This window comes from Mesoplodon bidens (genome assembly GCF_964165515.1).
Source record: "Mesoplodon bidens genome assembly, chromosome: 3".
NCBI classification, from domain to species: Eukaryota; Metazoa; Chordata; class Mammalia; order Artiodactyla; family Ziphiidae; genus Mesoplodon; species Mesoplodon bidens.
Genome location: NC_138178.1, coordinates 33,923,411 through 34,211,768, shown reverse-complemented (window position 1 = coordinate 34,211,768; position 288,358 = coordinate 33,923,411). Strand labels below are relative to the sequence as shown.

General features: G+C 44.0%; 3 protein-coding genes across 3 annotated transcripts; 2 read left to right on the top strand and 1 right to left on the bottom strand.

Moving 5' to 3' along the window:
- Nucleotides 1–101,277: 101,277 nt before the first annotated feature.
- TMC3 (transmembrane channel like 3) lies at nt 101,278–148,009 on the top strand (the record flags this gene model as incomplete). Its single annotated transcript, XM_081228457.1, has 22 exons — nt 101,278–101,369; nt 102,606–102,752; nt 106,659–106,734; nt 113,390–113,471; nt 116,422–116,528; nt 117,577–117,675; nt 117,772–117,914; nt 120,425–120,572; nt 121,275–121,318; nt 125,107–125,254; nt 126,852–126,961; nt 129,916–129,994; nt 131,605–131,850; nt 132,696–132,824; nt 133,122–133,189; nt 134,992–135,120; nt 137,072–137,182; nt 138,391–138,516; nt 139,138–139,227; nt 141,363–141,400; nt 143,296–143,545; nt 147,190–148,009. Exons 1-22 carry the CDS (start codon nt 101,281–101,283, stop codon nt 148,007–148,009), a joined length of 3,279 nt encoding a protein of 1,092 aa, XP_081084583.1. The 5' UTR covers nt 101,278–101,280.
- An 8,763-nt stretch (nt 148,010–156,772) lies between these two features.
- Nucleotides 156,773–167,754, top strand: STARD5 (StAR related lipid transfer domain containing 5). The gene is made up of 6 exons (XM_081229487.1): nt 156,773–156,892; nt 157,573–157,622; nt 157,976–158,108; nt 161,199–161,316; nt 162,170–162,263; nt 166,807–167,754. Exons 1-6 carry the CDS (start codon nt 156,794–156,796, stop codon nt 166,952–166,954), a joined length of 642 nt encoding a protein of 213 aa, XP_081085613.1. The 5' UTR covers nt 156,773–156,793; the 3' UTR covers nt 166,955–167,754.
- Nucleotides 167,755–171,592: 3,838 nt separating this feature from the next.
- IL16 (interleukin 16) lies at nt 171,593–285,504 on the bottom strand. Its single transcript, XM_081230119.1, has 19 exons — nt 285,371–285,504; nt 250,432–250,844; nt 216,875–216,983; nt 211,195–211,337; nt 208,742–208,852; nt 205,159–205,273; nt 199,710–199,783; nt 198,229–198,445; nt 194,959–195,076; nt 192,675–192,807; nt 189,731–189,818; nt 188,546–189,006; nt 184,856–185,006; nt 181,186–182,284; nt 179,253–179,421; nt 177,080–177,181; nt 174,558–174,816; nt 174,197–174,328; nt 171,593–172,060 (listed from the first exon to the last, which is right to left on the bottom strand). The coding sequence occupies exons 1-19, from the start codon at nt 285,408–285,410 to the stop codon at nt 171,867–171,869; spliced, it is 4,128 nt and encodes a 1,375-aa protein (XP_081086245.1). The 5' UTR covers nt 285,411–285,504; the 3' UTR covers nt 171,593–171,866.
- Nucleotides 285,505–288,358: the final 2,854 nt, after the last annotated feature.

The following is a 288,358-nucleotide window of genomic DNA, read 5'->3' as shown; positions in this document are numbered from 1 at the left end:
TAGTCCAACACATGAAGGGAAGGAGGGACTCTTTTTAGAGGAAATGGTACATTTTTTGCTTTTCTTTAACTCTCTGTAGGCAGAGAGGAGGGTGAAAGTGCATCATACCTGGAATTAATTATTTTCCTTTCCAGGAATCACTTATAAACTTGGATGTTGAGATGAGACCTGAAACAGGGGATCCTTCCCATTTTGAGAGAGAAACATTGGATTTACAGCCTGTCTTGTTGTTTAATTTTTGCTGGGCTTCAGTTACCTCATTGAAATCCGAGATAATGATGTCCATTTAAAGGGAAATTGAAAGGATTGTGGCGGATTATAAAAGTCAGCACACTACACAAATGTAAACTATCTTTTGCCTTTGTGATTTCTTGGACCCCATAATTTAAAAATATTTTTACTTTGAGTTTTGCATCTTTTATTCAGGTCCCCTAGATTTGGTCCCTTGAGCACATTTCTATTTTTCCCCTACAAACATATATCCCAGTAAAGCTGGGCCTGATGACGAAAACAACATCTTCACTCAGTCCAATTACTTGGGATTAAGAGTGAGCATTGCACCCAGATTTGTGAAAAGGCCAATGGGGTCACACAGAGCTGGGTTTGAGTCCACCTCTCCTCTGATGGGCTGTATAATCAGGACCAGCTCTTTGTTCAAAAAGTATTAAAATTCTCCTGAGGGTGACAACAGAGCACGAAACCAAGCATAAGTTGGGGGGTAGGGTCCTTTCTGAGTGTGGGACCCTGGGCACCTACATGTAACCTTGTGTGTGACCTTGAGGGGTTCATTTAACTGCTCTGGGCCTTGGTTTTCTCATCTTTAAATGAAGGGAGAATGACTGTCCATCAAGGCTAATGGGCATAGCACAGGTCTTGGCTCAAGCAGAAGCTCAGAAATCAGAGCTGTTCTATCCTTTATAGTCCTTTCCAATATCATTTGGCTTATGGGTTATGAGCAACATTGATGCTGCTTTAGCTTATTTCTTGCATTAATCATTTTTTAGCCCAATGGGCAGTGACTTTAGTAGGCTAAAAGGAGCAGAAAATCTAGATGAAGTGGGGGTGGGAGTAACTGTCATTACCCAAAGTTGATTATTATGAACTATTACGGCTGAGTCCAAAATGAGCAGAAAAAAAAAATTCTTTTGAAAATGAGTTAGAATGGAAATAGACTATACAAACAAAGAAACAAGAAAGAACCTCTTGGAGCATTGCATTCCTAGTGGGCAATCAGGTCATCAATATTCAGGGGTTAGCCAACTATGGCCCACAGACCATATCCAGCCCACCAGCTGTTTTTACAAATAAAGTTTTACTAGAACACAGTCACATCCATTCATTAACCCATTGTCCGGGGCTGCTTTCATGCCACAATGGTAGAGCTGAGTAGCTGAAACAAGGACCATTTGATCACAGAGCCTTTACAGAAAAAAGATTGTTGACCCAGGGTTAATACAGGCTTTGCAGAGTTGCTGTGTGTGTGGAACAAGGTGACAGGTGAGAATAAATATACTTTGTAAAGGGAATAATACTGCAGAAATACAAGAGTTGATTAGTCCTTAACACTGACACACTGTGTTGTTGGGTCTACTACAAAGCTGCTTGAAAAAAATGAAAAAATACACAGGATGTAATTAAGTGATCAACCAGTCAACACGTTCCTCGGTGCCAATTTGGGGCAAAGCACCTTGGTAACTATCACCTCGGGGATGCAGCTGGGCTGGCTGAGCAGCTGGAGTGCCATGCCAGGTCTGTTGGGGATAAAACAAAGGAAAAAGAAAATAAAGGAAAACGTAGGCTCAGTACCTAAAAAATCAAACCTCAATTTCTTCCAGTAGACTCCAGCCCTGATATAGTTAAATTCTCAGCTGTGGTTTCTTAGGGGAAAAAGAAAAAAAGAAAAATCCCAGTGCTTTGGGAAAGCTGCCAGTCCCCGACACTGGAGCCCTTGGGTTTTGAGGGTGGTGATAAAGAGACCCACATTCTCCTCCATCATGAAAGGTTAAATATCCACATTGAACTTTTAGGAGTACACATTGAATGTCTCTGCTCAGCTGCAGAAGTGCTAGGAGCCTTCCTAAAGGTATATAACGTGGGCTTATTCAGCCCCCAACACATGCTTCCCTGTTGAGATCAGGGCCAATGTTCTTTAGCGCACACACAAAAAACCAGACTGTATGAGCAAGCCGGTCCGCTGCAGGCCTCTTGGCAGATTTCCATGATTGTTATGATGGGCAGAGTGCCATGCGGTGATTCGCTGCGGTGAGGCTGCAGCCAGGGCTTCTGCCCAAAGCGCATCAAATTCTCCCATCTCTAATCACCTGACCACCGGCCCTTTCAACTACAGACCGGGCCCCTGCACCGGACCCTCCACCATCCTGCCAAATTTGAATAACAAGCTCCAAAGCAGCTTCTGTTGCTGGATGAAGCACACCTTCCTCTAAGAGGGGATTCATAGTCCCTCTCTGGGCACAAAGCCATGGGCTGAAACTCCCTTTCATCCTGAGATGGGGCTGTGCCGACTGATGGTTAGAACTCTCTTCTGGGTCTCTGTCAACACCTGCAAGTAGGATGATTAAATTCAGGGAGAGCCATAAAAACAACTGCCTTTGTAAAACATCTTACTTTCTTGTCTCAACAATGACAGTCTTTTCTTTTAAAATAATGACCCCTCTCTTTAAGACTATGTGGACCTCTGAGGCTACTAACCCACCTTGTTATATTCCTGATTATTGTAACAGACGACTTCTTAGGAGAGAGGTTCTGACCTCTGTGGACCCCTGAAGACTCTCATCTCTCCTTCTAGTTCAGACGATGATAACCTCTTCCTGCTCATCTTATAAGGACGTTATATTGATAAAAACGTATGAGATCATGTCTGAATAAACCTCTAGAGGTGAAGCTCAGAGCCTGTTTTCACATCCCCTTTTTCTCTATTCTCTCCCGACCTCTTCTTCTCTATTTTTGCTCACAGAATTCCACTCCCAGTGAGAAGGAAATTCCCTGTGGCAATGTCAGAAGGCTCACACTCAGCATCTACCCTACATCTTTCCTAGGGGCATGTTCATTATGAACCGAAAATGCACCCAAAAATGGTGTGCAGTAACCATTACTCATATGTTTACATTGAAAATGTGGACTTTTTGTTCTTGGAGTGCAGCAAGCACATGCATTATTGAAATGTTATATAATCATAAGATCGAGGCCACACCAACATCCCGACAGATAATTTCCAGATTCTAACATCACTTGTGTGCTCACCAGACCCTCTCACGTGTGGCTTCTTTGAAAAAAACTTTTTTTAATGCTCTTTCCTCTCTAACATTCCCACAACACTTCTGTTTCTCTGCAAAATGTCCCCCTTGTGACATGACTTCCTTTGAAAATCTCTCCAGTGGAACCAGCTTCTTTTGATTTTGGTTGAGCATCACCTCATCTCCCAGCTCACTGGGAAGAGTGTCCTCTCACAGGCTGGCCCCTTTGACTCTCTCCTGTGCAAGCTCAATGCCTACTTTCCTCCTTCCTTGCCTACTTCTCTCCTGATACCAAAGCCATCTTATGTATTTCCTCCAAGGCTGATCCTTCTGGTTGTACCCCTGATTCTAACTGGGATATCATCAAGTAAATTTTGCCCTATGTTCTTGGAACCTTAGCCTATTTCATGGCCACTGAATCATCCCTTAAGCTTAACAAATATGCTACAAATATGTACATTATCTACACTTACACCTGTACTCACATCTACACCTATGTCAAGATCTTCTGAAAATTTACAAAGTTGACTTAGGAAAACAAAGTAAAGATGTACTTAAAACTGAAAGGGAGGTCCATTTGGGGTTGATAATATTACTAGATATAGAAATATGTTCTAAAGCAGTAACAATTAAAAATTTTATGCTAATAAAACAACCACATAGCCCACCAAAACTTTCAATAAATTATGTTGATTGAATAAATGAATGTCCATTAATATATGATAGAAAAAGACAGATAAAGGATAAATATCTAATGCATTGTTTTATAACTATTAAGGCCCAAACTTGAATAAAATTAGCTCTGCATCTCAGAGCATGCAAAATAAATTCCACATATATTAAAGAATTAAATGGGGCTTCCCTGGTGGCACAGTGGTTAAGAATCCACCTACCAATACAGGGGACACGGATTCGAGCCCTGGTCCAGGAAGATCCCACATGCCGCAGAGCAACTAAGCCCGTGGGTCACAACTACTGAGCCCTCGTGCCACAACTACTGAAGTTTGCACTCCTAGAGCCCAGGCTCCACAACAAGAGAAGCCACTGCAATGAGAAGCCCGCGCACCGCAACGAAGAGTAGCTTCCACTCGCCGCAACTTGAGAAAGCCCACGCACAGCAACAAAAACCCAACACAGCCAAAAATTTAAAAAAATAAAATAAATAAAATAACATGGCCATTTAAAAAAAGAGTTAAATGATAAAAATACAGAAACTATAGAAAACAAAATATTTTCAAAACTTAAATCAAATTGACCATCAGATTTCTAGAATTTAGAGAAAAGTCACAAAGTTAAAGCTCAATGAATTACATTTATATAAAACTAAAATATTTTATGTAAGAAACAATGAAAAACCAAAAGAAAATTAAAATAACTAAATATAAGGCATCTACAACAAATATGACAGAGAATATTGTACATATAAAGAAAAATTTTCATTTATTTATATATGAGAGAACTTATTTTTCATTTGCAAACTGATTGTTTATGTTACCAGTTTTTCTCTATTTTCCTTATTAATTTGTAGCAGCTTTTAATACAGAATGCAAATTGAGTCGTTGCTGTATATTTTACAAATATATTTTTTATTTTTTCATTTGTTTTAAGAATTACTTTATGGCTTTATAAATGTTTATGAAATACAAATCAATCAATCATGCTTAGAAAGGCCTTCCCTACCTCCTAATTACAGAAATCCACCTATGTTGTATTTTTTTGTCTAAATTTCACTTTAATATATTGTTTTTTGTTTTGTTTGTTGAAGGTTGAAGAGAGATCTTGCTTAATTCTTTCTATAATATCATTATCCTTGCATTAATTTTTGATTAATCTATTTTTGCCCCACCAATATGAAACTGGTGAAATTCTGTGTTTAACACACACTAGGTTTTAGCAGACAGGTGCACATAAACAACAGACATGCACTAGTCTGATTTTTAGAAACTGACCAATTGATTCTGGTGCCAGTGCCAGTTATTCAGATTGTTTGAAGCTTGGTAATAAATTTTAACATCCTGCAGGGTAAGTCCTACCTTATCCTGAACATTCTTGCACACTTACTTATCAGCTTTAGGTTCATTGAGTAAAACTCCTCTTAATATTATTGAAATAGGACTATGGTAAATTTATGGATTAAACTGCGGGAGAAGTGAAGAGAATCGGACATGGTTATATGCTGCCTGTGAATATGTAACTAGCTCCAGCCTTTCTGGAGGTTGACTTGGCAATGTAGATGAAGAACTTTAAAACTACAAACACCCTGAGACCCAGCCATTCTGTTCTTCATCATGATTCTAAGTAAATAAAGATGTCCCAAAACAGATGTCTATAAATGTCTTGTAGTTTGTCATGTGACAATATTGGAAACACACAAATGGCCAGTGGTAGGCTGGATAAACCACGGCGCCCTCATACAATGAAATTCAACAGAAATGTATTAAATACCACAAACAGTTGTTCACCTAGAAAGTAGTTGCAAAACAACATTATGATTCCATTTTGTTAGACATTGTGACATATGACTAAAACAGATCATAGCTAGATCCAGTGGTATGCTGATCCATGTTTAACACCCGGCCCTCTGGGAAGATAAAGCCCTGATTTGCAGCCCTTGCTGCTTTCTCTGGGGTAAATACACCCACCATGACCGATCTTAAGGTATCAAGCACTATGCCACTGAATGCAGAGTTGGGAAGAAATGTGTATAATCAGCTCTCCTGAGCCAGCGTAAGCTATTTCCACCAAGCCACTGGATGGATAGGGAGAAAGGGGAGAGAGAGATACAACTACATATAAGAGAAGGTGGAAAAATTAAAGTAGCACCACGGCAGGCACCAGGATTACTTGTGGGGTGGATTTGGAGCGCCAGAGATATGGCTGAACCGGTCCGCACTGGAAATGAACAAGAATTAACTTGGGAGTCAGGGGAGAGAGAGAAAGAGAGCAAGACTGAGCAGCGGTGGGAGGTTGGCCCTCAAAGTCCAAAAATGGCTAAGAAAAATTAAGAGCAGGAATATCTCACACAGAATTCAGATCATTTGGATTCTGTAGCATAGATTCACATTGTCTCCAAAGTCCCTTTAAAGTCTGCCTACGACCCAGCAGTCTCACTACTGGGCATATACCCTGAGAAAACCATAATTCAAAAAGAGTCCTGTACCACAATGTTCATTGCAGCACTATTTACAATAGCCAGGACACGGAAGCAACCTAAATGCCCACTGATAGATGAATGGATAAAGAGGATGTGGCATATATATATATACAATGGAATGTTACTCAGCCATAAAAAGAAACGAAATTGAGTTATTTGTAGTGAGGTGGATGTACCTAGGGTGTGTCATACAGAGTGAAGTAAGTCAGAGAGAGAAAAACAAATACCGTATGCTAACACATATATATGGAATCTAAAAAAAAAAAAAAAAAAGGTTCTGAAGAACCTAGGGGCAGGACAGGAACAAAAATGCAGACATAGAAAATGGACTTGAGGACATGGGGAGGGGGAAGGGTAAGCTGGGACGAAGTGAGAGAGTGGCAGGGACATATATACACTACCAAATGTAAAGTAGATAGCTAGTGGGAAGCAGCCGCATAGCACAGGGAGATCAGCTTGGTGCTTTGTGACCACCTAGGGTGGGATAGGGAGGGTGGGAGGGAGACGCAAGAGGGAGGGGATATGGGGATGTATGTATATGTAGAGCTGATTCACTTTGTTATACAGCAGAAACTAACACAACATTGTAAAGCAGTTATACTCCAATAAAGATGTTAAAAAAAAAAATCTGCCTACTTCCGTGTGTATGTGTGTGTGTGTGTGTGTGTGTGTAGATCCCTTCTTCTACAGAGGGGAAAGAGTGGCAGCTGGGAGCCGTAGTCAGAGACAAGCTGCTGGTGGCTATACTGGGGTGAGAACAGTGCAGGTGATGAGCAGTAATGCTATTAATGATACACTTGAGAGGTACAGCCTCCGGGATTTGCCGAAATTCTCCCGTAGCCAGACTGGCACCGTTTTGCAGACTAGCGTCCAAGTATCCTGACTTAGGATGCTTTGAGTGAACTGCCCTTGGTGGAAGGAATTACATTTTATTATCATACAGCACAAGCCTAGTATGCAGTGCACTTAACTGGCCAATCCTACCCCTTAAGAAACATAGTTCTGGGTTTCCCTGGTGGCGCGGTGGTTGAGAATCTGCCTGCCGATGCAGGAGACACAGGTTCGAGCCCTGGTCCGGGAAGATCCCACGTGCCGCCGAGCAACTGGGCCCATGAGCCACAACTACTGAGCCTGCACGTCTGGAGCCTGTGCTCCGCAACAAGAGAGGCCGTGACAGTGAGAGACCCGTGCACCACGATGAAGAGTGGACCCCGCTCGCCGCAACCAGAGAAAGCCCTCGCACAGAAACGAGGACCCAATGTGGCCAAAAATAAATAAGAAACATGGTTCTGACTGTGTCACTCCCCGGCTCAGCAGCCCTCCACTGCTCCCAGTTGCTTCCTGTGAAGTCCGTACTCCTTGAAGTTGGTCTCCATGAATTAGCCCAACCTGTGTCTTCAGTGTATCTTTCAGGACTTCTTTTCAAGCCATCAAAAGCCTCCATCAAACCTCTCACCTGTTCCCTTAGATTAACCCTGCTATGGCAGACCGTAGGACTGTCAAAAAATTTACTGTCCTTCCCTAGAAGGTCCATCCCTGAGGGACAAATGCTTCTTGCCCCACTGGCATCGGGCTTGACCTGGTGACATGGCTTTCCCCAGTGCAGCGGGAGGGAGCTTCTGCACAGAAGCTGAAGAGCCTTGGTTCTGTTCTCATTCTCTGTCCCCTTCCACGAGGCCAGCTTGCCTCCGTTGCACAGAAGACCCTGAAGGGCACTGTCAATTGAGTTGGAGGACTCAAGCAAGGGCCCTGGCACATTTCTGAGGAGAAAAGACTGAGGAGTGAACTTCTGGGAACCTCAAGTTCAATACTGACCACCCTCCACCCGCACACACAAATGACCTTGACCCTTCCTTCCACCCTGCTGTCTCCACTCCCTTGACAAGCAGACCCAGGAGTAGGGTGGCTTCTGCCCAGAGCCCCAGCTGGCCCTGGGACGGGGTTCCTTTGCCCTCGCAGATGAGCCCTGGGGTGGTCGTCCTGGGAAGCTGAGAAGTAGCCGCAGGGAGGCGTCCATACCCCTCGCCCCCTGTGGGGCGGGGCTACCCCATTCATGGACACATTCAACTCAAAGTGTGTCTTGTCTCTTCCAAAAGGCAGGGCCCTTCCTGCACATCCATCACTCCCATCCTCCCTGCAGACTGCTGGCTCCTCACCAGCCAGGCCGGGCCAGGCAGCAGTCAACAGTAGGAGGACCCTCCAGCCAGATTTCCCAGGTCTGATCCTGCCTCTGCCACTTACCAGCTATGTGCTCCCAAGCAATTTGCTAAACCACTCTGAGCCTCACTTCCCCATCTGTAAAATGGGCTGATAACACCAGTACTTACCTCATAAGGTTGTTAAGAGGATTCAATGGGCTACAATTTGCAACCCCCCTAGAACAGCACCTGAACACTCCCTGCACTTTACTATAGTGTTCATTCAATAAATGCTCCCTTCCTGTAAAGACTGATCATCTAGATTTTCCTAGGTTGATGGAAGTTTATGTTTGCTAGTACCTGATAAATAACAGAGAGCTAGAGAATTATTTCCAATGAGACAGGATTCGATTTATTGTGTAAAGTACAAAGGACAGACCTAGGACAAGGCAGTGAAATGTGTTCATTCATTCATTTTTCATCAGGTATTTCCTTTTTTTTTTTTACCTTTTTATTTTATATTGGAGTATAGTTGACTAACAATGTTGTGATATTTTCAGGTGTACAGGGAAGTGATTCAGTTATACATATACATGTATATATTCTTTTTCAAATTCTTTTCCCATTTAGGTTGTAACATAGTATTGAGCAGAGTGCCCTGTGCTACAGAGTAGGTCTTTGTTGGTTTTCCATTTTAAATACAGCAGTGTGTACATGTCAATCCCAAACTCCCTAACTCTCCCTCTCCCCCACCCTTCCGCCCAGTAACCATAAGTTCATTCTCTAAGTCTGTGAGTCTGTTTCTGTTTTGTAAATAAGTTCATTTGTATCATTTCTTTTTAGATTCTGCCTATAAGCGATATCATATGGTATTTCTCTTTCTCTGTGTGACTTACTTCACTCAGTATGAAAATCTCTAGGTACACCCATGTTTCAGCAGGTATTTCTTGAGAGCCCCTGTACCCATCCCTGGGGTTATGACAGTGAACAAAACAAACAAAATTTCTCACCCTTGTGAAGACATCTTATAGCAGGAATTGGAGGGAGACAATGAACACAGTGACTAAGATAAACATCCATACTGTGTTAGGTGGAGAAAACTGCAAAGAAGAAAAATAGGTCAGGAAAGGGAGAAAGGATTGCCCATTTAGATGAGTGTGGCCAGCAAGAGAAAGGCCAGCTTAGGGAGGCAGATCTTTAAGGCAGGTTGTCTTTAACAACCTTTCACACAACTTGGACCGACAATGATTCGAAAATCAAGTTCGTCTCTTTCCTAAACCTCCAATCTCAGGTGATGCAAAGCAAACAAATGAATGTCTTTTTGCATATTCCCAAGCTAAACATTGAACTTGGAAATTCTTCCATGAACATGGCGGCCGGGCCAGGGTAAGCAAACCGAATGGTCCACATCTATGTTTGCCGAATCCATTTTGAAAAGAGATCTTAGTTAGAAGCTGCAGTGACCGAAAATTCCCTGCCCAGAGGACAGTTGGCTAAACAATTCACGAGGAAATAAAAAGAGAGCCTTAAACAGGGGTTGCAGATTACTTCTCCTGCTGAACTCTCCGTATGGAAATCCCAGGGTGCTCAGGAAGGGAGAAGAATTACACAAGAAGACTCATGCCAAAAGGAACACAGTCCCCAACATTGTGCTTTCTGCTTCTCATACTAATAGGAATCAACGCTGCTGCTATGATTTGATATCTCCTGGGTTTATTTATCATTTCTTCTACAAATCTCACTCAGATCCCAGTTTTAGAACCTCTGTCATTTGTCCTTAAGACTAATTGCTCGTGGGAAAGGAGCCTGACTTCAGATAGAAAGACTTGAAGGGCGGGCTGGCTTACGCTGAGCTGGGTGTCTAGCTCTCTTTCCCAGACCTCTGCTCCCATCAGCACGTAAACCCAAGCCTGATGGAGGGGTGGAGAGGAGGAAAGGGTTCCCTCTGACATTGTTCCGGGAAGTCTTGACCCTATGGTTCCCAAAGCAAGAGGAGCCCCCAGACCCTGGGGAGCCACGATGACCTAGCTAGCCCCCCTGCATCAAAAACCTCCAGGCTGTGGCATCCTCAGGAGGCACGACAGGACCAGGAATGCTATGGAGCAGAATGCCTTGCCCCTCTTTAGAATGTGGCTGAGGAATATGCTAGGGACATCAGAGTAAAGGAGAGTGGGCTTTTCTCTAGGAAGGTGAGCAGAGCGTTCTACCAATTGGACCCTAATGACCTACCCTGAATAAATTTCACCTGAACCAGCTGTCATGTCCTGATTTTCCTGCCTCCAGACCCCAAATGGGAACAGGACATATTGAGAATATACACAATTTTTTTTTTAACAAAGGCTGCAATTTTTGCAAGTTGTACCTTTAAAACCAATAACTAGCCATTGCTTCTAGCCAGGTGTGCTGGTCTTAGGTAAGGAAACGTAGGAGGACCTTAAAGGGTGTGCAGACAAAGGCACCACATTGGAGGCGTTGAAACAGGTCACACCCATGTAAGAGATGCAAGCTTCTGTTTTCAATTGTTTGTGTGTGTGTGTGTGTGAGTGAGGTCTGCCATTATACAAGAAAATTCAAATTTTGCCCATTACAGGAAAAGAGCTCAAATTCCCCAGGGGCACCTCTTGTTTTGGGAGAAGCTCAAATTCCTTATTTTTCTTGATAGATTTTTGTTCAAGCCAGTAACTCTCTATGGGATCCCAATTTTCTCTAGCTGGCCAAGTAAAGCAAAACTCAGACAGCACATGCCCAGAGTCAGGACCCCTCCATGTCCCCTGTACCCCATCTCCTGAGAGGCTACTGGAATGACTCCTTTTGAAACTCTCAGGGACCCCGCAACCAGCACCAACATCAGTGTATCCTGGGCACTGCCTGGGATGGTTAACGTTATGTGTCAATTTGGCTGAGCCACAGTGCCCATGTATTTTCCCAAGTATTATTTGGCATGTTTCTGTAAGGGTGTTCTTTGAATGAGATTAACATTTAAATCTCTCTCTCTCTCTCTCTCTCTCTCTCTCTCTCTCTCTCTGTCTCTGTCTCCATATATGTATATTATATACATATATATATATATAAATAAATGTATACATACATACATCCTGTTGTTTCTGCTTCTCTGGGGAACACTGACTAATACACTGCCCAAGAGTGTTTGTAAAACTGCCATGCACATTGGGGTTAACTGCCATGCACATTGGGGTTAACATATACACTACTATATATAAAATAGATAACCAACAAGGGCCTACTGTATAGCACAGGGAACTCTACTCAGTATTTTGTAATAACCCAAAGGGGAAAAAATCTGAAAAAATAGATATATATGTATGTAGAATTCAATCACTTTGCTGTACACCTGAAACTAACACAGCATTGTCAATCAACTATGCTGCAATTTAAAAATAAGAATGAACCCTATACATGAAATAAAAAGAAAAGCAGCATGTACCTCTGTTAATGTTTTGGCGAACATTCTCTCAGACAACTCTCTAAAGGCACATATTCTCATTCACACCGACGTGTAGACATCTTTTAAAAGGTGTCACTGTGTTTTGCTGTTCTAGAACTTGTCTATTGCACTGGACAACACATCATGAACCCCTCCCCATGATACATATTACTTCTCATTAAATGGTTCCTGTATACCGTTATTTATTTGAGTTCCATTTGGAAGTCCACAGAAAATGTTTTTCTATTTTTTAACTATTAATAATTCTGTGAGGACCAGCTTTTCACATATGCCTCTCACATTCGTGTTCTTATCTGCTTAGGGGAATTTCCTTGACGTGGGATTGACGGTTAGATCATAGGTGTATACAGTTTGTATGTTGATGAGAGACGTCCAACTGCCCAGGCGTCAAACCTGTCTCATGATTCTGTATACTCTGCAGCAGCTCCTACCAGGACTAGGGGACCAACATGACTCGTCCTGATGGATGCCTCAGCCATGCACAGCTGGGCCAGCTCCTCAGCAGCCTTAGAGCTGTTTTTGGTGGGAAGAGATGGGAGGTTTGGTGTAGGGAGGGCACAGTTAAAGGCAATGTTGGGGAGTAGAACCCTGTTGTGACCTTCTCCCATTTGCCTCCACCACATAAATAACCCTCCAACTCTCCAGAGCCTCTGGATCCCGGGTCACCCTGGAGATTAGATGTGGACTTGGTTTGTGGTGTGCCCTGGGATTCCAGAACCTCGGGCTTGGACAGCTTCGCCTCTGGGATGACTCCCCATTAGCTGGGCTTGCCAAGCATCTCACAGAGCCAGCACCTAGTAGATTTCCAGACGTCTTTGTGACAAGTTCAGAGGTGAAGTTCGTGCTGATGTCTCTGTCCATAGTTAAGGACCAGGAAAAGAAAAAACTAATTAGTAAATGAAACGAAACATACTATATCCTCACTGAAGATACTAAATGCAGCCAGAAAGCTTTCAGTCATCAAGACAAACCCAACACTCAACAGGCTGAAAGCTGGTGTCAGAGCCTCCCTCCGTCTGGACACTTGGAGCTGGCACGACAGGCTGCCCTCCTAGAGGAGCCGTGGGCGGGCACAGAGGCCTGGCACTTCATGCAGGACTGCAGTCCCTACCCGCTTATACTGTTGTCCTCTGTAGAGATGGATTCTGGGTTCTAACAATTTTGCAAATTCAAGCTCAATTCTGCTTGCGGTAGAGTTTACATTTGACTGTGCAAATGCTGCTCCCTAGTGGGGATTTAAAATAAAACACTGAGAAATCTCTCCAACCTCCCACCAGTGTATTTGGAAGAGATCCGGGAATCCTGTCCAACCCTCTCAACTCATAACTGAGGAAACTGAGGCCTAGGTAAGAAAAAGTAGCGTCTCAAGGTCACACAGCAAGTGGAACATTTAGGACGAAACCAGAAACCTTCATTACACCCTGTAATATGTAACATCTCTGGTCACAATGAATGAAAATATTCTTCTGAGAAAACTTCACGTTTCTTGGGAGAAAAAACACTCTAGAAAAGGCCACTGTCCTTTGGTTTGCTGGGGGGGGAGGGGGGAGGTGTTTTGGTTTTATTTTTGTTTATTTCTTTGTTTTGCTGTATGAATACTTTAGGTACAAATTCTATCAGTAGATTTCATTGTGATTTTTGCTTTGTTCTTTACACACACAGTAAATTTTTTACAATGATTATCATTTTTACAAAAGCCATTTTCAAAAAATAAATCACAGCAAGAAAAAGATAACTCTATTACTTAAATCATTTGATTTGTGAAAATGACTATACTTTAGTGTCTAAAATGTGGGCAGGGACTTCCCTGGTGGCGCAGGGGTTAAGAATCCACCTGCCAATGCAGAGGACATGGGTTCGAGCCCTGGTCCGGGAAGATTCCGCATGCCGCGGAGCAACTAAGCCTGTGAACCACAACTACTGAAGCCTGCACGCTCTAGGGCCCACGTGCCACAACTACTGAGCCTGCGTGCCGCAACTACTGAAGCCCTTATGCCTACAGCCCATGCTCCGCAACAAGAGAAGCCACCATAATGAGAAGCCCTCGCACTGCAATGAAGAGTAGCCCCGGCTCGCCGCAACTAGAGAAAGCCTGTGCACAGCAACGAAGACCCAATACAGACAAAAATAATTTTTAAAATAAGATAAAATAAAATGTGGGGATCCTGTTACTGTCCTTGGAAGCAAAAATAAATAAATAAATAAACAAAAAAGAAACAGGTCTAAGTTTTCCTCGGAAGCAAAAATAAATAAATAAATAAATAAGAAACAGGTCTAAGTTTACTTGTATATTTTCTTTCACCTTTTTCCTTTAGTGCCTATCACATTTAAGAAAAATAAATAGAAGAAAAACATGGTTTTCATCTATCTTTTCTCCTGGTCTGCGACTACAGGCACAAGCAGCCAGTGGTCTGGAAGCAGAGAGAACTTACCTGTGCTCGGGCCAGTGTGTTAAGTGGAAGCAGCAAAGAAACAGAGAAGGAGAGAGCTGGTGGCCCCTAAATCGCCTTCAGTCTGTCCTGCTCCCCCGACTCTGTGCAGCCCATGCCCAGGCCAGCAGCCCTGCGGGAGTGACAGCATAATTCTGTTCTCCCTCCCACACATCCGGGGAACTTCAATCCCACACTTGAAACTGCACAGCAAAGGAAATAAATCCTCACCCTAAACCTTATGCCCTCATCTCGTGAGCACATGTGACCTCTTGTTCTCTCTCCCTTGCTCTTCTCTTTTCCCACCCAGCACCAAACCACAGCTTGCTTTCCCTTCAGTGTTAAGTAATTACTGAATAAATAAATGTGGGAAAGAGAGAAACCTAGACTCAATTAATTTTGCTTGAGCAGACCCATGAAGACTCTTCTACACCCTGAGGAAACTTGACTACATTAAGTCCCCTACATAGGAACGTTCCAAGAGCGTGTTCATAAGTCCAATTTGTTCATGAGTCCAACAAAGTTAGCCTAGGGACCCAACTACCTCAATCGGCTATATACCACTGCTTTTACGCTTGCTTCTGGACATCCTGGGCTTGAAATAAAGATACTGCACTACTGTCCTCTATACAGTACTGTACAGTAAAGTACACAGAAGCACAGCCACTTGTAGAGGGTGCACACATGTGATAATGTACGCCAGACACGTGAACTGACTTGCTTGATTGGACATGTGAATGCACGTTCGCATCTCTGAAAGTTCGCAACTTGAAGGTTCGTATGTAGAGGACTTACTGTAACAAGGTTAGTAGTAATAATCATAATTTTTAGAATTATTAACTAATTATAGTTTTCCCTGTGTTTGGTGAGCATTTTACAGTTTACGGCACTTTCACATATGACTGGCCACAGCTCCTTTACTGTTTACTGGGAGACAATCACTTCTACTTGGGTTTCTCTATACTCACCACAACCCATAAGGTAGTGGCATCAACCCCATTTTACAGAGCACAGAATCGGTGCTCTAGATGTTGGTAACTGGCCAAAGCCACATCATAAACATATGGGAGGCCAGAGACTCCAGCCAGGCCTATCTGCCTCTGCTTCCCCCTGCTTCCTCAGCTCTGTGTGTCCCATATGGCCAAGGGAGGGTGGTCATTGGGAGGATGTCAGTATTTCCCTTCCACAGATTAAGACATGGATTTTTAGGGAAGCTAAACCCTTCGCCTGAGGATTTGAACATGGGCCTTCTGACTCCTGTGTATATGCTTGTTCAATCCCACACGAGCTACCTACAGAGGGACCTCTGATCTCCAGGCCTCCTTAGGCCTAACCCAGAGCTTCCCGCCTCTAGGAAAGGGGGCTGGAAAGACAGCCCGCTACTCAGCCCCATCCACAACAGGAAAGGCGGGTCTAGGTCATATGTGCCATTTCAGCCTTATTTATACCCCTCCCTTTTTATGCAGGGGCCATACCTGGAATATAGGAAATTTGCTCTGATTCTATTTTGTTTGTATTCATATAGTTACATCAGCTTTCTCTTGTTTAGTTTTACCCTGTGTTATTTTTCCATCCTTGACTTCCTAACCTTCCATAACCTGCTATGGCTTAAGTATCTTTTTTATAGACTGCATAGAGTTGGATTTAGTTTCTTTTACCAAGATTAACAACAATCTTTGTTTAATTCACTGGTGCATTTTGTCCATTTACTGATATATTTGTATGCATTTCAACCATTTTATTTTGCCCCACTTCTCTACTGTTTTTCCTTTTTTTAATGCTCTTTTGGATTGAGGTTTTCTTTCCCCCCTCCTCACTGCAGTTCTGAAAATTCTAAGGTTACCAGATACAGTCAGGGCACAACCAGCTCCATATATGTTTATTCTGATGCAACCCCAATTTGCTGTGGCTTCTGGAGCAAACAAAACTCCTTTTCTCTCCTGTAAGCCATGCAGTGCTTTAGAAAAGAATGTTTTACTTAATTTTTTTTGTAGATGAGAACTGACTTATTAGAATAGGATGCTTGTGAGGTTTACAAGTGGGAGGGCAAGAGGGTGCCGCCCTAAGAACTTAGTGGGCTACAGTTTTCTAATCAAAAGGAAAGTAGGCAGGGGGAGAAGACCACCTTCTTCCTCATTCTTGAGTAGACGTCAAATTTCCATCATCAGCTCTTCCTCCATGTCGGGCGGGGGGAGTTTTTTTGTCCCTACCTGGTCAAGCCGGGACTGTCATGGCGCAATGGAAACGAGCAAAAAGCCAATAACATATACTAAAATATGTGTTTCACTTACTTTTTTGTTTGGTCTTAAATCAAGCATTTTAGGTCTGCTGCTATATTGTCAAAAAAAAAAAAACCCCTCTACGTTTCTTTCTCTATTTTCCCATTCGTTCATTTATTCACTCATTCATTGATTCAACAAACATTTACTGAACACTAAATAGGTGCCAATATTGTTTTAAACAAGTAATACAGTAGGTACTCTTTTGTGATTTGATTTTGTTTGCTTAATGTATTGTGGACACATTTCCTGGTCATTGAATATTCTATAAGATCATTTTTGTGTTTTTATTCATATTGTTAATACATATTGATCAGTATGAATAAAAATCACGAAAATGATTTTATATTGATAATACATCTAATTCCAAATTATTAGACAATAAGATTGCTTTATATAGTGGCTATAATAATAAACCTGTGATGAACATCCCTGTGGGAAGACCATTATGCACAGATCACAGGATAAAAGTTTACATTTGGAATCTGTGTCATAGAGGGTAAAATAAAAGACTAAAAGAGAATTTAATAAGAATTCAATATCTATATGAATAATTCAGAGAATAATTCTATTATTCGGTGTGAAGAGAGACCTTCTAGGAAAATTCTAAATAAAGCAAAAAATTTTTTACCAAGTTTGACACCAAAGACTACATAAAAATTTTAAATATCTAAAAAGTATAAAATTAAATGGCAAGCAACAAAATGGAAAAATATTTACAATGTGAAGCAGGGATTAACAGCTGCATTCTGAGAGTCAAATTCTGCCTGTCTCTTATTTTTAAAACAAGTTTCATTGGCACATAACTACACCCATTCATGTGTGTTTTGTCTACACTGCTTTCACAGGAGAATGGCAGAGCTGAGTAGTTGTGTTGCAAATTGTCAAGTATTTACTATCTGATCCATTAGAGAAAAAGTTTGCCAACCCCTGATACAGATGATAGACGTTTAGCACCCCTAACATTTAAAAACTCTTACAAATCAGTAAGAAAACGTACTTGGTTGAACCAATATTGACTCTGCATCTGTTTGTGCTGGACCCTATTGTTGGGAATACAGTAGGAACAGGATAGACAGTCCTTGCTCTATGGAGCTGACATTAAAAGTGATGGAAAATAGACAGCTAGTGGGAACCTGCTGTATAGCACAGGGAGCTCAGCTCTGTGCTCTGTGATGACCTAGATGGGTGGGATGGTTTGGAGAGAGGGAGGTCCAAGAGGGAGGGGATATATGTACACATATAACTGATTCACTTCATTGTACAGCAGAAACCGACACAACACTGTAAAACAATTATACTCCAATAAAAAAAATATATAACAAGTGAACAAAAGGGAATGGGGCAGGTAATATAAATATATTAAAAATAAATAAAGTAATATAATTCCAGACATCGGTAAGTGTTGTGAAGATACTAAAAAATGGCAATAATAAATGATGTTGAATTTGGGACCAAGGCTATCTCTGGATGGAAGAGTTTTGACTGTGGTCCTCAGTGGAGTTTCACCTATTATTTTCTTTCTTTCTTTTTTTTTTAACATCTTTATTGGAGTGTAATTGCTTTACAATGGTGTGTTAGTTTCTGCTTTATAACAAAGTGAATCAGCTATACATATACATATATCCCCATATCTCCTCCCTCTTGTGTCTCCCTCCCATTCTCCCTATTCCACCCCTCTAGGTGGTCACAAAGCACCGAGCGGATCTCCCTGTGCTATGAGGCTGCTTCCCACTAGCTATCTATTTTACATTTGGTAGTGTATATATGTCCATGCCACTCTCTCACTTTGTCCCAGCTTACCCTTCCCCCTCCCCTTATCCTCAAGTCCATTCTCTAAGTTTGTGTCTTTATTCCTGTCCTGCCACTAGGTTCTTCAGAACCAATTTCTTAGATTCCATATATATGTGTTAGCATATGATATTTGTCTTTCTCTTTCTGACTTACTTCACTCTGTATGACAGACTCTAGGACCATCCACCTCACTACAAATAACTCAATTTTGTTTCTTTTTATGGCTGAGTAATATTCCATTGTGTATATGTGCCACATCTTCTTTATCCATTCATTTGTCTATGGACACTTAGGTTGCATCCATGTCCTGGCTATTGTAAATAGAGCTGCAATGAACATTGGGGTACATGACTTTTTTTTTTTTTTTTGCGGTACGCGGGCCTCTCACTGTTGTGGCCTCTCCTGTTGCGGAGCACAGGCTCCGGACACGCAGGCTCAGCAGCCATGGCTCACGGGCCCAGCCGCTCCGCGCCATGTGGGATCTTCCTGGACCAGGGCACGAACCCGTGTCCCCCGCATCAGCAGGCGGACTCTCAACCACTGTGCCACCAGGGAAGCCCGGTACATGACTTTTTGAATTATGGTTTTCTCAGGATATATACCCAGTAGTGAGATTGCTGGGTCGTATGGTAGTTCTACTTTTAGATTTTTAAGGAACCTCCATACTGTTCTCCATAGTGGCTGTATCAATTTACATTCCCACCAACAGTGCAAGAGGGTTCCCTTTTCTCCACACCCTCTCCAGCATTTATTGTTTGTAGATTTTTTGATGATGGCCATTCTGACTGGTGTGAGGTGATACCTCATTGTAGTTTGATTTGCACTTCTCTAATGATTCGTGATGTTGAGCATCCTTTCATGTGTTTCTGGGCAATCTGTATATCTTCTTTGGAGAAATGCCAATTTAGGTCTTCTGCCCATTTTTGGATTGGGTTGTTTGTTTTTTGATATTGAGCTGCATGATCTGCTTATAAATTTTGGAGATTACTCCGTGTCAGTTGCTTCATTTGCAAATATTTTCTCCCATTCTGAGGGTTGCCTTTTTGTCTTGTTTATGGTTTCCTTTGCTGTGCAAAAGCTTTTAAGTTTCGTTGGGTCCCATTTGTTTATTTTTGTTTTTATTTCCATTTCTCTAGGAGGTGGGTCAAAAAGGATCTTGCTGTGATTTATGTCATAGAGTGTTCTGCCTATGTTTTCCTCTAAGAGTTTTATAGTGTCTTATCTTACATTTAGATCTTTAACTCATTTTGAGTTTATTTTTGTGTATGGTGTTAGGGAGTGTTCTAATTTCACTCTTTTACATGTAGCTGTCCAGTTTACCCAGCACCATTTATTGAACAGGCTGTCTTTTCTCCATTGTATATTCTTGCCTCCTTTACCAAAAATAAGGTGACCATAGGTGTGTGGGTTTATCTCTGGGCTTTCTCTCCTGTTCCACTGATCTATATTTCTGTTTTTGTGCCAGTACCATACTATCTTGATCACTGTAGCTGTGTAATATAGTCTGAAGTCAGGGAGCCTGATTCCTCCAGCTCCATTTTTCTTTCTCAAGATTGCTTTGGCTATACAGGGTTTTTTGTGTTTACATACAAACTGTGAAATTTTTGGTTCTAGTTGTGTGAAAAATGCCATTGGTAATTTGATAGGGATTGTACTGAATCTGCAGATTGCTTTGGGTACTATGGTCATTTTCACAATGTTGATTCTTCTAGTCCAAGAACATGGCATATCTCTCCATCTGTTTGTATCATCTTTAATTTCTTTCATTAGTGTCTTATAGTTTTCTGCATACAGGTCTTTTGTCTCCTTAGGTAGGTTTATTCCTAGATATTTTATTCTTTTCGTTGCAATGGTAAATGGGAGTGTTTCCTTAAATTCTATTTCAGATTTTTCATCATTAGTGTATAGGAATGCAAGGGATTTCTGTGCATTAGTTTTGTATCCTGCTACTTTACCAAATTCACTGATTAGCTCTAGTAGTTTTCTGGTAGCATCTTTAGGATTCTCTATGTATAGTATCATGTCATCTGCAAACAGTGACAGCTTTACTTCTTCTTTTCCGATTTGGATTCCTTTTATTGCTTGTCCTTCTCTGATTGCTGTGGCTAAACTTCCAAATCTATGTTGAATAATAGTTGTGAGAGTGGACAACCTTGTCTTGTTCCTGATCTTAGAGGAAATGGTTTCAGTTTTTCACCATTGAGGATGATGTTGGCTGTGGGTTTGTCATATATGGCCCTTATTATGTTGAGGTAAGTTCCCCCTATGCCTACTTTCTGGAGGGTTTTTATCAAAAATGGGTGCTGAATTTTGTTGAAAGCTTTTTCTGCATCTATTGAGATGAGCATAGTTTTTTCTCCTTCAATTTGTTAATAGAGTTTATCACACTGATTGATTTGCATATATTGAAGAATCCTTGCATTCCTGGGATAAACACCACTTGATCATGGTGTATGATCCTTTTAATGTGCTGTTGGATTCTGTTGCTAGTATTTTGTTGAGGATTTTTGTGTCTATGTTTATCAGTGATATTAGCCTGTAGTTATCTTTGTTTGTGATGTCCTTTTCTGGTTTCGGTATCAGGGTGATGGTGGCCTCGTAGAATGCGTTTGGGAGTGTTCCTCCCTCTGCTAAATTTTGGAAGCGTTTGATAAGAATAGGTTTTAGCTCTTCTCTAAATGTTTGATAGAATTCGCCTGTGAAGCCATCTGGTCCTGGGCTTTTGTTTGTTGGAAGATTTTTAATCACAGTTTCAATTTCAGTGCTTGTGATTGGTCTGTTTATATTTTCTATTTCTTCCTGGTTCAGTCTTGGAAGGTTGTGCTCTTCTAATAATTTGTCCATTTCTTCCAGGTTGTCCATTTTATTGGCATAGAGTTGCTTGTAGTAATCTCTCATTATCCTTTGTATTTCTGCAGTGTCAGTTGTTACTTCTCCTTTTTCATTTCTAATTCTATTGATTTGAGTCTTCTCCCTTTTTTTCTTGATGAGTCTGGCTAATGGTTTATCAATTTTGTTTATCTTCTCAAGGAACCAGCTTTTAGTTTTATTGATCTTTGCTATTGTTTCTTTCATTTCTTTTTCCTTTATTTCTGATCTGATCATTATGATTTCTTTCCTTCTGCTAACTTTGGGGTTTTTTGTTCTTCTTTCTCTAATTGCCTTAGGTGTAAGGTTAGGTTGTTTATTTGAGATGTTTCTTGTTTCTTGAAGTAGGATTGTATTTCTATAAACTTCCCTCTTAGAACTGCATTTGCTGCATCCCATAGGTTTTGGGTCATCGTGTTTTCATTGTCATTTGTTTCTAGGTATTTTTTTATTTCCTCTTTGATTTCTTTAGTGATCTCTTGGTTATTTAGTAGTGTATTGTTTAGTCTCCATGTGTTTGTATTTTTTACAGATCTTTTCCTGTAATTGATATCTAGTCTCATAGTGTTGTGGTCAGAAAAGATACTTGATACAATTTCAATTTTCTTAAATTTACCAAGGCTTGATTTGTGACCCAAGATATGATCTATCCTGAAGGATGTTCCATGAGCACTTGAGAAGAAAGTGTATTCTGTTGTTGTTGGATGGAATGTCCTTTAAAAATCAATTAAGTCCATCTTGTTTAATGTATCATTTAAACCTTGTGTTTCCTCATTTATTTTCATTTTGGATGATCTGTCCATTGGTGAAAGCGGGGTGTTAACGTCTCCTACTATGATTGTGTTACTTTCGATTTACCGTTTTATGGCTGTTAGCATTTGCCTTATGTACTGAGGTGCTCCTATGTTGGGTGCATAAATATTTACAAGTGTTATATCTTCTTCTTGGATTGAACCCTTGATCATTTTGTAGTGTCCTTCTTTGTCTCTTGTAATAGTCTTTATTTTAAAGTCTATTTTGTCTGATATGAGATTTGCTACTCCAGCTTTCTTTTGATTTCCATTTGCATGGAATATCTTTTTCCATCCCCACACTTTCAGTGTGTATGTGTCCCTAGGTCTGAAGTGGGTCTCCTGTAGACAACATATGTAAAGGTCTTGTTTTTGTATCCATTGAGCCAGTCTATGTCTTTCGGTTGGAGCATTTAATCCATTTACATTTAAGGTAGTTGTCAATATGCATGTCCTATTACCATTTTCTTAATTATTTTGGGTTTGTTATTGTAGGCCTTTTCTTTCTCTTGTGTTTCCTGCCTAGAGAAGTTCATTTAGCAATTGTTGTAAAGCTGGTTCGCTGGTGCTGAATTCTCTTAGCTTTTGATTGTCTGTAAAGGTTTTAATTTCTCCTTCGAATCTGAATTAGATCCTTGTTGGATAGAGTAATCTTGGTTGTAGGTCTTTCCCTTTCATCACTTTAAAAATGTCCTGCCATTCCCTTCTGGCTTGCAGAGTTCCTGCTGAAAGATCAGCTGTTAACCTTATGGGGATTCCCTTGTATGTTATTTGTTGTTTTTCCCTTGCTGCTTTTAATATGTTTTCTTTGTATTTAGTTTTTGATAGCTTGATTAATATGTGTTTTGACGTGTTTCCTCTTGGATTTTTCCTGTATGGGACTCTCTGCGCTTCCTGGACTTGATTGACTATTTCCTTTCCCATATTAGGGAAGTTTTCAACTATAATCTCTTCAAATATTTCCTCAGTCCCTTTCTTTTTCTCTTCTTTTTCTGGGACCCCTGTAATTCGAATATTGGTGCACTTAATGTTGTTCCAGATGTCTCTGAGACTGTCCTCAAATCTTTTTATTCTTTTTTCTTTATTCTGCTCTGTGGTAGTTATTTCCACTATTTTATCTTCCAGGTCACTTATCCGTTCTTCTGCCTCAGTTATTCTGCTATTGATTCCTTCTAGAGAATTTTTAATTTCATTTATTGTGTTGTTCATCATTGTTTGTTTGCTCTTTAGTTCTTCTAGGTCTTTGTTAAACATTTCTTGCATTTTCTCCATTCTATTTCCAAGATCTTGTGTCATCTTTACTATCATTACTCTGAATTCTTTTCAGGTAGACTGCCTATTTCCTCTTCATTTGTTTGGTCTGGTGGGTTTTTACCTTGCTCCTTCACCTGCTGTTTATTTCTCTGTCTTCTCATTTTGCTTACCTTACTGTGTTTGGTGTCTCCTTTTTGCACACTGCAGGTTCGTCATTCCCATTGTTTTTAGTGTCTGCCCCCAGTGGCTAAGGTTGGTTCAGTGGGTTGTGTAGGCCTCCTGGTGGAAGAGACTGGTGCTTGCGTTCTGGCGGATGAGGCTGGATTTTGTCTTTCTGGTGGGCAGGACCATGTCCAGTAGTGTGTTTTGGGGTGTCTGTGACCTTATTATGATTTTAAGCAACATCTCTGCTAATGGGTGGGGTTCTGTTCCTGTCTTGCTAGTTGTTTGGCATAGGGTGTCCTGGACTGTAGCTTGCTGGTTGTTCAGTGGAGCTGGGTCTTAGCTTTGAGATGGCGATCTCTGGGAAAGCTTTCACCATTTGATATTATGTGCAACTGGGAGGTCTCTGGTGGACCAATGTCCTGAACTCAGCTCTCCCACCTCAAAGGCTCAGGGCTGACACCCAGCCAGAGCACCAAGAATCTGTCAGCCACACAGCTCAGAAGAAAAGGGAGAAAAAAGAAGGAAAGAAAGAAAGAAAAAGAATAAAGTTATTAAAATAAAAAATTAAAAATAATTATTAAAAAGGAAAAGAAAGAAAGAAAGAAAGAAGAGAGCAACCAAACCAAAAAACAAATCCATCAATGATAACAAGCACTAAAAACTATACTAAAAAACAAAACAAAACAAAAAAGACAGACAGACCCCTAGGACAAATGGTAAAAGCAAAGTTATATGGACAAAATCACACATAGAAGCATACACATACACACAAAAAGAGCAACAGGAAAAAAATATATGTATCTTTTGGGAAGTCTGAGGTCTTCTGCCAGTGTTCAGTAGGTGTTCTGTAGGAGTTGTTCCACATGTAGATGTATTTGTGGGGAGGAAGGTGATGTCCACGTCTTACTCCTCCACCATCTTGAAGGTCTCTCCACCTATTATTTTCATTATAACTTTGTCTTCCATGTTAATATTAAGAAAAAGACCCTGTGATAATATATTTTATTTATTTTTTAGTGTTAAAGATCAACTTTATTGTTTTTACGCATGTTACAAACAATTAGAAGATACAATTTTAAGAGATAATTTGTTTTTTTAACTTTTTATTTTATATTGGAGTATAGGTGACTAACAATGTTGTGTTAGTTTCAGAGGTACAACAAAGTGATTTGGTTATACATACACATGTATCTATTCTTTTTCAAATTCTTTTCCCAATTAGGTTGTTACAGAATATTGAGCAGAGTTCCCTGTGCTATACAGTAGGTCCTTGTTGGTTACCCATTTTAAATATAGTAGTGTGGACATGTCAGTCCCATACTCCCTAACTATCCGTCCCCCCACCTTTCCCCTCTGGTAACCATAAGTTTGTTCTCTAAGTCTGAGAGTCTGTTTCTGTTTTGTATTTTGTTTAGAATTTTCCTTTATTACTTTGTTACTTACATTTACATTTATTTACTTTAGTGTAATATATGAAGTAGAAATAAACTTTGTTTTTTAACAAAAATGTTTAGCCAACTGAGCAAATACCACTTATCAAACAATCCAAACTTTTGAAATATCACATTTTCATGGAATAAAAATATTATATGATTGTCTTAGTCAGCTTGGGCTGCCATAACAGAATACCATAGGCTAGGTGGCTTAAACAAAAGAGATTTATTTTCGTGAAGTTCTGGAGACTGGAAGTCCAAGATGGAAGTGCCAACATGGTTGGGTTCTGGGGAGAGCCCTCTTCTTGGCTGGCAGATGGCTGCCTTCTCACTGTGTCCTCACATGGCAGAGAGAGAATAAGGGAGAAAGAGAGAGGGAGAGAAAGAGCTCTCTCTTGTTCTCTTCTTATTTGGCCCCAGTTCTATTGGGTTAAGGCCCTACCCTTACGACCTCATTTAACCTGAATTACTATCTCCAGAAACAGTTGCATTAGGGGTTGGAGCTTCAACATATGAAATTTAAGGGACCACAATTTAGTGCATGGCAATGATGTAATGTGATATTTGGATCCAAAGCACGAAGAATTGAGTTAACCAGACTCCTCAGTTCATGACAAGCTGTCATCACCAGTCTGTGCAAGGCAAATGTCTGATTTTCCTTTTTCCTTACTTTTTGTGTCAGTTCTTCACTCCTACAGACACAGAACCTAATGTGTTTGACTAATTTCTCTGATATATATATATTTTAAATTACAAATATCTCCTGTTACTATTATTATTTAACATTGGTTTGGAACTTCAGTTCCTTGTGATCAGACAAGAAAAATAAATGAGTTGAAAATATTTGAGATGAGAAAACTACCAGTTTTTCAGATGATACTCTCATCTACATGTTTGTCATGTTGTGTATCAAAGTTGTGTATCTATATCCATAGGTTATATATAGAGAGATATAGATCTCAAAGACACTATACATATCTAAGACAAATATATATCAAAGACATTCTTATAAAATGTTAGACTAATTACACATAAAGGTGCTTCTAATTAATTTACATAAATGATATGAGGTTGTAGATCTTATTACATTCCTTACTTTCAAAACCAACATTAGGGACTTCCCTGGTGGTCCAGTGGTTAAGACTCCACGCTTCCAATGCAAAGGGCATGGGTTTGATCCCTGGTCATGGAATTAGGTTCCCACATGCTGCACGGTGCAGCCAAAAAAAAAATTTTTTTTAATTAAAAATAAAAAAATAAAATAAAATAAATGTTAGATAATAAAGACCTTTCCATTTCAAAAAAAATCTAAAAAGTTATTATAAAAAATAAAGGAGAATGTTTGAACATATAGATTGTAATGTTTATTTTTGTCTACAAAAAAAAAGCAAGGGAAAAAGAAATAAAAGCACATTTGTATTAACTTAGATTGAAAATTCTAGATCTGAACTATCCAGTGTAGTAGCCATTAACCACATAAAGTTATTTAAATTTAGATAAACTAAAATTTTAAGTTCAATTCCTCAATCATACTATCCACATTCCAAGTGCTCAATAAATACATAAGGCTAGTAGCTACTCTGTTGGACAGTGCAGATCTAAGGCATTTCCATTGTTGCAGAGTATCCTATTAGAGAATTCTTTAACTAGACAATCTCAGTACAGTGGAGATGGGGAAGAGAAAGGTGGTGGAGAAAAGATGATTCCTTTTCAGAGATACAGTGTCTTCAGAATACCATTTTACATTTAAAAATAGAACTTTCTAAAGTTTCACTTTGTATCTTTTGAGTATATTTGCTGAGATTCCATTTATGCCTTCCTTTATTCATTCACTCATGAACAAGTATGTGGGTTCCTGCTAAATCCAGGTCTTTTTTCTAAATGCTAGAAACACACAGTGAACTAGTCAGAAACAACTCTTCTTTGCTTGATGCTTTTATTCTGTTCAGAGGAGACAGGCCATAGTCAAGTAAACAAATGACACATAGAATAATTTCAGATGGTAGTAAGTGCAATGAAAAGTTAACAAGAATCAGTTGATAGAGAGGAGATTTTTGGAGTGTCTCTCACAGTTTGGGGCCAGAGGGAACTTCTCTCTGCTGTGATATTTCAAATGAAACATGAATGATGAGAAGTCACCTGCAGGTGATGGATTGCAGAAGAGTGTTCTGGGCAAAGGGAGTAGAAAATGTGAAGGCTCCAAGCAGTAAGAAGTGTGGAATAATTGAGGAAATCAACAAATTCCAGTGAGGCTTGAGCCCAGTGAGAATGGAGGAGGACAGGAAGTGAAATGGAATGATGGACAATGACAGGTCACATAGGGTCTTGGAGGCCTTGAGGAGAATGCATTAATTTCTTAACTCATTGGATGAAATTTTTTAATTAATTTTTATTGGAGTATAGTTGCTTTACAATGTTGTGTTAGTTTCTTCTGTACAGCAAAGTGAATCAGCTATATGTATACATATATCCCCTCTTTTTTGGATTTACTTCCCATTTAGTTCACCACACAGCATTGAGTAGAGTTCCCTGTGCTATACAGTAGGTTCTCATTAGTTATCTATTTTATACATAGTAGTCTATGTATGTCAATCCCAATCTCCCAATTCATCCCACCCCCCCTCTTCCCCCACCCCCCAGTAACCATACATTTGTTCTCTACATCTGTCTCTATTTCTGCTTTGCAATTAAGTTCATCTGAATCATTTTCTAGTTTCCACATATAAGCGATGTTACACAATATTTATTTTTCTCTTTCTGACTTACTTCACTCTGTATGACAGTCTCAAGGTCCATCCACATCTCTGCAAATTGCACAGTTTCGTTCCTTTTTATGGCTGAGTAATATTCCATTGTATATATGTACTACATCTTCTTTGTCCATTCTTCCATTGATGGACATTTATTTTGCTTCCATGTCCTGGCTATTGTAAAAGGTGCTGCAGTGAACATGGGGTGCATGTATCTTTCTGAATTATGGTTTTCTCTGGGTATATGCCCAGGAGTGGAATTGCTGGATCATATGGTAATTCTATTTTTAGTTTTTTAGGAACCTCCATACTGTTCTCCTACTGAGTGAAATTGATATGTGAATATAATAAAGTTCCAAACAGAAACCCTTCAGTTTGTATTAATAAAATAAAGTTCATATTGAAAAAGAAATGATTTAAAGTATTTAAATAACAAGATTACAAAAACTATGAGAGATCTTTCTGACTCAGACAAGAAATCCAGAGTGAATAAAAGAAAACAATGGGCATATTTGATCACATAAGTTTTTTTAATTATGGAAATACTTATACACAGATTCAAACATCTTAAAGAGTTTATCATTATAACATTTTAGACTGTAAAATATATCTTGACCTTTGCTCTAATAAGAGGCTATAGAACCATGGAAATGGTTCCAGCTCCCATTACTAGGAAATACTTGGGAGTTGTCATTAATTCAATGGATATTTGTTCTGTTGTGCAGGGCACTCTTTTAGGCGAGTGATAAACACTCCAAGGTCTTGCTCTCATGGAGCATACATTCTAATGGTTGACAATGAAAGATGATAATAACGAAGAAATGTGACGCCTTATAGATGCATTGGGGGAAGGGATTCTATTTTAGATTAAATGGTCAAGGAAAGCCTTTCCGAGCACATGCCATTGCATCAAGATCTGAAAGATAAAGGAAGGAAACTAGCCATTCAAAGACAGGAGTGAGAAGGAAGAGCAAGGGAAAGTACCAAGCCATGAATGGGCTTCAAACACTTCATGAAGCATGGGAAGCACCTGAACTTATGGCAAAACAAGTGTAGGGGAGAGCCTTAAGAGAGAGACTGTCTTGGCAGCAATAAAGAATGCAGAAGGGACTTCCCTGGTGGCGCAGTGGTTAAGAACCCGCCTGCCAATGCAGGGGACATGGGTTCAATCCCTGGTCTGGGAAGGTTCCACATGCCGCGGAGCAACTAAGCCTGTGTGCCACAACTACTGAGCCTGTGCTCTAGAGCCCGTGAACCACAACTACTGAGCCTGCGTTCTAGAGCCCGTGAGCTGCAACTACTGAAGCCCATGATCCCAGAGCCAGTGTTCTGCAACAAGAGGAGCCACAGCAATGAGAAACCCGCACACCACAACGAAGAGTAGCCCCCACTCACCACAACTAGAGAAATCCCACGCACAGTAACAAAGAGCCAAAGCAGCCACACACACACACAAAAAAAAAGAATGCAGAATATTATTCTGGTAGACTAGAGTTTCTCAAACTTGGACTATTATCATTTTGAGTCAGATAATTCTTCGTTAGCGGTGGGGAATGTCCCTGTGCACTTTAGGATGTTTTGCAACATCCCTGGCCTCTACCCACTAGATTCTGGTAGCATCGTTCTAGTTGCAACAACCTAAAATTATCTCCAAATATTTCCAAATATCCCCTGTGGACCGAGTCTCCCCTGGCTGAGAAGCATTGTACTGGACTATCCTATTCTTTAACTTCAATGTCATAATATCAACCCACACCAATCTGTGACTCCAACTGCTAGCAATCATAGCAGCTAGTTGCATAGTTTCTCAATGTCCAATGGCTGACTTGATTTTCCCCACTTTACTTACCTGCCGTTGGGGGACGATTGTATCACATGCTTGTACTAACCAATAAATTTTGGCTGGTACCCTTACATTTTATCAGAAACTATAAAACTGGCCCACATTAAGAATCTACTGATGTGGCCTGAGTCAGAGACTCTAATCCACACCCTCAGAAGGTCAGCTTGATTTCTGTTTCTTGGTAGCACTGTGAGATACCTTGCATCAGATAATGCATGACTGTACAACCATAGCAAGAGAAGAGGGTCCCTCTCTGGCTGGTCTTCTCACTGTGGCAATGTTCTTTGGGTTGAAACAAATATTTTATTTAATTGGTACATGGTTAGTGTGATGGTAAAGTTTATGTGTCATCTTGACTGAGTCACCGAGTACCCAGACATTATTCTGGGTGTGGCTGTGAGGGAGTTTCTGTAGAGATTCACATCTGAGTCAGTATACGAAGTCAAGAAGTTGGCCCTCCCCAAGGTGGGTGGGCCCCATCCAATCAGTTGAAGACCTGAAAAGAACAGGAAGTCTCTCTGGCAAGTAGAGGAAAACTCTCTTCCTGACTGTCCTTAAGCTGGGACAGCAGTCTCTTCTGCCTTCAGACTCAGACTGAGATTGGAACTTATAGTGTCAGCTCTCTTGCTTTTCAGGCCTTTGGACTTGGACTAGAACTATACTATCCTCTCTTCTGGGCTGCTAGCTTGCTGACTGTGGATCTTGAGACTTAGCCTCTATGATCTCTTTATTATACTATATATGTACATATATACATATATACACACATATACATATAAAATAAATATCTATTATCTATAACATATGATACATATTTAAGTATTAATATAATACATATTTATATATAATAATATATAACATATTTATGTATATTATAATATTTAATATGTTATATATTTTTTATATACATACATACACACACACACATACAGAGTTGTCCCTCAGAATTCACGTGGGGATTAGTTCCAGGACACCTGCAGATACAAAAATTCAAGGATGTTGGGCTTCCCTGGTGGCGTAGTTGTTAAGAATCTGCCTGCCAATGCAGGGGAGACGGATTTGAGCCCTGGTCCAGGAAAATCCCACATGCCACGGAGCAACTAAGCCCATGCGCCACAACTACTGAGCCTGCACTCTAGAGCCCGCGTGCCACAATTACTGAAGCCCACCCACCTAAAACCCGTGCTCTGCAACAAGAGAAGCCACCGCAATGAGAAGCCTGCACACCACAACGAAGAGTAGTCCCTGCTCACTGCAACTAAAACCCGTGCACAGCAATGAGGACCCAACACAGCCAAAAATAAATAAATAAAATAAATAAATTTATAAAAAAAAATTCAAGGATGCTCAAGTCCCTTATATAAAACGGTGCAGTATTTGCATAAAACCTACACACTTCTACCTGCATACTTTACATCATCTCTAAATTATTTATAATACTTAACACAACATAAGCGCTATGTAAAGAGCTGTGAAAACAATGTAAATTCTATATACATAGCACATGGCAAATTCAGGTTTTGCTTTTTGGAACTCTCTGGAATTTTTTTTCAAATATTTTCTATTCATGGTTAGTTGAATCCATGGATGTGGAACCCATGGATACAGAGGGCCAACTGTATGTATATATATACACACACACACACACACACACACACACAGAGAGAGAGAGAGCGAGAGAGAGAGGGAGGGAGAGAGAGATCTGTAGTTGGCAAGCTGGAGGACCAGGAGAGCAGATAGTTATTATATATATATATTATATAATAAAGAGATTTATTATAAGGAATTGGTTATTGGTTCTGTTTCTCTGGTGATCCCAGACTAATATAGATAGGATTTTAACTTAGGCTTTCAAACCCATAAAAAAGAGTCATTGTAGGGGACAGAATAGGTATTTTTCAATCAAATATGTGGCAGAATGATATTTTTGAAATATTTATAGAAGTATCCCCACCCTGCCAATATTTATTTTATCTTTTTGTTTCACCCCCAACTCTTTCTATGCAAGAGCTGGATTATTCTCTGCTCATTATTTCTGAAGGAGAATGTGACAGCAGAAAGAGATAAAAGTAGCTCCTATCTGGCTTTGATATCAAAAACTCAGGTCTTGAGAGAAAAGGGAAAGAATGAAAGATTAGACAAAGACTTGAGAAAAAAATAGGAGAGGGAAGGCAACTCTTTCCCCTTTGACCCCACCCTCTACATACACACGCGCACACACACACACACACACACACACATTCACCTCGGGCCTGAAGGATTCAGGGAACACCAGGAGGGAAGTGATGGGATAGAGAAGCCAGCAGGGTCTGGGGCAGGGAGCGCACTAAGAGTAGGAACTAGGTCACTTTTACAGTCTGCCTGAGCTGCCCTTAAGCAGGGAGCCTGTCCACCGTATGAGCCCAGAGGCAATATCTGTTGCCTTTTTAGCAAGGTCCCTCTGACAGCAGGCAACACTTTGCCCATAGGTAATTGAGCAAGAAGGATACCCTTTTGCGCTTGATCCCTTAAAACCCGTGGCAACATCCCAGGACACCTACAAGTCCACCAATGCCCATGACACTGGTCACCAAGTTCAGTGAGGCTAGAGATGCTATGCAAAGGAGAGCCTCAGAGCTGGGTTACGCAAACTCAGTCCAGGGCAAGAAGTAGAAATGAACTCTTCTTCTTAAGGTCGCAGATGGCTACTCATAGACCGCTGTTCTGTGCCTTCTGTAAAATGGCTGCCAGCCCTCTTCTTCCTGTCAGCATCAGGCATTTCGCTGAGGTACTGGAAGAAACTCACCTTGTCTTTCCAATGGTCCATTGTCACCATCATTCCCCGTCTAAGCTGCTGTGAACTTGAGGCTCCCAGAAGTTGCAGGGTGGTTGGTGCACCCCTCAAACTGGTCCTATGCGTGTATATCATGTAGAAGTTCTCCCAAATGTCTGGCATACTGAGGACATTTTCTCTTTTTAAGTACTGAGACTGATTTTCCTCTCCTATTTCCATATTTCTTTGGTCATGTCAATGGAACTTCGAAAGGGAGAGGCTTTACGTAGGTGGACTAAATTCCTTCTCTTGAAATTCAACTGTGCATTAAGTTTCTCCCATGTCAGCTTAACTTCATCATGGTTCGTGAAATGTTTTTGAAGTTTCTGGAATTCAAGTGATGGTACAAACCCTTCATCATCCATGGTCATTTTAAGGGGGATATGTGAGAAGAATACATTTATGAATATGTGGCCCCCGACTGCCACGTTTTTACCAGATTCAAGAGATTTCTTTTACATTCTTTTACATTACATTTAGCTCTAAGTTGACAGAGTGGACGGAATCTCTGTTCTGGGATTATTTCAGCTGTTTTAGACATGGCTTATAGACGCTCTCTAGAGAATTTTGACAACGGCAAGAACTAATAAAACTATTAAAATAAAGAAAAGAAAAGACATTCTCTTGTATAATGCCAATGCATACAGCTGCCTTCTTCATTTTCTCCAGTGCTGTGTGGACAGCAAAGGAGAATTCATTTCCCCTTTGTACCTCCTTCAATTCTTTCATTTTCTTTATTGGCACTTTACATGAAAGAAAATGTGCAGAGTTAAGAACGCACTTTAGGATCTTTCACTCTGCCAAATTTGCTTGCAAAGTCTGCTTCTGCTGGAGGATAAAATGGAACACTTTTGACATTGCCAATATTCCTGACTGTAAGATCACTTCAGATATTACTTTCCCACTTAGCCATCCCTGAAAGTTGTTCTCCTCTGTGATTTGATACAGACCTTTGCCAATTTGCTCTCTCTTTTTTTTTTCACTTTTAACATATTTCCATGCAATATACAAATGCCAGTGTGCAAATCATCCAGAAGTATTCATATCCTAAAATAAAGCTCCTTTTCTCTCCCCGTGAGATTGTAAAGCTGAAAGTAAAGTTTAGGAAAAAGGAAAAGGAAAAAACAAGCCCAGACAGATTGTTTTCATGTGTCTCTGCTTGCTTAGTGTCACAAGTGGTGGCTTCTGCAGTGTGCCCTGACTACATGGTGAAACTCCTCACAGGCTGACACGGAGCAGAACATCCAGAGGAAGATTTTTAAGTGTTGTCGCAAATGACTAAAAAGCCGGGGTGGCTTGGTCATCATTGAGTTGGGATGTTAAGATTGGTACTCTTTTCTACAGCTGTCAAGAACATACCCCAAAGGAAACTGAAGAGATTCCTAGCAGGTTTGAGGGATTGGGGAATTAATTGTGGACCTAAACAGGCCTGACTTCCATTGGTGGGGGGTGGGGGGAGAGGGGCAGGGACACGAGCAGGACAAGACGGCTGCCTTCTGGGAGGGCCTCATTCCCACCTCTGAGTGCTCCAGAATATGGCGGCAGACACCAGAGGCCCAAACTTGGAAAAGGTCAAAGGCAAGAGCAAGAGGTCAGAGGTTATGACCCTCTCACTGGGGTCAGCTCTTAAGACCCCACCCCACCCCCTACCTGGTCCTAAGACAGCTCAGCCACAGGCCTGGCTGAGCAGGAAAAATGAGACTTGACTGCCTTCCTATGGATCCTGTCTTTCCTTTCCTTTCCTCAGTCCTATAGTTTCCAAAATTAGTCATTTGGGCTTATTTTAGGGAATGATTAATTGCTGTTGAGAGCTGACTTCAGCCAGGCACTGTGTTAATTGCTTTATACTCGTGACCTCATTTGATCCCCACAAACCCCCCAAGTAGGAACCATTATTATCCACTTTTTACAAACCAGGCAAGTAGGAGGCAGACTAGCCACGTGCTCATGGCCACACCACCAGCAAGTGATCACTCCCAACGTGTGCTATTACCACTAAGCTTTCTGGTTTCTTAATGTTGGACTAATACATTTCTCTTAAAGTACCTTAATTTGTTTCATCTCATTTTAACCTTCTAAGCTTTCAGGATTTCATAATCCCTTTTATCTCTCATTTTACAGTCCTTTAAAATTTGTCTCTATTTGTCCTTTAAATATTTTATATCTTTTATTATTTACCCTTTAATAATTTAACATCAACATAATTTTTACGTCTGTTGATGTCTGAGCTTTAATTTCCAGTGGTGAGCACTTTTCCTGGCACATAGAAAAATTCATACTTTTTGAATAATGAATGAGCTTCCTGCTTTCATAATTTTCATTTGTTAATCTGATTTATAGGTTTCTTTTTAATTATTTATCTTCTATTAATTTTCATTATCATCCTTTGGTAGTTTAACTATGACATAATTAGATCACTGTAAGTTCTGAGCCACTGGTTTTTTCTCTTGTGACTGTTTTAATTTCTCCATAGATTGTTAATATGTTTTAAACTTTTAATATTACCTGTCAAAATCCTGATATATCATTCTTTTGCCCCCCCCTTCATTTCCTTATATTTAACTTCTAAATTCTTAAATTCTACTTTCCTTAAGCTTTTAGTTTCTTTCTTTTTCCAAGTTACCATACTGTCTCATCTTTTCATTTACTCATTTTTTACCGGTCATTAAGTCTGGCTTTTAAATCTATGATTTAGGAGAGGATGGAAAACCAAAAATAAGTCCTCTTCACGTTCTCCTCCTGTTCCATTGAATTCTACTGGTACAAACAGTCACAAAAATATTTGTAACATGAAAAGAATAACTAGACAGCAAACATCCACATACCAAGATGAGTATTAAACCTATTTAACTATCAGAATAGACTCAGGCACAGGCATCAACCAATCAGAACCAATTCTGGCCACCCACGACCTCCAAGGCTGCCTGGTGAGGACCAGCTGCCAGTCAGGGGCCGGGAACCCGTCTGTCAGAAAGTGGAGGCCTCCATCTTTTTCCTTTTTCCTTCAGAGGAAGTCCCACCGGGAATTTGGGGTTCATTGTTCCTTTCATTTTCTTCATGGTCTGCCATATACCTATACATTCTTTTTTGTGTGTGTGTGGTACCCGGGCCTCTCACTGTTGTGGCCTCTCCCATTGCGGAGCACAGGCTCCAGACGTGCAGGCTCAGCGGCCATGGCTCACGGGCCCAGCCGCTCCGTGGCATGTGGGATCTTCCCGGACCGGGGCACAAACCCGTGACCCCTGCATCGGCAGACGGACTCTCAACCACTGCGTCACCAGGGAAGCCCCCCTATGCATTCTTAAACAGTACATTATTTGGTTTTTGCACTTTAAAAACACTTTTTGTAAATGGATTTATATTGTATACATTATTTTATGACTACCTTTAATTCACCGAGGCTATGAGGCATCCTTGTTGCTGTCTATAGCTGTGGTTTACGTTTTTATTGCTGTTCATATTCCATTGTGCAAATACACCCAATACATTTATCCAGTCTATTCATAATGTATATTTGGATTTTTGTTAGGTTTTTTTGTTTTGTTCTTTACTAAGCTATGAACATTTTGATTTTGTCTCCTGATGCACATTTTCAAGGACTTATTTCTAAATGTCTAACTAAATATCTAGAAATGGAAACAGGAAGTCTAGAGGGATGTTTATCTTCAACTGCATTAGAGAATGACAAATTGTATTCAAGTCGTGCTACACCAATTCACACTTCCTCCGGTACAGTTATAAGAGTTCCTGTTTCTCCACGTCCTTATCAACATTAGATTTTACACATTTGAATATTTTTGCCAGTGTGATGGGTGTGAAATGAAATATCATTGTAGTTTTGCTTTGCCTCTTCTGAGTTCAAATAATATTGGGAGTCTTTTCATAAGATTTTTTGGTCATTCATTTCTTCTTCTATATGATACCTGTTCAAGATTTTTCCTATTTTTGTATGAGCCATTTTCTTTTTCTAATTCATCAGTTTAAATTATTTATATATTCTGGATATTATATATTGCCACGTCACTTTATTTATGGGTCTTTTGTTAAACATAAATTCTTAATTTAATGTAGTGAAATTTATCGGTCTTGTTCTCTGGAGTATGCTTTATGTGTCTTGCTTAAGAATTCTTCCCATATGCCAAAGTCATAAGCATATTCTTTTGTATTTTCTTCTAAAAGTTTTATAGCTTTGTCTTCTACATTTAAGGCTTCATCTACTGAAGAACTAACTTTTGACCCTGTTCATCCTATTACATGCTTTATTTCTACTTCATTAATGTCTCCTTCTATCTGGTATAAACATTGATGATCCTAAGCATATTAATATAAAATTGAACCTATACATAAATAGAAAATTTTCAAGTTTCACAATAGTCATTTGTTTAGAGGATATAAAAGGGCTTTCTTAGTACACATATATTTATCGACCAGAACACCTCACTTAATTCTTCAGACCTTGGAGAATTACCAAAATCTACCAATGCTTTTAGTGGCCAGAACTACATTTAAAAAATATAACTCTGGGCTTCCCTGGTGACACAGTGGTTAAGAATCCGCCTGCCAATGCAGGGGACACAGGTTTAAGCCCTGGTCCGGGATGATCCCACATGTTGCAGAGCAAGTAAGCCCGTGAGCCACAACTACAGAAGCCCTTGCGCCTAGAGCCCATGCTCCGCGACAAGAGAAGCCACCGCAATGAGAAGCCCACACACCGCAATAAAGAGTAGCCCCCACTCACCAGAACTAGAGAAAGCCCGCGTGCAGCAAAGAAGACCCAATGCAGCCAAAAATAAATAAATTAATTAATTACTTTTTAAAAATAAATAATAAAAATATAACTCTGGCTGAAGTCGATGAGATCATGGAATTCTGAACGATGTCACTGAAAATAGGTAGTTGAGAGGAGGCTTTAACCAGGTCTTATCAGGTATGAGGGATGCCAGAGAATGGGTTAATATTCAGTTTCAATCTTAGTATATTATATGGTTAGTGACTATTAATTGGCACAGGAAGTGCAATAAACTGAAGTTTGTGTCCCACCCCCCCCTTAAAATTCATATTTTGAAACCTAATGCCCAATGTGATGGTATTTGGAGGTGGAGACTTTGAGACATGATTAGGCCATGAAGGCAATGTCCTCATGAAAGGGATTAGTGCCCTTATAAAAGAGACCCCAGAGAGCTCCCTTGCCTCTTCTGCCATGTGAGGACATGATGAAAAGTCAGCCATCTACCTCTCCCCAGACACCAAACCTGCCAACACTCTGCTCTTGGACTTGCCAGCCTCCAGAACTGTGAAAAATGAATTTTTGTTGTTGATAAGCTACTCAGTCTATGGTATTTTTGTTATAGCAGCCTGAAGGAACAAAGACACGGATGTACAGGAATAAAAACAGGCTCAGAGGATGAGTGTGGGGGTAGACCAGCCAGTATCCCAGTAGGAAAAGATGGCACACAAACTGGATAATTTGACGAATCCAGGGAGAGCTGTATGGTGAGGATTGCCTGACAAGAGCTGCATCTTTGGTCAAGGGATGTGGCCAAGCCATTGGGACCCAACAGATGCAGCTAGGGATATACATTTCCAACCTCACTCTTCTCCTACCTTCTAATCTCTTGGTAATGCTCCTCATTTGCCAAACCTGATGGGAAGCCAGAAGGAAAGGAATCCATGATATAGACGAAGCTAAGTTTCTTTGGACACAGAGCAAGGAGCTAAAAGGTAGGGAGTGCATTTGAAGGAACAAACAGATGACATGCTGCACCACAGGCAAAAATGAAAAGATCCTTTAGATGTTCTTTAAAATCAACAACAACAAAAAAAAAATGGAGAGCTAGCTGAAACAATATTGGCAAGGTGTTTAAAGCCATGGAGTGAGTTCTTCATGGGGGCTAGTTCTAGTTCTCTTTCTCTACACTCTTGTGTATTTTTGAAATTTTGAAAATTTAAAAGGAAGCAGAAGAAAGAAGAGGAGAAGGAAGAGGAGGAGGAAGCTGTAATTCTAGTGGTTCCATTAAAAGTTAAACCTTAGGCTTCCCTGGTAGTGCAGTGGTTGAGAGTCCGCCTGCCGATGCAGGGGACACGGGTTCGTGTCCCGGTCCGGGAGGATCCCACATGCCACGGAGCGGCTGGGCCCATGAGCCATGGCCGCTGAGCCTGCACGTCTGGAGCCTGTGCTCCGCAATGGGAGAGGCCACAAAAAAATAGTTAAACCTTGTACTTACATTACAGTCAATATGTGTTTTGCTTTCTCATTGTGGGAAGCTCCTGTTAGTGACTAATGAAAGCACTGTAATAGCTGTAAAGAGAATACAACCAGCCTCAGAAAAAAGATGTGGGGAAGCAAAGACACAATGGAAAGCCTGACCATTAGATTGTTGGTGACCAGACAGGAGAAGAGACGGTTGCACAGAAACAAGGACAAAGAGCAGCCTTCTTGAGCATTGCCCCACTCTCAGACCACGTCAGCTGTAGGGAGAGTAACTGATAAGTTACTGCAGAGAGTTGGAGAAGAAATAGCAGCTGCAGAAGATACTGTCCTGTTCTCCAAGGTAAGCAGTGGTCATCTTGGAAAGTAGGATGGAGAGGAAGCAGCCCGTGGAGCTGGAGTAACAGTCCCTCTGGTAAGAGTCACCAATATTTTCTACCTCAAAGCCCCTGAATACCCACCCTCACAGGTGAAGTCTGGGGGATCCTGGACTATCTCAGTCTTTGTGTTTGGCTTTGAACTTTCAAAAACTTTGCTCACTCCTTAAGAAATAGGATGCAGAAACCAGGGTTGGCTCAACATCAGTCAGAAGTCAGGTCTTATTAAGATTGAGAGTGGTTGAGAGTCCACCTGCCGATGCAGGGGACACGGGTTTGTGCCCCAGTCCGGGAGGATCCCACATGCCACGGAGCGGCTGAGCCATGGCCGCTGAGCCTGCGCGTCCGGAGCCTGTGCTCCGCAGCAGGAGAGGCCACAACAGTGAGAGGCCCGCGTACCGCAAAAAAAAAAAAAAAAAAGATTGGATTCTGAGCTATCTGGTGTAGCATAGGTATGTTCATTGAGATCCAGGTCAGAATCACAAAATTTACAGACTTCTTCTAAAAATATATACATAAATATATATAGCTTTCTCATCCTGTAGCTTAGTGTTTATGCACACAGAATTTGGTGTCAGACAAACTTGGGTTTAAGTTCTAAATACTTGCTAACTGTTGGCAAGTTATTTAATTGCATCAGAAAATAAAGAGCAACATAAATGTATCTACAGGGTTGTTGAGATGATTAAATGCACTCAAAGAGGTAGGAAATAGTTAAGATCTCAGTGAATATTATCTGTGATTATACTTACCGTTGTCTTTGAATACCAAATACCTACGAAGTATTGTGCTAGGCATTTAACCTACATTTTATTTGGTCTTTACAATAACCACCAAATTATGCCAAATCACGTTAACATTCAGTGAGCCAGGCTCAATTTGTTAAATAATTTTCTTGATTATACAGTTAGGAAGTTTGGGGATCATGGTTTATATCTGGGTCTATTTCAGAAACAACTGGGATTTTTCACTACATGAGGCTGAATTATGTTTCAGGTGATCCAGAGAATTTATTTCAAAATGAAGCAATGCCTAGATATGGGTTAACTTATTAGGTACTAAGTTCAATTTCTGTCTGAATATTGTTTTTTCCGCTTTAATAAAGATGTGAGTTTTTAAAGTAAATGTGGAAAATCGTGGATGAAAGGAACAAACCTCATGGATTAATAAACAAGCCAAGTGAATCGAAACTTCCCCTTTAAAATATATTCTTATTATAAAAGATTTAAAATATTCAAAAGATACAGAAAATAGTATTGTGAAATCTCACGCACCTATACCCAGATTTGACACCTGCCAACAATTTTCCATATTTTTTAAGAAGCAAAGCTTTACTGGTAGAGTTGAAGCCTTAATCTCATTGTCCATCCTACTTTTCTTCCCCAGTAGTAATAACCCCATCTTGAAGTTGGTATGCATCTTTGTCCAGCTCTCTCTTGTTAGAAATAATTGTTTCCTTGATTTTAAATTTCATATAAACTATCATACTGTACATATTCTACAACTTGCTTTCATTTGTTCAATATCTTTTACAGTTAATGTGTTTTATATATAATTGTAATGTATTCACTTTTTACTGTATTATAATATCCATAAAAAATGTAGTATATTTATACATTATGCTACAAGTTAATTTGTTTATTCTACTACTGTTGGGCCTTGAGGCTGTTTCCAATTTTTGCCATGAGAACAGTTACAGTGCACACTTTGGTGTATGTCTCTAAATGTGGGGTTCTAGGTCCTAGAGTGTTTCCTTCTTCAGGTTAACTGAACATTTCCTGGACATTGCAACTCCGTTCCAAATTTTATCCTTATAAACAGAATCAGTGATGTGTGTTTTTGTGCACTTTTTCCATGACTTTCTTAATTTGTTTACTTATGTTTTTCCCTTACGTCCCAACTCCTTCCCAACTACAGATCTGACTTATTCCTTTTATTAGCTAATAATTTCCCATGTCACAGTTGTACCACAATTTATTCAGCCACCTTCCTTTGGATGAAAAGTTAGGTTATTTCAATGTTTTATTTGGTGACTACAAACAACTTTTCAATAGACATTCTTATTCATATACCCTTGTCTATTAATATTGTTGATTCCTCAGGTTAAATTATTCAAAGAATAAATGTTTTACATTTTAATAAAATCACTTTCTAGAAAGGCTCTGGCAATTTTCTATTTCTACTCATTTGGTATTCTCTCTCTCTCTCTCTCTCTCTCTCTCTTTTAAATTTTTGCAGTTTGATTTTGTGGCAACCTACTGGCAAGGTTGACAGTCTCTTCTGCCTTAGGGACCATTAAAATTCTCTCTGGTTGGAATTGCCTAATTCATCTTCTTTACCCAAATTTCCATTGGGCTTTTTCACTTACCTATTTGAAGGAGCTCTTTTTCTTATTAAAACAATTTACTATTACAGGACAATGATACCCCCCTACCCTGCAGGTACCTCTCTGCCTTGATAACAAAACCCTGAATTTCTTAAGTATCAGGTGACAACGTGCTCAGGCCCAGGTAAAGAAGTAGTATCGATCCCTAACCCAGGATGAAAATATCACTCCCATTTTCCAGAAACTGGTATGAAAGTGGCCTCATGTCCTAATATGTCCAATAAAATATAAGAAAACATTTATGGGAGTGGAGGCCTTCCGAAAGAGATATGCCACTCCCCCCAAAAACTGATGAAAATAGCATTAGGCCATTTTGGGGGTGGGGATAGTGTATTATTTGCAGCTGAAATTATCCTAACGGATACTTCAATTACAGTCACTTCAAATATTTTCTCAGTTATCAATAAACTTTGATTTTGTTCGTATCTTTTGTGATGCAAAAAAATTTTTACTATTTTTAATAGGGCTATATTTTTCTTTAAAGATGTGCAGTTTCCTGTATTAGTTTAATGGTTTCCCAAATCCCCAGGTTACAGAATGGTTGCTGCCGTTGTTTTACACTCAAGGGTTTTTACAATGTTGGGAATTAATTTTTTATAGGTATGACATAGAGATACAATTCATTTTTTTTCAGATGAATAGCGAATTGCTCCAAATTTATTGAATATTAAATCACCTATACTTTCCTACAGTATGCAAAATGAAGCCATTCCACTACTTTTTTATCATGACATTTAATAAATATGTAAATTTTGTGGTATCCTATATCATGACATTTAATAAATATGTAAATTTTGTGGTATCCTATAATCTAACTCAATAAGGGAAGTGTACACAGCACTAACCAGGGGATCCAGTGTCCCTTTAAGAGATGCTCTCTGTGTTCTGCTCCATCTTCCCACTGAAATTATCCTGTGCTGTGTCTCTCCTGGGAAGAATACTCAATCCTGGAAACTTGAGAAACATTGCCATGTTTCATTTCACCAATATAGTGAGTCTTCAAGTGGTCATATCAAATTTAATCTTGGGGAGAATAAAATTCTCTCCAATGCATTTTCTATCTGGTGGGTAAGGAAATCAGAATGTGTCCTGGGCACACTTTTTCCTCAGCCTTCACCATCTGTACGTTGTCGAACATAATCTAAGAGGAGAAATTGGGGCAAAGTTACACGGCTTTTCCTCAAAGTTAATTTTTCTATCACAGGTGGTCTGACGGCTCTATTCCAGCGCTGTTAAATCTTCTAGTTTTTCCTGAAGCCAGCCAACATTTATCCTGTTAACAAGGATGACTTACCAAACAAGGCTTTTCAAAAGCAGCAAAATCAATGGCTTGCCTTCGCTCTGACTCCTGGAGGCTGACAAAAACAGACCCTGATTAATTACATTCCTACCACATGTATTTTTTGGAAACTTAGGCAGGGATGTGTCAGAAATGGCTTAAAATGGCTATTAAGAAGAGCTAGTACACATTTTCATCTGCATATACATAATTTATGCTAATGGCATACATTCTCCGTACAAAAATCTAACAGGTTGAATTGTTAGTGAAATGGATACAATCAGGACATGACGTATGAGGCATTTTCCTCTCCTGCAATTTCAAGTTTGTAATCGAAAACACAGAACTACTTAACAATGACTATAAATGTGTGCTACATGGCAAAGATAATTGCTTTTACATTTTGTCTCTTTTTTGCTAGCATAAACTTCTCTATGTGTGGATTTCTTCCCAAACGACTTCCAAATGAGTATTTAAGGTCACCGTTTACAACTATGAGCTCCCTCTTCACCGCAGTCAGGAGATATTAGAATGTTTTCTGCACCCACATTTCTCAAATTCTGCTTGGAAAGTAACAAGTTTCTGCCCCCCCCCCCGCCCCGGGGGCAGAAAAGGTAATGAAAATGAATGATCTTGGAAAAGGTAATGAAAATGAATTGTTATAAAGATGAAATTTAAAAGGTACCAAATATAATCCTCAGGGATTTGTTTTAATGTTTAGATTAAACAGACATAAAATTACTCACTCTGTGCAATTGCTATAAAAGTTCTAATGCTTACTCTCAGTTCCTATATTTATCTCATTGCAGACCAGTGACAGATAGTTCAGGAGGGGCTCCTGTTCACAAGCCCTATTTTGAGAAGCACTGCTCCAGATAATGATTGATAAAGGAATGTGTGCCACTTTCAAGGTCTCCTCTGTTAGGAGATACTTAGAAAGTTAATAAAAGTGTTCCCATCACTGTCTAAACCCCGCAGATTTATGGGAGCTGATAATGTGCCCTCAACTATATTTCTGATGAGCTAGCTGAGATCAGAGAGCCCCTGGGTTCAGGATTTTCTTCCAAATCATGTTTGGATAACCATCTGAAGATGTGAATAAATCTCTCTGAGACCCCGTTAAAGAATCAGAATTTAGGAAAAAGCTTCCTAACAATGGGTGCTCTTAGAGGGCAAGAAGAACATCTCTCCAATCTGCCCCACTCCGCTCCCTCCCCACTGCCATCAGTTGATCTGAACATCTGCAAAATCCATCTGCAGTTCCACTCTGGGTCCCTTCCAAGTCATTCCTTGCTTAAGTCCCTTCTGTGGCTTCCCATCCCCCTCAAGATGATATCAAGATGGCAGACCATGGCATACATGATTGTCTTTCTCTCCCCAGCATCTTCTCTGTCACTCTCTCAACACTCCCAGAAAACAAGGTCAGGTCAGAAAAACTCACAAACCAACTTCAAGTGGCTCTTACCAGACAGAGATGGGGAAATTTAAGCAACAATAGGAGTAATAACTGCAATAGATCAGACATGCTAAATTATTTAAATCCATGTGTTCATAATAACACTTTAAAAACTTGTTGATCATCTTTGGAAGATGCTGGGGATGAACTCACTGTTCCGTAAGCAGGTGTATAAAGAAAAGACACAAGCATTTATCCTGCCTTTGCTGTACAAACTATACCTCAGTACAATCAAATAATTGATGAGGGGAAGTTTTTCTATATAGAATTATTCCAGCTAAAGAAGAAAGAATATCAGCAGTTTGCAACCCCTAATGGAATAATGGATGTAGGTGATGATCGGCAATGGGGGTATTCTTGCTAAAAAATTTAACCTGCATCTAATCAAGCCTCTAGATCCAGCTACAAGTTTCAGGAAATACAGAAGGTAGTGAAATATACTATGCATACTATGGGGATCAACTGAGAAAATCCAGAGTATGGGAATTTTACAGGATGAACAACCCAGTTTCTCCAACAAATAAATGGCAGGGGAAAAATAGAGGCAGGGAGTTGGAATCTATAGATTAAAGTACACTTAGATGATGTATCAACCAAATGTCATTTTTAGACTTTGGATTTTGAGTTGAATAAACCAAACAATATATATTCTTATATACTCATTATATATTTTTACATTATACATATATTAATATTTTGTATATTAATATATTAGTGAATGAATTGAGAAAATTTGAACCCTTAATACTGATATTGAGGAGTTCTAACAATTATGTTAGTTTGATAGTGGTAGTGTGGATAGTTTTTTAAGACCCTTTATGTTTTAGATATGCACACTGAAATGTCACAAATGAAATTATGCAATGCCTAGATTTGCTTCAGAATAAACCAGTTGGGGTAGGTGGAAGGGTTAATATGGAAATATAAATGAAACTCGATTGACCATGAGTTAATAACTGAAACTAGGTGTTGAGTCCATGGGGGTTCATTATTCTATTCTTTGTAATATTGTGTTTGAATTCTCCTAATTAAATATTTTTTCATTAAATCACCTATAATTTCAGGCTCCAAAATAATCACTACTTGTAACTTTTTAACTGGTATTTTTCTATGTGCATGTTTAAGTATACACATATAATAATTACATATAATTCATATCTAATTTTATTTTTTAAAGAGGCAATTCTATACATAATGTTCTCATTCAGCCATTTGTACTTAACGGTACATCATAAGTATTTTGCATATCATTGAATATTCTTCTACAATATTATTTTAATGACTTCAAAGGGCCCTATTAGATATATATATGTAACTATTTCTTACTGTATTTACAATTCCTATCTTTCAGTCATTTGTATTATTTCTACTATGTTGCTGTTATAAATAATGCTGCATTGAACTTCTTTGTATGTTGATCTTTTTTCAAGCAATCATCCTCTTAGGAAATATTCCAGATATCCTGAAATAAAAGATACAGAAGTTGTAAGACTCTGCACATTTATTGTCATACTGCCTTTGTGACAAGTGTGCTCATCTTCCTACTCCTCTTTCAGTAGTAGATACTATAGACTTTAAAAACCGGATTAAAGCATTTTTACACTTAATTGTTGTTTAATCTGGTGCAGAACATTATCAGAGAACAACCTTCATTCTAGAGGGGAAGTCAGTGACCAACTATTTTCAAGGCCAATCTTGTCCTGCAGTAACCTTTGGGCCATACCAGCCCTGGAACACTAAGAAGTAAGAAAAGCTCCCCAAGAAACCATGACACGTCATGGACTATGAAATGCATCCTGCTTTCCAACATCAAAATGTAGAAATTTTTGTATCTTAGACTTAACGAAAAGAAGTATAGTGTTCACTTCTTCTCATTAATTTATTTAATTACCCATTTATTCAGTATATAATTCCCACATTCAGAAATATTTTCCAAGTTCCAAGCATAGTTGGGGTACTGTTTAGAACTGAAATGTAAAGATATGAGAATGGATTCTCTGCCTTCAGAAAAGCTGAGGTATCCATCTATATAACGAATTACAATACCATATTTTCCTGTTAGATCAGAGGAACAGGAAATATTATAGGAGCAGAGAGGTTAGCACAATTCCTATTTTTCTGGGGAGGTTGGAAACACTAGTGAAGACAGTGCATGCCACCTGTCCTCGAAGAGGGAACCTGTTTCTCCAGGCAGAGGGAGGCAGACACGGTATGGCCCTGGCCTGGCCCTCTGATCCCAGCCCCTGGCATCTCTTTCCTTCCTAAAGGTGTGCCTCAATTAGGTGGGGTAGTAAAGGCTATATTTTAGTCTTGGCTCCAAAAATCAGAGAAACAGGTTTTTAAAAGGCTTCTGAGGAATTTAAGACTACAATGGATTGCCTCTGATGCTGGAGTGAGAATCTAAAATCAGTGCAAAAGGTTAAAAGAAAAAGCGTGTAGCCAAATCTACCCTGGAAAAAAATCATTGTCTCCTTTAGATTACTAGGAATCAGGCCCTTGAAGTTCAAAAGATGTGATCTTTTTTTCCCTTCATTGTTCTGTACGTTTAAAGTGATGCCTTTCTTTTCCTTCTGGTATTTGGGGAAAAGTCCTTGGGAAGGCAAATGAGAAGATGAAAGGATTCTCTCAGCCTCTTTCTCTCCAGTCTCAGAGTTGAATTTGCCCAAATTGGATATTCAAATGATGTGACTCCATTCCCATCCATTAAATTACTTGCAGAATATAAAGCAAGTAATTTAAAACATTTAAAGAATTTAAAGTGAGTAATCACTGGAGAAGACAAAAATAAATACCATGAACTAAAAGACAAATGAAAGGAAACCATGAAACACGTAAGTCACATGAAGTCATATAAAAGGAAATACAACAGATATCAGCATATGAACACATTTAAATAATATTATATATGGTATATTTTCATATGTATAAGCAGAAAATCCACTGTAATCCAAATTGTTAACAGTGCCTATATTTGTGGAATAGAAACAGAAAGAAAAATGAGGAGCATTCATTTTTAACTGTATTTAATATCATATTATCTGAGTTTAAAAGCAGTGCTTACATCTTCAAGTGAAATAATTATTTAAAATATGAACATTTAATTATTTAAAATATGAACATTTAGTTTAAGGTTTTTAAATCATTCTATATTTATTTTGAATGCATCTTTGCTCTTTCCTTTGCTTTTGTTTTAGAAATATTGCTTTATTTGAGAAACTTACTTCCAAATTACTTTTATGCATTTTGAAAAGTATCAAAGACCATCTAAGAAGGATATTTCCTCCCCCACATTCATATAAGTGGGTAGGTAGGGAATCTGAAAGAGTAAACATTTAACCAAAAGAAATGGGAAAATGCATGAAATTTTATTAAATTCCTTACTTGCCCCCAGCTATTCAGTGAACGTGTGGGAACCAGAAAAACTAGATTAAAAACTAAAGAAGTTAAATTTTTTCACTGCAAATCTGAATATAATTGAGTAATTTAGAGACCTAATAACACATATATACCTACCTAGCCAACCTTTCAAAAAATATCAAAATAACAAACATAAATAGATTAAAACATTTATGTAAAAGACAAAACCTCATAGACTGGGTCAAAAATATAAACCTAAGTTTATGCTGTTTAAAAAAGAATATTTTAAATCAAGGAAAACAAATTTGTGTTAGACAGATGTGTATTACATTTGAAAATAAATGTGAAAAACATTCAATGATATAAACGAAGTCATGTATTGGAAAGAGATCAATTGAAATGAGGAACTATTGTCATAAACTTTTATGCAGTGAATGATATATCCTCAAAATAAATAAAGCAAATTTTTTTAATTTTATAAAAAACTGGCAGCAAAATTTGATGTCTTGATTTTACTTTTCTTCCTGAAAAAAAAAAATTCCCAAAGTATGTTTTTTTCCTGACACTTGCATGCAATTTATATATTTATACCCTGGAATGTTTTTGTTATTTCCACCTTCGGTCCTTAAATGTGTTTAGCCTTAGATCCTGCCCCTCTGTTTTCTCCAGAAACAAGTGAATGGATTCTTGCTGGATCACTTAAGCACAGTTGGGGATCTCCCTACAGATACCCAGACCCTATGCCATTTGACCAGCCCCAAGTGATGTTAAGGACCTGGAGCCCATGGAGACCCCTGTAACAGTCCTTCCTTTGGGCAGTTTTCCCTCACTTTGGGCATGTGCTTCATGCTATGCCTGATATAGCAGGGCATCCTTCCTGATACAGGAATAGTCCCACTTTATCTTGGACCTGTTTCGCAAGCTGTCAAATTTTACAACAAAAAAAGAGTTTCCTTGAAAACCCTTGTCTAGAATCATTGCTGTGGCTTAGGCTAGTTCTGTGATAGTCTTGCAGCCAGAGTCCTCAGAGCCAGCTCATAACAACAAATGTAAATGGATCAAAGTAAAAGGCAAAACTTCACAGAATTTAAAAATCATACAGGATTTAGAGTAGAAATTTCCAAGACTGGAGGACATGAAAGATCTGGGGGGAAAAAAGGAAAGATTTTGATATGGATATGGAAAGACATACCGTATTCCTATGTGGGGAAAGTCAATATCCTTAATCAATTCCTGTTCTTTCTTTAAAAATAATCTGTTAGTTTAGTGCAACTCCAGTCACATTCCCAGGTATTATTTTGGGGGGTGGGGGGAAGGGATAGGGATGGAGGAGAGAATTGTAGGGAGGCTGGATACAAAAGTTTTTTAAAAAGCAAAAGAATTATGACATTTTAACAATGCAACGAAAAGAGTACAGAAATTTTAAATTAAAGGAATTGAGAAAGCTTTCATAAGCAAATATAAATAAAAAATATAAAATAAAATAAAGGATAAGGCCAGAAATATAATACTAGATAAAAAAGATGTCAAGAGAAGAGGCACTGAGTGGGACAAAGAAGGTGATTTTAATTTTCTAAGATAAACTTGGAAATGAAGATGTGATATTTATGTATCTTTGAATTAAATCAAACCACTTTCACATTCATCCTCCTTAAGATGACTCTCCAGTCATCTTGTTTGGAGTTGTGGATGTCTCTCAAATTGCAATCACGGGATCACAGGTAATCTTTTAATTTGATCCCTTAGATGACTAATTATAACCAGTGTGTGTGTGTGTGGCTCTTACCAATTTATATACAAGTGTTGGAGAGGACCCTTATTTCCTCCTCCAGATACTAACAACAGGTGTCAAAGTATATGAGTTTTTTTTTTTTGGAATAAGTTTGCCCTAGGTGGAATCAATCAATCAATCTTTGAATACAGTAAACGTGGGCTTCATGTCTTCTATGTTATTTTTCTGAATAGGAAGAAAGGAGATGATAAGGAAGAATTGTTGTGTCTGCAATTCACTTCACCAGCAATGAGGCGACACTGTTAGGTCAGAACACCAACAGTTCTGAAATGAGTCAGAAGGAGTCAAAGGAAGAAAGAAACAAAGAATCATGTTGGATTCATTGGCGGGGGAGGGGGAGGTGTGTGGTGCAGGCAGGTGGATCCTCTGTGTAGAAGACACACATTGCCTTTAGGAATAGCCACAAACATAGTTCTCTTTTGAATTATTGAAACGTGTTCAGACGTTCGTTATTGCTGAAGTATTTTACAACAGTAGGAGAAACTGCTACAGAAAATAAAACCTTGAAAAGAGAATTTAAAAAGCCATATCTAGGTTAGGTGATCATTTCATTTTCAGCACAAAAAATCCAGAACAGTGAAAGAAGCCTGCTGGTCTTTTCATCTTTATTCTCCTGCCTTGGTTCAAGCATCCCTGAGAGTTATTTCAAGAACTGTTTTCACACATTCCCTCATTTTGTTTCTTTTTTTAAGCTTTCTGGAAGCAAAACCCAAGCTGTCAGTTGCAGCCATGGAGATAAACAGAGATCTGAAAGCCATCATTTTGAAGCCTTCTTCTCTTTTAACTATTCTTAGCAGGATGAAGCTACCCTGACTGCATGATAGGTCACCTGGGGAGCTTTTCAAAAACCCCAGATACTCAGGACACACTCAAGGCCAATTAAATCTGAACCTTGTGAGGTGTGCACAAGGCATGGCAGAAGTAGATGCCCCCTGGCAGCAACATTGTCTTGGGACCCAGATTCAGGGGTATTTTCTAGGTCATCCTGATAAGCCCTTATGTTAGAATAGCTTTCACTTCTCTCATAAATATTATCTCATTTAATCCTTACCACAAGCTGTGTGGTGGGTCATACTCTCCCAGTTTTACAAATGAGGAGATTAAAGTTCAGATGAACTTGTAAGCATCAGACCCAAGTGTGTAACCCAGTGACCTAAATCTAAGGAAAAACTAGATCTTCCTGAACTACCCCCCAGTGACTTAACTCTTATTGCAAAATTCCTACAGAAGAGAACAGCTGGGTCCATATTATCAAACCTTGAGGAGCACAGGTGAAAGCTCCTTTGGTTTCCATATCACTCCTCTTCTGATGAGAGTCTTGTGGCTTGGACTGAGTAATGAATTATTAGTATGATTAGAATTCTTCATGGACTCACACAATCCTGAGAGTTAATAGAAAATTTATGCTGGTCTCTGCCCCTGGTTCCTGACACAAGGCTCCTGAAACCCTTATAATTTCCTGGGTGATAGGAGTGTCTTTTGTTCTAATGAGGTGACTCTGGGTGGGCTCCTGGATGAGGGCTGGTCGCTGGAAAGACGAATCCATGATTAGACGCTTAGAATTTTCAGCCCTGCCCCCCATTCTCTTGAGAAGGGAGGAGGCCTGAAAATGGAGTTTATGATCCATCATGACTACGTGATGAGGCCTCCATAAAAATCCCAAAGTATGGGGGTTGGAGAGTTTCCATGTTGGTGAACACGTGGAGGTGCCCAGAGAGGGCCTGGACGCTCCACACCCCTTCCACCATACCTTGCCCTATGCATCTCTTCCATCTGGCTGTTCATCTGTATCCTTTATCACAGCCTTTTACAAACTGGCAAATGTAAGTATTTCCCTGAGTTCTGTGAGCCACTTGTGGATGAAAAATATCTCCTGCCGTATCAGTAAACAAAAGAAGTTGAGGCCAGCCAGCCAGCAGCCACTGTAGCCTCTCCCAACGGTGCGCCCTGAGGGAATTCAGGATGGAGAAAAGCAGGATACTGGCCCTAGACAGCTGAGCTGCCTATCAAAGGAATGCTTTCAATGAGCTCAGCTTCTTGCACCTTTCCATACCTAGAAAAGCACTAAATTCATTTACTTGAGATGTCTGGTTTTCTTTAACTAACAGCAATCTTCTGATGTTCCAACTACTTGGTTTTTATTACAAAACTCCTATGTATCCTGGCTCCTCCCTGACCTCTTCAGAGCATCCCTCAGAGCGATCTGAGAGGCCGTCTTCTGAGCCTAAGTCCTCAGCAAATCTGCCAAATGAAGCAAATTAATCAAACCCAAGGAGGGGTTTGTGGAAACCTCCAATTTATAGCCAGTTGGTCAGAAACACAGACGAAAACCAGGGCTTGCAACTGGCATCCGAAGTGTGTGTGGCTGGCCATGCTGGGCAGTCTTGTGGGACTGAGTCCTTAACCTGTGGGATCTGATGCCCTCTCCAGGCAAGTAGTGTCAAAACTGAGCTAAATTGTAGCACACCCAGATGGTGTTGCTGAATGGCTTGATGTGGGGGAAAACTTCCACACCTTTGGTGACCAGAAGCGTCAGAAATGAAGTATCTATGTAAAAGTAGAGGAGATACCCAGGAGAGAAACACAGGTAGAAAAACTGAGTAGGTTTTTCCTTAACAAATTCATAATTTGGAGAAAACTGAGATGTCCTCAAATCATCCTATGGTCAGATAGGGTCTTAGTAATGTGTACCATTACCTCTTATGATGAAGCAATAGGTATCTGATACTGTTTGGGCTATATATATATATATATATTATTTTTTTTTTTTGCAGTATGCGGGCCTCTCACTGCTGTGGCCTCTCCCGTTGCGGAGCACAGGCTCCGGACGCACAGGCTCAGCGGCCATGGCTCACGGGCCCAGCCTCTCCGCGGCATGTGGGATCTTCCCGGATCGGGGCACAAACCCGCGTCCCCTGCATCGGCAGGCGGACTCTCAACCCCTGCGCCACCAGGGAAGCCCAAACAAGTCTCTTTTTTTTTTCTCACTGTTGTGGCCTCTCCCGTTGCGGAGCACAGGCTCCGGACGCTCAGGCTCAGCAGCCATGGCTCACGGGCCCAGCTGCTCCGCGGCATGTGGGATCTTCCTGGACCGGGGCACGAACCCGTGTCCCCTGCATCGGCAGGCAGGCTCTCAACCACTGTGCCACCAGGGAAGCCCTGGGCTATTTTTAGTAGCTATAAAGAATATTAGTTTTGATTGTGGGTACAGAAATTATCTGGATAGGACACCCACCGGATTGGCCAGACAGGTGGAATTTTTCTGCATAATCAAGTGCTTAGTTGCAGGATAAAGGGGTGCTTCCCACTTAGGGAGGAATGGCTCACTGGACCAGAATGTTAAGATTGAAACCAATCAAAAACATGGATGAATCTTAAAATTATAATATTAAGATATGAGTGAGAATGATGCACTAAAGACCTCTGAAAATCCTCTCCATAAAAGCAATTAAAAAAAGCAATAAAAACATACCAAAAATTGACAAAATTAACTTTTTCAAAATTCTAGAAATTAACCAAAGACTTGCAACAAAGTGAATGTTTATTCAAAAAGGGGGGAAGGGGTGGAATCTTGATAAAAATAATGAGCCTTGGGATATTTTAACTTGCCCTATTACGGTGGCAGCCTGTCAGTCACTCAAGGGGCCAGAGAGGGTTGAAGCTCTTTCAAAGCCCCACTGTCAGAGAATTACCACTGTTTGACCTGTCTGGCAGTTCCCTGGAAAACAACACATGCAAGGATTGTCTTTATTTGACTTGACTCAGAGATCACACAATGCCAATAGATTTTTGCCCAGTAGCATTTGTTTAAAAAAATTAGCAGCAATTGTTCAACATCACGGCTACCTGAAATGACAATAACAATTGAAGCAAATAACAAGTAGATCAAAAACTTGAAAGGAAAAGCTAGAGAGTGAGATTTCCAGAGGGTGCTTTGAAAAGCTTGAACACTTTCCTAGGAATCTAGAAGAACACGCGTATGTATGGGGTTGTGCACAGGCTCAGGAAAAACCTAAGAAGGCTCTAAAGCTCTCACATCTGACCGACCTTGAGGTTCCGTGCCAGCAAAGAGAGAAGGCTAAGGCAGAATAATAAGTTAGGTGGCTGAATGTTGAAAGCACGCCCCCAACATATACAGAGCTCTCAGTAAAGACAGGGAGACTTAATGAGTCCATGAATTTAAGTACATCGGTGTCCAATCATTACCTGACCACTAAACTAACCATGCAAAGACGTCAGAGGTCACACAAGAAAAATATACAGAATTAGTTGAGGAAAGAGATTTTTTAAAAAGCAGCAGCAACAGTAACAACAAACAGCAATAATAATAAATCCTACAGATGGAGAGAATCTGATTTCAAGAGTTGCCACATTATATTATTTAAAATGTTCAGTTTTCAACAAAAATATTTATGAGATCTGTGGAGAAACCAGGAAGTATGACATATATACATAGGAAAAGAACCAGGGCTTCCCTGGTGGCGCAGTGGTTGAGAGTCCGCCTGCTGATGCAGGGGACACGGGTTCGTGCCCCGGTCCGGGAAGATCCCACATGCCACGGAGCGGCTGGGCCCATGAGCCATGGCCGCTGAGCCTGCGCGTCCGGAGCCTGTGCTCCGCGATGGGAGAGGCCACAACAGTGAGAGGCCCGCGTACCACAAAAAAAAAAAAAAAAAAAAAAAAAAAAAAGAACCAGTCACAGATATTGTCCCTGAGGAAGTGCATATGTTGGACTTGTTAAACAAAGACTTTAAATCCATTATCTAAATATGTTTGAAAAACTAGAGGACACCAAAACATCATCCATGAAAGAAAATAATGATAAGTTGAACTTCATTAAATTTAAAACATGCTCCTGCATGATATATACCATGGAGGGAATGAAAAGTCACAGGTGGGGGAAAATATTTTCAAAATACATATCTTTGAAAGGACTGGTATCTAAAATATAAAATTATTAAAGCTCAACAACAAGAAAACAACCCAATTAAAATGTGGGCAAAAGATCTGACCAGACATGTCACCAAAGAAAATACATAGATGGCAAATAAGCATATAAAAAGGTGCTCAAACATCATGTCATCAGGGAAATGCAAATTCAGACAAGGAGATACCATTACACATCTATCAGAACAGCAAAAATCCAAAACACTGAGAGTGTTTTCAATACCAAAAACTGGCAAGAACATAGAGCAACAGGAACTCTCACTCATTGCTGATGGGAATACAAAATGGTACATTTTGGAATACAGTTTGGCAGTTTCTTACAAAACTAAACATAGTCTTACCATATGATCCAGAAAAAATGCTCTTTGGTATTTACTCAAGCTGAAACTGTATGTCCACACAAAACATTGCACACTAATTTTTAGAGGTTTCTTTATAATAGTCAAAACTTGGAAGCAATTAACTTAAATAAACAGACTGTGGTATACCCATACAATGGCATACTATTCAATAATAGAAATGAGAGGGACTTCCCTGGTGGTCCAGTGGTAAAGAATATGCCTTACAATGCAGGGGATGCAGGTTTGATCCCTGGTCAGGGAGCTAAGATCCCACATGCTGCGGGGCAACTAAGCCCGAGCACCACAACTACTGAGCTCGCGTGCCTCAACTGGAGAGCCTGTGTGCCGCAAACTACAGAGTCCACACACTCTGGAGCCCACGCACAACAACTAGAGAGAAGCCTGCACACCACAACGAAGAGCCCCCATGCCTCAACGAGGATCCCGTGTGCCGCAACTAAGATCCGCGCAGCCAAAAATAAATTAAAGAAAGAAAGAAAGAATATTAAAAAAAAGAAATGAGCTCTACAGTCATGAAAAGACATGGAGGACTCTTAAATGCATACCACTAAGTGAAAGAAGCCAATATGAAAAGGCTACATACTGTAGGATTCTGACTTCATGGCAATCTGGAAAAGACAAAACTGTGGAGACAGTAAAATATCACTAGTTTCCAGGAGTTAGGGGTGAAAAAAAATGGACAAAAGATTTGAATAGACATTTCTCCAAGGAAGATATACAAATGGTCAATGAGTCCATGAAAAGATGCTCAAAGTTACAGAAAGGCAAATCCAACACCCCAATGAGATACCACTTCATAATCACCAGGATGGTTATAATCAAAAAGATGGATGATGACAGGGGTTGGCGGGGATGTGGAAAAACTGGAACCACCACACATTGCTGGTGGGAATGTGATATGGTGCAGTTGCTTTGAAAACCAGTTTAGGCAGTTCTTCAAATGGTTAAATACAGAGTTCCATGGGATCCGGCTGTTACACACTTTGGTATATACCTAAGAGAAATGTAAACATATATGTATACAAAAACTTGCACGCAAACATTTATAGCAGCATTATTTCTGATAACCCCAAAATGGAAGCAACCCAAATGTCCATCACCTCATGAATGGATAAGTACAATGTGATATATCCTTACATTGGCATGTTACTCAGTCATGAAAAGAAATGAAGTCCCAAAATACGCTGTAAAGTGGATGACGTTGAAAACAGTATATGAAGTGAAAGAAGCCAGACACAAAAGCCACATACTGTATAATTCCTTTTATATCCAGAAATATCCAGAAGAGGCAAATCCACAAGGACAGAAGGTAGATTAGTAATTGCCAGGAGCTGGAGGAAAGGAGAAATAGGTAATGACCACTAATGGGTAGAGGGTTTTGGCGGGGGGGGGGGGGGTTAATAAAAATGTTCTGGAATTAGTGATGATGGCTGCACAACTTTGTGATGATACTAAAAAACACTGAATTGTACACTTTAAATGGACGAATTGTATGGCATCTTTATTGTTTCTCAATTTTTTAAGAAAGGAAAAAAATCGCGTTAAGCAAAAGTATCCAAACAAAAAAAAATCCCACTTAAATAAATTTCAAAAGGCAAAGCTAAACTATAGTGTTGAGGAATACATACTTATGTGGTAAAACTGTAACAAAAAAAAATTTAAGTGATTATCATAAAATTCAGACTAATGATTATTTTCAGAGGTTTTTGGTTTGGAGGGAACACATGAGAACTAACGGGGTGCTGGTAGTGCTTCATTTTTTGGTGTGGGTGGTGGTTATCTGGCTGTTCCTTTTATGATAATTCAGTAAATTGCACATTTATGTAGTGTACACTTTTCTACTATGTACTATATTTCATAATACATGTTCTTTTTGATTTGTTAGGAAAAAACCCATGAATTAGATGCTCTACAATTTACTTAATCATTCCCATATTGTTGACATTTCAATTGCTTCCAATTTTTCATTATTCTTAACAACACTGCAATTAACATTTTTGTGCAAAAATCTCCTCCCATATTTTTTAATATTAACTTGGGATAGATTTACATATGTGGGACTACAGAGTCAAAGGATTCAAATATTTTGCAATTGATACTATGAGCCCTCAAATGTAGTTTTCCTTTTTTGAGTTACATGTGGTTTATTTCAACCCAATGTTCCAGTTTTCCAAGGCCTTTCTGAATTCTGATTCTGTCCTTGGATATGTGAGCTACCCCCTCTCCCTCCAAGGCATTTCCATCTTCCTCTCAAGCAGGCTCACGATCTCTCATTACAAGCCCAGGTTATGCAGTGAGCTTCGTTCTGCTCCCTCCTGGTTACATGCATCAATGTTCAGGACCATATCCAGAGCACTCTTGATAATGAAGGAGCTTCTGCACCTGAGATTTGTAGCCTGTGGCTTCCAGGCAACCTCCACTCTGCAAAGTACTCTTAAAACCACAATGCAGTGCCATCCCCACTGTCAAATTACAGCGTACATGACTCATACAAATATAGAATGAGTGTGTGCCAAATATTTTTTTCAACTCAGTTAATGAGAGACCAGTAAGGTGGTAAACTGTTAAGAGAACAATTCAAGAAATAAAGATTGATGGAGTCAGTCAGTCCAAGACAGGCTGAAATGAATTTGCTAATAGATATAAAACTTTGTAGAGTCATATAGGGTGATTAAACAAAAGTAATATTTGGAATTATTTTTTTACCAAACACAGAAATACACAGATGAGCATGTAACTTCACAGTGTGTGGGTTCTAATCAAGGGGTAACAAAGTCAAGTGTAGGTGTATTTGGCTAGATAATAAATAACCATTAGGGGAAGGATTGTGAAATAGTGCCCCAGTATGACATTTTAAAGGACATGGAGTCATCCTTTGGCTTTATTTCCAAGTGTTGGATATTTTTCTAACCACACTTTTTCTGTGGCCCTGAAAAAATTTACTGGGTCTGTCTTTTGCTATTTCGAAAATGTTGAAAGACTTAGGTAGATTGCATTGTAAAATCTAAGTCACTACATAGAAAAATGTTTTTTCTTCCTAAGGCTAACTCAGTTCTATTTTGCATTATCTGAAAACTCACAAAAGGTCATTTCTCTTTTGCTGAAGCCATTGATGCTTTGCAAGATGTAAGAAATCTCCCATCTTCAAGTGTCTACGGAGAGATCATATGCCCATCAGTCTCCTAAAATTGTGTTCAGATTATTGGTATAGGCACACATGTACATTTTCCTTAAAAAAGGAAACAAATTTCCATCACCACAAAGGGTTAAGAAACACTGCCAAGTGGGGCTTCTGCAACTAGTATTTCCATGAAATTAGCCACCATATTGCAGGGTGCCTTTTCTTTATGCATGTCCTACTGCCTTCTTTAGAATCACTGGTTATAAACCCTGGTTTTAGTCCCATCCTTCCTATCCCCCAGCCTGTGAGCAGCTCTCTCCTTCCTATGGGGAAAAAAGGTACCCACAATACTCCACAGCATCAACCCAGACATGCGCAGAGTAACACTGCAAAAAAGGTAGAGAAACACAAAGGTGCCATATTCTTGTCTGTTATATTTTGCAAACAAAGACCCAAAAAGCCCTGCTGTTAATGAAGCACTGCTCAGTTGTTATTGTAATTCCTTCTGTTCTAAATTTTATCTGCAGCCCAGCTTTGCTAAGAATTCGAACACACTCTAACATATCATTTGCATTATGTGAATATATATTTAACGTAAAGCTATTCCAAGATACCAAGTGTAATTGATGGTAAGGTTAGATTTCCTATGTAAGCTATGAAATAAAAGTCCAAAATCCTTCTCAAGGCAAGAACAATCCATCAGCCTGTGTTGTCTTTTGGTCAATCCTTAACAAATGCCTCAAGCAAAGCCATTAAAGGCTTCTTTCAACTCACAAATTTTATTTTAATTAGAGACTAGGGTTCCTGGTTACTGAATGAATTGTGCCTATAATAAGCTTTATATTTAAATACACTCTGAGACACTATTTTTACTATGTCTTTCTTATTTGAATAGGAGGATTAACATTACAGGGGCCAAAAAGTTGATAGGAAAGATAAAAGCGACACAAAGCAAGATTTCAATCTCTCTCCAATGATGGATAAATAACATTTCACGGTGTAACAATAATAATAGCAGGTGCCATTTACTTAACAATTAATATGTGGCAATCATTGTGCTCTATGCCTGACAGATATTTAGTCGTTCATTTATTTAACAACTATTTATTAAATGCTTGTTATGAGTCAAGCGCTGTCTATGTGCCCTAACCTATAAAATATAAAGTTTCTGCCCTCATCATGTTTGATAATGCTAAAAAGAGGAGAGACCATAAACACAGAAAGAAATACAAATACACATATACACACACACTTTATTGAGGTATGACTGACATACAAAATACTGTACCTATTCAGGGTTTCCCTGGTGGCTCAGTGGTTAAGAATCCACCTGCCAATGCTGGGGACCCGGGTCCGATCCCTGGTCGGGAAGGATCCCACATGCCGCAGAGCAACTAAGCCCATGCACCACAACTACTGAGCCTGCGTGCTGCAACTACTGAAGCCCGCTCACCGCAACAAAGAGTAACCCCTGCTCGCTGCAACTAGAGAATGCCCGCACGCAGCAACGAAGACCCAACGCAGCCTAAATAAATTTATTTTTAAAAAAATACCATATCTATTCAATGTATACAATTTGATGAAGTTGGAGATAAGCATACACCCATGAAACCATCACCACAGTCAATGCCATAAACATATCCATCACCTTCAAGTTTCCTCCTGCCATTATTATTATTATTATTTGTGATAAGAGCGCTTAACATAAGATCTATCTTCTTAACAAATTTTTAAGTATATAGTACAGTATTGTTAACCACAGGCACTATGCTGCACATCAAATCTCTAGGATTGGGACTTCCCTGGTGGCATAGTGGTAAAGAATCCACCTTCCAATGCAGGGGATGCGGGTTCGATCCCTGGTCGGGGAACTAAGATCCCATGTGTCGCGGGACAACTAAGCCCATGCTCCACAACTACTGAGCCTGCTCTCTAGAGCCCATGAGCCACAACTACTGAGCTCCCGCGCCTCAACGAGACAGCCTGCATGCCACAAACTACAGAGCCCATGCGCTGGAGCCCACATTCCACAGCTAGAGAAGAGAAAACCCATGCACCACAACTAGAGAGAAGCCCATGCACCACAATGAAAGATCCTGCATGTCTCAACAAAGATCCCACATGCTGCAATTAAGACCCAATGCAGCCAAATAAATAAATAAATAAATTTAAATCTCTAGGATTTATTTATCTTACATAACTGCAGGTTTGTACCTTTTGACTAACGCCTCTCAATTTCCCCCTCTCCCCCAGCCCAGCTTTCTACTCTCTGCTTCTGTGGGTTTGACTATTTTAGATTCCTCCTATAACTGAGGACTCATGCTGTATTTGTCCTTCTGTATCTAGCTTATTTCACTTAGCATAATACTCTCAAGGTCCATACATATTGATGCAAATGGCAAGATTTCCTCTTTTTAAAAGCTGAATAATATTCCATTGCCTGTATAGCATATTTTCTTTATCCATTTGTCCATTGATGAACATTTAGGTTGTTTCTATGTGTTAGCTATTGTGAACAATGCTGCAATGAACATGGGAGCACAGATTAACTCTTTGAGATCCTGATTTCAATTCCTTTAGATATATATAGCCAGAAGTGGAATTGTTGAGTCATGTAGTATGTCTATTTTTTTGAGGAACCTCCATACTATTTTCCATAGTGGTTGCACCAATTTACTTTTCCACCAACAGTGTACAAGCATTCCCTTTTCTCCACATTCTCACCAACACACTTATCTTTTGGTTTTTTGTTAATAGTCATCCTAAAAAATGTGAGTTAATACCTAATTGTGGTTTTGACTTTCATTTTTCTGGTGATTAGTGATTTTAATCATCTTACCATATACCTGTTGCCTATTTCCATGTCTTCTTTGGAGAAATGTCTACTCCATTTCTTTGCTCATTTTTAATCATGTTATTTGTTTTATGCTATTGAGTTGTAGTAGTTCCCTATATATTTGAATATTAACTCTTTGTCAGATATGGTTTACAAATATTTTCTCTTATTCCAAAATTTTTCTTTTCATTTCGTTAGTTGTTCCCTTTGCTGTGCATGAGCTTTTTAGTTTGTTATAGTCCCACTTGTCCATTTTTGCTTTTGTTGTATGTGTTTTTGGTGTCACATCCAAGAAATTGTCAAGACCAGTGTCAAAAAAATTTCCCCCTATATTTTTTTCCAGAAGTTTTATGGTTTCAGATCTTATGTTTAAGTCCCTAGTCCATTTTGACTTAACTTTTGTGCATGATGTAAGATAGGGGTCCAATTCCATTCTTCAGCAAGTGAAATATTTAGTTTCCCCAACACCATTTATTGAAGAGGCTCACCTTTCTCCATTGTGTATTCTTGGTATCCTTGATTATTGGTTCACCCTTGTCAACACACATATGTATGTATATAATTTTATAACCTGAAACATACCTTAAAGAAAATAGGCTAATCAAATACAGAGGTAACTGGAGTGGGTCAAAGGATTATTTTGGCCAGATGGTCAAAGGCCTCTCTGAGGAGGTCCCATGAGATGACTTGGGGAAGAGCTTTCTGGGCAAAGAAAACAGCAAGTGCAAAGGCTTTGAACTTACTGAATAGAATTGAATGGAATTTGGCATGTTTGAGAGACTCAGAAAAAGTCCAGTGGTCATATTGGATGAAGATGTAAATGAGGAGAGATGAAAAGCCCATTTGAGGGTTTAAGTAGGAGAATCATGTCTCTGATTCATTTTTCAAAGATCCCTCTGGGGAATGCATGGTAAAGGAGTAAGAGTGGAAGCAGGGAGATGGGGAAGTTGTTGAGTTGGTACAGATGCAAGATGATGGTGGTTGTGACTGGGTTTATTAGTGTGCAAGGCAGGAAATGGCAGATTCTGTTCAAATTTTTGTGGTGGAGTGATTAGGATTTGATAATGGATGAAATATAGGGTGTGAGGTCAGGGAGGAATCAGAAATGAAAACTGGGACAAAATAGAACCCCTGCTCTCCTTATCTCCTTTCCTATAATGGAAAAATTGATACACAATATCAAAAATTCATTATAGGGCTTCCCTGGTGGCGCCGTGGTTGAGAGTCCGCTTGCCGATGCAGGGGATACGGGTTCGTGCCCCGGTCCGGAAAGATCCCACATGCCACGGAGCGGCTGGGCCCGTGAGCCATGGCTGCTGAGCCTGTGCGTCCGGAGCCTGTGCTCCGCAACGGAAGAGGAGGCCACAGCAGTGAGAGGCCCACGTACGGCAAAAAAAAAAAAAAAAGATTCACTATAGCAGCCAAACAAGTGTCCCAACACAGTGCAAAATATGTTTAACTTCAAAAATAATAAAATAAGTGAAAAGTTACAAACCAAAACTGTCATTTTAATAATATATCAGGATTATCAAGGATGGTTAAAGAACCACCCTCACATCCCAATATTAAACTGCAAAAGAATCCAAACACTCAAAAGGGCGATTTGAAAATTTATTTTCAGTCACCTTCATACTGTACACTTTCTCCAGCAATTCTACCTCTTGGAAAATATTCTAGGAAAATAATCAACTATGAGCTAGATTTACATTCAAAAATCATTAATTGCAGTCATAATAAAGGAAAATTAGAAACAATATAAATATCCAATGATAGCAAAATGGTTAAAAATATTATGGTACAAACATTTATGGTGTCCTTAAAACCATATTTGGTAATAGTTTTTGTGATTATAAAATGATTATGATATAAATAATGAGTTCAAAAAGCATGATAAAACAACTTAACATGCATAAACATGCCTATGCGTGCAAATAACAGGAAGTAGAAAGCTAAAAGGTTAATAATGGTTTCCTCAGAGAGGTCTGATGATAGATGATTATTTTCAGAATATCCACAATGAATATGTATTACTTTTTTTCCCCAGCTTTATTGAGGTATGACTGACAAATAATAATTATATATATTTAAGGTGTACAATGTGATGTTTTGATATACGTACACATTGTGAAATGATGGAACTTTTATTGTTACAAATTGTACAATCCCCAAGAAATCCAGGGAAATTTCTGGGTTGCAGTATAGTGACAGTTGCTTTCAAACCAAGCCTGGCAATTTTCATGGATCCCTGAGTCTATCTCTCTAAGCTTGGGGATGTTTGCAGGGTTCTCCTGGGAGACTCTCACAACCACTTTTGTACTGGATTCTCTTTCTCATGTGACTTACGTATATTGATTGGCTTTTCCCTTCATCTGACCTTGGCTGCAGAAATTGGGCTGAAATGTCTTGAAGTTGGAAGCATGCTTCCCTGAGACTTGTGCTGGTAAAATACTTCCCTCTTAGGTTCTTTTCATGATTTAAGTGGGAATGCAGGAGAGGTGGAATCAATTTGCTGAGCCCAGATCACATTTGAACACTGTACCCTAGTAGCAGGGCCTCTCCACATCTCCTATCTGCCAAGTTCCCTCACATACCAGCAGGAAGAGAACAGGGAGAAACGGCAGATTATCATTTTAGGGGGATCACGTACATTTGTTTTTGCCACTCTCTCTACTGCTATCTCACCAAATCAGGGTCCCTTTTTTTCTAATATGTGTAAAGCTGAGAAACCAATGAAACCAAACATACACTAGCAAACATCTTTTGCCACAAAGGCCATATTTAGCCAGTGATAGAAGTATATATACAATTGATTAATTGTTGTCCAAACACACAAGAGAAACCAAATTTTCAACCTATTTTGGATGCATAGTCTGACTTAAAGTTTTGTGAATGTAAATCAGCAAATTTCCCCAAGATTATACCATCCAGTGGCTCCAATGTTAATTGTATCAATTATCAAATTTTATTTAATTTTATTTCCTTAAAGTCTTATATGAAAACCTTTTCTTCCATGATCATTACAGCTCTTGTGGGTTTTGGAGAAGCAATGCCATGAAAAGGTGGTTGCTGAAGGGTAATTTAATCAACATTCTCATAAATTACACATGTTTTCTGTCTGATTTGCAGAGAGGAAAAAGTCTCAGGACAGAAAGCATGTCCTCCATATTTTAATTTGATTTCCAGGTCTAATTACATTTGCTTAAACTCAACACACTTGTGATTCTACAAGGAGGACATGGTTGTATGATGTTATTTCAGCTTTTTAAAACTTCTAAAGTTGGCTTCCTTTCCTGGAAATTGAACTCCTACTGTCATCCAAAGATACAGGCATCAAAGGTAACTTACTTTCATCACATGTTAAAGAAGAGATTTCATGTAAAATTGATAAATTGACCATAGCCTCTTTGCAAAAAAAAAAAAAATGATAATGGAACATATAGCTAGAATTATCAAATAAGAGCAATAGGGTAAAAGGGCCAACTCTGTCAATTCTTCCAGATACACAAGCTTACTCCTTCTCCTGAAATGCACCAGTTATATCACAAAAGGTTTTCAAATCCTGCCAATTTCTTTTGAAATGCTTTGTACCATTTTTCAGTCCTTTTCATTACCAAATTCTAGATCAAACCTTAAGTAATTTTTACAAGCCTGAAACATTATAGTATCTTGTATTTCCTCTCTAGTCTCACACCTATCTATCTATTCAACACCTCAGTTTTCACTTTTATTATTTAAATTACCTAATTAAAATATCCATAATCATCTCCTCAATCAAAATTGTCCCAACATTGGTTACTTCCAATGTGTCAGATCCACTGTTGAGGAATTCATGTTATGGATGATGGGGCAGTTGCAAGAAAACAGACATGCCCTCAGTTTTCCGTTACCAGGGTGAACTGTCTGAACTCTGAGCTGCACGGCATCAGGAACCAATGTTTTCTCTTCTTGGTCTTGGTCATGTTCAGAAACATGACAGCAAACGTCAGGAACAGTCTTGCTGAGATCATTCTCAGACTCAGAAGAGTAAGGAGAGGTCAAGGGACTCAGCAATTTCAGAGTCTCAGGTTACAGCTTGAAGCCAAAAGCTGAGCAGAAAAGGGCAGATTAGCAGAGCAAAGTCTTTTTCTTACGTCTCTCAGACTCTGCCCAGCCAGGAGGGTACATCCAATGAAATAAGGATTAAATAGGATCCACTGAAGCACTTGTTGGTGCCCTTTCTTTCTTAGAACGTGGACATAAAAATATTTAATTTTTCAATGAGGTTACATATGGAAACCACCTGGAGAGCTAGGACTTGCACATACTTAGTAAATGTATGAGTCAGCTGGGGCTGCCACAACAAAATTCCACAGACTGGGTGGCTTAAAAAGCAGAGATTTATTTTCTCACAATTCTGGAGACTGGGAACCAGATCAAGGTGTTGGCAGGTTCAATTTCTTCCAAGGCCTCTCTCCTTGGTTTGCAGATGGCCGCCTTCTTGCTATGTCCTCACATGGTTTGTGAGTATGTGTTTTTTTTTTCATGAGAACATCAGTCAAGTTAGGTTAGGGTCCACACAATGGCCTCATTCTCATTTTTCTTTAATTGCCTCTTTAAATTAATTAACTTGGCTTATCTCCAAATCCAGCCACATTTTGAGGTATTGGGTGTTAGGACTTCAACATAAGAACTTGGAGGGGAAGTTAGAGATGGTGATACTAGAGCTGCTATACTGAAATAAAAATCATGCCAAGATGGACATCAGTTCACGATAAAATAGACTCATCTGGAAGCACTCAAGACTTTAAGAATGTGTCCATAAGAGTTGCCTAAATTACCCCAAACCTGTTTTTATTCTTCATAATCTCATAGGCTAAATAATCAAAACATCATATTGTAATATGATTGTAGTGCTTTTATTAGCATTCAATGCTAATGTGTTTATAGAGTTCCATTTTGGGGTATTTGATTCATGAGTTTTTAAATGCCTAAGCACATGGTTCATTTTTCATTATCATTGTGTTATTGCTTTCCAGTTTCATTGCACTATGGTGAGACAATGTGTCGTGTATGAAAATAATTATTTTAAATGTGTTGAGGCTTGCTTTATGGCTTAAGACTTATCCAAATTTTATAACTGTTCCATGTGTATTCGAGAAAAATTGTATTCCTTGTCAGATGCTATATATGTCCATTAAAATCTACCTTATTAACCGTGTTATCAAAGTTTCCAATTTGTGTGTCTGTGTGTGTGTTCGACCTACAATTACTACTGATATGGGCAGTGAAATTTCTTAATATACTGATGAATTTGTCACCGTTTCCTTGTAATTAGTTTTATATACTTTGATGCAATTTTAGGTAACTGTGTTTAGAATTCTCTCTCTCTCTGATGAACTAACACTTTCATTATTAGTTAGTGATATTCTACACTCATCGATGTTTTGTCTCAAAAACCATTTTGTTTGATATTAATAGACATCAGATTCCTTTTCGTTAACATTTTCCTGGTGTATCTCTTTTCACCTTTTGCTTTTGATATTTCTGTCATTTCAATATCCTTATATGGTATTTTAGTCTCTTATAGTCAGCAGATAGCTAAATTTGGTGTCTTTTTAATCTTATAACACAATTTGTGCCTCTTAACAGATGTGTTTAGATCCTTCATCTTTTTGTGTTCTCAATTATTTAGTTGTATTTATCTGAAATTATTTTATGTTATTTTAATATTTTTGTATTCTTTTCTCTCTCTTTTTGCTTACTTTTGATTAACTGCCCACATATGCACTCTTATTCTACCATCTTTTGTCTACTATTGGAAAATATACCCACTATTTTTTTTCTTTTAAGAGTTCTGCCAATCCTCAAATTCATAGCAGTTGGTTTGGAAATTTTTTGTTTATGAGTTTGTACTTGGCTAAATTTATTCTCTGGGAACCCTGAGGACTCTGGGTAGAGGATCATTTTCTCCAGAAATGATCTGCATTTGCTTCTGTTTAGTCAAGGGCACTACCAACCCAATACCATTTTAATTTCATTTTCTTAGCTGGGGATTGTCATGGCCCTGCAGGCAGCAACTAGTCACACTCCAAGCTCAAATGTGGTCTCATTTTGGGTTACAGTTTTTCTGAGTGAAAAATTTTGTTTTGTTTTGTTTTACTTTTTTTGGCTTCTTGTCTGTCTGTCTGTTTGTTCTCCCCAGTCCAGAGCCTTGTGGAGATGAGCAGATTTCCTTGTTGATGCTCTGCAACAGCAGGCGTAAATGTTTTAACTCCCTTTTTGAGGGAGTATCCACTTTAAGTGTCCTGATGTGATGGGGTGTCTCAAGTTCATCCCCCCTCCTCCTCAGGCAAAGCCCTAATCTCTTGTTCTCCCATTTGCTGTCCTCAGTGACGCTCCCAGGTCTGTGCATTTTTACATCCTGGATTCAGTCCCCACTAGGATAGTTTAGCACTTTACTTTCTGGAAAGTTCAGCAACGGTTATATGATATGCTTGTTCTAATTTATCCAGCAACTATTTATTTTGCAGTAGCAGAAGTTTTCAGAATCCCTAGACCACCATACTGATGGACACAGAAGTATAAACAGCACTTTTCATCAGGTTGAATATTAAATTTGATCAAATGCATTTTTATCCCCTTTTGAGAGATGTTTCCTCCCCTTCCATTTACTAATTCATAATATTTGTAGAGAATTTACAATATGCAAGGCACTGTGCTATGTGTTTTATGTGCTCTACCCTAACTAACCCTCAACTCCTCAACACCTTGAAGGGTGTCACAGATCGTTACTCTCTCAAGATGGGATGTGCTTCCAGGCATTTCTTTGCCAAGACCTCCTTTTTCCAAAATAATCCACACAACTCAGTGAAGTAGCATTTGAAACGGGTGGCTTGTTGTAAATGTTATTGTTCAGCTGTTGTTTAATTATATTGCTTCATCTTTTTAAGCCTCAGTTTCTCATCTGTCAAAAGAGGGTAAAACTGACATCTACTAGACAGGATTGTATGAGATGAAATGGCAAAAAATGTGGGTAAGAATGTAGTAAAGTACTTGGAGCATAAAAAGTGCTCAATGTATCTATTCATTCATTCAACCAATATTTAATTGATGACTTTTGATTTCCCAGGCCTTGGGCTCAGGGTTGGGAAGGTAGCACTGAACAGGAACAGACACAGTTGCTGCCTTCAAGGGGCCTACATTCCAAGGGAGGTAAAAGAGGTTAGATCACAAATTCCACAACTCTCTTGTTAATTACAATTATGATCAGTGCAATGAAAGAGAAATACAGAGTGAGATGGCCTAGGAACCAGAGCTAAGAGTCTAAGAAAACTTTCTGGAGGTACTGACAGATGACCTTTTCCAGCTCATCTGGAAGGCTGTTAGAATGCAATCTGTGATGCACAAGACTGTAAATACAGAAAGAATCCAAAGCGTTCCTCACGCCCTTCTGGACTGGGGAGTTAGTAGAGGTTTCATGTGATTGTGCAACTCTAGATAAAATAGCAAAATAAACCTGAGATAGTGACAATGTTACTCTGCCCTTTCTGAGCCCAGATATACTTATTTTCATAGAAATATACACCGTTTTGTGCAACTATTCATCAGCAAGACTCTTATGCCTTTGGATTCTCTTTTTCACCACTATTCAAAACATGTCTCATGGCTCCATCACTGGAGTGAATATATTCTTTTAGTTTATCTACAATCTCCTCTTGTTATACACTGCCTTTTGCTATGGCATAATTCAGTTATTTATGTTGATAAAATATTCTCTGGCAATGGCTTTGATCCCAAACCATATTTTAAACCAATTTCACAACCAGAAGAAAATAAAGAAATGAACCAGCTTATCAGTCATCATTCAATCCTTCATTCAATCAATCCTGAGCTTTCTCCAACATGCCAAGGCTGGCTATACAGAAGGAGCCAGACTGAAAAGGTTCCTGCTTGCTTCAACCGTAAACTCTGGCGGGGGCAGGGGCAGGAAAATATAAAATGAGATGATTCTTACTTTGGAAAGGGCTAGATGAAAGTAAGAAGGGAGATGGAGAGAGTGACTGGGAATCATTGTAGACAGAACAGTGAGGAGAGATCTCTCCAGTGAAGTGACGTATGAACTGAGAGATGAGACAGAGCCAGGGGGTGAGGCAGGAAAAGAACCTTCCAGGTCTCCCCTTGCACACCGGAGTCTGGCTATGGCGAGTGTCTTGGTGTTGCAGAATTCAACCATGAATGTAGGATCAAAGGTGCTGACGCTGCTGGGGGGTGAGGAGGTTGACTATGACTCATGCTTCCCTAGTGTGTGACTTCCTTGTGGAAGACTAGATGTGCAGTACAGTAAGTCCCCTACATACGAACGTTCAAGTTGCAAACTTTCAAAGATACGAACGTGCATTCCATCAGCGTCAGGCATGAGTGAAACTGCAGCTCGCCCTCCGTCTCCTATCGCTGACGATCCTTCAGCCCTACCATCTCCCACCTCCCCTCCCTCCTCCAGTCAGTAACTCTTCTTGCCTGTTCACTCGATGCCAGCCCCTGGATGCCAGCTGTTGTACTGTGCTACTGTACTTCTCAAGGTATGGTACTGTAAGAGTCAAAATGTTCTCTTTACTTTGTGTTTGGTTTTTATGTATTATTTGTGTGAAAATTATTATAAACCTATTCCAGTGCAGTACTAGAGAGCCAATTGTGTTAGTTGGGGACCTAGGCTAACTTTGTTGGACTTACGAACAAATTAGACTTATGAACGTGCTCTCGGGACGGAACTCGTTCGTATATAGGAGACTTACTGTATAGCAGGGGCAGGGTGCAGGTCAGGGTGCCTCTTTGCTTTCTTGGGTAGAACCTGTGTCTGCAAGATCAGCTAATAACAGATGGAGGAAGGTAAGTTGGGTAGCAACTGTCTGTTAGAACTGCCAGTTCCCCTGTCAGCTGAGCCAGGCCTTCTCCTTCATTGGTTTGAAGACAATGTGTGTGCAGGTCTCTGATTGCATATTGATGCAAATTCACCCTGTAGTTAGTGAATCATCCCCCAGACTCTTTGCTACAGTTTTCAATCTGGTCTTTTTCTGTCACTTGATGAAAACCATAGCAGGACTTGCTATCTTAAAAGAGAATAAACCACAAAGTCTAAGGTTGTGTAGACTTTTTATGTTCCTGCTTTTCTAGCAGATATTTTTGTATATCTGATGACTTTGCAACAAAAACTTTCATAAGTCAGCTCTGTAGTGACACATCTTTGAGCACTCCCCAAATTTGTTCCAAAGAGAGCCCAGAGGATGCATCTCTAGGGGTCCTGCAAGAAGACAAAGCTTGCCGTTTTTTTGCATCAGATTTCCACAGTCACGAATCTATAACAGCAACGGGCATTAGCAAAGAACCTCATCACCTCCCTTCCTGGGAGGGTGTCATAGATGGTGACTAGTGACAAACAGGGCGGTTTCCGTCGGCCTGCCTGACTCCTGTAAACAACACAAAGGATCTTTGGAAATGGAATCCTGGTTTTTCTGGTTCTCTGGTGCCATCTGGAGGTCTGATGCTAAATTCACATCCAATTATTTATTTCAACGAAACAGGTCCAAATGTGTGGTGAAGAGGAATGAGTACGTAATTCATCAGTTCAGACTCTTTGTTGTATCCTTAAAGGTGAAGCGAAGCACTGGGCTGAGGACATTATTTAGATACTTTTGACCACACGTCCTTCCTGATGTAGAATCAAATAGCATGGTTTATCGTTTGTTCAAAGTGTGAGAAAGAATGAGCTATACAGATGGACTGCCTGCACTGAAAGGACTCGTAGGCAACCGTTTAGGGCTTGAGTAGACTCGGGTTTAAACTGCATTAGCCCAAGTGCAAGTGTAAGGAGGACAATAGGAAAATATGTAAAGCATTTTTATTTAAGAGTGTGAGTTCTGAAGACAGTTTGCACTAGTTCAAATACCACCGCCACCACTTACAAACCGTGTGATCTTAAATGAGTTATATAAATTATTTTTTCCCTCCAAAATGAGTTTAATAATCTGTACCCTAAAAGGTCATTCTGAGAATTAAATGATATAATGCATGTAAAGTGCTTACCACAGAGCCTGGAGTGCAGTGCTCAACAAACACTAAGATGTATTAGGTGGTGCCAGAACCTTCTGAGCCCTCTACCCAAAGGCTTCTGAATAATGAAGGTTTCTAGTCCAGCGGGTGGGAGCAGGTTCTATGCCAGTGAAGACAGCGAGCCCTGGGTAGTGAGTACTTCCCGAAAGGGTTAAGTGTTCAGCTGACCACACTGGCCACGTGTGGAGGGGTATCATCAAGGCATGAAGTCAGGCTGGACATAGGCAGATGGCTTTGCTTCTGAAAACAAATCGTTGGAGTTCTTATTTGCAATTGGAAATGACACCCAATGCAATTCTAGAGAAGTCAGCCCACGGGACTTAATGTGTTGGCTGGAGCTGGAGGATGAACAAGATCTGATCCCTCCCAAGGAGAAGTATTTTCATGTTTCACAATAGAGTTGAGGACATTATACCAACACAGGCAGGATTCAGGTTTAGTATGGAGAATTCCATCATAGGTGCACAAGAAAAAATGTCTGGACACACACAGAAGGAACCCAGAATCCCCAGATATGGATGGGATGGAAGAGAGGGCCATGGTCTCCAACAGGCTGCCCGTTGAAGAAGCAACAAGATAGGCTGTGATTTAAAAACATGCTGCACACAACATTTTTTTTCTTAAATTCACATTAACATAACGCACGAGTCAACTTCTGAAACAAGGAAACATTCTTATTATATTAGTGATTGTTATTCTTGCAATATCAGTAATATCCTCTGATAATCATGCAGCCTTTGTAGTTTGTAAAGAATTTTCAAAAATAGGAACATCAGAAACTTTTATCTTTATAAAAGTATATATATTTTATATATACTGAGTTGATAAACACAAAGCACCTTAGACAGAACTTAGCACACAGGCAGTGCTAAATTTATTATGATTGTTGCCGTCGTTGTTGTTATCTTTAGAGGAAAATGGTCTTCAGTTACACTTGGATCTAAACAGAATTTCTTCATAGCGTGTTGCAGCATATAGATGTGACTTTTTTTAAATTTATTCATTTAGTTATTTTATTTTTCACTGTGTTGGGTCTTCATTGCTGTGCACAGGCTTTTCCTAGTTGCGGCGAGCAGCGTTACTCTTCATTGGAGTGCGCGGGCTTCTCACTGCTGTGGCTTCTCTTGTTGCGGAGCATGGGCTCTAGGCGCACAGGCTTCAGTAGCTGTGGCACGTGGGCTCAGCAGTTGTGGCTCGTGGGCTCTAGAGTGCAGGCTCTGTAGTTATGGCGCATGGGCTTAGCTACTCCGCAGCATGTGGGATCATCCCAGACCAGGGATCGAACCTGTGTCCCCTGAGTTGGCAGGCAGATTCTTAACCACTGCGCCACCTGGGGAGCCCTAGATGTGACTTTAAAACATATCCAATATAAGATTCTCTCTTCAATGAAGAAAGTAAATTATTGCTTTGAGAAAAATTAAGCTCTTTATGATCAAGTTGTTTGTCCCATAATTGAATCCCTGGTATCACATTCTCAACCTTAAAAATTGTGATCTTTGCTCCTTAGGTGACAAATTCACACTACTTAAGATATTGACCACTCAAGCGTGTAACTTGATTTACTGAAGAGTCGAAACTAGATAAGCACAACAGGAAATGGTTTTTGTTTTTCTCTCATCTTTGTTTTCAAACTCAGTAAGTCGGATCTCTCCTTTCTCATCCATTTAAGGATGCTTTGGGCAAATCTCATAGCTTTTTAGTCACTTTCCAGTACTTATGTGATAGTTAACAGCCCAGTCTAGCCCAGTTGGTTTTGAATTTCAATCACTTACCAGATCTCATGTCACCCCTCTCCTGTTCCCCAGGACCTGCCAGGCATCAGACCAGAGACTTGAGCACGATATGATACATGCTCTCTGGAGCACTTCTCCCTCTCTCTTTTTTCCTCCCACCTTAGGGCAGGGGAGGATAAATCAGAGAAAAGGTGCAAAGATGTTTTTATTTAATTGGTGTTATTGCTGTTCTGGCAACCAATGTGCTCTGTACAGGAGGCTATTTTGTGAGACACGCATGTGTTCCTTTGGGGACTCCATAGGTGGCTTCCTCATGCTCATTTTCTTTATTACTTGGGAGAGTCACTCCAGCTTAATCCCTCAGTAAGTCCCCTCCCCATCTCCTGACTCCAGAGAGATGCCCTTATCCTCTTGTTTTCTGGTGAGCCTACATCTGCTCCTGCTTGACTGACGGCCCACTTTGGTGAGATACCATCAAAGTGACTCAAGCCTGACACCCTTCCATGGTGTCCACTTGAAAAGCAGGTAATCTGCCCACTCTGTCCCACCAGATAAGAGGGATGGGGATGGAGGGCACTCGCTGTTACCCCTCTATCTGCCATCTCCCTCCCCTCTTTTCTTTTGTTTGAACAGGCACAGATAGCATATAGGGGCAATTCACTGCCTACACAGACGTCTAGCCGGGGATTGAGAAGCCCGCTGCCCCCCACTCACACGGACATTATAGTTTTGGGGTTTTTTAAATAAATTTATTGATTTATCTACTTATTTATTTATTTTTGGCTGCGTTGGGTCTTCATTGCTGCACGCGGGCTTTCTCTAGTGGCGGCTACTCTTCGTTGTGGTGCGCGGGCTTCTCACCGCGGTGGCTTCTCTTGCTGTGGAACAAGGGCTCTAGACGCACAGGCTCAGTAGTTGTGGCTCACAGGTTCAGTAGTTGTGACCTGTGGGCTCTAGAACACAGGCTCAGTATTTGTGGCACACAGGCTTAGTTGTTCCGTGGCATGTGGGATCTTCCCGGACCAGGGATCAAACCCGTGTCCCCTGCATTGGCAGGCAGATTCTTAACCACTGTGTCACCAGGGAAGTCACACAGACATTACTGAATGTCCAAATCTCTGTAAGTGATTCTTAGAGCACTTCTCATTTTGCCTGGAGGAGAAGTATGCAAAGCCCCAGGCTTTGGCTATGACTCTGCAAGGTCCCCTCCCTTCCTCAGTCCTATTTTCACCTACACTGAAGGATGTGGTAGACAGGGGGTACTCAGGCCAGTTCTTCCATCTCTTGGCAGTTTCTGGGCAGGCCTTTTGCATTCAGCCCTCCTAACCTCTGATTTCCACACTAGACATTAGTTTCAATGTAGTAATGTAAAAATACAAGTGGGGGGCTTCCCTGGTGGCGCAGTGGTTGAGAGTCCGCCTGCCGATGCAGGGGACACGGGTTCCTGCCCCGGTCCGGGAAGATCCCACATGCTGCAGAGCGGCTGGGCCCGTGAGCCATGGCCGCTGAGCCTGTGCGTCCGGAGCCTGTGTTCCACAAGGGGAGAGGCCACAACAGTGAGAGGCCCGCGTACCGCAAAAAAAAAAAAAAAAAAAAACAGAAAACAGAAACAAAAACAAATGGGCTAACCACTTGTCAAATACAAACAACATGGGGAAACACGGGGCTGTTAGCTGAATGGGAGCTAGGACTAACTCACCCAAGCATTTCTTGGATCGCTTCAACAGCCTTTATAATAGAATAACTAGGAGTGCAATGAAATTTTAAATTTATGAATAATATTACACTTTGAATTTATAAAAAAAATGTAAGTAGAATTGTTTCATCATTTTTTCTCTAAAACTGCCAAGTTACACGAGGACCCCTTGATACACCAAGAGCAATGTGTAGGTCACAATGTGAGAAGCCTAACTCAAGGAGGCTCTTGGCTTTAAAAAGTCCATGACATTGACTCCTCCAACTAGATAAATGATAGTTGTATGAACTGAATGTTTATACCTCACCAAATTCATATGCTGAAATTATAATCCCCACTATGACGGTCTTTGGCAAAGAAGCCTTTCATGTGGCTGATCAATCATTTGCTTAAAAAAATTAGTGTGGATGTGAACCAAAGACCTAATTGGTCATCTCAGTGGAATCCTGGAGTAGCAATGGGATTATACCAGCAGACACATGGCCAGCTGGGACTAAAGGAAACAGAGACAATAAGAAGAATGAAGGTAGGCTTCAAACATGCACTATTCTTCAGCACAAAGGGGAGATTGACCATGAAAGCAATTCACAGGTCATGGAGGCCATCGCCTCAGCTTCAATAAGCCAGCCAGTCTCTGCCCAGAGCCATGGGAGTGGGATCTCCCAAAGCCAGGGGGCAGGGGCATTCAGAACCTTGGGGACACTACTTTCACGGGAAGATAGAATGAATGTACTCTGAGGTAAGAAGGACAGGAATTTGGTGGTGGTTGGGCAGGAGGAACAGGAGCACAATGTTATCAACTGAATGTTTGTGTTTCCCCCAAATTCATGTTGAAGCCTTAATCCCCAGTGTGATGGTATTTGGAAGTGGGACCTTTAGGAGGTAATTCAGTGGAGCTGAGGTCATGAGGGTAGAGCTCTCATGATAACATTAGCTCTCTTATAAGAAGAAGAAGAGAACAGAGCTCACTCTCTCTCTGCCACATGAGGCTACAGCAAGAAGATCGCTGTCTACAACCCAGGACAGGAACCTTAATCAAACATCAAATCTGCTGGCACATTGATCTTGGACTTCTCAAGAACTGTGAGAAATAAATATCTGTTGTTTAAGCCGCCCAGGTTATGGTATTTTTTTATAGCAGCCCAAGAAGAATAATATAATAGGATATATGGGGGAGTAGGGCATATATATGGGGGAGTAGGGCTTATGGGGGAGTAGGGCATATATATCTCTTTCTGGGGAAAATCTGTGACATGCATAAACGTCAAGGTTGTTTGAGAATTGGATAGGGGAGTTAGTCTAGTATAGTTCATCCCTGATGTCAGTGTAGTTAAGAATCAACTCTTCTATTTGTTGAATAAATGTAAAAAAAAGAGAGAGAGAGAGAGAGAATCATCTCTTCTAGCCAGGTGCATGGACTTTACCCCCATAGCGTATGATTCAGTAGGTAGTAGGGTCCAAGGACCTGAATCTTCAACAAACATCCCAAATGATAGATACAAGTGATCCATGGACCTGACCTTGAGAAATACTACCTTAGATCATGTTTAAGACCTCTCTGAATCCTAAAATCTTGTTCCACGAATTTCATATAACTGTCCTGTCACTGGAGGGACTTTGTCTGACACAAGGTGACAGCATGTCAGGGATTTTCTGGCAGTTGTTTCCATACTTGATGAGACATTGAACTCATCAATATTTAAAACCCTGTCCCATTTTAAAAATGTGTCCGTTCATTGTGCACAGCTCACAAGCATTCTTTACCTGGGACCACTAGTGTCCCTGGAAAGAAAGGAGCTGACACATGGAGACACTGCTGTCCTCCATAGGAGAATCTGTCACTCCACAGGGTCAGAACAAACGGACAAGAGGGCAAGAACTAGGAGAGGGATTGTGGTCCAGGATGACAATAGAGGCAGAGAAGTCTCCCTCAGACATACTCAGCACCAAGTTCAATGAAGCACAGCAGGTGATGATCTGACCACTACTGCATGAAGCACGTCCTGCAAGAGATTCTGGATTTGAGTCCTGAAAGTTATGGCAGCTTCCCCAAAACACCTGTTCAGAGAGGACATCCATATGCTCTTACCTGGAGGCTGGACTGAACAGAAGCCACTCACACCGTACTCTTAGTGCTGGGAAATGGCCGATAAAGAATTTCATGTCACAGGTAATTATAGGAGCTCTCTCTCCAATAAGAGTTACCCAAGAAAAACCAAGAGAGTTAAGAAATACAGTATTGTAAAGGATTGACTGCTAATTTATAAGAAGCCTGAAGTGTATCTAAGATGAGCCATCTTCTAGAAAACATCCACAATGAGCAGAAAAGACCAAGGATACTCAACATTTTCCCACAATGATGTCCTCAGAATATTCCATTTAAAAAATATTTCTTGGAGTCAACACACTTCCTGGACAATGAACATTGAAGTTAAATAAATAATAATAATAATAATAAAATGATTTTCTGGAGAATAATAAACAATACTCTGAAATTACATTGTATTTGTTAGCTCTCTTTCTTTTAAATCAAATTATTTTTCCCACTTCAATTCAAAAAAATCTTCATGTAATTCAATCGAATAATTTGATAAGTCAAATATCACTGTGAGGTTTATAGTAAAAAAATAAAATAAAATAAAGACTGCAATCACTTGGGCTTCTTTTCCTAACCTCCAGGATAGCTGACACAGAATCCAAGTAGGAAAAAAAATTCTCCTTCCACCACCATGAAAGAGGGCTGGGAGGGCCCTGAGTTGGTTTGAATTTGTTCAAGTGACCTTTCCTGAATACATCACTAAAATCAGAGAGATTGTCATAGTGAGCAGCTATGCCAGTCAGGACCCACTCCTGGAACTGGACAAAGGTCCCTCTGAATGACACTTCATGGCTGCTCTCCAGTGGTGGCAGTGATGCTGGACAGACCAGTAACAGTGTCCACTATACTCTTGGTGACACTTTTCCCAAGTCCTCTTCTTTCCCGCCCCCCCCCAAAGTAGACTGAATCATAATCCCCAAAGATATCCAGGTCCTAGTCACTGGAATACATAATGGCAAATCCCTGGACCTTATATGGCAAAAGGGATTTTGCAGATGTGATTACCTACAGGACGTTGAGATAGGGAGATTATTCTGGATTGTTCAGGTGAGTCCGACGTGACAACAGGTATCCTTATAGGAGTGAGGCAGAGGGGCATTAGACACAGAAGAATAAGGCAAGGAAAGGACTGAAACTAGATGCTACCCTGCTGGCTTTGGACATGAAAGAAGGGGACATAAGCCAAGAAATAAAGGAACACAGCTCTAGAAGCTGGAAAAGATAAGGAGAAAATTCTCCCCCAGATGCTCTGGAGGGAGGGTGGACATGCAAACACCTTGATTTAGGTTCAGTGAAACTGATTTTGGACTTCTGACCTCCAGAACTGTAAGAGAATAAATGTGTTTTTTTAAAGCCATCAAGTGTGTAGTAATTTGTTACAGCAGCCATAGGAAACTAACACACTCCCCAATTCCCTGATTTTTTTAACCAAAACACACTCAAATCTCTGCTGCAACTTCCTATCCTACCCACTATCTTCATCATGTAGATTGCCGAAGCCCATCCCTCAGTACTTCTCCCTGCTCCTCTATGCTCCAGGACATCCTTCTCCATGTAAATTTTTATTCTGCAGCACACACACAAAAATCTAGGAACTGGTCAAAAAGAGAGAGGCTCTAAGAGCTAGAAGAGGCTGAGTGTAGGAAGGGAGAAAATGGGCTTTGCCACTGAGGATTCTCTTTGTAGACTGAGGTGAGTCACAGGCGTGGAGAGACTGTGGACAACTAAGCATTAATAGTTAGGTCCTGCCAAATATGGTCAACCAAGTAAGAATAAATTTAAAAAACAATTGCCCCAATAATAAAAGGAAATACACAATGAAGAAACATAATTAGCTAATGAATATATAAGACATTATATGGTTAGTTTACCTACTAATAATCAAACAAATGCAAATTTAAACTACACCATGATTGTATTTTCACCTAACAAATTGTCCATCCGAGATTAAAATCGTTGCCTGATATTTCAGAAATAAATGTTCACTCTCATAAATTGCTTACTGAGAAGTAAATTGGTGCAGAGTTTTTTTAAGATTTTTTTTTTTGATGTGGGCCATTTTTAAAGTCTTTATTGAATTTGTTACAGTATTGCTTCTGTTTTATGTTTTGGCTTTTTTGCCTGTGAGGCATGTGGGATCTTAGCTCCCCGACCAAGGATCAAACCCACACCCCCTGCATTGGAAGGCAAAGTCTTAACCACTGGACCACAGGGAAGTCCTGGTGCAGACTTTTTGGAGTACAGCTTGTGATCAATATCAAATCTCTTTAAAATATGCATCCTGTTGAATCAGCTATCCTACCTTTAGGAATTTATCCTTAGGAAATAATAATGAACACGTGTAACATTCAACTTTAGCCACAAAAATGTCCTCAGTAGAATTTTTATAACAGCAAAAAAAATTAAATTGTAGAAATAATATATGGGTGAAATAATTTATGCTCCATCCATACAGTATATTATTTAAGTCCTTTTTGCCAAATGGCAAGATAGCATCATTTATCTCTCTGTCCTTTGAATAGGTCTGTTTTATACTAGTCTTAATATCTTAGTTCTCCACCTTTCATCTTCTAGCCAAAAATCTAGCCACAATTTAATAAAATTCAAAACTTTTATCTGCTAAGAAAGGTAAAAACCAACTGGTTCAGCCCTACCCCTGGGTCCGCCACACTTTAACACTTTCTTGAGACTCTTTTTCTTGTCTTCCAGCACCAGCTTTAATGATCTGCTTTCTTTCCAAAACTGTATATCACAAAGAAGGCGTTTTATCACTTCAAGAGATCTACACTCCTCACAGCTCAAGGTAAACAGCCGTCCTGAAACAGGATTCTGCTGGCCTCACTCATGAGGTATGAGAATGGCTTCCTGCATTAACCCTGCTCAACTTCAGAGTTGTGATATGCACTTCTCCCTCCCATGGAATGTTTTATGGACTAAATACCACCTTTTCTGGTCTTGTGACTGCCACTCCTGTTTGGTTTTGTTTAAATTTGCCTTGTATACATTTGCCCATCTTTTCCTTTCAACCCTTCTCCATTGCGTCGTTTTGGGTATGTCTCTTATAAACAGAGGGGAGCCGCATTTTGCTTTTGATCCAACAAAGTATTTTTCTCCTTATAGATTAGTTAAACCCATTAGTAGTTATTTATATGACATGTTTTGTCTCAGTTCTGTCATATTCTTTTCTGTTAGAGTTCCTGTTTTATCATTTTAAAAGTCTTCTGCTATGTGGAGTGTGTGTGTTTGGTTTTCTAATACAGGTATATCCCCCTTTCTGAAAGCTTGCTTTATGCCACTTGGCTTTTACGAAAGACCTTGCATTAGTACCTGGAGAGAAATTCGAAGAGAATTTTTACTTATACCGAAAAAGCCATTGCCATACTAATGTAGGTCTTTGAAAAGACCTACACTTGAACTTTTGGAAAGTGGGGGACACTCTTCACTTTACACCACTTCAGCTTGAGAAAGGTTTCATAGGAAGGCTCTACTTGGTGCTTTCAGGTATCAGGGGAAACCTGTATTTCTAAAGGTTTGTATGTGAGTTCTAGTGGTTACCTATGTGACATCATTGAATACCATCATGTCTTGATTTCTTTAGATTCAATGAGAACAAAAAGTGATAAATTAGCAAGTTTCTTTTTCCTTTCCCGCACTCCCTTTCCTACAACCCCATTTTAGTTTATAATATTATATCTCTCCCTGTTGCTTTTGAACTACTAAATAATGTGATTACTTGATTTAAATTAAGCTTTAACTTAATTTCTTTGGTTCCAAACTCTCACAGACTAGGTGCTGAGTATTCTTGTTTTATCTCCCCACCTTGAATCGATTTCTCTCATCCAATTCTGTTGCTTATATCAAATATTATATATCAGCAAATATAATATTTCTGTTCTTCTCTAAACCCTTACTTCTGCATTAGTTTACTCTTAGTTCTACAATTAAATATATTTCTTGCTCATCACTGGTCCTTCTGTTATAGTATGCTCAGCCGTTTCTTTTTTCATTGAGATGCATCCTTTGGTGGTTTCCTCAAAAGAGTCTGAGCTCTTAATTACCCACTGGCATGTCTGTAGCCCTTACACCTGCATTACAATTCACTTGGAAATAAAATCCTTGCATTTTCCTTTCTTTTGTTGAGCATCTACAAGTCTTGTTATGCTCTCTTCTGGCTTTGAAGGTTGCGATGGACAAATCTGAAGCCAGCCTGAATTTTTTTCCACCTATAAGTGATTTTATTTTGCTTGGACACTTGAAAAAGTCCTTCTTTATCTATAAGGTGCGATACTTTTATTCAGATATATCTTGTATTTTTGCCCATAGGTCATTTTTCCCTGATACAAGATGTGTCTTTCACATATTTTGTTTCAGGAATGCTTTCTTGGATTATAATTTTTTTTTTTTTTTTTTTTTTTTTTTTTTTTTTTTTTGCGGTACGTGGGCCTCTCACTGTTGTGGCCTCTCCCGTTGCGGAGCACAGGCTCCAGACGCGCAGGCTCAGGGGCCATGGCTCACGGGCCCAGCCGCTCTGCGGCACGTAGGATCTTCCCGGACCGGGGCACAAACCTGCGTTCCCTGCATCGGCAGGCAGACTCGCAACCACTGCACCACCAGGGAAGCCCCATATTTTTCTTTTAAAAAACAATGTTATATGGCTGCTCCACCAGTTTGCTTTTTCTTCATCATGAAATCATTTTTTAAGACCAGCTCTTTTTTTTATTTATTTATTTATTTATTTATTTATTTAAGACTTACTACTTCTTCCACCTTTTCTGCTACCTTAGAAATTGGCTGCATCATGTGCTTATGGTTCTCCTGTGTGATACCTTGAAATTCCCATTCCCTCTTCTTCTCCAAACCAAATCAGGCCCAGGAGGGCTTCTGCCACCAGCCTTGCTCAATGCAGTTCCTGCATCTGTTACTGCAGACGAGGTGCCTATGGTGTTCCCCTTCAGGGCACACCTCTGACTTTCAGGAGGGAGGTCTTGCCGCTCCTTTCTGAGATCTGCTGGCACTGGACTGTCTCTTTACTCTGCATTTTTTTTCTCTTTCTTCAGTATGTGTGTTTTCTGTGCAGTCTCAACTGCTTTCTAAGTTCCCTAAAAATGGAGACAGTAAATTTCCCCCCACCCCGATTTTCCTTGTTTCATGGGGGTTATTTGGGAGGAATTGTGTTTTTTAAAAATTTGTTAGTTTGTCCAAAACAGCATTTCTAATAGTGTATTCTAGAGACCACTCCTTTATAGGAAAAAGAGTTACTCAAAATAATGGAAAAGTTCGGAAAATATTGGATTAAACTAGTAAAGACTTCTTTACTATAGGACAGTCTCAGATCCTTTTGTATGCTATTGGATTTGTCAATCTCCAACACTTACTGTAATATTTCCCCTTGTCCCACAGCTGCCCCTAATAAACTATAGTGTGCAAGTTAGGAAGCCCTGATCTAAAAGTTTTCTCTCAAACATCACTTGACTTATTTGCCCTTAACATTGATGCTCTGCATATCTGGTGGGAGATGAGCCTCAGAGTGCCTGAAGGCAGCTCCCTCCCCCAGGGGCACAACCTAACCCCAGAGGAGTCTGGTGAGCTGCAGGGGCCCCCATCATGGGCTTGGATTCTTTGGGACACAGCAAGACCCTGTGCTGGGGTAAAGAGAGCCCAGGAGGGCAGCAGGCACAGGAGACCTTGATGGAGATGTGATATTGCACATGGGACGCAAGGGCCGTTTCACAAGGAACAAAGCAGGAGCTCAGTCCTTGGAATCTGAGTGCACAGTCAAAGAGTAATCCGGCTGATTTCATGAGCTAGCTAAGTGTCCCAGGTCCTCATATTTCCTGTCTCCAGTCACTGTTGCTGCAGGTGATAATGAATCCTGGCTATAAACAGAAAGGGAATTGGGCAACAGAGAGGGAAAGGAAGAAAGACTGAATCTTTCATTTCAGAGGCTCCCAAATCCTAAAACGTCATACCTAGCTTTTAATGCTAGAAATTTCCTTAATGTGGTTTAAAGCTTCATTTCACATTTGGATGTAGAAAACATCCAAGTCCAAGACACAGATGGTTACCTAGGAGATTACTTTCCCTTTGGAAAGAGAGATATGGAAAGAAACAGAGAATAACCTGACTTGAGAAGGTCACCTGTAATAGTAGAGAGATGCTGGCGTGAACAGCCAGGGAAGATGGGCAGGTCTGCACAGCCTTCTAACTTTTTCTGCAATTCTGATACCATGATATTTGAGAGTCTTTAGAAGAGCTACAGCTTTCAACCACTGAGCTCCCATCTCCCAGAGGTACAGTGGTAATTGTCATACAGTTACACCGTTGTGAATGAGCTTGGGCCCTTCACACACAGTGAGCCTGCTGTTTCTCCCAGGTAGACCAGAAAGCCCTGGAGCTTCCTCTCTTCTTCCCAGCTGTTACCTCAGGACTTGCCCTCCTCACTACCCTCTCCCTCAAAGACGTCTGTGGTGGGCAGAATTCTTGAGATGGCGCCCAAGAATCCCACCTCCTGGTGCACACACCCTGGGTAACCCTTCCCCTGAGTGTGGGCAGAACTTGTGGCTAGGATGGGATTACACTCTCTGGATGATATGTCATGTTCTATGGCAAGGGTGATGTGATGGCCCTGCCATGATGGCATTACATTATGTAAAACTCCATCTTAGCAGACAGGAGGGAGGGACTCCCCTGCTGACCCTGAAGAAATAAGCAGCTGTGATGTGAACAGCCTACAGAAAGGGCCACACAGCAGGGGAACCGGAGGAGTGGAGGGCCTCTTTCCTACAACGGCAAGGAATTATATTCTGCCAACAACCACATGAGCTTTCCAAAGCACCCCAAGATGCAGATGAGACCACAGCCCCAAATGACACTTGATTTCAGCCTTGTGATGCCCTGAGCAAGAAACTCAGTTGAGCTCAGATTGCCCAGTTGACTTCTGACCTACAGAAATTATGAGCTAAAAAATGGGTGTTGGGCCTCCCTGGTGGCGCAGTGGTTGAGAGTCCGCCTGCCGATGCAGGGGATACGGGTTCGTGCCCCGGTCTGGGAGGATCCCATATGCCGCGGAGCGGCTGGGCCCGTGAGCCATGGCCGCTGGGCCTGCGCGTCCGGAGCCTGTGCTCCACAACGGGAGAGGCCACAGCAGTGAGAGGCTCACATACCGCAAAAAGAAAAAAAAAAAAAAAAAAAAAAAAAAAAAAAATGGGTGTTGTTCTAATCCACTAGATTTGTGGTGGAAGAGGAAACTACATGGAATAGGAAACTAATGCAACTTTGACACCCAGTTTAGCAGCTCGGATGTCAACCTGCACAAGAACCACCCAGCCATTGTCCTGACCTTTTAGATTCTCAGACCATCTCAATTTCCATAAATTTTTAAATTCTTTATTCCACTTTAGCTACCACTATCGTAATAGCACCTAGGACCTTGTCATGGCCTACATCTAATCCACCGCTGTATCCTTCTCTCCATCCCTCCTGTCACTATCTTAGATGGGCCCATGTTAGCTTTGAACCTTACCCTGCCCTCCCAATCCATGTCCTAGGACACCAGGGTGTTCTTTCTAAATGCATATGACTTAAATGTTGATGCTCAGGACAAAATCGAAGCTCCTGGTAGTAATTTACATTGTGATCTAAGATTTTGTTCCTTTTTAAAATTCTACCCACTCTTACCTCGTATGTAATGATCAGCCACTCTCTCTTCCATCCCAGTGCACTTCCCCTGGCTAACACCTACACCTCCTTGAGGTATCCGCTCAGATGCCTCCTGTTCTACAATACCCACTGGAGTCTCCAGGTATCCCAGGTGTTTCAGAGCACACCCTACTTGCATAGCATCTAACACCCTGTATGTCCCTGTCTGCACAACTGCCCCACTAGACTGTGAACTCACTGGGTGCAGGGACTGTGCCGTGTACCAGTGTATCTACACTTCCCAGCACATAGTAGGCCCTCCCCTGAGTAAAAGAATGAATAGATATCTCTGCATAGTTCACTGTACAAGTTGAAATCCCCTTCCAAATGGGTGAATGAAACCTGCCCTGCTCAACTGAAGCTAACAAGCTGTGTTTATGTTTCTCGTGGAAGACATTGACAGCTAAGCTGCTCCTCTTAAGTTGACTTTTAGGATGCACAGTAGTAAGAGTGATTGCAGAGCTGAATTTAGCCACAAGATGGAGACTATCCTAGTCCTGGAAAGCATCCCAGCTCCTGGAATTTCTGTACTCAACAGTTTTAGGATGAATACCTTAATTCACTTCTAGTCCAGCCTCTGGCCCCATCTGTAAAATGGAGGGGTCACATAGAGGTCGTAGAGCCTGTTTTCAGCAGACAGGAAGGAGAGATTCTCCTGCTGATCTTGAAGAAATAAACAGCTGTGATGTGAACTGCCTATGAAGAGGGCCACAGAGCAGGGGACCACGTAGGGCCAGACTTATTCAGGAGCTTAGACTGGATTTGGAAGAATTCAAATTGAGTAGTTTCTTATGGGACGAAGGTGATAGCACCATGTAGTCTCCTTAACAAGGTAACTCAGCGTGTCCTGGACACCCCACTGAATGGGATGGGGTAATGGGCCGAGCAGTAGGGCCAGCGTGCAGCAGAAGGGTGGGGAGCATCGCTTTCTTTCTGGCCTTAAAGGTCATGTCTTCAGGATGGGAGCCCCTAAAAGTTTCAGGTATCCCTCCTACCTACCCAAACCCGCTGAGTAGGACAAGGTCTGGTATCAGTTGATTACTACAGGGAAAGATCTTCCCAATCGGGGATTGTGAATGTGAAGAGGGAAAGTCTAGCTTTAGTATTCTTTTTTTTTTTTTTTGGACGATTTTTGGGTGCGTTGGGTCTTCATTGCTGTGCACGGGCTTTCTCTAGTTGCGGCGAGCGAGGGCTACTCTGTGTTGCGGTGCGCAGGCTTCTAATTACGGTGGCTTCTCTTGTTGCAGAGCACGGACTCTAGGCACGCGGGCTTCAGTAGTTGTGGCTCACAGGCTCTAGAGCTCAGGCTCAGTAGTTGTGGTGCATAGGCTTAGCTGCTCCGTGGCATGTGGGATCTTCCCAGACCAGGGCTCAAACCTGTGTCCCCTGCATTGGCAGGTGGATTCTTAACCATTGTGCCATCAGGGAAGTCCTAGCTTCAGTATTCTGACGTAAGTCTCTCCAAGTCCAAGGTGGCAGGAGTTGTCTTCTCAATGTGGCCTTGTTATCACTGGGCTTCAGTATCTGGAAAGGAAAATGAGTCTGTGTATATCCTACACACACACACACACACACACACACACACACACTGGGATCACTTAGTTTCCATCACTTGTATCCTGGACTCTACTGTAATTTCCTGCATACCCCCCGCCACCAACAAGGCCAGACAATGAGACATCAGTCCTTCACTACAGAACCAGAAGAAAAAGGTTGCAGATACTTGACTGTGAAATTCAAGAGCTCAATGGCATTGAGATGGGCAACTTGTCTAAGTAAATGATAGGAAGGGTTGCTATTTCCTGCCTTTAGATACCAGGAGCCAGGGGAGAGCCAGAGAAGGAAGGGACAAGGTAGACAAGAGAGAATAAGATCCAAAGATCTCCAGCAGCACAGTGAGCAGGCACCGCAAGTCAGCATAATCTTAGAGCCTGTTTGTCTTTCATTTCATCATCAAAGGAAGACCAGAAATGGAGAACAGCCATCACTGCTTTCAATTATCCAAGGAGAAGAACATCTGTCTATGTTGTGAGAATTTGCCCATGCCTCCATCCAAACCATGCCATGTGGATATCCCCCCTCCTATGGTACAAAACACATTTCAGCTGTGCCACATACACAGGATGGGGTCCTGGATGCCTACAGAATGGTGGGGTCTAAATGAGTTACCCTCTTAGCACATCAATGTGTGACATTATGCAGGATATTATCAACAAGGAGAGCTTACCCCAGCTTTGGTGCCCAGAGTGTTTATTGGGGTTTCATTATGTAGGCATGATTGATTGAATCATTGGCCATATGGTTGAACTTAACCTCCAGCCCCGCTGCCCTCCTGAGAAATTGGGCTGATATTACCTGCCTCAAATCTTCACCCCACTTAATCACACAGCTGGTCTTTCTTACAGGACCAGCCCCCTTCCTGAGTCATCTGCTTAGCATAAACTATCAAATGTGGCCCCATAAATAACATAGATACTTATTTATTTATTTATTCATTCATTCTTTCAGTCAGTCACTCATTTATTTATTTGGTTGTGCCAGGTCTTAGTTGCGGCAGGCGTGCTCCTTAGTTGTGGCTTGAGGGCTCCTTAGTTGTGGCATGTGAACTCTCAGTTGCCGCATGCATGTGGGATCTAGTTCCCTGACCAGGGATCGAACCCAGACCCCCTGCATTGGGAGCACAGAGTCTTAACCACTGTGCCACCAGGGAAGTCCCCAAAGATACTTCTATCATGCAAGAAATTCCAAAGGTTTAGAGTCTACCTATCTTAATAACAAATACATTCCTATTACGCAAGAAATTCCACACGTTTAGAGCTATAGGGGCAAGGGTCAGCCATACTGTTTATTACACACCAGCTAAAATAATAAGGGTCATGACAAGAATTGGTTGTAGGAGGTGTCCATTTTCGATGCCAGATCATAGTTACATGGACAGTGATGGTTAGTAAAGTCAGAGTGTGTGAGGATCAAAGGGCCCAGGAGGTGGGGTTAGGAAATAGGGGGCTAACGCATAACAAAGTCTCAAAGTGTGAAAGAAGGAGGGGGAGAATCCTGCCTTCTGGCTTAAAGGATTGGAATCCTTGGCCTCTTTCAAAAGCTGTCATCTTCCAATGTTCCTGTGTGGCCTTCTGGCACTGACATCTCTATTGTGGCTCCCAGGTTTTCCTGGAGTACCTCAGTCTTCAAGTACTGACCTGCTGTCCAAATACACATTAAAACTCTTCTTTGTATCTACCCAGCCTAGATGGGAAAGTTCTTTGTTTTTCATTCCTATTGCCTTAAAAGTGAAGACATTGGGGAGAATCCTTTCTCCACTTGCATTTTGTCATGGGCTAGGTCAAAGGAAGGCCTTGCTTTTATTCTCATATTATTAGACAAAAAAACAGAAGAACAAAGGAGTTAGTTCACTTACTCTTTATTTCAACTCCTCCCTTGAAAAGAGTTCATTTCTACAACCTGTAAACTTAAAGAGTAGCTTGGAGATGTCATTCTGAAAGACGGGCAGTCTGTTCCAAACCATCTAATCATTCAGTTTCTCATGTAGATAAATCTCGGACTGGTCCATGCAACCAGCCCTCCCAATATGCCTGGTCGTGCCTCTACCATATGAAGGGACCCAGCCCCAGCCTGGAGATGAGGTCTCCTGTGACACAGAGATGAGGAAAGTTATAATGAAAGGTTGGCTGTGGCCTAAAGAGTCAATAGATTATTCACTGGGAAGTCAGAATTCTAATGCAAATTTAGAGCTCTATTCCCAAAGCAGCTTTGTTTGTGTTGACTTGTGTTTTCATTTGAAATGGCTTTCTCATGATCCCTGTTCTCCAGGAGCTAATGATATCTTTGGAACAAGGCAGGACTGCGATAGATAGCCTACTTCTGTTCTGTTCTGAGTAACAGACACCGAGGGCTGCCTTGGGAAGACACTTGGCTAGACTTCCACCTATTTATCTGCATCAGGGCTGGCGGACACTGTAATTGCATTTGCTTCATTTCCTATACAATTTATAGGAAGATCATCGAGCAACAGGAAAGAACAGAGGTCAGAATATGTGAGAATGACACTGAAAGTTTTAGGCTGGCCACTGGAATTAGAAAAACCAGAAAGGTCTGCTTCGAGGACTTACGAAAAGGTCTGAAACAAGGCTGTAATTCTCTCAGGGATTGTCATTCCTTCAGCCAATATTCTTCAGGAGATTTTTATTACAAAATAGATCATCAATCATATCACTAAAGACTATTACATAATTACATTGTGATTACATAGTAGATATTATACATTAAGTCTCGGGTCTGTGAGCATCATCATTAAAGAAGCTGTGTTCAACACAATAAAAATTAGTATCTGGCTCATATCTGAGACTTATGTGGTTCCGGTGATGTTCCAGGGAAGCTCTTCTCCGTGTAGTGACGCAGAGATCCAGCTTACTTCCATCTGTGGCTCTGCCATCTCAGCGCATAACCTCCATGGTCACTGCCAAAGGAGATAAGACATGTAGATGGGTTATAACAGCTCTTAAATGGTCTATATATATAGACCATTTTAATTTGGTAAAATGGTCTATATGTATTTTACATTTTACTTTGGTTCACATGTCATTAGAACCAGGCACAGGACCTGGACTAATCACAAAGGTGCTGGGAAATATAGTCTCCCCCATGTGTCCACAAAGAACAGAAAAATCAGATATGGGTGAGACCTGGTTGTCCCTTCCTTTTTGCATCATAACTGTCCTTATTATCAGGGTTATATTAGAGGTATACTATTATATTTAATAGATGTAAATAGCACACAGGAGGTACTCAGTGAAAGCTAGCTTTTGTCATCATTTATTATTCCATGTCATTACTCATTACAGTAAACATGTGGTTTGCACAAAAGAAATAGCATAAAAATAAAAGGAGGAAATGACATTTGGAAAGGCAGCTTAGAGCTTTTTTCCCCCCCAGTACTTGACAGTACCACATTTTTTAAAATAAACTTTAACTTTATAATACTTTTATATTTAAAGAAAAATTGTAAAGATAATACCCCACACCCAGTTTCCCCCATTATTAATATCTTACATTCGTATGCTACATTTGTCACGATTAATGAACCAGTGCAGATACATTATCATTCATTAAAGACCATTCTTTATTCAGATTTTCTTAGCTATTACCTAGTGACCTTCTTCTGTTCAGGAATCCCACCCAGGATCCCACATTACATTTAGTCATCATTTCTTTTGACTAGAACATGTCACCCCAAAATATGTCACTTTGGCATATTGATTATTTTGGATTAAAGGCACTTAAGAAACAGCCAGTACAAGAAAGACACTCTGGCCCTCCTTTGTCCCTCTAAAAACAGGAGACAATTCTCCCATGTGAAAGGTACCCTCCCTGTACCAGGATGATAGAAGGCATCCTTTTCAGCAGAGACAGGGACTTTAGGGCTGAGAAGCCTCTATTAACAAACCTTGTTACTTATTCCCCATTTACTACCTTTGGCCCAAATCCCTTTGTCTTGTCAATTGTTCACAAATTTACTGTTTCCTTGTCTACAAAATACAAAAGCTTCCTTCTCTGGTCCCGTCTCTGGATCTTCATTCTCTTGAGAAGGCTTCAGTGTACATGTGAAGATTCAGTAAAATTGGAATGCTTTACTCCTGTTAATCTGTTTCATATCCATGTAATTCTGAAGCCCAGCCAGAGACTCAAATTGGGTAGAGGAGAGTTTTTCCTCCTACGCATAACACAGCAGTTCCCTCACTGCCTGGTGATTCTTGCTTTGTTTGTCTGTCATGCCACAAAGCATCAAGTTGCTTTAAGGAGAGGATCATGTATTATTTTCCATTTCATTCCTAAGGAAGTGTGCAGAACCAGGCACAAACCAGACAGTTGGTAAATGCCTGGTGAGCAAACACAGGAATAAACGTGCTTGTTTACATCTTACATCCTGGCACACCTGCTTGTCCTCCTGGCCTCAGCCATGTCAGCTCATCCCAGAACAGGCCAAGTTTGAGAATTCTACTTGGGGACAGAGCAGAAAGGCTATGGACAGTAGGAGAGGAACAGAATTTTCTTCAATGAGGGTGCCAAAGAATTTCTGCCCGAAGGGAGAAAGAACAGGAAAGGGTCAACCCTGCTTTCAGAATAAACAAGTCTGGATTTAGCAAGCGACACTTTATTCCCGACCCTCACCCCACTCCCCCCCGCATCTCTACTTGATGGCCATTTGGAGATCATTTGAAGTCCATTCTGTAATTGTTTTCTTGCTAAGCTTCCTTTATGCAGAAAAAATGATAATACAGTTAGGATGCTTTCAAAAGTCCCGGGGGAGATTAATTTGTTTACAGGATTGTGTATCATACGGTTAAACCAACAAGGAGGAACAGACGGCTCTCTTTCTCAGCTGCGCTAAGCCACTGCCCAGTGAGGTCACAGGCAGGCGATGCTTCCAGGGACCCAGCGAACTCAACACGGGCTCTGTGTTTTGAACGGTGGCCATGCAGACACACCCTAGAGCCATTCTTTTGAGAGTGGCTCCCATATCATTCTCACCACAGTGCTGCTTTCACTTACACTAGCTCAGCTCTCTGCTCTGGGATTCTGGTCCTCTTCCTAGGATTGATGTGTACAGCATGGACTGACACCTCTCCTGCAACCCACCCCTGATGCTTCCTTGCCTGTGCCTTCATGAATCTTTTCTCTCCATCTTGCAACCACTCAGATGCTTTCCTGGCACTTGGGTATTATTCCTGCAGCCCAAGCATTACACTGGAAGTGAACCTCAATAACATTCAAGCAGATGGCACCTAGGGGTCGAAAATAAGTACACAAAATTGAGATACAATAAATTCCATAAATGATTGGCCTGCATTATCTAGCGGTGTGCTGTTAATATAAAATTTCCACGTGACAGCATTGAATCGTACGTACATCTTTATTCTCTTTAACATACGCCAAGTCTGCGTCATCAGAGTTTCCAAATTTGCAGGGTAGAAATTTAATAAGACCCAATCATAATTAGGCCTAGTTCGTCTTCCTTTTTAAAATCTCACGAAAGATATCACTTAACAGATTTCATCCTTCCTGTGATTGGCTGGGACCATGTGTTCAAGGACACAGTGAGGTCTTTCTCAGCAATCAGCCTGCTTCCCTGGAAGCTCTGGGACTGAATCCCTGTGTTTCTCCACCTTGGCAGGCTGCTTCCCTCTTCCATGGCCGACTGCAGTAAATGCAAACACCCAGAGTTAAATTCTACACCGGTAATTGGCTACCGTTTGGGCTTATTAGATTCGTATGCTTTTTAGAAAGGGAAGGTATTTTCAAAATTGTATTTGTATTTGTAGCCAGATAAAGGAGCACACAGTGTGGGCTTCCTTGGTGGCACAGTGGTTAAGAATCCACCTGCCAATGCAGGGGACATGGGTTCGAGCCCTGGTCCGGGAAGACCCCACATGCCATGGAGCAACTAAGCCCGTGTGCCACAACTACTGAGCCAGGGCTCTAGAGCCCATTAACCACAACTACCGACCTCACGTGCCACAACTACTGAAGCCTGTGCACCTAGAGCCCGTGCTCTGCAACAAGAGAAGCCCACGCACCACAATGAAGAGTAGCCCCCGCTCACCGCAACTGGAGAAAGCCCACGCGCAACAACAAAGACCCAACGCAGCCAAAATTTAAAAAAATTTTTTAAAGTTTAAAGAGCACACAGTGTGTGTCTGTCATGTAGTTAGTAAGCAGATTTGCAATATACTTTCTTTGCAAATTCTCTACATGAATCAGGTCAGGTCTCGAGAAATAAATAATTTTAAAACCATTCTAATCAAGCTTTCAGGCTGAAGTTGAAATAATGTTAGTAATGGTGATGATAGTGGTCATAACAATAGTTCGTATATAATTGCTAAACTCAAACCATTCTAGCCGTGCTTTCATGGTGAGGTTTAAATAATACTACCATTAGAGACACAACAGTAAAACGGAGTTGCCAGTTGTTAGGTTTCCTAAGCTCAACATGTGTACTAGTACTAATTCATACAACAACTTTGCAAAGTGATTGCCACTCTGCAGGAAAGAAAAGAAAGCCTCCAGGATAGTCAGTGACTGTTAATATTGTGAACTCTCTCCTAAGCGTCTAACCTTTGACAAAAGATTTGAAGGAGAAAAGGTAGCAGGAATTCCACCCAGTAGAAGTGGAGAATATTAGGTTTCTTTTTTTTTTTTTTTTTTTTTTTTTTTTTTTTTTGCGGTACGCGGGCCTCTCACTGTTGTGGCCTCTCCCGTTGCGGAGCACAGGCTCCGGACGCGCAGGCTCAACGGCCATGGCTCACGGGCCCAGCCATTCCGCGGCATGTGGGATCTTCCCAGACCCGGGCACGAACCCGTGTCCCCTGCATCGGCAGGCGGACTCTCAACCACTGCGCCACCAGGGAAGCCCTTTTTTTTTTTAATTAGGGGGAAATCTGCAGTAGCACTAGGAACTGGGAAAGAGACACTTCCACATATTAAGTGCTTCAAGAAGTTTCTAGAAGATAAGGTAAAATGGAAGAAGATTAAGGAAAGCTCTGATGACCACTTTAGAACTCCTGTCCATGGGAAAGTTTGTTACCGAGTCCAAGCTCACTCTGCTCGCCACACAACAGGCCAAATTCAGAGACAGCTGTTGAGGCAAAGGAATATGACTTTATTGGGGTCTGGATGTCAGTTTCTTTTACAGCACAGAGAGGGGGAGGAGATGAGGAAGTAAAATAAAAAGGCCATACGTTTTGCAAATATCCCCTGGAACGGCCAGCCTCGGGGAGGGGATGTGTTAATTTCTTCTTTCCTGCAGCCATCCACAGGTAGAACAGGGTCCCATTGTTTCCCTGAACAAAGGCGCTGTGGTTTAAAATTCAGGCAGCGGGGCAGGGTTCCCCAAGGCAGGCATTATGCATAGACAGTATCCTTTTAGTGAACAAAAGCAACGGGAAGCAAAGGTTAAAGTGAAAGAAACAGATCCAACATGGAGTCTGATTTGGCGTTGGAGTCTGATTTGGCTCTTCCCTGTTACAAGTTGAGATGCATTCACAGGAAGTTGCTAGAGCCCCATAAACACCACTATTATGAAAGGCAGGGGCTAGATATGAAGACGGATAGTGCAAGAGATGGGAGCATTTTTTATTCTGCCGCTTTCCCTGCTGTAGCTTCAAAACATTCAGAATGGTAAACAATATGCAGTAAATACATACAATGGAGTCTGAGTCAGCCTTAAAAAGGAAGGAAATTCTGACACAGGCTACAACATGCATAAACCTTGGGGTCCTTTTGCTAAGTGAAATGAGCCAGTCACAAAAAGACAAATACTGTATGTTTCCAATTCTCTGAGGTCCCTGGAGTGCTCACATTCATTGAGACAGAAGGCAGAACGATGGTTGCCAGAGGCTGAGGACCTGGGACCCTTTGCTGCAGTGCTGGCACCTGGGCAAACCTCTCCTCCAGCAACAAAATACAAAGAAACTATATGGGACTAAAAATAACTGTGTGCATGTGCAGTTGGGGCAAATTCTGGACAAAAAGATACAAAAGACCAAAAAACTCAACTGCCACTTCTGAAGGGCCTCGAGCAAAGCAGGGGGTCGGGAGCAAAAGCAGGGTACTTCGCATGCTCCCTGCACACACCATCACCTAAGCCACCTCTCCGGCTCAACCCCTGGACACACGCCTACCCTCACCCCAGATAAGGAACAAGTTTGCCCCCCTCGGGGAGTGAGCAAGCAAGGGAACCAGTTGTTTTTCTTGCTCCCCCCTGCTGTAGCAGGGGCACCAAAAAAGGCTTGCCTGAGTTTCTGGTCTGGCCTCTAGTCAATTTCTATTGATTGGGGAAGGCCAAGAACCCTGGTCAGTATCAAGGGGACGAGGGGGATAGGGAGTTATTGTTTAATGGGTACGGAGCTTCCGTTTTGCACCATGAAGAGAGATGCATGGTGGTGATGGTTGCACAACAGTGTGAATGTAAATACCACTGAATTGCACACTTAAAATGGTTTTACAGTGCTTCCCTGGTGGCGCAGTGGTTGAGAGTCCGCCTGCCGATGCAGGGGACACGGGTTCATGCCCCGGTCCGGGAAGATCCCACATGCCGCGGAGCGGCTGGGCCCGTGAGCCATGGCCACTGAGCCTGCGCGTCCGGAGCCTGTGCTCCGCAACGGGAGAGGCCACAACAGTGAGAGGCCCGCGTACTGCCAAAAAAAAAAAAAAAAAGTTTTACAATGACAAATATTATGAATATTCAGAATTAGATTGTAGGGACGGAGGTGATCAAAACAAGAGTGGCCATTCCAAACAGGAAGTCTCCAGCATGGGTATTTTCCACAGATGCTGACTCTCCCCAATGTGGTGAGATCTTCCTGCTGTGGAAAAGTTCCTGATAGAGCAGGAAGGGAGGCAGACTGAGCCACATAAGGATCTGAGGAATAGGCCACGATGAACAAAAGAACACAAGGAGAGAACTGCCTTCTGGTGCAAGAAGGGAGGAGTTACCCGAACAAACACCCAATTCTTCTTTTCAGGATGCTCCCCACAAAGTCATCACCCAGCAGTCTCCCCCAGTGACAAGCTGAGAGAAGGAATCCAACAGCATCCCTGAAGCAGCAAGGAAAACCATTATGGGGGAGCAAATACCAAACGTTCAAAACACTGCTTATTCAAGGAGCATGAATAGAAAAAGAATTAACTAAAAATTCTGCAACATAAAAAAGGAAATGGGGCTTCCCTGGTGGCGCAGTGGTTGAGAGTCCGCCTGCCAATGCAGGGGACACGGGTTCGTGCCCCAGTCCGGGAAGATCCCACATGCCGTGGAGCGGCTGGGTCCGTGAGCCATGGTCGCTGAGCCTGCGCATCCGGAGCCTGTGCTCCGCAACGGGAGAGACCACGGCAGTGAGAGGCCCACGTACCGTAAAAAAAAAAAAAAAAAAAAAAAAAAGGAAATGGACGTGAAGCATGCAAGAGTAGAGAAAAAGCATATTTCAGAAAAAAGATTTCCTGCATAAAACAAAACGTAAATCTTAGACCATATTTACTTCTCCCAATGAAATAAAATTAAATGATTCTTTCTGAAATGAGAGGCAAATTGAGGTAACAAGAAAAGACAGTGAGTTATAAAGGAAACCGGAAGAGTTAAGAAACTGTGAGTGGAAATTGACATGGCAAAATGAAAACAGGATGAGCAGAATCCCCAGAAATAGGATAAGGGTAATCTGAGCCCCTCAATCGCCTTGAATGAAAGGTTAAGGTCAAGGATTATAAAAATAAGGGAGAACTTTAAACATGGTAAAAGCAAGGACATCAGTCATATAATACATATTTCAATGAGCTTTTTAAAGATACATCATAGACAGATCAAACTACTAACCCAAAGTAGGTCATCAAGAATCTAATCACATGGGCTTCCCTGGTGGCGCAGTGGTTAAGAATTCACCTGCTAATGCAGGGGACACGGGTTCGAGCCCTGGTCCGGGAAGATTCCACATGCTGCAGAGCAACTAAGCCCGTGCGCCACAACTACTGAGCTTGCGCTCTAGAGCCCGTGAACCACAACTACTGAAGCCCGCATGCCTATAGTCCGTGCTCTGCAACAAGAGAAGCCACCATAATGAGAAGCCCACGCACCACAACAAAGAGTAGCCCCTGCTCGCTGCAACTAGAGAAAAGCCCTAGCGTGCAGCAACGAAGATCCAACGCAGCCATAAATAAATAAATAAATAGTATCTAATCACAATTCCCACTTGGCTCTTTGCCCTTTCTGAGAAAGGAGTGGGGGAGGCAGGGTTTGGGGAGAAAGTTGAATAATTCTGGCAGAGCAATACAACCATCTCTAATTTAAGAAAAAAACTCCAGAGGCAAGAGCAGCCATGAAAGCTTTTTCCGTCAGGGTTCAACCAGAGAAGCAGAGTCAATATCTAGGATTTGTAATAGGGGTTAGAAGGTCTTCAGTCATGGCAGCTGGTGAAGTCGATGCAAAGGTGTTGCTTTTGCCTCTGCTCTTGGGCTGAAGTTGCTCTAGGTCGCCTGGCCTGGGAGTGAGGAAGGAGAGCTGGGTGTGAAATGGAGGAGAGTGAGGACAAGAGAGATTCCTCCCTTCCCCACCCCCGCCGAATGACCAGAACCCACCTGGGAAAACTAGAACCCACCTGTGTCCCCCATCATCTCCAACCTCAAAGATGCAGATGACATACAGGGGTGGTTGGTGCCTATCACACAGAGGTGCACATATACCTGGTCCAGCGCTCAGAGGGGCTGAAAAAAGAGACCCGATAGGAGGAGAAGGAGTTGAGTGTTGGGCTACAACCCCACGCCAATGGGGCGGGCTAGCGACTCAGAGGCAACGTGTGTGAGCCGCGCATCACCTGCTGCTCGTCGCCAACCTTGAGAGCGCAGAAAATAGCAGCTCCTTCTCTTCCATCCTCCAGATCGTTCACGTATCTCTTGTAGCCAACCACAGCCCAGAACCACCCAGAAAAGGGGCCACTGGGAAACACCTTTCCAGCTTAGCCATGTTACCACCGTACAGAGCCTCCCTCAAGAGACAGGAAGACCCTATGTTTAGAATCTCTTTTGTCACTACAGATCCATAACCCTCCTCTATGTCTGCCCAGGAGATTCAAGACAATGTTTCACTACCAAATACCAAAGGGTGCTGCTGCTGGGCTTCTCACTGATGCTACAAGTTTCAACCTCCACAGAGAAGCCCTCAACCTACTCCTTTGTGGTCCAGCGGGACTCCCCACCCCCATCCTAGACCCAGCAGAAGGTAGCAACAGGAAGGCAGCCAGTCAGCCACAGCCACACTGGAAGCTGCTGGAATGAAAGTGACTTTGGAAACAAACGGGGATGCCAGAGGTTGGCAAAAGAAAGAGAAACACAGTAAGAAATTTTACTTTTGCCTGCTTTTTCTCCAGTCCTAGCTGCCCCTGCTTCAGGCTATTAAATCTCTAAACAAATAGTATAAAAATCCCAGAAGACTTATAAGGAAGATCCTCATGGCATTCATGGGTACAATATTTAAGATGAGAATTGAGTTTGTACATGAACTATTTTTGAGCATAAATGGGTCAGAATAGACCTCATCTGAAAATCAACAAATATGAACGGACCTACGAAAATACGCTTTAACCTAAAAGAAGATATGGTTCTAAAGGAAATAAAGAGAGAAGGGCATTTAATTGTTTAAAAGTCTTGCTTGAGGAAAGTAAAGTAAATTTTAAGGGAAAAATTGCTTTGCACTTTAAGAAAAGGGATTTTGAAAGGTCACAATAAAGCAAGAAGTGAAAATATGTCAAAAAAACAAGATGAAAAGAGATGTCAGTAAAAACTGAAGGAAAAACGAATATAATTTTTTTTAAATAGAGGATTTTAAAATATCACACTTAGACTAAAGCAAGAACATGGTAAACTTCATAGTTAGGTGGTAGGTCAACATATTATAAAGATGTCTTGTGCAGAATCTGCTTTGTTGTGTTCACTCAGCCGATCCGTAGATGTTTTTGGCTTCCATCAGCTTTTGGAGACATAACGTTTCTGTGAAGGATGTGAAGGAAATGCTGAGATGAGGCCACCACTCCCAAGAGACAACACTGCTGAACTGTCTAAAAGTCCCCCCTAACTACGGACAATACAATCTAAAAATCGTTAAAGAAAAACCTCAGCCAGCTAGTAAATGGTTGCTTGACAAGGAATTCAACTGCTTTCCTTTACCCCAGTTTTTGAGAATGCTTGATTTTTCCCTGTTTCCTAGGACAGTTTATGTGTTTAGATGTAATCAGCTAGGAAAAAGAATTTCTTTTTTTGAGGAAGCATAACTGCAGAGCAGGACAGGAAAGCTCTATAATTCGTATCCCAGTTGCCACCCATCTGATGAGGATCACTTCTTCCTTCCACAGGATTCTGTTGGGGTGGTGACAATCTGTCTTCACTCATTGCAGAGAGCAAGCGTAGCAAAGGACCCCTCCAGCCCTGTGGTCAACTTCTCACAACTCTCAAAATGAGTAACAGAGTATCATGATTTTCCTCATGGAAATCTCAGAGTGTCTGCTCAGTTTCAAACTTATTTGCAGCTGGTGATTTCAGGAGGAACTCAACAATAACAATTTGCTCTCATGTCTCAACGAATTCCGTTGTCATTTAGAAAATTGGAAACAATTCTTGAATGTCTTCCCTCAATAACATTTTCTGGACCCAAAGTGCATTTCTAAACTTCAAACAAAAGCTTTTAGAGTCTCTCAAACAATATAACAGGCAAGTAAATATATCCCAGAAATGGAAAAGTCTCTCTTGTAAAATCCAGAGCTAAACACTTGATAACTTAGAAAAGGGAGCTTGGCGTTGCTGATGAGACTCAGTACCCTCTCGGGGATATTCATGTCTCAGAATTCTATTCACTTAGCAGCAGGGGGAAATGTCTTTAATTGATGAGGAAGGGAATGAATGTTATTGTTCCTGTAAGCTAAGCCATCTGATGATTTCTGTTAAAACCTCCTGGGATTTCTAACAAAATTGTATTCTTTTTTTTTTTTCCTACTGAAAGGGATTTGTGTGTTATACAAATAGAGCTTCCCTTGCTACTTCTGTCCTTTTCAACCTTTATTATCTTCTTCCTTCTCCCACTACCCAGAACCTGTAAGCAGTTCATCTAGGAAATAATAGTTTAGCCCATTTTGACACTGGATCCTTTCTGATTTTTTAAAGTGTTTAAATTGTTCGCACTTAAGGGATTTTTAGTCATTTATCTATATATACATGCTGGCTTAAGTTAAAACCACCCAGCACATCTAAAAACTCTAATCAAATTGTCAGAGGAAGTCAGATGCACGCTCAGTGATTTATCCCTTGCATTCAGAAAGCGACATCCCCTGCCTGCACTTCCTCTTTCTGCCTGGCCCTTGGGAGCCCAGAGGAGCAGGGGGCCCCAGAGGGGAATTGGGGAAATGAATCTGAGTCCCTCGTGCTGGGAACAAGGAGTAGCAATGACCCCCTCACCTTGCACTCATCACCACAATGAATGCCAGGTGGACTTCAAAAAGAATTTTTAAAAATCAGACCAAGGAAGCCATAAAAAAAAAAAAAACACACAGACAAATTTGAGCACATTAAAACTCATTTTACCGATGTTAATAAAAACACATCATATCATAATTTGTTTTAATAAATCCCTGTAGTATACTTCAAAAATTGCTATTATCTTTTCCTACCCCTTGAAAAACACAAGCATATATATATGTATACACGTGTATATATACATATACACGTGTATAATATATATAAGCAAAGAAGAGGCAAAAATGCTCAAAATACTTGATTGCATAAAATATTTCAACTTTTGAATAAATATTTCAAAATAAGGAAAAGCGGTCTTTAGAAAAAGTAGGATGAAAGGAATCTTTGAAATGCTCAGATATAGTTCATGTACGTAAAGATCTCTAAAAGAATGCTACAAAAAAAAAAAAAAAACTAACCTCAGGAGGCTAGAAATAATTCTGTTACTATGCTATTTTGTTCATTTGATAAACACAAATTTTATCTAGTATTAAGACAAACTATCAGGTCAAATAGCCTCAGGCAAATTGGCAGACAGGTGACCTTACTTCACAGGCCCCATTCCATCTCTGAGCAAAGGCCAGCTCTGGTGCCCCGGCCTCTGCTTTGTTCTCACGCCCAGAGCCCTAAGTCTAAATACCTGTCTGGTAGTCTCTGAACCTCAATGCCCCAGGCTAGGGCTCTGGCTTCCTTTGTCAGTCTAGTGCATGGCAGACAGTAAGAATGATTTGCTAATGAATTAATAGAGGAATGAATGAGTGCATGAATGAAGGCCCCCTCCTAAGCCCCACACCTGGAGTTGCTAATAGATTTCCTTTCTGTCCTGTTGTCTGGTGCCTGCCCCATTCACTGACTCACCCCTTTGTGGCATCTCTAGTGTACTGACTACGAGGTGTCTTCAATAGCAAAGGCTGTTTCTATTTCAGTCCTGCACCAGCCCATTCAGTTAATGTACAATCAACCTTGCTGCAAGCAAATTGTTTCTTGTGTTAATTAAAAAATGGAGGTTTATATGGTGAAGCTATGGGAAAGTCCTGGACTTGGGGATGAATTCAAAGGTTAAAGTAAAAGAAACACATCTAATATGGAGTCAGATTTATTCTTCCCTATTACATGAACACGGACAGGATTCTTACCCTCCCTAAGCTTTTTTCTTGATAGTTACTTTTAAATGGTGTAGGGGGAAAAGTGTATAGATAGAAATAAAGCAAATGTGGCAAAACGTTAGCAATTGGTGGATCTATGTTAGGAGTATACAATATTTGTGGTATTGTTCTATCATTTATGTAGGTTTGACTCTTTTCAAAATAGAAAAAAAGAAGCTGAGAATAGATAAATAAAAACAAATAAAGTGTTATGACGGTGCCTCTCCTGGGGCTCTGCTGTGTGGATGTTACTGAATGCAAGTTTGTGTGCCTGATGCACAGTGAGACCAAACAATACCGAAATGTCAGAGTCTGGAGCAGATAAAGGTTTATTGCAGGGCCATGCAAGGAGACAGATGGCTTGTGCCCCCCCAAAACCCAGAACTCCCCAAAGGGTTTCAGCAAAGCATTTTTATAGGCAAGGTGAGGGAGGGGCGGGGTTGGTTATTGCAAACTTCTTGGTGTAGGAATCCTTTGTTCCTGCAGCTGTCCACCTAGGTCAGGTCACGATGTTCCTGTAAATCTCCAACAAGACAACTGTTATTCTCTGTTCTGCAACTTTTTATCTCTATATGAATGGAGAAGTGTTACACCCTTAAGGGTCAGAGCCTTGAGAATGGGCTCTCCTGTATATTTCAGGCTATAGGCAACATTCTTAACTCAAAGCAATAGAATACAAAGGTTAAAGTCAAAGAAACAGATCTAATATTGAGTTAGATTTATTCTTCCCGGTTACATGAACACGCACAAGGTTCTTACCCTTTCTAAGCTTCTTTCTTGTTTGTTAAAAACAAAAAACAAAAACCTATGCCTTGCATTCTCCCTAAGTATTTTGTGAACACCAGTCATGGTAATAGATGCAAAGTGCTTTGCAAACCACAGAGCCCTTTCTGGGCACAAGGGTCACCAATGTGATTATTTGGGCAGCACCAAGTGCTCTTAGATCACCTGGCCAAGCCTCTTGCCTTTGTCTGTCTTGACTCCAGCCAATCTCTGCTGCCACAGCCACCTTAACATACATATGCATGATTGGCTTCCTGGCTTCTCCCCAGCTCCGAGCATCGGCTACAGACGTGCAGTCCAGCTCCTGAGAACTGGAGGGCAGAGCGCCTCGCAGATCCAGTTCAGAAACCTCCGTTGGAGCAGGCTCCTGCCTGCCGGCTTCCCAGCACCCTGCCCACCAGTACTAATCACGGGCAGCCAGTCTGCTCCCATGAAACCATCAAAGGCATCCCAGCGTTATAGGAGCATCCGGAGAAATGCCAGCCAGCACTACTTCTACCAGGAGTCCCTGCTGCTCAGGTGAGCCAGTCCCATCCATCCACTGGGGCAGGTTTGTGAGGAGGGAAAGCCTGGGTCACCCCTGCTTGCATCTGACCAGAGGACCAAGTCCCCATCCTGCTCGGTTCTCCTTCAGAATGAACTCCGAAACTCCTTTTTCCAGGTCACTAGACAAAAAGGGTGGCAACCTCAGCGATGTACACAGACACTCATGGCTCTACCTGCTTCTGCTCAGAATCCAAAAGCCTGTACCCCAACCTGGCTTTATTGCTGGCCAAACCCACAGATGCGCTTTATCTGTTTTCTCTCTGTTTACTCAGCATTGTCAAGAGAGAGCAGACAATACGTCTGTCGTAATAAATGAGGTTTCTGTTGGAAAAGGCTACAGGCTGGTTAGAAGTGGGGGAGTATTCTTCAAATTTGTTAAATATTTATAAAGGTATATTAAAATCTCCATTAATTTGGAGAAACTGTAGGCAATTCTCCTTTGAGTAAGTAAAAACAAGCTGAATTAGAGAAAAGCAAAGGAATTATTTTCCCTTACTTTTAAGTGCATCATTGATGAAATAGCCGCAGCAAAATACCCTTAACTCTTCCTGAAAAGTTGCATTAGGATTAGTGTATTCATTTTCACTGGGAATAAGTGTTGCTATGTGTTGAAAAGTTGTTCTTCTAGAGAGTAACTATTTCCCTGAAACATTTGTGCATGTAAATTTGCTTAGGTAATTTCTTGTTCATAGAAACTGCTGCCTGTTTGCCTCTGTTATCTCTGATTCCAAGTGAATCAAAGCAGGAGTACAGAGAGCGGGGGATCTCTGGATGAGAGAGTTTGGGTTTTTATTTATTTTACATCCAGAGTTAAGGGACAGGAGGCGTCCTTTCTTTGGAATTAGCTGATTATTTCAATGAGCCTGAAAAAGAAATGGTTTTGCCACCAAAGATGCTGCTATTCGGCAATCCTACATGAGCACTCTCCTGGTTCCTTTTACGTTGTCTTCTGATAGTATCTTTTATCCTTTGAAGCCTTTCTCTTTCACTGACCCATCAAAGTAACAGAGCCCAGTGAATGTGTTCCAGTGGCTGCTAAAAACTGCCGAATTCTCTCTCTGACTCCCTGGATCCCTCCCCTCTCCTTCTACACACACTAACTTCATACAGATGACCCCAAGGCAGCAAGATGCTAAACTTACCCAGGGCAAGATCTGGGATGGAAGCAATTCTAATCAGATTTCCTCCTTAATGCCCCGATCATTTCAGCAACTTGGATGACAGCTTTACTGCTGATGAAACAGGGGACAGCCATGATCCAGAACAAATCTTCCAGAATATACAGTTCCAGAAAGATCTCATGGCAAACATTCGCTGCCGACCCTGGACCATGGGACAGAAGCTGAGGGCACTGAGGTAAGGGTTATGGGTTATTGCAAGTACGCTTCCCACTAAACCACCCACCCTGCCCTGCCCTGGGAAACGAGCATAAAAATCCACATTGGAGTGGTGGGTCGGATGCTCTTGATCTGACTTAGAGAGAAGTCACAGACACGTGAGGGATCCACCTGGTCCAGACAGGGCCTCAGTGTGTGTGTCTGTGTATGTGTGTCTGAGTTGGGTGTGTGTCTTGGTAGAGAGTTTTTGGGTTTCTACCTCCTTTTCAAATACTAGATTTTAGCACTATGCTTCGAGATGAACAAAATAACTAAACTCACTAGGTATGCAATCTAGAATGAAAATAAATATTAGTTTTACCTGCTTGGCTATTACCTCCCTCTTGGCGGGGGGGATCTCTGTGGGAAACTAGATTACTGGGACACTTAGAGTCATATTGGAGAGTCTGTTTAGATAATAATGAAGAGCTGAAGGTTGGAAGACATTGCCTTGCCATGTGATATTAGGTTCTTTTCATCATTTCTCTAAAGACCAATTCGTTTCTCTGTAAAGTTGAAGTGAAGGTGAAGGAGACCACCTACCTCCTGCGGCACTGTTAAGCTGTTAAGCCATCAGGGTGCTGCTAAAGACAAAAATTCCTGGTTGCCCTCCGACTTAATCAGAAACTACGGCAGAGGGTTCCAGCATTTTTAGCATGCATTCAGGTTGATTCTTTTGCAAACTAGAGATTGAAATCCTTTGATAGCAGTTCAAGGATTAAATGAGGTAAACCATATGATATTAAGCCTTGTATCTGGGCTATAGTAGTCACTCCCTATGAGTGGGTAGTAACTGATGATGTGGATCCCTGGGATCACAGCAAGGGGAGTGAGTAGAGCGGTTCTTAATGACCAGTGCCACTGACCTACTCTGACCCACGAAGTGGACCTTCCTAGAGAAACAGACATTACACGTAATCATCGGGCACCTACTGTGTGGACAGGATTGAGAACCACTGTCATATCTTACCATTTAGTGCCCCTTTCCAGATACCATTGCCCTGTCTCTCCAGTCCACCATTAGGTTTGCATTTCTTTCCCATCAAATCATGCCTTCATTAGATTTCCACTCCAGGCATTGTTCCTCCAGTCTGGCCAAAAATCCAGCCTGCCCCGCAGGTGACCGCGGCAGATAGCTAAGGTCATCCATAGTTTCCACTCCCAGAAGTTTCCAGTTAATTCTCCACGTCTGATATCAGTTCTCGTCACTTCCATTTCTTTGAGTAAGGATGACATTTTTCAAATGAGAAGACTGATACTCAGAGATATTAAGTGGCTTCCCCCAGGACGCAAAGCTTCTGAGTGCTGGAATTGAGCTTTAAAGCTGGGCTTCCTGACCTCAACTCCAATATTCTATTCTATTGAAACAGAGGAACTCTACCAATTTATCCTAAAAAAAAAAACAAAGCCATGTAACTATATAGCACAAGGAACTATATTCAATATCCTGTGATAAACCATACTGGAAAAGAATATAAAAAAGAATGTACATATATGTATAACTGAATCACTTTGCTGTACAGCAGAAATTAACACAACATTGTAAATCAACTCTACTGCAATAAAAAAGTCATGTGTTCTATCAGAATTTTAAAAATCATACAGAAATGCTGATGATTAATGACTATCTGAACTGTAAGAGAGTGAGTCTTTTTAACCTGCGGGCAGAGCAAAGCAACTGATAACTTTTCTGTCAGAATCAAAAGAACAAACCAGGCCTTCCTCCACAAGCGTAAGCCAGGGACCTCAGCCAGGACTCCAAGACACCAACACCAGCAAGGCACAGGCCAGTGGTCCAGTTCTCAGAGAACAGCTCGCCCTCTGAGACCTGCATTTGTCATCCCTACATCGCACTTTTCCTCCCCATCACCTTGAGAAGCTACTGGAGCAGTGCTTCACTAATTGGGCCTGCGAGACTCATCAGGTCTGTGGAAGGCGCAGAGAGCCCTGGACCCTGACTGCTTGGAGATCAAGGGAGCATTGCTGACACAGATAAAGCAGCGAGCTCTGTCTACAGGGGGACAGAGCATATATTTATTTCCCCGGTAGGGAGGCAAGTGGTCAGTGCCATGGAGTCAGCATTGGTCTATGATGGGGCCTGGGTTAGGTACTGTCCCCACTGCTGTTATGACCAGGGTTCCTGGCCTCCTTAATCAATAGAAATTAATCAGAGGTCAGACAAGGAATTCAGGCAAGGCTTCATTGGAGCCCCGACTGCAGCAGGGGTGAGTGAGAAAAAACAACAAGTTTCCTGGCTTACTCACTTGTGGAGGGGAAGGCGAGCATGCTCCTTATATGGGTGAGGGTAGGGGTGTGTGCAGGGATTGGGCCGGAGGGTTGGCTTAGGTGGTCTGCCCATCCCCTTGGTGGTGTCGTGTGCAGGGCGCATGCGCAGTACCCTGCTTTTGCTCCTGACCATTCCGAAGTGGCGGTTGGGCTTTTTGGTTATTTTGTATCTTGCTGTCCATAATTTGCCCCAACTGCACTTGCACGCAGTTGTTTTTAGTCCCTTATAGTTTCTTTGTATTTTGTTGCTCAAGGAGATGTTTGTCCAGGTGCAAGCACTGCAGCACAGGGTCCCAGGTCCCAGGTCCCAGCCTGTCTCACTGCCGCCTCAGCCCCCTACTCAGCTCCCCATCCCAACACTTACACACCCACCCACTCCTATTGTTGTTTCAGGTCTCTATCATCCCTATTAGCTAGTGGGCTTCTCCAGGGCAACAACTCTATTTTATGCACCTCTGTATTCCACTATACTTGACCCAAACAAGTGTGCAGAAAATGTTTGCAGGGAAAAAAATTATAATGAATGAAATTAAATGAATTATTATTTCACTTATATAGGCCCCTATCTTTTAGATGCTATATAAGGTAGAACATCAACCCTCACCCTTGCCTGCATTTCTGGTTCTGACCAGAATGAAGCCAGTACATTGGCAGGGCTATGAAGGTGGAGTATTTGCAGTGAGGGCAGGGAGGTTCAAAGCTCAGCACTCTGGTTAGACATGTTCTGAAGCGATCACACTGTTTGTGGAAAAGGAAGTCAGCTAGTTCCTTGTGTCCATCAGCTAAAGACTAGGAACCTGTGGGTGTTACTTGGTATATACATGCATGAACTCCCTACCCAGTACACTGGTCCAACTAACAAACTGAATGATTCAGCAGTTCTTCAACACTGCGCATAATTAAGTGGTCAACCATGGATTAATGAAGATCTCATCAGTGTAGTCACAGATGAGGTCACCTTGAAGGTGACATTCTTCCCTAAGAGTTTTTGACTTCAGTCCATTCCATGGAATTAACTTTTTTTTTTTTCTAATCCTGTGGTTCTTTAAGTGTGAATTTAACCATCTATCCTAATGAATTCAGTCTATTTTCAAGGATTAGCCATTTAGGTGACCCATCAGGTCAACTCACCAAAGTGGTCAGCTAGTGTGCCCGTAGTTAGTCTGGGCTAAATCAGGTTGTTCATGGCTACATAGACACAACTTTCTTGCTCACATTAACCAGACACCACCCTTTCTCAAAGCAGATTCTCTGAGCTAGGTCTGACTTTCACTTCCAAAGAATTAATTGCAGGAGGAAGGCTGCTGAGATTAAGTGGAGGAGCTGAGATGCTGGTACCTGATCCCAGGATTTCAAAGCCCATAATACCCAGCCAACAGCCAGAATCAGGGCAAGGCGTTAAGAAATTCAGTTGCAACTGATTTCAGTATTCACTCGTCATTTCCTATGAACTCATGCATTTAAATGTTATAGAAAATATTTTAAGGGTGTTTTCTGGTTACCACTGTTTGACTATCTATTCCTGCTGCACTTCCACATGTTTTGCCAAGATTATCAAGGTGATAAAATTGTGCTCACCACCAAGTGTTTCTTCTCTCAGGCGAGCGAAGGACATTGTGCTGAAGTTTGAGGGGAGGCTGACCAGGACCCGAGGCTACCAAGCGGCAGGTGCAGAGGTAAAGAGCCCACACGTGGACATGCCCACCCTTCCTGTGGTCTCCGGGCCCGGGAAGTTGTACTTGTCCTTGCAGTTGCTGTACTGCATAGGTTGTGAACATCCATCATTAATAGCTGTAGAACAGTATGGTGAGCTTGAAGGTCTGCATGTCCCCAAACTTGGATTTTAGTTCCCGACGCTGTCACTTACCAAATGGTGTGACCCTGGGTAAGTCCAACTCATCAGAAAAAGGTTATATCTGCCCTTGGGAGAATCATCTAGCCTCTTTCCTGAGTTAAGCCCACCCATGTGTGTAGGTTTCATTCACTGTACAGTAAGTCCCCGACATACGAACCTTCAATTTGAGAACTTTCAAAGATGCGAATGGGCGTTCACATGTCCAACCACATAAGTTAGTTTATGTATCTGGCATATACCGTCATGTGCGTGCATCCTCTACAAGTGGTTGTGCTTTTGTGTACTTTATTATACAATGCTGTATAAAGTAGTACAGTATCTTTATTTCTTGCCTGTTCACTCGATGTCAGCCCCTGGATGCCAGCTGTTGTACTGTACTACTGTACTTTTCAAGGTACTGTACTATAAGATTAAACATTTTCTTTATTTTTTGTGTTTGTTTTTTATGTATTATTTGTGTGAAAAGTATTATCAACCTATTACGATACAGCACTATATAGCCGATTGTTTTAGTTGGGTACCTAGGCTAACTTTGTTGGACTTACGAACAAATTGGACTTACAAACGTGCTCTCGGGATGGAACTCGTTCGTATGTAGGGGACTTACTGTATTTTTCATAATGAGAAAGTTACGGGCATATTCCAATGTTCATTTTATAATACAATGCTAAGATTTTTGTTTGTTATTTTTCCCATTCAGTTACTTGCCGTTAAACTTTAGTATACATTGAAATTATCTGTTTATAGACATTCCAATAGTTTTCATAAATGTTTCCAAGACAAAGAAAAAATCATTTCTCCTACTATAATCCCCTACTTCCCAAGATAGAATCTTTTTCAAAATTTCACATTTCAGCCATTGTATATATTATTTTCACATCAGAGTAAGTAGAGTATACAAATATTTTTGTCTTGCTTTTTTTTTTAACACCATAACAAGGATTTTTCTCCATGTTGCTATGTAGTTTTTATACCTATTGTTTCTATTTCTGTAATATTCCATCAGAAAAATGTCTATTAATTTAATTAGTTACGTGCCTGCTGGTGATCCTTAAATAGCTTCTAATTTTTCGTTAGTATTAACAGCCCTGCAAAGACTGTCTTTGCACAGATGACTTTTCCTATCTTTTAAAATTCTTTTTCTAGGATAAATGTCAAAACTACGTCCTCTGTAGAAAAGAGTATGATCCATGTTTTTTTGGCTCTTGATAAATACTAATCAATTATTTTCCAAAAGCTTTGCCATCCACAATGAACGAATTTGCTGTCTTCATAGTATTTCCACTAATGCTGAATATTGTAGTTTTTTCAAGTTTATTATTTTAACAGACAAAAACTGACAGACACACTCTTTTTAGATTCTCTGAAACAAAAAATATTCTTAGTAAAATTTAAATTAAAGCTGGTCATAAATTTTGCATAACTGAATAGTTCTAAAATATCAAAGAATCCCCAAGATTCTGCCTTGGCTTTCTTTCTTCTTACTTTTCACAGAATCTGCCTGAAGACGCTAATCCACTCCTATGATCAAAATTATCCATAACTCTTTATTCCTGTCACACTATGATGGAGCTTATGGAATAAATATATAAAACAAAATTATCTTTTGATAAGCATATGTGCTACCAAGCTCTCTCATTTTCTCTAAATAAACTGTATGAAATGCTATGGAAAAATATCGGAAATAATGTAAGGTCTCTCACTTGGGTTCAGACAACCTGTAACATATATAACAATGAAAAAGTCCTAGGGCATTTAGTAACAGTGAGCTCAAAGTGGATTAAAGGTGTAAGTTAATAATGGACTGAATTCTTAAGAGTCATAGTTTTTTAAATGAGAAAAGTGATCCAAATGTTCAGTCTTACCTACAGATTGTCCCAAAGTTTTCAGCCTGCACTTAACAGACACAGCTGCCCCAGTCGTTTCCATTTTACCAATGGTCCTGCAGAAAGCAGTTCAACGCAGTTCGGCTTAATCCATGTGCCAAGCTTTGTGCTGGGCACTCAGGGTAAAGAGATGGCTGAGATACAGTGTCTTCTGCCCTCTGGAGACACAGCAAAATGTCAAAGAAAACCATCCTCCCACCATGTCTTCCTGACCCTTTGGTTTTCCCCTTTCTCACTCTGAACATCATTCCTCTACCTTTTTATATTTAGATTTTTTTTTTTTTTTTTTTTTTTTTGCGGTACGCGGGCCTCTCACTGTTGTGGCCTCTCCCGTTGCGGAGCACAGGCTCCGGACGCGCAGGCTCAGCGGCCATGGCTCACGGGCCCAGCCGCTCCGCGGCATGTGGGATCCTCCCGGACCGGGGCACAAACCCGTGTCCCCTGCATCGGCAGGCAGACTCTCAACCACTGCACCACCAGGGAAGCCCTACACTGGAAATTTTAATATGGACCCCTGAGGATCAGCAGCCCCTCCAAAGTAGAGAAAACAGAAGCTATCTAGCTATTGCCTGCAGTCCAGTGAGTTTTGTCTCTATTTACAGTCTTTGGTTTCTCTTAGAAAGATGATAACTTCGTTTTTCAAATAGTAAATTTTGTATAATATAACTACTGTACACTTTCTCCCATATTCCCACGACTGAGATGCTGATCACCACTCGCCAGGGCTGCCACTCTATCCTCTCTTAGGAATCACTGTTTCAGAACACAAGTCATCCTCTGGAGCCCCTCCCACTGTTTCCCACCTGCATCCTCTGTGCACATGGGTTTCTCCTTGATTCCAGCAGGAAAACACCTTGTTACAGACAATCTGCCTTTAGCACCAGTTGATTTCTATGTTTCATAAGAAAGCAAGGTCTGAGCATGTGAGACCACCAGGACCCAAGGAGTCACATAGGCAGAAATGCTACCCTGGGCACATGGAACACCAGACACCAAGGGTCAGGACATCTAGGTCCTTCTGCCATTGTCTCCCTGCTCTGGGTAATGACTTGGAACCTGATGAGGTTTTCATGCTTGATTCTTAAAATGTCTTCTAGTTCTAATAGTCTATGTCCTTGGTATCTCACACGATACCATCAAGGGACGTCATCCTTCCTAAGAGCCGTCATGGCATGATTTGGCAAGAACTCTTCCTCTGTGCAGAGGCTAAAGGTACCTGCCCACGATGGTGTATAGACTGACTGGCCTCATAACAGATCTACGTGTTTCCACTCATGTCCCGCCATCTTCCATTCTCTTCCACATAGGAGCCAGGGAAACCTTTGATACAGTAAACTACTCATGCCATCCTTTAATTAAAATAATGAATGATAGGGACTTCCCTGGTGGTGCAGTGGTTAAGAATCCACCTGCCAATGCAGGGGACACGGGTTCAATCCCTGGTCTGGAAAGATCCCACATGCCACGGAGCAGCTAAGCCCGTGTGCCACAACTACTGAGTCTGCGCTATAGAGCCCGTAAGACACAACTACTGCAGCCTGCGCGCCTAGAGCCCGTGCTCCTCAACAAGAGAAGCCACCGCAATGAGAAGCCCGCGTACAGCAACAAAGAGTAGCCCTTGCTTGCGGCAACTAGAGAAAGTCCGCGTGCAGCAACAAAGACCCAACGCAGCCAAAAATAAATAAACTTATTTTTAAAAATAATAATAATAATGAATGGTAGATAGATAGATAGACAGAGTTTCATTACACTTAGAATCAAATCCAAACTCCTTCCTCTAACCCACCTGATCTGGCCATGACCTAACTACTGGACCTCATCTCACTCGTCTCTCCTTTATTCTCTTCTGTAAAATGCCCAGCTCATGCTAGTCCACAGGCTCCTACTGGCCATTCTCCCCTCCTAGACAGCTCCTCTACCAATTTATTATTTTTTGAAATATTGACTCATTTTCATTCAAGTCTCAGCCCAAGTATGACCTCCCCAGATAGACCTTCCTTGACCCTTTGTTTCAAAGAGCCATCCCCCCAGTCCTAATGGCCTGTGTCCCATGTGGCATTGAACTCTTTGTGGGTGCCTCCCCTCGACATGAATGCAAACTCCACATCAGCTGACATCTCACACGTCTTGTTCACGATTTGCATCCACGGTACTGGAAACATAGTGTAGGTGCTCAGTACACATTCTGGATGAACACACTTTTCATAAACGGTTGCACATGTTGTTAGAACACATCTGCTTCAGGTGCTCTTAGAAGCCCTTACCAAAACTCAATAACACAGGCCATAACCATTAGGACCTGTTTTCTTCCGAGTTTGGTTTTTGGTTTTGCCTTATTTTGTGTTCACTTTGCTCTTATTTTTTTTTCTTTTTTTTAATTAGTTTCTATTGGAGTATAGTTGCTTTACAATGTTGTGTTAGTTTCTACTGTAAGCAAAGTGAATCAGTTACACACATATCCCCTCTTTTTTAGATTTCCTTCCCATTTAGGTCACCACAGAGCACTGAATAGAGTTCCCTGTGTTATACAGTAGGTTCTCTTTAGTTATCTATTTTATACATAGTATCAATAGTGTATATGTGTCAATCCCAATCTCCCAATTCGTCCCACCCTCCCCTTCCCTCTTGGTATCCATACACGTTTTTTTCTCTATGTCTGTGTCTCTATTTCTGCTTTGCAAAAAAGATGATCTATAACACTTTTCTAGATTCCACATATATGCGTTAATATACAGTATTTGTTTTTCTCTTTCTGACTTACTTCACTCTGCATGACACTCTCTAGGTCCATCCACGTCTCTGCAAATGACCCAATTTTGTTCCTTTTTATGGCTGAGCACTTTGCTCTTAAAATCATGATTCATTCCAAAGTTTCAAGGCTTTTGCCATAGAGATTCAGTGCAAATCGTCAGATAAGTGTGGTGTTTTTCCCCATGCCTTACCGAATCTTGGTCATCAATAAATCGTGTTTTTCAATGATATTTGCCTCTAGGAAGCTCCTTGCTAGTGTAGATTCTCCTCATCAGAATGAGTGTTGGGGTGGGCGTCATTCAGTCCAGTGCCCTTTAAACTGAGTTTGGGGTCCCTGGGTTCTCAAATGATCACCAGAGGCTGGGGAAGGAGGCTTTGCATCTCTTACCTACAGAAGTTACTCTGCTTTAGTGGGTTCTGTGTATTGAAGTTTCCACTGAAATTCAATCGAAATTTAAATTCAAAGAGCACCCTGAAACCCACTGATTGACTCCTACTTCTTCTTGTACAGATGAGGAGATTGAATCTCAAAGAAAGAAAATAACTTTGCCAGGGCACACAGTAAGATAGAGGTCGAGCTAGAACTCAGGTCTCTGGCCTTCCACCCAGTGCTTCTTCCTCTTAACGACTTTACAATGGACCAGAAACTCAAATGCTTTCAACACCAAACCCTCGCCAAAGGATACTGGGCATTCTGCCTCTGTATGCTGTAGAGGATGAAAAATCAGAAAGCCATGGTCTTCCTCTCAACGCTGGAGGAGAAAAAGCCAGGTGAACAATATAAAGGCAATATAAGCTAGGATGTGATAAGCATTATCAGAGACCAGATGATAGCTGGGGAAGTTTACAGATGGAAGAATGTATTTCTGGCTACAGAGAATCTGTGTGAGGTCTCCATGGGAGTAGCTGTATTTGAGTTGGGTCTTAAATCATAAGCAGAAAGTGAACAATTCCAACTTCTGATAACATTCAAATAGATTTTCATTTACAAGCAGCCGTTTTGGCCTTAGCAGACATATTCAGGATAACATAATCATGCATGTCTGCATCAGGACCACGTACTGTCTTATAGTTCAGAAGGTTGTAATTACATTTGTAACCCTTCTTTCTGCAATGATATCATTTGCTTCCAACACAAACCCACATTGTCTGTGTGTTAAAATGAACCACTTGCTAATGTTGTGGGAGAGAAAGCCCAGTGTCAGGGCACATTTTCACATTTTGCTTTATTCTCCTTTGAGAAAAAAAAAAAAAAGATTTTTGAACTTTTGGCGATTGTGTCTTAAACATCCAAGACAAATTTCCAGACCTTATTTTGGCAACTTTGGCTAGGAGAGAGGATGGGAGATGAGCTCCAGCTGCAGGATGGGAGGCACACAATGGGGCTCATTTTCAGGATATGTTCTAGGCTCTTGGTCCTTAAAATAGGGACGGGAACTGTAATCACTGGCGAGTTTGTGAGCCATGTGGATTCCTGAGCCCCACTCCTGAAGGGGACCAAGGGGGTGTATTTGGACATCATTCCTCAAGTAGTTTTACCTGTTCTTAGTCCTCACAGCAGGAATGGTGTGAATAAGGCAGGCTGAAACCCTAGAAAATATGCACCTCAGTACAGACACCGCAGCTCAGAGCCCTAAACAGGAGACTTCACCTGGGCAGGAGCCCAGAGAAGACAAGCACTGCTTTGGTCCTAGGGCTCCCTAAAGGCCTGTGAAATCATAATGAAAGGTATCAACTGGTGTGTCTGCGGGCCTCGCCTCCATTTAGGACCCTGGTTCCACAAAGGCATTGCCGTCCTCACGAATGTCAAGTCCTCTAATCCTGCTCCCTCCTGTCTAGCTGTGGCGGAAGTTTGCTCGTCTGGCCTGTAACTTTGTGGTCATCTTCATCCCCTGGGAAATGAGGATAAAGAAAATCGAGAGTAAGTGTTGGCACTTGGAGGAATGGGGCGGGGATGCGGTGCCAGTAGCCAGACAGCAGTGCGGCCCGAGACAGGTCTGGTACGTCCCAGACCTTACACTGAGCAGCCAGGGGCCCTTGCACACGTAGTGCCGACCTAGGCTGGACATGGGTCCGTGGAGATGGAAGACACAGTGCCTGTCCCCACCACCTCCCGGGATAAAAACGGTCCCACGTTCCACTGTGGCTCTTCAGTTCTCTGTCAGCTCATGCCTTAGACACAATACAAACTCAAAAGGATAGAGGGGAAAACTGTGTAGGTGAATAAAAGGATAACATGGGCAATTGCAAAACAAAAATGCAGAAATTTGCATTTGGAGAGAAGTGATTGTAATCATTTAGAAAAATATCCTAAAAAATAAATCAGTCACAGTCCCATTTAAAAACACACACACAGTACAAACACACAAATGCAACACACAAGACCAGGAATAAATATAACCAGAAGTCTGAAATAATGAAACTAAAATTGGACCACGGGATTTTTTAAAAGTCTTGTGAAGAGACATAGAATGATTTAATATTTGGAAGGTGTTGATTTTCTCAATATCAGTTTATGTTTGAATGCAATGCCAATAAAATTCTCCATGCAATGTTTTTTATATTCAAAACAATGAACTCATATGAAAAAAAAAAACTAATTGAAAACTTTTTTAAAAGGAAAAACTCAAATGAACTTGTAAAACCAAAATGTTAAAATATATTATAGGGGCTTCCCTGGTGGCGCAGTGGTTGGGAGTCTGCCTGCCGATGCAGGGGACGTGGGTTCGTGCCCCAGTCCGGGAAGATCCCACATGCCGCAGAGTGGCTGGGCCCGTGAGCCATGGCCACTGAGCCTGCGCGTCCGGAGCCTGTGCTCCGCAACGGGAGAGGCCACAACAGTGAGAGGCCCGCGTACCGCAAAAAAAAAAAAAAAATATATATATATATATATATATATATATATTATAAAAGCTACAAGAATTGAAACAGTGTAACATAGCACCATAAATGATGCTGGGACAATTCAACTGTTTTAAAGAATAACATTAGAGCTTTCATTTTAAAGTTCCATTAAATATTTAAATAGAAAATAGGAAGCCATTAGAGAATTAAAAGAAATATAAGTAATGTGATCTCCAAATGGAAGCCTGTCAAATTATAAAAGTAAAGAAGGAATCATCAAGGAAAGTACTGTTGTATTCAACTATACATAAAAGAAATTTTACATATATAAAAAATAAACAGATCTAAAAGATGGAAAAATTGAGGTGGGGGGGAAGTTTTCAACATTGAAGTGGAATTAAATACCAGCTGGTGGAAATGTCAATTGGGATGATATTTCTAGGGGAAAGTTATAATTTGGACCAAATGTCATCAAAATGTTTATACTCTTTGATAGAACTCTTCCACTCCTTCACAACCAGAGAAAACAACAGCCACGACAAAATCAATGCACTAGGCTGTGTGGACACACTTGGTGCCCAGCCCAGATCCCTTTACTTGGCTGGTCCACCTTTTCTCAGCTGCTCTGAGTGTTGGCTTCTATGACTCATAGTTGTCTTCTCTAGAGGATGAACCTTGGCCAACATTGTTCCAGATGTTGGGCACTCGTCACCTGCTCCCCCAGACCCACTGGGTAGCCTAGAGGCAATGACAAAGGGGTATTCAAGTCCAGCTTTTTGTTCAAAGTGGAACCAACTCTATGATGCAACTTGCTCTCCAGAGCTCCCCATGGGATGAGGCTAAGCTGGGCTCCAGCTGAGATGACATCTTTGCTTAGCTCTTTCCCCTGACCTCCCTTGACTCCCTCACCCCTTTTATCCTGAGAGCACTTCCTCATTGTATCATGTTAGCTGAACCCTTTTCTCAGGCTCTGCTTCCAGGAAATCTGACCTTAGACAGAAATTGATTCTTGCAGGATTATTTACCTTAGTGAAAAGTTAGAAACTTCCTAAGTGTCAAGTAGTGGGGGATAAGTTAAATCAATTATGTAAAATTGGTTTGCTGGAACAATAAAATTCATTTTATAGGGAGATATTTTGTATGAGAAAACGCTCATAATATATTGATAGCTCAAGATGCATATTATAGAGATATGCCAATTTTATACCAAAAAAATACACATATAGAATGAAAATGGAGGGTTCCCCTAAAAATTTACTAGAAAGTAATTCTGGTAGTGATTTTAATTTAGTAACCTTGCAATAGGTAATTTTTTGGTTTTCTTTGTGATGTTTTGTGTTTTCCTACCTATTATGAAACATAAGCTAGATTTGAAATAAAATTTCAAGACGTTATTCTTCCAAAGTATGATACAAGTCCACTCGCTCCAGAAAATCATCACAAGTGTCACCCATATCCCAATCCAACTTATTCTATGCCCCCTTGTTTTTTCAATAGGAATTTGTTTTTAACTACACTTTTTATTTTAGAATAAGTTTAGATGTATGGAAAAGTGACAAAGAGAATTCTCATAACCCCTTCACCCATCTAACACTATGTTAGATGTTAATGTTAACATATAACATACTGTTATTTCTTTTGAAATTAAGACAGAAGAATCCTTAGAATATCCTTGGAATTTTCAGAACTATGCAAAATAGCAAAGAAATATATTAAATTCTCAAAAGATGCTGATACTTCTGAACATAGGTGAAATGTAAATTTGATAAAAGCATTTTCAATCAATATGACATTAGGGAAAGTAATCCATTAGGGATTAGGGATCTGTGTATATGACTGGTAGACATTAATGAACATCTTAATCCTTCTAAATGATCATTGTGGGACAACACCCTGATAGGTACAATTATGGCATTCTTAGTCTATGTCCTGCTGCTATAAGAAAAATTACAGTGTTGCTTTACAGAGAAGTTCTTACACTGGGAGGATTTTCTATAAACCATTCTCATTATCTTGTCTTTCTTTAGGTCATTTTGGATCTGGTGTTGCCTCTTATTTCATATTCTTGAGATGGTTATTTGGAATTAATATTGTGCTCACGATTATGACAGGTGCTTTTATTGTCATTCCAGAGGTAAGAACTATTTCAGGTGAGTTTAAAAGTGCCATTTGTTAAAAAGTAGAGACGTTTAGAGCCATAGCATTAGACAACCACACTCATTACCCTCATGGGAAGGTTAGACAACCGCACTCATTACCCTCATGGGAAGGATAATCTGTGTGTTAAAATAGGGCATGGAGGGCTTCCCTGGTGGTGCAGTGGTTGAGAGTCCGCCTGCTGATACAAGGGACACAGGTTCCTGCCCCAGTCCGGGAAGATCCCACATGCCGTGGAGTGGCTGGGCCCGTGAGCCATGGCCGCTGAGCCTGCACGTCCGGAGCCTGTGCTCTGCAGCGGGAGAGGCCACAACAGTGAGAGGCCCGCGTACCGCAAAAAAAAAAAAAAAAAAAAAAAGGGCCTGGCAAACTTTTTCTGCAAAAGGCCAGAGAGTAAATATTTTAGGCTTTGTGGGCCGTATGGTTTGTCACAACTTCTCAAATCTACTGTGTAGTACAAAAGCAGCCATAGACATTAGGTAACTAGTAAGTGTGGCTGTATTCTAATAAAATTTTATTTATAGATACAGAAATTTGAATTTCCTATCATTCTTATGTGTCACAAAATACTACTCTTCTTTGGATTTTTTTTCCCAACCATCTGAAAATGCACAAACCAACCTTAGCTCTCGGGCCACACAAAAAGTGGCAACAGGCTAGATTTGGCTTATGGGACAGTTTGCAGACATTGTGTTAAAATAAAAACCACTTCTCAACTAAAATTTATCCTTGTAAAGTAAATGGGGCCATGTCCCATGCCATTATAGAAACCCAGTGGCTTCAGTCATCCACCCATAGAAGCCATGTCTAGCCTAGAGAGAGTACCCCCAGACAGGCCCCGATCAGGCAAAAAGAAAATCTGCCCACTCATGATTAATTTCTCATCAATGAGTATCAAGCAGAATCCACCCCCTAGGGATCTCATATGTGCAACATCTTCAGAGGTGCATGGAGATCAATGGCCCCTTTTCTTCTGGTCCGTTCCCACCCAGAGGACCGTGTGACATCCTTTCCTCTCTCACCAGCTTATTGCAGGCCAACCCTTTGGAAGCACAGCCAGCAAGACCATCCCCAAGGAGCACATTGCATCTGCCCAAGATCTGGACACCGTCTGGTCCTTGGGGGTGAGGTTCAGGCTTGGCCACACTTTTGTCTCGAGGGGGGTGGTGAATGTTCTGGGACCTGGGAGTCAGAAATGACACCGAGTGCTCTCTTTGCAGGGTTACCTCCAATACTCAGTCCTCTTCTATGGCTACTATGGCAGTGAGAGAAGGATCGGGAGGGCTGGCTACCGACTGCCCTTGGCCTATTTCCTGGTGGGGATGGCAGTGTTTGCTTACAGCTTCATCATTCTCTTAAAAAAGTATGTCTGTTCAGTTTCTCAAAATACATGCCAAAATGATACATATGATCTCATTTTATCTTGTCACTCACCCTGTAAAGTCAAGGCATAAATCTACACATTTTACAGATGAGGAGACCACAGATAAAAGAGATGTATGCTCATTTTAACCAACACTGATTGAACACTTAAAGCTTTGTGCCAGGTTCTGTGTTGGGTCTGGAGAGACAAGAATCAAATAGAGTTACCAGGTAACATCATTTTAGACAATGTGGGTGTTACCGACCAAGGTTCTTGGCCTTCCCCAGCCAATAGAAATTGACTAGAGGCCAGACAAGAAATTCAATCAAGGCCTTACTAGGGCCCCTGCTGCAGCAGCAGGGAGCAAAAGCAAACAACAGGTTCCCTTGCTCGCTTGTTCCCTGAGCGGGGGCAAGCTTATTTCTTATATGAGGTGCGGGTAGGTGTGTGTCCAGGTGTCAGGCCAGAAGGGTGGCTTAGGTGTTTTGCCACCCCTTAGGTGGTGGTGTGTGCAGGGGGCATGCGCAGCCCCCTGCTTTTGCTCCGGACACACTGTTTTTGCTCCAGGCTCTTCAAAAGTGGCAGTTGGGTTTTTTTGGTCTCTTTGTATCCTTTGGGTCCAGCATTTGACCCAAGTGTGCATGCACGCAGTTATTTTTAGTCCAATACAGTTTCTTTGTATTTTGTTGCTCATGGGGAGGTGTGTCCATGTGCAAGCACTGCAGCACTGCAGCAAAGGGTCCCAGGTCCCAGCCTGTCTCATAGGAACTGCACTAAAAGAGAGGTGAACGAGATGGGTTAGGTGACCAGAGGTTGCAGAAAGCAAAGCATCCTCCTTTGACTATACGTTTGCCTGTGACCTAGTTACAAATTACGCACAGGCCAGTCTCGTCTGTGTTGTGATGCAGTTCAAACATGTAGTTGGTTATTGAAAGGAGGGTGCAGTGCAAAGAAAGCAGACTGGCTGGGGCCTCATCTGTAAAATGGGCAGGTTGGCTCAGAATATCACCAGGTTCCCTTACGGCTGTTACGTTCTGTGCTTCTGTGTAGGAGCTAGATAAACGCAGAGTGACAGAGAGGCTCTGAGCCCAAGGAGAAGCGGGCCCCCACCCTCTTGGCTCACCTGCTCCTTCCCTCTGATGCGTGTGTACCAGTACGTCTTCATCACACTGCCCCTTGTGGCATCTTTGCAAAGTGCAGGTAGAAGGGGTTGGGATTTAAAAATGATCAATCATCATCACCATCATCATCATCATCAAACAAAAACCTAGGGAGATGCACAGTGACTCGAGGACCTTCAGTTCACCAGAAGCTTTCCAGCTTAGCCTCTGGATGGCCTCAAGACACGGGCTGTTTGCTAGATGTTACAATTTAAGAGACAAATGGATGTCAACTCGGGAGCAGGAAGTATGGATGGACAGAGTGGTAAAAGCTTCTAACAGGAGAGATGGTCTAGAAGACAGGGAACTTACACCCAAGGCGGGATCGTGACCCCTGCCTTCCCATACATCTGAGGGAAAGTCGTGTTAGGGAGGGATCCGAAGTGCTCCTGCTTCGTGAGGTGGGGTAGTTACTTCAATAGGCAGGGGCTCCAAGGAGATGGATTCAGCTCAGAGTAAAGAATTTGGTTTCACAATCACAGCTGCACAGAGATGCAGTGGATGCACACACCTTCAGGGACCTCCTGACCACCAGTGATGGGAGAGCTTGTGCACCGGACTCACCCAAGAATTTGCTGTTTTCACACTGTTCAAAGGGGTTGGCTGAGGACACAAGCCGTGAGAGGGGCTGAATCCAGATGGGGCTCCTTGCTCTGCGTGGACTCGCAGCAGCCCCTTAGTGGCTGAGCCTGCTCCTGACACTGTTCTTAGGTGACCCTTTCTGGTCCTTTTTAAAAAAAAATTTTATTGGGGTATAATTGATTTACAATGTTGTGTTAGTTTCAGGTGTACAGCAAAGTGAATCAGTTATACATATACATATATCCACTCTTTTTTAGATTCTTTTCCCATATAGGTCATTATAGAGTACTGAGTAGAGTTCCCTGTGCTATACAGTAGGTCCTTATTAGTTATCTATTTTATACATAGTAGTGTGTCTATGTCAATCCCAATCTCCCAATTTATTCCTCTCCCCCTTACCCCCCCCATAACCATAAATCTATTTTCTACATCTGTAACTCTATTTCAGTTTTGTAGATAAGTTCATTTGTAGCCTTTTTTTAGATTCCACATACAAGTGATATCATGATATTTGTCTTTCTCTGTCGGACTTACTTCACTTAGTATGATAATCTCTATTTGCATCCCTGTTGCTGCAAATGGCATTATTTCGTTCTTTTTTATGGCTGAGTAATATTCCATTGTATATATGGGCCACATCTTCTTTATCCATTCATCTGTTGATGGACATTTAGGTAGCTTCCATATCCTGGCTATTGTAGTGCTGCAAGGAACATTGAGGTGCATGTAACTTTTCAGATTATGGTTTTCTCTGGTCCTTTTTTGCAGGATGGCTAAGAATTCCCGCATGAGCCTCGCCAGCGCGTCCAATGAAAACTACACGTTCTGCTGGCGGGTGTTCTGCGCCTGGGACTACCTCATTGGAAACCCAGAGGCGGCAGAGAGCAAAACCGCTGCCATTGTGAACAGCATCAGGGTGAGTAAGCGAGCCTGTTCAGGCTGCCAGGAATCAGGGCTCTGCAGATCACAGCCTTCACAGCGTGAGCCGCTGGCCCTCTGCTGGGAGAGTCAGCGTGGTCTCCTTCCCACGGTGCTCACAGGCCAGGGCAGCCACAGTCTGCACCGAGACGCGACATAATGTGCCTCCAACATGCACCAAACAATCTGATGGTGTACTGGAGAAAAATATGGGAACTTCTCTTTTTTTTTTACTTTCATCCTTCTGAAATTTCAGTGTGTGTATCTTTGTTCATTTGCATAATGGATTACTACCGTGTTGCGTGTACATAACTTGTAAATGAATAAATACATATATGTGAGGGATATAAGCTTTTAGTGTTACCTTAGAAGATAATGCAGTCAAAGGCTTTCGGAGACCTGGATCTACTGAACAACACAGACAGTTAAATGGTGCCCCCTTTTGAGAAAAAAATTATTTAGATCCTTTCAGTGACCTAAATAATTTACTCCTCCCCCTCTTCTTCCCATTCCCCAATTTCCTTTTTTATCTATTATCATATAAAGCACTGATATCAATAGAATCTTATTGGACGAAGTCTAGACATTGAAGTTATGATTAAAAATACTGGATAAGTCATTTCTTTCATAAACCATTTCTGAATATTTATGATTAACGATGATGCTAAGCTTTTGATACCATATGTGTCTTTCTTTAAAGGAGGCTATATTGGAAGAACAGGAGAAGAAGAAGAGCAAAAACCTGTATGTATGAAGACTCCCCATCCTGAATTCATTGATAAGCTGTTTCAATTTAGTAGGAAAATCACCAGACTATATCTCATTTTCACACCTCTTCAGGCAGTTCGTCTCCTTAAAATCTGTCCTTCTGGTAATGTGGACTGTGGGAACCCCATAATTTTTCAATAGCAGTATTTCGGGGTTGTTCCTCCTTCCATGGATCTGGCAGTAGGGTGAGAGGTCTGAGGCTGACCAGCTTCCTATTCTTTTACTTAGATAATAAAAGATATTTTTAGCACCAATTTCTAGTTTGTTAAACTAAGCAAAAACTAATTTTATTTAGCAACAAATCTCTGAAGTCCTAGGACACAAATAGTATCCAATGCTTGTTGACAAAACTTCTAAAGTGACTTCTCGGGTTTGGAGTTCTTCTCAAGGTTGTGAGGGCTTCCCTGGTGACGGTGAGGCCCTTCGGCCACAGAATGGACGACACAGAAAGGCAATGACCCTGTCCTCCTGGGCCAGACACGCCTGCTCATCCAATATCCTCACTGGTTCTTTTTTTTTAATTAATTTCTATTGGAGTATAGCTGCTTTACAATGTTGCATTAGTTTCTGCTGTACAGTAAAGTGAATCAGTTATATGTATCCATATATTCCCTCCTTCTTAGATTTCCTTCCATTTAGATCACCACAGAGCATTGAGTAGAGTTCCATGTGCTATATAGCAGGTTCTCATTAGCTATCTATTATATATACAGTAGTGTATATAAGTCAATCCCAATCTCCCAATTCATCCTACCCTCCCTGCCCCCTTGGTAACCATAAGTTTGTTCTTTACATCTGTGACTCTATTTCTGCTTTGCAAATAAGTTCATCTCTACCATTTTTGTAGATTCTACATATAAGCGATATTATACGGTATTTGTTTTTCTCTTTCTGACTTAACTTCACTCTGTATGACAGTCTCTAGGTCCATCCTCACTGGTTTTTTAAGCCCCATGATTAGTTCCTTCAGTGCAGAAAGCCTGTCCTGGGGTGTGCTGGAGACCTGGGGAGTGGAGGAAACACCCAGCCCCTGAGAGGAAGCAGGTTGTTGTGGTGGGAAGGACTCTCCATGGGGTGTCAGAAGATGGATTCTAGCCCTCTCTTTGTCATTAACTTCTATGTCCCCGAAACTCCCTTGACTTTTCCGGGCCTCCACTTCCTCACTTATGAAATGAAAGGATGGGACTCCATCCGTGCTTCTCAGAGGAAAGAGAGCACCCACCCACATCAGAATCACCCGCGGGCACTGCAGACGCAGACCCCTTTGGCACCCACCCTGATTGACTGAATTAACGTCTCTGGGGGTGAGAGACAAGGCTCCAGCTTCTTAGCAGGTCTCGCAAAGCAAAACTCACAGGTGGTTTTTATGTTCCCTCAAATTTGGAAGCTCCTGCCGTCCTAAATGCATTCCAGTAAAAAAATGTCTCATTCAATGATTCATTATTACAAGCAAACAAATCAACAAGAAACCGAATTCTCATCTCTCTTGCACACACAAATCCTGAGTCCTCCTGATTCTGTCAAAACTGGAGGAAAATAGATGTGTAAGAGGTATTCTGGGATATCCAGGATATTATAACAGGAGGTGGAAGGAAGAGGGTGGAGATGGGAAAACTAGCATGTGACTGCCTACTTCCCCCCGCAAGCCCATCACGTGCATTTTCTGGTGTAATTGCCACAAGGACCAACAGTGCTGGAGATGGGGAGGGGGGACCAGAAATGCAGGACCTGCCTCAGGGACCACGTGGGTAGCATGACCCTACAAATGATGACAGCGTGATCTGGGGACAGGAGGAAGTGAATAAGCGCTAAGGTGGTGTTAATGGACCTCACTCTCAAGTCTTCCATCTCTGGTGCTCTATGACGCCTTATCTAAAGCTCTCCTCTGCCAGAAGACAAGGAGACACTTACCATTCCATTTGGGAGTGAGTTTTCTCATTGCGCAGAGGAAAAGCTAAGATGCATGCAGAAGGAGATGTTGTCACCTGCCCAAGGTCACCCAGAGGGTGGGGAGCGGGTGGTACACCCCTCGCGTGCCCCTCCAAATCCTCCTGGCCACACCTCTTTCTCCAGCCCTTGATGCCAAGCAGGCTGTGCAGGCTGCTACCGGCTGCACACATGCCCCTCAGAGCCTCCACTGTACCCATTGCTCGCTGCCCAGGGCTCCTCTGAGGCTGCAGTGTGGGGCACCCACAAGATCCCAGTCCACATGTGTTCATGCAACCAAAAGACTGGGTGCAACACTGGGAGTCAGTGCTCTGGAGTGGCCCTTACCACCAGGGAACAGGAGCTGATGGAAAATGCTTCACATTTTCACCCCGGCCGGGCATTTCTGAGATGCCATTTCACAGGCCCCTCAGAAGGCCCTGTAGTTGCCTCCAGCTGTGGCCAGCTCCACTCACACCTTGTACCGCCTGCCCTTCTCTCTGGTCTCACTCCCCAGAACTTCACGCACGCTTCCTGGCATCACTTCCCAGAAAAACTCCTCGCAAACACACCTTTGCCTGAGGTTCTGCTTTCAGGGAAAACGGACTAAGACTGACCCCAAAGTCGGAAGCAGATGCCTTAAAGATAAGCCAATTGGAGTCAGTGAGTTTTCCTTCAGGAAGAGTGGGTTTTTTTCAGTTAAAACTGGAAACTTACTGTAAATGCAGTAAGTCCCCTACATATGAACGAGTTCTGTCCCGAGATCACGTTCATAAGTCCAATTTTTTCGTAAGTCCAACAAAGTTAGCCTAGGTCCCCAACTAACACAATCAGCTCTATAGTACTGTACTGGAATAGGTTTATCATACTTTTCACACAGATAATACATAAAAACAAACACAATGAATAAAACATTTTGACTCTTATAGTACAGTACCTTGAAAAGTACAGTAGTACAGTACAACAGCTGGCATCCAGGGGCTGGCAAGAAGAGTTAGTGACTGGAGGAGGGAGAGGAGGTGGGAGATGCTAGAGCTGAAGGATCATCAGCAACAGGAGACGGAGGGCGAGCTGCAATGTCACTCATGCCTGACGTTGCTGGTACAGGTTCCAGATGCATGTTCGCATCTTTGAAAGTTTGCATCTTGAAGGTTCTTATGTAGGGGACTTACTGTAGTAGGATCACGGCTGATTGTAAGAGGTCTTTGGGAAGTGAGACCTGGCGAGGAAAGAGGAGCCCGTGTCCCAGCTCCTTTCTTTACTTCTTCCTCCAGCAAATATTTATGAAGTGCTTCTATGTACTGGGCCTGTTCTAAGAGCTGAGAATACAGCCGTGAAGAAGACTTTAACAACTGAGCACTTGCTTTCTAAAGGGAAAAGACAGATAACAAATTCCAAGTAAATAATGTGGTATAATATCGAAATCATGGTGTGAAATGAGAGGCAGGATCATTCCCTCCCCTCCTTGCTTCCTCCCCCTTCCCTCTCCTGAGCACCCGTACCTGAGCTCCTATAACTGAAATGTGCATATGCCACAGGACTCCAATTTTAAGTGGCAAAGCAAACACTGAAGCCCAAATACTCAGACTCCAGAACGTGTGTGTGTGTGTGTGTGTGTGTTTAAAGCCCCACTGATGCTGGTGGCTTAGATTTATAACTCACTGTTGATCTCTTAGGAAATGAGGGATTCTGGGGGGTGAGGGAAGAACACTGATTCTTCAGGGCGGAGAATCCACTTGGCAGTAAATGTCTTCCCATCCTTCCCTGGCCTTTTCTGTGCATCAGGGTGCCCTGTGCAGAGCCCGGTATATCGTCCTCATACCTGCCTCTCCCCGCAGGGCAGTGACGATCTGCCTGAGGGTCATCGCCAACATCTTGGTGCTTCTTTCGCTGGCTGGGAGCATCTATCTTATCTACTTCGTGGTGGACCGGTCCCAGAAGCTGGCACAGTCCAAGAAGGAGCTGACGCTCTGGGAAAAGAACGAGGTACCCACACAACAGTAGCTGCCCCTCTGTTTCCTGGGTGTTTCTTAAGTGGGTTCCCTGGAAACATCTCCACGGAAAAATTGTAGTCTTCTTCTAGAGCACGGACTGCAAGAGCTGGGAGCCAGAGTGGCAACACCCAGACTTGGCTAAATGATTTCACTGGTCTTAATAAGGAAGATTTTGATTCAAAAACACCTTCAGGCATTTGCACAGTCTTTAGTTTTGAGTTTTGCTGCTGACTGTGCTTTGCTTTTCTGGCTTCATGTTTCTTTATATACACGTTTCCAGAAACTGACTTCACCTAGACTTGCATTAGCAACTGCACTGCCTTTCATTGCATGTGTCAAAGTTGACCATGTGGGGATTATTGAACATTTAGGTGCTTTCCATATTTCTTTTTTTAATTTAATTTTTTTTGTATGGTACGCGGGCCTCTCACTGTTGTGGCCTCTCCCGTTGCGGAGCACAGGCTCCGGACGCGCAGGCCCAGAGGCCATGGCTCACGGGCCCAGCCACTCCGCAGCATGCAGGATCCTCCCGGACTGGGGCATGAACCCGTGTCCCCTGAATCGGCAGGCGGACTCTCAACCACTGCACCACCAGGGAAGCCCACTTTCCATATTCCTAAATCACAAATGCTTCCCAAACAGCCCCACACCAATGGCTTATTTTTTTAAATGCTCTTTCCCCTCCATTTATGGGACTATTCCCATGAATAGAAAATTACCAAGAAGAAGGTTATAAACAATTTTATAATTTTTAATATTTATTGCAAGACTCTTGTCCTGAACACTTGGCTCAATTTACCTGTAAAGATTTGAGTGGTAGAAATAGCACAGATGCTACCTCTCAGACCACTTGTATGAAAATGATTTTCATCCTTGGGATTTAAAAAGCAAAGCGGGCAGGCAAGGTGATACTTAGCAATTTATCCTCAATGTACAATAATTTTTCAAAATCTGAGGCTGCATTAGGTAATCTCTTCCCATACCTCTTCGTGTTTTATGTCAATTAAGTGGGTTATATATTGATAAATATGGGCTTGTGTGCAGATAGATATTTTAAAGGTAAATTCAGAAATTATTTCTTCCTTTAGCTTACACCTCTTGTGTACCAGCTAAGCCTCCTTTTTCATTTGCAGAGAAAGTACATAAGTACAGAGAAACAAGAGCCAGGCATAATTCTCTAGATAATTAATCTTCCGTGTGCAGAAAGAATATTAAATTACCTCTCAGACTTCCCTTTTCTATTCTTAACAGTTACAGTTATTTCCTTCTTCCATCCAAGGTAAGGGAAGTAGAAATAGAATGAGATGGTAATTGGAGAAGGTGGCAGAAACACCAGTAAATCCCAGAAGACATGTACAAGTGTCTTCAGATTAAGGAGTGTTCCTAGAAGGAATAAACCCATGGCAAAGTGGCCTTTTGAAAACAGCTAATTAGCCGAGATTTGGGGGAGGTTTTCCATGTAAGAACTGCATGACCCTCTGAATACACCCCTCCCTGACCAAACATTAGGCTACAGACTAGCTACGAGGTGAGGGAGGCTGGGATGCGGGGCCCCGAGGAGCTCAGTGGGGCACACCCTCTCTTGGTAGGTGAGCGTGGTAGTGTCCCTCGTCACCATGCTGGCACCATCAGCCTTTGACCTCATCGCCGCCTTGGAGATGTACCACCCACGGACCACACTGCGCTTCCAGCTGGCAAGGTACCACCACCCCGCTGGGAAATGGCTTGTTGTGGGTTACCCGTCCGGCCACCCACTGTGGGAACTCAGTCCCTTGGGAGCCAGGGCTTGCTTCGTTCCCCCCAAAACTTAGCACAGGACTTCCCCTACGGCTGCATCTCAAGAAAAGCAGGATACTACAGCAGAGAATGGTGGGAAGAAGGGGGAAGAGGAAGCAAGGGAGAGAGGAGGGGGCTGGAGAGGATGGACCAGGAGGACAGGACAGAAGAAACGGGTGAAAAGGTGGTGATGAGAACAAGCGGAGGAAGGGGAGGTGGGAGAGAGGGAGGGGGAGGGGAAGCGGGGAGAACAGGCAGAAAAAGCAGATACAAGAGAAAGAGGACCAAGAAGATGCTGGGAAATGTGCCCTGTATTGCTCACGTTGGGTCCCTCAGTGGACTGACCGTGAGAGGTGAGAGACCCGTGCTGTCTTTCTAGACGTGAGATGAACATCATGCTTTGCTAATAATTCCCCAAAGCGTAGACTCAAAGCGGTTCTTGTGAGTAAATCAGGGAGCATCGAGCATCGGGGCTGTGCTGGGATGGTCAGTGGGTGTGAATACAGGTGGTTAATGCAGACGTGAGCACAGCAGGTGGGGAGTAGGGGTGGGGGAGGGAGAGGTCAGAGGGGCCAGCCCCCTGAAACCACACTTCTTCTCTAGCGCGGGCATCATCACTGTCTTCCCGAAAAATCCCCGTCTCTGTTAGGGTGACTGTCGCAGAGGGTGGCACTGTCCGAGCCCCGCTGATCTACCTCCCACCCCTCCCGGGTCTACAGTGTTTGGATTGTGCTTTCTCTTGTAATGCTTGATCACATTCCACAGAACAAATTTCCCACAGATCACTTTGAGAAGAATGGCTGTCATTCAGGAGTCAGCGAATGTTTTCCATAAAGGACCAAATAGTAAATATTTTTGGTTGTGCCGGTCACACGGTCTCTGTGGCTCAACTCTGAGGTTGTAGCACAAAAGCAGCCACAGACAATACATCATCCAAAGGGTGTGGCCGAGTTCCTTGCAACTTTATTACAAAAATAGAAGAGGGTAGGGTTTGGCTAAAAGGCTGTAGTTTGCCACGATCTTAAAGTCCATCTGTCATTTCAGAGATAGAAAAACATCACTCGAAAGATCAAGGGGTCTGTGGAAGCCCCTCACCCAGGGCAGCTCTGGAAGAGACTCCCAGCCCCCCAGGCTTGAACCCTGGTCTCTGTGCTCTGCTCGGCACCTTTTCTGTTGACCTAGGACAGAGAAGTGCCGTCCTCAGCAACTCCCTCACGGCAGGCATTGGGGAGGATCAATTCTATGATTGCATTTGGTCTAACAGCAGTCCTATTATACAGAGTGGCCTCATTATTCCCGTTCAAAACTAGAGAAACAGGGCTTCCCTGGTGGCGCAGTGGTTGAGAGTCCGCCTGCCGATGCAGCGGACACGGGTTCGTGCCCCGGTCCGGGAAGATCCCACATGCCGCAGAGCTGCTGGGCCCGTGAGCCATGGCCACTGAGCCTGAGCGTCCGGAGCCTGTGCTCCGCAACGGGAGAGGCCACAACAGTGAGAGGCCCGCGTACCGCAAAAAAAAAAAAAACCCAGAGAAACAGAGGCTTCAAGAGACTTACCCCTGATGAATTCAGGCTAATTCTAGAAATAAGAGTAGGATATATTACTTCCACTAACTCACCAGCAGACGAAGTTACCTTTTATTCAGGGCACAGTGAGAACCAGAGCCATGCGATACGAAGACGGCAGAAGGTTAAATTCTCTCGGTCCTTCCTTCAGCCAACAAGTGCCAAGTTTACTCTGAGGGTCCTGCCCTGTGTTAGGTGAAGACAGAGTTAGAAAGGGAAGCTGAAGGGAATCCCTCCACAGTGCACAGGGAAAAAGCCAAGATGAGTCAGAATGATGCCCCCGGAGGTGTCCTAGCCCCTGTTTCCCTGCTCACTACTGCACACTGGTGGCCACAGGTGGTAAACTCTACACCTGAGGAGAAGAAGGCCTGTGGGGATGGGCGACTCAAAGTTCCAATCTGGAGTCTTTTCCTCATGTTAAATCTGCTTTCTCTTTTTCACCAACTGGCACGGGCTTCATGATTCTCCAAGTGCCAACCACTGTCCTGTGAGAGATTTGTAAATCTGTAAACCTGCCATTTTCCTTTCTCATCTCATTTTCCCACACATGTTTCTGTTAAGACCCAAGGCTGCAGCCTTGGAAACTCCACGGCATGTTTCCCAAAACCTTCCAACTCTGGGGAAGCGGGCATCAGGTCTTGGATCACTGGCTGATAGAGGCTGCTGCGGGCAGGTGCCACCTACTCAAGGTTGCCCACCTGTGAGCAGGTGTAGATGTGCCCACAGCCCCTCACTGATTCAGCCCGTCTGACAGGTTCAGCCTGTATTTCGGAACCAGACCACTGAGATCCTGAAATCTCACCCTGCCTCTTTTTAACTGTGTGAACCCGAGCAGGTGACTTAAGCCCTCCCCATGTTCAGTACCCTTGTCCCTTAAGTGGGGGTTATAATAATATGGACCTCACAGAGTTGTTAGACTCAAATGAGATAATGCCTGGAAAATCACTTTATAAACCAGAAGGCATGACACAAGGACACGTATAAGTCACACTACACTTCAGAGCCCCGCTTCCTGAGCTCACACACTGTCTGCTATACCAGTGGTTCTGAAATACTGATCCAGAGATCGGCTATAGTGGAATCACCTGGTAAGGAGATAAAAGGATTCCCAGACCCCATCCAGACCTCTTGAAACAGTGTAGATTCTGGAATTCTGTATTTTTTTTTTAATGCCCACAGTCTGATTCTGAAGGAAACCAAGTGTGGCAACCAACAACTGTCTTAGCCAAAACTTGGTGGTCACTCCCAAATTGTGGTCAGTCTAGAACCATGGAGTGGTGGTCTGGTCATTCAAAGTGGGCTTGTGGCTTTCAGGGTCCTTGTGCTGTACCTGGGAAACCTCTACAGTCTGATCATCGCCCTCTTGGACAAAGTTAACAGCATGAGCACTGAGGTGAGTGCTCCATCCTGGGGATGTGCCCAGTCAGCCACTGCCCCCACACACACCACACACACATACACACATATATACATATACACACACATATACACAAACACATGCACATACACACATATATACACATACACACACATATACACAAACACATGCACATACACACATATATACACATACACACACATATACACAAACACATGCACATACACACATATATAGGTACATACACACATATATACACATACACACAAACATACACAAACACACGCATATACACACATATATACACATACACACATACACACATATACACAAACACATGCACATACACACATATATAGGCACATACACACATATATACACATACAGACACACACAAACACATGCACATACACACATATACACAAATACGCACATACATATATAGGCATACACATGTACACAAACACACGCACATACACACATAGGCATACACACCTATATATACACAAACACACGCACATACACACATATATACATACACATATATATATACACATGCACAAACACATACACACACTTATACACATACATATTTAATACATACACACATATATACACATACACACACACACATATATACACATACACACACAGATACAGAGTCATCCTCAGTGTTGTCAATATCACTGCTAGTATTTGCACTCTGTTCATCATGTTCAAAAATCAGTTCATTTGTGGTCTTCTCAACAAAGGATAGGAAATGTGGTCTCATTTCCAAGATAAAGAAACTGAGGCCAGAATTTATGGCTAGTCAGTGACAGGGCTGGAATGAGAACCTGGGTCTCTTGACACTCTTTCCTGGAATTCCATCAGGGAAGCTTATCAACAGCTATTGTAAATGATCCCAGGAGAATGGCAGACCATGGGACTAATTTTCACTTAGAAAATCAGGAGAAAATAAATATCTTATGGAGAGCAGTTCAGAGCAGGCCCCACCATCCCAGCCTAGGGTAGTTTTGGAGGTCATTTTAAACCTGCCCCACCTGTGAGGTTATCCCAAAATGGTAGGGGAAGAGGAGGCAGGGAGTAGGAGGTTTCTTTAGGGTTGTTTACCCAAGCCATACCTTCCTAGCGTCAAATCCTGCTGCTTATAAGACAGGCGAGGCCACAGGGAGAAATGGTTCTACATCAGGGCTTTGATGTTCCGTAGACTGGGTCCTTACCTGCCACTTACTAGCAACATGACCTCGAGCGTTTGAGTTCTACTAGCTGAGCTTCAGTCCCTTCATCTGTAACATGGAATAATCATTCTTACCTGACACTCTTGTGAGAATGAGAAATATAACATGCTGTAACCTAGGACAGGCTCTGACACTTTACTGGGGACCAATCAATGCTATTCATTACAACTCTATGTTCATTACTGGACCAACTCTAGTCAGGTGGCTATCAACCAAGCTAGAGATAGTGAGAGAGAGAGAGACAGAGAGTCGGAGACAGAGAGAAACAGAGATAAAGAAAGAGAGATTATTCCCAAGCATGCAGTGATATCCTTGGTGTTCATGATGGATTCTTATTTACACATAACTGGACAACCTTTTCTTCTTCCTTCCCTGTCTCCACAGGAAACTGCTCCCCCAAATAGCACAAGTCATTGGATAGATTCTACCATCTTCTTTGTCACCAGGGCAGCCCCTGGAGAAGAGAAGTGGTCCACGCCTGGGCCTGGGATAGGGCTCAGGAGAAACAGCACTTGGGCCCTGGAACAAGCCAATGTTCTGACTTACACCTCGCCTCTCTCAGAGGCCAACAAGACCACTGCTTCCACCCAGAGTCTGCAAGGCCAATGCTGGGAGACATACGTTGGACAGGTGGCTCCCTCGTTCCCTTATAAAGCCCTTCCATGTCCATTTCATCACTTAATTCTAGCGACTCTCTGAAGTGTCATTATCTCTATTTTATAGAAAAAGAAAATAAAGTTCAGTGGGGGATTAGGTTTTTCCAGGTCTCAAAATGAATTATCATACTCAGTGTAAAGACTCAGGCAGTATCAACAGTGTGCTTGGCCCTGTTCTAAGTGCTTAGTCTAGAATCTTATTATGATCCGTAGAAGCAGAGATGAGGAAACTGAAGCACAAGAGTTTAAGTAACTTGCCCCAAAACACAGATAGTAAAAGCAGAATGAAGGGGACTTCCCTGGTGGTCCAGTTGTTAAGACTTAGCCTTCCAATTCAGGGGATGAGGGTTCGAACCCTGTTCGGGGAGCTAAGATCCCACATGCCTCGTGCCAAAAAACCAAAATATAAAACAGAAGCAATATTGTGACAAATTCAATAAAGACTTTAAAAATGATCCACATCAAAAAAAAAAAAAAAAAGCACAATGAAGCCCTAAACCCAGGCATCTGCTCCAAACTGTGTGCTCTGAACCCCTCTGCCTTTCACCTTCACTATATCCCATGATGACACCTCAAGTGGTCTGTGGCTCAGAACCATAGACTTTTCCCCTGGCTTTGTGTAAAGCTGGCCTCAGATATCAAAATTCAAATTAACAAATATTTGTTGAGCAGCCATTATGTGCCAAAAATGAAGCCGCCATTGGAGGGTCCCCAGTGGCTCAAGCCATGGGAATGAAGAGAGAAGGGAGGACCCCAAGGAAGAGGTGGACAGTGGGAAGGGCAGGGCGTGGTGGCATCCAAGGACACCTTGTGTTGCAGGAGATGCTGAAGCTCTCCATCATTGACATGCTCTTCACTGTGGCCAGCATTCTGCTCATAGACTTCTTCCGAGGACTTTTCGTTCGGTACTTAACTGACTACTGGTGTTGGGACCTGGAGAGCAAGTTTGTAAGTAAGATGCCGTGTCCATTACAGAAGTTCATATGGCCAGATCCATCCTTTCCTGATGGCCAGGCTGGGAAACTGACATGGCTGAGAGAAAATACGTGAGGGAAGAAGGAAAGGCTGTACAAAGCTGAGTTTCCATTTCTTTCTTACATTTACCATTTGCTGGGATGGCCTCACAGACAATGATCTCTACGTATCTAGGCGGGCAAAGAATTCTGTGTATTTGACTATAGTGAACTGGTTTATGCAAAGAAATTTGGAATGTTTTTTAATGCAGAAGTTCGTTTTCTCTTGTAGCCTGAATACGGGGAATTCAAAATAGCAGAGAACGTGTTACATTTAGTCTACAACCAAGGAATGATTTGGTACGTAGCAAAGCTTCTTCCTGCTGTGCTTACATCTAATCTGGGCTAAGATTTTAATTTACCGAGTCTGGATGGGACATGACCGTAATAAACACAGTCATAAGAGTCAAGAAAGGACATAAACAGTTTCTAATTGAACTATTTCACATATATAGTAATTTCAGTAATGGTTTTCTAAGCATTTTGCAGAAAGGAATGAGGAAGGAAATAGTCCATTTTTAGGCCACTATCGGTCACTGAAAAACAAACAAAACTGCACAAGAACCAGTAGAATAAGCTGCTGGGGAGGATTGTGGGGAGGCTAGGAGGAGAGGCTGCTGACCCCCGAGGAGGACTTCCATCAGTGGCTGTGTCACAGCTGGGGAGCCTGCCTTCAGCTACCCACTCTCCTTCCGTACTCTCACTTGGACATTGAGCCCAGGTGCATGACTATCCCCCAGAAAGATAGACCCATCCTAGGGGAGATCTGCTCACCCAGGGCAGCCCCCAGCCAAGGCAATCATGTTCCTAAAGATACTAAAGGCTGAAAGGGATCATCTGATCGACATGGACGTGTGTGTCCATGGGGACACGGCGGAGAGCTCCCTAACCAACCCTCCATCTCTGGCTTTCCCTACTGGACCACAAAAAGTGCTATTTGTTAAAATACAAGCAAACGACAAAAAAGAAGAAGAACCTGGGTGTCCCATACCTTCAGAAGACACAATCTCTCTTCATAATCATTCAGTAAAATGCAGGAGGAATGGAATATAAAGTAATATCCCTTTACTCAAATTCTGTATTCTTAGAGTCCACTTATTTTGAAAAATATTTTCACAAATACAGTATTAAAAATAATACAAAACATTTACTTAACATTTGCCAGAATGTCGGGCATGTTTTTCCCTGTAATAACTGGTTTAATCCTTATAGAAACCCTATGAGGTAATTAGTACTATTTTCTCCATTTTAAATATGAGGAAACTGAGGAAAAGAGAAGCTAAGTGTCTTGCCTGATGTGAGAAACCAAAAGTTTTTTTAAAAAACAGTTTTACTTATTAAACCTCTCTTTGTATCTATTTTCCTGCTGCTAAGTCCAAACTTCACAAGTATTGTATTGCATGAACATCCAGTATAAGCAGATTTAGCCTTAAAGTCAGAAGATCTGTGTTTCATTCCATATTTGGCACTTATTTGCAGGGTAGGTATACCTCTGTTTTCCTGGGATGTTATCCCAGATCTGTCACTCTCAAAGGTCTCTCAGTTTGGATGATATAGAGTCTCCCTTTTATTAGTCTCTGGGCAAATCACCTAATTTTCCCAGACCCACATTTCATGTCTAAAAACTTTGGATATTTACCCCTCCTTTTATGGTTGCAGAAGGTTAAATGGGCCAAAATGTGTGAGGATGCTTAGCACAAGGTCCAACAAAAGTAGCTCTGCTTCACATAATGTTGATCAAATCTGAAAGTCAATAATTTATTAACGTAGCCCCACCAACCCCATAGACAGGCAAAATCTAGAGCTTGCCCGAAACCACAGTTATCCACTATTTGCCTCTTGACCGGAAGAGGGCCTTTCCTTTGCTAAGTGTGAAGAGGCAGGAGACACTTAGCATCCTTGTGCCAAGAGGATATTTTCAAACAGGCTCCCTGCTAATCTGCAGAAGTGACTTGTCTTATCTCCAGCAGGTGGAAGGTTGGGGTCTCAGATCTCCAGGGGCTTCTTCAGTTCTTTAAGCACAGAGTATAAATCTCAAGCTCTCAGAACCAAGGTAGACCAGAGGAGAACAGACGCTAACTGGCCTCCCATTGTGGTTTCAGGATGGGAGCCTTCTTCTCGCCATGTCTCCCTGCCTTCAACGTCCTCAAACTCATTGGGCTCATGTACCTGCGCAGCTGGGCTGTGCTGACCTGCAACGTGCCCCACCAGCAAGTCTTCCGAGCCTCCAGGTCAGTGAGCGTCAAGTCCGCTTCACAGAGAGAACTCACATCACCCACACTCGCCTTAGCCAGAGTGACCTCCAGCAAGGGGGTCTCCCCAACTCCCTGCCTGTCAAAATCTTGTCTGCCCTCCAGTTGCCTTTCCTCCTTGAAGCCATTGCCAATGCCCCACCCTTCAAATGAATCATGACTTTTCTTAAGCTCATGCCACATCTTTTACAACTTTTTACTGAAGTTTAATAATTATCCAGAAAGGGCACACATCACAAATATCCGGCCTGATGAATATTCACAAACTGAACACAACTCTGTAACCAGCCCCCAGATGGAGAAACAGAACAAGAACAGCACCCAGAAGCCCCCTTGTACTCGACTCCAGTCACTACCAGCTTCTAACAGCGTAATTCGTTCCCCCCGCCACACCGTTTTTTACTTGATGTAAATAGAATCCCACTCAGTATGACCTCTTTTATTCCTGTCTTCTTCTCAATATTGTGCTTGTGAAAATCACCTCATTGAGGACAACCCCCCCCAATTTCTTTATCCATCCTCCTGTGGTTAGCTATAATGAATAACACTGCCTTGAACATTCTCACGCATGTCCTTTGTTGGGTACATACCTAGGACTGTTCTTGCTGGCTCACAGGCCACGCGTGTGTTCTCCTCTAGGAGAGAGCGCCAACTATTTTGCCAAAGCAGAGGACCCCTTTCCACTCGCACCAGCTTCATGTGAGAGTTCCAGTTGTCCCACAACCTTGTCAACACTTGCTCTTCTCTGTATTTTTCACTTTAGCCATTTTGGTGAATTCATATCACATTTTGAACACCTTGATTAGAACTCATTTATTTTATTTTGACATAATAGTTATTGATGTGGGTGTGTTTCAGTGTCTTTCAAACTTTTTGACAATAACCAGCATGACAGTGTATTTATCATTCACCTAGTGACCAGTGTAGATGCATATATTCATATATATGTTTTATATATAATTTATATATGAATGTGTATATTCATTGACATCTGTGTATGCCTATATATAAAAATACATGCATACATATATACACACAAATATACATAACACATACATATAAATGGATACATACATATATTGAGTGTATATATATGTGTGTGTGTGTCTATACATATATATAAAGAGAATGTGTGTATATAAATAGAGAAAGGTTTCACAAATTAACACTCACCTACCTAACCACATTGTATGTGCCCTGATATTTTCTGTTCTCTTCTAGTCCAGTCTATTTCATTAGAGAGAGAGAGCATGCAGGCTGAGAGTCTCAGGGTTAACAGAGCATTCATTCTCTTTTCAGGACTATACACAGGGCCTTGCACACCAAACAGACCTGTGCTGCCCTCAGGGGAAGCCTGGGCAGCCGAGCTTTCAGACCAGCTTAGGGCCCAGGGCTTACTCAGGCAGACCATTCACCCTGAGCAGCCAGAAGCAGAGCGATAAGAGGTTGAGAGAGACATCCAAGTAAGAGAGTCAAGAACCGTAACAAAAGAGTCAAACCATCCTCAGACATAGGGGACAAGTTCAAGGCTGGGAACAGGACAGGGAACCACTAGGTAAAGACTCAGCTGGGTGGGGCATAGGTGCTAAGATTTTTCCATGAAATTAAGTTTATTGTGTGATGGCCATGGGGCCACCCGTCTCTTGGTTTGAGGTGGACAGGTGCTCAGCAAGCGTTTAGTAGATGAACAGGTTGGGCTGGGTGATCCACGAATTCCCGTTGAGCATCCATTTCTAGTTTGCTAAATTGCCTTTGATCCTATAACAGACCCTTTCCTAGGCAGTGATGGGAGGAGGATTTTTCTGTTTGCAAAGAGCCAGGGCTACAGTTTCTGTGTCGGTCTTGTTTTGGGGGGGCAGGGGGGTGCACATACATCATCGGCAGCTGGCCAGAGAGTGAACTCAGTGCCTGGCCTTTGGTTTCTTTACAGATCCAACAACTTCTACCTGGCAATGCTCCTGTTTATGCTCTTCCTATGCATGCTGCCAACCATTTTTGCTATTGTCCGGTACAAGCCATCTCTAAATTGCGGGCCATTTAGGTAAGTTCTCTTAGTTCAGTCCACTCTGCCTGGAGCTACTGACAACTATAGAGGAAGGACCCCTGCATTAAACTGAATTCTCCTCCTGGCTCACAGAACAGGTCAACAGCAGAGAAAAACTTCCAACTCATGTCTTTTGAATCCAAGACCATTTCCCTTTCCTTGCTAAGCAGGCTGCCCTCAAGTATGATCATCTCTGTGCTCATCTTTAAAATATACAGCCCACTTCAAATCAAAACGGGAAATGGCATTGCTCCAAGGCTAGAAGGAAATTCTACCTGGTCAATCTTTCCCTTCCAGAACTCAGAAAGCTTTTATTAAAAGATAGTCCATGTCACTTTTTTTTTTTTTTTTTTTTTTTTGCGGTAGGCGGGCCTCTCACTGTTGTGGCCTCTCCCCCTGCAGAGCACAGGCTCCGGACGCGCAGGCCCAGCAGCCATGGCCCACGGGCCCAGCCGCTCCGCGGCATGTGGGATCCTCCCAGACCGGGGCACGAACCCGTGTCCCCTGCATCGGCAGGCGGACTCCCAACCACTGCGCCACCAGGGAAGCCCAGTCCATGTCACTTTTGATTCTACATTATCTAGCTGCATCAAGACAGAAGTCCCGGGCTTCCCTGGTGGCGCAGTGGTTGAGAGTCCGCCTGCCGATGCAGGGGACACGGGTTCAGGCCCTGGTCCAGGAAGATCCCACATGCCGTGGAGCGGCTGGGCCCGTGAGCCATGGCTGCTGAGCCTGTGCGTCCGGAGCCTGTGCTCCGCAAAGGGAGAGGCCACAACAGTGAGAGGCCGGCGTATTGCAAAAAAAAAAAAAAAAAAAAAAAAAAGACAGAAGTCCCTTGAGTTATCTTCACCTAGCATTTGCTTTAAGTCAGTTTTGATACAACGTATACGTAACATTTAGAGTCTATCTTTGTATACATTATACATACACACACACGCGTGCGTGCACACACACACACACACACACACGCCATGTAGTTATTGACCCCATCTTCAAACCTACAGGTTAATTAAATGACTACTTCAGATGAAATCATTTCAGGAATGTTATGTATCTTTCACATTCATCAGATACTTACTTTAGCTTTGAAACTGACTTTAAGGGTTGGACTCCAGCTAGCTAGCCTTTTTTCTTTTTTATAATGGCTTGCAGGATCCTTCTTCCAAAAGCAATATAATCTGGAATTATGGTTTTCTTCCTCACAGCGGACAAGAGAAAATTTATGACATCGTGTCAGAAACAATTGAGAGGGATTTTCCCGCGTGGTTTGGCTCTGTGGTTGGGTACATCAGTAGCCCTGTGGTTGTCCTGCCAGCTGTGCTGCTTCTTTTGTGAGTACTTTCCTGCCTGCTTTGGGGGAACTTCTGCGTGTTTGGCCAAGAAGAAAGCACTGCTTTCCAATAACTGTATAAATTCAATGAGCTCATTGAAAAGTCACTTACGGAGCCTGATGATCTGAGCAGGGATGCTGAATCACACAGGGGCCAGGGAGGTAGAGCATGACTGATTCGTCAACAGCATTTCGGCGATCGCTGTGGCCATGACCATGGGGTTGAATGTGATTATCATTATCTTATTTTCCAGAAGTTTAATCTCAACATGGAATTTTACAGTGCAGCTAACTTGCGTCTGTTTTAACTTAAAGGGGAAATAACATCAAGTAGTTGATCCAATACTCCTACCATGATACACTGTAACATGCCTCTCCCATCTTCACTCCTTCCTTATTGCTGTCATCCATGCAGAATTCCAGGTCAGTGGAGGTTGCTTTGAAAATCAGGAGAGAGAAAAGGAAAGCAGCTCCTTCCCAGCACTTGCCAGCTTGAAAACTCACTGATACCTTTTGTCCTCAGGGGGTGGTGGGGTGGTGGGTAGCCCACATCTGGCTGGGAACACAAAAGCCCGACAAGGGGGATGAAGTACACTCACCGCCCTGTGCTGTTCTGCCCTAGCATGCTCATCTATTACCTTCAGAGCATCGCAAGATCCTTAAAGCTCAGCAACCACCAGCTCAGAATGCAGATACAAAACGCAAGTATTACGTAACCTTTGCTATCGTGAATGTGCATCAACCATCTGACTGATTTCCCTGGCCAGGGAATACCAGTGAGGTCACATTTTCAAATTACTAGGACTCTTGGCCACGTGCTAGAGTGCAAGGCCACCCCTCCCCAGCCAGGATCTCCCAGGGCTGTTTCTAAGAAAATACCCAGGCCCTCAATTGCCAGAATGAGCCTCCTCTCCTAGAGGCCTTGCTCATGCCCTCAGCACTTCATCTCCCCCTCCTGTGGCCACACCAGACTTGCAATGTACTGGGCTCTTCTGCTGGCTGCACTGACTGGGCAGGGAGAAAGGGTCCCTCCCTAATCCCATGTCGAGTTGGACATCTGAGCCCAAAGACACTGTTTGGACCCAAAGACCCACCTTTTTCATATCTTTTAAATTCTGGTTGTCATTACAGTAAGTCCCCTACATACGAACAAGTTCCGCTCCGAGAGCGCAATCGTAAGTCCAATTTGTTCCTAAGTCCAACAAAGTTCGCCTAGGTACCCAACTAACACAATCAGCTACATAATACTGTACTGTAACAGGTTTATAATACTTTTCACACAAATAATGTGTAAAAAACAAACACAAAAACTAAAGAAAACATTTTGACTCTTACAGTACAGTACCTTGAAAAGTACAGTAGTACAGTACAAGAGCTGGCGTCCAGGGGCTGGCATCGAGTGAACAGGCAAGAAGAGTTAGTGACTGGAGGAGGGAGAGGAGGTGGGAGATGGTAGAGCTGAAGGATTGTCAGCAACAGGAGACGGAGGGCGAGCTGCAGTGTCACTCACGCCTGATGCTGATGGAACTCACTTTCACATCTTTGAAAGTTCGTAACTTGAGGTTCATATGTGGGGGACTTACTATACCTTCTCTCCCATCTGGGGCTCAAACCATAGATCTCAGAACAGTCAGAGGGAAACCAACACTCCCCAATCCTTCCACAGTTTCTCCTCCTCTGCACACCCTAGGTGCTCCCCCAGGGCCAGGACCGGGGTGAGGCAAGCGAGGCACCAGGCTGCCAAACTTAGAGGCACAGACTCTCAGGGTCACACCGACCCTGCACTCCCACAGCCCCAAGAGTGAGCACCTCCTTAAATTTGACCCCTGGATACCTCACCCGCTTCACCCAGCCCCAGAACCCCACGCAAAAAACTTCCACATTTCTCCGTTTTAAAAAAAAAAAACAACTCTCACAAATATCAATTCATGTAAAGAAACACCAACTCATTTCATATATAGTCAAATAAGAAATGCATCTACGAACTTCCCTGGCAGTCCAGTGGTTAAGACTCCATGCTCCCACTGCAGGGGGCCCAGGTTTGATCCCTGGTCAGGGAACTAAGATCCCATGTGCCACATGGCATGACCACAAAAAAAAAAAAAAAAAAAAAAAAAAAAAAGAAGGAAATGCATCTGGAGTTGCAAAGGGCATTCTTGTGGAAATACACATCTCCCATGTGGTTGATCCATATTTTCTCTTCTGTGTCTCAGCCAAACCATGCTTAGCAGAGTCTCAACATGGTCTGTCAAAGAGCTGCCCCTAAAAATGAAACTTGCCAGGGATAAAACTTCAGCTCTCAGGTGTCAGCATTTATTCATTCAAGTAACAGGCTTAGGACCAGAGCACAGTGTCCCCAGGTGACGGCAGTAGCTCAGCCATGGCCCAAAGGATTAGCAGTGATACCTACATCATTCCCCACCCCTACCCCCAAGAATAGTACAGCAAGTCCCCTACACACGAACCTTCAAGTTGAGAACTTTCAAAGATGCGAACGTGCCCCTGTATGCCAGCTGTTGTACTTTTTGTACTTTTCAAGGTACTGTACTGTAAGATTAGAAATGTTTTCTTTATTTTTTGGGTTTTTTTATGTATTATTTGTGTGTGTTTGTTTGTTTTTGTGCATTATTTTATAATAGTATTATAAACCTATTCCAATACAGTACTGTATAGCCCATTGTGTTAGTTGGGGACCTAGGCTAACTTTGTTGGACTTACGAACAAATTGGACTTATGAACGCGCTCTCGGAATGGAACCCATTCATATGTGGGGACTTAACAGTATTTGTTACTCCTTCCTGCTAAATCCAAAACAATCATATGGTTATCATTTATATTTTAGGCAAGATCTGAAGATAAGAAGAAGGTTGCCCAAATGGTAGAAGGTAAGTACAAACAAAAATCCCCGATGTCTCAGTTGGTGAGCATTTTAAAAAACAGCAGTTTAAGGTTCATCACGAATAAACATTCCTACTCAACTGTGGTTTTCACAATTAACTAGACACAATAAAAATCTAGGGATATAAATGTTGGTTTATATCTATAATTTTTACATCAGCCCCAGACCTGTGAAAAACCCCAAAACACATCTGAAATCACAAGGAAACATTGAAGTAGGAGAGAAAAAGAAGCACAAAAATCTGAAGAAAACCCGTAAGAACATCTTGGCCTTATTCACTTTTGTGTACTTCCTCTCAGTGGCCCGTTTTTTCCTTGCAAGCCCCCCTCCCCAGTTCTTTGCCCCTTAGGTCATGTCCTCTCTGTCCCTGCCTGCAGAGCAATGCCAGGTGGGCAGGTCCAGCCATGGAAACAGATTCCCTAGTATGAAATCCAAACCCAATGGGCACACTTCTTCCCATCTTCCCCAGCAGCACCTGGACACACTTGTTCCCATCTGGGCTCATCGAGGGAAAAGGAAAGAGCCTCCCTGTAGAAAGAATGATAATACGGGCTTCCCTGGTGGCGCAGTGGTTGAGAGTCCGCCTGCCAATGCAGGGGACACGGGTTCGTGGCCCGGTCCGGGAGGCTCCCACATGCCGCGGAGCGGCTGGGCCCATGAGCCATGGCCACTGAGCCTGCGCGTCCGGAGCCTGTGCTCCGCAACGGGAGAGGCCACAACAGTGAGAGGCCCGCGTACCACAAAAAAAAAAAAAAAAGAAAGAAAGAATGATAATACAAGGAGCACAAGTCTGGTGTGAGCTGAAGGGAGGGGAAAGTGAGCAGGTGCAGCTCAAAGGAAACATGCCTGCCACTTGGAGCCACTAATAAGATCAGTGGGCAATGGCAAAATGGCGTACGTAGTCCATATTCTTCCTCAGAAAATAAACAAAAATGAGACCCAAAAAGGCTTTTTGGCCAACTCCTTTGTCTGCTTCAATGCAGAGCTAATTGGGAGGGATGTGTTTCCTTCCAAGAAAATACCTGAATAAGAGTCATGAGGCCACAAGGGTTGTGTTTGCTCCATCCACTTCCTCAGAGAGCAAGCCTACAGATAAAAACTGCTATGGAAAGTGACATGTACACACTGCTATATTTAAAATAGATAACCAACAAAGACCTACTGTATAGCACAGGGAACTCTGCTCAATGTTCTGTAACGACCTAAATGGGAAAAGAATTTGAAAAAGAATAGATACATGTACATGTGTAACTGAATCACTGTGCTGTACACCTGAAAGTAACACAGCACTGTTAATCAACTATATTCCAATATCAAATAAAAAAAATTTTAAAAACTGCTATGGAAAGAGACTGCAGCTCATGTTATAAAATTCCGCTGTAATTATCAAGTATTATTTGCCAATGAAGCATAATTAAGTTTAGTTCAGGTTGCCTTCAGAAACTAGGGACTTCCTCAGGATAACAATATTGTCATCTAATGTTTTTCAAGCCCAAGACCACACTTTTTTTCAGAATGCTCTGTGAACTGTTTCCAAAGAATCATAATTATCATCTAAGCTTCATCGTATCAATTGTATAGATAATGAACCAGAGCCCCAAAGCTGGTGAATAACCCACTTTGCTAATGGGGGCATCAGATGGTGCATGTCTCAAGCCTCAGGGTTCATTTGATTCCTCCTACACTCCCTTCCAGCTCCAACTCTCAGTGAAAAAATGATTTGAATTATGAAATGTTTGTCATCCATGGGGTCAGGAGTATCTGCAAGTGCACACAACTGTTGGTAGACCCACCTGTTGGAAGTCAGGACACTTGCAGCGAAACCAACCTGAGCGTGTCCCCCCTCAGCTTGTCTTCCCCTCACCCTCTCTCTTCCTGCAGCCCGCATCCAAACCCAAGACGAAAGCACCAAGAGGTTTCCAAAGGACAGCGATTTCGGCAGCCAGCTGTCCTCGGCTCACTCGGTGACACCTCAAAACAATGGCAATGTGGTCAGTTTCGACTCATCAAGTAGCAAGAGTAGCAGGGTGGAGACCATCACACGGCCCACGCCCCCGAGTCCCCAGCCAGGACCTGGCAGTCCCAGCTTGCCTCTTCCTGGCATCTCCAGATCGGGGCACAACTCTACCAGGTGAGTTAACTGCAGCTTGGCAGGAAATCTGCCTCCTGGGTAATACTTACCAGTGATGGCCCAGAGCCATAAAGAGCAGGACAAAAAGCCATTAGGGATGCTGCAATATTAGGGACAGCAACGGATAAGGAAGGATTAGGTAATGAAGAGAAGCAGGAGATCAGAGCATTATTTTCCCATCGAGAAGAACACAGGTCTTTCAGAGCAGAGGAGACTGTCCCAGTCATCCAGACCTGATGGAGCGTTTTAGAAGGACAAAAATTCGTTCTTATTTTTGTTGTGTTTATTTCCAAATATAAAATAAAGTTATAGTTCAGTTTTTGTGCATCAAAAACAAAACAAAACAAAAAAACCATTAGGGCTTCAAAGGCCCTAACAGGTTTAGGAAGTAAGAGCCATTAAATTCCATTTCTGCCTGAAGGCCACAAGGCCATTTCTGACTGTTGACAGCTGCTATTGAGAAGAAATGAGGGGACAAAGTTTGTCAAACAGGACAAATTCTTCCTCATTGGCCTTCTGCCATATAATCTATAAGCAAACCTTCCTGCCAACCTAGGGTATTTATTTCTATAGCCTAAGAAAAGAAAATGCCTTAAAAATTTTTTTTTCCATTGGGGACCTGGTTTAATGAATAGAGGGATTAATTTTAATTAGAATATTAGTTGTTTGCTTGTCAATGGCAATAACACTGTAACTCAAAAGATTCCAAATTAGCATAATCCAAACACGTTTGTATTGTAAAGAATTCTCTAGTATCTAATTCAACAAACTTTTATTGAGAACCAACTCTATCGTACTCTCTGTGATGGATAATACAGATTAATCAGAAACATCTCTGCCTCCAAGAGTTGAAAGTATAGTGAGAGAAGGATGTAGTTAAATATTAGATAATGTGATCAATGCTATGCTTCTGTGATAAACAGTATGTTTTCAGAGGACAAGGGGGATTGAGATAAAGTCTACATGGAGAATGGATAAATATTCCATAGGAGAAATTATATTGGACTTGGACCTTAAAAACTAAGTAAGATCTCACCAAATGGAGAAGAATCAAGAATGTACCATAGTGTTGAGTGATAAACTGGTATTAATGAAAAGCCATTTTTTTAAATTAAGACTTAAAAAAAAACAATTCTTATATTTCTGGGATAAGCGACACTTGGTCACAGTGTACGATTCTTTTTATTTATTAAGAAAGAAACTAGAATATGTTCCAGAGCATTCTTGGTTGGTTATAGACAGTATTGCCTAAGCCATATACCAGTTTTATTTTTAAAAGTTTTCAGTTCTTAGTCAATTAAATCCTTCTATTAAAAGGAGACAATGAGGGCTTCCGTGGTGGTGCAGTGGTTGAGAGTCCACCTGCCGATGCAGAGGACGTGGGTTCGTGCCCCGGTCCGGGAGGCTCCCACATGCCACGGAGTGGCTGGGCCTGTGAGCCATGGCCGCTGAGCCTGCACGTCCGAAGCCTGTGTTCTGCAACGGGAGAGGCCACAACAGTGAGCAGCCCGCGTACTGCAAAAAAATAAAAACAAACAATAAGGAGACAATGACATGTGTCATAAACAAAAACAAAAACTGGTTACTCTGTGAGATAATGAGTGTGTTAATTAGCTTGACTGTGGTAATCATTTCACAATGGATACATATATTAAATCAAGTTGTACACGTTAAACATACGCAATTTTTATTTGTCAGTTATACTTCAATAAAGAGGAAAGGTCAATTACTATTCCACTGTCTAGATACGCTATGACTTATTTAACCAATCTCTACTTAATATTTTGGGGTGGGGGGATATAGAAAGAATGTTACAAAGAAAACACAAAAAATTTAAAAATAAAAACCAAAAAGAAAAAAAAAGAATGTACCATAGTGGAGAATAAGCATGAACAAAGGTATGATGTTATGAAGAAGTGAGGCATCTTTGGGAAATGACTGAAGCAAAGGGAGCCTGGAGGGAAGCCAGAGATGATGCTGGAAAGAAGTGTAATACAGACCACTAAGACCTTTGAGCCTCTTTGGAGTTGGGACTTTATCTCTCTTTTTTTTAATTGAAATATAGTTGATTTACACAGCAGTGTTAGTTTCAAGTGTACAGCACAGTGATTCAGTTATATAAACATGTATATATGTTCTTTTGAATATTCTTTTCCATTATAGGTTATTACAAGATACTGAATATATCAATAGTTCCCTGTACTATACAGTAGGATGCTGTTGTTTAAATTTTTTTTTATCTTTTATTTTTTCACTCCAGACTGGCTATATTATCGGCAAGATCTTTTATATTTTAGTTCCAGGCTGGCCAAGTTATGGGCAAGATCATTTCTGCATTTGTATGGGTCAATTATTTCAGTTGTACCTACACATAAGAAAGCAGTAGAACCCTGCATTCTTTTCAGGGAGGTAGGACATCTAGAAGGATGCACTGACCCTAACTTACATGGAGAATTATATCTGACCTGAATGTAACACAGTGAAAGCAATATAGATAATATATAGGAGAGTTGTTTGGCAGGGGTAAGGGGTGAGGTTGTTTTGTTTGTAAAAACAATGACTAAGTGAACAAAGAATTCAAAATCTTGCTATATTAGGAGTTGTCTTCATGTATCTATTGGGCTTTGGTACAGAGGAGAGATTCCAATAGTCCTGGATAGGAGTCGACTGAAAAAAAATGCACAACCTAAAATTTGAGAATTATGTTTTATTTGGCGGACTTACTGAGGACTATGGCCTGGGACACGGCCTCTCAGATGGCTCTGAAGGACCGTTCCAAAGAAAGAGCTAGGAGATACAGCAGTTTTTGCTGAAAAAAACCCACGTGGTTGGACATCAAAGCCTTACTGCTAATCACAAAAAGACAGACATTTCAAGTTAATGATTTTAGTGCTTTTCTATCTTCTAGGGGAATATGCAAGAGTCTGAGCTCATTGAAGTTATTCCTTTGATACACATCTTAACTATCTAGGGCCAGTATCTTGTTTTTCTCCATCCCAAACTCCCCGTAGGGTACACCTTCAGGGCAGCTGCAGTGACCGATGGCTTTACATCCTTTGTTTTCTGAAATGACAGGTGACATTCTTTGTCCACATAGGCTATGGGGAGGAAGTGTCCAAGAACCTGGACAGCTGCATGGCAGAGACAGTGAGGGGCAGTGTTCCCAGCATGTGCTCCACAGTTCTTAGGCCCACTATGTGCTCCTGGACAAAAGGAGGTCTCCGTGATGAAATACACCAGCACAACACTCTTTGCCCTCCATGGAGATTCACGGTGCACATCATTACGATAAGGGTTCTGAGAATTCCAGCAGTAAAGAAATCTATTTAGCCCAGTTCCCCGAAGCCTCCTGTGCATGCAATCCACTGGACACCCATTAGGAATATATATTTTTTTTGATCCTCGCTGCACGGCATGTGGGATCTTAGTTCCCCGAGCAGGGATCAAACCCGTGCCCTCTGCAGTGGAAGCACAGAGTCCTAACCACTGGATCACTGGGAAATTCCCCACTGGACACCCATTAACATTTCAGAACAAGTTTCGGTGGAAATGCAGAGAACTGCTGTTCCGGCTCGCAGTGCTGGGACAGCATAGGGGTCTGTGAGCACCAAGGCTGCAGGAGTTTAACCACCTCTGTCTTTCAGGTATCCACATGGCCTGTGTGCAAGCACAAGTGATCTTTACAGGAAGAGATCCTGCACACCTGGAATGTTTACAAAGCACGTCGAAGACGTTCACTCAGAGCCTCTTTTCCGAAAAGACCTTCAGCAAATCGACCATGGATCAAGGGTCTCAGCCTTGGTGCCACGGGGTCGTAGGTCCCGTGCCCCCAGATACTATATGGTTAATGAACGTGACCTTCACCAAAAAAACCATTCAACTTTCTGGCCAGAAAGACGTTTCAAGGTAGACATCTTTGGGGACGCTGTGGAGATGTACCCCAGGAACATGCAACCGTGTATTCCCTGGGCCTCTCCACAGCTCAGTGAAGAAGAGGAGGAGATGCAGAGGAGAAAAATGAGCAGACAGACTTTCTACCCACGCTCCCTGACCGACCTCCACGGGGTTCCTCATTTTTATGTTGGCAAAAGTTTAGAAAGTCAGGCCCTGACTCCTGAGCTCCAGAGACGGACACATTACAAATCTTGGAATGATGGCGTTGAGGGTCAGCTTGACCGGCTGACGTATGTGCATAAAAAGCCACGCTACCGGAATTTCCAACACCCTCAGCACCCTCTGAAGCCCAGAGTTAAGGCCAAGTTCGAGCCATCTGTCACAGAATCTGATTCCATGTCGGCAGCATCCAGCAGTGACCAGCAGAACAGCAGCACCGACCAGTGTCTCCAGGTCACCCGCAGCCAGCCCAAGTTTCCGAGGTCTGCGGGCCAGTTTGGCAGGAGGAAGGCCATATCTAGGCAGGAGCTGACCACAGATCTGAATGACCTGATTTGTTCAAATGTCTAGGGCCTTCTTCTGGCGTCCCATTCATAGAGATCAGAGGCCTATTGGAATGCCGTGTAGCGTGACAAGTGTATGGTCCCTCCCCTGCTGGGAAGAGACACAAACACACCCAGTAGGTGAGATCAGTGGGGCATATCCAGGCACATGGCCTGCTGGCTGCGGCCCTGAGACCCACAGGGCTATGACTCCCTAATCTACAGCAACCATACACAAGTGTGGGGGTCTGTTTCCAGGGGGTCTCTTTGGGTCCAGCCACTGTAGGCCATTATTTCAAAAAACCTCAGTCCTTGACCTCCATTCAGGGTGACCCCAAATCATAGGCAAGCCAGACAGCTGATCCAATTACAGAAGACTCACCCCACGTCTCTGCCCTTGTCCTGAATCTTAGGAGGGGCCTGTTCATATCGTAGTGTTCTCTTTCAGCATACAAAGCTCAGTCCTCCCTGATAAGCACCCCAAAATGAGGTGGCTGCCCTTAAAGATGTCACAGTGCTTAATTACATCATATCAATAATCAGTTTAGTAACGCCAGAGTAATTAAAATTTACTGAGAGCTTACCATACTGTTTACCCAACTATCTATCTGTATTCATTAGTCAGGATACTTGGGTTGGCGGTAACAAAATCCCCAGGGTTTACTGGTTCCTTTAACTGGGAGGGTTGAGCATCAAGCTGGCTTCAGGCTCAGTTGGACCCGGGTGTCAAACATCTTCAGGATTCTCTCACCTCTCAACTCTATGTCTGTTTGTTGACTTTGTTTTCTCCTACTGCTGACAGGCTTCCTCCATGTGGTAGGTGGAGGAGGAATGCACAGCCACAGAAAATTCCAGGTTGATGGCACCCAGCCAGTGAGCCCCAGGGAAGGAACAGAGCTGTCCCTCCCCACTTGATGTTCTCTTCACCTTTATGGTCAATGCCTCTTTCACTGGCATATGCGGGGGTTTGGCAGCCATGAGTGTTCAGCCTTCCGTGGTTAACCAGACGTGCACCCCTATTCCTATTTCCATGGTAACTTTTCGCTTTAAATTGTGTCTTTTAAGTTTTCTGTCTCTTCCAACAGACGGTGAGTGCCTTTGGGAGAGGAATGGTGTTTATTCATTTCTGCAGCCTTGGTACCTGACATATAACAGATATTGTACTTGCTTTCTCTTGCTGCATAACAAACTTAGTGGCTTAAAACAACACTCATTTATCGTCTCAGTTTCCATGGTATTAGCTGGGTACTCTGCTCAGCGTCTCAATCAAGGTGTCGGCCAGAGCTGACATTTCATCTGAGGCTAGGGTGTCACCTTCCAAGCTCATGTGCCTATTGGCAGAATTCATTTCCTTAAGGTTGTAAGACTGAGGCCCTCTGCTCCCAGAGGCTGCCCACATTTCCCTCCCACATGGCCCTCTCCATAACGTGGCTCCTTGCATTTTCAAGGCCAGCAAGAGAGGGGTTCCTGAGCTTTGAATCTCTTTCTCCCGGCAAGATATGGACTCTGTTTTAAAGGACTCACCTGACTAGGTCAGGCCCACCCAGAATAATCTCCTTTTGATTAATTCAGAGTTAACTGGTCAGAGACCTTAATTACATCTTCTAAATAACTTCACCTTTACCATATAATAGAACCTAATCATGGGAGTGAAATCTTATCAGATTCACAAGTTCAAACACACTCAACAGGAAATTTTATAGGAAATGTACACCCAGAGCAGGAATCCTGGGGGCTATCTCAGAATGCTGCCTATCCTAGGTACTTAATAAACATTTGTTGCATGTGAATGGATGGATGAATAAATAAATGGACCGTACTAAAGAGTGAATCATGAATGACATGGTAACAGGATTATCTTCCAAGATCTACTGCTAATTCTAACCCCAAAGAAAAATCCAGTATAAGTAATGCCATTTAAAAGTAGACGCAGATGAACACTCCTCCCCAAATTCATAAAAAAGTGTGCAGTATTTTCCAATTGCTTGACAGTGCTGAATTACTTCATATCATGACCTCCTGACCATGACAGATCCAGGAGGCTGTGGCTTGTTCAAGATGAAATGCTCTACATGCCATGGGACCGTCCTTTTGTGATACAGGTGCCCACAGGAGTTCCACGATGAGGGTACGCTCTTCTACATGCTTAGTCTGGGGCTGTAGCCAAGAGCTCCCTGGGACATTGAAACATATTTTGGAAAAGGCTGGCCCTGCCTCCAGGCACCCGCAGGAGTACTTGTGTCTGTGTGAGAGCAGAGAGGATTCCATTAGGATTAGGGGACCAGCAGGCGCCGCAGCATTCCTAAGAAAACACGAGTTTTGCCAATACTTCTCCAGAGCTGCAGATACGTTCATCACCTTTCAGTGAGCAACGTAGCTCACATGCACTCCAGCACTTAATATTCGGCTACGTCTTTTTTTTTTTTGGTCTGAATTTTCTTTTATTGAAGTATTACAGAAAAGTATACAGATCATAACAGTATGGGATTGTACTGTTCTTGAAACTTTTCTGTAGGGTTGAAAATATATTTATTTTATTATTTTTAAAAAAATTTTATTGGAGTATAGTTGCTTTACAACGTTGTGTTAGTTTCTGCTGCACAACAAAGTGATGGGCTATGTCTTTAATTTAGAGAAATTTAAAAGATGCAGAAGAGCACAGAGACTAGAGTGACAAGCACCCATACTCCCACTGTGTCAACAGCTATTGAAATTTTATTTCCATCTAGTCATTTTGTTATTATTATTAAAGAAAATAGGACAGATGTCATCAGAAGCTACTCTAATCCCCACACTTAGTTTCATTCCCCCCAGGCTGCCAAGGCACGTGACACATGACACGGCATGTGTCCATTCAGCCAACCGTTTATAGCTATACATGTGTGTGTGCATGTGTGTAAATATGTATGTTTACACATCCATAAACAATATGTAAGTATGTCTTACTTAAGTAAATGCTATTATACTGCACATATTGTACATATTTGTGTTTCGGAGGTCTGTTGAAGAAATATGCAGATCAAGCTCACTTGTTCTATCTGCTATGTAGTATTTCACCATTTGAATAAACTACACGATATTTATCCATTTCTTACTGATGGACGTTGAAGTCATTTCCACTTCTTTGCAGATAAAAGTAATGTTGCACTAAACATCTTTTATACAGCTCTATGGCACATGTGCTCGTGTTGACTTAGAAGTGGATACTGGTACTTTTATTTTTTTCTTCATTTAAAAATTTTTATTGAAATATAGTTGATTTACAATGTTGTGTTAGTTTCAGGTGTACAGCTATGTGATTCAGTTATACACACACACACATACATATATATTCTTTTTTAGATTCTTTTCCATTATAGGTTATTACAAGCTATTGAGTATAGTTCCCTGTGCTATACAGTAGGTCCTTTTTGATTATCTATTTTATACGTAGTACTGTGTATATTTTAATCCCAAACTCCTAATTTATCCCTCTACCTGCTTCCCTTTATGGTAACCATAAGTTTCTTTTCTACGTCTGTGAGTCTATTTCTGTTTTGTAAATAAGTTCGTATGATTTTTTTAGATTCCACATATAAGCGATATCATATGATGTTTTTCTTTCTCTGTCTGCCTCTCTGTCTGCCTCTGTCTACAAATGAACTTATCTACAAGACAGAAATCGAGTTACAAATGTAGAAAATAAGCTTATGGTTACCAGGGGGTAAGGGGGGAGGGATAAATTAGGAATTTGGGATTAGCAGATACACACTACTATACATAAAATAGATAAACAACAAGGACCTACTGTATAGCACAGGGAACTCTACTCAATAGCTTGTAATAACCTATAATGGAAAATATTCTGAATCACTGTGCTGTATGCCTGAAACTAACGCAACATTGTAAATTAACTATGCTACAATTAAAAAAAACCCAAAACTTCTCAGAAAAAAGAAGTCTAGTAAATATCTTAGCAACTTGAGGATGATTCTCTCTGTCACCTCTGTTTCTGAATTTGTGAATGCCAGAAAACTCAGAAAAAAGTTTTCTACACGCTTCTAGAAGACTAACTCCCCTAGTCTGAGGTAGTAGCCCTGTTTTCCTGCCACTCTGTGTGTGTTTTTGTGTTTTCCTCCTTTTTAGAGTTCGTAGGTTATTGTGTATGTGTTTTAATCTTTACCCATTTCATGGTAACCAGTGCATATCCTTATAGGAAGTAGGAATCAGTAAAGCATGAGTATAAAATGTGACCTTCAGAAACAGAAAGTGGGCGTGGTGTTTGCCATAGTTCTGCCACTTACTAGCTGTGTGGCCTTGGACACCCCATGTGATCCTCAGTTTCTTAACCTATAAAGTGGGAATAGATGTCTCTACCTGTGAGGGTTAAATGGCACAATACAGGTAAAGTGCTTCGGACAGTGGCTTGCCAGTGAATACATAAATATATGTATGCTTACAGACTTGATTCACCTAGCAGCTGCCTGAGCTAACTAAGTAAACACACATACAATTCTTCATCAGTGACTAGGTAGAAAGCAAATACTCCATTCAAGAGCTTTTAGGATTGGAGCACTTGGACACTTGGGCCCATCCCCTTGATGGTCTGGCGGTGGTTTGGGTTAGAAGTCTCTGGGCCCCCTGCCACATGTACACCTATTTAAAATTCATCTAGGACTTCAGTGAGGTCTGCTTTGGGCAACTGGCTGACTTGGAGGCCCGAGGACATCATGGGTGGGATCTGATCAATGGAATCTACAGACGTCAGTTATTCCTTCTACCCTGTCAGCTCTGAAGTGCAGACTCAAGGAGATTGCTAAATAAAGAGCCCAACGCAGGCTGGGCTGAGCAGCTCTGTGGGCAGCTCCCCGGCTCTAGCCAGATGCTCACCCTGCCCTGTCCTGGCCTCCAGAGGCGAAACAGACCAGAGGCCTGCTTACAGCTGTCCCAACTTCACCCATTTCCTGCTGCCAGTGTGTACAGGCCTCAGGGTTAAACAGTTTGCTTCTCCAAATATTTCATGTATACCCAGGACTGGCATTTTCTGGCAGCAAAGATTAAAGTCTCTTATAATGCTAGAAAAAATTTAAAACCCATGCTCCATTTTGTAAGTATAAAAATCTCTTAAGCGTTCGATGTCTAACAAAAGTCGCTTTCTACAGCAAGACTTACTTTCCTGCAGCTTTGTTTTCATAGTGTTTTATCCCCAAACAAAATTCTAATAGGCTCCAGACTGAGAGGCTCCAGAGCTGCAGCTTTCTAGAAATATTCTACATTGAATTTTTTAATGATGCTTTTTATTTTTTTAATTATTTTTTAAATTAATTTATTTATTTATATTTTTAATTTTTGGCCACGTTGGGTCTTCGTTGCTGCATGTGGGCTATCTCTAGTTGCAGCAAGTGGGGGCCACTCTTCCTTGAGGTGCGCGGGCTTCTCATTGTGGTGGCTTCTCTTGTTGCGGAGCACCGGCCCTAGGCGCGTGGGCTTCAGTAGTCGTGGCACATGGGCTCAGCAGTTGTGGCTCGTGGGCTCTAGAGCGCAGGCTCAGTAGTTGCGGCACACGGGCTTAGTTGCTGTGTGGCATGTGGGATCTTCCTGGACCAGGGCTCGAACCCGTGTCCCCTGCATTGGCAGGTGGATTCTTAACCACCGTGCCACCAGGGAAGTCCCAATAACGCTTTTTAAATTTAAGCAAACCTACATGTTAGTAATTAATATATTAAGCAGTATATGATGATATAAAATGAAAAAGAAGTGTCCTGTGGCATTACCCCCTCCTGTTAACAGTTTATTCTATACCTTTCTAGAAGTGAATATTCCAAACTATAGTACATATATAAACATACATAACATATATGTAAACATAAAAATATAATCATATGTAAGCACATCTCTAGTTATTTCTTTCTCACTCAAGATATATATACATGATATATGATATCTATCATACTATGATATTATATATAAATATTTACTTACTGTATGCCAAGCACCCTTCTCATTGCTATTCATTTATTAAGTCCTTTAACCCACATGTCAACCCTATGAGTTAGTACTACTATTTTTCTCATTTTCCAAATGAGGATGCAAAGGTCTGGAATGGTCAGTGATTCACCAAGGTCACAGCTAGTAAATGGTGACACTGGGATTTGAACCAGGGCACTCAGACTTGAGCCCTGACTCTTATTCTTATCTACAGTACTGCTGTCCTTCAATTTACATTTTTTAAATATATATAGTGGGGCTTCCCTGGTGGCGCAGTGGTTAGGAGTCCGCCTGCCAATGCAGGGGACACGGGTTCGAGCCCTGGTCCGGGAGGATCCCACATGCCGCGGAGCAGCTGGGCCCGTGCGCCGCAAATACTGAGCCTGCACTCTAGAGCCCACGTGCCACAACTACTGAGACCCGCAGGCCCAGAGTCCGTGCTCTGCAACAAGAGAGGCCACCGCAATGAGAAGCCCGCGCACCGCAACGAAGAGGAGCCCCGGCTCGCCACAACTAGAGAAAGCCTGTGTGCAGCAACAAAGACCCAACGCAGCCTAAATAAATAAAATCTATTAAAAAAAAAAAAAAAATATATATATATATATATATATATATATATATATATATATATAGTGGATATCTTCCCCGTTAGTACACATATAAACATTTTATTTGGTGGCGGTAAGAATTTAAATAATTTTAAGTTATTTTAAAGTTAAGTTTGAAAATACCATTTGTTTCCTTCATAGAGAGTGAATTGCTCTTGATTAAAACAGTCCACTCATATCCGCTCATACTTCTAGTTCCCTAGGCTGGCTCTATTGAGCATTTCCGGTCTGTGCCAGCCCCACCTTTTTGCATCTGGACCACACTATATTAATGGCTACATAATAATCTAATAAATGGATATCCTGTAACTTTGTTTAATCTATTGACAAACACTAGGTTGTTTCCAGTTGCAAGATCAATCTTACACATCTGTGTGCAGGAGTCGCTGGGTCAAAACAAAAAGTAAATTAAAATTTTAATACATGTTATTTTGCTCCCAGAAGGTTACATAAATTTACACTCTCACCCACAGAGTGCAAAAACAACTGTATAAAGTTGTATAAAAACAACCGTTTCTCCATACACTCATCAACATGGAATTAACCGCTGTCAGATTTGTCAGCCTCTTGTTTGTCCTTTGTTTGTCCTCTGAGGGACAAACCTCTTCAGATCTGTCCCTCAGATAGGTGTAGAAAGTGTCCCCTTGTTTTAAGTTGTAATTCCCTAACTATGAGGGTGGTTCTGCATCTTCTCATATCCTTGTTAGCCATGCTAATTTATTTTTCTGCAAAGTGTCTGTTCATATCTGATGCGTTCCTTTTGTCTGTTGGGTTATTTGAAGATGACTTAATGATTTGTAAGAGCACTTGGTACATTAAGAAAACTTCCTTTTAGTTAGAATACGCTCTAATTTTTCCCTCAGACTTTTTATGAGATTTTGATGTGCTTAATTTTTTAACCATGGTTAACTTATTGGTCCTTTTTTTTTTTAATGGCTCCAAGGTACATTCACATGCATTTCTTCACTTGCCTATCACAGTGGCATGGAGAGACATTCATTATGGTCCCATTTCACCTACAAGCAAACAGGCTAAGTGACCTGCTCAAAAGCACACGGCAAAGTGTGGGTGAAACCAGGTCTAGAACTTGGACTCCCTAATTCCCCATCCGGCTTCTTAACACCTGGCGGCCCATCACATCTTCCAAAAAGGGGTTTCAAGTAGTCGTTTTCTTTACACCATTTTTTTTCAAACATTTAAATGAAATAATAAGCACACACAACAGAAAATACAAACTGATCTCAGTGTTGACCTTTTCAAATATTTAGTTGGTTATAGCGCTGAAGAGGAGGATAGGATAGGAGGCTGGAGGGATGTGACCCCCCCACACTCACCCTCCAAGGTAGATGCCACACAGAGGCACAGAACCCTGCGACCTCTTATCTGGAGCCCAGCTCTCTCCCAGATGCCAGCGTATCCCACTGTCTCCCGGACATCACATAGAGGTCTTTCAGGCACCTTCAACTGAACATGCCCAGAACTGAACGCACCATGTTCCCCCTCCAGCCTGTCTTGTCCCCGGCTCAGCTAAGCCACCCGTGGCTCAAGCCAGAAGGTGGGAGTCACGATGCTTCCTGCTCCTCCGGCCTCCACCATCTGTCACAGAGATCTCTACGTTCTACCTTCTAAGCACTTTACGAGGGGTCCTCTTCTCTCCACCCCCACTACCCAGCCCTGCTCCAGGCCACCCCCATCTCTCCCACTGTCGCTGCAGCTTCCTAACGGGCCTCCCAGTCTCTACGCTCATTCCCTCTTGCACCCCTGCAACGGCCGCCCTAGAAAGGTATTTCGGATGGAAATTTCTCCGTCGTCCCGCCTGGCTGAAAGCCTCTGTGCATTCAAGACAGAAGTCCACACTCCTTACACAAGTCTACGACGTTGCCCACGACCTGGCCCGGCCCACTTGGCTCTCCACCACTGGCCGTCTCAAGTTCCGGAGTCCCAGAGCCCCTCCCTGAGCTGGGACAGGCGAAAAGCAGGTCCTGCAGGACCCTGCGGGGCGCGTCAGGGCAGAGGGCGTCCTGCAGTGACCGGCCGGTGATCTCCGGCCCTGCCAATCTCAGAGAGGGGCAGGGTCTGTCTGATGGTCTAGGCCAATCCCAGAGCGGGGGCGGGGCTGGGGGCGGGACTCTGGGCTCCTCGGCTGGCCCGGGCTTTCCGGCCTCCCCTACCTAAGTGCCCGGCCGCCACCGCACACCGCACCTGCTCCACAGCAACCTCGTGCAGCTCTCGGCGCAATGGATCCGGCGTTGGCCGCGCAGATAAGCGAGGCGGTGGTGAAGAAGATGCTCCAGTACCGGCGAGACGAGTCAGGATGGAAGATTTGCCGGGAAGGCGTGAGTGAGGAGCTGGGTAGGAAGGGGTCGAGGGGCCTTTGCTCCCTGGGGCCGGGGTTCCAGAAGCCCCCAGGCTGCTCTCTCCTGGAGATTTTCTGCGTTCCATCCTCCAGAGCTAGACTGAGGAGGAGATTGCACTGGGCGTTGTTTCCTTAAAAAAATATCGGGCCTGTTTTGCACACAATGACCGCCCCCGGGAGATAAGTATCCGTTCCTTTCTTTGAAAGACTTGGCCAAGGTCACCTGGCTGGTAAATGGTTAGGATGGAACCGGAAGCACCAGGCTCCAAAGGCTTTACTCCTTTCCTCAGAGCAGGAGCCCCTCTCTGCCTTCCCAGGAGGGTGGCAGAGGGATGGTGCTGCTCACTGGACACTTAGGATTTTTAACAAACAGACCTAAATTGCCCGAGGAAACAAGATGCATGGTGGTTTTTAAGGTGGTTTGAAAACTCCCCAGCGCTCTTCAAGTCAGCCATATAAGATCCCTTTGTCCATCACATCCTCCTGGGGGCAGCTTTGTCCTGGACCAGTCCCCACTCTGCTACATGTCAGTTGGGTACCTTGGAGATTTGCACCTCTTGGGGCTCTCGACTTTTCTTCCATAAAACAGGGGATTGGGCCTGGTGATCTCCCAAGGGCCCTTCTAGCTCTAAAATTTTGCATTTCTGTGCCTTTTGACAGAACGGAGTTTCAGTTTCCTGGAGGCCGTCTGTGGAGTTTCCAGGGAACCTGTAAGTTCACCCCTTGTTCAAAGCTTATCAAAGGTGCCACACCTTTTCTGCTGTTTCTGTGTGTTTGCTTCCTAAGAGACTCCAGTCAACCCTAGCACCTGGAATCAACTTGCCAGTTATCTTCCAGAAAAGTTTCCATGTTTAACTACATCATTTCCTCAAACTATATTCTTATGAAAGCTTGACGTCCGTCCATTTCTGCAGGCCTGAGGGGAGGTGGGCTGGTAAATGTCAGCCCCTTCTCTGCAAGGCTGTCTTAAAGAACAGTGACAGACGTGACTTCTAGTCCTTATATATAATCCCAGGATAAACAAGTTTGATGCCTTGGGGTCACATTCCTCTTTGTGCTCCAGGTACCGAGGAGAAGGCATTGTGAATGGGACACCAGAGCAGGTGTGGGACTGTGTGAAGCCACTTGCTGGGACCCTACGAGATAAGTGGGATGAGAATGTGAACAGTTTTGAAATTATCGAAAGCATCACTGATGTAAGTCTTTCTAAGCACTGTTATCGCTAGACAGTAACCTGACTCTGTTCCCTCTTCGGGGGGCCAGTGACACCCTTAGGCGAGAGGAGTACACCGTGAGCCCCTGATGCCCAGCACACAGGTTGCCCACTGTTTGACACTCAAACCCAGCCTCGGCCCAGGTACAGGTAGGTAACAATGAGACCCAGAGAGGTAGAGCTGCCCTAAACAGAGCTGAGAGAACATAGCAGTGGATGGTGAAAGCAGGAGTGCAGAGTGAACATGAGCTCTGAGGATGCTGAAGCAGTGCCTGGATTGGACACGTCAGCTCTAGTTTGAAATATTGCCCGTTACTGGGACCATGGTAATGAATTGAGTCCTGGCCAAAGAGTCAGGATTCTCTGCCAGCTGTAACGCAGTGCCAGGTGGCAGATGCTGGATGACAGTTGCTCCACTGGTAAAATGTGTGGTATCTACTCTGGTGCTGCCCCGGAGAACTTTCTGCTATGATGGAAATATTCTACAACGGCGCTGTTCAATACGGTAGCCACTAGCCCCATGTGGCCACAGAGCATTTGAAAGGTGTCTAGTTTGAAGAAATAAATTGTTAATTTTATTTAATTTTCATGACTCGATGTAAATTTAAATAGCCACATGGAACTAGTGGCTACCATATTGGACAGCAAAGATCTAGTTTGTCCTGCCCTGGGATCCTCTGTAGTATTAAGTATCCACCTCCTTTTGATTATAGAAGTTAAGGAGAAAAAAACAAAACAAAACATAGCCAAAACAAATGAAAAAGTTGCCCTGGGGAAATGTTGCCAGCTTTTTTTGATTTGCATGGTGCCTTGATTTTGACATCTGTGGACATGGTACCCTCTTGGGTGTTTCTGTAGATGGTGCTGTGAAACCTCAAGCCATAGTTCTTTACTGGTCAATCCGTAGGACCCAAGTGTTCTTAACCTTGATTGACCAAGAATTCACATTTCAGTTCATTATCACAAATTATGTCAGTGTTTCCTGAAGGGCGGGGCACATAATGTTGGGGCACTAGGTGATACAGTGTATTAGGTCTTTAACAGTCAAAGCTGAAATTGAATCACACATAGCGAGGTCACCCCATTTCAAATCTTCTTCAATCTCTCTGATAACTTGAAGGGAAAAGTCTGGGATAGGTGCTAATGTGCCTTTGACACCTGTTTAACACTTGCGAATCTCCATTATAACAAACAGACAGCTGGCCTCAGGCTCAGAATTAGAACCCAAAAATCCCTTGTGTGTGTATATATATATATTTACAGTTGTCTTTTATTTATGCCAAGTGGTACCTTTTTTTCATTTCCAGTAGTTAAATAGCTTCCTTTTTAAAATAAGTTTAAGTTTTAAAAAGTGAGCACATTTAGGTAAAAATATTAAGTGAACAACAGGATAGGTGCTACCAGAGATAGGAAAAAATTGTGAAGATAGTATACAAATAACTATACACAAATGCTTGAAGTTGAGGAAACATGGGTTAATGCCCTTTGAAACATAATGGAAATGTAATAACAGAATGACAGCATGATTTTGACAAATCTCAAATATCCTAATTCTAAGATTGATAGATAGTAGATGGATGGATGGATGGATGAGATACAGAGCCATGCCACAAGTTTGTGGCAGTTATAACACGTGCTGCTGCTTTCAGCATTTCTTACCAATATGTCCTCTTCATCTTGTTCTCCAGACACTGTCTTTCAGGATTGATGGATTTTGTAGCAATAATCAGGAGTGGAAGCTGTATAGTTTTTTTTTTTTTTAAATCTCATCACTTCTGCCATTCCTACTACAAACTACTAGAATTCAGAAAAGGCAAAATAACCTTGTTTCTAGCAACAAGCTTTGGCCTTTAAAAAGAATATATGCTTTAAGAGAGGGGAAAACATGGAAATTCTAACTCCAGTGTGCAGTGCCTTGGTTAAATATTGAAATCAGCATCCCTCAGTGTCCCTTTGGCCACCTGGGGGATTTTACACCCTAGGACAGTGTATGATTGGAAGATTCCAGATGGGTAGGGTATGTGGCACCTTTTTCAAGTGGGAAAGGGAAACCTGCATGAAGGTGCAGGCTGTTCTCAGGCAGGTCATTCTAGGAAGGACACATGGAGGATGAGCCATCTGGAAACTGATTCCCAGTGCTCCCAGAGCCCGCTGGAAAGTTCTCAAGTGCCCCCAGGGATTGCACGCCCACCTGGAAGACTTATACCCAGGGTCAGAGTTTTCTCAGCAACACACGGTGCCCCTAGTCTTAATAGCCAAAGAGGCAAGAGACCTTCTCGCCTGCTCCCCAGAGGTCTCCCCAGGACTGTCCCATCCTCGGGCCTGACCTGTACCTTGTGACCTTGAAAGGACTGGGGTCCTGCTGGAGGAGGGGAATCATGGGATAAAGCATGGGGTGGGTTTGAAGGGCCCTTGGCTTGTAAAGTGGGAGAATGGACTTGGTGGGATATTCTGAGATGGAGTGCAGTTCAGGGGGTGCTCCCTCCCAGGGCTGGGGCTGGGAGAAACCAGAAAGCTGCCCAGGACACACATTTAAGGAGGCACTGCTCTCAGGGTTAGGCAAGTACCAGGTCGGCCTTAGCAAGGAATGGCCTTTCTTGCCTCACCCTACTCCTGGCCCTATTCAAGCCTCATCTCCACCCTGAGCTTTGTGGTGAATTCCTTCACCTCTCCAAGCCTCAGTTTCCTCACCTGTTAAATGGGTTCATGAAACCTATTTCTCAGTTGCAAAGGACGACTGAGAGCTTTGTCCAGCCAGGCTCTTACTACTTGCTCAGTTAATGGCAACTCTCATGATCTTCTGAGACATAAGCTCAGAGTCGTCCTGATCAGCCATGGGCAGCCCGTGTCACAACCCTGGATTCTACGAGCTGGGTGTGTTGCCATGACCCTTGGCACATCCAGGAAAGTTCATTCTAGACCCTCCAGGTCACAGCGCCACCCTGCTGTCAGTGCTATTCCCATTTTCCAGACCCTGGGGTATTGGGACAGGGTGGTGAGCTCCCAGTCGAGTTGGGGTGGGGAGCACATGCGCGGCCATCAGACGCAGCTGGATCCCCCTTTGCTCTGACAGACACAGTGCGTCAGCAGAACCACCACCCCCTCGGCTGTCATGAAGCTCATCTCTCCCAGAGACTTTGTGGACCTGGTGCTGGTCAAGACGTATGAGGACGGGACCATCAGTTCCAATGGTGAGTGACGGCAGGGCTGCTGCAAAGCCTTCGTGGGATGCTGGGTTCTGTCTCCTCCACACCCGCCCAGCTCTTCAAGGAAAGCCGACCAGCTGGAAATCCCTGGAGCACTCACAGCCTGGGTCCCTTTTTCTGTGCCAGCCTCCCCTTGTCAGGTTTGGGGAGATTCTGTGCCAGGGAGGTCTGAGGTGGGAGAGTCCACACACTAGTAATTTTAGTTATAAATCGCAGATTTCGTCAGCACCCCGTTTTCATCCCTGCTGAGGCGCATAGTTTGTACGCTAGACATGCGGGGTACGGTTTGGCTCCAGGGAACCCCAGGGTGCGGTGATTCCCTGCACCCACGGAGCACCTTCCCGAGAGGGCTGTGGGGCTGTCCACTCTCCTCCTTCCCACGAGGAACAGAGTTCCTGCCTCTGCACTTTTGATGGTGCCTCCCGCTGAAAGCCACAGCACCTGCCACTCTTCTGAATCTTCCACACGGGGGTAGGTTGTGTGTCCATCCACACCTCTCTCGGCTGCGATTTGAGAGCAGTCCCTTCATTCTCCTGCCCCCAAGCCTCATAGTCTGAAATGTTCTTTTCTCTAATATTCCAGCAGGCTTGGGGAAGCTGTGGACATGAGTATGTGCGTGTGTGTGCGCGCACGAGTATGTGTGAACGTGTGTATGAGTGTGAGGGACAGGGGGGTTGCAGTAGGAAGAGCTCAGGGCCAAGTGGCAGGGTCGTCCTCTGACGCCTGGGCTCCAGGTGACTGGTCTGTACCCACCGTGAGTGCCCGGTAAGGCCCTTCAGCGGCAGTGGCCCAACTGCCCGAAGTTGTAGCTCGCTGACCGTCTTTCTCTGTCTTCCAGCTACCAGTGTGGAGCATCTGTTATGTCCCCCAAAGCCAGGTTATGTGAGAGGATTTAACCATCCCTGTGGTTGCTTCTGTGGACCTCTGCCAGGGTAAGGATAACCTCTTGGATTGAATGATGTGCCCAGACCTAACTGGGGCTTCACTGAGGACATTCTACTCAAAGGCAGCATTAATGATGATTTGCAGTAATAAAAATGCCTCGCCACTCTGTAGGCCTTGATGTTACAGAACCCTATACATACACATTGGTGACGTAACACGCCAAAGTTCTAGGCACGTGGGAAAGAATTATGGGGAAGTGTCATTATTTCTGACGTGGGGAACCCTCCCTCCGGCCCCAGGCAAGCTGAGCAGATGTCACAGTGCCATTTAGCAAATGAGGAAACTGAGGCTCGGGGAAGTTAGGTGGTCTGTGCAGGTCGCAGGCTGGCCATGCGGGCCCCGGGCACCCAGGCTTCTCCTCCATGTTCTTAGTGCTCTCCACCAGCCTGGAGCAGCCAAGAGCTTAGCTGTCCTCACCCCGAATCCCACACGGGGCTCTTCACCCCTCACCGAGGAATGGGGTGGAGATGCTCGGGGCTAAAGGGCGATTCTCAGAGCACACCGTGAGTCAGCCCCAGAACTGAGCTCAGAAAGGGTTCTGTCCCCATTTTCTCGCAGGTCATGGCCAGGTTCTTTTTGGGTTCTTGGTTTCTTGGTTTTGGCCTCACCGAGCAGCATGCGGGATCTTAGTTCCCTGACCAGGGATCGAACCCACGCCCCTTGCAGTGGAAGCACGGAGACATAACCACTGGACCACCAGGACCAGGTTTTTACCAGGAGCTTTCCATGTAATAATAACCCAAAGGTCACTGGTTTATCCTGGGAACCACTCAAGTTGACAAAGAAAGAAACTGTAGCTGAGGCTCTGTCCCTGTCACCCTGCAACCCACAAACAGACACCAGCAGGGGAAACATCGATGCCGTCACCGCGCAATCCCAGGAGAAGGGTTTTGGTGCCATAGCATTGTACCGAAAACCCACATCCCACACCGCCACGTAACACTTCTGGCTAAGCTGGCTTTTCAGACGTCTTGTTAAACGTAGCAAAACTTTATGAGTTTGAAAATAATAGCATAGCTGCAAGCCAACACAGCTCCCCTCACCATGCGCACACACACACACACACACAGGAATTTTCAGAATAAGAGTCAGAGCACTTTCCCCTTAGGGGCTGAATTCTATGGATATCTTCCTTGGGGAGAACACACAGTTTGATGAGTATCACTATGCCTCATTCCAGAGAGCAAGAATTGATTGCACAGACTTTGTAGCTGGGTCACTTAGAGCCAGAAAGATCCCACAAAACCCAGCTAGTGTGGAGGTTTTTTTCTTAAGACATTTTTAAAACATTTTTATTATATATGTTACAAATATTTCTTCCCAATATGTTCCATATACATACATATATATATATAGCTTGTTTTATTTTTTTGGCCGCTGCAGTGGAAGCGTGGGGTCTTAACCACTAGACCACCACACCAGGGAAGTCCCTAGTGTGGAGGTTTTGACTCAGCTCGCTTGAAAGCATTTTATGTGGATCTGAAACCTGGGACAATGATGGTTCCCATCACTCTATGAATATAGGCCTGTTCTAGGTGCTGTGGATTCAAGAAATGACAGGAACAGCAGCACATGTTTACACATCCCTCCTGTGTGTCAGGCACTCTTCTATTCTTTATATTTTATAATTTAATTCATTTTTATTCTTATAACAATTCTAAGGTACTGTTATTACCTTCAGTTTTTATCTGAGGACTCTGGGCACAGAGAGGTTATCTAACTTACTCAAAATCACACAACCAGGAGCTGGTCAAGCTATAGCATCTGACTCCAAAATCTGTGCTCTTAATCTAGATATTGACCCCTCAAAACAGATAAGCCTTCTTGGAACTCAGATTCTAGTGGGAGCAGGGTAGACAGACAAAACACAAGCACCATAATTATATCAGATGTACGTGCTTGTAATGATCAGATTTTAAATGATTTGGAGAAAACTGAAACCAGATAAAGGTGCCAGGGAGGGATGGGGGAGCTAGACATCTGGGGGGTCACCAAAGGCCCCCCTGATAGGACGTTTGACCAAAGCACAGCACAGGGAGCCTTGGGGATGGAAGGGGGCTGGGGGGAGTGGGTTCTTGGCAGAGGGATAAGCAGGTCCAAAGTCCCTGAGGTGGGGGCAGGCAAGGGGCATTGAGGGAACGGCATGGAGGCCGTTGTGCCAGATGGCAGTGAGCAGGGGGAAAGGCAAGGAGATCCGGTCACCGAGGCAGCAGTGCCCACACCTTGGCATCATGGGCGCTGCCGTCGGAGTCGGATGGGGAGCTGGTGGGGAGTCTGGAGCAGTATGTGCTCTGAGCTGGGTGTCCAGTGCTGCGATGCCTCTGGGGTGGGCGAGGTGGTGAGCCAGAGCAAGGGGGCTAATTACAGGTGAGGGATGGTGGTGCCTGAGTTGAGTGGCTGCAGCGGACAGGGCAGAGCTGTCGGGTTCTGGTTGTTCTCCAGGCGGGGGGGGGGGGGGGGGGGGGGCGGCTGGTGTTTGTAGCAGGGGCAGCGTAATCACTTCGTGAATGCAGCCCTGCTCTGTGCCCAGCGAGTCTGCTGAGCGCTCTGCACGTGTTATCTCACGGATCCTTAACAACAAGGACCAGTGGTGGACGCTGTTATCTAGCCCAGCCTTCTCCATGGGGAGACCAGGTGATTCCAGCATCTCTCTGAGCCCCCCTTTGCCCTCTCTGTTAATGATGTCCAAGCGAGAAGCACTCTTCACCGTGACCACTCTGTAAGGTACCGAGTTTGCCTCTTCCACCCGGCCTGTTGCGTGTTTACCTCCTACCAAGCCCCGTCCTCACCCAGAGGAAAGCATGGTCACTGGGCAGACTTTCCCCCTCACCTGTTCAGGCCAAAGAGGACAGCACTGAGAGGTATGAGGGCTTGAGTGAGCCCGGAGAGGAGGATCAGAGAGAAGACAGACGGTCCCAGCAAAGGTGGAGGGGCTGGGGGTTGGAATAGAGTCCGATGATGCTGAGGCTTTGGGATGGAAGGCAGTCTGTGCCCCCCCCACCCCCGCCCCGAGTTCAGGCTCTGTGCAGAGAAGGCATGAGCAGAGGAGAGACGCCTGCCCAGCCAGCACCGTCCTGCACTGTCATTCATCTGCTGGTCCCCGGCCCTGTCTGTGCATCTGGGAGGGAGGGCAAGGTTCTAAAGGGTCTCCACTTCTCAGCCCTTGACCTCCAGGATGTCAGGAAACATTTGATGGGCAGGTGCAGTGCTCCGTGGGGTTCCTGATGAGATTCTGAGGCTGCTGACAATTCCATTCAAATGAAACGCCAAATGGTCTCCGCAAAGCCCGTGTCTTTGTTGTCCTGGCAATCGGGAAGTTTGTGACACTGAAGACCCCTTGTCCCTACCAAGTTAGGTCCCACCTCCTCCCGTGCGTGCCCCTCACTGAATCTGACTCTCGCTGGTGGGCTTCACTGCCCTTGTGCCCCTGAGCATGAGGCCACTACGTCTGCAGCCCAGGGAGGTCCGCTGAGTTGCTAGGTTGGTGACCAGACCCTGCCTCTCGACTTCAGCACAGGTCTGTGCCATGTTCCATGTTGTGGCCTCCCTCGGGGCTTCTGCCACCCCCAGCCGAAGCCCCTTCACATGTGCGCAAGTTATGTGTCAGGTCTCTAAGTCAACCCTTCTCACATTTTTGGTCTGAGGCTCCATTACACTCTTAAATATTATTCAGGGCATCAGAGGGCTTTTGTTCATGTGGATTATATCCATCAGTATTTACTACATTTGAAATTAAAACTGGGATATTTAAAAAACATTTATTTTAAAATAATGATAATACATGTATTATATGTTCACATAAATATTTTTGTGAACAGTAACCATATTTTTCTAAAGAGGAAAAATAGTGAAGAGTGGCCCTGTTTGACATTTTGGGAAATCTCTTCAATGTCAGGTTTAACAGAAGCTCATATCTGCTTTTGCATTCAGTCTGTTGTGATATCACACCTCATGTAGCCTCTGGAAACCTCCTCCGGAAGCTGTTGACAGCTCCATTCAAATAAAATACACAGTGGTCTCCACGAAGCCCATGCCTTCGTGGTCCTGGCCAAGAGAAAATTTGTGAGAGTGAAGTATACGCTGAGAGAATGGGAGTGAAAAAGGCAAAGCACATCTTCGTGCTGTGATGAAAATAGCTATGACCTTGCAGACCCCTTGAAAGGGTGTCAGGAGCCCCCAGGAGCTGCCAGACCATTTGGAGAACCGCTGCCCTACATGGACAGAGGGCAGCATTGTGTCTGTTCCTCCCAGGACCCGGTACAGGAGTGAGTTCTCTGAAAGCCTTTGCCGAGTGAATCGGGCACAGGGAACGAATGACCTTCCTGGGCTGGAACTGGGGGGTCGTCCTCGCTCAATGGCCTGGCGGGGCCATGGAAGCATCCGTGAGAGGACCTGCTTCCATCCTGAAAAGAAGCAGGTCCAGAGGGATGCCCTGGGCAGTGAACCCAGTGAAACCCCTGGGTCTGGACCATTCCCCTGGGCGGGCTTCTCTGCTCCAGACACATAACAGCCCTGGCCTTGCTTTCACAGGGAGCCCGACAAGACCAGCCTGGTCACGTTCTTCCAGACCGACCTCAGCGGTTACCTTCCGCAGGGCGTGGTGGACTCCTTCTTTCCCCGCAGCATGGCCGGGTTTTACGCCAACCTCCAGAAAGCAGTGAAGAAATTCTATGGCTGATGTCCTGGCTGGTGGGCCGAGAACTGCCATGACTCCTGTGGAGCTGCCATTGTTGGGACGCAGCTGGAGAGCCTGGGAGAACACGGGCTCCTTTGGAACCGCTCTACCTTTGGGACCCACCGGTGACCAGTTCATCTCCAGGGACATCAGCCAGAGGCGGCCCCGGCCCCTCCTGTGCCTCCTTCCACTTGGGCGGGGCTGCTGTTTCCCAAGCACCCCTCCTCCAGCAGGGTGCCCCCCAAGTCCCCCGGCCACCGGACAGGGACTCTGCCCGGGCACCGTGCGACGCTCGCGGGTCCAAAGCCTTTCTGTGCCGATCACTCTCAGAGACCACGTCTCCCCGTTTGTTGAGAAGAATCACCATCAATCCCGAAAACCTGGCTCAGCCCCTTGGTAGCATTCAAGCTCTCAGTCCTGTGCCACAGATATCCGGATGTATGTTTCTGATACCATGCCAGACTTTCCCCCTTAAAAGACGTCAGCTTGGCAAAATGATGCTTAAAAAATGAGATAAGCATTCAGGAAAAAACACTTTCAATACTCCTTTTGTTGTCTCTTCTATTCAAATCATTTTTCTTTCTTTTTCCCCCGGCATGAGTTAACTTTCAGGCGCCCCAGGGAAACCAGGCCGTTTGAATCTGCCCAGGCAGCGCTCTGGAATTGATTCTGGGCTCAGGGCACCTACAAGGGGAACTTGGAGGAGAGCCTCCTCTCCCCTGGGCATTTGCCGGTTCTTGTGTCTGTTATAGAAGATGGAACAGGAGTCCTCTGGCCTCCAGGACCTGGTGAGCCTGTACTGCTGTCAGCGGGAAGGACAGAAGAGCAGATGCCCCACCCCCAGCAGTGCTGGCTAAAATCCCCCCCAGGCCCTGCTGCAAGATAAAACGACCCGGAAAAGGCTATGCCCAGCCCGGTGCATCATCGGAACCAGGGAGCACAGCCTTGCCACCTGGAAGGGGCTTCAGCAGCCACACGACTCCCTTTCCTTCTCTCCTGTCAGGGCCACACAGTCCTGTGTGGAATTCTCCAACATTCCCCACAAGCTCCTCCATGGGCCCACCAACTTGCTGGTGAGGGAGGCCCCACGTGTGTTTGACCAGAGTGCACTCGTATTGCAGTTTCTCAGGTTACTAGCACCCTGTGCAGAAAACTTCCAGAGTCCTCAGCCTTTGCGCCTCCAGATGGAAAACATTCCCCTTGTATCAGAGTATCTTGCTTCCCCACCTTTGAGTCCTGGGGTGCCTGTCTTCTGAATGTGCCGAGGTCTGAGCAAGCTTTAAAACATGAAAGCTCAGTGTCAGGGGGTTAGAAAGCCTACTTTCTAATGCAGCTGCAGATCCCACAATCATGCCATGAAGATCATCCAGCTAACTCCCTCTTCTCATCAAGACATCTTCACAGGACTCTTGTATGTACTTAGATTTCATTCATTCATTCGCCAAGTACTTAATGGGTCCTTAACCCTGTGCCAGACGTTGTTCTGTATCAACTCATCACAGTTTCATCTCCCAAACCCAGCCAATTCTGGGCACGCCAGCCCAGGAGACCCAGGAAGGTGGTGGTCTTACCAAGATGGAGCCACCTGTGCTGCCCCCTCTGGCCAGGAGGGGAGGTCAGCCTCCCAAGAACACGTCTCACTGGGCCCACTGCATGGACTGCACCTGCACTGCTGCTACGTGCATCTGCTGGCAGTGGGTTAAACTGGATTGAGCACTGGACCAACAGTCAGAAAACATGCAAGTGGTCTCATCCCTGCCAGTTAGAAATGATGCCCTCGGACAGTCACGTAACACTCCTGTGCTTTGGCTTCCTCTCTTTAAAGAAAATCTGGGGGCATGAATACCAGTCCTGGGGTAGCCTGCTTAACAGTCCATGCAAATGAGATGATGATGGTGAATCAGTGAGATGCTGTACAAAGCCAGGAACGAGGGCTACCTGGGAGAGACTCTTGGATGGACTCATTTCCCTGGAGAGTTAAAGTAGATCCGGGATTGTTGTTTGTGTGTTTGCGGTGTTGGGGATGACTGGAATCATTGTTTGCAAAGGCACTGTTTTCTCTGCCTGTTGTCAACTCTGAGGAAGGTGGCCAAGGCGCACTAAACCTCATCTGTAAACTGCAGCATCATGACGCTCAAATGGATGAGCTTTCGTTTTAAGACCTTCTTGCTGATTCTTTTTCTTTTTTAAAAATAAATTTATTTATTTATTTTTTGGCTGTGTCGGGTCTTCGTTGCTGCACCCAGGCTTTCTCTAATTGCGGCGAGCGTTGCGGTGCGCTGGCTTCTCATTGCGGTGCGCTGGCTTCTCATTGCGGTGGCTTCTCTTGTTGTGGAGCACGGGCTCTAGGCACACAGGCTTCAGTAGTTGCAGGGTGCGGGCTTCAGTAGTTGTGGCACATGGGCTTAGTTGCTCCGAGGCATGTGGGATCTTCCCGGACCAGGGCTCAAACCCGTGTCCCCTGCATTGGCAGGAGGATTCTTAAACCACTGCACCACCAGGGAAGTCCCTTTCTTGCTGATTCTTGATTTGAAACTGGAAAGCTGGCAGTGGCAGCATCCTCAGTGGTTCTATTTGAGCTGGGGGAGAAGGGAGTCTTCAGAGACAGAAGGGGTTCCTGGGAGGGCCTTGGCGCATGCTGGCTGCATGTGAATCCTCATACAGCCCCACTCACTTGATTCATCTGAGCTCCCAAGAATGCCCAAGGAGGCATTCTCTGTGTCCCAGGCCCATGGCTGGCACTGTGCTCATCCATGTCACCACCTCTGAGTCCTAATGGAAAGACTCTTTCTCCTTCCCCAGGCTGGTCCACATTCATCACCTGGCTGGTCCACCTTCATCACCTGGCTGCTTGATAAGACTCAAAACAATAACCCGATTATAGGAAACATCACTGTGTACAGACGTGAGATTGCGGGGGTGAGGGGTGTGCCCGCTGAATCCCGTGGCCTGGGTGCCCAGCCCTGGACAGGCACACAGTAAGATCCGGTAGGATGGGTGTTGAATGGGGTCATACCTTTCATTGTCAGACCATGTTCAAATTCAGCATTTCTCTTAAATCTAAGGAGCTGACACAAATGGTTATCTCCAAGTTCTTGTCTCCTCTAGAGCTTGACACAGATGACCCTGAGCACATAATTTCTCAGGAAGAATAGGGCACTGAGCTGGCACCCACTGTGGTGAAGTCACTAAAGGGACTTGCATGAAGATTATGATTCCCCGGGAGAGTTTTCTAAGAGTTCACTGCCAGGAAGCAGATTCTTAGCCCCCTGTGGACCCTGGAGAAGCTATTGGATGACATTAAGATGGCCCCTCTGATACTGGCCTGGGAGTAAGGACTTTTTGTGTCATGTCTGTGGTCCTTGCCAGGTCCTCCCTCACACCCTTATTCACGGGAGCAGGGCCAGGAGCAGGACTGACGCACTGTCTGGGCCTCATCAGGGGGTGCTGGGTGTTGCTAATGCATTTCCTTGTCCTGAGCTTTGGCCTGTTAGTCTCTCCCAGACCACAGAAGAAAGAACTCACTCTCCATGTCATTCACCAGCTGGACAAGTTGCCTCTCACCTCTGGGTCTCAGTACCCTCATCTATACAGTGGGACAATACCACACTCTGTAGACACTGCTGTGATTACTAAGGACAGTGTCCACTTAACCCAACACGGTGCTTGGCTCGTGGGAGTCAAAGGGCAGCCATTGTGTTGTACTCTCTCAGCCTCACGCTAGTCCATCCTGTTGGCACAGCTGAGCACACGTGGAGTTTCCATTGTTTGTTTACTTGCTCTGCCAGTGGGTACCACCTTGGCTAGGAGCACTTCTCCAACCCAACCAAATCCAGTTTTGCAAATGTGTTGTGTGCTAGAGTGTATTTTCCAAAAACAGCCCCAGCAATCTTTCCCTTCCCCTTAAACCGGGGCAGGTTTGTGCCAGCTCTGACTGATAGAGCATAGGAGAAGTGATGCTATTTGATGTCAGAGGCAAGGTCTTAAAAAGGATGCAGCTCCGATGTGGCTCTCACACTCTCCGGGGGACACCCAGCTACCACGTTGTGAGGACGCCCAGGCCACAGGGAGAGGCCTCCTGCCGTGTATAAATAGCCGGGGGAGTCCCTAGCTATTTTTTTTATTATGATCATCATGACTATTATCTTTTACTCTTATTAAATATTTGCAGATATCCTTGTGTCAAACAGATGGGAAATTTTCTTTCAACGTCGGCAGTAAAAGAGCACTCTTTCCCTATGTAACTCTGAAAGAGTGGGAGCCGTATGTGAATATGTCCTCTTTACGTGGACCCAGGGGTCTTCTCCAGGCCATTCAGAGCCAAAAGCACTGTGAAGATTGTTTCGTGAACATCCCACCAGCTCCATTCCCACACCACCCAATGCGCGGCCAGCAGCCAACATCAGCGGCCCGATGTGTGAGTGAGTGAGTGACCCTTCGGGTGGTTCCAGCCTCCGGCCTTTGAGTTGGGCCAGCTGATGTCACATGGACCAGGACGTGCTGTCTCCTCCAAATCTGCCACCATTGCAGAGTCCTGGGGAAAACAAAGGGTGCTGTTTGGGGTGGATCAAGACACAGTGATAGTCCTTAGAAAATCTGCGAAGCAAAACATGGATTTCATATCCAATTGTCATATATCCGTTTTATTTACAGCACCACAATATTAATCAGTAAGCTCTCTCTAGACATAGTCTGTAGTTTGTATCAGCCACCCCAGTATGACTCTGCCCTAACTTTCTGGGACAACCCGCTTTTTGGGTGATGTTCCAGAAGGTCCGTCCAGACGTGGGCAAGCAGCCACCAGGAAGCACGCCTGTGCTTTCCCCCATCGGGGTGGGGTTAGCAGTGACCCTGAGAATTAGCGGTTGTGGAGAGCCGCACGCAGTTGGCTCTGGTGTCAGCTCTGGCGCTGGGCCTAGGGGTCTCCAGCAGCTGTGGTCCCCTTGGACTGGAGGCTCTTCCTCCTGAGGACGATAGTGACAGGTCCATCAGGCAGCGCCTTGATGATGTTCCAGGCTTCAAACCGTGTGAGGCCCTGCATGGCAGTGCTGGCCAAGTGTAAGATTTCATCTCCTGGCTGGACCGTCTCACTTTGTTCTGAGGCCGCCCCTGGGATGAGAAAGAAGAGAATGGGTCCCACAAGTGACAGTGGAACAAGCAGTTACTTCCTACCCTTGGTCTCTGAGGAGCTGGGACAGCTCAGAAGGCAACTGGCACCCATCCCTCCAGAACTCGGTGGTCGTTCTGAAATGAGACATCTCATAAAACGGTGACTTCAAGGCTGGCACACCAGGCTCCAGCTCTCTGTGGCCCTTGGGAGAGGTGGAGACCATGCTGTCCCCAGAGAAGGGGGATTTCGAGCAGCTCCAAGCCAGAGCCTGGCTGGGGAGACCTCCCTGGGGAACCGGGTCCTCCTCTAAGCCTCCCCCGCACATGTGGTGTCTCTGCTCCTAATGAGGTGGCCGGGCATTGGGTGGTGTGGGAATGGAGCTGGTGGGATGTTCACGAAACAATCTTCACAGTGCTTTTGGCTCTGAATGGCCTGGAGAAGACCCCTGGGTCCACGTAAAGAGGACATAGTCACATACGGTTCCCACTCTTTCAGAGTTATGTAGGGAAAGAGTGCTCTTTTACTGCTGATGTTGAAAGAAAATTTCCCATCTGTTTGACACAAGGATATCTGCAAATATTTAATAAGAGTAAAAGATAATAGTCATGATGATCATAATAAAAAAAATAGCTAGGGACTTCCCTGGCAGTCCAGTGGTTAGGACTCCGCGATTCCATTGCGGGGGTGGGGGGCGTGGGTTTGATCCCTGGTCGGGGAACTAACATCCTGCATGCTGTGCGGCGCGGCCAAGAAATAAATAAATAACTAAATAAAATGGGCCAAGTATCTAAGCAGACATTTCTCAAAAAAAAAAAATTAGCTCAAATATATTGGGCAATTATATGTAACAGGCATTGTGTTAACACTTGGCATTTATGGCAATAGTCCGATGAGGTATGTATGCTCTGTTAGTATTCCCTTTTCACGTGGGAGGAAACCAAGGACTCAAGTAGCTCACACAAGCTCCAAAGCTGCTGAGTGGTGCAGCTGTAGAATCCACCTCCCTTGGTCCCTTACATCCCCATGTAAGCAAATGGGGCCAAGATGGTGAAGGGACTTGCCCAGGGTCATGCTGCCATTAGGGGCAGAACTAACTCTGGAATCCAGGTCTCTCGACTTTGAGCCCTACGCTCATTCCAAGTTGACCTTCAAAGTTAAAAATATCTTTCGCAGAACTGGAGTCAACGTGGATTTCTGGGGAAGCTCCACGTGAGCCTTGGTCCACCCCCTGGGTTTCAACAGCTGTAACAGATTTCCCGCTAACAAAACCAGTCTGCAGTGGGGGCGCCTGGGGGACGGGGAGCAGAACTGGGAGGGCCTCTGGTCCCAGTACTAAGAGCCCTCAGACACACACCCACACCTCTTCTTATAGGTAAGGAGCCTCAGGCCCAGAAGGCAACAGTCACTCAGCAAGTTAGAAGGAGAGCTAGACCAGAGCGCAGGCCACGTGACCCCCTGTCCACAGCTCCCTGCTTTGTGACTCAGGGGGGTCCAGCATGAGAGGCAGTGAAGAATCAGGGTGATTGCCTGTGACAGCTGCAGGCCATTCATGATTTTCACAGGAAAACCCAAGTGACCCCCCACTAGAGGCTGGCGTGCTCCCCAGTCCATGATGAACAAAATCTCAAAATTCTGAATAAAGGTAGGAGCTGACAGGTCCAGGATTAGGGAGAGGTGAGTAAGGCTGAGTTGTGCACCTGGAAAGTCAGACTCTTGTCTTTGTTTTACAACTTGATATTTTGTTCATTGTGGACTTTTTGAATTAATTTCGAGTTTTAAAAATATTGCACTGAAACAGTATGTATCTTGATTACTGAATATTTCGGTGCCGCCTCCAATTTTGCACCCAGGGCAGTGCCTCACTTGCCTCACCCTAGCCCTGGCCCTGCCAAGCTGAACCAAGCCCAGGGCTGGGTCACGTACAAGGACCCAGTAAAACAGGGGGGTTAAGGGGATGTCTGAGCCTTAACAGGGAGAAAAAGCAAAGTGGAGTCCTTAACAGGCTTGCCTGCCTCCCAAAAGGGCCTGGGGTTGTGGGAAACTGACATGGCCTAGAAGGTGCTCAGAAGCCTTTGGGGGGCCTGGCCTGACACCTGCAACTGGAGCGAAGGCTGAGAGGCAGACACACACCGCACCTTTGAAGATCCTGTTAACAGTCAGAGGCTTGTCCCCTTGCAGAGAGCCCTTCCCTCCTTCCAGACTGAAGCCCAGGCCTGCAGAGGTCTTCTCCAGGGTCACTGTGCAGACTGTGGCCTCTGCTGCTGCTGCTGAGAAAACACAGGGGACTGTTAGGGATGCTCTCAAGTGAGCCTGGCTGATGCGCCTGGCAAACTTGTGCATGTGTACGGATAAACCCAGGCATGCGTGCTGGGCGGCATACAAGGCAGGCCACGTGTTCTGGGGGCCACAAATGACTGCGCAGCCCTGCTGGCATGGGCCTCACCTGTCCAAAGGTGATGTGGCCCACGGGGCTTCCACCATGTGGGGAGAACTTACAGGAATCTATGGAAACGTCACCGGCCACAGAGGCTGAGGCTGCAGAATCTGTGGAAGAGTTGAGGTCGGGCGGGGTCTCCACAGTTGGCTTCCTTGTGACAATCACGGCTTGCCTGGGGTCCCGAGCTTGGCGAAGGATGGCCAGAGCATCATTGTGTGTGGCCCCTTTGAGAGACTTGCCGTTGATGGAGAGAACCTCATTGCCCTTCTGAATAGTCCCTTCCTGGGAGGCCAACCCGTTGGGGAACACCCTGTGAACCTGAGCAAACCAAAGGAAGTCAGGAGCCAGGAATCACCATATCGGATTAGTCATTAGTCAAACCCAGCAGATCCTTAGGCCAAAAAGATAAGACGAAATGTGTCCTAGATTAGGGCTGCTAGCCAGCATTCCCTCCTCCACCCAAACCAGAGATCATTAGCAAAAATGGTCAGATTGGCCCTCAGAATCCTTCCCAACACAATGTCCAGGACTATATCACTACAATCTTAGTTAACATCCAGTTAAAATCTTTTGCCTTATGTGCTCTACATCAGCATTTCCCAGAGTGATTTTCTTCAAGCACTCATTCTGTGCCATATTAATAGGTATTGTGTAAGAAAAGTTTCTGCAGTCTAAGAAAATTAAGAACGTTGGATAAAACACAAGCTCTGAAAATGCCTACAGCTTAAAAAAAATCCTAGAGACTCTACAGTGCTGTTTGGCATGATACTTCTCTAAGAACAGGCCGTATAATACAGTGACCCCCAAAAGTTTCAGCAAAGCATCCTTTTTTCCATAGAGAAATTCTCAGGCCCCATCTTCTGCAGAATGCAGAATTCCTATCCTAGGCAGTCTAGACATTTTTAAAACTCCTACCCTAGAAATTCTGATCCTTTAACTCCAGTTAAAAGGGACCATCGCCCACCCCCATTCCCTTTCTGAAAAATATGTGGGATTAAAAAAATCTCATGTCTTTGCCTCAGCCTTTTTAATGATGTAAATTCTAATTGCTTAATTAAGAGGATTGAATGACAGCATGGATGGGCAATCACTAAACTCTGCTACGTGTTGTTTTGCTGTTATCATCTGAACAAGGTTCTTTGTTTCTCTAAACTGTTTCAGTGTTAGAAAAAGTCTGTTATGGGGTCAGATGTGGTCAAAATCCCTTGGTTATAAGACCCAAGTAGGAAGCAGAATCTCTGCTCTGCATCTCAGTCTGTCCTCTATAAATGAAGCATACATGCCACCAATCCCCCATCCTGAGGTATGGGGAAGGTGACTTGAACGTGCCAGTGAGAGCCCAGCTTGCTCTTGGTCATGGACGGTGCTCAGTGTTAGTTCTCTTTTAATGAAGCTGGAAAGGAAGGGAAGTGCTCAAACACGGAAGGAGAAAGGGGAAGTCTGGTGCCTATGATCAGCTGGTGTGTATCGCTCCTGGTTTTTGAGGCAGTATCTCAGGGATGGCGAGCAAATGGGATGCAGAGAAGTCCCGACTCAAGGAAAGACCCATAGATCCAAAGTACTCTTCCCACAGGCAAGCTCTCTTTTCTTCTCTTCAAATAGAAAGCAAACTGCACCATCAGGAACGTCTTTATGATGCTCTGCTACGTGCTTAGGGTCAGAAAAAGTCCTCACTGGTTTTACGTGCTTTTGTGTGATAGAGAGCTTGCTTACAAAGAAGGAAGTTGGTGCTCACACACAACTGACTCCGAAGTGACCAATAGGAATGGGCCAAGTTACCACTGCCAGGGGGTGTGGTGTGTTTAACGCTGGCTGCTCCTGTGAGCTGGAGGGTTTGTTTTCAGCTGAGCAAGGGAGTTCAGATGAGTCCACGTGAAGGATATACTGAGACAACACAGCCATGGGGGTGACACCAGTGCACTCAGCTTTGGAGAGATGGAGCAGCCATGTCACAGCTGGGTCCATGAAGATGGATGACCAGAAACCATCTGGGTCAGGTGCAGGTAGCCTAAATAGTGGGCAGAGGGCAGCAGCCAATGCTGATCAGACTGTGTGGACCAAGAAAACAGGGTCCACAGGGAAAGATGCAGATGATCCAGGACCACGGCCCTCCCCAGTCTTACCCCGGGCTCTAGTGGGTCCTGAGAGAACAGGGGGCTCGACCGTGAGATCTGAAGCCTCATGTGCATCCTGGGTTGCGCTGTGCTGTTCCTGATCTTTCCAGCTGGGCCCCATTGCCCTCAACCAACCATCAGATCTGCTTCGCAATCGTGCGTGTTAACACCCCCAATCTCCCAGTGGGCAAACCCAGGAAAACAGCCTCCTGTACAGGACCTGCCTTCCCAAGGGCTCTTTCTGTCCAGGTGAGGCCTCTTTCCATCTAGGTGTGCTATGCTACATATCACATCCAGGTCTTCAATCCTGGCTGTAAAGCTTCTTGAAAAGGATCTTAAGCTCCTGCCCTAACCTCACACCCAGGGGCCTGGGGTCATGCATTCCTCTGATCTCTCCTAGTAAGTGCTCCCCCCTCCCAGGGCCATCACCTCTGGCTCTGACGCGCCTCCATGGCTGGGCCACTCACCGTGATCACCTTGTTTTCTAGATCTGCTCCTCCTGCCAAGGTGAACCCAAGGCCAGTCCCTTCCTCCTTGTGCAAGATGGTAACATGGATGTTGTCTAATTGCTGCAGAAGGAAGTATATATATTTAAAAAACATTTTATTGCAACAGCATGAACAGTTTAACAAGTGTTCCAACATCAGGCTGATTCGTTCTCCAACCCCAGCTTGGCCACGCTCCCAGGTACGTCAGACCCATTTCATCATTTGTAAAGAGAAGACTATATTTCCTGGAGTCATAGGAAGCTCAGAAGAAAAAAAAAAAATGTGCATAAGGCAACCAATAGAGTTCTTTTCCTCTCCTATTCACGCAATCCACATCCACATTTGTATGGAAATAGGGCTGGGCGCTGCTAAGTCAGCTGGGAATCCCAGCGTGTGAGATAACACAGCTCTGGCACTTTGGCGTGGGACAAGATGAGGTCAGCCTGTAGGACTCTGGGTCAGCACAGCTGGGGGCAGCGCTGTTTTGCAGAAGTTGGCTGCTCCATGTGGCACAGCAGCTGCATTTAGGAGCCCAGCTGACTCCTTGCCCTAGAACACACATGCACGCATGCACACACACACACACACAAGCCCAGCCAGGCACACACAGTACTTCCCGGCCTGCACCTGGGCTCAGCTGGAGCCAGAACAATCGCTCTGCAGTGTCTAAAGTCAGAGACCCTCATTCCGGTCTCGATGGTGGAGGGGTCTCAAACTCAAATGCATACAGTACCCAGGCAGATCCCTTCAAAGAGCAAAATGGGCAGATGTGGGTGAGAGGAACTGCAGAGAACTGAGAGCAAATCTGCTTAAGAGGACCCACGGCTACATGGGAATGCAGACCCAGTGCTACAAGATCATTCATTCCTTTATAAAAAGAGAGCAGCCAGAAATCCAGGTTTTGATTCAGGTTTGATAATATTTAGAATATAATACTTTTTTAAAAAGCACCATGCAGACCACATAAAATATACCTGCATGCTCTCGGGGCACCAGTTGTGCCTTAGCGCAAGGGAATAAGCTTATGTCAAAGAATTCGCTTGCTGTGGCACCACCAGAGCATCTGCTGCGCAGCTGGCTCGATGATCATTTGATCTGGAGTCCCCAAGACCCAGGAAGGATGAAGGGATGAATGGACCTCACTGTCCCGCCTCTACGCCAGCACTGGCCCAAATCTCCCAACTTTGACCCAAGTGTCAGCTTACTTGCCCTATAAGAGTCCTTTGTCAAACTGGAAAGCAAATACTGTCCCAGGAACACCCCAGGCAGGACCGCTCTTTGTATTTTACGCAACAATTTTGCCTCTGTTATTTCATTGGAATTAGGCCCTGGGGATGATGGTCCCAGAGCACAGGTGATGAGTGAGAGCCCCAGAGGATGAATCCCGGCCCAGGGCATCTTGTCAGACTCACCCATACCCTGGATCTAGGGAACACCAGCTATGGTGCCTCCTTATCCTCTCATCCCAGTCTGGATGATTCCAGCACAAAAAGCCTGCGTGGACTAGGGCAGCCCAGGCGGATGCAAGGCCCATGAGCCCGTGCTCATCTGAGCTGAATGGGCCTCAGCTCTGCCTGACCACTTCCTCTCCACGCACCTTTGGGTCGTGCTCAGAAGGCACAGGGGAAGTGGGACTTTCAGAATGACTTGACTGAAGTGTGGGAACCCTTACGAGCCCTGGGATCAGTCACCTCTCGGTGTGCAGGGCAAGTCTTCAGGCAAGAGATCAGAACTTGCAATGGATGGCTCATGCCCACGCAGCATCTCCTGGAGACGCACACTGGGCAGGCAGCCCGTGGGACGTGGAAAGAGCATGGAACGTGGAGATAGAAAACCGAGGCTCTGCGACCTTGAACCTCGCCTTCCTCATTTATTAAAGGGTCAAAAAGATACAATAAGTCTGTGATTGAAAGCACTTCATGAGCTACAAAGCTCCCTACACCGGAAGGTCGTACGGTGGTCCAGTGATACACCGCCCCTCGGCCCCGGGCAGGATACAACCCGAGTCTGGTGTCAGCCCCTGGGAACTCCCTTCTCGACCTCAAGGAGCCCAGGGCAGCGTGCGCTGCTTCCCCACCCCGGCCCACCTGAGGTGACCAGACTGCTCATAGCAAGGCCTTTGTCTCTGTAAGTGCTTATAAAAGAAACCTACCTTTAATGTTGCTTCATCCAGAACCTTCACCTCCTCTATGAGCTTCTTTAATTCCTCGGAGCTCAGCAGGGAGATAACTGATTGACCAGACTGAGGAGCGCAGTGGTCAGAGTCGTCGGCTTCCGTGGGCTCACTGAGACCCTCTGTGTATTCTCTCAGCTCCGAAAGGCTTTCACAGGGAGGATCCACAAACAGTATGAATCATGACATTAATAAGAGCTAACATCCTTAGCATAATTACTCTATTCCAAGACGGTGCTAATGTTCATTCTATTATTGGGTGCAACAAATGCACAAATAGATACCAGCATCCCTCCACTACAGAGATGAGGAAATTGGGGCTTAAGGAGGGGGAATAACTTGTCTATGGTCACGTGGTTATGAAAGGCCGAGATCTGGGATTCGAAATCACAGGTCATGGTGTGTCTGACTCCAAAGTCTGTGTTCAGAACCTCAACACCTCACCGCAGAGTATAACTGATGCTTTGGACAAATCTGCACCTAGATGGCCACCAAGCCGTCTAGGTGGCTTGGGACAGGACATCTGTGTGTCCTTTCACACACACACTCACCTTGGCCTCCTTCACAGATGTTGTCAGCCCCTGCCTATCCTACCTTAGCACCTAATCACTACAAATGGTGCCCACTTAGCTAGCAGCTGGCCTTCCTTTTTCTTTTGAACTCATTTTGGTACGTGTAGCTATTTTTTTGCAATGACACTTCATATTTTGCATGAAACTGTGGTTTGGGTGATAGGGATTATTCCTTCCTCTGACTGACAGATCTTTACTGCTAAAAGGTGGAGGGGGTCTCACAGCAGTAAATTCTAATGGTGAGCCTTGCAGTTCCAGAAGAAGAACAGACTCTCAGCCAGAAAGAGCAAGCTCCTGGGAAGCCTCAATATTAAAGGCTACGATTCTACCACTGACCAACTCTAATGCTTGAGTTGGTCTGGCTCTTCAGCCCCTGATCTGGGTGTGTCTTGGTGCAGGGGTCCCTAACCCCCGGGCCGCGCAGCAGGACGTGAGCGGCGGGCGAGCAAGCGAAGCCCCATCTGCCGCTCCCCATCGCTCCCCAGCGCTCACATTACAGCCTGAACCTCCCCCTCCCCGCCAGGGCCGTGGAAAAATTGTCTTGCACGGAACCGGTCCCTGGTGCCAAAATGGTTGGGGACCGCTGTTTTGGAGGATCTCTCCTGTTCCCTCACAGTAGCTGGCACCTGATAGAACTTCACAGTAGCTGGAATCTGATGGAACATCTGGGTCAGTGAGTCTCAAACATTTCTCAGCAATATAAGAACAATACATAATACTGATCAATGCACAGTTGTTCCGATTCAAGAGGGAAGACTAAACCCCAGCCCTGCAGCAGGAGCTCTGGGGCACTGCTCGGAGCCCCCCGCACCCCCGGTTCTGTGGAGCAGGTCTTGCCCAGCTCCTAAGTTCAACTGAAGAGGAAACCGAGGGGGAGTGTGGAAGGAACCAGCTTGTGGTCAGGGCGTCAGTGTGGGAGATGGGACTGGGACTCAGGTGTCCGAACTGCCAGGCCAGGGGGCTGAACCCTGTGCAGAGTACAGGTGGATTTCTTTGGAGAGAGGGAGGTAGCAAGAACCCCCAAGGGATCATCTCCTAGCCTCCTTCTGGTCTTCCTGAGCAATGGCCGGATATGTCCAAGGTTCATTAGTTGCAAATATGCACGTGTTATTCACCAGGGGGCCAGCTCTGTCCCCCACCTCCCACCCCTCCCGAGGCCGGGTGTTGTGAAAACTCCTTAATACAGAAGGCAGAGGTGTGACACACACACACACATGCACGCGTGCATAAAAGAACAGGTGGAACAATCCTTTAGCAAACCTGAGCGACTTTTTACAAGACACAGAGGATTATAAGAGGAAGAAAGCCAAGAAAGTTCAACACTGGGCAGAGACACTCACTTGAGCGAGAAGCCCATGTCTGAGGCAGGAGCTTCAGCAGAGCTATTTGCAGCAGGATCTTCGCTGGACGCCATGGGGGGCGACGCCCCTTCCTTGGGGCTGCAGGAGGTCTGGCCACAGGAGACAGAAGACGGAAGGCACAGCAGGGACTTCATGACAGCCGATGACACCTGGCTGCTGATGGAGTAGAGTTTACTGGTCTTTTCATCCAGTGGCTTCAGCTCACAGGACTGAGTCCTGCTCAGGGGGAAGCTCCGTGCCCGCTGGCTTGGTATCTTGACCCCTGGACCTCCAGACCCCTCCATCTGTGTCGCCAGCAGCCTTGAGAGAAGGTCGGGGTCCGAGGAGAGGGTTTTCTGACCGGGCTGCTGTCCGCGGGGAGGGGACTCCGGCACACCGGGGTCGCTGGCCTCCAGGGCTGCGAGGGAGGCTGGGGGCAGCTGCTCTGGCTCTGGCCGCTGCTGCTCCACGGCGGGGGGAGCCCCTCGCCCTGAGACACCAGGAGCCCAAGAAGCCCGTCCTCCCTCTTGCTTCCCAGGAGGTTTTGCTGCCTCCCCGGAGGAGCTGGAGGGCTGGAGGCTTAGTCTCTGGGTTCCTTTGTCAGGCCGGTGAGAAGAGCCAAAGGTTTCAAAGGAGCTGATCCTTTGCTTGATGGAAGAGGAGGCCCGTAGGGGTGGCCCGGGGCGCTCCCTGGAGGTGTGTGTTGGCTGGCTGGGGGAGGCTGCCTCTGGGAGCTGCCTTGGGGCACGATTCCTCAAGTCTTTCAAGCTTTGGCGAAACCAGGTGGGCTTGGGGGCCACTGGAGGACCCTTCTTCACGGTGCTGCCGTCTGCCGACTTGTAAACTGTGGGACCGCCACTGGTGGTGTCCAGTTTGGGCACAGTCTCATCTGGGTGGCCCTGAATCCCATCTTCCTCACCCAGCGTGACGACGGGCTGCAGTGGCGTGTGGCTATGATTCTCACTCATAACAGGGCTAAAGAGATTTTTGATGCAGTCAGAAATTCTAACCCAAGGGTCTTCGGCGGTGATATCAAGGGTATAGTCCATCCGAGCCTGCCTCTTAAGCAGTGGGTGTTTTACTGGAGACGTCGGCGTCACTGGGGAGCAGAAAGAAGGCCAAAGCTGTGCGTTACCCCTGATCATGAGTTTTCTTCCTAAGTTCTAGTTTCAAAGATGAAGAGCAAGGATGCTAGAGGAGATGATAAGCAGAAGTGGTGGGTCCCTTGTTGGGTGAGCTGCTACCCCAGGTGCTATTACCTGGCTAAGTGTGAACAGGCAGGGACACAGAACCAGAGGACCAGAGGTGTGAGTTATCTCCACAGCGTCCCAGCATTTTAGAGCTAGAAGGGTTCACACAGAATACCTAGTCTGATCTCTGACACTGTATGATTGAGGAACCCAACATTCATGAGGGGAAGGGGTCATCTGTTGGCAGAGTCAGGGTGAGAACCCCTGTCTCCTGATTCCCCACTTTCGTATTCTTTCCACTGTACTCAACAGCCTCTTAGATGACTCATTAGAACTTTAAAGGCCAAAGCAATCCTCTTACCTTTTAAACTTTTAAGCCAAGGGTCACAAATTGGCAGCCGTATTTGGTTTGGACCACCATGTCATTAAAAAGCAAAAGTGGGCGTGCACGCCTTCAGATGGGGCACACCCCAGCTCTACGCAGTTACAGCCCTCACCCTCACCAGGTCAGCATTTCACACATGAAAGCATCCATCTGGTCCTTGAGGTCATGTGAGTTTGCTACTCTCCCTACTCAAAGAATTAACCAGCCTGCTCAGCAAAGGAGCATTCCCCCTACCTAAAGAGCTGATGAGAGGATTCCAGGTAGAAAGAAGCTCTGTGACAACGATTCCCAAACTTGGCTGGCAAATCTGGAGAACCTAAAGAATGCTGATGTCCAGCCCTGGGTTCTGATTTAATACACCTGGGATGCAGCCTGGGCATTGGTGTTGGAGTAGCCCCACAGGTCATTCCAACCTGCTCTATCAGGCACGCCTAGTCAAGTTCAGCCCCTCACCACTGGTGGGGAGGGGAGCCTATGGAAGTCTTTCTTGGAAGCCAGTCTTGAACAAGCCAGAACAGGGGAGTCTGCCCGGACTCTTTCCCAGGAACAGAGGGAGGCCGGCCCCCAAGTCCTGCACAGCCAAGAAGCCAAGTAGATGCATGGCCCTTGGGTCACCCCAGGTCTGATCTCTCCCTGGTTAGGAGTATGCTGCTCTGGTTCCATGCTCTGGGGGATGCTCGGCATCAGAATGCAGCCCAGTTTAAGGAGGGCTGATTCCTCCTGCCCCTGGTCTCAACGCCAGCCCTCAAGGTATGCAAACCATGCAGAGCACTAAGCCTTGAAGATGCCCAGGAGACCTTCTGCATCATCCCAAAGGCCAGGGTGCTTAGTACTGACTCCGGGGGCTTTACCCCTCAGCCTGGTTCTGCATTTACATATTGCTCTGCTGCAGGGCCCGTCGTAAGACTCAGGAGTCGGACGTTCTACAGGAGAGCCCTCTGCAAACTGGGGGGAGGAGCTCTTGCCAGTAGAACACCAAGGCATTCCCTGGCAAGTTCCTCAATTGGGGTAACTCAGGGGAGGGACAGGGGGGAGGAGCCTCCAGTGGTAGGGCCGCTGCTCTGGGTGAGACGTGCCAGCTATTTCCATTCATAATGTCCCTTAACCTCCGAGAGCCTTCCTTGTGCTTTTCACGTAGTGTTTCTCAAACAGGTCGAGTAATAACTATGTAGGTTTGTAACCTACATAGTTACTACCTTGCCACTGCTGGGAGCTCCTTGATGGCAGGGACTGGTCTTTCTTCTTTCTCTCATTCTCTTTCTCATTCACTCTCCTATCTTCTCTCTCGCTCTCTCTCCCCCTGTCTCGGTCTCTGTCTCTACCTCTATCTCTTCCTCTCCCTCCCTCCCGAGAAGCTAGCGCAGGGCCTCACGAAGCCAGCACTCTGTACACGCTTGCTGAATTGAATCACATGTTGGGCTGCTGTGTGATTTCCCGCTTGCTGATGAGTGACTTGAGGCTCAGAAAAGTAAAGCAAGTTGCCCAGAATCACCTTCGTGAAGAACAGGGCCAGGTTTCCTACCCTGGTCTCCCCGACCCCAAGTCCGATGCTCTTTTTAACAAAGCTCTGCATCTTCACCTCAGGTCTCAGCCCTGCCAGGGGCACCATGTGGGCACACCCCTCCCATCCACGCCCCCCCTCCCCCTGCAGGAGGCGGTGACCACCAGCAACATGCTGTTTATTCCTCCCTCTCTGACCCTGCGTTCCCAGACTTGCAAATGCTGAAAGCAGCTTACTAGAACGCTGTGACCCTAGAGGGAGCAGCTGCTCACTGTGGTTGGGTGGGCGTGTCCTGGACCTTTTCCTGAGGGCCCCTTTCTCCAGCTGACTGTCTGGATTGGCCTGAGTTCCCCCTGCATCCCCCGCCCCCGTCACAGCATCACAGATCCAGCCAGGAGGTTCCCACCCTGGACAGCAACCCCACGGTCCTGCAGTCCCACGGCCTCAGGGGACTCCTGACCGTTCATCGGCCCAAGTCCAGCTGTCGAGTTGTGCAGAATCCTCCAATGCTCTGGGCAAACTCACGTTCTTCCCTTAGCACCGGACCTTGATCTGGAAGTTCCTTCCTCCTGGCAGATCTAACTGAAAACCTACCTGGGCTGCCTCCTCTCCTCCCTGGCTGGCCCTCTGAGGAGGACGTCGTCTGCGGGCCGACTGCAGGTCCTGGGCTGCAGGCAGTGGCGTGAGGGCTTCTCCCTGCTGCGCCTTCCTGCACAGGCAGCGGTGGCAGTACTTCGCTGGCTTCCTGTGGTGTAAACAGGAAGCAAGACCGTGTCAAAACGGTAGCCTCCAGCTGTGAGAAGGCAAGGCGCACTTTGATTGGGACTGGAGAGCTGACGTTGAGATGCTTTAATGAGAAGTTCAGTGGTCCTGTCAGTCAAGGGCCTTTCTTCCACTGTGGTGCCTGCATGGCTGACCCAGGGAGCCGGCACCTCCTGGAGGCCCAGAGCATCCCTCTGCTTCCCACGAGCTGGTGTCCAGAACAAGGGCTCATCCTACGGACATATGTGAAGATCCTGGGCTCTCTGTGACAGGGAAAAGAGGCTTGGGAGTGGGGACGGGGGACTGTCACTGCTTCATTTACCACTGCATTCTGCCAAACTACCCCCGTCCCAGGAGGGAAGAGAACCAGGCAAAGAACTGCCCTCTAATCTTCACTAAGTTAAGGTTAGAATGCTTGGAGGAAAATGTGTCTATATCACTTTCTACATTGTGATTCATTATTCAGTTATTTAGAAAGCGTGCTGCAAAGGATGACAGATACTCAGGACCTGTGCCATCACTTTCCTTTGCAGCCCCCAGAGTGATATCATTCTAGGGCAGAATCGTTTTCCCCCCTGAGCCTGAATGTGGACTCAGGCTCCTTCACAAACCAGCCTAGGGATGAGATGGACCAAGCACCAAGTAACCATCTAATGCTTGACTGGAGTTTGGGTTTTCATACAGCATGAAAGAGATGCTGTCAGGGCCCAGAGGAAGCAGCCAGCACCAGTTCTGTCCCAGAGAGGTGCTGAAGGCTTCCCAAGAGAAGTGCTTTTTGTCTGGTTCTTGAGCAAAGGGTAGGAATTTTCTAGGCAGAGAAGCTGAGGAAGAGTATTCCAGAGACACAGACATACACAGTAGAAGGAATAAGCAAAATACCAATCCAGAAAAAAAAAAAAAAAAAAGAAGGCAGATATCATCAAAATGATGCTGCCTAAATTTTTCTGCAAGGGAAATACTCTGCCATGCTGCCGTGGATGGCATCTGTGTTCTGCTCATTCCAGGGTCAGGTGGAATGACGGGCTGGCTATTTGACAAGGCTGCAGGCTTCCTCCCAAAAAGAAGGAAGGAAGGAGGAACAAATGCACCATATGGGACTAAAAAAGACATTGAAAATGTCTGTGGCCTGAGATTTAATACCTACTTTGTCAATAAACATTCTTTAGGAATGAAAATTCTACAGAAGTTAGAAATATGTTCCCAAAGCACTGTCCCAGCCCAAGGTCCCTAGTGTAGAACCGAGTCTAGGGGGGCATTTCGGAGACACTGAGAGACTAACTAACTCAAAGGAATCTTTGCGTTTCTTGAAGTAGTCCTTCGTAAAAGCAAGGCTTAGCCGTGGCATTAGAAGCTTAAAATATTAGACTGACGGTATCTAAGACACTCATCAGCAGGAAAAAATGATATGTGGCTGAAATTTAATTTCGCCCAGTTGGAACTCTGAAAGATGAGGTGACACTTGTCTATATCCACGATTGGTTGACACTTTCATAGGCCGATGCTCTGGGTACCAATCACAGTCGTCAAAGCAACTTTGCATCTTGGAACAGACACAGATGTGTTTTGTCTTTTCATTAGCACACCTGATATTGCACCCTCTTCATGGGAGTTGTTTTTTTTTGAATTAGCTCCTGAAATAAATTTGATTTTACTTGAATTTTGCTCTAAATAGCATTTCCTGGCACAGTGCTTGGTGAAAGAGGGAGAGAGAAGCGAAAGAAGGAAAGAAGACAGAGATGTGGACTTAGGGGAGAAAGTGATTTTTAACCACAAGTGATAGCTCAAGCTGATTTTCTAGAAGGGAGAGGATTGGTCTTCTGTTGAAGGGAATACCCTGAAGGTCATTTTGGTAGTGAAAGTTAAGTCCCCTTGAGTTACAAAAAAAAGATTTGGGGGTTGTAATGAAAGCTTGAGAAGGGTCTTGGGACCCTGGAGAGAAAAGACTGGGGGAGGGGGAGGTGGGGGGACAGAGAGAGACAGAGAGAGACAGAGAGAGAAAAAGGAGGAGGAGGAGGAGGTGGAGGGAGGGAGAGAAGGATGGAGAGATGTTATACACTGGGGCCAAGGAGAGAAACACCCAGTGAGAAATCCCCAGGCATGGCGGTGGAGATTTTTTAAGAATGACACGCAGCTAACAGCCCCGTTTCTGCTGTGCTATAATCCTTTCTCTGTACCCCCAACGCCCAGGAAAATAATGTGGTGTTGGTTGTGCTTTTGTAAAAGGCCGTAGAAGGGTCTGTGGGCCACGTGGGACACAGCAGAAGGTGGGAGGGTGCAGGGAGGCGCAACGGATGCTGAAGAGGCAGCACAGCGTGGCAAAGACAAGGGACTTTTGCTTGCAGCAGATCTCCTTCTGCAGAAGAAGAAGGAAGTTTGAAGCAGAAACCCTGATTCCTCCTCCAGCAGCCTCACTTGGGGAGACTGCCCTGCCCCATATCTGGTCCAACCCGGCCAGGTGGCCCAAGGGCATCGCTGGGGCAGACCTGCTCTGGCAAATCCGCTCCTTTTCTGGGTCTCCAGGGGCAAAGTAAAAAGCCTGGCTTCTCAGCCTCTCTGTTCCTAATTTGCCCTCCTGGACTTATAGGTCTCAGGCTCGTAGGAAAATGAAATGTTTGCTTAGAAAGGAGGAGCAGGGGAACAGATCCACGTCGGCAACTTCATCATGAATTGCTAACCAGCCACATCCTGCCGGCTCTGCAAAACTGTGCTTCCTCTGCAGTAACCTGGCTTCCTCTCCCTTCTTCACTCTCACCCCTCCTACTCAATAGCTTCCTCTCTGGGGTTTCTTGTTCCTGCTGAAATTTACCAACCCTCCTTTACAGATTGTTAGAGGGGATTCCCAGTTCCACCTGCCCAGAGAAGGCAGCTGTTGGGGAAGAAGTGAAAAACAGCGTAGCCTAGTGATAAAGTGACCCACTGGCAATGTGACCTTGAGCAAGTCCCTCGGTTTCCTCTTTGCATGAAGGGCACCCTCATCCCCAGGTGGCTGTCAGGCTTAACTGAGACAAAGCACAGCGCCTGGGCATAAAAACAGCCCAGGATGTAGAAGCTGCCTGGCCGTCAGCCTGCCTTCCCATAGGGGAGTGGGATGGGAGGACATGGAGGTCTTTAGGGGTGTGATGGAAGAGCCAATATAGCAATGAACACCATTATGCCTGAGAGTCTGTCAGGCATCCACTTGGTCGGTTCCATTCAATCCTCATGCTAGCCCGTGGAGGGAGCCTCTAAACTTGGCCCCGATTAACAGATAAGGAAACTGAGGCTTAGAGAGCTGTGAAAACAACCCTGAATTCCAGTGTGTAATGGATGGGAACACAGAAGCCAATCAACAAGACTGGGGCTTCAGTTGAGATCTGCCGGACTTCAAACCTCTCTTTCCACAGTCGGCCCTAAGCTTGAGTCCCGCCTCTTCTCTCTGATGGAGGAGAATCCTCCTTTGCCCACGGCTAACGCTCTGCGAATGCTCAAGATCAACCCTGCTTGGCGCGGGAGAACGCTCAACCCATCGGACACCACTCTTACCTGGCCACAGGTGGGCAAGGTGTGTCCAGGAGGGCACAGGGAGTCCCCTCTCTCTTCTAGACTCTTCTGAGGGTCACTGTCACTTTTAAAGTATTTTCTGGGTGGAGGCTTGGGCTTGGAGGACGTAGGCTTTCTCACCAAAATCTCGAAGGATTTCTTCAGTCTCAGTGGCGGGTGGCCGCCCGGGCTCTCCTGGGGCGGCCCGGATGATGCCCCAGGAGGCACCCCTGGCTCCAGCCCCAGAGGCAGGCCGGGGCTGCGCGTGCTGACTTCCAAGTCAGAGGGCGGCTGCTCTCCGCCACTGCTGGGACTGCCCCCGGGGGACCCCGACATGTAGCTGCTGTCACTGCTGGAGCGGATCATGACCTTCGGAGCCCTGCGATGCGGGGGAGCTGAGTTCTTCTCCCGGTCTTTCTCCAAGGTCGGCCGCCCATGCCAGCTGCTCTCCAGCCTTTTGACACCTGCATTGGAAGCACAAGGGAACCTCCACCCCTGGCCTTGATCACAAGGTGAGCTGCGGGTGGCACACTGCCTGCCCAGGCTGTCCGATTCTCCTCCGAGGTCACTTTGGTTTGGAGCTCGGCAGTCTTGGGTCTGGTGCCCAGCACCAGTGACTTTAGGTTGGGAAAATCATTCAAACTCTCTGAGTCTCCATGTGATGGAGACTGAGATGCACCCCCTAGATGGCCCTTCAAGGAAGGGCTTGATGTCCTAGCTGTGCCGAGTGCTGATAGCAGATAGCCTGTAGCTGTCTAGCTGTCAGCCCCTCCAGGGACCACCTTGGCTACAGAGAGCTACCTCGCCCAAGGGGCAGCCCATCTCCAAAGCCTGATGGAGATGGGGCTAGAAAGGCCCAGCCATTTCTGCCAACGGGACAACTCTGATGGGCCATTTGAGCTCCAGGGGTTGGCGGAAGCTGTCTGGTGTCATCTCAGCCCAGCTCGTCCCTCTGCCCAGCCCTGTGACTCCCCTCCCTTCCACAGGTGTGGAGCCCAGGATGCTTCTGCATAAACATCCTGCAGGCCAAACACCATGTCAGAGTCGGCTTCCGGGGGAACCCAGGCTCCCACACTCCATTTCCTCATCTGTAAAATGGAGATCCATTGGAGAGGGTGAGTTAATGGCTAAACTCAGGCTTTCTAAGAAGACAAAGATACTGCAGATGCAAGTTCACTGTTTCCTTACCTTCCAGACTCCACTGATGCCTCTCCTTTCCAAACCTGACATTCTCCACAGCCTGGGCCACAGCTTCTTTGAGTTGCTGTTCAGAGACCTAGAAAATATCCATCACCTCCTCAAGCAAACAGTGGAAACTCTTGCATCAGGATCTGAGTCCTGTACCAGCTCCCAAGCTGAGCCCCTGGATTCTAGTTTCTTTCCTTCACACCCACTCTACAAAGAGCTGACAAATTCCATTTCCAAAAACACCCTGGGCATCAATGGTTCCCTAGTATCTTCTAGGTAAAGTCCAAACTCTGTCAGTAATAGGGTTCCCAAGACGGCCCCTCTCAACTCTCCAACCTTCTCTCCACTACTTGCTGCAAAACTAGGCCAAGTTACCATTTCAGAGTTTACCTCTGGGAGCTATACCATTCTTTTTTTTTTTTTTTGCGGTACTCTCAACCACTGTGCCACCAGGGAAGCCCAAGAACAGAGGGTTTTAAGAAATACGTTGTTTGACACCAAAAGCACAGGCAACAAAAGAAAAAAATAGATAAATTGGACAGTGTCAAAATGAAAATATTCTGTGTATCAATCAACAAAGGGCACAATCAATAGAGTGAAAAGGCAACTCAGGAAATGGGAGAAGACATTTGCAAATCATACTCCTGCAACTCAAAAACAAAAACAATCAAACAATCCAAGTAAAACATGGGCAAAGGATTTGAATAGCCAATAGAAGATATACAAATGGCCAATAAGCATGTGAAAATATGCTCAACATCACTAATCATTAAGGTAATGCAAATCAAAACCATGAGATGTGACTTCACACCCATGAGGATGGCTACTATCAGAAAAATAGAAAATGAAAAGTGTTGACTAGGATATGGAGAAACTGAAATACTTGTACACTGCTGGTGAGAATGTAAAATGGTGCAGCCACTATGGAAAACAGTATGGCAGTTCCTCAAAAAAATTAAACATAGAATTACCATATGATCCAGCAATTCTACTTCTGGATATATACCCAGAAAGAATGGAAATCAGGGACTCAGATATTTGTACACCTATGTTCATAGCAGCATTATTCACAATAGCAAAAGGTGGAAGCAACCCAAGTGTCCATCAACAAATGAATGGATATACAAAATATGGTCTATACATACAATGGAATCTTATTCAGCCTTAAAAAAGAAGGAAATGGTGCTTCCCTGGTGGTGCAGTGGTTGAGAGTCCGCCTGCCGATGCAGGGGACAGGGGTTCGTGCCCCGGTCCGGGAAGATCCCACGTACTGTGGAGCGGCTGGGCCCGTGGGCCATGGCCGCTGAGCCTGCGTGCCCGGAGCCTGTGCTCCGCAACAGGAGAGGCCACAGCAGTGAGAGGCCTGCGTACTGCAAAAATAATAATAATAATAATAAAATAACTGAGCAGGGCTGGGTTTGAATCCCACCACACAGGCACGTGTGGATCTTGCCCATCATTCCGTTCTCTGTCCTATCTCTGCTGGGAGCAGAACCAACTAGTTAAGGACACAGGCTGCTGTGGATTTAAATCGTCATTTCTCCACTTCGTAGCTCCACCACTGGGCAAGTTCCTTTGCCTTTCTAAGCCTCAGTTTCCTCATCTAGGAATTGGAGGGGAAAATCATACTGACTTCAGAGGGATGTATAGCAACTAAATGCAATTGTATATGTCAAGTCTTTGGCAAACCCAGCTGGTACACACTAAAGATGAAATAAATAGTGATGGTGATTATCACCAGGGTCCCCAAAGTCATCTCACCCACGCCCATGGCTGCACTTCTCAAGTCTTGCTCCCACCTGGATCTCACTTCCCAGTCACTGTCAGTCCTAAATCTAATGACCTATGGGCATCTCTAACTAAACCTCCCCCAGGCACCTCCATCTCTCTGTATCCCACACTGAGATCTTTCTCTTCCCTTCCAAGCCCACCTCCCTTCTCTGATTCTCTACTCCGGTGGTGGTGTTGCCCTCCCTCGGTCTTCTCATCTAAAAATACTCCAGTCCTCCTAGGCTCCCCCCTCTCTTGCCCCAGAGCAATCAGACAACAGATCTTGTTGATTCTTCCCAGGTTGCCTCTTGTTGCCCCTTCTTCTCTATTCTCTTCCCACATCCGCTGTTTAGTTCAGGCCCTCACCATCCATTTCCTTCCTCTGAAAAACTCCGAGTTCCACCTACTCCATCCTGTCCTCTGCCGTGCAATCAAAGTGTAAAAAAAAACCTGAACATGTTACATATAGAGCTAGAGACCTCCCCTAGCTCCTTACCACTCATGGAATAAAATGCAAACAACACCTTAGCATCCTGTGGAAATCCCTTTGCCACGTAACCCCAGTGCCTCGCCAAACTCCGTTCTCGATGCTCTCCTCCAGTCCCTACATCCCAGCCCCGAGAACCTACCCCTCTCCTTCCACGACAGGTCCCTTCACGACTCTGCAGCTTAACTTTGTGTTCCCACTGCCTGGAATGACCTTCCACAAATTCTTTGCCTGGAGAAAACTAACTTCTGATATTTCTTGCTTTCTCTCACCTTCCCTTCTGTATCCCTGTATTCTCATAGTACTTACCACTCTGTATCGCAATGATTTCACTGTCAGTCTCTCTAGCAAGAACGTAAGCTTCTGGAGGGCAGGCATGCATGCTACGAGCCCACTTCTTCCTGTGTGCTCAGCGCCCGGGTCCAGACGATCACATAGTGGGGACCCACTGGATGCATGCATGAGTGAATCTCTTCTATCTACTAGCAGGAACCCTGGGTCTATATTTTCCTGCCCTATAGCCTGTAACCCAGCTGCAAGAGCTTCCCTGAGCTAATGCCAATCGCCTCTGTGTCTAGGAGTTTGTCAGAGGACCTCTCTGCAGACGCTTGTTACGACAGACACTTGGTTCATTTGAGTCCCGAGAGAGTGGGCCTGGGAAGAAGAGGATGCCCAGCAGGCTGTCACCTGTGGGTCCGGATGTCGGCTAACCATGATGGGGACTGGACCCGGGTTACAGTGACTCAGGATGGCGTAGACTTCATTGAGCGTCATGCAGTGCACAGGGGAGTCGTTGATTTCCACAAGTTCATCGCCACACCTGCAGAGGCATCAACAGGAAGCCATCAGCAAACTCATCAGCAGGACATGTGCTTCCCCGAGGTCCCAGTCCTGCCTGGGCTGTGTGATGAGACCTCAAATTCACAGCAATAAGGAGACCTCCTTCGCCTCCCGACTGAAACTCAGTACAGGGCCGACCAAAGTGACATATCGCACACCCCCTTCATGCATGACCACAAAGTGGGAGACAATGCATACCAAGTGTAAGTTTGTAACTTTTTTCTGCCCTTTCCATTTAACTTAAGCTCAATCAAGATGGAGGGCGTTGTTTAACCAATGTAATGGATTAACCAATTAACCACAATTTAACTGCTCACATCCTCTCTTGGGGCTTCAATGTTCCCATATGCAGAATGGTTAACAGGAAGAGCAGATGGGACGTGCTAAAAGGTAAAGAAGAAATAACTGGATGGGGGAGCAGCCAAGGTTCTTGCAAAAAGAAATAAAGAGGGAAGGCAATGGAGTTCATTCTTGTAAGGCGGGAAATGGGGGGAAAATGAGGTAGAAAAAATAAGGTTGCATCGATACACAGAGGATTTTGTACCATCCAATCCTCTTGCTTCATACATGGGGAAAATGAGGCAGAGAGGGTGACATTATCTCCTCAGTAAGACGTCACTTAGGGATTAAAAAACTTTTTCTGGAAAGTGCCAAATAGTAAATATTTTAGGCTTTGCAGGCCATGCCATCTCTGTGGCAATGGTGCAGCTCTGATGTCATAGCCTAAAAATAGCAGCCTTACACAATATGTAAATGAATGAGCATGGCTTTGTTTCAGTAAAACTTTATTTAACAAAAACAACAGATGGTGGGCCCCCATTTGCCCTCCCCTGCCCTAGCTGGTTATCAGCAGGGCCAGGATTGGAACTCAGGTCTCCTGTGGCTGATTTCACACTTCCTCCTGCTGTGGTTGGCTGCCCCTTCCCTCTACATTTCTGTCACTGAGTTAGTTCCCCTTCTCCTTCTTGTTAAGAAAGTACACATTTTCACTGAGGTAACTGAAGACCATACAGCACCTGATGCCAAGGAAAGTGGAAGCTTCCAAAACAGTCCCTACCCAGCTGCAGGTCCAGGAGGGAAGACTCTTTCTAAAGATATTAGGACTAAGGCCATCACTCTGACTGAGCCACTCGGTCCCAGGTAACAGCACAGCAGCTCAGCAAATCAGCCGTCACCCTCCTGCCCATGACAGCAGCAAGCCCACCTCTAATTCAGAAGCTCCATCAAGATACCACCCTAAGCAGGGCTTGCATATATTGGCTTGGCCAAAAACTTCGTTCGGAGTTTTCCATAACATCTTATGGAAAAACCCCAACGGACTTTTTAGCCAACCCCAATACTACAATGATAGGAAAACATTTTAACATATGGCCAAACTCTCCTGATTCAGCAAAACCTAAGCCCAGTAGAGAAGATATACATGAAGATATATGATCTGGGATACATATAAATATATAGCATATATCTTCTTACGCTATAGGAGAGAAGCTATACCACACATGAGTGTTGGACTGAGTATAAAGTACTGTAACAAGTTAAACTGGAATAAAATGTAATTACCAAACTCAGATCCCTTGTTGAAAATAAAATTTAGATTTTTAATTCTCTTAGAAGTTATTCGTAAAAAGATATATGTGGAATGCCCGAAAATATTCTGCTTATGCTACCAAGAAATGGAGTTAATACTACTGATTTGCTTAAACTTCTTTTTCCATACAGACTGACTCCACAGGTAAACCTCCTTGAAGCTCCTATTTATGTCACTCTACAGTCTGTATTATTTACATCTGAATTAAAGTATGTTTAACTTCATGTTTTCTGTTTCGGACTGATATTCTCTGAGACAATGCCTCTTACACTGCAATGTGCATACAAATTCCCGGGGATCTAGTTAAAATAAAGGTTCTGATTCAGTGGGTTGGGGAGGGCCCTGGGATTCTGCATTTCTAAGGAACTCCCAAGTGATTTCAATGCCGCTGGTCCAGGGACCACACTTTGAGGACAAAGGCTCTGAGCTATCCCTGGATCATTCTAAATATCTCATCTCCCAGTCAGTCTCCTGATGCACTAAGGAATTCCTTCCCTCCTTGGTAAATCAGGGGTCTTTTCAAAAACAGAAATCAGGACATACCGGAGTCGTCCATCCAGATGCGCCACGGATCCCGGAGAGAGTGTGTGAATGAAAATGCCTGAGATGCACTGGAAATAGGGGACACTGCACAGGCCGATTCCCAGCCCAACGCCAGCCTCTGGAAGGCAGAACAGGATGGGGGTAGGGGGACTGGTGACTGAGCGTTCCGCTTTCCCAGGGTTGCACTAGTCTATTAGGTGCCAAACCTGTCCTGGGTTCATTGGTGTCTCCTATTCATGAATGCATTCATTCCACCCATGCTTATGGAGAATCGCTGTGAGTAGGCACGGCTCTAGGGTCAGCAACTAGTGACCAAGGCAGATAAGAATGCTAAGGTCAATTAAGGAAAGGGAAGGAAAGAAGGAAGGAAGGGAGAGAGAGAGGGAGGGAGGGAGGAAGGGAGGAAGGAAAAAAAGGAAAAGGGAGGGAGAAAGGGAAGGAAGGAGGGGGGAGGGAGAGAGGGAGGGAAAGAAGGAAGGAGGGAGGAAGATGTCAGGGAGTGTTAAGTATTATGCAGAGAATTAATAGGGAATGCACTAGAACACAAAAGGATGACCACTTTAGGGCTCAGAGAGGGCAACATTTAGGCTAAAATACGAATGACAAGAAGGAGCCAGGGATGTGGTGATGGGGGCAGATCATTCCCAAAAAAGGTAACAGCTAATGCAAAGGCCCAAGGTGAAAGGAAGCAGGCCATGCTGCAGGACCAAAAAGGAGGCCAGTGTGGCCGGAACATAGCCCATCACAGAGAGAGTGGTATGAGAGGATTCAGGACAGGGAGGCCAGCTTAAATGGAACCTTGTCAACAAGGATGTGTCAGTGAAAGGACGCTATTCTCCATTGAGAAGGAATGCCATAGGAAACTTACGAGCAGGAAGTGATATGATCTAATTTCTATTTCCCCAAATATGACTGGCTGCTGGGAAAAGAAAGAGCTATGAAGGGTCAAGCAAGAATGGGAACAAGGAGAGCAGTTAGGAGGCTACTCTTCACCCAGCAGTGGTGACTTGGACTTTACCGCTAGTGAAATTGGAAAGAGATGGATATACACAGAACGCATCTTGAAGACAGACTTGCTGATGGATTCAATATGGGGATTTCATAAATTAAAATGAAGATAACTCGTAGAGATTTTTTTTAGCTTGAAGAACTCTGAGACTTTTTGGCTTGAGTAACTGGGTGGGTGATGATTTGGTTTACCAAAACAGGATGCCTATGGAGGACCAGAATCATGAGGATGGTGACCAGGTGTGCAGTTTTGCCCCAGGCACTCTTGAGATGCCTATGAAGTAGCCAAGTAGAATGGGGAGTAGATAGTTGGGTAGATGAATCTGGAACCCAGCAGAGAAGGCAGGGTAGAAGTTTGAAGTTTGAAAGTATCAACGTGGAGGTGGTGGTGTTAGGACCATGGGGCTGGATGGGTCCCCCAGAGTGTGTGGGAGAGGAGGGCCTGGGGCTGGCCAGCATCAAAAGGACTGGAGAATGAGGGGTAGCCGGTAAGAAGGACCAGATGGAGTGGACTGCTGTGGCCTCTCCCGTTGTGGAGCACAGGCTCCGGGCACGCAGGCTCAGTGGCCATGGCTCACGGGCCCAGCCACTCCGTGGCATGTGGGATCTTCCCGGACCGGGGCACGAACCCACGTTCCCTGCATCGGCAGGCAGACTCCCAACCACTGCGCCACCAGGGAAGCCCGAGAAAGACCTTATGGTTTGCTCCTGGCACCTGTGATTTACAAAGCACAGTTGTGAGTATTTTCACCTCTGATGCTGGTCCTCCCAACGTCCCATGAGGGTAGCCATGGGCAACTGTTAGCAACCCTGTTTGATGGATGAAGAACTTTGGCTGTGATATGGTCCACAAACAAAGGTCAGAGCTCTTTGCCGAGATCAGGTTTCCTGACCAGAGTGAGAGTTCTTAAGCCCTGAGGGCATCAGAATTGCCTGGGGTACTTATATAAAAGTTATAGATCCCTGGGCCTCTCTTCTAATACAGTGGAAGCGAAATCTCTGGGGGTAGAGATTAAGAAGCTGTGTCATATACATATGGCAATCCAACAAAAACCCTGCCTATGGTATTTCTGATGCCAGTGATCTGAGGAAAAACCACCCCAAGGCCAGGGACCACGGAGACCAACAGGGGAAGGAAGAGAGCCATGTCTTCCCCATGTCCTGCTCAGTGAACTCAGGCCGGGAGTCCTGGACACAGCTGCTGGCGTGTGCCAGCACGTACTGACCTGTGCCTAGTATTCATGCCAGGCTTGGGGGCTCAGGGATGTCTGAGTCCTCAGGCTGCCTGCTGTCTACCCTCCTCATTCCTCGTTCTTCTTCTACAACAGATCTCAAAGCCACCCGCCCATCTTCACCTACCGTTCTCATCCTCTCTGATCCAATGGCTGCAACTGGTTCCCAAGCCTCCATTTTTTCACATTATAGGCCATTCTCTACAGACGCCTAGGAGATGTTTCTTTTAAAGCATAAGCTGATTGATTATGTCTGTGCTTAGAAATCCCTCAAGGACTCCCAATTGCAATTATAAGAGAATCTAGCGGCAAAGTCCCACATGGTCTGTCTCTTTGCCTCCACCAGGTTCTCCAACACCACTTCTCAGGCTGCCCACCTCGCTGCAGCCACACTGGCTTTCCCTCTGTCCCTACAAGCTGAGCTGGTCCCTTTGCGGGAGCCGCCTCCTCTTCATTCTCCAGGTCTCAGCCTAGCTGCAATCTGGCAGGGGAGTCCTGCTGAGCCCCCTGCAGTTAGCATCCACCCTTGGGGGGTGTGAGGGGACTAGATGCCAATCCCCAAATGTCTGCGCTTGAGAGGATCTCAATTTTCTGGCACAAGTGAGAAAAAAAGTGTCCCAGAGAGTGCAAGTGATTTGCCCAAGGTCTCTTAGCAGATTAGCTATAGAGCTACAACCCCTGGTCGTGTGTGTGTGTGTGTGTGTGTGTGTGTGTGTGTGTGTGTGTGTGTGTGTGTGTGTGTGTGAGAGAGAGAGAGAGAGAGAGAGAGAGAGAGATTTGTGTTTGCTTCCTTTTGTTTTATTTTATCCACTGCACTGGGACACGTTGACTGAATTTGGATGGTGTGTCCCGGGCTTCTGTTAACAAACAGAGCCCTAGACCTTGGGGCTAAACAGCAGCCGTAAAATCTGCTAAAGGACAATGCCCGGGCCTGTTTCCAACCAAAGAAAGTCTGGGAGATAGCTCAGTGGAGGGAGGCCCAGGCAGAGGGCGGAGGAGGACAGCGGGGGCCCCCAGGAGGCCAGCCTACCTTTCCTCAGGGACACCTCCACCAGGATCCTGTAGTTGGGCTTGGCACTGCTGGCGGGCGCTTCAGGGCTTTCCAGGATGAAGGAGTTGCAGTCCTTGGTGACACAGGTGCTGGAGCTCAGGGAGCGGCACAGTGTGGGGGATAGGCGGCTGCTTAGGGAGTGGGGGGCCGTCAGGCGGGTCCTCACCGTGAGGGCGAGGAGGCCCTTTTTGGCTTGCTGGAAGGAAAGAGAGAGGGCCACGGCTTCCAGCAGCAGCTCGGGGCAAGGGCAAGAGCCCGGGCCTTTGTGGGGAACAATAGTAGAATGCTTTTTAAAGAAATGTGGCCACATGCGGGTGTGTGTGTGTGTGTGTGTGAGATACAGAAATGTGTGTATACATATACATGACATATATTTGTATGTCTGGATATGGATATGACATCTTATATACATACGTATATATACATTATATACATTTCGTATATACATACGAAATATATACATATATATGCCAAAGAGATAGAGTCTTGAATTGAACTAACTAGATGGAGACTCAAAAAATATCTTTCAGTGACTGTCTTCGAAATTTTAAAGATTGTAATATAAATACATAGAACGTTATACCCTGAGAAAACCATAATTCAAAAGGACATGTGTACCCCAGTGTTCACTGCAGCACTATTTAGAATAGCCGGGACATGGAAGCAACCTAAATGTCCAACGACAGAGGAATGGATAATGATGTGGTACATATATACAATGGAATATTACTCAGCCATAAAAAGGAACAAAACTGGGACATGTGTAGAGATGTGGATGGACCTAGAGTCTGTCATACAGAGTGAAGTAAGCCAGAAAGAGAAAAACAAATATCATACATTAACACATATATGTGGAAGCTATAAAAATGGTACGGATGAACCTATTTGCAGGGCAGGAATAGAGATGTAGAGAACAAACATGTGGACACAGGTGGGGAAGGGGAAGGGGGGACAAACTGGAAGATTAGGATTGACCTATATACACTACCATGGATAAAATAGATAGCTAGTGGGAACTGGCTGTAAAACACAGGAAGCTCAGCTCGGTGCTTTGTGATGACCTAGATGGGTGGGATGGGGGGGGGGAGGTGGGAGGGAGGTCCAAGAGGGAGGGGATAGATGTATACATATAGCTGATTCACTTCACTGTACAGCAGAAACTAACACAACATGGTGAAGCAATTATACTCCAATAAAAAAATAAAATAAAATAAAATAAAACCCTTCTATAAACCTGAAATAGTTGATACAGCCCCCGACAACAGTCCTGATTACACTATTATTTTCAGAGTAAGGCCTTTTTTGAACAATGTGCCTAGATCAGTGTCAGCAAGGTGCCCCACGTAAAGGAGCCCACATTTGGAATTTGTAGGTTTGAAGGAAGGAGGGTGATGCTGGGAGCTTGCTTCCTTTGTCTGAAGGCCCCAGAGTTTGGCCATATATTGATAATAAATGGTCACCTTGAACTTCTGCAAAGCATCCTGATGTGTGAGTCCAGCCATCGATTCCCCATTAAGTTCCAGAATTTCATCACCTGTTGGGAGAGGGAGAAATTGTAGCTGAGAAGAGTTTTGCCCAGTCAGGAGGCGTTATCCCTTAAACTCTAGTGCCCCCACCCCCCGTCCAGGTTCCTGTGAGATGTACAAAGCATCACAGAGAACATCTTTTCGTTCAGGGCTCTCCCCCTGGGAGGTGGGCAAGGCAGCAGTGCTGGGCCTTCTCTGGCACCACTTACTTTCCAGGGTGAGATCCAGGGTCCTTAGCCAGGCACACAAGGCCTGGCCCAATCGGCTCCCTGCCCACCTCTGGGTTTCACCTCTTTCCCTCCTGCCTCTCAGCCCCTCATGCCATTCGCTCCCCTGGACCATTTCCTGATGCCACACACCTGCCTTTCCCACAGTGGTCTGTGCAGTTCCATGCTTGTTTCCGTGCCATCTTCCTAACTAAAATGTACATCTCCTACCTTCTTCACCTACCACTTCTTAATCTCTTGGTCTCTGCTGACTTTGCACTCTTGTGGCACCCAGAACCTACCACTCTCACAGCCCTTGTCACCCCGGTGGTCATCGATGAACTGTGAAAGTCTCTCCCTGGGGATGGGGCTTTGTTACGTCAGAGGCTGTATCCCCAGGGCCAGTTCTGGGTGAGGCCTCCAGAGTGCCCAGTAAATGTGGGTTGGATGTGATGTTTCCAGAATGCAATGTCGGGCCCATGTTACAGAAGAGGAAAGTGAGCTCAGAGAAGTCCAAAGTTCATATGGTAAAAGGAGTTAGGACTCAGAGCTTTTTCCTCCTATACACCTAAGAGAAGAATTTTTTCTGTATCCAGAGATCCATTTTTATGGGGATGGAAAACCACTTTCGCCCATTCATTCCATCTATTCAATACATAAACAAAGAGCACTGTCTCTGTATTTAACACTGTGCTGGGAAATTCAGATGCAAACATTATTTTTTACACGGGTTTCTGGCCTGCGTGCTATTGGGTGAATCTGCTGTCACTGAATTATGGTCCCATTGTAGAGAATCCATCTTTTTTCTCTGGTTGTTTTTAATATATATATATTTTTTGTCTTTGATAGTCTGAAGTTTCACTAGGATGTATTAGGGTGCTACCTCATACTGAAGTTTGCATAATTCTGGAAAATTCTGGATAATTCTGGAAAATTTTTAACCACAATCTCATCGCCTATCACTTTCCCTCTTTTATTCTATTCTTTCTTTCCAGAATTCCCATTAGATTATTTGGGACCGTCTCAACCTATTCTGCATGTTTCTCTAGTGCTCATCATTTTCTTCTCTATTGTTCTGTGTGGCCTACTGGATAATCTCCAGATCACAAGTTCTCCTTACAGTTGCATTTATCTACTGTTTAACCCATCCGTTGAGTTTGGTTTTTTTTTTTTTTCAATGACTTTGCTTTTTTTTAATTTCTAAAAGTTATTTTTTTCACATCCATCTATTTTTCATTGTGTTGTTCTTATTGTTTTTCTATTCCTTCTCTTATCTTTTTAAAGATCTTATATGTTGAGAAATGATCATCACAATAAATCTAGTTAATATTAGCCACCACACCTGGTTACAAGTTGTTTTTCCTTGTGATGAGAACTTTCAAGAGCTACTCTTTTAACAGACTTGTGGTTGCCCAAGTGGATTGGGAACTTTGGATTAGCCGATGCAATCTAGTATATATAGGATGGATAAACAGCAAGGTCCTCCTGTATAGCACAGGGAACTATATTCAATATCCTGTGATAAACCAGAATGGAAAAGAATATGAAAAAGAATATATATGTGTAGAACTGAGTCACTTTTCTGTACAGCAGAAATTAGCACAACACTGTAAATCAATTACACTTCAACAAAATTAAAAAAAAAAAAGCTCTACCCTCTTAGCAACTTTCAAACATACAATACAGTATTACTAACTAGAGTCACCCAAGATTTATTTATTTTATAACTGGACATTTATACCTTTTGACCGCCTTCACCCAATTCACCCTCCACCCCCCCCACCCATTCTGGCAACCACCAATCTGTTCTCTATAGCTATGAGTTAGGTTTTTTGTTTTGTTTTGTTTTGTTTTGTTAGATTCCATATATAAGTGTGATTGTATGGTGTTTGTCTTTCTCTTCTGACTTATTTCACTCAGTATAATGCCTTCAAGGTTCATCCATGTTGTCCCAAATGGCAGGATTTCATTCCTTTTTCTGGCTGAACAATTGTAATCTTTATTTTCAACTCATTTTTAAGGGGAGCTTGTTTTTCTGTGGAATTCCCACACCCCTCAGGTGGCTACTTTTATTTTTTTCCTTTATTTTCAACAGGCACCCCGGGGTCTCAGGACTGGTTCAGGACCAGCAGTAACATTAGCTCCTCAGCTTGGGAGTCCTGAGCTGCAAGGGCTGACGGCTGAGGTTGCACACTCACCCTGACACGGGTTTGGCTCTTCATTTTCTCGAGCGAGATGTTTTTTCCCCACCCAAGGGCCAAGGACAAAATTACGTTTCCCTGTTGCTTCCCTGGGCTTGCTGGCCTTTCATGAGGGCAGCTCTTTAGTATGAAGGCTTTCTACAGGTTCTCAGAGGTTCCCAGGGCCCAAGACCACCTCTCCTGCCCCTGTGTGGGCATTGAATCCCAGCCCCTGGACCTTAGGCCCCATAAGCAGCTCCCTGTGTTATCATGTCATCAACTCCTGGGAATGTCACGAATGTCATGCCTAGATTTAAAGTGGTTTCTTTGTTTCTTAGAAGGTGGGTGTTTCCATTTCTTTCTTTAGAGTTCGGATGTGCCGTTTTAGCCAACTTGTGTCTATGACCATAAAGGGGTGGGAAGCATATTCAGATCAGATTAATCTGTTAAGTTGCTAAAACTAGACAAGAAAAATAAAAGTTTCGGTCCTTGTCCTTATAAGATTCCAAGTTGAGGTGTGACAACTGACAAATTAAAAATAATCAAAATATAACTAAGTACGTGCTGAAGGCAGGATCTACAAAGAACACACTTCAGAAGCATCCATTCTTTATGACACAAGAGGCTGAACTTGTCTTCAGATTATTAGAATGTCCATCCCAAGGGGGCCACATGCTCTGGGCCCTCCAGAGAGTCCTTAGCCTTATTTGGCCATATCTGGTGGAAGGTGAATAGCCTCGGTTTTGCCTTATAAATCTTACACAATCATTTTTTTGCAAAGGGAATACAAATAAAACATTCTTAGCCTTGATCTGGACACCAAACTTTTGTTGCAACTGACATCCCCCGGGAATTCAAGGGTATATTCTAAAACTTCACTTTTGAAAGAAGTTACAAAAGGCAATTTGGTCAATTATTTGAGGCTAGAATCAAGGACTGCAGACTAGCTGAGTGTCCTTTTCACCGAATTCTTACGATCACTATTAACTAAGTGAGACAAATACCCAGAAAGAAAAAGAATGAAGCTTGGCTTGGGCAGGCTTCTCTCTTCTGGCCACTTCAATTCTTCCTCCACCTTTTAGTCAAACACAGAAAAGTACAGAAGATAATGAAGCAGACCGGCCCGTCTCAAGATTCTGATCCCACTTTCCTTCCTTTCTCTCAATGACTCCTCTGCGTGCCTCTTGATTTAGCTATCCCCCTCAAGCCTTGCCTCGGCCCTCTTCTCTCTCCTCTCTTCCCTGCTTCCTGCATCCACTCCATAACTTCAGCTATTTTCTAAATGACCCTAAAAATCTACATTCAACCCTTCCTTATTCCCTTCCTGAACTGGAACCCAAATTTTCATTCGCCTGCTGGACAGCGCCACCTAGTGCTCACCTGGAGACTTCACTCCGCTCTGCTGCTCAAACCTAAATACCCTCATTTGCCTTCTTTTGCTCCCCTTCCTCCACCTCCTGTTATATCTAATTCATCATCGTTCTCTAGTTTACTAAGATCAGATGCCGTTACGTGTTCTCTGACCTCATTTGCCACCTCCACAGAAGCCGTTGTTTCCCCCATCAGCATCTTTCTCCTCCCAGGGTTACAGCCTCAGGGCAGACCCTTAAGAGCTGGAGCCTGGCTCTTACAATAGCCTCTGAACTGGTTTTACTGCTTCTGGTGTCTAGCCAGCCCACTTCATCTTACACTCAGCTTCCTGAATCAACTAAAAACCCTGGTCCTAGCTGGTCCCTCCCAAATTATAAAAAGCTTCAAATGCTCCCCACTGCCCATACAATAAAACCCGTACGCATAATGTTAGAGTTGGCAAACTTTCTCTATAAAGAGCCAGATAGTAAATATTTTAAGCTTTGCAGGCCACATGCTCTCTGCCGAAACTACTCAACACTGCACAAAAGCAGCCATAGACGAGAGGTCAATGAGCGAGCATGGCTGTGTACCAATAAAACTTTTCTAAGGAGGCTGAAATTTGAATTTAATTTTCACAAAAGAATCCAAACTTCTTTTGACTTTTTTTCAGCCATTTAAGAGACATGAAAACTCTTCTTCGTTCGGGAGCCTTATAAAAATAGGCAGTGGGCCAGATGTGGCCTGCAGGCTGTAGCTGGTCAACCCTGCCCTGAACAAGTTAGGTTATTAAGGGTGGTTCGGCTCGCAGCAGAGTTTACAGAAACTGGCCTGACAGAGAAGGTAAGAAGGTTGTGAAGTCACTTCTCTTTAAAGATCCACGTGTAGCCCAGTGTCAGACCTGCAGCATCTTCCCTCTGCTCCCTGACTAACTGCCCCGGAATTTTGCCTCCCAGTTAGAACCTGGAGATCTCCTGGGGCCAAGCCTACACGTGACTGTGGGGTAGGATTGGGGGTGGGGAGAAAACCCTCCCCTCCAGGACAAGGGGACAGGGAGGGGCACTCAGGGGACACCTCAGCACCCTGGGCCCCTTCCTCTCAGGATGGCCAGGGGCTTCCCTCCCTGGAAGAGATGAAAAAGCCGGAGGGAGGTAGTGGATGGGAGTAGGGTGGGCAGAACGGGAGGGCGGGCAGCTGGGCGGATCCTGAGCTCCTTAATAGAAGGAACCTGTCTGATAATCCTCTGTATTCTTAGAGGCCAGAACAGGGCAGGCTCACAGAGGACTCACTGGAAGCCCTGGGCCTGGTTCCCCGTGTCTGTGGGCTGGGGAGGGCAGAGAAAACGAAACAAAGGGGATGTCGATGGCTGCCAGCAACGCAGAGGGGCCTTGACAAGCAAAGGCGCAAGAGGGCTGGAAGGGCTCTTCTGACCCAGGCCAGTAACAGGACCGAGACTGAGTGTGCAAACACACCCAGCCAACGTGCCAGGCCTGACGGAGCCATCGGGGCCTGCAGACCCCCGAATCCACACAAGCTGGATTCTGAAGGCTCAAGACACATTTCACTTTCCCGGTAGCTTCTACCAGTAGCCTAGTGATTCTGCTTTTGATTCCACCAACATCACCTAGTAAAGGCCGGGAAATCTACCTTCTTGTAGCCTTCCATCGGCTGCCGCTGCTCCCCCCGCAAAGATGGTTTTAACGTAAATTCCAATGGGGCCATAAATGCTGTCTTTTCCTCCAACGATGCTGAAGCCCAGGCCCTGGGAAAGAAGAGGAGAAGGTCAGATTTCGGAGGGTTCCATGTCATTCACCGGGCTGCCATGTCCTGAGGCCCTGCCCCAGCGCTGAACAAACGACTCAGGGAGGAGAGGGGTGCCCTTGGTCTTAGAGGTCTTGGGACCTAACAGAGGGATGGGAAAAAAGGCCACGCTGGGCTGTGTCGTGTCTGGAGCTTTCTCACGAGTCTGATGCTCCCCACACAGGGGGAGTCTGAATGGAGACTAGCAAGCACCCTGACTAGCAATTCTGGGCAGATCACTTCCTGTCTCTGAGCTTCAATTTACCCCCTTGGAAAGTGATGCTGACATCGCCAAACTCATAGCGTTGTGTTTGAATATTAACTAAGACATCCAGCAACCACAACTAACACACCAACACCAGTAATCATAAAAGCAGCAGCTGACAATGAAAGAAGCATCTCTTCTCCTACCAAAAGCTGTTCACTCCCTTTCTGTTCTGCATCCCACCCCCTCCCCTTCTCAAGGAATTTACTACCATCTTGTGCTCTCCCTCCTGCCCCTGCAGTACCACGAGGTCAGGAGCTGCCAGGTGGCAGCAGAGAGGAGGCCAGAGGTCGGGGAAGCAAGAGAAAGACGTGAGTGAGGTCGACAGACAGCAGGAAGAGAAAGGCGGGCGGGTCCAGCTTTGCCTGTAGACCTGCAGTGAGTTAGGACAACCACCTAGGCAGACCCAGAGAGCAGTGGAGGAGGTGCACACACAGCCTGCTTTATTTGGTTGATGACTGAGAGCACCCTTCTTCTCAAGAAGGCTTAGCTTGGGTCGCAATGAATTCTTCTGGAGACTGTGAGCTCCCCGGAGGTGGTGAACGCATCTTATTTGTCAGTGTCTGCCCTCTGGATGCAGGTGCTCGGGAAACATATGTTATAGACTGAAGGCACGAAAGCCGGCTGGAGGCCGGGCCTTTGGATTCACCTTGCAAGCATGCCAGGAAGCAGTAAGCAACTTGGCTCCCAGGAAGACCCCTCTAAGTGATGGCTGCCAAGTAACAGCATCACTGCTCCTGGGCAATTTCTCCGAGGCCAGCAGCTGCTCAGAGCCGAGTGTGTGCATTGCCCCAGCATCACAGAGATGGCAGGCCAGGCAGCCACCTTCAAGACCCTAAGGGAGCATGGCGAGCAGGGGCCAGACATGAAAGCTGTGTGGACAAAGTGCTGGTGTGAGCTTCTGGTGAAGGTGTGGCTGTTCCAGGATGGGAAAGAGCAGCTGTGTCCAGGAGTAGCATGGACGTAGGAAAATGAGAGGTAAGGCAGCTTCTGGGCTCCCTGTATGGGCTCCCAACTTCTTCCTGGCTGAAATAATTGCTCTAGACCCAAACTTTCACCCACCCTGGTGGGGCCGGATGGTGTAGTGGTTAAGAACAAGATCCAGGGGTCAGAAAGTCTTGGGTCATTGTCTTGGTTCATCTGCTCACTAACCAAGTGACCTTGGGCTAGTCCTGTAAGTCCCAGATCCTCAGTCTCCTCACCTATTAACAGGAGATACTAATAGGGTTTTGTGAGAATTAAAAGAATGATCCTTGCAAAGCCCTTAGCACAATGCCTGGGTTTTGGTCTCTGGTTTTATTGTTTTTGACTACCTCAGGCACTGGTGGAAGCTTCTAGCTCTGCTTCTTCCTCCTCCTACTTATCCCTGTTAATGATGAGGTCTTCGGTGTGGAGGTGTATCAGGAGGACAGTGGGAGACCCACCGTATTTCTAACCCATCGCCCCTGCTCTGTACTCCAGACTTCCGACACCGAACACCTTACGGCTCTCCATCAAGGCCATTTCAATCCACCCAGTGACACATCTGCCCACGAAATCTATTTACTGACTGTACAATCTATGCACACCGAGATGACTGACACCATTGTTGATCATCTTTGCGTGAGTGTTGGTACTCTTTTCCATTCTGCCGCCTTTTGAGCATTGCAAACCGTCTAAAAGTCAACTACATTAAAAATGCTTCTACCTAAATTCAAGAGGGGACAAGCATTGTGATTTACAGATCAGAAAGAGGGGCTGTCTGGAGAAAATCAGCACTGGTGAGAGTGACCCCCTTGTGATTAGAGGAACAATCATCTCAGTACTTCCCACTTGTGTCTCCTCATTTATCTCTGCTGAGTCCCCAGGAGACAGGAGGGATGGGGGTGGAGGGGAGGACTCCAGACATATGGGGCCCTCCTCCAGGAAGACCATATCGATGAACAGATCTTCCCTCACACCACACACCAAAATCATATGAGGTGGGTAGAAACCTACCCTTCCATCATTTAAGCATCTCGGTTCCCTGGGCTGGCCTGAGAACTTTGCAGCAGCTGCCATGTCTATTTCAGAAGTTCTTCAGTGCCCGTGTCAACTCCATGTATGGGACGGCATGTCCTGGAAGCAATGCCAAGGAGCATTTGGGATGTCCCACCATTACACTGCTTTTGTGCCCCCCTTTTGATATTTCTCAATTGTGGGGCAAAAATCAGTCCGAATATCTGAATTTGGGGAAGACACACGGACTGAATGTTTATGCCCCCATCCCAAATTAATACGTTAGGGGGAGCCTTTGGGAAGTCACTAGGCCATAAAGGGGGAGCACTCCTGAAGGGGGCAGGGGCAGGTAGGGGTAAAAGATGAAGAGGTACAAACTACTATGTATAAAATAAATAAGCTACAAGGAAATATTGTACAGCACAGGGAATATAGCCAATATTTTACGATAACTATAAATGGAGTATAACCTTTCAAAATTGTGAATCACTATGTTGTACACCTGACACTTATATAATATTGAACATCAACTATACTTCAATAAAAAATAAGTAAAATAAAATAAAGGCAAAAACAAAAGAAAAGAAAGGCTAATTTGTTTATATATGTACTTGCTTTGTTTACAAAATATATTTATTCTAAAGAAAAGCACTGCCTTGGTCCAAAAAAAAAAAGAAAAAATGTGGAGCCCTCATGAGTGGGATTAGTGCTCTTATAAAAGAGACCCCAGAGAACTCCCTTGCCCCTTCCACCATGTGTGGACACAGAGAGAACAAGGCATCCGTGAATCAGGAGAGGAGTCCTCAACCTATGTGGCATCTGCCGGCACCTTCAACTTGGACCCCCAGCCTCCAGAACCGTGAGAAATAAATGCCTGCTGCTTAAGCCACCCAGTCTATGGTATTTTTACTATAGCAGCCTGAACTGACTATGATGATGTTTTGAATTCAATCATCAGGTAAAACTAACTTCTGGAAAATACTACACCAGGGAAAAACTGGGGAGCATTTGTCTTCCTGTGACGTGCACAGTGCAGAGCAACCCTGACTGCCCCTCCCTGTGCCAGCATGAGAGCATCCGAGCACTCGTGTTCTGAGCCAGCATCACCAGTCCCTCTCTCCACCCTTCCCAGCTCCTCAGGAACCCGTGTCGACCCAGTAACTTCTGTTGGCCACAGTCCTTGCTCACCTTGGCCTGGCCCTTCATCAGCACGATGTTGGAGATGACGGATGCCTGGAGGCCCCCCAAGGGCTGCGTGAGCTGAGCTGTGCTGAGCGACCGCATTGGCCTTGACGGGCCCTGGAACAAGGGACCAGGGTGGGGAGAGGATAAGTCAACAGGATGGCAGCACACGCCTTGCTGGGAATAGGGACAGGGAAGGCCCAGCCGAGGAGAGGACCCTGATCCCCTCTCTCCTGAGGGAGAGGGGCCAGAGCATGGTGAATGGGGTGTGGGTGGGTGTCTGGTGGAGGGGGGCTGTTTTGGTGGTCCCAGGAGCCTGATCTCCCTGTGGACCAGCAGCCAGAGGCTCACTAAGGCTTGTCATGGGAGTGGGTCCCGGTTCACGACACAGACCACGCTGCCCCAGGACAACGAGTCCCATAACCGGAGTCCCCAGCCCAGACTGGGAACCCAACAGCCACGGACACCCTCAACAGAATCCAAGCCACACTTACGGAGACCCCATTTTGTGCCAGGCACAGGGTGGTGGGCAAAGGGTCAGGAACCCAAAGAAGTGAAAACTCAGAATGTAAATTCCAGGGGGAGGCAGACAGGGGATTACCCACTTGCATAGGAGCAGGGGTGCCAAATAGACACACGCCCTGCGCCCCACAGGAAGTGCCGCGGGGAGGGGCAAAGGAGCATGGTGGTTAGGTCTCAGACTTGGGAGCCCGGCTGCCTGGCTCTCCAACTATCAGCTGGTGACCTTGGGGAACTGACTTAACCCCTCTGTGCCTCAGGTTCCTTATCTGTAAAGTCACCTGTCACTTCGGAAGCTGTCTTTTTCTAACACTGGAACACCGATGATTCCCACTGGTGAGAGAAAAGCATAATAGCTCAAGGAAGGGAATGGAAGAGAGAAATGAAATCTTCAAGCATCTGATGTGTACCGTGTGGGGAGAATCAAACATGGCTTGACTATGGACCCTACAGGGGAGCTAAGACCCTACCATAAGTAATGACACCAACAAGCCATGTTGGGTGAGTCTGTAAGAGAAGCCCAGACACGTTACGATGGACGTCAGGAAACATATAAGGGTCAAGCACTTGGAGGACTCAGGAGAGCTCGCAGCGGAAGTAGTGCTAGGAAGGGTTTTGAAGGATGGGGTAGGGTTTGCAGGCTAGAGGTGAGGGAAGGGGACAGGGTGATGCAGACGGAGGGCACTGTATGCTCACAGGTGGCAGCAGGAGGCACTGCAGGTGCCTTGTGCCTCGGCCGGGGCTCAGGGACACAACAGGCTGGCTGGGGTGACAAGTGAGGGGACCCTGTGCTTCACACCTGCTTGGCTCCCAGACTGCAGCCTCGTGCCCCATAGTGGGAAGGACATGGACTGGTGAGCCACACAGGGCTTGGTTTCAATTCTGGACCCTTAGGTTTTCAAGATGTGTGAACTCAGACCGCAACTCCCCTTGCCAAACCTCTGCTTCCTCACCGTACAATGGGGCTAATGTTACCCTCCTTTCTAAGCTCAGGAATTACAGTAAGTCCCCTACATACGAACTTTCAAGTTGCAAACTTTCCAAGATGCAACTGCGTGTGCCATCCATGTCAGGCGTGAGTGACATCACAGCTCGCCCTGCGTCTCCTGTTGCTGACGATCCTTCAGCTCTACCATCTCCCACCTCCTCTCCCTCCTCCAGTCAGTAACTCTTCTTGCCTGTTCACTCGATGCCAGTCCCTGTATGCCAGCTCTTGTACTGTACTACTGCACTTCTCAAGGTACTGTACTGTAAGATTAAAAATGTTTCCTCTGTTTTTTGTGTTTGTTTTTTGTTTATGTATTGTTTGTGTGCTAAGTATTATAAACCTATTCCAGTGCAGTACTCTAGAGCCGACTGTGTTAGTTGGGGACCTAGGCTAACTCTGTTGGGCTCACGAACAAATTGGATTTACGAACACGCTCTCGGAACAGAACTCGTTCATGTGTAGGGGACTTACTGTAGAGGCAAAATGTGTAAAGCAAGTCACTATATCACAGGGGCTAAAAGCACAGGTTTGGAATCCTGAAGCTCTGACTTCGAGTCCCAGGGCGGACTCTTATTAGCACTGTGAATTCACATGCCTTCCTTAACTTGTCCTCACTTCCCTCGCCCTCCTCCTAGGATCGCTGTGCAGATGAGATAAACGGATCCACATAAAGTGTCAGTTCAGGGTCTGCATGGGTGGAATGTTCGCTGCACATTAGCTCCTCATAGCATCAAAGCATCCACAGTCACAAGTGCCTGGCACCCGTGGGTACTCATAGGTGACCATTCCTGATGTGGTTCTTTGCCTGAAGGCGCCCACACTCATGGAGCCAGCCCCTCCCCTCTGTAATTCTGTGGACATCAAACCACTAGGAAGGTCTCTTCAGCCACCGCTGAGTCTGGACCCCTCCCCTCTCTCCCTGCTCTCCAGGGTCCCCTGCCTTCGTTCTTACCACAGCCTTTCCTGCTGCACAGTCCAGTTGTTGAGAGAGAGACTTCCTGTTGCTACAGAGGGAATAAGGCTGCCTGTCTGTGGAAGCCGCCGATTTCTTGGTCATTGGAAAATCAATCTCTCCTGTGCAGTAGGGATTAACACCTAACCCAGGAGAGGAAAAAAAAGGAAGACATCATTTGTGCTGTCAGAAAGCAAAGCTCAAGGGAGAACAACATCAGCCCCGGCCAACGGCCAGCCCTCATGGACCAGCGGCCAGAGTGAGCCTGAACCATGGAGCGCCCAGTGCTGGGTGCAGGATGCAGAGTGGGGGCCGATGAAGACGCAGTCAGCATTAGCTGCGTTCATGCTGTCTGCACCGCAGGGTGCAGGTGGGACTGTCACTTCCACTTCACCTCAGCTCAACTCGAGACAGTTGGCAAGGCATCTCCGACGTGTCAGGCAGGGTGCGGGGCTCTCAGGAAATCACAGTGCTCTGTCAACTCCAGTCCCTGCTGCCAGGGGGTTTTCAATCTCCACCCAGGAGGGAGAGGAGGGAGAGGAGGGAGAGGAGGAATGCCCCCAGACAGGGAGAGCCAGAGGAGAGACCGGGCAGGAGCCTGGGGGATCTGCCATGGCAACATCCAACCTCCCGACAGCACCTGACTGCTTCTTACACACACACACACGCACACGCACAGTCACACACAGGCACATACACACCCCCAACACAGGCAGGCAGAGTCAACTCTTGATTCTTTGGGGATCTAAGAAAATGCAAAACCATCATCTTCTTTTTCTTTTGGGGGAAAACCCCAGACTTCCTTTCACCCAACCGGGAACTCTACCTCCTTCAGCTGGAAAAATCTGCAGAGATTCTCTGCTATGGCCCCTCATTGTCTAGATCAGTGTTTCTCAATTGAAATATAATACAAGTCACAGATGTAATTTGAAATTTTCTAGTAGCCACATTAAAAAAAAGTCAAAAGAAAAAGTGAGGTTAATATTAATCATGTACTGTATTTAGTCCAATATACCTAAACCCTGTCATTTTAACATATAATACATAAAGTTATTAATGTGGTGTTTTGCATCCTTTTTTTGGTTGTGTGCTTAGTCTTTGAGTTGGGCGCATCTTTTACACTCTGAGCATTTGGACGAACCACACTCCAAGCGCTCGAGATGTGAACAGTGGCCATGGTACTGGGCAGGGAGCACCCAGAGAGGGGCCGATTTTCCTAGCGTCCCTCCACAGTGAGTGGACAAGGCTTTGGTGGGAAATTCCCCAAGAGAAAGACACGAGATGGGTGGTGGTTCAGAGTGAAGAAGGGAGGTTGGAGCAGAGGCTTTGGTTTGCTTTCATTCTTAGGATGGGAAAGACTTAGGCTGAAGCCCAGGGTGGGCTGAGAATATGGGACAGAAGGGGCATTCCTGGAGATGTGAGATCCCTAAGGGAAGAGGAGGAAGGGACAAAGGCCTGGGGGGGAAAGGAGATGTCCTGGTCCATTGGCACTCCAAGTGGCTGGGGCAATGTTTCCCTGCCAGGACAGCTGCTCCCAGCAGCCGTCTCCACACAAGGAGGTGGTTCTCCCTGACTCACAGAGACCCTCTGACCCCAGAGGGGCCAGGAGAGAGAGGAAGCCAGGAGGTTCAGAAAACCACGCCCCAGAAAGAGGGGACGAAGAATCCTGGAGCGGGGTTGGGAGGAGGGGCTACAGATGGTCCTAAATTTGTCTGTTCATCATGTTTATCTGGGTGTGTATCATAAGTGGGGCAAATTTCAATGCCCCACCCAGACCTACTGAATCCATGTCTGCATAGATGGGGTCTGGGCGCGGGGGGGTCTCTGTGTTTATCAGGCTCCCCAGGCGATGCGTCCAGCTTTTGAGGAAACTTGAGGGAGTTCAGCTCCTTACTTCATCGTGAGGAAACCAAAACAAGTCTCCCATTCTCTCTGCCCACAGCAGTGCAAGGTGACTGCCATCTGAAGAACGGCAGCGGTGTACCATTTGGGTTCAGAGGGAATAAGGACAAGCAAACACGTGGCCAACTTGGATTGGTCCACAGGACAGAAGCACCTAGAGCCACAGGCAAGCACAGGGGGAACAGGCCAGGCAAACTCTGCTTCTACCCTCACTGATCCAGACAAAAAAAAAAAAAAAAAAAAAAACTCGGGGGCTTCCCTGGTGGCGCAGTGGTTGAGAGTCTGCCTGCCATTGCAGGGGACACAGGTTCGTGCCCTGGTCCGGGAAGATCCCACATGCCGCAGAGCGGCTGGGCCCGTGAGCCATGGCCACTGAGCCTGCGCGTCCGGAGCCTGTGCTCTGCAACGGGAGAGGCCACAACAGTGAGAGGCCCGCGTACCACAAAAAACAAACAAACAAACAAATTCGGGCTTTCTGTGGTTGCTGCTCCCACTATGAGTTCCAATCAGCAAGGACATAGGCCCAGAGTCAGGACGAGCAGTCTCTCGAAAGCACTAACTGGTCTGAGCCCTCTCCTACTCTTTCAAAAAATTACTGGATGTGCTCCAACAGCAAGGAAATACATCAAGATGATCACCTTGAGTGGAGGAAGTTGAAATCAGTTAACATGTAGCACTGAGTGAGTTCACTGAAAATGTGGTTATAAAATCTAATGCAAAAACCAAAATAATTTTTGACAGGGAAACTATATATTTTGAAGATTATATAATAATAACGTGAGTTTCTAATATAAGTTTACATTGAATTATGAAATGGAAAAATAAATGGGAATGGGACTAGAGGTAAATAACACCATCTTCCATTAGGGGGACAATTTGGAAAATATAGTCTCAAGTATTATTAATTAATTAAACCTAATTGATTAAACTTAAAGGAAACTGGAAGTGGTGATAAAAATTAAATAAACCTTACAAATCACTGCAAAAACTAAACACACACACACAGAGCAAGAGGCAGAAAACAAATGACAAGTAACCATAAAAACAGAAAGTATAAAAAGAACATGAGTAAAAGCAAATATTAATTATAACACTAATGTCAATGGCTTAAGCTTCTCTCTTTAAAAAGATTGCCAGATTTGCTTTCGAGATCTAAGTGCATATCATTTGCAAGAGATAAACAAAATAAACAAAAAGTGTAAAATAAACGGATGGGCAGAAACTACCAATGAGTAATGCTGGAATCAGCCACCTAGAAAAAAAATCTATCTAGATTCTTGCTTCATAGCAAACACCAAAAATAAATTACAGATAGAATACATTTGAAAAAAAAAAGGCAAATCATTTAAAAAACTAGAAAAAGCAACACTATGTAGAAATAATTTAATCGATGTGGTTGTATACTTAATAATCTTCATATTATATAACCTCAATGATTCTCTCCTAAATATGTAACCAAATATGATAAAAGAAACGTGTATAGCATGTATCTATAATTATTTTGTAAATGTTGATAAACTGGAAGCAACTTAAAGGTGTCATAGTGTAATAGTTAAATAAGTATACATGAGAAAAAACTAGAAGAAAACACAGCCAAATATTTAGTAGTTCTCTGGATGTGGAAGAAACTTTTAACATTAGACAGGAAAATTTGATGAATTTGATTAGATAAAGGTGAGAACATCTTCACGCTAAAAAATTAAGTTAAAAGAAAAATAACCAACTGAGGAAAGTATGTTCAGCAAATACAGCAGCCCAATATTAATTTTACCAAGAGACTTTTCATAAATTAGTGATAAAATAATGATCCTCCCAATAGAAAAATAGGCGCACTCAAAAGAAGGGAAATAAACAAATGAAGGAATGTTGAACTGCACCTGTGTAGAGAGGTGTTCTTTCCACTGATTTCACATGCACGTGAACCAGTCAGGGTTTGACAGAAGCAAAAGGCACACTCAGGTAGGACTTTGAGAAAGTGAATAAAGGGGCCATTTACAAAGAGTAGATGGGGCTTAAGAAAATAACAAGGCCTATTGAGGTACCTAGGAATTACCAAGAGCTGGAAGCTATTACCATCCCAGACCTGAAGGGGCACAGAGAGGAAATAGCATCACCAGGCCAGGGAGTGCTGGGACCAGGGCACTGCCAGAGCCACCAAAGCAGAGGGAGCAGAGAAACACCCCAGCGGTTCTCCCTTCCACCCTCCAGTCTCCCATTGATCCTCTCATCGACTGAACTCAGCTAGAAACCAGAGGGCCAGGGCACCCGGATGACGCCATCTGAAAGAGTCAGTGCCTGGGATGTAAGCAGGGCTGCTGCACGGGCATGCGACCTGTGAATTCACACAGAGCCCCAGACTTAGAAGGTATTCAGCTTGGTTTAATGCTCTGCTGTCGCCATTTTGAAATTCTTCATAATATTTGAACAGGAGTCCCACATTTTCATCTTACAATGATCCCCACAAATTGTGAAGCTGCTCCTGGGTGCAAAACAAGCCCCCCACCCCACCACACCAAAAAAGCAGACAATGGGAAAGGGAAAGAGGGAAATAGAGAAAAACCTGCATGGCAAATATTTTTTAAATTATCATCCAGTGTGGGCTATGATTGAAGAAATTGGTATTTGTATACATTATTAGAGTATTAGCTCTGGAAGTTTGGAAGCCCAGATAAAAATCTAAGGTATATTTACCTTTTGAAACTCCATTTCTAGGATATTATGCTAAAGGAAAAAAAGTGATGAAAAAGGGCAACCAGCAGTCCAAAAATAGGAAATGATTAATATAATGATGATCCATCCTACAACAGAATAACACGAGGCTTAGAGAGTTTAAGGGATGTGCCCAAGGTCACAGAGATAATTACTTCTGGAAGCAGGATCTAAATCCAAGTGCCTTGGCTGCCAAATGTGAGCTCCTAACCACACATCAGTCCACTGCCTTGTATATTTCACCTAAGAAAATCACTGTCAACTCAAACAAAGTTTCATGGACAACCTCAGCAACGTTAATTATGTTAGCAAAAAGCTGAGAATAACTTACCTATCTAATAATAGGGAGCAGGCTAACTAGATTAGGTACATAATGAAACACCATTTATCCACTAAAAATAGTGTTTACAAAAGAATTCCCAATGACGTGAGGTCAAGGGTGTGTGTGTGTGTGTGTGTGTGTGTGTGTGTGTGAGAGTGTGTGTGTGTTTTCTATAGGCATGTATAGGCATAGGAGGGAAATAATTGACAATGTTAACATAGATTGTCTCTAATTAGGATTTGGCACTGTTTTCATTTCTTCATGCTTTTCTGCATTCTTCACATTTTCCCGGCTTTGCATTAGCACCATTCTCTTTGCAACAACCAAGAATCACGACATCTTCCAGCCCCAGCTCCCATCCTATACCAGATGAGGTGACAGAGGCCCTGAGAGAGACAGTGGCCTCCCTAAGACCAAGGAGCATCTTGGATGACAGAGCAGGTGTAAAGCCCTCGTCTTTTATCTTCTGTGTCAGGTCTTCCCAACTTGGCACTTGAAGTCCATCTAGAAGAGAAGTTGACTAAACCGCAGAGAGCTCTGTCAGCAAGGGCAGAGGTGCTCTAGCTGGCCAGGACATTCACACGCAATGAAGGGTGCTCTCAGAGGGGTAAGCAGACCACCATCTTGGGCTAGTCCAGCTGGACAAGCAGAGACCCACCCTCCCCCAAATCTCCAACATCACTGATATTCTCGATATTCAGCCACATCTAAGCCCTGCTCCTGTAGATGGTTCAATGACACACTTACTGGTTGAGTTGCTGCGTGTCCTTTGGTGACAGGCTTTGGGAAACAGGAAGTTACTACTTTGTGCATCCAGTTTTCCAGACTTTTCTCGAGAGGAAGGTGTAGAAGCTTCCTGCAAAACAATTTCCATCTTTTATTCAGCAACTTAGTTAGAACAGAAAAACTGAGATTTCGACACTGACCGTGGAAGTACTTGTCAGATTGTCTGTCTCCTCCACTAAATTACAGGCTCTGTGAGAGCAGGGACTTAGAATTACTGTCATCCATTAACTCATAGATATATTAATTCCGTTAATAAAGAATATGAAAATATCATATCTTTATGTGACAAAGAATACAAATTATAATAAAGAATGGATAGAGATTGCATAAATGTTGAACTAATGCAATAAATGTTGAATGATTATGTCAGCTATTACATGTCAGGTTCTTTGTTAGGCATTAGGGATTTAGCTGTGAACAAGACAGAGAAGGGCACTGAGAAAAGGCCTTTTCATGACGGAAGGCCAACAGCAAACAAGCAAACAGATAAAGGTGAAAGATAATGACAGAGAATAATAAGTGCTACCAAGAAAAGAACCAGAGACTGACGCGAATGGGAGGCTGGGAGGAATGTGTTAGAGAAGATGATCAAGTAAGTTCCATCGTTCTGGCACATTATAGGCACTTAGAAACAGTCATTGGAAGAATATTATATAAAGAGATTTCTTAATATTGAACCATCCATGCATTCTTGAGTGGATTACAATTTTCTTATACTGCTGATTTCTCTCCGTGAAGATTTCATTTAGGACTTGAAAAATCAATATTCTTCAGTTAAATTTGGTTATCGTTCTGTTATTCTTTTTCTACCTTGCCATATTGATCCAATTTTCCCTGCTTCTTTTTTATACTAATAATTTGGGAACTCATTGTACTGAGTCTATAAGTAGTACGCATTAAACCACATACTTGAACTCATCTCTCTATCAGGGTCAGTGATGAAATAGAAAACATATGACCCTAAGATGAGAATCTGAAACAACTTTCACGCACCCTCTCCTCACCCTGGTATTTTAGAAACAGAGGACAGATGGACAGAAGGCTAGAGGTTAACGATGAGGATAATGGTATTAATTATTTTACTTCTCTTCCCAGAACTACTTTTTGTATCTTTTTTTATTGCATAACTTTATTAGTCACAATGATCTTGACTTAATTCTTGAGTTATGTTGGTTTTATTCCTCACAACCATAATCCTTAGGAGAGAGAGAGTGTGTGTATGTGTGTGTGTGTTCTCAGGAAAGCTGTGCAGATGGAAAGCTCTCTGAATATTTTCATGTCTGAGAATGTCTTCCTGTGGTCATCACACTTGAATGATTTGCTGAGTATAGAATTTAGGGGTATTGGTTATCCTATCTAGAAACGCTAGTTGGCTCAAATGCTACCTGGGATTTAGTGTTTTAGCATAGAGGTTTGCTAGGGGTACCTGCCACCCTTTTCTGACAGGTCTTTCTTGTTCAAAGCCAGGCTTGGCAGTGCCAGTTAATTTGGCAGTGCCCTCCCAAAGTGTGCCAAGTGCCTGCCGACTTCCAGCACCTGGTACATTTCCCAGAGTGGAAGGAGGGAGGATCTACCGCTGCCTCTCACTATGCACCAAGTAACCCATCCTCCCCTCCAGCCCCCAGCATTGTGAGCTGGTAGGTATTGGGGTTGCGGGGTCTGCTGGCCCCTGTCCCACTCATTCCCCAGGCCTTTCCCTCCCGTGTGGTCAACGGCAGGCTAACAAGCCCTTCCCTCAATCCAGTCTCACCTGCACTATGTCATGCAGAAAGTTCTCATGGGTTCCAGAATGTGGTTGGCCCCTTTCCGTGGCTTCCTGTTCTGACATGCTTTTCTCCCTATTGGTAGTTTTTTGTTTTTGTTTTTGTTTTTTTGATAGAAATTTCTAAGAGGTGGGGGAGTTAATAAAGTGTACTCTGTAACCGTCTGAAGCCAGAAGTCCACTCACAGCCTTTTTTTCTTTTTAAAACTGTATCCAGTTCTGACACAAGGGGATCCTGCAAGAAACCACATATCAATTCCCTTTTATTTCTTGTACACATCAACGTTAAAATCAGAGAACTCATCTTCCTAGACATTCATTTTCCTTTTCACCAGCAGATGGCGCTATATTAACCTGACCAAAATTATCTTCTCTAACCAGGGTAGCCCAGGAAATGTTTTAAAGGAGAGAACAGGGATTATATGGAAGGTGGTTTAGTTCAGTTGAATTCTTGAGACTCCATATTTCTAGGACTTAGCAAAATGACTGGTTCTTTGAATTAGCTGTTTCATACGATATGGTAGTCAAAAGATATTTCTTAGCTCCAATAGTTTCTCGAGGTCATGTCCTAATTCTAATATCAAGACGGCCCTCTGGCATTATTCCCACCTCTTCATGTTCTCCAGTGAGACTATGAAAGTAAATAATAACATGTTATTTCAGTAGCTCTTTTGGATTCGCTGATAAAACAGCCAGTATGTCTACTTGTTTGAAGTGAAGCCTTATTTACAAAGTACAATTGAAATGTATTTCCCCCCAAATATCTAGTAAGATGAAGATAAATAAGTAAATGAGGTAAACACAAAACATAGAATACTAAGTATCTTTCTTTTCTTTTTTTTTTTTCTTTTTTCTTTTTGCGGTATGTGGGCCTGTTGCGGCCACTGTTGCGGCCTCTCCTGTTGCAGAGCACAGGCTCCGGACGCGCAGGCTCAGTGGCCATGGCTTCCAGGCCCAGCCGCTCCGCGGCATGTGGGATCTTCCTGGATTGGGGCACGAACCTGTGTCCCCTGCATCGACAGGTGGACTCTCAACCACTGTGCCACCAGGGAAGCCCTATTCATTCTTTTTAATCATAAAACCCTGAGCATAATGTTTCTCCACGAGATATGCACAGTGGGATAGAGCAGATAAAGGGTCATGAGGCCAGCAGCATTAAGCCTCTTATGACCCTGGACTGGTCAGTTGATTGTTTGGTCTTGGTATCCTCTTTTGTAAGGTGAAGGGGTGGACTAAACAACTTCTATAACCACGTTCGGCTCCATACTTTTGAATGTAACTGATGATTATGTTTAAAGAGCAAAAGGGTTACTGTCCTCTCTGAAATGATCACATGTCAGAAGATCATTCACAAGGACAAAACATCCTCCTTTGGTTCCCTGGCCCCTCTCCGTCTGGCAAGGATGTCCTGGGTGGAGTGGTTTCTCAACAAAGGAGTCTCTGTAGGAGCCCCTACGAACATTTGCACAGAACAGCTCCCCCACCAGTCCACAGAACAGAACTCTTCTGTTCTTGCTCCCAAGGTGGGGCTGCTCTTGAGGCCAAGGATTTGTCACTGAGGTCAGAGGCTGGCAAAGTCATTTCCAGACACATTTCCCCTTGTTCTCCTCAGAGACTGCAACCCAGAGCAGCAGTTCTGTGGGTGGTGTACCCCATCATTACCTGGGTGGGAGTCTCTACATGTATCAGTCCCACTGGTGCCTGAGTGGGGAATGAGGTAGACTGTCCAGAGAGCCCTCCCAAAGTAAGGACCAGTCACATAACTGCTAGGACTTAACAGCCAACTCCAAGAAATGGAAAAAACCCATGATCTGCATGTAACCAAGGAATAAACCTGGAATGAAGACGCAGAATTCTGGGGCATTTTTTTCTACAAGCAACATTATTCTGGAGTCTAAACTGTTCCCCAAAGGTTACAAGGCTCTATTACTCTGTTAGAAGGGTTCATTTTGTATACAGACCCTTAACATTGCTGACACAGCTTGATGCTTCTGCAGCTTGGTGACTGCATTCCTCTTACATACAAGCCTTTCCATTTTCTCTTTGAAGTGAGATGCTATAGCTGCTCCAGTCTAAGGGAGCCACAAAATGGAATCCAACTGCCCTCCTGATCAAGGCTTGTTTCCTGTGGTTGGGTTGACCATGCAGCAGCAGACTTGATCTTTAAGTCATAAGGATAAATAACTGGCCCCAGCAGATTGGTTCTGGGATGGTCACATGGTCATGTGGGATGCTGAGGCCACATACCTCCTGATATGGAGAGGAAGGGTGGAAACCAGAAACCTAGGAGTCCTCCAAAAGTCCTGCTTCTCCTCCCGTGGTCCCTACATGACCACAGCCACAAAGTCCTTGTAATTTTACCTTCTCAAAATTCCCCAACACATCCATTCTTGCTGGCTATGTTCTAGTTCATAGTATACCTTTTAGATTAGGCTATTACAATGGCCTATGGGATCTAAGAAAAGTATTTTAAAGAATATTTTTAACAAATGGTCTGGGACAACTGGATATCCACATGTAAAAGAATGAAGTTGGACCCCTTCCTCACACCATACACAAAAATTAATTCAAAATAAATCATAGACCTACAAGTAAGAGCTACAACTATGAAGCTCTTAGAAAAAAAAATAGGACTAAATATTCATGAACTTGGGTTAGAGAAAGACTTGGTAACTATGACACCAAATCATGAGTGACAAAAGAAAATACAGATAAATGGACTTCTTCAAAATTAAAACCTTTTGTGTTCTAAAGGACACCATCAAGACAGTGAAAAGACAGCCCACAGAATTGAAGAAAATATTTTCAACTCATATATCTGATAAGGGACTTGTATCAAGAATACATAAAGAGGGACTTCCCTGGTGGCTCAGTGGTTAAGACTCCATGCTCCCAATTCAGGGGACATGGGTTCGATCCCTGGTCAGGGAACTAGTTCCCATATGCATGCCGCAACTAAGAGTTCACATGCCACAAGTAAGGAGCCGGCGCAACCAAATAAATAAATAAAATGTAACCAAATAAATAAATTAAATATTTTTTAAAAGAATATATAAAGAACTTTTACAATTCAATTATAGAAAGGCAAATAATCCAATTTTTAAAATGGACAAAGGATCTGATTAGATATCTTCCCAAAGAAGATACACAAGAAGCCAAGAGGCACATGAAAACAGATTCAACATCATTAGCCATCAAGGACATGCAAATCAAAACCACAATGAGATACCACTTTACACCAACTAGGATGGCTATCATCACACCCACTTAACATCCACTAATATATGGAGGATTTAGAAAAAATAGAACCCTCATACATTGCTGGTAGAAATAAAAAATGATGCAGATGCTTTGGAAACAGCTTGACAGTTCTTCTAAAAGTTAAATATACAGTTACCAGATGATCCAGCAATCCCTTTCTTAGGTATATACTCAAGAGAAGAAAATACACATCCACACAAAAACTTGTGCACAAATGCTCAAAGCAGCATTATACATTATAGCCCCAAAGCAGAAACAACCCAAGTGTCCATCTGCTGATGGACAGGTGAATAAAATATGGTATATCTATACAATGGAATATGATTTGGCAATAAAAAGGAATGAAGTACTAATATATGATATAACATAATGACCCCTGAAAACATTACTCAAGTGAAAAAAGGCAGTGACAAAAGACTATACACTGTATGATTCCATTTATAGTAAATGTCCAGAATAGGCAAACCTATAGAGAGAGAAAGTAGATTAGTAGATGATTAAGGATGGAGCAATAGTGTGGTGGGGAGGGGTTAATGAGGAATGACTGCTAATGGGTATTAGATTGCTTCTGTGGGTAATGAAAACGTTCTAAAATCAGATAGTGGTGAAGGTTGCACCACTCTGTAAATACACTAAAAACCACTCAATAGTATACTTTAAATAAGTGAATTGTACGGTGTGTGAGTTATATCTCAATAAAACCACTTAAAATGGAATATTTATCCATTCATTCATTGATTCACAATTTCCCTGCCCCCAGTCTTTTCTCGCTTCAACCCCTCTACACTCTGCTGACAGCATGATTTTACAAAAATGCAGATGGTATGCATGAAACTTCCTAATTAAATCTATGATGTATTCAAGATCAAATCCAAACTCCCTGGCATGTCATTGAAGGTCCTTCCTTCTCTAACACTACCAAAAAAATAAATAAATAAAATAACTCAATCAAAAAATAGGAAGAGGGCTTCCCTGGTGGTGCAGTGGTTGAGAGTCCGCCTGCCGATGCAGGGGACACGGGTTCGTGCCCCGGTCCGGGATGATCCCACATGCCGCGGAGTGGCTGGGCCTGTGAGCCATGGCCGCTGAGCCTGCACATCTGGAGCCTGTGCTCCGCAACGGGAGAGGCCACAACAGTGAGAGGCCCACATACCGCAAAAAAAAAAAAAAAAAAAAAAAAATGGGAAGAAGATCTAAATAGACATTTCTCCAAAGAAGACATACAGATGGCCAAAACGCACATGAAAGGATGCTCAACATCACTAATTATTAGAGAAATGCAAATCAAAACCACAATGAGGTATCACCTCATGTCAGTCAGAATGACTATCATCAAAAAATCTACAAAAAGTAAGTGCTGGAGAGGGGGTGTGTAGAAAAGGGAACCCTCCTACACTGTTGGTGGCAATGTAAATTGGTACAGCCACTATGGAGAACACTATGGAGGTTCCTTAAAAAACTAAAAATAGAACTACCATATGAACCAGCAATCCCACTCCTGGGCATATACCCAGAGAAAACCATAATTCAACGAGCCCGCGAGGGGGGTTGGCGCGCGCTAAACGGGAGAAGCACTGGTTTGAGAAAAGCATGGGTCGCAAGTACACATTGGGACCCTGCCATTAATGGAGGGGAAAAGCGGGGAGACGCCAGCAGATTCCATCCTGTAAGCTGGTAGGAAGCCTGAAGGCTTGATGGGATTCCAGTGTGATAGGAGGCAAGGACATGCTTCAGGACCCCGGAGGAAGATGGCGGAAGAGTAAGACGCGGAGATCACCTTCCTCCCCACAGATACATCAGAAATTCATCTACACGTGGAACAACTCCTACAGAACACCTACTGAACGCTGACAGAAGACCTCAGACCCCCCAAAAGGCAAGAAGCTCCCCACATACCTGGGTAGGGCAAAAGAAAAAAAGAATAAACAGAGACAATAGGATAGGGACGGGACCTGCACCAGTGGGAGGGAGCCGTGAAGGGGGGAAGGTTTCTACACACTACAAGCCCCTTCGCGGGCGGAGACTGCAGGTGGCGGAGGGGGAAAGCTTCGGAGTAGCGGAGGAGAGCACAGCAACAGGGGTGCGGAGGGCAAAGCGGAGAGATTCTGGCACAGAGGACCGGTGCCCTCAGGCACACACCAGCCCGAGAGGCTTGTCTGCTCGGCCGCCGTGGCGGGCGGGGCTGGGAGCTGAGGCTCGGGTATCGGCTTTCAGTCGGAGCGCAGGGAGAGGACTGGGGCTGGCGGCAGGAAGAGAGCCTGAAGGGGTTAGTGCACCACGGCTAGCCCGGAGGGAGTCCGGGGAAAGGGTCTGGAGCTGCTGAAGAGGCAAGAGACTTTTTTCCCTTTTGTTTCCTGGTGCGCGAGGAGAGGGCATTAAGAGGGCTGCTTGGGGAAGCGCCGGAGACAGGCACGAGCCGCGGGTAAGGCACGGACCTCGGAGACGGGCGTGGGCCGCCGCCGCCGCCGCCGCCGCCCGCCGCCGCGGCCCGCCGCCCGCCGCCGCGGCCCGCCGCCGCCGCCGCCACCGCCGCCCGCCGCGGCCCGCCGCCGCGGCCGCCGCCGCGGCCCGCCGCCGCCGCCACTGCCGCCGCCGCCGCGGGGCCTGTGTGCGAGCGCGGGTCACTGTCCGCCCCGCCTTCCGGGGGGCCTGTGCACCCCGCCACTGCCGGGGTCCCCGAGACCCGGGGACGGCTTTCCCGGGAAAGCGCACGGAGCGCCACGGGCTGCTGCAACGTCACGCCGGCCTCTGCCGCCGCAGGCCCGCCCCACACTGCGCGCCCCTCCCTCCCCTCTGCCTGAGTGAGCCAGAGCCCCCGAATCAGCGGCTCCTTTAAACCCGTCCTGTCTGAGCGAAGAACGGACGCCCTCCGGCGACCTACGCGCAGAGGCGGGGCCAGGTCCAAGGCTGAGACCCGGGAGCTGTGAGAGCAGAGGCAGGGAAATCTCTCTGTGCAGCCTCGGAGGCAGCGGATTAAAGCTCCACGGTCCATTTGATGTGCCCTGCGTCTGTGGAGTGCATGAATGGACAGTGAATCATCCCAAATTGAGGAAGTGGACTTTGAGGACAAGATTTAAGACTTTCCCCCCTTTTCCTCTTTTTACAACGAATTATTCCAAATTAAGGAGGTGGACTTAGAGAGCAAGATTTCAGACTTCTCGCCCTTTTCCTCTTTTTACAACGAATTATCCCAAATTGAGGAGGTGGACTTGGAGAGCAAGATTTTTGATTTTTCCCCCTGCTCTCTTTTTGTGAATGTGTATGTGTAATCTTCTGTGTAAGATTCTCTCTGTATAGCTTTGCTTCCACCATATGTCTCAGGGTTCTATCGGTCCGTTTTTTTTTTTTTTTCAATAATTACTTTCTAATTTTAATAACGCTACTATATTTCATACTTTATTCTATTTTACTTTACCTGCTCTTTCTTTTTTTCCTACTCTCCCTTCCTCCCTCCCTCCCTCCGCTCCTCCTTTCCTTCTTTCTTTTTCTTTCCTCCCTCCCACCCTTCTTCTTTCCACTTTCTTTTTCTTTCCTTCCTCCCTCCCTCCTGTCTTTCTTCCTTTCCTTCCTCCCTCCCTCCCTCCTTTCTTTCCTTCTTTCTTTCCATCCTTCCTCCCTCCCTCCCTCCTTTCTTTCTTCCTTCCTTCCTTCCTTCCTTTCTTCCCTTCTTCCTTTCTTTCCCTCTCTCTTTCTTTCTTCTACTAATTCTTTCTTTCTACTTTTTCTCCCTGTTACTCTGAGCCGGGTGGATGAAAGGCTCTTGGTGCTGCAGCCAGGAGCCAGTGCTGTGCCTCTGAAGTGGGAGAGCCAACTTCAGGACACGGGTCCACAAGAGACCTCCCAGCTCCACATAATATCAAGCAGCGAAAATCTCCCAGAGATCTCCATCCCAACACCAGCACCCAGCTTCAGTCAACGACCAGCAAGCTACAGTGCAGGTCACCCTATGCCAAGCAACTAGCAAGGCAGGAACACAACCCCACCCATTAGCAGAGAGGCTACCTAAAAACATAATAAGGCCATAGGCACCCCAAAACACACCACCAGACGTGGACCTGTCCACCAGAAAGACAAGATCGAGCCTCAACCACCAGAGCACAGGAATTAGTCCCCCCCACCAGGAAGCCTACACAACCTACTGAAACAACCTTAGCCACTGGGGTCAGACACCAAAAACAACGGGAACTACGAATCTGCAGCCGGCAAAAAGGAGACCCCAAACACAGTAACATAAGCAAAATGAGAAGGCAGAAAAACACACAGCAGGTGAAGGAGCAAGATAAACACCTACCAGACCTAACAAATGAAGAGGTAATAGGCAGTCTACCTGAAAAAGAATTCAGAATAATGATAGTAAAGCTGATCCAAGATTCTATTTCCATGATCCATAATCTTGGAAATAGAATAGACAACATGCAAGAAACAGTTAACAAGGACCTAGAAGAACTAAAGATGAATCAAGCATCGATTAAAAACACAATAAATGAAATGAAAAATACTCTAGATGGGATCAATAGCAGAATAACTGAGGCAGAAGAACGGATAAGTGAGGTGGAAGATAAAATAGTGGAAATAACTGATGCAGAGCAAAATAAAGAAAAAAGAATGAAAAGAACAGAGGAGAGTCTCAGAGATCTCTGGGACAACATTAAACGCACCAACATTCGAATTATAGGGGTTCCAGAAGAAGAAGAGAAAAAGAAAGGGACTGAGAAAATATTTGAAGAGATTATAGTTGAAAACTTCCCTAATTTGGGAAAGGAAATAGTTAATCAAGTCCAGGAGGCACAGAGAGTCCCATACAGAATAAATCCAAGGAGAAATACACCAAGACACATATTAATCAAACTGTCAAAAATTAAACACAAAGAAATCATATTAAAAGCAGCAAGGGAAAAACAACAAATAACACACAAGGGAATCCCCATCAGGTTAACAGCTGATCTCTCAGCAGAAACTCTACAAGCCAGAAGGGAGTGGCAGGACATAATTAAAGTGATGAAGGAGAGAAACCTGCAACCAAGATTACTCTACCCAGCAAGGATCTCATTCAGATTTGATGGAGAAATTAAAACCTTTACAGACAAGCAAAAGCTGAGAGAGTTCAGCACCACCAAACCAGCTTTACAACAAATGCTAAAGGAACTTCTCTAGGCAAGAAACACAACAGAAGGAATATACCTACAATAACGAACCCAAAGCAATTAAGGAAATGGGAATAGGAACATACATATCAATAATTACCTTAAATGTAAATGGACTAAATGCTCCCACCAAAAGACACAGATTGGCTGAATGGATACAAAAACAAGACCCATATATATGCTGTCTACGAGAGACCCACTTCAGACCTAGAGACACATACAGATTGAAAGTAAGGGGATGGAAAAAGATATTCCATGCAAATGGAAATCAAAAGAAAGCTGGAGTAGCAATTCTTATATCAGACAAAATAGACTTTAAAATAAAGACTATTAGAAGAGACAAGGAAGGACACTACATAACGATAAAGGGATCGATCCAAGAAGAAGATATAACAATTGTAAATATTTATGCACCCAACATAGGAGCACCTCAATACATAAGGCAAATACTAACAGCCATAAAAGGGGAAATCGACAGTAACACAATCATAGTAGGGGACTTTAACACCCCACTTTCACCAATGGACAGATCATCCAAAATGAAAATAAATAAGGAAACACAAGCTTTAAATGATACATTAAACGAGATGGACTTAGTTGATATTTATAGGACATTCCATCCAAAAACAACAGAATACACATTTTTCTCAAGTGCTCATGGAACATTCTCCAGGATAGATCATATCTTGGGTCACAAATCAAGCCTCGGTAATTTTAAGAAAATTGAAATTGTATCAAGTATCTTCTCCGACCACAATGCTATGAGACTAGACATCAATTACAGGAAAAGATGTGTAAAAAATACAAACACATGGAGGCTAAACAATACACTACTCAATAACGAAGTGATCACTGAAGAAATCAAAGAGGAAATTAAAAAATACCTAGAAACAAATGACAATGGAGACACGACGACCCAAAACCTATGGGACGCAGCAAAAGCAGTTCTAAGGGGGAAGTTTATAGCAATACAATCCCACCTTAAGAAACAGGAAGCATTTCGAGTAAACAACCTGACCCTGCACCTAAAGCAATTAGAGAAAGAAGAACAAAAATACCCCAAAGCTAGCAGAAGGAAAGAAATCATAAAGATCAGATCAGAAATAAATGAAAAAGAAATGAAGGAAACGATAGCAAAGATCAACCAAACTAAAAGCTGGTTCTTTGAGAAGATAAACAAAATTGACAAACCATTAGCCAGACTCATCAAGAAAAAAAGGGAGAAGACTCAAATCAATAGAATTAGAAATGAAAAAGGAGAAGTAACAACTGACACTGCAGAAATACAAAAGATTATGAGAGATTACTATAAGCAACTCTATTCCAATAAAATGGACAACCTGGAAGAAATGGACACATTCTTAGAAATGCACAACCTGCCAAGACTGACTCAGGAAGAAATAGAAAATATGAATAGACCAATCACAAGCACTGAAATTGAAACTGTGATTAAAAATCTTCCATCAAACAAAAGCCCAGGACCAGATGGCTTCACAGGTGAATTCTATCAAACATTTAGAGAAGAGCTAACACCTATCCTTCTCAAACTCTTCCAAAATATAGCAGAGGGAGGAACACTCCCAAACTCATTCTACGAGGCCGACATCACCTTGATACCAAAACCAGGCAAGGATGTCACAAAGAAAGAAAACTACAGGCCAATATCACTGATGAACATAGATGCAAAAATCCTCAACAAAATACTAGCAAACAGAATCCAACAGCACATTAAAAGGATCATACACCATGATCAAGTGGGGTTTATCCCAGGAATGCAAGGATTCTTCAATATACGCAAATCAATCAATGTAATACACCATATTAACAAGTTGAAGGAGAAAAACCATATGATCATCTCAATAGATGCAGAGAAAGCTTTCGACAAAATTCAACACCCATTTATGATAAAAACCCTGCAGAAAGTAGGTATAGAGGGATCTTTCCTCAACATAATAAAGGCCATATATGACAAACCCACAGCCAACATTGTCCTCAATGGTGAAAAACTGAAACCATTTCCACTAAGATCAGGAACAAGACAAGGCTGCCCACTCTCACCACTCTTATTCAACATAGTTTTGGAAGTTTTAGCCACAGCAATCAGAGAAGAAAAGGAAATAAAAGGAATCCAAATTGGAAAAGAAGAATTAAAGCTGTCACTGTTTGCAGATGACATGATACTATACATAGAGAATCCTAAAGATGCTACCGAAAAACTACTAGAGCTAATCAATGAATTTGGTAAAGTAGCAGGATATAAAATTAATGTACAGAAATCTCTGGCATTCCTGTACACTAATGATGAAAAATCTGAAAATGAAATCAAGAAAACACTCCCATTTACCATCGCAACAAAAAGAATAAAATATCTAGGAATAAACCTACCTAAGGAGACAAAAGACCTGTATGCAGAAAACTATAAGACACTGATGAAAGAAATTAAAGATGATACAAATAGATGGAGAGATATACCATGCTCCTGGATTGGAAGAATCAATATTGTGAAAATGACTCTACTACCGAAAGCAATCTACAGATTCAATGCAATCCCTATCAAACTACCAATGGCATTTTTCACAGAACTAGAACAAAAAATTTCAAAATTTGTTTGGAAAAACAAAAGGCCCCGAATAGCTAAAGCAATCTTGAGAACGAAAAACGGAGCTGGAGGAATCAGGCTCCCTGACTTCAGACTATACTACAAAGCTACAGTAATTAAGACAGTCTGGTACTGGCATAAAAACAGAAAGATAGATCAGTGGATCAGGATAGAAAGCTCAGAGATAAACCCACGCACATATGGCCAACTTATCTTTGATAAAGGAGGCAGGAATGTACAGTGGAGAAAGGACAGCCTCTTCAATAAGTGGTGCTGGGAAAACTGGACAGGGACATGTAAAAGTTTGAGATTAGATCATTCCCTAGCACCATACACAAAAATAAGCTCAAAATGGATTAAAGACTTAAATGTAAGGCCAGAAACTATCAAACTCTTAGAGGAAAACATAGGTAGAACACTCTATGACATAAATCACAGCAAGATCCTTTTGGACCCACCTCCTAGAGAAATGGAAATAAAAACAAAGATAAACAAATGGGACCTAATGAAACTTCAAAGCTTTTGCACAGCAAAGGAAACCATAAAGAAGACCAAAAGACAACCCTCAGAATGGGAGAAAATATTTGCAAATGAAGCAACTGACAAAGGATTAATCTCCAAAATTTATAAACAGCTCATGCAGCTCAATAGCAAAAAAACAGACAACCCAATCCAAAAATGGGCAGAAGACTTAAATAGGCATTTCTCCAAAGAAGATATACAGACTGCCAACAAACACATGAAAGAATGCTCAACATCATTAATCATTAGAGAAATGCAAATCAAAACTACAATGAGATATCATCTCACACCAGTCAGAATGGCCATCATCAAGGAATCTAGAAACAATAAATGCTGGAGAGGGTGTGGAGAAAAGGGAACACTCTTGCACTGCTGGTGGGAATGTGAATTGGTACAGCCACTATGGAGAACGGTATGGAGGTTCCTTAAAAAACTACAAATAGAACTACCATATGACCCAGCAATCCCACTACTGGGCATATACCCTGAGAAAACCATAATTCCAAAAGAGACATGTACCAAAATGTTCATTGCAGCTCTATTCACAATAGCCCGGAGCTGGAAACAACCTAAGTGTCCATCATCGGATGAATGGATAAAGAAGATGTGGCACATATATACAATGGAATATTACTCAGCCATAAAAAGAAACGAAACTGAGCTATTTGTAATGAGGTGGATAGACCTAGAGTCTGTCATACAGAGTGAAGTTAGTCAGAAAGAGAAAGACAAATACCGTATGCTAACACATATATACGGAATTAAAAAAAAAATGTCATGAAGAACCTAGGGGCAAAACGAGAATAAAGACACAGACCTACTTGAGAATGGACTTGAGGATATGGGGAGGGGGAAGGGTAAGCTGTGACAAAGCGAAAGAGAGGCATGGACATATATACACTACCAAACGTAAGGTAGATAGATAGTGGGAAGCAGCCGCAGAGCACAGGGAGATCAGCTCGGTGCTTTGTGACCGCCTGGAGGGGTGGGATGGGGAGGGTGGGAGGGAGGGAGATGCATGAGGGAAGGGATGTGGGAACAGATGTATATGTATGACTGATTCACTTTGTTATAAAGCAGAAACTAATTAAAAAAATAAATAAATAAACTTAAAAAAAAAAAAAAGAAGATACATGCACCCCAATATTCATTGCAGCACTACTTACAATAGCTAGGACATGGAAGAAACCTAAATATATATCAACAGAGGAATGGATAAAGAAGATGTGGTACATATATACAATGGAATATTACTCAGCCATAAAAAAGAGCAAAATAATGCCATTTGCAGCAACATGGATGGACCTAGAGATTGTCATACTGAGTGAAGTAAGTCAGACACAGAAAGACAAATATCATATGATATTGCTTATATGTGGAATCTAAAAAAAGGGTACAAATGAACTTATTTACAAAACAGAAGTAGAGTCACAGATGTAGAAAACAAACTTATGGTTATCAGGGGATAAAGGAAGGGGAAAGGATAAATTGGGAGATTGGAACTGACATATACACACTACTATATATAAAATAGATAACTAATAATAACCTGCTGTAGAGCACAGGGAACTCTACTCAATACTCTGTAATGGCCTACAAGGGAAAAGAATCTAAAAGAAAAAAAAAAGAGAGCAGATTTATGTATATGTATAGCAGATTCACTTTGCTGTATACTTGAAACTAACACAACATTGCAAAGCAACTATACTCTAAGAAAAAAAAAAAAAACTACTCAAACTGACTCAAGCCTCCATTGAGCCCAGTTAGTTACACATCCTATCAGTAGACCCTATGTGTCCTGTCCTATCTGTATAGTTACCCACGCTGGCTCCCCTTCATTCTTCAAGAATCAATTTAGATGTCACTACCTTTGTAGTGATGTTTCCATGCAAAATAGCTGCCCCCTCAAAAAATCATGGGCTCTCTTTGCCAATAACAGCCAAGGATGGACTCCCTCATGCAAAAGCACCTGAATCACAACTAACTGCTGAACAATCATCGACAGAAGACACTGGAACTCACCAAAAAAGATACCCCACATCCAAAGACAAGGGAGAAGCCTCAGTGAGACAGTAGGAGGGGCGCAATCCCAATAAAATCAAATCCCATAACTGCTGGGTGAGTGACTCACAAACTGGAGAACACTTACATGACAGAAGTCCACCCACTGGAGTGAAGGTTCTGAGTCCCACCTCAGGCTTCCCAATCTGGGGGTCCGGCAAGGGGAGGAGGAATTCCTAGAGAATCAGACTTTGAAGTCTACTGGGATTTGATTGCGGGACTTTGACAGAACTGGGGGAAACAGAGACTCCACTCTTGGAGGGCACACACAAAGTAGTGTGCACATCAGGACCCAGGGGGAAGGAGCAGTGACCCCATAGGAGACTAAACCGGACCTACCTGCTGGTGTTGGAGGGTCTCCTGTGGAGGCACAGGGTGGCTGTGGCTCACCACAGGGACAGGGATACTGGCGGCAGAGGATCTGGGAAGTGCTCCTTGGCATCAGCCCTCCTGGAGTCTGCTACTAACCCCACCAAAGAGCCTGTGGCCTCCAGTGCTGGATTGCCTCGGGCCAAACAACCAACAGGGGGGGAACCCAGCCCCACCCATCAGCAGACAAACAGATTAAAGTTTTGCTGAGCTCTGCCCACCAGAGCAACACCCAGCTCTACCCACCACCAGTTCCTCCCATCAGGAAGCTTATACAAGCGTCTTAGATAGCCTCATCCACCAGAGGGCAGATAGCAGAAGCAAGAAGAACTACAATTCTGCAGCCTGTGGAAGGAAAACCACATTCACAGAAAGATAGACAAAATGAAAAGGCTGAGGACTATATACCAGATGAAGGAACAAGATAAAAGCCAAGAAAAATGACCAAATGAAGCGGAGATAAGCAACCTTCCAGAAAAAGAATTCAGAATAATGATAGTGAAGATGATCCAAGACCTCAGAAAAAGAATGGAGGCAAAGATTGAGAAGATGCAAGAAATGTTTAACAAAGAACTAGAAGAATTAAAGAACAAACAAACAGAGATGGACAATACAATAACTGAAATGAAAAATACACTAGAAGGAATCACAGCAGAATAACTGAGGCAGAAGAATGGATAAGTGACCTGGAAGACAGAATGGTGGAATTCACTGCCACGGAACAGAAAAAAGAAAAAAGAATGAAAAGAAACAAAGACAGCCTAAGAGACCTCTGGGACAACATTAAATGTACCAACATTCTCATTATAGGGGTCCCAGAAGGAGAAGAGAGAGAGAAAGTACCCAAGAAAATATTTGAAGAGATTATACTCGAAAACTCCCCTAACATGGGAAAGGGAATAGCTACCCAAGTCCAGGAAGCACAGAGAGTCCCAGGCAGGGTAAACCCAAGGAGAAACACACCGAGACACATAGTAATCAAATTGACAAAAATTAAAGGCAAAGAAAATTATTAAAAGCAACAAGGGAAAAACGACAAATAACATACAAGGGAACTCCCATAAGGTTAACAGATGATTTCTCAGCAGAAACTCTACAGGCCAGAAGGAAGTGGCACAATATATTTAAAGTGATGAAAGGGAAGAACCTACAACCAAGATTATTCTGCCCAGCAAGGATCTCCTGCAGCTCAATATTAAAAAAAAAACAACCCAATCAAAAAATGGGTGGAAGATCTAAATAGACATTTCACTCAACTAGGACATACAGATGGCCAAGAGGCACATGAAAAGCTGCTCAACATCACTAATTATTAGAGAAATGCAAATCAAAAGTACAATGAGGCATCACTTTGCACCAGTTAGAATGGGCATCATCAGAAAATCTACAAAAAACAAATGCTGGAGAGAGTGTGGAGAAAAGGGAACACTCCTCCACTGCTGGTGGGAATGTAAATTGATACAGCCACTATGGAGAACAGTATGGAGGTTCCTTAAAAAACTAAAAATAGAATTACCATATGACCCAGAAATCCCACTACTGGGCATACCCAGAGAAAACTATAATTCAAAAAGACACATGCACCCCAATGTTCATTGCAGCACTATTTACAATAGCCAGGTCATGGAAGCAACATAAATGCTCATCGACAGATGAAGATAAAGAAGATGTGGTACATGTATACAATGGAATATTACACAGCCATAAAAAGGAACGAAACTGGGTCATTTGTGAAGACATGGATGGACCTAGAGACTGTCATACAGAGTGAAGTTAAGTCAGAAGGAGTAAAACAATATCATATATTAACGCATATATGTGGAATCTAGAAAAATGGTACAGATGAACCGGTTTGCAAGGCAGGAATAGAGACAGATGTAGAGAACAAAAGTATGGACACCAAGGTGGGAAAGTGGGGGGCAGGGGTGGTGGGATGAATTGGGAGATTAGGATTGACATATATACACTAATATGTGTAAAATAGATAACTAATAAGAACCTGCTGTATAAAAAAATAAAATAAAATTCAAAAAATGAAAATGAGGAAAAGATAGGAGCAGGCATTTCACTGAAGAGGATATACAGATGGTAAACAAGCACATGAAAATACATTTAACATTATCAGCTCTTAATGAAACACAAATTAAAACCACAATGAGATATCACTACACACCTATCAGAATGGCTAAAATTTAAAATAGTGACATCAAATACTAAGGAGGATACAGAGAAACTGGATCACTTATACTTTGTTTACATGAATGTAGAATGGTACAGCCACTCTGGAAAACTGGTTCAGCAGTTTCTTTAAAACTAAAACACAAAACTATGGCACAACCCGAAAATTGCACTCCTGGGCATTTATCCCAGCAAACAGAAAATTTGTGTTCACACCAAACCTATACAGGAATGTTAACATCATCGCTATTCATAATTGCCCCAAAGTGAAAACACCAAAGATGTCCTTCGATAGTGAATGGTTAAACAAACTGTGTTACATTTGTTCTAGGGAAGGATTGGTTCAAGGATTCCCAAGGATACCAAATCTGCAGATGCTCAAGTCCCTTATGTCCAGTCTGCCCTCCCTATCTGTGGGTTCCACATTCGCTGGTGCAACCAGCTGGGGATCGTGGAGGCAGAACCTGCAGATACCGAGGGATGACTGCACACCCCTGCCATGCAATGCTTACTACTCAGTAGTAAAAAGGAACTAACTACTGATACATGCGAAAACCTGGATGAACCTCCAGAGAATTATGCCAGGTGAAAAAAAGCCAGTCCCCAAATGTTACATACTGTGTGGTACCATTTACACAAAGCTCTTCAAATGACAAAAGTATAGAAACAGTTGCCATAGGTGAAGGCGGAGGTACAGGTGGGAGACAACTGAGTGTGGCTATAAGAAAGCAACATAAGGAATCCTTGTAGTAACAGAAATTGTTCTGTATACTGACTACTTCAATACCAGTAATCTGACTGTGACAGTATACTATAATTTTACAAGATGTTACCATTGGGGGAAACTAAGTTATATGGACCTCTTTGTATTATTTTCTCATATCTTCATATGAATCTACAATAATCTGGAAACAATTTAATTTCAAAACCTATTTTAAGTGCATTTCTATATTCCAGGAAATAGCAGTTAGAAAATAGGATTATTAAAAAGATGACATTTACAATTGCACCAGAAAATAAAGAATGCCTAGGAACTAACCCAATGAAAGGTATGTAAGCCCTTTCTGAAAAAAATTACAAAACTTACTGAAAATCATTAACTAAGGCCTGAATAACGGAGAGGTACATTATGTTCATGAAAATGGGAGGCTTACTATTCTATAAATGTAAGTTCTCCCCCAAATTCATTTACAGATTTAATGCAGTACTAACCAAAATTTCAAGTGTTTTTTAGAACATCACAAACTGACCCTTAAATTTTTATCAAGAAGCCTAGGGCCTCAAAGAAAGACACAGACCTTAATAAGCACGAAGAGAGAGAAATTTCAATACAAGAGAACAATACTTATTTTAAAACATAATGATCAAGACAGTAGAGTTTTGGCATAACACTAGCAAACTGACAACCTAACAGTAGCAAAGATGCCACAATCACTTTAGAAAATAATTTGGCGCATCTGGTACAAATGAAGATATTCAAACCCTAAGACTCACTGCTTCCTCATCTATTTTTATGCCCTAGTGAAACTTGCAGACATGCACATGGAGAAACGTACAAGAGTGACCGTTGCAGTACAGTCTCTGCAGAGGAGTAAAGGGAAATATCCCCAAAGCCCGTCCATAGCACGATGGATAAATCAATTGTGTGTTCACGAAATAGAATACCATAAAGCAGTGAAGATCAATGAACCACAGCAAAATGGAATAACATGAATAAATTTCTGGAACATAACACGGAGTAACAGAAGTAAGTCTGTGCAATTGCGATCATAGCATCTTCAAAAATAAGTAGAACTGAGACTTCCGGTTCTAGGACAAGATGGTGTCGACTCACTTTCCTCCTCTCTGCTAAATACAACTAAATACCCTGGAAATTATTCAACAGATAACAATAAAAAGATTCTGAATGCCAGCAAGGAGAAGGCTAACTGGCGAGTGACCACAGAACTTGATGAATGACAGCCTGGTGAATTCTTTGTGTTTCTTATAAAGAACTATACACCCAAATCAAACACTGGAGAGGCCTGCAACCCAGAACTGCCAATAGGCAATGACAAGAAACAAGCAAACAAACAACAATGCTCTCTCTGTTCTGGCCAAAAGACCAGGAAATCGGAAACACCAACAAAGACCTAGTGGGATCCCCAGCCCCTGCCCTACAACCAGGGTACCAACAGGAGGTGTGACATGTCTGTCTTGGCAGCAGCAAACCCTGGCGGGTGTCCCAGCCCCTGTTCCACAACTAGAGCACTGGCAGGTGGTCCAATCTACCTGCAGCAGCGGCAGCAGCAAAGCCCCAGGCTGACCCAGCCCCCAGTCTATAACTGGGGCACAAGCAGGAGGTCGATCCACCTGTGTGGGCAGGATCAGTATTCCTGCCCTCCAGCTAGTGGCAAAGGAGACCCAGGGCCAGAAGCTTCTGCCCACCCTCACCCTGAGCAGCAGATGGTCACCAGTGATACCAGCAGGCCAGAGAAGCTCTCTCCATCCCAGCAGGCAGAACTGCAGGGATTAAGTAAGCGCTCTAGCCATGCCAGAAAAATGAAGCAGACTAGAATAGCATAGCAAGGGCTCTTAAAACTAAAATGTCATTACAACAAGAGCCCGCAAAAGTAGTCCAGAACCATATGTTAAATGTAAGCAGGTGGCTGCCTGCTAAAATGGCAGATTTAAACCAGATCAAGTGACCCCAACATAATAATGCAAATGTCCAAGATACAATTAATAGTGACTTCTAACATCAAGAACCAGGAATACATGATCTGAATAAGAAAAGACAACCACTGATGCCACTACAAAAATGAATCAGATGTCAGAATTATCAGACAAGGATTAGAAAGCAGTCATCATTGAAATGCTTCAACAATCATTGACAAATTCTCTTGATACAAATGAAAAATTAAGAGACATCAACCAAGAAATAGAAGCTTTTTTAAAAGAAGCAAATGGAGATTAGAGAACTGAATTCAAGAAACCCAAAGAAATTAATACCAAGATACCTCATAATTAAACTTCTGAAAACCTATAGACAGAGAAAAAACTTCTTTAAAACAACCAGAGAGAAATGATACATTACCTCCCAAAAAAACCACCAAGTCAAAAGACAGATTTCACATCTGAATACATGGAAGGCAGGAGGAAGGAAGACAATATTTTTCAAGCGAAGAAAAATTCATGCCAACTATAAATCCCATATTCATTGAAAATACCCTTCAGAAATGAAGAGGAAATAAAGATATTCTCAGATGTAGGAAAAACTAAAAGAATGTGTTGCTAGAAGATCTACCCTTAAAGAATGTCTCAAAGGAGCTCTCCAAATGAAAAGAAAATGATAAAACAGCTGGAAACTTCAGGAAGGAAAGAACAGCAGAATTGGTAAAAACAGGAGTAAACATAATAGATTATTTTTCCCTTCATGAGTTTCTTTAATCATATTTGTGGTTGAAGGAAAAATTGTCACGTCATCCGATATGGTACTCAATAGATATAGAGGAAATATTTAAGACATGAAGAGAGTAAAGGGGCCTAAATGAAGTCAGTTTTCACTCAAAATAGCAAAACGCTTGTACCAATATGGCAATACATAGCAATATGATAACAATATGATAACATAGCAACCACTATGAAAATTATAAATAGTGATATACTCAAGAATATTGTAAATAAATCCAAACAGAACTCTGAAAAATGTTCCAGTAATCCACAGAAAGGCAAGAGAAAAGCAACGAAGGAACAAGAAATAGAGGAAACAAACAGAAAACAAATAATAAGGTGGCAGACTTAAGCCTTAACATATGAATCATTACCTGAAATGTAAATGATTTAAACACACTGATTTTTCTTTAAATGTAAACAATCTAAATACATCCAAAATAGAGAGATTGACAGGGTAGATAAAAATCTAAAATGACCCAACTATATGCTGTCTACTTGAAAATAGTGACATAGGAAGGTCAAAAGTAAAAGGATTTTAAAAAGATATGAAAAGATTAATCAAAAGTAGCTAAGGGCTTCCCTGGTGGCGCAGTGGTTGAGAGTCCGCCTGTCTATGCAGGGGACAAGGGTTCGTGCCCTGGTCCGGGAAGATCCCACATGCTGCAGAGCGGCTGGGCCCGTGAGCCATGGCCGCTGGGCCTGCGCGTCCGGAGCCTGTGCTCCGCAACAGGAGAGGCCACAACAGTGAGAGGCCCGCGTACTGCAGGAAAAAAAAAAGGTAGCTAGAATTAGAGAATCCATCATTCAGGAATATAAACAGATATGGTACACTCTAAAGAAAAGCCAGGGAATGAGAGCCCCTCAATTAAGGATAGTGCGTACCTCTTTGAGGTGTGGGAATGGTATGGCAACAGGTAGGGGCACTCAAGGGACCACAAAGTTCATGGTAAGTTTTGTTCCTTCAACTTGATGATTGATAGAGAGGTATTTAGGGCAACTTTATTTTTTAGAGTGCATATACATTTTATAAATTCATTTTTATATTCTCAGTATTTGACAAAATATTTTTAAGATCCCAAAATAATAAATTATGATACATCCATGTGATGGAAACTCACACAGGTTTTAACATTTTTTCAGATATTCTCCTGTGACTACTACCCAGAATTCATTCTTCAATGGGAACACATACATTTGTGTTTCTGTCATAAGTTACTGTAGTTAAATAAGGAGGCACAGCATGGCCTAGAAATCCAGAGGGAGAAGGTTGTTTCAAGTAGGGATAGTGGAAACTAAAGAATAAAGGAAGGATCGGGAAAAGCTTCATGACCGATATTCTATTCATGCTGAGCCTTAAAGGTTGACTAAGACATGGATTCATGAAGACAAGAGTCAAGAAGGTATTCCAAGCAGAAGGTATTCCAAGCAGCGGGGGCATCAAGGGCAGAAGCCTGGAGATAGTAACTAGTGGGATGGATGCAAAGAATAGGGAGAAGCCTTAGGTGGCCTGTAATGTACATATGAAGGGCCATACTGAGAAACAAGAGTAGGAAAGGTAGACGGTTTACTACTTCTTCCCAATTTCCCTTCTCCTGCTTCTCTCCACCAAACCCCCTTTCCCTAAACAAATGGTGTCCTGTCAGAACCAATGAGGTTCAGAAGACCAGCTTCCAAGCAAATAGCTCCAAATGCCTTTGACTATGGAAAGAGCAACTAGAAATCACGTGAAGTGATGTCTGGAAGACAGCAAGTGCTCCTTAATCGTACCTGTGGGTCGGCCCTCCAGTTTCCTGCACGTGGACCACTCTAGGCTCCCTCCCCACACACAGGGGATGTGGCTACTCCGTGGGAGTCCTGGAGTCCCAAGCTTCCCTCCCAGGGGCTGCTCTCAGCCTCCACAAGCTGCTCTTCTGTGGCAGGAAGAGGCAAGCGGCCAAAGGATTGGGTTTGCCACTTGCCAGGGAAGGCTGGGCCTCAAAGCCACAGGCTGAGCTGCTCGCAGGCAGCAAGAAGAAGAAACTTGTCTGCTCACAGAGGGCCTCGACCACCCTCTCTCCCCGCAACAGCACATGCCAGAGATTCTGACGGTTGATCTGACCTCATCATAGCCTGAGTCACTCTGCATGAGTGGTGACTTTGCCTAACCGATAATTTGTATTTGTAAAGAAAAGCAGGGTTTTCCACACTACAGAGGCCATTCCCATGTGGATCAAAGCATTCTGTATCCTTTTAGGAAGGCAGCCCCAGAGGGAGGCCCTCCCACACGTCTGGCCTCATCTGCTGCTCTCTTATTCCCAGATCGAGTGCCCAGTGACTCCAGACCCCCAGATCGAGTGTCCAGTGACTCCAATGGGAATGCTCAAAGCAATGTCCAACGTAAACCCATGTGTTAGCTCAAAAAAACCAATGCCAGCTCAGGCTATGTCAATAGACTCTAGGCCTTAAGGGTGGCCTCATTATACTCAATTATGCAACAACCGTTCTTCCCACAAATATTTATAGAGCCACTACTATGTGCCAGTACCCAATCTCATCCAGTGCCATAAAAAGAGTGCCAGATCCAGGGTAGATAAATGCTGGCTTCAGGCCTTTTGGGTGATCTGCTAATATTTAGCTAGAGGGAAACTGAGAAACAAATGAGGTGGGAGGCATCAGATTGCAGCAAAGGACCTTGCGCCCGCAACCTGTCTCTCTCCCCTGGGTCTATCCAATCAAGAGCAAATCATACCACTCATGTGTACAGCCCTAGGCTGGAGGGGTGCCAGGGTGGCTGTTTGCTGGAGTGGTGGGGGGCCGGTGATAATTAGAGAATTGCAGGTGTCCACGTTCTTGCAGGTAAGACCTCTTGTGGTACTGGACTGTGCTGTGGGTAGTAGAAGAAGGGGAGCATGGCCGGTGGCCAAGAGCCAAGAACAGTCTCTCCCTGTGCCACCACATTCCAGTGCAAAATGCTGAGAAATCCAAGAACTTACTTGAACTTGGCTGTCCAAGTACTTATGAAGGTATGTTTGTCAAGGGAGGAGGACAGAACATAAATTTTTAAACATATTTTTACCTTGATTTATAACTTTTAAACATGGAGATATTTGGCATGTAGATCTCCATTGGTTCTCTTGTCCCAGATCCTGCCCGTGTTAGAGGCAGGCCTGCTTCAGGCAGAAGGAAAATGATCGCAATGAGAGGCACAGAAATGCAGGAATGAATGAAGAATGATGGAACCGGTAAACATGTGAATTAATGGAAATGAATACTGACTCTACAGAACAATAATCATTATTTAGTCTTGAGTTTTCAATATTTGTAGACTTGAGATGCATGACGATAATATCCAAAAAAAAAGTAGGACATATGAACGGAGCTGTGTGTCTAAGGTCTAAGTGTTGTCTGAGAACTGATAAGAGTACAAATTTATAGGACACTCTAAATCATTAAGAACATAGGTTGTATATTTTAATGGTTAAAAAATAGTAAAAAATGTATAACTAAGAAGCTGAAAGAAGGGCAAATGGAGTAGTAAAAAAGAAGTATTAATCTAAAAGAGGGCAAGAAGAGATGAATAAAAAAAAAAAAAAAAAATGTAAAACTTTGAGGACAACTAGAAACCAAAAATTAAGAGAGTAAATATAGACCCAAACTCATCTGCAATGACATTAAATGTAAATGGTATCAATACTCACTATTATAAGATAAAGATTGTAAGATGGAAGAAAAATAACCTAATTACATGCTGTTTACATGAAATATTCTTTATATAGATGAACACAGGTTGTAGATAAAAAGAGGAAAAAAGATATGCAATGCAAACACTAACCAAAAGACAGTAGGCTAAGCTATACTAATATCAGATCATTTTTCTGCAAAAGTAATTGATAGACTAAAGAGGACTATGCCAAAATTATAAAGGTGTTAATCCACCAGGAAAATATTTTTAAATGCTAAATGTGTATGCACAGTAAAAATATAACTTCAAAATATATAAAGCAGGGCTTCCCTGGTGGCACAGTGGTTTAGAGTCTGCCTGCCGATGCAGGGGACACAGGTTTGTGCCCCGGTCCGGAAAGACCCCACATGCTGCGGAGTGGCTGGGCCCGTGAGCCATGGCCGCTGAGCCTGCGCGTCCGGAGCCTGTGCTCCGCAACGGGAGAGGCCACAACAGTGAGAGGCCCGCGTACCGAAAAAAAAAAAAATATATATATATATATATATATAAAGCAAAAATTGACAAAACTAAAAGGAGAAGTAAATCTACAATCATAACTGGAGACTTTAACACACTTCTCTCAGTAGCTAATAAAGGAATGGAATCAGTAAAGATAAAACTGATCTGGAAAATGTGATTATCGGACTTGACCTAATTGACATATATGGAACCCTGCATCCAACAATAACAATATATATATTCTGTCTCAGCAGATTCCACTGAGTAAAGTTATCCACAATATGTTCTCTTCTCTGAATACAGAATAATCAATCTAGGAATAGAGAGAGAAAAAGAAAAATTAGAAAGTCCTCAACTACTTGGAAATGAAACAATACAATTCTAAATAAATGATGAGTTACACAAGAAATCACAAGAGAAAAATATACACATCTTTATCTATTTACCTACTTATCTAAAATAATGAAAATATAGAATATCAAAATTTATGGATGAAACTACTAAACTTAGAGGGAAATTTATAGCATTGGATAAGGAAATAAGCTGAAAATAGATTATCCAAGCTTCCTCCAAAAAGCTAGAAAAATAAAAACAAAAAATTAGACCTAAAGAATGTGAAAGAAAGGAATAATAAGGATGAGAGTAGAGATTAATTAAATAGAAAACATAGGACAGAGAAATTCAACAATATCAAAAGCTTTGAAAAGACATAAAATAGATATATCACTGGAATGATAGATGAATTTTTAAAAAGAGAGAGAGAAGACAAAGCATTAATATCAGGAATGAAAAATGGACATCACTACAGTACAAACACACATCCATGTCCACACACACACACAAGTATAAATAAAACTGGGGAAATCTGAATGAGATGAGTAGGTTTATCAATGTCAAAATGCTGACTGTGATATTGTACTACAGTTTACAAATATTACCTATGGGGGAACCTGGGAGAGGCTACACAGCATGTCTCTGTATTATTCTCTACAACATCATGTAAATCCACAATTATCTCAATAAAAATTTCAATTAAAATGTACTAATAGTTTATGAACAACTTTATGCTAATAAACTCAGAAATTCAGATTAAAAAATCCTAGAACAAAAATGCACCTTATCAAAACTGATACAGGAAGAAATTAAAAATCAGAACATTCCTGTATCTATTAAATAGATTCAATGGTAGTTTAAAGCCTTTCCACAAAGAAATCTCCAGGCCAATGCAGGGGACACGGTTTTGATCCCACATGCCACAGGGCAACTAAGCCTATGCGCCTCAACTAGAGAGCCCACACGCTCTGGAGCCGCGCGCCACAACTAGAGAAGAGAAAACCCACACGCCACTACTAGAGAGAAGCCTGTGCGCCACAACGAAAGGCTCCGTGTGCCGCCACTAAGACCCAAAGCAGCTGAAAATAAATAAATAAATAATAAATAATAAGTAAAATAAAATTTAAAAATAAAAAAGTATAGCACCAATATTAGTCAAACTATTCCAGAGGATGGAAAAGACGAAATATTTCCTAACTCATTTCATGAGGCCAACATACTCATTATATGAAAATCAGACAAGGACATTACAAGAAAAGAAGATTTTAGGTTAATCTCTCTCACAACACAAATGGCAAAAATCACAAACAAAACATTAACATATCAAATCCACAGTTATATTAAAAAGATAATATACCAGAACTAAATTGAGTTTATTCCAGGAATGCAACATTGTTTTAACATTCAAAAAAGTAAATCGATGTAATTCACCACATTAACAAGAATAAAATAGAAAAATCCATATGATTATTTCAATTAATGCAGAAAAAAAGGCATTTGATAAAACTCAACAATTTATGAGGGGAAAAATAAAACTTTTTTTCCAGCTGCAAATAGAAGGAAACTTCCTCAACCCAATAAAGAGTATCTACAAAAAACAAAACAAAAAAAAAGCCCTACAGCAAACATAATTATTTGCAAAATAATGAAACTTCCACCTTAAGCTCATGAATAAGATAAGGATGACTGCTATCACCACTTCTATTTTACATTCTACTGTAGCCCCTAGCCCAGTGAAATAAAGGGGGAACATGTATAAAAATTAGAAGGAAGAAATAGAGCTATGATTATTCAAAAATGGCAAAAAAAAAAAAAAAAGAATTGTGTATGCTGAAAACCAAAAAAACTGCAGCCAAACTTTGAAGAAATACATCATGTCAGCAGATTGGAAAATTCAATATTGTAAAGATGTCAGTTCTTTTCAAATAAATCTATAGGAGGATTAGGGTAAAAAGCCCACCAGAATTATCAACTCTAGTTTGCAATTCCAGTAAAAAGCCCAACAGAATTGTCAACTCCAGTTTGTAGAACTAACCTAGAGGACTTGTATTACCAGATATCAAAAAACTTGTTCTAAAACTATCATCATTAAAATTGTGTGATATCAGTGAAAAGAAAAAGAAAAAATACTTAGAATGGAGAGGCCAGAAATAGATAGATAGATATAGTTCTTATAAAAAAGATGACATTGTTGTACAGTGGGGCAAGGACGGGCTTTTCAAAATATAGTGCTGGATCAATTGGATACCCATATAGGAAAAAAAATTTTTAATGTGTACACAAGGTATACAAAAATCGGCTTCAGGGCTTCCCTGGTGGCGCAGTGGTTGAGAGTCCGCCTGCCGATGCAGGGAACACGGGTTCGTGCCCCTGTCCAGGAAGATCCCACATGCCACGGAGCGGCTGGGACTGTGAGCCATGGCCGCTGAGCCTGCGTGTCCGGAGCCTGTGCTCCGCAACGGGAGAGGCCACAACAGTGAGAGGCCCGCGTACCAAAAAAAAAAAAAAAAAAAAAAATCGGCTTCATATGAATTAAAGATCTAAATGTGAAAGGTAAAACAACAAAGCCTCTAGAAGCATCACGGGGGAATATCTTTATGACCTTGCAATAGACAAAAATTTCTTTAAAAGGACTCCTAGTAAATCTGGAGTCAAGCTCGACTTGTGGGATGCAGAAGTGGTATCTCTCTCCCATACCCACCACCTCCTCTCTCTCCCCTCCCTCCACTGTCCCCCTCTGCATTTTTTGCCCCAATCCTACCCGCACACCCCACTGCTCTGGCTCCCTTCAAGGAAGCACTACCTACAGCATTCGTCCACACATGCTGAGCCTCCTGGAGGGACAAGCAGGTCCCTTAGGTCAGCTTGACCTAAGCCATTCTCTTGTTTTGAGATTGCTTAGATGCCACAGTGATTGACCTGGGCCCATTCGCCTCTAGGGAGGTTCCATAATGAAGGACATAAATCCTATGACTGTAGAACGCTCTGGGAAAATGAAAGGTAACCTTGAAGGCTCCTTCGAGGATGTAATTCCCCAACTACTCATCCTCTACCTGGGACCCTTTCCATAAGAAAACTGAACCCGCAGAGCCATAGCTTAGGGGAGGGGACAAGGAACAGGATTAATTATGTTCACGCCTGCAAGCAATCTGAGGGAAGGAATAGTATCAAATGTGTTTCTCCATCCCCAGAGGAGAGCTCGTAGCAGGTGCTTTGCCAATGTTTGAGAAACAGAAGGAAAGGGATGAAGGAGAAAGGAGAAGAGAGAGGAAAGAGAAGGTGGTTTAGGTAAGCTTCAGTCCCACCTGAGTGGGCTCCCTTCCCTTTGCCTCAACATCCTACTTAAAGGGCATTTAAAAATACTCTTGCCATTTGGAAAAAGACAGTGGGTCTGGAGTAGCCAAGGAGTCTGTGCATTCCCTCCTTTGAACAGTCTAGATCTGATACATTGTGTTTTTGTTTATTTGGTTGGGGAATCTGGCTTTGAACATTCTTCCCCAAGGGTCTGGAAGCTCCTCCTGAAAAAGGACCCTGCCAGTCCCTTAATGCACAGACCCAAATGCTTACTCCAGATTCTGCACACCCCTGCCCAGCTTTGACACATCCCTGGGTGACGATTTACTTAGTCCTAATTGTGCCAAGCACAACACATCCAATAAGGCTTTTTTTTTTTTTCAGTTGGCTGTTTATCTAACTTCCTCTTTTTTAATTTTCATATTAGGTGTTTCTAGAGAAGAGGCTGATGTCACAGGGCCTCTTTCCAGATGTTGTTTTGAAATCAGTGTAACCATGGCATTGTTGGAAGCTGAGGCGTCCATCTGGGCCAACTGAGTCATGCCTGGGTGCAGGGCAGGAGCCGGGCGGGGGCTAGAGTGTCCCTGCGAGAAGGGAGAGGGAGGGGGGTGTTACTGAATACACAGAGGCTCCTCCAGAAAAGGATATTGGGACAAGCTGTCACCTTTGACCTTTCTGCCCTGGCACTTTTGATACAGGACCTGCTCAGACAACTGAAACACTTACTTGTTTAGAACTCATGAATGGATAGTTAAAGATCACCTGTGCTCCTTAAAAAGAAAAAAACAATCTTGGGTTCTGAGCTGGCCAGTACCCCTCTGTGCCTTCCCAGTTCATCCCTGCCTTGAACTTGACTCAAAGGCACATCACTCCTCCCCCAACCTCAGCAAACAAACCACTTTCCAGCCTCTGAGACTTCTTCCTGTCCCTCTGCCTGTTCGCACTGCTATGATCTGGACCTGTCTACTTGGAGATCCTGCTTTCACCCCCTCCGGGATGCCCTTCCCCAGATAGAACTGCACATACCTCCTCAGCATCCCCACAATTTCCCTTACAGATCTGTAGCCACGCCCCAAAACAGGAATCATCTGTTTCATCCCTGTCTTCCTCATTAGCCTATGAGCATTGCAAAGCTACAAGTCTTGCCCACAGCCTGGCACATTTAATATATGCTATTGAATTCATTAATTACTTAATTACTCAGTGCCAGTCAGTATCCCCATCTTAAAACAGAAATAATAATAATAGTATTTATTAAGTAATTACTATGTGCACTGCACTGTGGATTTTCTTATGTAAATTCTTATAACTTTATCCTAAGAAAACTCATATATCATTATTAACATTCTCCATTTCATAGATGAGAAAATGGGCACACAAAAAGGTAAAGTGACCAACAAGGACCTACTGTATAGCACAGGGAACTCTGCTCAATATTACTTAACAACTTAAATGGGAAAAGAATTTGAAAAAGAATAGACACATGTATACGTATAACTGAATCACTTTGCTGTACACCTGAAACTATCAATATCACAACACTGTTAATCAACTATACTCCAATATAAAATAAAAAGTTAAAGTGAATTGTCCAGGATCACACAACTGGGAAAGCCTGACTCAAGCCCAAGCAGTCAGACTAACGAGCTCACACCGCCAGCCCCTGTGCCATACTGCCCACCCTCGCCCCCGGAAATACAAATGCTGCTGTGACTTCCTTCCTCCCAGGAAGGAGACAATGAGATAGAGCTGTGAAAACATTTTTTAAACCAAATTACAGTGCACATGTGAATCACAGAGAGACGAAAAGGTGGAGCTTATCCTTGACCCCTTGCCAGTTTCCTGTCCTATGCCTGTTCATCTAGCTTCCCCGGGTCTCCAGCCTCCTGTCACTGGACAGGCGCCCAAAACGCAGCTCCAGACACACTCTCCTGTGCACGGTGGCCCATGAATAAGCACTCGGTGCCTCCTGCCCTCCACATCTTTGCTCACACAGTTCCTTCCACCTAGGATTCTCTTCCACCCACCCCTGCTTTGTCAGATCCTGCGTCCTTCTGGCAACATCTCACCTTTTCCTGATCATTTTTGCAGCCCTGAGTCTTTCCCATATTAGAACAGGCCACCTCCTTTCCCCGGGACAGGTCAGGTCAGAATTTGCAGTTAAGCTTGCTGCCTCTCTCCCCCCTCCATCCTTCCATCGACAAATCCTGTTGGTTTTGCCTTGAAAATAAATGCCTACCCTGAGCATCCTCAGTGCCTTTCCCACGACCCTTTCAGTCCAGCCACGTCACTTCCGGCCTCGGTTATTGTCGTAGCTCTGCTAACCGGCCTCCCTATGCTCCATTCTCTGCTCAGCAGCCAGAGTGCTCCTTAAAAGGATCGGGTCACTCCCCTGCTCCGTTGTCCAAGGCTTCCCCATCCTTCTGAGAGTAAAACTCCACGTGTGGTGCCTGGCTACCACCCCGACTCCATCCTCCCCCGCTCTCCCCTTCCCTGAACCGCCCATGCACCCTATTCTCCTCCAGCATTCCACAAGCACACTCTTCTCTTCCTGTCTTCGCACATGCTGTTCCCTCCACCCGGAACACTCTTCCCCCTGATGTTCATATGACTCCCTTCTCTGCTTTATTCGTTCAGGTCATGGCTCAAATGTCACTTCTTCAGAGAAGCCTTCATGATCACCTTTTCAAAAAGGGCAGCGACCCCTCCTCATCACTCTCTATCCTTTTATCCTGCTTAATATTTCTTCAGAGCCCTTCACTCTTTAATATTATAACATATGCTAAGTTGTTCACATCTGTATCCCCCCACGAGCATAAAAGCTGCCCAAGGGCAGGGACTGAGTCTGTCTTACTCCCTAGAACAGTGCCTGGCACGGGTTGGTACTCTGTAAACATTGACTAAATGTACTGATACCCACCCCTAGAGATGTGCCGCCTCCTTTGGAGCCTCCTACAGCCCCGGTGGGGTGTACTTTTTTTCCCTCCACTTGAGACAAGTTCCTTGAAGGCAGGGGCTGGATCCCTACTGTGCCTGGCATGTAACAGGTGCTCAGGAAATGCTTGTTCAGTTAAATAGAAGCAAGTGAAAAGTTCGTTCTGGAGTCCGCTGGAAACTCCAAATGATTTTAAAATTTCTTTTATGTGAACTCTAACCTGGATAAATTGTTATTGTCATTAATAAACTTGACTCTCAGTTGGTGGATTGTATACTCGTCACATCATTGGTGGCAAACCAGGAGCCTGGCCAGGCTCCCCCAAACCCACTGAGCTGCTGTTCCCTCCTTCTACCCTATCGGGTGAGCTCAGGTCACATCAACAGAAGCCACCTTGTGGGTGATGGAGCAACCTAGGCTGGGTGGGTCCCTTGAGGTAGCTGCTTGTGTCTGGAGATTATTGCGCCGGACCTGTTAACCTGTTATATAACGTTACATGATGGTGTTTACTATTCACGTGTTAAGCAATGATTTTCTTTCTCAAGGAAGGATGCAAAAGCACTGCATCTCCTCCAAAGGTACCGGAACACCTTCCCTATTTGCTGTTGACAGTCACGTGACTGTGCCCAGCGGGTCTTGGCAGTAAGGTGTGGGAAAAGCCCCTCGGGGCTGGCCCATCCCTGAATGAGCTGCACTGGCTCCAAGGTTCAGGGCTGTTTGGACCCTTGAGAAATCCTGCCTTTGATGGAAGGCTGAGGGCATAGGACTTATAGAGACTAATTCAAGAGTGAAATTCTTTAATCAGCCTGTATCTCACAGTACCCTGCAATTTCCACCTTGCTATAATAACAAAAATTGAGATACGGTCTAACAGAAAAGAAAACCTTCTGAATTTCGGCAAGTCTCCAAACCCTGCTTCGTTTTCCCTCTCCCCTTTCCCTTACGGCTCTGCCTGCCAGCCCTCACTCACACCTGTGCTGGAACTGGCAAGGGGCACCTGGGGAACGTTCTCGGTCAGCATTCAAGTGCAAACTCACTCAGGCTGTACTCCCTGCCCTGATTGACCTTCCGGCTCCTTCTCAGTCCGGGCCCTATAAGTCAGCTTCTATCAGGTTCTCGACTGGATTCTATCTGAGCTGCCTGTGGTGTGCTGGATACTGTCTGTATGGAGAGGAGCCCTTCCCAGTGTAATTGCACCTGGCATTTTCCAGCAGGGACCCAGGCTCAGTTGACCTGGGGCTGACACAGTATCTCAAAGAATGTCTCAAGCAGGAAGGTTAACTGAGCCTGATTCACTGCCGTGCTCCTTGGCATCATTCCAGTGCGCCCTGCCTTCAACTTCTTCCCCTGTTCCGAATGAGAACTCTGTGCCTCCCTGACTTTGGAATAAAAAGACACGAAGCCTTTCATTCACAGCACCGGAAGGCAACCGCGGGCTCCTCCAGCCCCACAAATCCTGGGCGTACCTTCATGAAGAACATCCTCCTACAGTTCTGGCCTCCATCACTCCCAGCTGCCTGCAGTTGAGCGGCCTCGGAGGACAGCGTGAGATCAGGAACGCTGCCGGGCCCGGCCTCTGACGTGTCTGCCAGCTGCACAGATGAGAGGAAAAGTCCCTCCTTGCCCTGGCCCAGGGAAATCTCAAAAGGATCAGGATATCTCTCATCGGGGCTTGAACCATCGTCACTGGTCTTGGCATTACACAGGATCAGGGACCGGGAGATGGACCAGAATTTTGTGGATTTTCTGCTCTTTCCAGAATGGCTGTGAGGCTCCATCCTGAGGGAGGAAGTAAAGCTGCCCGTCTTCCTTTCCTGATCTCTGGCCCTCGGTGGACGGGTGGCGACCAGACTGGGTTTAGCCACCACTTCATGGGTCCCTGGAGGAAAGAGAAAATGGGAAGAGGCAGTGTGACTGGATGTGGACAAGTGGAGAGAGACCTGAGTCCTGGAACTGAGCTGCGAGGGCCGGGTGCGGTGCCCGTGAGACAGGACAGATGGAGAGATCCTCCTTCAGTATCACTGGCCCTTCCAGGGTGCCGGCCACACGGGGTTCGGTGAGCCCAAGTGTTTACCACGCCCTCCACTCCCAGGATCACGGAGGCCAGAGCTTCTCTTATCCAAACCCTCCTTCTGCACACAGGGACACCAAGGCACAGAGAAGGAGGCTCAAATGCAAAGCCGCAAAGAGCATTTGCAGGAGAGGCAGTGATCAGATCCCAGGAAGAATTTTAGAGATCACAGAGACCTGTGCTCTGTGAGATTTTTCAATGTAAAAGCTGTTCTTCAGTCAAAAGTGTACAGGGAACTCCAGACTCTAGAGCAGGTCAGGGCAAAGAGGAAGACTAAGCTGCACCCACCAGTCCCTTTTTGCTACCCCTGGTAACGTCTGTATCTTCTCCACAGAAACCTGAGAATTCACAGAGCCCAGGCTGAAGACCACTGATGTCTATGCGCTCAATTCTCAGATGAAGAGCCTACAAACTAGGAAGGTTGGGAGTCTCACCAAACGCTGACCTGTCAGGGTTGTTTTGAGTGTAAAACAAGGTGAATCAGGGACAGTTCGTGCCAAAGGGTTTAGCACACAACAGGTATCTGGCAAACCTGTGTGTCCTTCCCTGGGACCAAGGTCACACCTGGCCAGTATCGCAGCCAGGCCGAGGGTCTCTGGCTCTGTCACCTATTTCCATGGGATCAAACTCTCACAGGCTGATGGATCAAAGACTGGCTTCACCCATCAGGTCAACAGCATCACTTTCAGCCCAGCCCAGCTCAGCTCCGCTTCACCTTGGGGGGCCTGCCACGAATTCAGTCTCCGTGAGGCAGGTGGTGAAAGGGGCCCTGATGCTGCATCCAAAGAAGTTCTGACTCAAGACCAAGCCACAAAACAAGCCTGTTGCCAGAATAACAAATTGTGGGATGTTCTTGGCCCACGGGTACTGCTGTTTGTGCACAACTAGTATTGAATAAGAAAAAGCAGAGGCCTTCCAGCATTTCATCAAGTAGGAGCCCTTTCACATTATATAATCCCCCCAAAGAGAACTGCTTTTTAAAAGAAGACAGTGCTTTTCAATACCCAGTTGCACCATTTTATTGTTTTCTGTATTAGCCTTTGAATTTTATCAATTTATCCACCAATCATCTATAGCAGCCAATAGCAATGAATTAAAATGAATGAATGGATAACTATTTGAGAGCCTACTCTATACATCAGGCACTCTTCTTGATGCTTTAGTATAAATTAACTCAATGTTTGTCCATTTCATCAAGCACCCTCTGGCCAATATCCCAAAGTCCTGCACTCTGTGTCCTTCCATCTCGAACACACTAAGTCCCCTACATACAAACCTTCAAGTTGTGAACTTTCAAAGATGCGAAAATGTGTTCGCCTGTCCAATCACATAAGTGAGTTCATGGGTCTGGCATACACTGTCACGTGTGTGCATCCTCTACAAGTGGTTGTGCTTTTGTGTACTTTACTGTACAGTACTGTATATAGTACAGTATTTTCTTTTCTTTTCTTTTTTTTGCAGTATGCGGGCCTCTCACTGTTGTGGCCTCTCCTGTTGTGGAGCACAGGCTCCGGACGCGCAGGCTCAGCAGCCATGGCTCACGGGCCCAGCCGCTCCGCGGCATGTGGGATCTTCCCGGACCAGGGCACGAACCCGTGTCCCCTGCATCGGCAGGCAGACTCTCAACCACTGCACCACCAGGGAAGCCCCATAGTACAGTATTTTTATCTCAAGCCCAGGATGTCCGGAAGCAAGTGTAAAAGCAGTGGTGATGTAGCTGGTACTACTGTACTTTTCAAGGTACTGTACTGTAAGATTCAAACTGTTTTCTTTCTGTTTTTGTTTGTTTTTTATGTATTATTTGTGGGAAAAGTATGACAAACCTATTACACTACAGTACTAGATAGGCGATTGTGTTATTTGGGTACCTAGGCTAACTTTGTTGGACTTAAAGAACAAATTGGACTTACGACCGCGTTCTCGGAATGGAACTCATTTGTTTGTAGGGGACTTACTGTAATAGCAAAACCCCAAGCACAGATGAATCCAATCCTCCACTAAGTTCCATGGCTGCTTGCAGGTTTCTGAGCCCTGCAGGGGACACTCCCACTCCTGAGCAGATTGGTGCCATGAAACATTCTGGCCAACAACTGTACTGTGTTTCCATGGTTAGGTTGATCATCCATTCTCAATAATGACTATTTCAAGACTTCACTGTCTTCAAAACTAGATTTACCTCTCTCCTCATCATAAACAGGTAATGTCACCTTCTGCTTCATAGAAACACAGAAGTTTTCAGATAGCAATCCCTCCCAAATTTCCACCATCGAATATACAAATCCATTTGCCATCCATACATACCTGTCCATACCCTTCATAGTGAAACGTTTGCCCTCCTATTGAGGTCAGCCCACCCATCCATTCTCGGGATCCCACTCAGCTTCTTTAGACTTAACAACAATAAAAATGATAATTGCTAACACTTATTTAGTGCTTATGATGTACATCACTACTTTGATGTAGTGCTTATGATGTACTCTAATTGCTTTACCATTTAGTTTTCACAAAATCTACTGTAGGTTCCATCAATACCCTCATTTTACAAAAAAAGATAACTGAGGCACAGAGAGGTTAGGCCACTTCCCCAAGATCACACAGCTAGAACGCAGTGAAAGCAGGAATTCAAACAGGCAGTCTGACTCTGGAGCCTGCATCTTTACCACCGCTCCACACGGCCATTTATTAGCATCTTTCTTTCACCTCATTCTCTCCCTCTGTTCTGTGTTTTATCGTCAGCGTGTAAACATACTCAAATTGTCTGTCTTTTAAAAACTATGTGTTGAATCCCTATCTTCCTCTTGTTACCTGCTTCTCTTTTATCCTCTTCATATCTTTTTTTCCTTTTTCTTTATTATGATAAGAACACTTAACATGAGATCTATCATCTTAACAGATTTTTAAGTGTACAGCCCAATGCTGTTAGCAACAGGCACAATGTTGACAATGGACCATTCTTCTGTCCTTCCTATCTTCTTTAACAAACGTTTTACACTCTGTTCTTTCTGCTCTCAGGTTCACCTCCTCTTTGAGCCACAGCCCACAGTGTCCGCTTCCTTCCCCAAAAACCACTGAAACTCTTTTTTTTTTTTTAATCAGTTCTGCATTTTACCAAAGTCATGAACCCAAGTCCAGAGGGCATGGTCTGCTTGCTCGAAACCTGCTTCATTTCTAGAGGATTCATTAACCTAAATATCAATGCTCAGATCTATTGGCTGAAGAATACAGAGAATTCAAGCTTTTAGAGTAGTTATTTTTAAAATCTTTTTCCTTCTTCTCATCACTAGCCTTTACTTCTGGATGTCATCTTTCAAATCCAAATTATAAATGTTCTCCTTCCTGCCACCATTCCCCAGCACCAGCGTTCCTTTGCATTCGGCCACTGCAACATCCCAGAATTTGTAGCTCTCAACACCAGCACCACTGTAGGGATTAATATATCCAAACTTCTTTGCATTTTGTTCAGCTTCATGAGGATTCCCCATAGTTCACCTGGGACTCATGGAGAAGGAAGTGTGTGTGTGTGCGTGTGTTGGTCACAGCCAGCACTGGTCCATTAGGTATTTGAAATATTGAAAGACAATCAAAATTTAAAATCTTTCTGGACTTTTGCTGGTGCTATACAGAGGGGATATAAATCCAGAGCTGCCGATGCCACCACATGGACAGGGCTGCCCAAGAGTGAAGCCAACACAGAAGGTACAGAGCTCACAGGGGAAGAAAAAGAGAGAAAGGAAGGAGGACAGAGAGAAAGAGTAAGAAGGGCGAGCATAGACAATGCCACATGAACACCTAGATTCAGCCATGCCTGAAGCCACACTATCTATTCACTTAGACAAACGTATAAAACTTCTTTTTTGCTTAAAAAAATCCTGCTGGCAGGATACAAAATTAGTGCACAGAAATCTCTGGCATTCCTATACACTAATGATGAAAAATCTGTAAATGAAATTAAGAAAACATTCCCATTTACCATTGCAACAAAAAGAATAAAATATCTAGGAATAAACCTACCAAAGGAGACAAAAGACCTGTATGCAGAAAATTATAAGACACTGATGAAAGAAATTAAAGATGATACAAATAGATGGAGAGATATACCATGTTCTTGGATTGGAAGAATCAACATTGTGAAAATGACTCCACTACCCAAAACAATCTACAGATTCAATGCAATCCCTATCAAACTACCACTGGCATTTTTCACAGAACTAGAGCAAAAAATTTCACAATTTGTATGGAAACACAAAGGACCCCGAATAGCCAAAGCAATCTTGAGAACAAAAAATGGAGCTGGAGGAATCAGGCTCCCTGACTTCAGACTATACTACAAAGCTACAGTAATCAAGACAGTATGGTACTGGCACAAAAACAGAAATATAGATCAATGGAACAGGATAGAAAGCCCAGAGATAAACCCACGCACATATGGTCACCTTATCTTTGATAAAGGAGGCAAGAATATACAATGGAGAAAAGACAGCCTCTTCAATAAGTGGTGCTGGGAAAACTGGACAGGTACATGTAAAAGTATGAGATTAGAACACTCCCTAACACCATACACAAAAATAAACTCAAAATGGATTAAAAATCTAAATGTAAGGCCAGAAACTATCAGACTCTTAGAGGAAAACATAGGCAGAACACTCTATGACATAAATCACAGCAAGATCCTTTTTGACCCAATTCCTAGAGAAATGGAAATAAAAACAAAAATAAACAAATGGGACCTAATGAAACTTCAAAGCTTTTGCACAGCAAAGGAAACCATAAACAAGACCAAAAGACAACCCTCAGAATGGGAGAAAGTATTTGCAAATGAAGCAACTGACAAAGAATTAATCTCCAGAATTTACAAGCAGTTCATGCAGCTCAATAACAAAAAAACAAACAACCCAATCCAAAAATGGCCAGAAGACCTAAATAGACATTTCTCCAAAGAAGATATACAGATTGCCAACAAACACATGAAAGAATGCTCAACATCATTAATCATTAGAGAAATGCAAATCAAAACTACAATGAGATATCATCTCACACTGGTCAGAATGGCCATCATCAAAAAATCTAGAAACAATAAATGCTGGAGAGGGTGTGGAGAAAAGGGAACACTCTTGCACTGCTGGTGGGAATGTAAATTGATACAGCCACTATGGAAAACAGTATGGAGGTTCCTTAAAAAACTACAAATTGAACTACCATACAACCCAGCAATCCCACTATTGGGCATATACCCTGAGAAAACCATAATTCAAAGAGTCATGTACCAAAATGTTCACTGCAGCTCTATTTACAATAGCCAGGAGATGGAAGCAACCTAAGTGTCCATCATTGGATGAATGAATAAAGAAGATGTGGCACGTATATACAATGGAATATTACTCAGCCATAAAAAGAAACGAAATTGAGTTATTTGTAGTGAGGTGGATGGACCTAGAGTCTGTCATACAGAGTGAAGTAAATCAGAAAGAGAAAGACAAATACTGTATGCTAACACATATATATGGAATTTAAGAAAAAAAAATGTCATGAAGAACATAGGGGTAAGACAGGAATAAAGACAGAGACCTACTAGAGAATGGACTTGAGGATATGGGGAGGGGGAAGGGTAAGCTGTGACAAAGTGAAAGAGCGGCATGGACATATATACACTACCAAACGTAAGGTAGATAGCTAGTGGGAAGCAGCCGCATAGCACAGGGAGATCAGCTCGGTGCTTTGTGACCGCCTGGAGGGGTGGGATAGGGAGGGTGGGAGGGAGACGCAAAAGGGAGGGGATATGGAAACATATGTATATGTATAACTGATTAAATTTGTTATAAAGCAAAAAATTAAAAAAAAAATGTCATGAAGAACCTAGGGGTAAGACAGGAATAAAGACACAGACCTACTAGACAATGGACTTGAGGATATGGGGAGGAGGAAGGGTAAGCTGTGACAAAGTGAGAGAGTGGCATGGACATATATACACTACCAACGTAAAATAGATAGCTAGTGGGAAGCAGCCACATAGCACAGGGAGATCAGCTCGGTGCTTTGTGATCACCTAGAGGGGTGGGATAGGGAGGGTGGGAGGGAGGGAGACACAAGAGGGAAGAGTTATGGGAACATATGTATATGTATAACTGATTCACTTTGTTATAAAGCAGAAACTAACACACCACTGTAAAGCAATTATACTCCAATAAAGATGTTAAAAAAAAAAAATCCTGCTGGCACAGTTGTTCTTCTCTCTGATGCCACTGGCATAAGTTACAGAAAACAGTGACATTCAAGGGCCAAGGGGTTTTTTGAAACTGTCTTTTATCCCATCCCAAGCCTAGGAGAGGTGCCAGTCACCCCCAGTCAAGGCCCAAATTCTTTTCCCCTTCAGTTCCTGGCTCTGGTATAAAGGCCTGTTGCCTTCTTTTTTCACCAAGCATTGCTACCGTCTGCATGGATTCTTAGACTGCAAACCCAATTCCTCTCTCCCCCATGTCCTCTCCTAACCCACAATATATGTCCCAGCAAAGGCGAGCTCACTCACTGGGCATTTTCCAGGGCACAAACATTTGGGGGCCTTCTGGACCAGGTACAAGGCTGTGCGCTTCACTCAGTGGTGGAAAAGTTGGCTGCGTGTGGGATTTAGGAGAGCAGAGGGATAATAGTCCTTGGTGGAAACTGGGCTAATCCCAGGGGACCATTGCAGGAGTGTCTGATGAGGACTGTCAGTTTTTTAAAATAAGCTTTTCCAGAGAGAACCGCAATGTCTGCAGCCTTGGCTGTCGTGTGGGATGGCAGAAGCCGCGGGATGGGCAATGCACAGGGGATGAGGGGTTAACCCTTCGGTCCAGAGCAAAGAGGGTTTTCAAAATGAGCCTTGTTATTATGGAAAATGTAAAAAAGAAAGGGAACGATTGCAAAGGGATTGTAGAGGAGAAGCCAGGATTGGACTTCTGTGGGAGACTGTGTTGCCTCTAGGCCTGGCATAGAGAGAGAGAGGAGAGAGAGAGAGAGAGAGAGAGAGAGAGGGAGAGAGAGAGAGGGACAATAATTGAAAACACAGCACCGCGTTCAGCTTAGCTTTGGTAATTGTTCTCAGGACATTGGAACCAGCTCTTGGTCCCTAATGGAACCAAATGTCAGCAGAGCGGGGGGCGGGGCGGGCAAGCCCGTGCCATTCCCTGATTCCAGCCATCTTCAAAAGGTCAGAGCTAATAAGCTCTCTCTGATTTTACCCTGGGCTTCAGGAGCATTTGCCAAACTCTTGTCAGATGTGCTCTGCCCACCGTGGGTCCTCCATGAGACTGTCTCGTGGGTCTCTTCCAGAGGCTTCCCAGGGACACACAGCTGAGGTTTCCAACATGGCTAAGCTAAAAGGACCAGCTGCTTCCCCTTCCCAGCAGAAAAATCCAAAGGATCCACTTCACCCAGGACCCAGCTCCCTTGGGAGGGGCCTTTCCCCCCAAAACCATGAGAGCATTCTCTTTAGTTAGAGCTTCCACAGAATGCTCGGGCCAGAAGGGGTCTCCCTATCACACATATGAGGAGATTGTGTGGTCAAAAGGGATACGAACCAATTCACCATCACAGTTCCCAATGTATGTTTAGGCCCACCTTGGCTTAGCAGTCATCTGTACAGAAAATGCAGAACCAAAAGCATAAAGCTTTTTTGCAAAGAAATGGATGGTTCTTCCTTTCAAGGGTCCTGAAAAACTTCCAGACTGGGGGCGAGGGAGAAGGATCAGTAAAGTCCTTCCTTCTCTCCTTCTTTCTTTTCTTCTTTCCTTCCTTCGTTTTCATTTGTTCCCTCGGAAAGCACTTGTTGAGAAAAACTGTTATGTGCCTGTTAGCTTTTGGGCAAAACTAACCCACTGGAGGAAAGGTACTTCCATCTGGTTAGAATTCACTCACTTGACTGGAGAACTCTGAGACGGTAAATAACCAAATAGAGAAAGGGGAACCAGTTGATCAAATGTGTTTCAAATTTCTGAATTCTCCAACAGTGTTCTATATCAAAGGCAATTTTTAAAGTTTGGTTACTCTTGCCCAGGGGGTATTTTTTGTCTTCAGCTAAAGAGTGACTCAGAGATAAGAAATGAAGGGAGGAAATTTATGGCTCCTTTCTTTCTAAAAGGTATCTTTAATAGGATTTCATGGGACATGCGGCTGGGACTGGTGGTGTGTATGTCTGTATACATTGGTCACAGGACAAGACAAATGGCACAGCACCTCACAGCCTCTTTCCCAGCTGGTAAAGTGAGAAGGTGGTGTTGAAGTTAGTTTTATACCCTTGGTCTTTCTTCCTCTGCACTGACCGTATCTCACTATTTTTTGTCTGCAGACCTTTGACAGGGCTTAGCACAGAGTAGGGGCATTTGCATGTCCAGTGAAGGAAGGAGGGAAAGAAGGAAGGAAGGAAGGAAGGGATGGTGGATGAACATCTCAAAAGTTCCTTTGCCTTCAGTTGGCCTTTCCCACACCAATATAAGGTGAAATGATCCCAGGTGTGATGGTAAATTTCATATGTCAACTCCACTGGGCTAAGGGTTTTCAGTATTTCTGGCTGTGTCTGTCAGGGTTTTCCAGGAGAGATTAGCATTTGAACCAGTAGACTGAATAAAGAAGATCTGCCCACATCCAACAGGGTGGGCATCATCCAATCTTTTGAGGGTCTGACTAGAAGAAGAAGGTGCAGGAAGAGCAAAATCACTCTCTCTGCTGGAACAGGGACAGCCATCTTCTCCTGCTCTTGGATATCGGTGGTCCAAGTTCTTGGGCCTTTGGACTCAAACCAGGACTTATACCACTGGCTCCCCTTGTTCTCAGGCCTTTGGGTTCAGACTGGACTACACTACCCACTTTCCTGGGCCCCCAGCTTGCAGACAGCAGATCTTAGGACTTCTCAGCCTACGTATGCACATGAGCCAATCTCTCATAGTAAATCTCCTTCCTTATATCTATCTGTTATCTATCTATCCATCCATGTATCTATCTACCTCCTATTGGTCTGCTTCTCTGCAGAACTATGACTAAACACCGGGGAAAACATCCCCTCTAGTACCACAGAAGGAAGGATTCCAAGTAACCGACTGACATCAGAGGGATAAGGAGTCATAGTGGGTTGCACCTGAGAGTAGATGACAAGTCAGAGCCAGTGGAAAGACATTCTGGAATCTGCTCCTCGGGAAAATCCTAAAGGCGTGTAAATCCTAAGAGGAGACCCTCACAGGGGCCTCTGCACTTTCAGCATCCTGGAAGGTGATCAAATCCATCAACGTGCAGGCACATGTCAGAGCACCAGGATGCCCCCCAAAAACCCAGGCCTCTGAGACAAAGGATGAAGATGGACAGGACTATTCCCCCTCAGCATGCATTCCCTCCAAGATGGAAAAGGCCGAAAATATAAGTAACCTCAAAAAGAACCTAGACAAATTCAAGAAAGGCACATCCACCCACCACTGTTCTGGAGGGACTGGCTAAGACGGATTCTTCATTAAATCCCAGTGCTCGGAAGAGGGCTTCACATATAGGAGACACTCAATAAATGTCGTTGCCTACAGATGGCCAACAGGCACATGAAAAGATGCTCAACGTTGCTAATTATTAGAGAAATGCAAATCAAAACTACAGTGAGGTACCACTTCACACTAGTGAGAATGGCCATCATTAAAAAGTCTACAAATGGGCTTCCCTGGTGGCACAGTGGTTGAGAATCTGCCTGCTAATGCAGGGGACACGGGTTCGAGCCCTGGTCTGGGAGGATCCCACGTGCCACGGAGCAACTAGGCCCATGAGCCACAACTACTGAGCCTGAGCGTCTGGAGCCTGTGCTCTGCAACAAGAGAGGACGCGATAGTGAGAGGCCCGCACACTGCAATGAAGAGTGGCCCCCACTTGCCACAACTAGAGAAAGCCCTTGTAGAGAAACGAAGACCCAACACAGCAAAAATTAATTAATTAATTAATTTTTTTTTTAAAGTCTACAAATAACAAATGCTGGAGAGGGTGTGGAGAAAATGTTACCCTCCTACACTGTTGGTGGGAATATAAGTTGGTGCAGCCACTATGGAAAACACTATGGAGGTATGTCAGAAAACTAAAAATAGAATTACCATATGATCCAGCAATCCCACTCCTGGGAATACACCAGGACAAAACTATAATTCAAAAAGACACATGCATTCCTATGTTCATAGCAGCACTGTTCACAATAGCAAAAACATGTAAACAACCTAAATGTCCATCAACAGATGAATGGATAAAGAAGATGTGGTACATATATACAATGGAATACTACTCAGCCATAAAAAAGAATGAAATAATGCCATTTGCAGCAACATGGATGCAACTAAAGATTATCATACTAAGTGAAGTAAGTCAGAAAGAGAAAGACAAATATCATATGATATCACTTATATGTGGAATCTAAACTATGGCACAAATTAACCTATCTACAAAACAGAAACAGACTCACAGACATAGAGAACAGACTTGTGGTTGTCAAGGTTGTGGGGGAGGGAAAGGGATGGACTGGGAGTTTGTGGTTGGTAGATATAAACTATTACATTTAGAATGAATAAACAGCAAGGTCCTAATTTATAGCACAGGGAACTATATTCAACATCCTGTGATAAACCATAATGGAAAAGAATATAAAAAAAGAATGTCTGTATGTGTATAATTGAGTCACTTTGCTGTACAGCAGAGATTGGCACAGCTTTGGAAATCAACTACACTTCAATTAAAAAAAACACCATATGTTATCTACCTATAAATAAAATGTTTGCAAAAAAAGGTTAAAAAAATGTTGTTACCACGAAATAAGCAGTCAGCTGACCAGAGCTACCCCAAGGATGCTTGCAATTGGGAGGAGTGACAAGCAGGTACGCAAATGTCCTGGCCAAGGTCTTAGACTCTGGAGGTGGCCTTAGTTTGTATGCCAGGTCTGCCCCTTACCTGTGCAACTTCAAGCCAAGTATTGAACTCTCTTATGACTTGCTGATCACCCATAAATTGGCCATGACAATGCTAACCACTGTGGGAACGAAAGCAGATAGTTCTGAAAAGGACTCAGCTGAGTGCCTGACACATAGATGGACTACAAAAGAAAGAGAAAAATGTAAAATAGTAGGAACAATCTAAATGTACATCAATGAGAGATTTTATTAAATATATTATAGAACATTCACACAATGGAATATTATGTGACCAACATCAAGAATAAGGGCTTCCCTGGTGGCGCAGTTGTTGAGAGTCTGCCTGCCGATGCAGGGGACACGGGTTCGTGCCCCGGTCTGGGAAGATCCCACATGCCGCGGAGCGGCTGGGCCCGTGAGCCATGGCTGCTGAGCCTGCACGTCCGGAGCCTGTGCTCCGCAATGGGAGAGGCCACAGCAGTGAGAGGCCCACGTACCGCAAAAAAAAAAAAAAGAAAAGGCCTATCGTCCCACTTTGGGCTGTCTTAGGTTATTATTATTATAAAAGGAATTGGGGGGAATTCCCTGGAGGTCCAGTGGTTAGGACTCTGCGTTTTCATTGCCGAGGGCCCGGGTCTGAAATGGTTTACTAATTTAAAATATATCCAGTAAAAGTTTGAAATAGTTTTCCATAAAATCTTTTGGTCCTGGCATCACTTTTGAAACTTTCCATTGTTTCCTTAGTTATTGGTCTATTCAATTTTTCAAAAATCTTTTCCTTTGTCAATTTTGATCACTTACCTTGTCATAAAATGACCCTTTCATCAAGATTTTCAAATGTATTAGTATAGAGTTGTCCATTACATATTCACAATTTAAATTTTTTTCTCTGAAACTATTATATACATATGCTTTGTCTCTTGTGGCCAATGTTGTACATTTCAGTTGGTCCTCCGGTCCTCCTTCCTCTCTGCTTTGATTTACCTGATTGAAGAGAGCTATTCTATTGGCCCTCTCAAAGGACTCATTCTTAGAATTAGTAAAAACATCTACTCTTTTCAGTTTGCTTTCCAACGTATTTATTTCAGCTTAAGTTTTATTCCTGTTTCCTTCCTGTTTTTCTGATATTTGTTTTATTCTTTTCTCCATCTTCTAGAGTTTAATATTTAGTTCCCCCAAATCCATTCTTTCTATTTTAACAGCATATCATGCAGTGATTACCTGGTCTGGCATGGAGCCCAACTAGGTCTTAGTTTAAATCCCAGTCCAATAAGTGTCCGAACATGAAAATCTACTTAACTTTTCTGTGACTCAAGTTTTGTTATCTGCAAAATGGGGATGATTGTAGGAGCCGCCTCACAGCAACTTTGTGATAGATAATAAATTGAAATACTGGATGTAAATCCCTTAGCACAGTTTGTTGGCTAGTTATTATAGCCACCATTGTCATAATCACCATTATTATAAAAAGCTAGAAATTTTCTTCTGAATATCCCTTTGGCCACAACCCATGAATTTTGAAACATGATGCTCTAATTGTTGTTATTTTAGAAATGGCCTGTAATTGCAGCTTTGATTTCCAATTTAAACTCAGTTTTTTAGAAGACTGCTATTGCTATTGTTAATTTCTTTTGATTAAATTTCCAAGATTTAGCCTTCTTGTTCTTGTAATTTTTTTACTAGAAAATTCCAATTTAATTGCATCATGGCCACAGGATGTGCCCTGGACATTTTTTATTTGTTGGAATTTATTGAGGTTTATTTTGTAAGCCAGTATGTGATGTAACTAAATGTTTTTAATGTTCAGTGCACATTTGAAAAGAATGGTTTTCCTCTGTTTGGAGTTTCAAATATTTATATACTCAAATGTGATATTAAAATATGTGTATATATTCAATATTATAAGTCATCAACTATTTATATTTTTGTCTAATTAATCTGAAAAAGCTTAGAGTTGTGTGCATTGAAATCTGGTACCATAGTTGTAATATATTTCAAAAAATTTTTATTTTACATATTTCAATGTCTTTCTTAGGTGCATAAAGTTCTCTGATTTTCATATCTCCACTGTGTGCTTTTATCATTTTGTAAAAAGTACTTCTTGATCTATTTAACAGTTGCCTCGGTTTTTATTTTGTCTGACAGAATTAACATTGCTACCCCACTTTCGTTTAATCTGCATTTGCATGGTTTTTGCCCATCACTTTATTTTTAACTTCACGTGATTTAGTTTTAAACATGTCTCTTACAAGTGGGATATAATAGGAGTGGGAGGGAGAGTTTGTTTCTTTGGGTTTTTTTAATTTCCCTTTTTTAAGCTGAATCTGGGAGACTTCATATTTTAATATATAACCTTATATCTTATACTATATTTTGTATATCTTATACACATTTAATATACAACCTTATATCATATCTTAATTGAGACGTCTTCCTTCTGATATGCTTTGTTTTGCTCTCTTTTTGTAGCTTCTTACTGCCTCCTTTTCTTGATTTCCAGGCAAGCCATTCACTCCTTCTTGGCCTTAATGAATTAGAGGTTTCACATTGTATTTTTATATTATGGATGGCTCCATAAAGAATTGTTGAAAGTGATGTTTGAGCGTAGATGTTTCCTCTTCATCCTTTCCAAGAAAGACACTGTACCTGATGCCTCTCCCTACAGGTGCTGGGAATCCTTCTCACTTCCTCCTGATTCCAACCTCTCAGTTCAGAGCAAATGGTTGTTTGGGGGACATTATATATTATCTCTTTAAAAATTATTTTTATCATTTACTTCAAAATCCTGTTGAGAACCGTCACGGATTGAGATTTAACTGAGAGTTAGCCTCCTTTTGTGGCCCAAATATCTGCTCTTCCATCAGCAGGGTCTGCCCCGACCACCCTCTTCAGATCTCACTCTGCTCCTTTCCTGAACTCTGTCCACTGCACAAGTAAGCCCTTTAGCCTCCTGAGCAGCCCTGGCCTTCTCTAACCTGCCGGCCAAGGCGCAGGTGCTTCCCAATGCCTCACCTGCTCTCTATAACCCTAGGTGACACTAAATTTTCATCACTCTTCAGATCCCATTTTAAGATAACACTTCTTTGAATTAAAACCACACCCTTATCCAGACCTAGGGCTGTCCCAGGTGCCCTTCTGTGTGCAAAGTGGCAATATCATAAATTGGTAATAAATTTGTATACATCACTGAATTACAATCTAGAAAAGAAAAAAGATCAAAACAAAAAAAGCAAATTTAAAACAAACAAACTGAAAATATGACCTACTTGCTAAGAGACCTGGATTGAGAAAGATGCTCAAGACATACCCCTGGATAAACAACAAAGATCCCTTCCTGGGGAAGGAACTGCAGGGGTGTTAAACTGATATCCAATGATGTCTAAGTCGACTGAGAGGAGATTCAAAGAAAAACAAAATAACAGCTACAAATCATCATAGAGTCTTTGGCCTAAAAGAACTGTTGGACTTTGTGGTCCAACTGCTGCCATTGTGTGTGCACACACGTGTGTGTGTGTGTGTACGATTGTTTGGGGTTTCGGTTTTGGTAAGAGATTATGTATGTATCATCTCTTTTAATATTATTTTCTATTTCTCTCAACACACAACACGCACTCACGCACACACACACACACACACTTTTACTGTTTGCTTTTGACAAAGAGCTCAGTGCAGGGGAAGTGTGTGCCCAGACATTGCTTAGTCAAGGCCATGGGTCTCCTCCCTCTGTCAGCAGCTGCCCCAGGTGCTCAGACCACTGCAGTGTGGCTGGAATTGACTCTGAACACCCTTGGAGGATGAGAAGAGGGACGGCACGTGAGCCCAGAGTGCCTCCCACTTTTTCCAATTCTTTCCCTTGCTTAAACCCCTCTAATCGATTTAAGGACAGGTGAGGATAGGAAAAGGGAAAGATCACCTCATAGCTGACTTAGGTCTGGAATCCCTGCCTTGGATGACGGGGACAAGACCATCTTGTTGAAAGAGAAGATCAAGAATACTTGGGGCTGAAAATGCTCTCCTAACACATCTCTGCCGTTCCAAATCCCACCCTATGTTCTTTCTACAGTACTGTTCTTGAAACTTTGTAAATATTGACTTACAGTAAGAATTTACATTTTACATCATAGTATGTACCACATAAACACATAAGATGTCTATGTATATAAATAGTTTTAAATATATAAATAAATACAAATAGTAAAAAAAAAGGTTTATGAAACAACACACTTACTATGGTATAATAAGGTGAAAACATGACAAAGATAATATAAAAATGATTTTTCTTAAATTGGTGCAGCCATTATGGAGAACAGTATGGAGGTTCCTCAAAAAACTAAAAATAAAGTTGCCATAGGACCCAGCAATCCCGCTCCTGGACATATACCCAGACAAAAGTATAATTTGAAAAGATACATGCACCCCAATATTCATAGCAGCACTATTTACTATAGCCAAGGCATGGAAACAACCTAAATGTCCATCAACAGATGAATGGATAAGAAGGTGTGTACATATATACAATGGTATATTACTCAGCCATAAAAAAGAATGAAATAGTGCCTTTTGCAGTGACATGGATGGACTGAAGATTATCATACTAAGCAAAGTAGGTCAGAAGGAAAAAGACAAATATGATATCACTTATATGTGGAATCTAAAATACAACACAAACGAACATATCTACGAAACAGAAACAGACTCACAGACATAGAGAACAGACTTGTGGTTGCCAAGGAGGAGGGGGTGGGGGAGGGATGGATTGGGAGCTTGGGATTAGCAGATGCAAACTATTATATATAGGATGGGTAAACAAGGTCCTACTATATAGCACAGGGAACTATATCCTGTGATAAACCATAATGGAAAAGAATATGAAAAAGAATAATAACTGAGTCACACTGCTGTATAGCAGAAATTAACACAACGTTATAAATCAACTAATCTTCAATAAAAATTATTTTTAAATGATTTTTCTAAGAACCTGATGCATTTTGACAAACTCTATTCTTCTTTTTCTGTTAAAAAAAAAAAAGCTGGTCTCAACCCACTAATTTGATTTGCAGTGCACTAATGGGTCATGTTTGAAAACCACTACTCTAAAGTTTTCTCTGATTTCCTACAGTACTTTCATTTGAGGGTATGTGATTTGGTTCCTCATTTAGGTCCCTTCTGAGCCTCTGAATCTTTTCACGTGTACGTTGATTTGGGTGCATTTGATCGTCCTTCCTCAGAGACCTGTGCTTCTCCAGATTTGAGAGGTGGGATCGACCCTGAAATTTTCTGCTCAAATCTTTCATATGCAGATGGAAGACTGAGGAAGGGCTCAGGTTGACTGGAGCTTTCCCTTGCCAGATGAGAGCTGCTGTGAGCAGCAGGGAGGAAGCCCTAGTGCCAGCCATCCCAGGAGTGAAGAGAGCTTCTGGATCATTTGGAGAACACGTTTGCGGGAGGTGGGAGGGGGAACCTCCCGTCGACTAGGTAGGGCAGCCCTGTCCTAGCTGCTGTAGCTGTCTACCTGAGAAACATTTCTGGCCCAGATGTGCATGCCAAGTCTCATCCAGAAGCAAGACCAGTGGAGATCCCCACTCTGGGTGGTCCTCAGCATCTGGGGCACTGCACAGAGGCACTGCCAGACTTATGAGCTGCTTCCGCAAAAGGCACACACTCTCTTCCAGCATCTCCAAGTGTGCAAGCATAACAGCTCTCAATGGGCTCTGCCTTTCCACCCAGGCACCCTGCTCCTCCACAAGCCTTCCTCAGCACCCTGCTCTGCATTCTTTCATGCAGACCACCTCAATCCTTCTGCCATAACTTGCTTAGCTTACAGGACCAACATAGATTTGTCCTTATATAAATTGGGATCCAAGAGAAGAACTTGAAGTAAATTCCTAATTTCAGGCTGCCTTCCTAGCCAAAGTCCTCCTAGCCAAAGTCCGAGCTCTTAGTTTGTTTATTTTGCCTTGGGGGGTATTTTTCTCCCTGCATATAACAGTATGTTGCTATTCACACTGATTTGTGTCTTAGTATCAAAAACATCTTATATATTAAAATGGGTTGCCAGCCCAAATGGACAATGCAAATATAAGGTGCTATTGTCAGAGTTAGCTTTGTTGTTATGTTGATAGTGTTCATTCATTTTTGCAACAACTATATTCTGAGATTCGTCGTGTGCCAGGCAATGATGATGTAAAGGATGAAGACATGGTCCTTTACGACCAGTGAGAGAAGACAGATGTGTACATGGATAATATTCCTAGTGTGGGAAGTTTCATAATAATGGTCTGAATCAAGTGCCACCATCTGAAGTGACTTTATGGATGGTGTCACCAAGGAATCGGCCCCTGAGCTGAGGCTTGAACGCTGAATGAGGGTCTTCCACATGGGAAGGAAAGACAGAAGAGTGAGCATTTCCAGCAGACAAAACAACAAGCAAAAGCACAAAGCTCTAAAAGACCCCCCCCCCGTATTCAGATCAGAGCAGATCTCTTGGCAACACTGGAGTCTGGGTGTGAGCAGGGGGGAAAGGGTCAAATGGCCAATTCACGTAGTTGAGCAGTCGTGCTTAAGGAATGAAGACACTATCCTGCTAGTGAGTGGCTTTCATTTCAAAGTGCACCCTCCCCACTTCACCTCCAAACCCCGGGGGTACCCTGGCTGGGGCCCAGAAAGGGGAGTGGGGAGTTTGGCAAGAGGACAGGTCTCAAACTCCTAGCCTGCCTTCAGTCTGAATAATTGTGCTCCAAACTGTTTACACATGAATGTTTATGAAAGATTTCAATTCTAAAAAGGTTTCCATGGATAAAAAGAACTAGAAAACATCTGCTGTAGGTAATTATAATCCAACTCGGATTTTTTTTTTTTTTTTTTTTTTTACCCTGTGGATATATGACCATCTTTGTGTTTAGGAACTAGAAATATTTGTTGAGGCATGTAGCAGAGCAGTTAAGATTGTAGATTTTGGAGTCAGACAGGCTGGGGTTCAGTGCCACTTTCTAGCTGAGTGACCCTGGGCGAGTCACCTCGTCTCGCAGTTTGCGGGGATACACTACCTAACTGAGGGTTGTTGTTAAGGCTTAAATGAGATGATGCAGGAAAAGATTTTAGCACAGAGCCTGGGGCAGGAAGAGTGCACAGGAAATGACTGGGTATTCAGGGTGATTAATAAACATCAGTGGAGGTGAATAAATGAATAGCCGGGGCTTCAAGGAGGGGGCTGTCGCACCCTGATAGCTCATGCCCTCGTCATGTGTGGAATACAGGAGGTACCCTCAACTGTGGTCATAAATGTTGACCGCCACTTAACTGCAGGTCAAAAAAGAGAACAGAGGAGAGGAAAGGAATGGAGCCATCCTGTCCTTCCCAGCAGCCTGGAGAAAGGGAAAGAAGCCACAGGGCAGGATCCCGGGCTGCTTGGGGAGGTAAGGAAGGCTTGGCGCTCGGCTCCTTGGACGGGCTCTGCGCGAAATGGGAGAATTTCACTTGGCAAGAGAAGGAAGTGGATGGGACTTCCTTGGTGGTCCAGTGGTTAAGACTCCGCACTTCCACTGCAGGGGGAGCGGGTTCCATCCCTGGTCAGGGAAGATCCCGCATGGCGAGCTGTGTGGCCTAATTAGTTAATTCAAATTTTAAAAAAAAGAGAAGGAAGTGGATGCTGCGCTGTGTCCTCATGGAGCAAGGAGTCTACTGAGTCCTCCGACAACAGAAAGCAAGCAGGTTTACCAACCAAAAGAGTGCCAACCGTGGGACTGAAACCACGCGGAATTAGTCTAAAGCAAGTGGACCCTCATCTAAAGCAAGTGGAGTGACTGACAGTCTTCCCAAGGCCAGTGGCAGGGCTGCCCACGCGCCATGCCCGCCTGGGAGAGCGGAAGCCTGGTGAGCAGCGGGGAGGCCTCCTCTGGTCTCTCCATCCTTCCTTCCATCGCCTTCCATATCCCCAGTCCCAAGGATGAGGTCTTGGCTGTTCAGGCGGAAATCCTAGAACCAGAAGCTCCCAGGGCTACAAAGCGAGGACAAGTGACAGCCCTCTCCCCATGCCAACCTCCCAAACGGCTTCCTCCCCCCACCCGCTGCAACCAAAGGTGGCACCCGATTTCCTACCCCAGTGACCATTTCCCCCCCTGCCCAACCCAGCCCAGCCTCCAAACAGGAGCCCAAGTTCCAGCAACCGGGCCCCGTCCCCATGCAGGTCAGAGAAGCCAGTCTCCTGCGTCCATTAACTGCCACCTGGTCAGAACCGCTGCCTGAGGGACCTTCTCTCACCCGGGCCCACCTACCTCTCTGCTCACAGCCCCTGGGGCTGGCCCCTCCTTGGCTTTGCTCTCCAACTGCCCAGCCGGGACCACGGAACCATTTATCCCGGGAAAGCCAGGGCCCGGGCCTGGGTCAGAGCCGGCAAAGAATGAGAAATGGATGCTCCTTTCTCACTCAGAGGCTGGTCTCAAATCAGATCTCAGGCGCTGATGGCTGGGATGCTGTGAGTCGGACAATGTTCTCACAACCTGCTCTGGACAGGTGACTCAGGGCAAATGTGTCCAACCTGGCACCGGCTCACTTGGAGACTCCCGACCTGAGCCATCTGACTTCTCTGTGTGAAGACGCTTGGTCCAAAAAGGCCGGGCTGCCAGCGCTGGGAAGCTCAGCTCAGAACAAAGTCCACCATCTGCTGGGCTGGCAGAGAACACCCAGGAGGCCAGTGCCGCCCAGAACCCCAGAGCCCAGCGAGGCTCCTCGTTGGGGTCCCAGTTGACCCCTGCCTTCCTTGGATAACCTGGAAGTGGCTGGGAGGGCAGGAAGGTAACAAACACAGTGCCTCCAAAGGGCCTGGCATGACGTCAGCTCACAGTATCTCGCCGTCCATCTTGTAAATATTACCATACTCATTTTACAGGTGAAAAGGTCACTGCACAGAGATTCACTGAGCACCTACTATGTGCCAGACCTGGTGACCCTGGGTCATAGCCCACTACTGGTTCAGCAAAATCCAGCGCCTTCCCAGAGGTCACCTAGCTAGCAAGGTATCACGTCAGGAGTCTAATCAAGATCCACCCAACTCCAAAGCCCAGGCAGGCTCTTTTCATGGCATCACGCTGCCTCTCTATGCCAGGCTGTCCTTAAAATAAGAAACTGGCTCTCAGGAGCTAGTCTGGTCCCCAAGCCAGTTGTGGGCATCAAAAGGGATGCCTCCAGGAAATCACTGGAAAAAATAAGTTATGTAACAAGTTTGAGCCCATAGAAACTTCTGCTAGAAATGCAAATTCTCAGGCTCACCTAGTCCTCCGGAATCAGAAACTCTGGGGGTCGGCCTGGCACTCTGCTTTTGCAAGCCCTCCAGAATCATCTGGTGCCTGCTCAAGTTTGAGAACCGAGGACTTCACTTACGTAGAGCATGTTGAGAACCACGGCACAAAGGGACAAGGCGCTCTGTGTGTCCTATCAGGATTCTCATTGCATGACCAGAGTGCTTTTCCCCCGCATGTCCCCTTGGAGAGCCTGATCTAAGGGTGACATTTAACCCATCTGCCCCTTAATGACCATCCCACACATTTCTCCTAAGCACGGTCTCTGTGAGCTGTTTGTACATGCCAGGCTGGGACTTCTGTGTGGCCCTCTCTTCTAACAAATGAAATGCTTTCCTCTGCTCACCACCAGATGTTTCAGGGCTGACTGGGGGCTTTAATGAGGGTGTAGGTGCGACTCGTAGGAAGCCCGGGGAATTCCATGCAAGGCTTTGGAGATCCAGCCACTACTGTGGGAACAAGGCCCACGGTCACAAAGGAAGCACTTTGGGGATAAAGCTGCCTTTGTCAGTGGGTGTAGGGGGCAGTTCCACACGGCAGGGCTGAGTCTGGGGCGCAGTGGAGTAACTTCTAAAGTGCAGGAAGCCTGGGCCTCGGTCAGTGTTGCCTGCTCTGCTCACACCCGCAGTGTAGTCAAGGCTGGGGCCCGGGGATCAACCGCCCAGGCTGTTTCACTGGCAGAAAGGCTGGGGGGCGATCCGGTAGCGCAGGTGTGAGGAGGGCAGCCTTGCCCTTCCCAGACCCCACAGCCTCCCTTCTACGCCTTGTCACCTGTACCTGAATCCACTTCCTGCCTCTCCATTTTTTTTTAAACATCTTTATTGGAGTATAATTGCTTTACAATGGTGTGTTAGTTTCTGCTTTATAACAAAGTGAATCAGTTATACATATACATATGTTCCCATATCTCTTCCCTCTTGTATCTCCCTCCCACCCTCCCTATCCCACCCCTCTAGGTGGTCACAAAGCACTGAGCTGATCTCCCTGTGCTATGCGGCTGCTTCCCACTAGCTATCTATTTTACGTTTGGTAGTGTATATATGTCCATGCCACTCTCTCACTTCGTCCCAGCTTACCCTTTGCCCTCCCCATGTCCTCAAGTCCATTCTCTACTTCTGCGTCTTTATTCTCGTCTTGCCCCTAGGTTCTTCATGACCATTTGTTTTTTTTTTTTTTAGATTCCATATATATGTGTTAGCATATGGTATTTGTTTTTCTCTTTCTGACTTACTTCACTCTGTATGACAGACTCTAGGTCCATCCACCTCACTACAAATAACTCAATTTCGTTTCTTTTTATGGCTGAGTAATATTCCAGTGTATATATGTGCCACATATACAATGGAATATTACTCTCCATTTTTTTTAAAGTCTTTATTGAATTTGTTACAATATTGCCTGTGTTTTATGTTTTGTTTTTTTGGCCCTGAGGCATGTGGGATCACAGCTCCCTGACCAGGGATCGAACCCACACCCCCTGCATTGGAAGGCAAAGTCTTAACCACTGGACCGCCAGGGAAATCCCCTGCCTCTCCATTTTCAGATGATACATGCTTGCTCACTCTCCGAAGGTGAATTCATTCCTGCCCAGACCTTTACGGACACAGGGTGGTTTCCCTCATGGTGGAGACTGTATCATATCAGTGCCCTCCAGGACCTGTTCCAGAAAAAGGAGTCTTCCCTCTGCGCCCTGACAGTCTCCAAAGGCAAGCTCATTTAGTGCCTGAAGAAAGGGGAGAAGATGCAGCTGGGAGAGCCCCACCTGGGTGAGAAATGGGGCCCGCCCGAGCTACATGCCAAGCTTGGCCAAGGTCTTCCTGTGGGATCTTGGTCACGTCTCAGCTTTGGTTTATTCATCTGCCAAATGGAATTAAAAACTCCCACTGTGGGACTTCCCTGGTGGCATAGTGGTTAGGAGTCCGCCTGCCAATGCAGGGGACACGGGTTCGATCCCTGGTCCGGGAAGATCCGACATGCCGCGGAGCAACTAAGCCCGTGTGCCACAACTACTGAGCCTGCGCTCTAGAGCCCGCATGCTGCAGCTACTGAAGCCCGAGCACCTACAGCCCATGCTCTGCAACAAGAGAAAGCACCGCAATGAGAAGCCCACGCACCACAACAGAAGAGTAGCCCCCACTCACCACAACTAGAAAAAGCCCGCGTGCAGCAACGAAGACCCAACACAGCCAAAAAAATAAAAAACTCCCACTGCAGGCTTTTAGAGGGAAGGAGACAACAGGAGAGGGAGCCCCTGCGAACAGCTCTGCAAATTCTTGCTGTGAGAAGTAACCATATGCTTTTGTTTTGTTTTTGGAATACAAGACACCAAGGAGATTGAGGGTTTGGGCAAATGTCTCCCTCACCTTGGCACCTTCATGCATCTGTCACAGCTCAATGTGTGCTTTAAATGAATTAGAACATCACTCTCTGATAATTATTCTTGTATCTACTTCTTTAGGGAAATGGTTCAAGTTTCCATCAAAATAATTTCGATTATCCATGGATTTCTTCATTAATGTTGTCAACACAGATATTGCAAAAATGTAATAACATAGCAAGAATATTGCAAAAATGTAATAAAGTATCTAAAAATGTTTCATAAATTATCAAACAGTAAAAACATAAAAAAGAAATAACCATGTGCTCTTTGCAGCATTATCTGTTTTGCCTTTGCATGAAAATCATTCAAAATTCACCTCCAGGGCTTCCCTGGTGGCGCAGTGGTTGAGAGTCCGCCTGCCGATGCAGGGGACACAGGTTCGTGCCCCGGTCCGGGAAGATCCCACATGCCACGGAGCGGCTGGGCCCATGAGCCATGGCCGCTGGGCCTGAGCGTCCAGAGCCTGTGCTCCACAACGGGAGAGGCCACAGCAGTGAGAGGCCCGCGTACCGCAAAAAAAAAAAAAAAAATTCACCTCCATGTGACCCCCCCACCTACTCGCACACATGTGTGCACACACATGCACATGCATCTCTATTCTCAATTATATAAAGAAGGGCTCTCATATGCAGATAACTTTTTGTGTACTAGACATTCTGATGAGCGCTTTATTTGGTTTTATCCTCTCACCAACTCCATGAAGTAGGTGCTATTTTTGTACCCATTTTAGAGGTGGAGCAACTAGGACCAGCTGCTTGCCTTTCTGGGGCACACAGCTGCTGGTGTGAGAGCAGCCTCACAGCCCCTGGACGTAGCCACAGGCCAAGCTGCCTGCGAGGTCTGGGAGGAAGTGGACATTCCAGGGGAAAGGCCACTCAATGTGTTGGTCCTTCCAGCTCATGGAGCCTAGAAATCTTTTTAACAGGGGATTCTGAGGCTTGCTAAAGTTTCATAACCAATGACCTAAACTAGAATACATAGAGCGTGCTGGAAATCACGGCATAAAGTGACAAGACACTTCTGCATGTCCCATCAGGATTGGATTAGTGCATGTGATCAGGAGACCTTTCCTGCATCGTGTCCCCCTGGAGAGCCAGCATATTCTGGGATTATACCAAGACTTCTATTTATACGGTGATGTTTTCATTTTTTTTAAGTATGTCTATATTTTCTTCTGATACTTCTCCCCCCTTTTTTTTCAAATACAAAAGTAATACATGTTTGCTGTAGCAAGTCAGAATAGTCAGAAGGCAAAAGGCAAAGTGCTTTCTTTTTAAAACACCACAACGGGGTCATCTATTCTGATCAAATAGTAGCAAGATAAAGAGGGCAGAGATTGGAGTCAGAGCAGGGTGGAGACCCCAGCTTCTGCACAAGCCAGCTCTGCCAACTGAGGCAGGTCCTTTTACTTTTCTGAGCCTCATTTTCCTCCTCCATAAAATGGGCACAATAATCCAACAAACTGACCGGCCTGCTCAGAGTTCTGAGCAGGAGCATCTAGCATTCTTTGAAAATCCTCAGGGATTCCTTATGCTGTGAACTTTAGGTCATGAGAACTGTACTGTCATGATGCAGAATATAATTGAACAGTTCCAACTAGAAATGGAACACCATAATATAATGATAATATATCCTAGACCCATTTAGCACTTTCAACTTACATCACACAAGGTTGAGAGCAGGACTCTACCATTTCTTCATACACCCTCGTTTATGGACGCAGACGCTGAGGCCCAGGGAAGTTGCATGGCCTTGGTCAAGGTCAGGCAGTCAGGAACTGCTGGTCTCCTGACTGCTCCTCCAGAGCTCTTCCTTTCTTCCTGCCACCCTACATTACATGCAGATTCAAACCAAAGGTTCTGCTTTATATGACAAGTCTAGCTGACTTCCTTATAGACCATGTTGCTCTTCCTCTGGCCTTCCTGTCTCTCACTGTGTCCATTCTGGGCTTGTATCCTTTCAAAGTAGTATTTCATCACTAATACACTATACAATTCTAACAAGCCACTGCAGCCAGTCCCATTGGCGTGTATGAGCAGCCCATGTGCCAACAACTCCCAAATTCCCATCCCAGCCTTGGACTTTCCTCTGGGTTCTAAACTCTTTTTTTCCTACCATCTGCTTAACATGTCCTCTGACAGTTTAACAGGTATTTCAGAATTTATGTCATCAAACAGTACTCTTGATTTCCCCCATAAAATCTATTCCTCCCAGGCTTCCATATTTTGGTAGTCGCCATCATCACCCACTCATTTGCACAAGCAAAACAAACAAACAAAACAAAACAAAACCATATCAAGGAGTTAGGAACACAGGCTCTGAAGCCAGAATTCCTGGATTCATGTCTCACGTCTGTCCCTGGCCAGGTGCGTGATTATGGGCAAGAAGGGACACCTCTCTGGGGACTGGCTTAGCCATCCATTGGACGGTTATTGCACTAGGACCTACCACACAGGGTTGCTGTAAGACTAAATGTGGTAATGACTGTAAAGCTCTCAGGAAAGTGCCTGCCAGGATAAGCCCTCCGATCCGGATTCCTCCTTCTCTCTGATTCTCTCGTGATTTGCCCCTTCTCTCTCCTCCTTCTCTCTTCTCACATCACATCCAATTTATCAGCAATTCCCATTGGCCCTACCAGAAGATATCCCAAATCCATCCTCTTCTCTTCGTCTTCACTGCCACCATCCTAACGTGACCACCATTCCCTCTTGCCTGATTACCACACTCACCTTTCTCACTGGGCCTCCATAATCTATTTCCATACAATAACCAGGTAGGTTTTTTGAAAATATAAAATGGATCATGGCACTCATCTACATAAAACCCTGCTAGGACTTTGCACTGCTTTTTGAAACAATTTTTTTATTATTTAAAAAAAAGAGGGGGCTTCCCTGGTGGCGCAGCGGTTGAGAGTCCGCCTGCCGATGCAGGGGACATGGGTTCGTGCCCCGGTCCGGGAAGATCCCACATGCCGCGGAATGGCTGGGCCCGTGAGCCATGGCCGCTGAGCCTGCGCGTCCGGAGCCTGTGCTCCACAACGGGAGAGGCCACAGCAGTGAGAGGCCCGCGTACCAGAAAAAAAAAAAAAAAAAGGATTTTTTTTTTTTAGAGCAGTGTTAAGTTTACAGAAAAATTGCACAGAAAGTACAGTGTTCCTTTATGCTCCACTCATGGTCTCTCCTATTATTAACATCCTGCATTAATGTGGCACATTCTTACAATTGATAAATCAATACTGAGACGTTGTAATTAACTAAATTCCACAGGTTACCTCAGGGTTCACTCTCTGGGTTGCATATTCTATGGGCTTTGACAAATGCATAACATCACGTATCTACCATTACTGTGTCATGCAGAGCAGTGTGCCACTGCCCTTAAAAGCCCTGGGGCCCACCCATTACTCCTCCCCAAGGCTTTGCATTGCTTTTTCAAAATAAAGTCCAAATTCTTTACCACGTCGGGATAGACTTACATGGTCTTGCCCCTCTTAGTCTCCCCTTTCCTGAACAAGCCAAGCCCATGTCACTCTAAGGCTTTTGTCCAAGATGTTTCCTCTTCCAGGAATTTCCCACTTCCAGATCTTCCTATGGCTGTCTCCTTCCTGCCTTGATATCTTAAATGTGGCCTTTCCTCTCCACCCTGTCTACACTAGGCCCCAGCTACTCCCCATCACGTCTCCTTTTCTTCATAGAACTCGTCACCATCTGAAGGTGTCTTGTAGTCTATTCGGTCTCTAGTCTGTGCCTCTGTGCCCCATCTACGGTCAAGCACCCCAAACAGGAATTCACCAGCTTTGTTCACTGCAGGGTCTCCAGTCCTAGGACATGCCTGGTCCAGAAGGGCTCAGTAAACACTTACTGAATGAATCAACCCCAAACCGAATGAATAAATAAATGACTAATGCCATGTAATGAGCTTCTACACTCGTTTGTATTGTGGCGTTTACAGAGAGCTCTGGCAGACATTTTCTTCATCTAATTTATGTGATTAGTCTCAGATTTAGACGGAACTTAAAAAACATATTCACACCCTCTCTCCTAGTCTCTCAAGGTCACTGATGGGGACAGGGTGAGAATGTTCTCTGCAAGGGAAAAGAGTTCATTTCTGAGAGCACCAATGACCCTTTGGATTGGACAAGCAGAGTCACTCGGTTTCATTCATAGCTGTGGGATGAAGAAAAACACTTGGAGATACGGAACCTTGACTGATGAATAATAGTAACAACTGGGACTTCCCTGGCGGTCCACTGGTGAGACTCGGAGCATCCACTGCAGGGGGCACAGGTTCGATCTCTGGCCGGGGAACTGACATCCCTCATGCTGCGTGGTGCGGACAAAAATAGTAATAATAATAATAATAGGAACAAGTGTCATTTGTGCAGCACTTGCTGTGACTAAGACAGACACTGCACTAAGTACTGACAATGCGGCATCTATCTCCCAGCTCTAATTGTAGGGTTGGTGCTATTCCTTATCCCTATTTTCCAGACGAGGTAGGGAGAAAGAGGAAGCACGGGCCCTAAAATGGCTTTCCCAAGGCACGGAGCCAGCCTTTGAACCCAAGGTTATCTGACAACAAAGTCCAGGCAATCCTGGCCCTTGGAATAAATGTTGAATAAATAAACCGTTGCAAGTTGAGCAATCTGGAAATCCCTATCCATCCCTGGCAGTGCAGTCACATGGCTGGGAGGTTGAGAAAGGGTTAAACACCAAACCAGGAGGGGAGGATTGGTGTCTGGGCGAGACTTTTTCAAGGTCAAGATCAGGATGGTTTGCACAGCATGCTTCCCCTTCACCAGGTCACAAGAAAAGGCCAGGTATTAATGCATGACACACCCAGGGGGAGGAGAGGGCGCTGGGGATGTTTCCGCTCGGTAAGATTTTGGCAGGAACCCTGTGTTCGGTCCAAGGGTGTAGAGACAGTCAAGTGCCCCGTCTTTTCTGGCTCTTACAGGATGCCGGAGCTCCCCCAGCCGGGGGGCCCGGCCCCCTCCAGAGCGTGTTCACACAGGACAAGGGGCGGGCGAGCCGAGGTGGAGCAAGCCTGGCCAGCCGGGGAGGCTGCCAGTCCCCCTCCTGCAGTCCTGCCCACACAGTTATCTGAGGAATGCCGCTTCCTGCCTTGCATCAGAAAGCAACATTTTTAAATTTGAAGAAATCCCTGCTTTCTTTTCTTCGTTTGTTATTGTCATGACAGGACTGACTCAATAAGTAAAAATTTTCAGTCCCTGCCCGAGGTCACAGACTTGTCTCCCTTGACTTGAAGTTCCTCCAGACTCTTTGTGCCTTCTCCCACCTCCGCGCCTCGGCACACATTGCGCTCTCTAACTCCCAGAGCCCCTGCTTCCTGGCCAGCTCTCCTGTGTTTTTCAAGGTTTGGTTCAGAGTCATCTCCTCCAGGAAGTCTTCCCTGATACCTCCCTCCCAACTCACTGATGGAATTAGGAGCTGCCTTTCTTTTTGGGGGGGTGGGGGCGGTGGAGAGGAGAATGCAATTTCTTTTTTTTTTAATTAATTTTTATTGGAGTATAGTTGCTTTACAATGTTGTGTTAGTTTCTGCTGTACAGCAAAGTGAATCAGCCATACCTATACATATATCCCCTCTTTTTTATTTCCTTCCCATTTAGGTCACCACGGTGCATTGAGTAGAATTCCCTGTGCTATGCAGTAGGTCCTCATTAGTTATCTATTTTATACATGGTATCAAGAGTGTATATGTGTCGATCCCAGTCTCCCAATTCCTCCCACACCCCACGTTCCTCCTTGGTATCCATATGTTTGTTCTCTACGTCTCTATTTCTGCTTTGCGAATAAGATCATCTGTACCATTTTTCTAGATTCCACATATATGCGTTAATATACGATCTTTGTTTTTCTCTTTCGGACTTACTTCACTCTGTATGACACTCTCTAGGTCCATTTACATCTCTACAAATGACCCGATTTCGTTCCTTTTTATGGCTGAGTAATATTCCATTGTATGTATGTACCACATAGAGCCAGGACATGGAAGCAACCTAAATGTCCATCAACAGATGAATGGAAAAAGGAGCTGCTCTTCTGTACACGCAAAGCTCTCTCGTCTGGGTCTTACCCGGTAACTGTGAGATCCTTGATGCCAGGGACTGTGTCTCCTCTCTCTCTCTCTCTCTCTCTCTCTCTCTCTCGCCCTACACAGTCCCTGGCACAAAGTGGATGTTAAATACCTGTTAGAGGAAGAGATGAGAAGGAGAAAAGAAACAGGTTAAAAAGGCAGGAGGAAGGAGGGAGAGAGGGATCTTTGTGGTCAGATGCATAGCCGCAGATATAATATAGACGTAGAGACAGACGGATGTTAACTGACTGCATGCCCAGGTATGCATATGCGCACCACCGCAGGGTATGTGCGGGAAGAGCACTGGTCCAGGAGTCCAGAGGCCTGAGCTCTTACCACGAGGCTGCTGCTGACTGGCTGTGTGACCTGGGATAAGCCATGCCCCCTTCTGAGCTGCAGTTGTCTCCTTTGTAACATGTGTGATTATAAGACTTAAATAAGAATGCTGTCACTGCGTGATGTGTGGTGGTGTTTCCACAAGTTTCAGCGCTGCCTTCCTTCAAGAGCACTCTGCCCGCGATGCCCCAGACGCCATCCACAGTGGGAAGGACAGAATGCAGGGTGCAGGAGCCACAAGTCCCTGCATCTGGACCCTCTCCATTTCCATCTCATTCCATCACAGCTGTTCAGACGCTCGAAACATATCCGCACTACACTGCATGGTACCCATTTTGGTTTCTTCTGTGTCCATTTTCCCAGTGACAGATGCACATACTGGCTCCAATTCCTGGACCCGTCTGGACTGCATCAGGAAATATAAGGCAGCCCCAGTGAAAACAGCTTGGTCCCTCTCACCCTGACCCCGTGGGGAACCCCCGTGAGGCCCTAGGACACACGAGTATATACAGAGCCTTGGCATGGTTCTCCCCAGGGTCCAGTTCCCATGAAAGGGCACCTGCCCCATCTCCTCCATCCTGGCCTGTGCCTAAACCCACTGACAGACCCCAGAGCCCCAACCTAAGCCCATGCCCAGTCTGCACCACTAACTATATCTGCTTCGCCTCAGCTCCCCAAAACCTTCTGCTTGTGCTGTCCCCTTCTCCCAAAACCCCAGCCAAAATCTGCACTTGAACCCATTGTGAGGCCTCCCCAGCAGACTTGGGAGCCTTTACCACCAAGGGTTCTGCCCTCACGGCCAAAGCAGGACAAAGCAAGTTCTGTACTTTATTAAACCAGGCCCTTAAATCTAGTGACATGTTATATATTATTAGGAAAAACTGAAAGCAACTGAGAAGGGGCATGGAAGAGCTTTCTGGGGTAAGAATAATGTTCCCACCATGCTAAGAGTTTGTCTTACACAGGTGTATCTATTTGTCAAAATTAATCAAATGGGGGCTTCCCTGGTGGCGCAGGGGTTGAGAGTCCGCCTGCCGATGCAGGGGACACAGGTTCGTATCCCTGTCCAGAAAGATCCCACATGCCGCGGAGTGGCTAGGCCCGTGAGCCTTGGCGGCTGAGCCTACGCGTCTGGAGCCTGCGCTCCACAGCGGGAGAGGCCACAGCAGTGAGAGGCCCGCATACCGCAAAAAAAAAAAAAAAAAAAAAAAAATTAATCAAATGGTGCACATAAGATATGTACATTTCACTGTGTGTAAATTTTACCTAAAAGAAGAATAGTAGTCAAATCCTGAACTTGATTTCATTACATACATGCTGAACTGTTTAGAAGTGAAGTGCAGTGGTGCCTGAAACTTATTTGGAAATATATTCAAAAAATAAGATGGATGCATGTGTGGATGGATAGAGGGGAGGATGGTCACGTGAGAAGGCAAAAGAAGTGTTACTTGTAGAAGCTAGATAGTGGGTATGTGCTTGCTGACTACAGTTCTTTCCACCTTCCTGTATGTTTGAATGTTTTTAATAATAAGATTTCGGAAAAAATGCAACTGAAAGCAAGCTAAAGAGTCGATAATGTGGGGGCCATAATGGTGATGGTTCTGAAAACTTCGCAGGAACTGAGAACCCTAACCCCAAGTGGAAACGTCAGCACGGAAATCAGTCTGTATGTACCTCAGGATCACTATTGTTATTTTTCAGCCACATGCTAAGAACTCAAGCTTTAGAATGAAACATACCTGCCCTGGGTTCAAATCTCAGTCCTGCCACTTACCATTCGGATAAGCTCCCCAGGCCTCATTTTTGCTTACCTGTACGATAAAGGCAAGGCATTGGCCTCATAGGGTTGTGGGAGGAAGATGCAGTGAGTCCGTGCCCATCAGGGTCCTAAATCAGCGCCTGGTGCTGAAAGCGCCCAGGTGGAGGGAGGTGCTGGTATTTGCAGAGGGATTTCCAGGAGGCACCCTCGGGGGCTGGCCACCAGATGTGGGGAACAGAGAGAAACGGCTGACACACGGAGAGAGGGCTGTGGAGACCTGGCCTCACCAGCAAAATCTCTTTTCCCCTGAGCTAACAAGTCACCAGGATGATTTTTTAAAAGATTCTGCAAGGAAAACAGACTGGATGGAAGGATGCTTACAAAGCTCACAGTGACAAAGTTAAGCTCGTAAGATTTGAGACAGTTCTCTTTTCTCATCCTTATTCTTCGGCACGCTGTTCTCTTTACCTAGAGCTTGCTTCCCTACCTCTGCACCTGACCTCATTCCCACACACCTGCACACAGCTCAAAGGGCACCTCCTCAGGGAGGCCCACCCTGACCACTAGACTAGGCCGGTTCCCTGGTTAGAGCCTCTCATTGCAACTAACCCTCTTTGGTCTGTCATACAGAGTGAAGTCAGTCAGAAAGAGAAAAACAAATATTGTAAATTAACACATATGTGTGTGGAATCTAGAAAAATGGTACCGATGAACTTATTTGCAAAGCAGAAATAGAGACACAGACGTAGAGAGCAAGGGGGGAAAGTGGGGGTGGGATGGATTGGGAGATTGGGACTGACATATATACACTACTATGTATAAAATAGATAACTGATAAGAACCTACTGTAAAGCACAGGGATCTCTACTCAGTGCTCTGTGGTGACCTAAATGGGAAGGAAATCCACAAAAGAAGGGATATATGTATATGTGTGGCTGATTCACTTTGCTGTACAGCAGAAACTAACACAACATTGTAAAGCAACTATACTCCAAAAAAAAAAAAAAACTAACCCTCTTGTCATTATATTGATGCTTGTATGATTGTTTATCTCAAGTCTCCCATCATATCATCAGAGCCCAGCACGATGCCCGAAGCACAGACTGCTCTAAATAAATAATCTGTTGAGAATGAATTCCAAGTGTTTGAGATAGTGACTTCACTCTTTGTAGATTGAAAGATAAATAGAAAATTGGTGGTGGGGTGGGAAAGGCAATAAAATAAAGCCAGCTACATCCATGCCTGTCCCAGGCAACATTATATACCTCTTTACCATTAAAGATGGATGGCAGCATCCAATGTGATTTTACTTTGTTTTGGGGAGAACAGCAGGGGTGAGGTGGGAGAAAGCACAGCAGAATTCTCCTCAAACCCCACCCCCTGCCCTCCAGCCCTACACAGACCCTCCCTCTGCATCTCACAGGCCCGGCCCCTCCCTGCTGACAGCTGGCCATGGGGACTCACAAGGGCCCCCAGGTATATCTTGATTCCATTTTTCTGCCGGAAGGAACGGGGGCACCTGTGGAGGAGATCACGTGACCCGACTATTGCTGGGGGTACAACCAACCACCTTGTCACATGCTCAGAATCTGCACGTGGGGAAAGGCAGCGCTGGAAGGGTTCTTAGAGACCATCTCTCCTAAACACCTTCCATCCACCTTACAGACAGCGACAGTGAGCCCTGGATACGGGAAGGGGCTTATCCAAGGTCACAGTGCTGTGTAAGAATGTAACTGAACAGGTGTCCGTGCATTGAACCCCCAACCTTCCAGCTGCTGAACTCAGGAAAGAAGGGACTTGATCACCGTCGAGGAGTGATGCTGTGGATTGTTGCCCCAGGACTGAGTACTCATTCCCACAGCTGGCACACAGGTTGCCTGGGACAGCTCAGAGCGGAACCTCTCTCCAGGACTTACCCTCAGCTGAAGGCAGCGGCCTCTCCCCAGGGCAGCCCACATGCAGTGATGGGTCATTGCAAGGGTACAAAGCCCCATGGGATCAGCTGGATTGGCTGAGGCTTGTGTTGCAGCAGCCCAGCTCCTCCCTCTGTCCAGTTCGGCTTCCCTCACCCCTCCCAGGTGCCCAAGGACACTCTCCAGTGAACTTGCTACACGCACCAGGGAAACCCAACCAAAGATGGTGATGCAGCCAGGGACAGGAAGTGGCAGGACCCCATGGAAATAAAAATGAATAAAATGGTTTCAGCAAACATCAAGCACCTACTAAATACCAGGTCAAGTCCAGTCCTCAAAGATTCCCCAGTGTAAGAAAATGCATCCTGTACTTTATCTCGGAAGCTTGGCCCACCTTCTGCAAGAGAGGGAGGACATGGCCACTTGGGACCCTCGAGAACTCCTTCTTTCATCCCCAAGGGCTGGGTGCTCTGTGAGGGTTCCTGTGTCACGACAGGGGAACAGGGGAGCAACTGCTTTGGGGGCTGAAACGTTCTCTGTATCGCACAGATGGTGCTCAGGCCATTTCACCAGCTTCATCTCATTTACTGCTTCTATAGTCCTGTGTGGTAGGAATTTATGACCCCTGTTTTGCAGAGCAGGAAACTGAGCCATAGCGAGGTTAAATACCTTTCCCCACACCAACTAGCCTGTTCATCTCAGAGCCAAGATTCCGTCCCCGGTAGCCAGACCCCACAGCCTGGGTTCTTGGCCCCTGTGCTCCACTGCCTTTCTTCAGAATTCAGAGAATTCTTTAATAGAACCTAACCAAATGGATCCCAGGGTTCTAGCCATCTTTATCATATCTTCCTGGAGCAGAAAAAGTCAGAATGTGCCTTTGACTTGCCTTGCTCTCCGTTTTAAAGAAAACCACGTGTTTATTCTCTTATGCCAAAGTTACGACAGACCTGAAGTTTTGCCAAGTGTTGACTTTAAAAGCTGGGCTGAGGGGTTAAAATCCTTTTCCCTGATGCCTGTTTGTTTATGCTTCTGGAGCAAAAGAAGGAGGTTGTCATAAGAAATGATCTGATCCATGGGGCTGTACCAGCAGCAAGGCAGGGAGTCTGGCCAGGGTACCTGGCGCCCCTCCCAGGGCTCAGATCCATGAGGCTCCGGGGGCCCCCTGCTCCAGAGACCTGCTCCCCGGTCTCCCCCAGGTGCTGAGCAGCTCCCCCTTCTGTTCTGCATCCTGCTAGTAGCGGAGCCCAGCCATGGGGACCCTGACAGCTTTGGGCATTTAGATATTGATATCCCCACCCCCTGAGCGTTGCCAGGACCACTCACAGAGGAAAAATGGGCAGGTAGAAAGCAGCTGCCCTGGCCAGGGCTCACTCTCATACCCCTTGGGGGTCCTGTGATACATCCACCTCTCACCCCTCCACCAAGCAGCCTAGTGAGCATTCAGCCAGCCTCTGTGAGGACAACGCAGACAGACTGGGAGGGGCTGTGTCCCGCTGCACCACACACGTGCACACACACACACACACACACACACCACACCACACCACACGGCATAAGCAAAATTATGCTTCCCTAGGTTTCCACCTCTCTGTGTCCAAAAGAAGAGTCAAAGCCTCCATCCTCACCTCCCCGTGAAGCCCCTGAGAAGCAACCTCACTCACCATTCTCCCTTCCAGGGAAGAGTCTCTTCTGCAAACTCATGACGGGGGCTCCAGGGATGAGGGAGCGCCGTGACCGGTCCCTTCTGAGTATAACTGATTCACTTTGTTATAAACCAGAAACTAACACACCATTGTAAAGCAATTATACTCTAACAATGATGTTAAAAAAAAAAAAAAGTCGCGGGGGATCAACGGCAGCTTCTAGGGCTGGGAGTATTTGAATGGGAGTTAAATTTACAAAGTAACTCCTCGTTAGAACTGTTTTTCCTCGTCAGGGAGGGAGGAAAAAAAATCCCTTTCCCTCTGCCAGCAAATCCTTAACATCTCAAAACGGTCGCTTCCAACTCCTGCCCTCCTTGCGAAGCAAATGTGTAGAAGGCGATGTTATTTCACTGAATCAAGCCCTCAGATCATAAGCCTTTTCCGGTACCACAAACAGAAATGTAAAACCTCAAACTTTCCCTTGGCCTCGGAGTCTGTCGTGAGCGGGCAGAACACGCTCTCTGAGATCGAACGTATGGGAAATGTGCTAAACTTGTTAGATCATCCCAAGCCCTCAACGCGGCTTTCCCCCTCCCCACCCTACATCTTTTTATTCTTTTTAATGGGTTCTGATGTGTTTATGTAATTGCGAAGGACAAACACGACACCTCCAGTCCTTTTGCCCAAAGTCGAAGTGATTCATTTTCTCCTTTACACACGCCGCACACAAACACAGTGCCTGTTTAATCCAAGTGAAAACGCCTTTCATAAAATCTGCAAAAGGCTGGGGCAGTGCGAGGCAGGGTGAATGCAGCCTGTGTCCTGAGAAGGGCAGTTGGGCTTGGGGGAAGGTGGAGGCTGACTCTAAACAAGACAAACAGAAGGCGCTCTGACTCCCGCCCGTGTCAGGACAAGGAGGGATGAAAGAAAAGCGGGCTCAAGCCCTGGGTAACTGGGCTATAAAACGTTTGCAGCCTGCTCTACCCGACTTCCCCTTGCTAGCCTTCCCATACCAGGGGGATTTATTTTTAGACTTGGACAAGATGTACTATTATTTGAAATGACCAGTTTGATTGCTGGGTTAAATAAATCCTTGGATTCCCCCACCAAAAAGACCAAAAGAATATACAATAAGTGGGCAAAGACTCAGCTGAAAGCTGCAGAAGAATGTGACGGTTTTCGGGATGCAGCAATGTGAGAGCAGACTGAAGGGAAAGGCTGCTCTGTTTGATAGAGAGGGAAAAAGTCACCAGGGGAGCAAGCGTGACAGAGCCTGGTCCAGTTCCTGGGTTACCTGTCCCCTGCCAAGTGGCCCACGTCTTCCAGGGATGGGCCCCTGCCATGGCTGCCTCTGGCCCCCTGACCAATGTCACTCTCACCATTCATAGTCTCGAATCACTGTCACTTGATCAAAGCACCTCCAGGTCACTCTGACCACTCTACCCCTCCCCCACCTCCTCACCCCTCACATCCCTTAAATAATCATTTCTCAGGGCAGTGCTGCAGGGTGCCAGAAAAACCTCTGCTATCAGCACCTGGAGTCAGAACAGCTCCCCTAGAGTCATCCTTACCCCAGGATGAGGGCTGGGATCCAGAGCTAGCACTTTTCTGCTGCCTGCTCTACTTTGCTTTGAATAACCACCTAACTGCCTAGGTCATGAACTTGCAGGATGCTGCAGCTATACTATGCATGCAGGACTATAAGGGCCAGAAATGGGCCTTGCATTCTAGTGATACACAGTAGCAGCAACAATGGGAAGCCGGCTAGATAAATAGAGGAATACTTTGCAGAAATTAAAATGATGTAATAAAGTAAGATTTATTGCCATAGAAAGATATCTGCTTTACATTTTCAAGTGAATTAAATCAGGTTACAAACACAGGTTGTGTAGTATGATCCATATACATGAAACAAGATTAAATTTGGAGACCTAAAATTGAGGGATTTCTTTTTTCTTCACGAGCTTCCCAACATCCATTGAGCATTCCGATATCCATTATGTTATCCCCACAGGTCAATGAACAGTAATAGCTTCCAATCTGTATCACCTATAGGATGATAGGTGGAAAAAAAAATTGTTTTTTTTAAATCAAGTCATTGGCTTTGGAACTCCTAAGTAGATTTTGTTAAATTAAAAACAAAAGCTATACTTTTGAAAGTCATAGCTTTTGATCATATGAATTAAGCCTTTGACAAAGGAGTTATTATTTGACTGGTAAGCAGAATAATTGTGCCTCCAAAGGTGTCCACGTGCTGTTCTCACGGACCTGTGAACTTGTTATGTTACATGCAAGCAGGAATTAAGGTTGCAGATGGAATTAAGGTTACTAATCAGATGAGTTTAAAATAAAGGGATTATCCCGGATTGTCCAGATGAGCCCAATAAAATCACAAGAGTCCTTAAAAGTGGGAGAGGGAGGCAGAGGAGGAGGTCAGAGTTAGAGAGAGTCTTAAAGAAGCTACACTGCTGTCTTTGATGATGGAGAAGGGGGCTACAAGCCAAGGATGTAGGCAGCCTCCAGAAGCTAGAAAAGGCAAAGGAAAGGATTCTCCCCTCCAGTCTCCAGAAAGGAATGTTAACTCTGCCAACACTTTTGATTTTAGCCCAGGAAGACCCATTTTGGACTTTTGACCTCCAGAACTACATAAGATACTTTGTATTGTTTTAAGCTCCTAATTTTGTGTTGATTGGTTACAGCAGCAATAAGACACTAACACATTTGGATTTGTTTTTATTTTGTTTGTTTCTTCAATGCCAGAAGCTTGGCTTTGATTACAAAGAGCAAAGCCTGGAGGATACAAAGCACAAAATTTATACCATAAACCCAGAGATTTGGAAAAAACATATGAAGATATAAGAGAAGCTATTTTCTTATTTAAAAGAAGATAAAAGTCTGCCCAACTGAAGAGAGGATGAGTTTCAAAGACTGCAGGTTGGGGCCTGAGAAGGCCTCACTTCTGCTCCTTCCTGGTTGGCACTGAGACACACAGGTAGTACACACTGG

Coding starts and splice junctions, on each gene's coding strand:
- IL16 (XM_081230119.1), bottom strand. CDS start 285,410: ATGAGTTTGCAGAAGAGACTCTTCCCTGGAAGGGAGAATG. Junction 185,007..188,545: donor CCTTGCCCACCTGTGGCCAG/GTAAGAGTGGTG, acceptor TTTACACCACAG/GAAGCCAGCGAAGTACTGCC. Junction 177,182..179,252: donor TGGATGAAGCAACATTAAAG/GTAGGTTTCTTT, acceptor TTCCTTCTGCAG/CAATTAGACAACATCCATGT.
- STARD5 (XM_081229487.1), top strand. CDS start 156,794: ATGGATCCGGCGTTGGCCGCGCAGATAAGCGAGGCGGTGGTGAAGAAG. Junction 156,893..157,572: donor GGAAGATTTGCCGGGAAGGC/GTGAGTGAGGAG, acceptor GCCTTTTGACAG/AACGGAGTTTCAGTTTCCTG. Junction 161,317..162,169: donor CGGGACCATCAGTTCCAATG/GTGAGTGACGGC, acceptor TCTGTCTTCCAG/CTACCAGTGTGGAGCATCTG.